General features: G+C 37.8%; 3 protein-coding genes and 2 long non-coding RNA genes across 9 annotated transcripts in view; 3 read left to right on the forward strand and 2 right to left on the reverse strand.

The window, feature by feature from the left end:
• Window positions 1–10,770: 10,770 nt before the first annotated feature.
• PDGFC (platelet derived growth factor C) lies at window positions 10,771–143,107 on the reverse strand. Its single transcript, XM_068942384.1, has 6 exons — window positions 141,934–143,107; window positions 64,890–65,085; window positions 47,982–48,162; window positions 18,649–18,856; window positions 13,206–13,423; window positions 10,771–12,424 (listed from the first exon to the last, which is right to left on the reverse strand). The coding sequence occupies exons 1-6, from the start codon at window positions 142,049–142,051 to the stop codon at window positions 12,308–12,310; spliced, it is 1,038 nt and encodes a 345-aa protein (XP_068798485.1). The 5' UTR covers window positions 142,052–143,107; the 3' UTR covers window positions 10,771–12,307.
• A 25,200-nt stretch (window positions 143,108–168,307) lies between these two features.
• Window positions 168,308–185,876, reverse strand: LOC138067186 (uncharacterized). Its single transcript, XR_011141003.1, has 3 exons — window positions 185,795–185,876; window positions 184,724–184,825; window positions 168,308–168,863 (listed from the first exon to the last, which is right to left on the reverse strand). It is a non-coding gene; the product is annotated as an uncharacterized lncRNA (long non-coding RNA).
• Window positions 185,146–242,175, forward strand: GLRB (glycine receptor beta). 2 transcript variants are annotated; one of them, XM_068942382.1, is made up of 10 exons: window positions 185,146–185,279; window positions 187,150–187,303; window positions 199,927–200,033; window positions 202,596–202,663; window positions 209,905–210,134; window positions 213,124–213,206; window positions 216,569–216,709; window positions 220,121–220,273; window positions 227,311–227,603; window positions 239,293–242,175. In XM_068942382.1, the coding sequence occupies exons 2-10, from the start codon at window positions 187,173–187,175 to the stop codon at window positions 239,587–239,589; spliced, it is 1,503 nt and encodes a 500-aa protein (XP_068798483.1). In that variant the 5' UTR covers window positions 185,146–185,279; window positions 187,150–187,172; the 3' UTR covers window positions 239,590–242,175. The 2 variants fall into 2 exon arrangements, with proteins under 2 accessions (XP_068798483.1, XP_068798484.1); XM_068942383.1 differs by having other exon boundaries at window positions 185,160–185,440.
• A 2,536-nt stretch (window positions 242,176–244,711) lies between these two features.
• Window positions 244,712–257,205, forward strand: LOC138067187 (uncharacterized). Its single transcript, XR_011141004.1, has 3 exons — window positions 244,712–245,399; window positions 247,242–247,332; window positions 250,697–257,205. It is a non-coding gene; the product is annotated as an uncharacterized lncRNA (long non-coding RNA).
• Window positions 257,206–259,307: 2,102 nt separating this feature from the next.
• The window catches only part of GRIA2 (glutamate ionotropic receptor AMPA type subunit 2), a 91,150-nt gene continuing 62,099 nt past the window's right edge, over window positions 259,308–288,358 (forward strand). For 3 of the 4 annotated variants that reach the window (XR_011141005.1, XM_068942388.1, XM_068942386.1), the window contains exons 1-2: window positions 259,316–259,760; window positions 260,124–260,264. Coding sequence is in view for 3 of the 4 variants with exons in the window: in XM_068942388.1 (XP_068798489.1) it covers window positions 259,673–259,760; window positions 260,124–260,264 (229 nt within the window). In the remaining variant the exon portion in view is untranslated. Of the gene's footprint in view, window positions 259,761–260,123; window positions 260,265–288,358 lie in introns of all 4 variants that reach the window. The other variant, XM_068942387.1, reaches the window with a different exon arrangement.

Raw genomic sequence — 288,358 nt, forward strand, 5'->3', positions numbered from 1 at the left:
ACTGACTGCCACATACTTGGGACTGGCCTAAGTTCTCTTTTAGTTTCTCCGAAGCAGGTGAAGGCATTAGGTAAAAAGATTAATACCAATGTCAAAATGTTTTCCTTCAGGCAAAAAGCTGAATATACCACAATAAATGAATAAATATATTTTTAAACGTGTTACAGAATGAACGAGTCACATCGTTTTCCTACTCTTCCCACATGAAACAGTGTATTTCATCTGTGGGCTTCAGTCAGTGAAAGCTGAGTAAAATGTACTTCACAGTATGTACCTCCGGTAAACAACTTTTCTGGAGCTCTAATACAAAGAAAAAGTTCATAACACTACAAAATTAAATATAATGTCTCCAATTACTGAAAATATTACTCCCACAGTAAAAATGAAATCACTCACAGTACGCAGAGGGAACACCAAGTAACTTAACATGGCAAACAGGAGACTAAACTTTGAAAGTAGAGATATTCTTGATTGCACAGTAGGAGAAGATTGCTATGAAGATTGCTGAATCTCAAATTACTTGTGTCACATGAATCGCAATTGCACCAGCTTAATCCAGCTGCAGAGGTTTAGGATTTGTTGAACTAGACATAAGAGACTGGAGCCAAAGAAGATGTGCTAGAAGAATTAGCAAACAACCAGTGTGTTTAAACTTTTTTTTAAAAAAAGATATAAATATTAATCAATTGCTCAAGTCACTGTAAGTTTATATTACAAGTCTGATGGTAAGTTTTTATGCATATTGTATCTTTTAAGTATACCTTACACGCTCAGTCTCTTCATGGTTTCCTCAGCTATGTACTACTGCAACAAGCTCTTGTCATACATGAATGGCTTTTCAGAAACCAGCAGGCAGCTGGTTTCCAATTCTCTGCTCCACCCTGCAGTAACATTTTCCTCTTTGCTTTGCAGCTAATAGGCAAAGCACAATACGAAACAGGAACAGTAGGAATATTCAGTTCACTGAAATCTAAACACAATGCACATCCCCTTTCAATCTACTAAATGCACATTCCACAGTCAGCTTGAATCTGCTACGATAGCAGTTCATTATTTCCTTGCTGCAGTTCAGGTACCTGGCATACAGCTCCTCCACATTCAAGCTTGCAAGTGCCAACAGCAGCTCATGCTTGCCAGGCACTCTGCATCACCCACTCTTCCTCCTACACTCTCTTTAAACACACGAATATATGTTCAAATGCAATCAGGCTTTGGCAGCCAAACAAGTTACCAGCTGAGTAAGTTACTAGCCATCAACTGAGCTACTCTGACCCTAGGTGAACTTGTAACTAGCACCAATGCAAAATAAAATGTATTAGCTTGGACCACCACTATGGTTGATGCATACCACCAGTTAACTGCAGAGCAGATCACTCATACACTCTTTCTAAGTGTAGGATGGCAAAGATACTAAAATACAGAATGAAAGTAGGAAAAAAATAAGACATTTCTGACAAAACCTTCCATTTCTTTAAGACTTGACAAAACAACAATGAACAGAGGGAATTGATGGAGCTGACTTTTCTTCTATAACCTGAGTTGAAGCCATACCCCACAGCACATCATAGAAACATCACACAAAAGAGCACATTTGGCACCCAGGTAGGAAGGTCACGGTACAGCATATCCTCTGCAAGATCCTTCCTGTCCCTGAGAACCTATTTGCACGGAATCAGTTGGTCACGAGGACTCCTGCCTTGGCGATATGTCAGTGCAAAGACCTATAGGCAGGCACAAGTGACCTCACCCAGCCTGCCAGAGTCAAGGAGCCCATTTCCAGAGAGATCTCTGGCACGCTTGCACTAGCATTTTACACTTCAAGGCAGACTCGGTAAAACTCAACCCGTCTGCCTGCAATTTACAGACATACCCTGGCCCTTAAGAGCTCTTGAAACAATGAACGTCATCAGCTCCCAAACATGGCTATCTTCCTTTGTAAACACAATCCTAAGCCTTGCCTTTAGTTTCTTCAGTCTTCCCACACCCCAGTTCCTTTTCAAAGAAATGTTCCTGCCCTCATTTTCTTTCAGCGTAAATAGGAGATTTTCAAAGACAATAATAAGTCAGCCACTACCTCCCAGTTATTTCCAAGAGGTGTTAGGGGCTTACCTGGTATTTTTGCCTGTGAAAAGTTCTTCTGGTTCCTCTGATTTTTTGTCTTTAGCGATGCTGAGCTTATTTATTTGCACTGACTAACTGCTCTTCTCTGCTTACTAATTCTGTTGCTTGACTGCACTGACACTGATCTAAAACATCCCAAAAGACTGAGTGTTTCTACTTTCTGAGGCACATCAGCATTACTAAGGCAGAGAGAAATGCACAGGCTCAGGCAGTTTGGATTCACTGCTAATATGGCAGAAGGGCATGTAAGAAGAGAACGCATGAAAGTGAACAAAGCTAGATATTAAATTACAGGAGCCTTATTTTAACGTTCTTACATTTTGCTATAATAGGGAAGAAAATTTAAGTTTTAACAGATAAAATAATCCTAGCTGAGGAATTCGACTGTGTTTTCTACCAACTGGGAATGATTTCTCTAGCTTTTTCCCTGAAATTTAAAAATAAATCTGTGCCTGCCTCTTCTCTTGCATTTAAATAAGTGTGTTGTCATGACCTCAGTGCTTAAAACTGTCACATACAGGTCACAGAGAAGTTTCACGCTGCAGCCATCTACTCGGGGTGGCCTCCAAGGAGAATCTGAGGGCAGCCAACGTTCTAAAATCCTTTAAGACTGCTTAAAATAGTCTACCATATTTAAGTTACCATATTTAAGGCAAGGATTTTACCCCACCACACAAAGTGGTTTTACATGATCGAGTGTTGTTAGTATAGCAGTGATATGTTAATACAGGTACTTTATAGAGTAAAATATTTATACAGAGAATCTTGTTCACTGCTTTCACACTGGAAAGAATGTTGCCCTTATTGATTTAAATGCCACCCTGAAGCATGGGTAATGGGAAGTCCAGCACTGCTTAAGTAAATACTCTATTTGTTGTTTCACATTCCCATGGGGCAAAAAGAATTTAAAAGTATCAGGCCATTTTAACTAGCTCTTCATTCTTCTTTCTGGGAAGAGACTAAGGTGATGTCATTTCCCTTTATATATTCTCTCAAATAGACTAATAAGGATAAATCAGTCTTCAAAGAAGTGGATCCTTTCTTGGATCCTGGTTGACCCCCAAGGGGAGCAGCCCAACCTCACGTCTGGCAGGTATTTACATATTGGCCTATCTGTGAACCGGTGGTTATCATCATCCCATGTGGCACCATTCCTGGCATTGCTGTCTCTGGCTAACGTGCTCTCTACAGCCACAAAATTGCTCTTACGTCATTTCCTAAAGGACTAGTAACTCCTTCTCTATATTTGTACTTATGAGGTACCTCTTGTCAGGGCAAAGCACAATTAACAAGCCTGAAAAGAAAATGGCTATGTTCTTACACAGTAAGCAAAGCAAAACTGAAATGCAGAAGGGTAAAGTATTTGGTAACAGCTCAAAGGCTATCACTTATACAAGAGCCTTGATCTTACTTGAAAAATAAAGGTGTGATTTCACACAGGATATTGGTCTAGATACAGGACTTCTCCTATCACATAACGTATGATTATCTCACATCCTTATCTTCAGTTTTTAACTTGAAAGTAATGATTAACAAAGCAGATATGACCCCCTTGGATGCCTATTTCAGAGAAAATGAAGAAAAAGAATTTGTCATCTATCAGACCATAAAGATTACAAGGCAATTTGACACCTAGGTATTTCCTTCTCAGCATAAGGAAATACTTCACTCTGTGCTTATTAATTCATAGTCCAATACTGATCTGAATATTTCACTGTCAGGATGGAGATTTAATGCTGGCGGAAATTATGTTTGCAGCCATCTAGCCATCTACCTTAGTTGCACAAACTGCATGGAATAAATCAACAGGCCATGATATATCCTTACTTTTACACATACAAAAAGAGCTACATTACTTTGGCATTAGCATGCCACATTGCTAAACTACTACAAATGTAAAATTGCCACGGTTTCTAAAAGGAATTCTTCACAGCCACAGCTTGATTTCCATTGTAGTTTAGGCCATCATTTTGCCTCCTTTCTCTCCCCTCCCGCCCACCCCTGCAAGGTGTTAACCCCCACCACGTGTTAACAGCTCATCTCTGTTTAGAAATGGTGGGCACTTTAAAGTTTCCCTTTAATATTTCTGGTTAAATTAGGGTTATCTCTGATAAAAACAGAATCATCTTTAAAAAATTGCTAAACTTTAATTTATCCAATGTATAGGGATAATGAGACTTAAGGAAGGAAAGTATAAATGGTATATTAACAAAATCTTCTAAAAGAATGATTAGTATCATTTTGATACCTCCAGTAACTTCCAGACACTACTGCTTTTATCGAACACTTCACAGTGCAGATAAGTGTTTTGTTTTTATTGAACAGAAGAAATCATCTGCTCTTCATTATCCTCCTGTCCTTTTGATAGTGAAATAGTTAATCTGCTCCTTTTTAAGATACTAAGCTCAAGTGTGGCAAAGGAAATCAAGCTTATGAAACTTATGCTAACCATCTTTCTCTCTCAGACACGGCCAGTGCTGAATTCCTGCTCTTAGTGTATAGCAGATGTTGCATTTATTTAAATGCGCTGTGTTTAACAGCCACTGATGAGAATGTCAAAGGCTCTAATACAACCTAAAAGGCTAAAGGAGTCTCAAACTGCTGATTTCTGGAATATGGAAAGTGCACTGTAGCCACACTATTCCATAAGCCTCAACCACCACCATGAATAGAGACAAGAATGTTGGGACAGACAAAATATCTGGTCTAAAAATACACTTGTTTTGGTCTTCCTTCTCTCATTATTTGGGAAGAGACCCCTGCTTCTCCATAAGCCATAACCAGTTTTCTACTTAGAAGTCAGCCTCCTCCCCTCTTCTCAACAACACCTACAAATTGCTCTCCAAAGAGTCAGATGCCACAAAAGAGTCAAGAAAAGATGTCCTCTCATGCTCACTCCCCCAACCAACAGGTGAATTTGTTTGTTCAGTTAAGAGAACCTGCAGGTTTACTTTGCCTCTTATGCTTGTTGTTCCTGCCCATGTCAGAAGTTGTGCTTTAGCTCTCAGAGATTTAACCAAATAGCATAACATGGAAAGAGACTGTTGTCATTGTTTACTGAATGAATCACAGCTCTAGTTGCTTAAGCTTTTGGATGAAAAAGCTTTCTTACAGCTCAGATACACATCATCTTTTAATACTTATCTTCAACATGGGACATGAGAGATCACCAAGTCACAGGTACGCAGATTTATTTTCCATGCTTTGCATGGGGGGTATGTCCTTTCTGGAGAACGCTGGTGGAATTTTGTACTTTTGAATTCCACATGCCCTTCAGTAATATAAAGACCCCTATGATTTCACAATTATGTAAGCCCCAAAAAAGTCAATTTCTGTCTGAATTTCTGTCTCCTCACTGTAGTAATATCAAAGGTCTGCTCAGCATCTTTGTGGAGCCACACAAACATGAACACGCTATAATGTAGGTAGGTCATCTACTGAGATGTCACCCTGAAGAATGAATGAATTTGGGAGATTCAAACTTTTAACATTCAGGAACACAGAGTCATGTGTTTGTTTTACTGAGTGAAGTCATTCAACTTGTAACAAAAGGATACACAACAAAAAATAATTAGCGTGGGGTAAAAGTCACTCCTATTCTGAAATTGTGAAAAATTTAGAAAAGAATGAAGTCAAAACTTAAACATTATTTTCTTCTGGTCAATCTCTCAATAAAACTGTTGAAACAAACTGTGCAGCTAATTTTGGTATATTTGATTGACAGTTCACTAAAATGTTAATTGTACTGATCACTGGCTGATCCCCTTCCTCAAAAATATTTCTCTGAAGATCATGGCCTTCAATGCCTTCACTGCCCTTCTCTCTAAAATGAGTTTCATATTGGTGGTGCCTGAGGTCCCAGAACATACTTCATGGATAGGTCTAAAGCAGGGCAAAGTGAAACAGATAAACAACATTTTTTGCTAACCTTGTTTTCTTGATGGGGTTCTGCACAGAGAAGGAAATGCAGAATTTACTAAGAGATGAGGTTTGTGAGACTCCAGTCTGAAGAAGAGAGGTAGCAGAACCAGTCTGGGATGAACTGCTGTCTTCAGAGCTGCAGAATCTGAGGAAGGGAGCATGGGCTTGTTTAACTGAACCCACACTATTGTCTTCGCTTCACTATGCAAAACAACAGGCTGCCAAAATCAGCTATAGGGAAAATCATTCCAGGCTGCACGACTTCTTGACGTTCTTCTTTGAGAAAGAAAAAAAGTTTTGCTCAGAAAACAGGCTTGTAAATGGGCTATTCGCATTGATTAATTTTAAGCATCTAGCAGAGCTGCCTAAGTGGGAGGGCTAGACTGTGACTCTATACTCAGTGAAGAAAGACAGGTTCAATGAAGAGTGACACAGAGCATGATTCAGAGCAGGAATCCAGCTTATGTGCTCTGAATCACGCTTTGAAGAAGGCGGTCATCCTTCTCCCATCATGTAGCTGAAAATTTATTTTTCTTTTAATAGTCTAGGAGAGTTACAAGAGAAGCAATGGGCAAATTATCTGATTCTTCTCTGAACAATTTTGTATAATTTAGGCTGAAAAGGGAGCCATATTTTTCCTCTGTGATTTTGACAGACAAACAACAACAAAACACTGTCCCTGAGTTTGAAAGGTGCGTGAAAGGAGTTCGAAAGATAAGTTGTTTGATGAAGCATCCCATGGAAAAAACTGTCATGAAAAACAGGCTTATTCAAACTAATTTAAATAGCAAATTGTCACAAGTAACATCAGAAAAGTGTTAGTCTGCTTAGCTTCTGAGGTCAGCCTGAATGAAAATCTATCAATCCTTATTCTTTTAGCATCTCTGCCTGAAGTTTTAACAGCAGCAGAAATACTGTATCTGTAGAAGTCCAAGAGAAAATAGATGTTTCCAGTTGTTTTCCAGACTTTGGCACAATCAAAATGAGAAACAATAAACAGCTTGTTAGCTGAACTGTAAATTTATAACAGTTTTAACACAGTCCTCTATTAGAAAGGCAATCAGGTAACAGCTTTAGTTAGTTGATGCACTAACCACTAAAGGAGGTAACTTTGTGCTTCAGTATTTCTTGCGCCTCCATGCACTCCATTGTATGATCCACAAATCTTTTTTTTTCTCTTTGCTGCAAAGTTGTGTCTGCCCTGCAGCCAGGCAGACAAGCAGTAAAGAAACTTAAGAGCTTAAGAACCAACAGATCTGCAGTCAACGCCCTTGGTGACTAAAGTTTTGGTGCTGCTCCACATCACTCCCATGCAGACAATGGCTGACACAAGGGTTTCAGGAATGTAAATATCTACAGAATCCATAAAAACAACGCTCACCATCGGTTGGCAACTCCCCACCTATTCCTCTGGGTGATTAATTACTTTTAGTCTAAGCCATCTATCAGAAAATTGATACAACCTATAAAATGCAGCCTATGCTATCTGGATCTTGTTTAATTTAGAGAAGCTACTTTATTCCACCCAGCTATTTCCACTGCTTGTGACTATTAAAAATAGTCATTTTCCTCTCTATTCCCTAACATGGATGCTTATATTAACACAGTTCAGCAACTCACTGCTTAAAATAGATAGCAATCATTTGAAAAATCCCCACAAAAATTAGAGATCAAAGCCCACAACTTTTGTTCTACATTGAAAATCACGGGCTTTTTATCCACTTTTATCAATCTTTTTCTACAATTCAGCATCCTTTGCACTCAGCACTGATGACCTGTAAATGTGGAAGAAAAGGCACTGTTGACTGCTTGTTAGTAATTCATGATTAATATTTTGGGTTAGTTTTTGCCATGCTGTTGTCTCTTTACTCAGAAACAACAGAACACTAATAATGATCAGACAAAACCCTCAGAGGAACATTTCCTGAAAGCTATATGTAGTTCTGGATATAAAATACTTGGCCCACCTTGAGGGTGCAAGAAGTTATAATCCTCAAAAACAACTGACAGAGAAATTTCATCTTCTGGTGACAAAATCTTCAGAGGCAGAAAAGGCGTTAAGGACTTAAAGTCTTACAATTGGGAATTTTAAGCAAATTCAGACAAGTAGGGTTGGACAATCCTTTCTGCAAGTAAAGTGGGAAAGTACACTGTGAATTTTAAGCAAAAGTTCTGTCTACCATTAGTACATTTATTAAGTGACATTTTAAAGTTTTATTTCAAATACATTTTTCAAAGTTGAAGACTAAATAGTGGTGTGATGGCCAGTGTATCCCAATTAAAAGCAGAGCAGTACATGTCATTATTTTATCCCTTCCACAGGCTTGCACTGTTCCTGAGTTCACCCCTGCCTACACCGTTTGCTAAGGAAGCTCTGAGGCCTCGTAAGAGACAGTGGGATGGCAGCAGGTGGAGCAAATTACCGCCCTCCCCAGCCGCTTCCCCAAGATGCCCCTTTGCAAGAAGCACCTGCTCACCTTACAGCTACGATATATACATATACATATATATGTATATATAAATGCTTGGCCCACCTTAAGGCTGCGAGAAGTTTCACTCCTCAGAATCACCTGACTAAAAAGTTTCATCTTCAGGTGACAAAATCTTCAGAGGGAGAAAGGGGTTAAGGGATTAAAGCCTTTCAGAGAGAGAGTTGTAAGCAAATTAGGACTGCTGTCACCAGCATCGTTTCTCTCTCGCCCTTTTCTGCTGTATTTCCCTCCACTGACCACAACTGCCCATACCCACTTCACCCACAGCACCCCACTAACCTCACTGCACCCACCTCACCTCACCTGACCAAGGCACCCACTACACCTCACCCACCTCCCGCCTCCTCCGGCCCACCTGCTGCCGACCTGCCTGCCCTGTGCAGGTCTTCTCTTCCGTACCCCGCACTGTGCTCAGGTCTGCTCCAGCTTTCTGCTTCCTTACCTTAAACTCACATCCATCACCAGTAAGTGTTTCTCTTATGCTGTGCCATGTTTTGCCCACTCCTAAGTGAAGACTTAAAATTACTAATTCAATTTATTTTTATGATACCAGCTCCCCCATGCCGTCAGAAACTTAAACAAGGCAGCTTCAAAATGCCTCAAGAATCGTCTGAATGCAAAACTACGGCAAATTCAGCAGAATCTAGGAAATAAAATCTAGTGAACTTAAGCATTATGTAATAAGGGTACAACCCATCAGAACACCAGCATAAATTATTAGAGCAGGGAGTACCTGCTCTATCAAATAGTATGGAGGATATGACACAAAGCAGGAAAACTTCATCCTTCATCCCACAGCGTGGTATCTTTTCCAAATTTTGTCCCTTAAAAATAATCAGTCTGCCTACGCTGTCTAAGCTACAGAAGATCTGGAGTGCTAAATTCACAGAATATCTGACCATATATTCCAGCTGCCCAGCTGCTCTGGAAAATAAGAGAGGCCCTGCACATGGCAGACACGTGCCACTGAGCCCACGCCGACAGATTCAGACTCACAGGCCCTTTTATCCTTTGCTTCCATGGCAGCAGGTCCCAAAACTGAGGGCTGAGATACTTCTCTCTTTTCCTATTTGCAATATTCCTTTTGGCATAAGGTAGTAAGGAGAAAACAGAAAAACAAATTCAGGTTAAATGAAGTACAAGGAGATAGCTTCCACATGCTGCTGAGGGGGAGGAAAGAGCTTAACCGTGCCAGGCAAGAAAATGGGATATAGTGGGGAGGGACAATTTTCAATCAGATGAGAGACACGGCACCGGGAACTGGGATGAAAAGAAGAAAGGGATAATGAGTTTGGATGCTGACTGCTGGGCCTATACCAAGGGACTGGGAAGGAAACTGGCCTAAGAACATTGGCAAGGAAGAAAGAGAGCCAAAAACAGAGGAGGCAATAGAAGAAATACTTGTGATTTTTGGAAAAGCATTAACCTTCAGATCTACTGCCACCAAACAGGTATCCGAAAGTGTATGTCACATCTTCTTCCACTAGCAAGTTGACAGCGAGGATAAGATCTCATATATTTCCCACAAGACTAATGTATGTAATGGAATTATATTTTTCAATTCCTCTGATAAATTATGGTGCCAGAGGCTGTTTTTCTCCTTTTCATCCAAATTACTTCTTAAAAGCTCTTGATCTCACAAAGAAAGCATAATATTAATTCAAAAATAATATTATTGAGAAACACCCTTTACTCTGGTCAAGGACTCAAAATTCAAGGAAATCAGGTTTCCTGTGTGACCATAATTCTGCATTCTGGTGCATGTTTTAATGTTCAGACTGGATAACTATATGCTGCATTTCCAGCAGATAGTTGTCTTATTCAGTAAAACATTGAGGGTTGGGCAAAATATTTCAGCTAAGATGGAAACAGATTTCACCTGAGAATTTTTCAAAATTGATGCCACAAAGTCATACCAACATGCAGAAACATCCATATCAGAACGGAAACAGTAACAGAAGACGTTATTACAACTTGACAGCTTCACATCCACACTATTTTGAGTATTTTGAATGTTTGTATGAATATCACATTCCTTTTCTCTCCTTTTTTCTTCTCTTGGATTTACAGCTAAATAGAAAGAATTCAGCAAATGGAAGCACAAGAAAATGGATCTGTCTTTGTAACAGGAGACTTTCATTTTCATAGCTGAATTTCGGAATGTTAAGTAGTGAATCACTCTACTTTTTTGTTATTGTATATTTATCACATGTAAATATGCAATCACACTGAAACATTTCTTCTCCCAAAATTAGCATTATTACTTTATTTGGTGATTTATTACAATCTGCAAATCCAATAGTCAAAAAATAAACTAGACATAATGTTAAAGCATTTTACAAGCAAAATACTTTACTGTTTTCTTTTCAATTTGCATAGGGTGGGGATAAGTGTATTGGTTAAAGGATATAATGTACAGAAGAAATAAAAACTTAGTTCATAAAACTGTACTGATGAGTGTTACAATCCTGTGAGTCAACAGAATTTAAACAGATTTAACAATCAATGGAAAACCATACACTTCAACATTAACAAGGCTACCTTTCCATGATCACGATGCATCATGAAGGCAGCAAGCCACTGAGCTTCTTTTCTTATGTTGTAGATCATCCTACATCAAAGAAATTAAAGAATTAAAAAAGCCAGAATGCATCTATCTATGGTCATTTTCTTCTACCGGAAAAATGCCAGAATGGAGAGAGGAATTTTTTAATATCTACTTCGGAAACCATTTATAGTAATCTCTGTCTCTTACATTTTCAGTATCATGGAGCTAGCAAGGTTAGACCTTCATCCACACATCTCTGTTTATTATTACTGTGTTTCCAGGTAAAAAACCCATATTTTTTCACCGTCTAGCAACAAACTATCAAGCAATAACACTCCTTTCCCATAGTAACCATATCTATATTCCTCCAACTGTATAAATCTGGCTTTAAAGTCTCACAAAACTAAAAAATATTTGATCTAGGTTGTAATAAAAAAGAATATTAAATACCTTTGGTAAAAATAGATATATTTAACAAGTTTAGAAAAGCAAATAGTTATATTGTCAAAAGGAGAGTATAAAAATGTACACGATATAAAATAACAAACAAACAAAAAATCATCAGCCATAGTAGTAAGAATAAAGGCGCTGTTCTTTTCAATGTTTGCTTCCTTAGCTCATTCCATAGCTATTGTCCAGTCTTCCTTCTAAAAGGCAGGAGCTTTACTAGAACATATGGAAAAATCCAGTCTTTCCTACCGGTTATTAGGCAAATTATGTTTAATTTGGAGCAAAACAGTCTGTTTTAAACTAAGTTTATAAAACAGAGAACACTTCAATTTAGAGTACACAGGAGCAGCTGAACACAGAAAGACAGATTTCAGATGTTTTTAACCAGAGGCAAGGTGTACTGGAGCTGTAGAAACGTGACAGCCAGCAGGATCAAGTCTCCATGGTGTGAGCCTTCCAACTTTAGTTTTACTCCTAAATTATAAATCCATGTATTGTCAAGAAAACTGTGGAGGACAAAAACAACACATACATTTTAAATCCCTCATTGATGCCTTTCTCCCATCCTTTTACTGGGCCTCCAAACAGAGCTGTTACACAACATATAATCCCAGTTTGGCTTCTCCTCTTTTTAGAGCTCACTGTAAATCCCGAAGATGGAAGATCCTCAAAGCAAACAACTGAGATTATAGAAGGAGATAATGCACAAGCCCCATAACAGAATCAGCCATTGATTGAATGTGCTTTGCAAGAAAACAGCACACTTAAACCATGTTTATCCTTCAGTATTCCCTTTGCACACACAGTCGCACTCCTCATGGTGTTCCAAGGGTACATCTGTCAATGATTTATGCAGTCCCCGTACACCAATCCTTGGCTTCAGTTGGAGAACCTGAAGGAGAACAAGCCAAGCATCAAGAGAACAGCAAGTGCATCGTTACACATCTAGACTATGACCTAGACTTCTCTGGAAACAAGTTGGACGACAGAAAGCTTATTAAAAGACACAAAACCTTTCCTAAGCTGAATTTCTTCATTTATTCCACCCAATCATTATTACTTTTTATTTCACCTCAAGGCTTCTCCAAATGTGATTACAGCATGCTTAATAGGTATTTGTTTTTAATCAGAGAGTCTTGCAGTTTCATCTTTTTATTTTGTTTTTTATTTTTTAAGGACTAATGATATAGTTAACCCCACGGAATTATGAGACAGCTCTTTAATAAATACTTTTAACTACAGATTTATAATAATGGAAATGGATATATCTCTTCCTTTATAAAGTTCATACCTGCCACTAGAGAAAGGTTAACGAGGAGGTGTGGTTGTGATATGTCCAAACTCAACTAGTAAACATATATCTCAGGAACGACTTAACAGTTCCACAGAAAAGCCCACTCTCCGCAACCAGAGACCACAGAAATAAATTAGTAGCTACAGGGACACTATGAAACTTACATATAAAATACCAGCTCCCCTTCCACTACTGTACAGTATTTTAAACAGGAAGATACTAAAATGTTAAGTAACACCTCATTAAAGCGGTAAAAAAAACCTGCTACAAGTCCAATATGTACAATTTTAAAATATACTTAGGTACACTCAAAGTAAAAACAAATTTTTGAATGTCTTTCAGTACTTGCAAACATGCAAATGTACTAGGAAGTGCATACCTCGTGGTATTTTTTGGTGACTTTTGTTGGTACGCATTGGCACTCATTGCAACTCTGATGACAACAGGCGCAGTTTCCACCACAACGTTTAACGAGAAGACACAGTGGCCAGAAGATGGTGTCAGTTCGCTTCAGCTCCTCCCTCAGGGACACTGAGAAGTTGCGAGGAGTACAGCTATACAGCCGCACCTCCTCCTTTAGAAGGTTCAGATCAACCACTGCAAAAAGACAAGCAAACGTGCTCTTCCGATTCATAATCAAACTGCATTGGTAGTGAATCAACGGTGTGGAACCTGTTAGAAAAACTCATTTTTGTGCAAGTGGCACAGGTTCAGCCCAGAAGCAGAATACTGCCATTATAAAAATATTGTGGAACCTAAATCAAAAGATCCTTGTTGAAGAGTACTCGCTATTTATTTTGTAACTCTGGAAGGGTTGGTTCAAATTAAGCAAAGCAAGCTTTAGCTGATATATTCTAGCAAATGTTTTACCTTATCAACCCTAATGGAGTTCCTTTTGGGTCACACTCATAAATATGTGCATCTACAAAAGTCTTAGCATACTCCATTTTTCATTGGTCCTTTCTTCCTTCATAGCATATACAAGTTTCTGTGGTTTTTCTTGGCTTCAGTTTCACTTGATGCCTCCTAAATTCAGCTTCTTTTTGAGCATCTAACTCAAAGTGCAGTGTTAAAGATACTCATATTTAGCACCAATTTCCCTATAAAATGGATCAGCTAATGAACACTAGACTTTGACTGTGTCAAGAGTTGAAAAGATCAGAAATATGGGAAATTACTTCAGGCTCCCCTTAATTGCATAGCCAAGAAGTAAGAGGCCTTGAAATAGGAAAATGAGAATATTGGGAAAACTAGGATTGGTTTCGTGACAAACAGTGTAATCGCATTTATTTCAGAGAAGCCACGCTACAGTGCTCATGATCTGGAATGCTTTGTCTTAACCTTTTCTCTCCCCTTCCACCACCAGTAAGGAACAGAACTAATGTTTAATTCATAGGGGTATTCCTTCCCACTGGTTCATAGTACTTTATATTCCTGAACAAAAAGAAAAGAAGAAAAATTAATGTAATATGGCCTGAATGTAATAATGCAATAAGTCCTGAACAAAGCAGCCCTGAGCTTTAAACCAACTGTTTTTGAGCTGACTCAAGAAGAAACTGGGAAGAAAAATATCTCAATGCAGTTTAAAAATCGTATTAACCACTGAAATTATTTCACAAACCCTTGCTATTAACTAATACTATTAGTTCATCAATAAAAAAGCTACAAAATTTGTTAAAATATGTTCCTGTTTTGAATCATCCTCTAGAAAGATACCTCTTTTCTCTCTTTACTATGTAAAGAGCCTCCAAAGGTGACTAAGGAGAACTTTAGCCCATTAAGACCAGCTGTCCCCTCTCACTTCTATTTAAACATGTAAGAAATAAAGAGAATTTAGAAGCTGCACTTCTCCAAAGAAATGCTCACTAGTACTGTCCCAGGAGCAAATCTTTGGGCAACAATTTCATTCCACAGTTCTTCAAACATTTCTTTTGCAAACCTTATCCGTATACTGGCATCCAAAAGTAAGGGTATATTGTTGTGAAAGGTCAGTTAAACACACTGAAGCCTTTTCTCTGCTTACATTTACGGTGAATGCCAAGCTGGGGCACTTCATTCCATTACTATCAGGTTAACACAGACTCCTAAATAAACAAGCTGATTTTTCAGAAGTGAGTGTAATAACTCCAATGAAGTTACTGATAGGACGTCAGCCTGCCTCCCACACTGAAAGAGCATTCCCTGGAGAAAGCTGAGAAGGGAGCAGAAGAAAAGAGATACAAAACGTTTTAGGGAGAGATTCACAGCGAGAAGTTAGAAATGATTTAAGCTCCTCTGGTCAGCTCATAGCTCCAGGCTGAGTCATTTAGAGGGTGGACATATCTACCTCCATTTATCAAGGACTGTAGACAGAAACTGAGTATACTTCTTTCTCCCATTACCTTTTGGGATATGGAATCAGTGAGGAGTTTGAATGAGAATATAACACCTAAAACACAGTAAGACAAATGATAGTTCTGCTGATACTTTCTGCTGGTAGATTTCTACAGAGACTGAGGGTGCTTGGTACAGTGAATTTCAGCAAGCTAAGCTTAACGTGTCCTAATATGATTTCTACTTGTTCCTTCACCATGAAAAATTGAAAATAGTTGGGCACTGAGGCCAAAGATACCACCTGCATCTTCTAGCAAGCCCAGTGACCAGTGGAAGAGAGCTGCCTACCTGGCATCCTGTTACTCTGTTAATATCTTCTGCCTACAGCTAACAGTAGAGGAATGCATCCATTTTTCTACACTAGTTGTAGTTACGTCACAGAGAAAAGGACAGTGTACTTAAATGAGCTGTAAATATATCATATAATTTTGTAACAAAATTGAAATGAATTTGAACTGAACTCCTCAGAACCCACGCCTCCAGACCCAAACTTTAAAACATTTGTATATCAGAACACACATCCAGCTCTTGGCAGTTATATTTAAGTGTGTTTTACTGTAACAACAGGTTTCAGGAGAGCTGAAAAACTGCATGTTTGATTTGTGTGCTTTGCGATGTAGTAAGGTATATTGCTATCACACCTGAGCATGAACCCTTATCCTACCTTATGTAATTCAATTTCATTAAAAGGTCTGTGGCAAATTTATCCAGTGCTTATATAATCACTTCTTTGAAGTGTGTGAATGAAGCTGTTATTTTTTCAGAGAGTATCTGTCTGTCCAAAATTTATTTTAACATACTGTGGGCATGAAGCTGGATGAGAGAATGTATATATTCCCTTAAAAGTGTTTACTTAACCACAATAAAAGGTTATGTGGATTTCCCAAGTGCACTGAGTTACAGTACCTGTTATAATGTGAACATTTAAACACTCTTTCAACTTGGCTTCCACTCATGTATCATGTTTGACATAACAGTCAAAAGTTCTTTTGTTTAGCACTAGCTCAGGAAGAATGGAAGGTTCTGCAGTAGCATAGGAATGAGAAACACTAAAATGAAGGAGGAGGAAAAAAGGGGGAATAAATGTAGAGGCAGGTAAGTCTAAAGTCTATTTCAAAAGTGTGTCTTCACTAGCACATACAACTTAAATATTTCATGTTCACATCAGCCTGAAAGTAACTGCTTTCTCTAATTGGCATTGCAACTGTTTAGCGTCTGCTGGAACTTGTATTCAGTACCACAGGGACCTCTCTTTCCCAAAAAATTTTTCCAGCTGGATCCTTCTCTCAAAGACAGTTAAACAAATTATACCCTGGTTGCAACATCAGTGTGTGAGTACAGACAGCAGAGCGGTTTTGGTTCCTAAGCACCTTGGAGGTGTTCCTAGGAGTGTAAGTTTCCTACTGTCTCTATCAACGGGAAAGAGATGTTACAAAACTGGTTTCCATGCAATTTTTGAACTCCAAACAAGGAGTACAAAAGACAAAGTCATTCATCTTTTTAAAACAGAAAAGAATCTACTAAGTACCAGAGTCACATATCTCTCTATACCAGAAAAGTATCTACTAAGTACTATAGTTGGATTATGACTCTTTTATTCTTCTTAAGCAGACTTCAGAATATGGCCTACTGATAGCTCGTAGATTTCTGTGAGGAGGGACAGGATCAATTTTTTGCACTGCAATATGTATTTTACTTTGAAGTATGCTTAATATTATAAAAGAATTTAGGACTATATTTAGACATCAAAGCTTCTGAACTTGCTGTTTCTTCTTTCCTGCCTAGAAGTTTTTGGAAGCATTTTATCCAGAGAAAACATCAGACACAGAAGTTCTGTGGAATTTAGGTTGTCTAAATATAGTCTTTTTCATATGAATTATTAGTAGAGGACAATATTCTTCCATTTTCTACATAAAGTAATATATACTTTTAATTAGCATTTCTTTTAATTTAGATACAAACTTATGCTTTTTCCTCAAAGTAGGGACACTAATTTAGCTTTTGCAGTGAAATATTGCAAAAACAAAACTGATCTAATAATAGAATCAAAGAGTTTGTAAAACAAACAAACAAACAACGTTTTAGGGCATGAACTTCTCCAAAGCAGTTCTTAAATAGTTTTTCTAATACAGTAAACATTCTACTCAAAGCAACAGCATAAAAAAGTTTGCTTTCCCTAACTATTTAATAGATCTAACAGTTCATACTATGTCATCTCAACTGGACATATTTTCTGCCCCAGGCTATTACATTACACACTCAGTAATGCAGTCTGAGGGTGGTCTCTTTAAGATGAATGTGGCAATACTGTGATATGTTTATTCAGTGGAAAAATCTATTTCAGCATCTAATTAGAAGTCTTTAAAAGATTTACTCTGATAGTTTCTTTGGAAGATCTGTCTTGCAGGGAGTTGCTTTTGCCTATATAGATGTTATCCAACACCTGCATTTTAGTTTATGTAAAGTACCACATATTACATTTTTTTTTCTCTCCACTTACTGTATGCTTATGCCATACATTTGGCAAATACTGAAACTTTTGAATTAGAAAAGTGTTAAATGACTATCTGAAATACATGGTCCATTGCTGAAACCTTTTAAAGAAACTTCCTCCTCTTTGACTCTTGATTTAGTTGATGAGGATATTGCTGTAGCAACAAAGGTAGGTTAAAAGGGTTGATTTTTAGGCTCTGATCCGAGGATCAGCTGTCAAAAACTTAAATTTGAGTTATGAAAGTTTTCCTCTTTTTCCTTTCCTTGATGGTCGGATGATAATCACTTCACATTTGCCAGCTGAGGACTCTATTCACAAGTTACACGAGTATATCTTCATTTTCATGCTATGTGTTCGGAAAGGAAGGAGGTATTGTCCACATGCTATCCCTCCACACGGAATCCATAAACATGAAATAGTGGGCAACATCTGTTCACAAGACAAGTTGACAACTGCATGATGAAATACCAGATATGGACACAAGGATTTCATGAGGTAGAATGGAAGAGAAACATTTAGCTAACTGCTCCCAAGTCACATGGTGCAGACTGCAAATAAGGAAATAAAACTAATTGTTCACTTGATAACAGTAGGGGTAAGAAATGACCTATGCTAATCAAAAAATAAAGTTGTTGCCCTCCATACAAAAGAAATCCACAGAGTTAGACTATGTCACTCAGTCAGGATGCCCTTCCACTCTGAAAATAAAGATGTCCCAAGCTTCTTGTCTGCTTTTTTTTTTTTTTGTTACTTTACCCTGCTAAATTCCTTTAAGTTTTGAGTTTAATTATTGTCCTGTTCCAGAAAATATTACTGAGAACATCTAACAATAATGATCTCTAACATATTCCATCCTGGGAACCAAAATTCAAGGTGAAGAAGGCTCATAATTACTGTTTCTTTGCCATGAAAACACCTGTAGAGAGCGGCAAGGCCAAACAGAAGAGCAATTTACCTCTTGATTTTCTCCCATGAATATATGCCTTTCCAAGAAGTTGCCATGTTGGCCTGTACAGATCTTCCAAATCCAGCTGCCACCGATCTGGTTCAAGGTATCGGATAAGTTCTTCCACTGTACTAAATCCAGCAACGGCATTGTTTAATACATCTAATGGTAAAGCTGATGGGGGTAGCAATGACGGGCTAGGTGCTTCTGTGTGGTGCTGCAATCAAAGCCAAGAGAAGAGTACCAGTCAGAGTTTTAATGGATCTGCTTTGATGAAGTGTTGTACTTTATGAAGTTATATATAGCTGGGAAAGTTTATAAGTGGCTAGTTTGTTTCCAGTGTGCAGTTTACCTAATAAGACAAATGACAAGATCCAAAAAGTACCTAATTATTCTTCAGCGATAAAAGTAAACAAACTTCCATGAGACAATCTTCCCACTTCTTACATTCCCAGTCTTAAAGATAGCATGCTACTATACCTGTTCTTTGAGAAAGTTCACTAAGTGACAGATGAGATTGTAGAAACAGAACAAAAAGCGGTGTGAAAATATGGGCCCATGACAAGCAATTACTCCCTCCAGAAACCTGAAGAAAGACACATTTCACCTGCTGCCTTTCCTATGAGGATCTGCCACAACCTTTTTGTTCTTATCTTTCAACGTAAAATACAAACATGCCCTCGCATAGATAGCAAACATAAATTTCTGTTCCCACCTATAGATGAAAAAAAAAACACTAGCTAAGAATTATGTTTCCAGTTAAACAACAATTAACAGAGTAATAACATCTGGCATTACTATAATTATTTCTCCCTTAAAAAACAATTATTCCCAAAGATATCAAAGCACTTTGAAGCTCAAATTGAGTACTGAAAAAGTCTATGTACTCTCCCACAACGCAAATATCACCAAGAAATTCTCACACATACAGGATCAGTGATACTCAGCTACATGCAACTGTAGGAAGTGGGGCTGCTGTTTTTGCTCTCTCCCTACAATCTCTTTAAAATATATACTGTGATTTATATTTTCACAGGATTAAAAAAGGCAGGAAGGGAAACCTTCCAACCTTAAGCAGGAAGTGCTGCTTTACCATCCTAAGTTTCTTTAGATATGTAATAGGGTTACATCACTACAGCCTTTATGTCCATACTATTACACCACAACAATTTGCCTGGGTCAGGTAAAAAGATAAAAGAAAGATTTGACCTACTGCTGATTTAGGAGACAGAAAGGACAAAAATTCATGAACTTAAATACATAATGTCATATGCGTTACTTCTTTCAAATGTGGTTCACATGAGATTTAAGGGAGAATTTATTCAACATGAGCATGGTCAAGCCTTGCAACAGGGAGCTCAGCAAGCTTGCGCAGTCTCCATGCTTGGATAAAGCCCTGAGCAGCGTGGGCTGACCTCAGAGCTAACCCTGCCTTGAGAATGAATTTGAAACAGGCACCTCCTGAGGTCCCTTCCTGAATTTTCCTATGATCCTACAACATTATTGAGAGTGAAGGACTGGCTACTACTCCAATAAGTGAACTAACATGCTGTTTGACCTTAGCTCTGTCACTTCTCTGTGCAGTGCCTGCCAGTACTGCACAACAGGGGAACTGGGGAAATAAAATCTCTCCTGCCTTTCTGTAGGTGGCTAGTTTTATATCAGCGCTATATTGTCCTGGGTGTACTGACGTATATACGTACACATGTGTGTTTGTGTGTGCGTGTACACATACACACATACATATATACATACACATATAGGTATATAATTCCTCATTAGACTTACTCAGGGTCAAAATGGCACTCTCTGTAATCTAAAGTGAAGTGTAAACATACTTTCATTTTTTCCATCCATAATGTCAGATCAGTTGTATTTATCTACCTTCACAAAATGATCAGAAAAACAGATTAGTGAAAAATACAACAGTTATGTAGGAACAATTATTTAATAAAAGATTTCTTGCAACACTGCACACTAAAAAGCAGTTTCAGAAAATATGCCTGCCATAGCAATATTTCATAACAATAATTATATTTTCCTTTTTGTGCTCTCAATTCTATTAAGTATGTATTTTTGGTTTCAGCTGAGTTTGTGGCTGAAAGGGCAGCAAACGGAAGTAACGAGCACGCCCTTCCTATTATTTGCTTCAAGCATTTTCCTCTGTCTTCAAGAAATACAGTCACTAGAATGATCCATGGTGCTTTTTAACTGGGAGTCTTGCAAGGATAAAATAAAACATAGGTTTAATCTGCTGGTACCATTAATTTCTACACTATTTTCATCTTGCTACTCTAGCATCATTTCCAACAGCGAGTGAAGCAGTTGTTCCCCATTCTTGATAAATGTGGATTTCAGAAACTTTACGTATTTCTTTCACTTTTCTCTCCAATGCCCACAGTAAAAAAATAACATGCTGATCCATCTATTAGGTTATGATAATAAAACAACATATTCTGGTCTATAATTTAAATATTTGCTCTTAGCAAAACATACTACTCAGCAAGTTTCAAAATAGTGCTGTGACACTATAATTCAGATGCCTATAAATAAATAAATAAATATTATGAAATTTTTCTTCCTGTTTTTCTCCAAGATAACATATTTGTTAATAGTCACATTTCCTGGTTTGAAGGTGTAGGGTTTTGCTAAGGTGAAGAAATGAAATAAGGATCACATGGTAGAACTGGTATATGAAGAAAACTTTCTTCTATTTCATTTCCAGTAGAATATACTTCAATGTCTCACTGCTATTAGAATTCTCCGCTGCCAATGAAATAGATTGATTCCAGATGAAAATCCTTTGGTTTAAAATCTATTTCTACATTTCACAGTTTAGAACATGCATACTTAGCAATACATATATATGAACTAATCCACCAGTTTATGTTATTTTGGATCCAGTAGGTATTTGCTGTAATGTTTAAAAATTATTTGAAGTAATGAGGAAATGGTGAATCATTGTGTTTAATGGCACCAAAAAGCAAATAAAAATTGTCATCACTTTCTAATTATTCTCACAGCACAACAAAACATTTAAAAAATCTATTTAAAAGAGAAGAATTGCACAACATTGAGGATGAACATTTCAGAATACAGTACTTAAGATTTTAAGATTAGGAATGTATTTCCCAATAATCTCTTAATTCAGTCAATTTAAATCACAGTGAGAATGTACTGAATATTAAAGATAATCCACACAGTTAAGCTACGAATGCTGTAATTTACATTTATTACATAATCACTCAAAGTCACTCAAAGCTTTTTGTATCTAGAAACGATGTTGGCACCTTCGTAAAGTTTTACTCTTGGAAAGGATAACAAGAGAAATGACTTACTACAAGAAATTGTAACAATTTTATCAAAGGAGCATATCTTTCAGAACAAACCAATACAAAATTTCAGCATAACTGAAATGTAGCACTGCAGTTGCAACTTCAAACAGCTACAACACTCTACTTCTCAAATCAATCCCTCTTTTTGTAGTACATCACTTCTGTTATAATTCCTTCAAAAAATAAATCCCAGATAAAAACCCACCTGCTTATAATTTCATCTGGACCTATTTTAAAACTCCTACACTGACCCCTGCCTCCCCTGTATGCCTGACAAAATGAAACTGCTGTCAAGGCACTCTGCAGAGCGTTACCAAGGTAAGGACGCAGAAGGTCTCAGAACTGCAATTTCAGTGCAGAATGCTGGTGTGAAGGCTTTACAGTAGGATCTCTGATAAGCTTTAACTGTTTTGCTACAAAAATGCTGACGGAGACATTATAGAGGATCTTGCAATGAAGTAGCTAGCTGTCAACTGTATATCTACCCTATAGCTGCCATCACCTACTTACTCCACAGAAGAATTAAATCATGTCTCCCCTAACAGGTCAGCTAGCACATAATCAACCTTAGATATAATAAGACATATCTTGATACAACCTAGGAGAGCAGACAGCTAAAGCAGACAGCTTTAGGGAGCAGCCATCCAAGACAGCTTTCTTTATGCAGACCAGCTACTGGGAAGTGACACTCTCCAAGCTTCTCTACAACAAGGGCATATGCACTTAGAGTTCGATTACAGGCAAGGTGCTGGCACAACCTGTGCATCTGGCTCACTGACTTCACTGGGCTGATATAATCAGGAATGAATGTGGTCTCCCACTGCTGCCAGTGAACTGGAGATACCCAATAATATGATGTAGATGCTTTTCTTTAGAGAAGTACATCCTTGTTTAATACAGTGTTTTAGGCTTGAGACCACCATTTTTCTTTTTCTTCTTCTTCTTTTTCTTTTGCCTAAGGAAGAATATTTTCCATCAAAATAGCAAGTTCTATATAACAATATGTTCCCTCTAGTAAACAAGACATTCTATGGTTTTTGGTTTTGTGCCCAGGAAACAAATTTCAATTTATTTTAATATGAATAAACATATTTAAAAACAAGATAGAGTCAAATAATTGTATCTTTATTGCTACTAAAAACCAATTCAGGATGAAAACCGAAAACTAGAGTAGAAAATGTAGGACCTCAGCCGCCCTGTAGAACGGCCGAGAATGACAATTAGTGAGTGTCGGATCAAACATAATTCTCCGTAGATCTGTTAATATTGTATTTCCTGTGTGTACCTGATCCTATCAACAAGAATGCCTTATAGAAATTCCCTAAGGCATTTATAAACGTAAGTTAGGCAACAGGTCAAGATACTGGCTTACAAGGAAGGAAGGAAATAAGGTTAAGACTAGCTTTACAAAATTACCCAGACCTGAAAGTTATACATAACAACAGTACCCCAGAAGAAAAATGCATTTGAGGGTGTTCACAAGGTTAGTTGTGCCCTGACTAATCAAAGTTATTCCATCTAGCCTTTCTCCCTGAGGGGAAAGGGTATGATACTGTTGTACCTGGAAAAAGAAGACAGCCATTAGTAAAGTGTAAGTCTGAGTAAAAACTGTAACAACTGAATTTGAAATTACCTAGTAGAAGATGAGACCTAAAGGATGATTTAGCACATAGCCTAACTTTGAAGACTTGTGATTAATTTCTTGTTTTGCCACATACTTCCTGCAGTACCCTGAGTACGTTATTTAGGCCACGGCTTCATAGTATAAACCGTCCGGCGGCAGTATCCCCTTGTTGTGCCAACATGACTGTGTGTGTGGCTGTATCATAAACAAGAACTAATCTGGCTAAAAAAGAACACTTCTCATCTCCGTTTTTCTTTAACCACAAGCTTATCCACAGCACAGACCTCCAACAGCTAAGTCATCACAACCAAAAGCATAGTGGCCAACAGCACAAACATTTTTAGACTCACTCCGGCATCAGGAGTTTCATATCATGGAAGTTTGTACTGCAGCCTTATCGCATTTGTAAAATGAAGATAATGGCACTTCCTTAATCTCATGATCTCCTTGAGAGAATGAACGCAATTTATATTTCTAATGTACTTTTTTTTTTTTTTTGAAGAATCCAGAAGGTTTTTTAGATAGATGAAGGGTAAACTTTGGATATGAGACTGTATGTTATAAACTTACCCCTTCTACCAATATCAATCAGTTCTTCCCTTATACAGGGACCTTACACCTGTGTACCTGCTCTACAGATGAACAATTCAAAATAAAACAGCATTCACCTTGAATCTACACAAGTTTAAGCACCATTATGTAATTATTATAAGCATTAAGTAAAGCCCTCCTTTTGCTTCTATTCATAGGATAGGTTTGTTAGGGTATTGAGACTAGCCTCTTCTGGTTAAAGGAGAGGAAAGATGTAATTTTGTTAGTTTGCTGCAGCCAGGAGTGAGGAATCTCATGTTTAATAATGCAATAACAGAATTAAGCTTGGAACAACAAAAACAAGTGAGTCAGATACTTGGCATGATATGACATGACATTTACAAGTAGGGAATAATGTGTTTAAAAAAAAAATCCCTCTCCCCAGAAGAAAGTCCAATTTTTTTCACTCCTCATCTTGCAGAAAACATTGTCAAAAGTTTCTGAGTGAAATCTCATTCATCAGTAGGCATAGTTTGTAGAACACATTAAACATCAATATAGTTTAATCAGACTAGAAGGGACTCTACAAAAAAGAAAATTTGGAGACATCTCCCTCTTGAAAAGACATCTAAGACCAGTATTTTGAAATAAATAACATATTTCTTCCAATGGAATATCCTTACAAGGTATTATTATTATTGTTATTATACGAGAACATTCTGACCCCTACTTAGAGAGCTGTTGAAACTAAAAGCACATGCGCGTTCTTGTAACACTCACAACACAGAAAGCTTGTTTGCTTCCTTTATATTCACAGGTAACACTCCTATTAGCACCATTAGAAGCTACACAAGAGAAAAAATATCCAGCTTAGAAAGAACTTTCCCTGAGGACACAGAAGTTTTTTGGCATAACAACAGTTCTTCTCTCCCATAGATACATGCAGCAAGGATTCTGAAAAGCATCTAGAAATCCATACGTACTTGAAATGGACAATATTTTTGAACTTCTACTTGCTTACATGCACGGAGTACAGAAAAGCTAACTTATTTGTGAAAGTGTCTCACCTGTAAAGATTCATCCTGTCCGTGCTACATGTAAGAATAAACCTGAGTCAGCACTATGCAAAACGTTAGTCCTTTCAAGTAGCAACCTAGAAAGAAGCAAAAGAGATCTGCAGTAGGGCCTGCGGGCAGTCACCTAAGGAGGGAAGCCAAGCTCCAGGATTGACTTGTTTTACCTCCAGCAAAGGAATGAAGAAATGGAGAAAGGGTAGATAATCAATTTAGACTGCCAAAGCCATGGAATAACGAAAGTATGTTTACTCATGTGTGACAGGGACGTAAGCCAGGAAGGCTGATGCAGGTCCCATCCATTGCATTACTTCTTACCACTTTTGCTGAAGTTACTACCACAACAGCAAGGATGGCTGAATAAGACATACAGCAACTCCAGGACTACTAAGTATATAGTCTGATAAACTAAACTCCAGTCACATTAAAGCAAACAGATATCCATTTCAGCTATCCACACTTCAGGGATGTAACTTTTGGCAGATAAATTACAGACAAGTAGGGGTAGCAAGCCTCTTCAATTTAGTCAGCCACTACATAACAAGACCCTGCAAGCAGGATGAGAGCCCCCCTCTTTCCTTACTGTGCCTCCAGCTCTCTGCCTTTATTAAGCTCCTCAATTTGTCTTTTCTTACAGTGTGCTACCAACACTTATCAAAGCTTATCCTGCTTCTCTTTGTATGTATGCAGGGCTTTCCTTTTATCTCACTTTAAAGACCAGGGTCTGAGATAGCTTTCCAAACTCTCTATGAGTGGCTTCTTAACGCACTGACACAGAGCCTCACTTCCCATATTGTGCATCATTTCTACTCTCCTGTCCTTAACCCCAAAGAGGAGAAAGGTCACACAAGAAAGCGTATGCATTACTTCCTTTCTATCTTTGCTTGAACCAGTGTGAATTTTTACCAATGAAGTTACATGTTACCTGGGAAGAACAGTAGGGAAAGAGGGGCTGGGGGAGGACCACAGGGATAGAGAGACCTAGCCTAACCTAGGAGAAGACTTTGCCTTTCCCATGACCTACCACCAGACAACTAGCCAGAAGCCTTAGGAAGGAATAAAGTAGTAAAAACAACGCTGGGAGAAGCCTAACATGACCTCAGGTTCTCCTAAAGTTTTGAGATAAAATATATTTGAACAAGTGCTAAATATTGCCCTAGATAGAGGTTTTGTGCAGTTCACAGGAAGGGTCCAGGACTCTAATTCTGCTGGAAACAGCTGGGAGATGCTCTCAGGGAAATTAGTAGTAGGAAAAAAGCACAGGATGTCAGTGACTATCAACTTTCCCCCTGCCAAACACAGCTTTTGCCTGAAGTCTGTGCACCCTGCATCCCCTGAAATATGCAGCATAGGATGTGAGAATCATTCATGCCCAGCCAAAGATGACAGCTATCTAGAACAAGTTCATAAGCTCTTAGAGTACATCATTGATAGCAATGAATTCTGGAAGCAAATTTTTAAATACCTTAGTAATAAGGATAATTCTTTTCATAAATTAGTGATCTATCATTCTTGCTTTAAATATATGTGCTTTTTCCTGCGAGCATACATATCAACAATAAGCCCCAGTAATTTATTCTAAAGGCAAAAAAAAAAGAAAATTAATGTTCACAATACTTTATTCTTATATGAAGACTTTATTAATACACTTCATTGTAGTACCTGCAGTGTTTTCTATTCTCTAGGAAAGATAGATACATTTAGAAGTATCTTTCTTGGATGTAGTTGCATGGAATCACTAAATTTTTCAGAGTACCTAGGAAGTCTCACCAAAGTACCATGCAGTAGTTCATTGAGAATTCATAAGCATTAAAAAATCACCAGATTTCTCTCTCCCATCCTCTAGTGAAAGTATTCTTTATTCTATGAAATGATACAGTCATTCTTATATTCTTTTAGGCATGAACTTTCATTCACTGATTTATTCTTTCTTCTAACTAAGGAGAGGAGGTGTAAAAAATTCTGCTCAAGAGCTGTGTTGCCAGCATTGCAAGGAACTGCAGAGGTCTCAAATCACGACACGTACAACCCCTGCAACCCCTGGAATCCATAAAGCTTGCAGATTCAGGCTGCTAGCTACAAGTGGAGTCAAGTTTTGATGCCTATCTTTTCCATGGGTTTTTACTATATTTGCTTACATTAGGAGTTTGTGGCTATAGTACTGAATGATAAAAGATTCTAGATAGAAGACTCAAAGAAGTTCATGACTGCTAATGACTCAGACACATGTTGACTCAGTGGCCAAACACTCAGCCATATGCTGAAAGTATTTCCTGAAGTACTTAGCTGAAAAGGGAGCAAACACTTAGTGCTGTACTGAATCAGGCCTAGAAGTACAGAACGAATTATGTCATAACATTATCTCCATGATATTAAAATAGTTTCAAAGTAGTTAAATAAATATGTCACTTTTTATCTGGAGTCCTTTCCTCAAATAATTTGTCATTTTTGTTGTTTTCAGATTACCGTGGATATACAAACTAATTTTTGGTACATAATCCTTGGTTTTTGGTTCCTTTAACAATATGTCTGTGTAATATCTAAACTAAAACTTCTTTCAAAACCTTATTTTTTAGTAAGCATTATCTGCTTGTTTACAAGTCTTTCTATTTTAAATGACACTTCAAATGAACTTTATGGTGAACTCTCCCCATTCCATATACATGTAGAAAGCCAGAAGAAAAAGTAAACCCACCTTTTGTAGCACAGTAACAACTGCAAAACATTTTGGTTTCTGAACTTCAGGAAGACTTGCATTTTAGCACTCTTAAACTAAACATACAATGCATTTAAAACTAACTAGATTGTGACAAAAAAAAATATCAACTCTATGTCTGAAAGCATTTTCTTTACATTCACAGATTTTTTTAAAATTAACTAACAGCTGCAATGAATCATTGCAATGTAGAGAAGGTGTGAGGGACTGCTTGCCCTTTGTAAGTCTAAAAAGTTTGGTTGAATCACTTGTAGCAGAACTTCTTAGCAGTCTTCTGCCTTGAGGAACCTCTGTTCATGACATTGGGTTAATTATAACACATGGTGCTGTTCGCAACTCCTGGATGCTAAATGAACACTAATTTTTTAAAACATAAAGTATTTTCCTCAATACTAACTGTCATCCCCAGCTTTGCACCTTCCTATTAACTCTTCCTTACCACAGAAACTACTTCTCTTAGTTTTTAAGGACCCATACACTTTATCTTGTGCCTCTCTATCATCTCCCATCATTACAAAGGCCATCTCCGTCTCATACCTGCCTCCAGTGTAGAAGTCAATTGATTACTTGTTAAATTTTCCAACAAATATTGTGTTTTCCGCTCAAACTGCTCTCACTGTTGGAGTTAAAGTATAACTCCTCAGAGACCTTTCCAAAACTACTTCATGGCTTTCTGTATCTATCCGCTATCACATTTTTTTTTTTTTTTTTAAATATCTCAACTGTAAGCTCTTTAGGTAGCTACTCACCTTTTTGTTTTGTGCTTGAATGGTGATTAAGACAGTAGGGTACCTCTTACTGTTGTAACTGTTTACAGTAAGTAATAACACTTTGCAGTAATATATTCTTTCATGGACATATACATTCTTGTATGCACATAAGAGTAGATATCTTACAGAGAAGTGTTTTTCAAACACTGGAATAAAGAAACCTTTTATCTTCATCCTGTGAATGTAAATATAATTGCAAACTTCTGTATGGTCAATAAAGGAAATGAGAAAGTATCATTATATACCCTACCTCGATGAATCAATTTATTTCTTAGTTATACAAAGTATTAGTGTACTAGTGTGCATTGCTTTTTTTTTTTTAATGCATTAAAAGAAATTTTCTGGAATGTTCTATTTTGATGACTGTCACATGTCATACTTTTTATTCCTTTCTAGAATGGAAATCTTATAAGGAATTATATATCAAATACTTTGTTGCTTTAGCAGAGAGAGCATACGCCTGAGAGAGTGAGACACAGCAAGAAAGAGATAGAATCGCTCTTCTCACAGTACTTATAATGAGATCCTATTAAATTCTTTTTACAGTCCAGATCAAAAGTCAAATTTAGTGCAGAAAGACATCTAGCTTAAAAATTCAACTGAACTTGAGCTGAAAGGCAGAACCAAATGAATCCCAACACAGATCAACTTCTTCTATGGATACTTTGATACAACATAAAGCCCTGCATATGTAGCTATTCTACGTTAAAATGTGGATTAGCTTTTACTCTAGTTAAGAGAAGGATTTGCAACAGCACAGTTTAAATTATGTTTAAAATGGGAAATTCTCATCTAAGAGGAGAAAAGCACCAGCCTATCATTGGGAAGGAGGAATGTGAGAGCTTAGGTGCACCAATGAGTCAATGCAAAAAACATCCCTGCAACCACAAGACTTCAGTGAGCATGTACACATGGGACCAGGAATGTTTGCTCAAACCTTATTGCAAAGTAAGTATCATGATTATTAATCACCTCATTTATATACACATCTAAAATTCATACAAAAACACACTCGTATTGGTTACATTTATGATTTACAAAAGGAAATTTTTTTTTCTGTTCTGTATACAAAGCTCTAGTTCTTACTTGACAAACAGTATTTTATAAGGAATAAACAGCCAAGATAATTGCAGCTGTTCTGAATAAAAAAGCTTTTTGTACATTCTTCTATGACAGGGGATATGGTCAGCCATAATTAAAGGACATAATGTTTGCAGATTTTTTCAAAAAATTACTCATTTAAGTCAAAATATGTGAATTCTTATAAAAAGCTAAACTGAATGGACCAGCAAGTGTCTGGAGTCAGGGAATAAACTGCTCTTTAAGTTTCCTCTGGGTATTAGAAACGGGTAGCTGCTGTTAACAAATTGTTTACTTATCCCAGTAGGTTCACAGGAGGTTCATCATTAAACACTAGGAATGACTATTTGTTACTACTGGGAAGTGTATTTGGCAAGGATGATGAAAATGACTTCTACAGTATATGCACTTTTAATTCGCTATTTCAATATATGTGCTAAATTGCACTTCATTATAGGTTTCTGTGCATTTCATATCACAAGAAAAGGGACACACCCAACATTCCTGCACAGCAGATATTGCAAATCAGAGCTTGCCTTGCCTTGAAGGTAGAAAGTCCTTGAACAAAACATTACTTTGTAAGAAAAGAGCCTCAGCTCTGTAGTGATGTATTATTTCATAGTGTCATCAAATATGTTCGAGATTTACTGTATTTTAAGATTCATGAAGAAAAACAATCTACATTTTGTCACATTTAAATTTACTTTATATGTAACATACACATCATAGGCCAAAAAGCATGCTACAACTACAAAGTATGACTATGACTACATTGCCCACGTAAAGATTCTCAAACTGAACAAGCCAGACATCTAATCTGTGAGCTAGCTTTGAGACCCCTATACTACTACCCATAATGCTGTTTTGATATATCCTTTAAGCTGTATCACTTTTACCTACATAATTTCCACTATCCATACTCTTAATTACCATCTCATGCTACCTCACTGTGCATATTATATGTGATTACACAATAACTAAAAGGCAAGATGAATTGGAAAAGTATAATTAGTAAGAGAAATTTAAGAAAAACATATTCCAAAGACACTTGCATTTAGAAAAAAAAATTAAAAGCCTAAATACAAAATAAGTAGATAAGCAGAAGTCTTGAAGCAGAAGAAACAGGGTTATAGTGAATAGGAGACAACACAGTCCTGTTGTGAAAAAGGTAAATCTCATTCAGAGATATATTCAGAACAGCACCATAATGTGATACTACTGAGCTGCCAAAAAGGTCTCAGCTGAAATACAGTGTTTGGTTTCATCTCCAGCACTTGTAAGAAACAGGCAGACAGAGAGAGAATATTCAGAGGAAAAAATAAGAAGAAAAATAAATCATGAACTATGATAAAAAATAGAGTGATACAAGTTTCTTTAATCTAGAAGAGACTAGACTGACAGGAGATGTGATAACAAATGTGTAATAGAGCATTAGATTATCAGCTGTTCCCTAAGTCCATCAATGACAGGACGAAAAATGTTACGCTCCATTTATTGCCAGGAAGATTTATGTTACACATTAGAAAAAAGTTTCAAACTGTGTAAAGCCGTGCAACCGATCATCTAAGAAATCTTTGACTTAAGGAACAGTTACGAATATTGAGCAAGGATGGAAAATTATGAATTCTAGAAATAAATTAATGCAAAAATTTGTCCCATTGACTAGCTATTGCCCAAACTCTTCTGTATGCATAATCTAGCTCTAACACACTTTTTTCCTCAGATTTTACTTCATTTGTACATTTTAATCCTTCAGATTTATTACATTGATACTGTAATAAAAAGTAATGACTGCACGCCTGTCTATTTAAATGTAGAACATGCGATAGATTTTTTGTTCCTAATTGCATGGCAACCCACAATCCCTTACTCACATGAGAATATGAGAAATTAATGAGACTACTTCTTATTCTGGACTCAATTTCGTTATTTCCTCTTGAAGAAAACTAGAGTCACACCTTTTCCCTGAGACTTTAGAGGAACATATTTTTAATAAAAGTTGGGTTTGGATACTAGAAGAAGTTCCTTTGCCAGTATCATTTACAATTTCTTTGATGCCTCAAAATACTATGTAATCTGACTCATTTTAGGAATGGTTTTAGCATCAGCTATAACATAAAAGTGAAGCATTTCTGCCCTTCTCTACTTTTTCAGTCAGTATGGATGCTATTAAAAAGGATAATTCAAAGTTACCTTGAAAGCAGACAACATCATTCTATTTTGAATAGTTCCCATGGGATTTTGAATCATTTGTGCTGGCTATGGCATGAGCAAATGCATTAAATTAGAATATGTTAAATTTGAAGGCACCATTACAAGTAACAGTCTCAGCATGACCTTTGCTGTTATTAAAAAAATCATTAAAATAGTCTAATTATTTTTTTTGTAATGCATAAGTATGTTCCCCTTTGTACATGCAATTCCTTTTCAGCCCTCTCCTTGACACATGTAATAAAAAAATAAAAAAAGGAAAGATGACATCTTACACATAATAAACCCGCAGCATTAGCAAATCCATTATGTTGTACAGCAAAATCACATTTTCCTGAGGACTGCCAGCAAATCAATCAATTTCCCAAGCCTGAGAAAGATCTGGTTAGAACATTGTTACTGTCCACAATGTGGCCAAATTATCTCTAACTGATCTGGTCACCTAGATCTCAAGTCTTTCAATTCTTTAAAAAATTAAGTTAATTAGAGCACATTAGCATAGTATGAGTTAGGGTTGCACACTCTCTGTAAATAGGAATGACGGAAATTATCATGCTAACTATGTTCTCAGTCACACAGTTTATTTTCCTTATAATGTTTTAGAAGAATGTATTTAGTTATTGATTATGGTCTCAAACCTGCAACCAGAACTGCTGGCACCATCACACTGACTTGAAGGGATTTCAATCTGGATGCATATATTGCATCTCCTTACAAGTTATTCCTCTGCTCTTACACATTCACCATGCTTTAAAACTGCAAACTCAAACAAAGCTATCTGAAAAAGAAAGTAAGTGCCACACACTAAAGGAGCACTAATCTTAACCCTTTTAAAGAGCAATGTTGTACCTTATTATCATTTAAGCAAGGGAAGTTGTTTATTTTGAAGGCATAGTTTTAAGAAGAGTTGTAAAGCCTTCTGCAGAGGCACTGTGCATTCAATTTCACACTTGTACTCTTCTTCTAAAATGGTTATTAAAGTCCATTTGAAAATGAAACACACTTTTCTGCTTTTATTTTTGCTGGAGCTTATTTATACTTAAAAATATTTTCTCACTCAGCTTCTTTTCTGTTCACTGCCATATACAATAGGAATTCTGTTGTTTCTGAAGATTTCTTGTAGAATATATGGAACTAATTACAGAACACAGACATCAAAAACAGTGGTTTTCTAAGCTTTGATTAATTGTGGTTTCATGGGCTGCTGTTCATCACAATCTAGGAAGTGGTTAGATGTGTGTTTTTTTTTCCTTTTTTTATCAGTTTAAATAATGAGTCAAAGTGAGATATTGGTTCCACCGGAGTTTTCCAGCACTGTAAAAAATCTGATTCTCTGTAAACTGCAGGCATTGTTTTCATTCTGCTGAATCCAACATTACACAAATGTAGTCTACCAGACTGAAAGATGTTAGCTAACCACAAGTTCATCCTTCGAACATGACAGCAAGCGTACTTCAAAACCATATATGATCATAAAGAAGAACAAACCCTATTCTTTATGAATGTCATTCGAATGCTTGACAAAACAATTTCAGAAATAAGCCAAATAATGCCTTTTTAATATCAGTTCAATTTACCTTCTTATTTACAAGCACACTGAGTATATACCTTAGTATATACCACTTTTATGCTGAGCATTAGTGACAGACCTTATAATGTGAAAACTAATGAGAAACTAATTGCAGAAATTCTTAATACCAAAAATGAAACACAACTGAGATGTACTGCATAAATCAAACTTAGGAAGCAATGGCAAACAAGTCAGATAAATTGACTACAATGACCGTCACATTTTGCTGAAGAGAGTCAATCTCTCACTTGGAGAAAACTTTTTTTGTTTTTGTAAACGATTATACATGTAACATACCTAATTGCTAAGAAGATATTATGGTTATGTTGTTAGCCTTCTCCCATTGTTTAACTGGAAGTTATTTTGCACCTTTCAGATTATCTGTGCGGTCCTACTGAACAAACACGAGTATTTGAAGGAACAGATTAGTAACAGTATGCGTGAGTATAAACTACTTTGGAAAGGGGAGCAGAGGAGAATTTTCATTTCAATTATATCACCATAAACTTAGACTGAATTAACATGAATATATTTGACATCAAAATTTTCTATTGGAATTTATACTTGAGTTAAAAATTCGGAGGACGTTTTGTGATTTAACAATTGAAAGTGGTAATTCTCTGCTCAAAAAATATGATGGTATTTGATGTGGATCACCTTAGGAAACCATTATATATTGTGAAGGAAAATTATGAGGAAAATTATGAGAAACAAGGATGTTGTGCTAAGTAACTAGATATACACCTACACTTCTTTTTTTTTTAAAACTATCCTAGCATTCCCAAAGACAATTAAGCCAATGTGAAATTTTTGAGATAAAGATTGATTGTCATCTCTATATAACAACAGCAAAGCTATTTTTAACCAGCTACTATCAAATTCTTCCAGGCAATCTTTACTTCACTGCTGAAAGTGGCCCATGGTATATAATTCACTCAATTGGGAAATTAGAGGAATGGCTAGTGACCGCAAAATCAGACCTTCGTTAGCAGAATATTACTCTCAGTGTACCAAATGCATTTATAGACAATTATTTGTCAATTAACTCATCAATGTATTTTTAAAAATTGCTCATCTACTTAAGCACATGGATGATATGGTCATATTTTTCAGAGTCCAATACCAAAAATTTCCTGTTGAGAGCAATGGGAACTGCTTGCTCAAAAATCTGTCTGTCTGGAGTCACATCATCTGTATCCTGAGGCTAACAGAAAAGAAATAAAATCAAAACATTTGAGGATTTCAAGAAGTCTATAAATTGGAAAGTATAACATTATCTGTCATTGAAATTCCTATAACGTGCTTATCATTTATCTCTGTGAACAAACATTAACGTTACATACAATAATAAATCCAAGTTGACATATTGTTAACAATAAACTCAAAATTATTCTCCCCTACAAAAAATACAGGAATATAATTTGTAAACAGAATGATCCAGCAATGACATTTTGGTCCTACAATTATTGCCAGTTATTCCTCCTTAGGTAACTTGACTATTATTTTTTACTTCTCCTCTAAACCTCAATAGATGGTTGTACTAACAGAAAAGAGCTACCATCCTTTTTATGCAGTAGAAAACACGTTTCAGTGCAAGGTAGAAATGCCTTATTGCATGGAACCAATGGCCAATATATCACATCCAATGTTCTATCTCCACTAACAGCCTGTAAGAGAGTCAAAGTAGGTTATAAAATATCCACAATGAACAAATACACATGCTGTGACTACACAAGATGTATTTCTTCCTGTTTCTCTTTGAGAACTAGATTGGTAGATTACAAGAAAGTGTTGGGATTTTTTTGTTTTTTGGGGTTTTTTTAAGTCCTCAGTTAAAGAGAGCACAGTATGGAATCTTTCATAAGGAAATATACTTTCATACTTTCATTTGGAAATTGGATTTAAAGTAAAATTAAGAATAGAAAATTATAGCTTTTTTTCTTAAAACTGTACTGCTGAAATGATTCCCCTCTGTTTTCAGATTTTTATGGGGCCATCACCTTACTATTTTGCCACTCTTCCAAGTATTAACCATGAAGCTTAGGCCAGTCCCTGTCTATAAGTTGGTATCTACCAGCATTTTTGTACATCACTAGCTTTGTACAGTAGTACACCTTTGTATGGCTTAATTAATAATGCTCCTCAGATTAGCACAATTGTTTTAAAAAGTTGTTTTTTAAATAAAAAAATAGCTTGCAGAGCAAAGGTGTTGTTTCTGTTCACATTTGGGCAGCCTTCAGTTTATTAATTTTCCTATTTTTCCTATAATCTGTAAGCACTTTCAGGTAATGAAATATCAAACCCTGTTATGGAAATTTTATTTTAATTTTTTTTCCTTAACAGCACAGCAATTCTCTTTTCCAACTTAAAGAAGCCCCTTCCCAATGCAGTTTTTAGAAATACTAGGTGCACCAATAAGAGATACACAGTTCATATAAAAGCAGAAAATAAACGACAAAAAATAAGAAGTACCTTAGCAAAACTATGGGCAATCACCATCTCACAAAATAATCACAGAAGATGATGAAACTGCACCTATTACATAAATTAAGCAGGAAGGTATTGCTGCTCTGCAGTACATAACCACAAGAGTTTCGTTTACTACCAGACAACAGAAAGTTGCTGAGGGGCTAACAACTGTCCAAAAGGCTGCATCGGGGCTCTCGGCCCCTGTACAGTGGGCTTTGCACAACGTTCTCGTTCACGCCTAACATTTCCGAAGTGTCGGGCATTCAATCTGATCACCTCTGCCACATCATCGATCTGCAGGTTTGCTCCTTAAGTTCTAATATTTTTAGATATGTTTTGTTAGCAAAGTCATTACTTTCAAATTTTATCTAGTCTTTAATCCATGTAAAAATTTATCTCTAAAAGTAATTTCTCAACTTTCATCCTTAACATTTGGGAATGCAATTGAAAAACTCTGCCAATTTTTACTTTGTCTTTTTTACTCATGATTTATTTATCTTTGTAGTTTGGCAAAACCTGAGTTGTACTCTCAAGTGTTTTATACCAGCAAGTGGTTTCAAAAGGCTCTTTTGAACCTTAATTCTACACTTACGTTGCATCAGAAGATGCACTGCTGTTTTAGGCGCCTGACTGCTAGCTTCTCCCACATGAAAGGTACCTATGACTTCCAAAAGCAGAAAAGTAATTTAAAAATGTATATACAATATTTACAGTTACATTTATTGACAGAGTGCAAACAAGAGGAGATAAATGACAGAACTTCCCTTGACCAAAAGATGCGAATTCCATGCCAAAAGGGCATTACACAGATGATTCAAGAACTGTAAGTATTTTATTATTAACTTTTGATTACTCAGAACACCTCACATTGAAATGCCTGAAGACAAATATACACACACAAGTCAAAAGAGTTCATAAGATCAGAGCGATTTTTGAAAGATAAGCAAGGGCAACCCTATTAAAAGCTTACATATTAAAAGCTCACCTATATATGGCTAGCTGTCCTGCCAGTTAGTAAGTTAAAAACACCCAGTTTTGGCATTTGGCTGTTTCCTCAAAAACAATAAAGGTGATCTCTGAGTAATCTTTCTAACTTAGGTCAACTCAGTCATCTTAATCTCCTGGGCTACCTACTCATTTCAGTCATCTCAGTCAGCAGGAAAGTTCAGGGTCAGTTCAGCTCAGGGTCAGAATTAGCAAAATCTGTGTACAAAAAATTTTTAGATTTCAGATGTTTTAAAGTTTTAACAATAATGGCATTTTTACATCCACATAGCTGTACAATCAGTAAATGATCTTTTCAGTAAAAATCCAAACTGAAATGCATTGGAAAGGTTCCATGGGTAAATACATTACATTTGACACAATCAGTCAAAAGAAACATACTGAAAACAAAACTTCTGAGTATCCATTTTAAATAAATTGTATTTACTAAGATAACTATTCACAGGACCATAAAGGTATTGATTTCTAACACAACTTCCTTAGCATAGCAGCTCACTTGTTAAAGAAAGTCACATTGTTGAAAGGGTACTTGTCACTCTGCTAGAAGAATATGTAGAAAAAAGATCTCCATCGAGAAACTCTTACATTAACTCTTATGTTAACAGAGCTACATACCTCAAAATAAAGCATCATATTGATTTAAATATCTACACTCCTACACTGAAATTTCCCATATTACCTAACAGACATACTAAGAGGAGATCTGAGAAGCGTTGTACAACACGGCAGGGCAGCGGCATCGTGGAATTCCCCAAGGAATCCTTTTGCAGCTGAAAGGGCCATTAGGAACTACTGACTTCACAATGTCTGTGGTGTTACAAGTAAAATTTCTTCCACAGGCTGTTCCACCTGCTTTCACAACTCCACTTTTCAAGTGCCTGTAAACCAAGTCTTTCATGCACTAAATTGCTCCCTTCAATTTGAAGCCCAGTAGTTTAGTGTTTCTCATAAATGTTGCTTAATATTTTTTTCTTCCTATGATTTATTGCTTAGCTCAAAAACGGAGTGAAATGAATACTCAAGTAGCATGAACGTTCTGCCTCTGGAAATGTCTTTTGCCAAAAGACTTTAGCTCTGTGCTCACATGCAAGGTTTTTTTCGTTTGTGTTTTTGTTTGTTTGTTTGTTTTTTTTAAACAATTACAGTTCTTCAGTGTGTATCAGCTACCAGCAGTTACCACAAAAGCAACTCCCCAGAATTCCTTCTCCACCACTCTACTCAGAGATAACAAAAAGAAGAGATGCAATAGCTTTAGTGATTAACTAGACTTTCCCACCAAAAAAAAGCAAAAACCTGTCAACAAAAAACGCGGTTTCTTCAACCAAACCTTTCATCATCATCATTTAAAAAGTTTTGAGTACTTATGAGACGCTAACAAATGACAGCTCATAATCCCCATCTGAAACACCAGAGGCCCGGTACTGCAAGGAGAAGACAGGTGCAAATTTCGGTATTTCCACAGTGCTTATTGCCTCTCCCTTTTTAGAAACAAAAGGATTTCTCTTAACACCACTACCAATACCGCATATTAATCTTTCCACGAGCAAACTCTCACCCTGAAGCCACTATACAGTGTTATTACTCTGCCAGGAATTTTCCTCCTGAATTTTAGGAGATGCTTTCAACAGTCTGTGGTGCTAGACTATGCAGACAGTCATCTACAGAAGCTGCTCCACTGCTGATTTGATCTCACACGCTTAGAGCTGTGCTCATCGTCCCATTTCTCCCTCACAACTCTGCTTCTGCTAAAATCCCTTTCACATCTGGACCATACGTAACAAGATAGATAAGCTACGCTAAGTAACTCTTTTGTTTGTTTTGTCCCAAATACTTTCTTTCTGCTCCTGGTTTAATCTCTTCTTACTTGCATTAAGGTAAGAAAAATTATCAGAGGGCACACCACTCTAATTAGTCACAGCACTCCTGTTTTGCTGGGATGAGGCAATGGATAGAATTGTGGCATGGCTAAACTTTTAATAATGGACAGGAACATGACACAAATGCAGCTAAAATAGCATAACTGAAAACTATGCTGCTGCCTGAAATCTAATATCAAATATGCATTTACCTAACATTTTTCCACTAGCAAGCATTTCAGAAATACATCATCTCAGTTTTTGAAAGCACACAAAATCTAGGACTGTGCCAGTTAGTCAGGGAATTACTTTGAGAATGGGTAGAGAAGCCACCAGTGTGCTTTCTCAAAAAGCTATGTATAACATCTTGATTCCGGAAACTAGAAAAGGGATAGTTAACTAGACAAATACATTTTATAATACTTAAAACATGAAAAATAAAGATAAATGCAGCCACTCCAAAAGTAAACTGAGGTAGAGAGAACCAGGAGAACAGAAGGTGGATTTTTTTGGTTTGTTTTTACATAAAGTAAGGGGAAGAAGTAGCTTATTTAATATTTGGTAAAGAATTAAATAAAAAATCACATAAAATAACTGAGAGATTGCACTCTTTAAAATAGATATGAGCAATATAAATAAATTTGAACCATGACTATGGAATAATTTTAAAAGACTAAGGGAGCATTTGAACATTACTGTGGAACATTTATGTTGAGGTTGCATCCACAGCTCCAATTACAGGAGACAGAAAGACTGATGTTCTACAAAATCCGGGCCAAGATGTGGGTTCCGTCTCAGTGAGTTTACAATGTAAAAGCAACACGTTTTGCATACAAACACGTCCCTTTCAATCAAAAAGAGTGGTTTGGAGTCTCTATCATTTTATTGCAAAACAACGGGGTTAAAAGGAAGGAGGTGCCAGACCTGAGGTTCCTATACAACATAGACTTTGACCTACTTCTCAATACATTTTATCGATGTTCCACAGGGATTCTGTAGGAAAAAAGTTCAAGCTGTTGATCATCTATTTAAATACTATATCTTAATGCTTACAAATTGGAAGAGAGAGCTCTACCTCTGAACACAGTGCCATGGGTTCTTCTAATTAAAAACAAAGCAACCTCTCCCCCCTCACCCCCAAATGGAGGAAACAAAAACATGACACCTCCTACTACACCTCCTCTCCTTCCTAAAAATCTAAGCTAAATGATTAACTGGCAGCAGTAAGAGCTTGCCATTTTCTCTGAGGGCCATGATTAGATGCTGTTGGAACATACATTTTGCCAGCTGATGTCAAAAACAATAGCCAGTTTGAGCTAGTTTTCATCAGACTAAAGTACATCAAATACTGTATTACTTCCATGCAAACTATTGATACAAAAGCATGGTTACTCAGCACTTCTACATACAATCTAGGCACAGCTCTATTTGGCCAAGATCATTTCCATGAGGTACAAGGCTCTCTGCTACTTCATTTAATCTTGATTTTTTGTTCCAGCTGTTTTTTTTTCCCTCCTAGTCAGTCCTAACCACAACTTGTCTTTTTGTTCTCAATCCAGTCTTCTCATTTACTAAATCCTAATACTCCATTTCCAGACCTACTCTCCCATCCCAGCAATCCCTACTTGCATCTCCCTGTATTTTTTAATGTCCCTCCCCCTCTCTTCCCCATACTCCGCTGGCTAACAGCTTCAGTCTTTTGAAACACAACCACTGTCACTGTTTTTTCCTTACAATCTACTTCTTCCCTGTCTTTTTCAGCTTGTCAATCTTTTCGCTCTTTCATAACCCACTGTTTCCTCATGTAAGCCTATGCCAGACCATGACTGAGCTTCTAGCCCTGCAACTAGTAATCTGACAGCAATCAATCTCCTTGGGAGACTAAGGACGTAATAGGTTTGTATAAATTTGTGAGAAGCTAAGAGTTAAGCAGTGAGCAGAACATCAATGTGATTATCAAATTATCCTGGCAACCACTCCATTTGCCACTTCCAGAAGTGCTCCACATCTTGCTCCCATTTTGTTAACATCTCCTCATCTTTTATCCTGGTTGCTGCTCCTGACAGCTTGCCTCCCCTCGCAGCAATTCCATCTGCTTACTCCTGGCCACAGAGAAGTCTCATTCTGTGATTTTTACTACAGAACAAATACTAGTTTGCTTGACAATCAGTTTAACATGTGACTAATTCTGGCATACATCTCTTGCTGGTATTTTTATAGAATTATCTATCTCCAAAGCCTTGCAACTGCAACAGAGTCCAACCAGAAAGGGCCCAGGGAAAGACAAAAAGAACGACCAAAGCTTTGGAAAGGCTTGCTTATAAAGAGCGATGGAGCTGTCTAGGACTATTCAGCCTGGAAAAGAGCTAACTTGGTATGAGACAGGTCTACCCAAAAAAAAAAAAAAAAAAAAAACACACAAGAATACCATTAAAAAGGTGGGTAGAAATGACTATTCTCTGCTGCTTCCACTGCAAGAACTAGAAGCCATGAAATGAAGCCACTAGTAGCCTGGCTCAACAAGCCGAAAGAGGTGATTCTTCATGCGAATACCTAACAGACCTGTGAGACTTTTTGCCAGTTGATGTTGTGAGTGCATGAAGTTTACCTGGGTTCAAGGGGAATCTGGACAAGTATTTGCAAGAAAGGTCCATTACGGATTTATAGATTAATAAATAGACAAGCCACACAGGCTCAGGGAATCCCCCCTTGTGCAGAAAATGGCTGGCAAGTCAGGGAGCAGAGGACAGGTAAAGAATTGCATATGCATGCCCTTTTCCTACTGTTCTCTAGTCATCCAGTGGTTACATACCCCTGGGCTAGAAAGACCCTTGGTTTGATTCAGGATACCCTGACATTCGGAAAATTAGGAATGCAACTCGAAACGTGCAGAAACCTGACAGTACTACTAACTCCACTTGAGTAATACATTTTCAAACTCACATGCATAACATTAAATGCTTTACTGTATTGGTCCTAACTGACAAAAGACTAACCAGCTTCATCTGATCCTCATCCAGTCATCGGAAAAGAGGTATTTCAGAAGTGAGATTTTACAAGACTTTGACAAGGAAGACAAAATCCCTTTGAAGATCTGTTAAAGAAAAGTTGGTACGACTGCAGAATAACGTATTTTAGGCCAATATTTGTAGCTGCTACAGGGAGTGGCCATATCCTTTTGCTAATTTCTACTGTGCAATTGTCCTGATTAGACCTAACTCAGTCCTTAAGTGAACTTAATGAAGAAAAAACCCACTCCATTACTATTTAATAAAAAATTTTCATCCCTTAGAATTACGGCAGCCCTTTCCCTCATTAAGTAAAGAGCGCTCAGTCTGAAACTGCCTTCAGACTGTGATGGCAAAATGCACTTAAAGAAAATCATTTATTTATTTTAAAATCTTGACTTTCAGTATCTAATTGTGCTTTACTAAAAGAGTACAATCTCATAACTAAAATAGTAATTTTTTTCAAAATAACAACTTCTCATAATATTATGATCTTTATTTACAAATCATCCTTTGATTTTGAATGTGGATTCCCACAACATTCTACATTAAAATTTAATAAGTGGCAATTATTTTCATTATTGATGTGCTCCCTGCTTGTTCACAGGTGTAAAATTCTATGTCTACTAAGTCAACGTGAACGATTACAGCAATATCAAGGATAACTGCTGGGCTAATTTACAGGGCTGGTAATTCCCCAGTCCATTTTCCCTACAAACAGGTATGGTCCTCCTTCCATCATTAACATCAAAACGATTTTTAAGAACTGAATGGCAAAAAATTTGATTCTAAATGTCTCTCTCCCATTTAGAGTCTCAGAAGATCCACACTGACATCTTAGGTTATGCAGGTCAAGGACAAAACTTCCACTGACTTTGGTGCAGGTCCACGGATTTGCTAGGAAATCGAAACTCATTTCTAACCCTGTCTCTCTGTGAATCTGCTTCACATATATGTATTTTTAAATTTTGTATGATGTCCACATGACAGAAAGAGATATGGTCACAGGAAAACACGGTATTATTATTTCATTAGGAAGGATCTTCCAAAGGTTCTTTCTGCCTCAAAGTTTTATTTTTCTTTCATTCTCTTTCTTTCTTAATATTTCATGTCCTGAACCTGAGGCACATCACTATCTGTGAGTAACCTTTAATGTCTGACTTAAGAAATTTAAAGGAAATTTTTCTTTAGTCCTCAGCCGAAATCTAATACAAAATTAAATCTCCATGGAAAGAATTAATCCAGAGACCTTTCCCATTTATAATAAATCATTCTTTGTCACACAGAAAATTTGTATAGTTAAAGTTATATGTCAGAGCATCTTGAAAAGTCTGTTGATGCATCTGAGCTTAGATATCATTGGTACATAATCACTGGAAACTCTGAAGACAGAGATTTTGTTTGAGAGTTCTTCTCGACATATGAAGAATTTTCAAAGTTTTCTTCCATTTCCTAAAGCATTTCAAGGTGCAAAATAACACGTACACTCTGCTGCTGCATATAACTTTGGCTGAAACATCTCTGAAACCATGTTCTTTCTTTTCCCAAATACTTTTGATTATGTCTTAAGAGTGCAGATGAAGCCCTTTCTTCACCCTTTTTAGATCAACAGTGTCCTCTGTGATGTTTCTGGTGGGATTTTCAGTTATTGTAGCCAAAGTTAGGCCTCTATAGGGCTTTTGTCCTGAGATGCGAGATACACATATGATATCTCTGAAATCTGTAGACTTTTGAAAGGAAGGGAATGCTAGGTAGCAGTGTAACCTATTTTATTAGTACTCACTTTTTCCTATTATTTAATTTCTTTGCCTTTTTCCTTAAACAAGCTCAGTTTTAAAGATCCCACAAACAAAATGAACGTGCTCAAAACTAAAACAACAAAGCTGGGCCAATTCGGATGAAATAAAGTAACAGTTATTAGATGATCCTAAACAGATGATTTGCATAACATTAATCACCTTTCATTAAGTATTACTGTTAATAACTAGAGTGCTAACACCGTCTCTCCACCAAAAGAAAAAAATTACTCTGGATTAATTCCAGGTAGCCAAACAGACACTGCACCAAAGTCACAAAACACCTGCCAAATCACAGGTCAGTCTTTTAAAAGCTTATTGGATTTGCCTCTTCATTTTCAGTTGCATACAAGAGGGTTAAGTCTGTTCTTTGCAAAGATCTTTGGCATGATCTTCAATGACAAATGACATGCTACCATATGCCAAAAAAGAAGGAGAATATACTCACCCCCAGCCTCAACTTTAACTGGAGCTGCTTTGTTCTGAATGCCCTGAATAATTAATAACTACTTTGGCAATCAGTCATGCATTCCTTAATGGCACCTCAGGCATCAAGTATCCCATTCACCCGCTCCCCTAAGTAACAATGGACTTTATTACCTCAAGTTTCTATGCCAAACTTGTAACTGACATATTTTAAACTAAGCAAATCACTAGGAAGACTGAAGCCCAAACATATTATAATAATTTATAAGGTTCTTTTCAATTGCATGTGACTACTATAGGGATTAGAGCTGCAACTGGGGGCAAGTGAGAAGGTGGGGGAAAGAAATGGAATATACATAGTATTTGCAATAAAATTCTAAGAGTTTGATATGATGCTGCCAAATACATGATTTTTGATAAAAACAAAGCTGAATAGTTGACAGTGGCACAGCCACCACTAAGTAGCCCTCAGTGAATAATGCCGTTCCCCAGTAATCACAGTCTAAGTGATATGGCATAGCATGAAAAGGAGGACTAAGAATAACAGTTGTGTTGAAAGTAGCACAAGAATTTCAAAATAACACGAACTAGATTTCCTTAGTAAGAATAAACTTTTTCATTGCTTCCATTTCATGGCATTCCAGACAAAACTAACTTAAATCTATAGAACAGAGGAAAGAAAAGCAGAGTTGAACCAAAATTATGGAAAGTTCTTCTTGAGATAGCTGAGGTACACAATTTAAAGTGAAGAAATTCAAGTAGTTAAACTCTGTAATTACCCAGAACCTGAAGAAAAGCTTCATGATCTGCTCAGGGAACATTCTGCTTTTATACAATGCGTTACAATCCTGTGATAAAGCTTTCCATAAACTGATGTTGAATCTAGTGACATCGGAACTGCTGGGAGTCCTTTTGACTGACTAAATCTTAAAAGTAAAGCAATCAGATCGATAGCCATTCTCCTGCTACTTATTCACCGTGTGAAAAGTTGCTTTGAAATATAATATACAAACTAAAAATACATATATACGATAAATTACAGCAGATTTAAACAAAGCCATTTCTCTTTCTCTTTAAAAGACCTGAAATGTGTCCAGTGCCCCTCTCTGTGTGTGGCCTCCAAATACAGAAACAAGCTTGCACTGTTTTATTTCAGTTTTGCTTCATTTCTCCCCAAACAATCTCTCATTGCTAGTCTACCAGGACTCTCACTCTCCACTTTTCTCAAAGAAAGAAAGAAAGAAAGAAAGAAAGAAAGAAAGAAAAGAACGAAAAAGATTTTTAACTGTTTAGGACCAATTCATTGAAGTGAATCACTACGTGAGTCAGCTATATTTTAGCAGGAATTCTTTATACTTCAGAATTCTTCCTACAGTTGACATCTTTTATTTTTGGGAGTTGTAAATTTTTATTTCTCTTTTAATGTAAGATGATACAGCATTACAGTTTTAAAGACAAATATAGCTTCTTGACATCAGTTTTCTATATATTTAGGTACAATGAAGCAGGTCTAATCTGGAAACTCTCCAGTTGGACTTACAACCTACATTGTTAATTATGCAGTTTGAAATGTGAAAATGTATTCCGCATTGCTTATTAAGATAGAACTTTTGATGAAAAAGATCATATCCTTTTTAACTACAGATTTGGGAACTAATTCTCACAAAGTGAAAAAGACGTTGTTATACTATGCATTTTGGACCTAGTTCTGAATTCCTGTGACATGAAGGGGACCATTCTTCATTGTTACGTATGTGAGAGATAACATAGCTTGGTTTCTAATATAGTACACTTATTTCTTAGGCATATAAACTGCGCTAATGGAGGAAACTGGGGATTAAAAAAAAGTATCCTATAGCTTCTGCTCTGTTTTTGTGTATTGAATAAATGTAATGTAAGGGTTAATGACTAAGTATTCTGATGATTAAAAGATTTTTTTTGGCAAATGTTGATAAATTAAGTATTATAACCAGTTTTTCCAATCAAATGTAGAAGAATAAACTGAGACAGTCCATTTGTACGGCATGGCATAAAGGTAGTTGTTATACATATATTCTGGAATTTTTAGGTGCATTTGTTTAATCCATTCCACAAAAATTGGATCATACATAAATCAGACAGATATGTAGCAGGTGGGATGTAGTATTAGAGAGGCAACAATAAAATCTGACATCAGTCCACACCAAACATCTATTTAGGGATTTTCTTTAACTGTTTTCTGAAGTAAACGTACTTACTACATTCTGCCCTCAGGTGTACAAAACTTTGAAGTCGGCTATATTCCAAGTTGGTTTGGTGATTGATTAAAATCACAGAATCATAGAATGGTTGAGGTTGGAAGGGACTTCTGGAGATCATCTAGTCCAATCTCCCTGCTCATGCAGGGTCACCTAGAGCACGTTGCCCAGGATCATGTCCAGATGGCTTTGGAATATCTCCAGGGAAGGAGACTCCACAGCCTCTCTGGGTAACCTGTTCCAGTGCTCAGTCACCTTCACAGGAAAGAAGTTTTTCCTCATGTCCAGACAGAACTTCCTCTGTTTCAGTTTGTGCCCGTTGCCGCTCGTCCTATCTTATTTGATTCCAAAATTTATCATTATCAGGTCATACATTCTACTAATAAAAGCGTCTAATGCAAACGGAGTCAAATATGCAGATCAAGAGTCTTATTCATTTTAGGAAAGTTTTTAGTTAGTTAGGCTCAAACTTTATAAATACTTAAAGGAAAACAATAGGAAATAATGTGAATATATAGTGCTGCACTTCACAGACTTAATTATCAGTATGCTATATATCATGTAGAAGATTATGTATTATAGAAAAGATGCACACAATTGTTGTTCTCAGTAACTGGGATTTTGCAAATGGGGAAAAGACAAAAATGGCAAAAGAAGCAAGTGAGCCAAATATGTTTTGAGTGAAGCACATGTCAGTGCAGTTACAACATGGATTCTTTTGATCAGCTTTTTTATTGAGCTTGCAAATATTTTCCAACAGCCAAATACCACAGACCACAAGACGACTTAGGAGATACAAAGTGAATTATGAGGAACTTAAAAAATATTCCTTACTCTCTTTAAATACAGAATATCTATTCTAAAAAAAGTCAATTCCTGTTCAATTTCACTCTGATGTTTCAGAACATTATCTAATCCTTGAAAAATCTATAAACATTGTTTTTGCTATCATAGAGTTTCCATTTGGTGAAAAAAGGTAACAGAAATCTACTGACAATGAATACGTACATTTTAGACAGAGACAAGTGTTTATTACCTGGGAGTTACAAGCATTAAGCAACACTCAACAAGTCCAAAGTGCATTTTCCAGGAAAAAATGCAGTGGAAATTGAGTATTATGCATTGCCTATTTTGTCACTATGATAAAAACTATTTAGAAGAATACCAACTCTTCTGTATTTTAACTAGGTATAATCATTTATAGCTTACAGGAGATGGCTGTGTACTTCTAATGGCAAGTGATTAACATCAATCACTTCAATTTCTCTTCTTCTCTACTTCCTAATACTCTTCAAATGTCATGCAGCTGATTCTTATGCTGCTTTTTTTTCCTTCCCAAAGCTAGAAGAAATGTCTTTTCCACAGTACTGTATTAGGAATGCAAACATTTTATTGAAGTTTCCAGACAAACAACGGAGCCCACAACTTCCCAAACCAAAGGCATCCAAGACGAACCGCAAGAACACTCAGTTAGTTATAAAGCAGAAACAAAATGTACAGCTCTGGAAGACAGATTGTTCATTATTATCATTAATAAATAGCAGCTAGTTCTAAACCATTCAAAGATTCTCTTGAGCTATCACTCCAAATATTTTGTTTTCCTGAAAAATTCCAATCCTGAAATATGTTACTTACTGGTACAAGAAGCGTATAATGGATGCAGAATCCAGGTTCAGAAGGAAAATATTCATCAGACACAAATCTTATTCTGATTTGGTTTCCTTTGGAGATTTGTCTGCTTGGCACACTACTGGAACCACACCAGCGTCCTAAAACAGTGCCATCACTTGGCTCTTCAACTTCTACAAAGTCATACCTGAACAGAAAAGAAAATTAAGTGTTGTTTATTGGTAAAATTCTTATAGAAACTTCTTGTTTTAATCAATACACTGATACCACATTTCGCAAGTTTTTTTCTTTAATGCTAAAAGTATGCTACCAAAGCCAGCTATTTTAAACCTAGGTTCCAAGTTGCTACTGGCTTAAATACATAATAAAATCATGCAGTGAGGTTGAAAAAAATAAAAGCAGAGTTAGCATTTTGAACCAACCATGAGTATGTTTTGTTTGTTCCTTTTATGGAAAGCAAGTACAACATGTGGGATAGGACAGAATAAAGTCAGAGAAAAAAAATCTGGAATTGCCTAAGTGTGACACAGTAACTGGTATTGCAATATCACTAGAAATAACACTACATGACACCAGTGAAAATTCAATGCCTTTTTGCTACTAAAAATTTGCCCTGTTATAATACCACTGGCAAGTAAAGTCAAGAAGGGAAAGGTGGTTTAGGTTCCTACAAGGCTTTTCCTATCAGATACAGTACATTTTAAGGTTATGCATATCCCAAAGGGACATTCGTTGAGCGCAGGTCTAAAGGTACTGTGTATCAGAAAGAGTCTGACATTGTGGTAATGCTGACAAGAGATATATAGGTTGGGAGCTCTAAAAAAGGAGAAACACATAAAGTTTGATTTAGTTTAATTGGTTTTTAATGTGTGGTCTGGGTGTCTCCGGGGATCTGTGAACAACTTCAAATAGGTCCATGAAAGGTAACTAAGAAAAGCCAGTCAATTGTCATCAATAAGCTTAAATATGCCATACACAGGTCCTCACTTCCACTGCAAAATGACTAGGGGTTCTCAAGTCATAAAAACATTGAAAACCACTGCTCTAGAAGGTACGTCTGGTTTCAATACTTCAACCTGTTTCATGTCAGTCCCCCAGCAGCCCACTGACAGAATAAACAGTAAGGATTTCAGTCAGTTTTCTCCCACTGTAGTCTGAAACACTCTAAGCAACAGCAGCAGCGTTATTTGCTTCAGGAAGGCAACACTGCATCAGTTAAAGCATGGCATGCATTTGGGAGTTTAGAGCTGCAGCTTTCTGAGTCATCATTTTATTTTTATATTATAACTCATATTCTAAAGACAATGATGACCCATGCCCAGGAAAGTTTCAAGCTTTCTATATTTTTATGCTCTTTTACATATATAGTCATGCACTAAATATATTTCTCAAAACAATCCAAATTGGTAAATACTACCGAATGGCTTTCAAGGGTGAAAACAGTCCTACCTTTCATGATAGCAAATCCTCAAATTTTAAAAGACAACACACACACACCCCCACACACACCCCCACACACATTGCCAAACATGCCAACCAATATTTAATGTGAAAATTATTACCTCATAAACATTTTCTACTGAAGCTTTTTCTGGATTTTTTTTTTTTCAGTAAAGCTAATCTTTATAATGATTCCCAGTTCCCTGGTTAGACAGCAGGTAATAAATTCTTGTGTTGCATGTTTGTGCAAGTCAGACTTGTACATTTATTATCTCCATTTAAAGGACCACTATTTTTTTTCCACTTAATTAAAAATGAATGCAATGAATATGCTCATTAACTGTGTTCAAAATCCATTACTGCCATGTACCGGAGCTTTAAATCTTGTTGAATTTACAATAATAATTACTTCATCATCATTTTGTTTCCATACACTAACATAACTTCTTTAACTGATCCACCAGTGTTTTTACTTTATGATAAGGTATACAACTTATTACGAAGACAATGTTTACGTTAATTGTACTATGGCTTCAGGGCTGGCTGAACATATTTTCATCCAATTGGTTTTGGGCTTTTTTTTTTTTTTTAATTAAGCTACGAAGTTTTTAAAAACTCCATTTTTAAATTTTTTAGCTATGAAAGAATACTTCTCTACCTCAACTTCTGTTTTGCAACGAGTGAACAAGTTAAGCATTGCATTTATGATTTAAATTTAAATTTAGGATTTTTGGGAGTCAGTCATAGCACAGGTATTCAGTGTTTCTACATAACTCATTCAGTACTTTCCCATTGCAGCCTTTGGTCCTCTGGTACTGCTGGAGGTAAAGTGCAACTCAAATTCCATACATTTTAAATCCTAGACCCTTAAAATAAATGCTAATTATTCCATTTGTTGAAAAGTAACAAAGAAAAGAGAAAATAAACGTTTTCCGTAAAACTCAAACAGAATTCAACTTTCTGATATACCAGACAGCCTCAGCAAATTTGTCTGTGCTTTTCTTTTATATTCAGCTCTTTTCTCCTTGATCTTTGTATGTAGTATTCGCAAGCAAGGTGTCCTTTGTAATCAAAATGCTTTTTGATTTTGTTTATGTGTTACCAGTGAAACCTTGATTGAGAGGTATCTCAAGTGACTCTTCCCCTACCCTATTACCATTCTCACTACCAATGACTCTTCCCCTACCCTATTACCTGTTCCCAAGTGATCAATGCGGGGGCACTCTAGACATTATAAAGTACTCACTAGTACTGCACTGAAGTGTGCAAAATTGCCAGAATCACTATTGAGGGGATTTACTAAGCCTACTTTATGAGCCAATCAAATCCAACTTTCTCATGGCAACATGATACAATACATAGAGCTCTAAGTGGTTTATAATGATTACTCCCTTTCTCTAATATCTCCCTCCGGACCTATAGAGGACTTATGTTCTTTTATGTTCAACAAACAAGTCCGGTGTTGTAGTCAAAACTTCTGTTCTCAAAAGCAAATATGTGGGATGCAAATATTGGTTTCTTACTGTTGAACGGACATCGGTGGAGCTTCCTGCACAATACAGTAATTACATAATCAAAAAACACCATCTTTTTACACCATGTTTAGAAATTCCATCTACACCAACAGGAAAACAAAACAAAAACAAAACAAAACCCACCCCTCACATGTTTCCTGGAAATAATCAAACTTCTATCCAATAACTTTACTCCTGTCTGTTATCTAGGCTTACTGGGCTGCAGAAGCTGGCCAGGAAAATCTTCTGAGCAACGAAAAATTCCTACCGTTGCACATGTTAACTGAAGTCTAAACTTGCCATGAAACAAAACAATGGATAAGATACCTCAAGATTTACAAGATTATGCTGCACAGTTCTGAGGCTTCATATGACAGGGCTAAAGAGCAGAAGGGACAAAAATCAGAACCATTCAAAATTATTTCCCCACCAAGCAAAGCTTGTAGTTGAAAACCTAGAAAACAAGGATAACCAAGAACTGAGAACTATTTTCCGTCTGCAATGGATTTAGAAAGGTTTAAAATGCATTAAATAGCTATTTGAATTAACCAAAAAAAATTCTTCTTTTTGTGCAAAGTAAAAAATAGAAAACACAACCCTCTAACAAAATGAATAGAGAAACGTACTCATGCCCTTATGCTGTACCTATTTTCAAGAAATTATTCAAATACTACTAAGTAAAATGCAGGACTAAGAGGTGGCCTTATCACCTTTACTTGTATGAAAGATACCTTTGCCTTTAGTCATGCATGATCAGCCCATAATACTTTCCCTTGTATCTGTTGCACAATACATACTCTTCTTCCCTACTGTCTAGGTGTCTGACTGTGGATAGAATTAACAACCTGTGCAAAGAATTTCTTTGAAAAGGGGAAAAGAAGCAATGTAAATGACTCTAAACTTCAAGGGCCTTCCAGCCAGGAAATGTATTTTCCAAGGGAATTTTTCTTCCTCTCCTTTCTGCATTTTTCTGTGGTTTACATTGCCATTTGCTAAACATATTCTGACAGACTGTTTACCTTGGCTTACAATTTTGTGACCTTTGCGTGGCTTCCCTCTGCCTTTAGAATGCCACAAATATATATCAATGAATGTAAGAAGCACAAACCCACATGGTAAAATAGGCTGTCATATCAGTGATGCTGGATCTTTCCATTTCCATACAGAGCCTTGCTAGACAAAATCTAGCATATCCATAAAAATAGCTTGGGAATGGTGAAGTGTATTTTTCTCCCCCCTTTGGTGAGCATTGACTTTTTTTTCTTTTTTAAATGAAAAAATAGGAAGCTGATAACAACTCTTGTAATTTCTTTTATTTCATGCCTTCTGCCATGGGACACTACAGTATTTATTTTCCACCTCGTTTGAAAGCATGTGAAGCTCCAAGATTTTCCCAGTGACAGCAGAGCACACTGAACTAGCTGCCTCAAACTCAGACCAAAAGCATCCAAGGTCTCCTGGGAGCTCACCAAGCAAACTGCTCTTGAGTAGAACACAGAGGCTTTATATTTGTAGGGTAGCTTCAGTTTTGGAAACTTTGGAAATTACTAGAAACAGTCATCTAGAAATCATCATTTTGATATTTCTCTAAATAAAATTTTTAACACTGTCATTCTAAAGGAAAATTTCCTCTCCCCATTCCATCTTCATTTCAGAGCATTTTCATTTCTGCTACTGACATGTTTCAATTGTCTATAGAACAAAAACTGTAGTTTCTAGCATTTGATTTCAGCTTTATATTTGCATAAACCAAAATGTGTCAGAGAACCGGCAATATATTACGTGGTCTTCACCTCTTAGATTACTCTCAAGTCACAGCTGTAAGTCATTATGTTAGTCTTTGTGAAATAAAGATATTATTTACATAGAAAAGAAATTAGGCCCTAAAATTTAGCCTGAAGATATTTTTTCAAAGCTTGTCTGTCTCATTTGTAATAAATTCTGAAAGCCTTTTCCAATCGACTCCCAGTGCTCCAGTAACACAATAGGCAGATCCCAATTTATCTGGGTGAAAAGTGGAACACTGGAAGAATGAGAGAGATGCTCAAATTCCACAGTATCTGAGGGCAGACCTCATCCGTTCAGCCAGCTTTGTTACTGCCTACAGCTCAAGGCAGCCTGTGCAGTCTCCAGCAAAAATGTGTGAGGGGACAAGGGGAATGCAAAGCTATGTCAACAGGCAGAGGGAAAGAGGGAGGACACTCAGAAGGAACAAAGTGTTAAGAGGAGAGAGTGCATTTCAGGCAGACCACAAGCATAGCCTACACTAGCATGTTACACTGGCAGTCCTGCAACAATGCAGTCCTAAAAAGAACAGTGTACTGCTCCATTCACTCAACAGGTGGAGAACTTTCTTCTTTTCCATTACAAATACCTCCCCTTTCACTGAGACTCAAGACACAAAAGTCAAGATAATAATAATAAAAAAATACAATTGGCAATACTGAAGCCATGTATTTGTGCACTATTTTTCCAATTTGTGTACCAGGAAATCTTACTGTGGTATTTTTTTTTATTTTTATTTTTATTTTTTTTAAACTCTAACATGGCCAAATCATGTCAGGTAACAAAACCACCCACCACACAAGTCTACATGCTATTTAATTCCTTTGCCTTTCAAATGTATTACTTCATATTATATTGCTATCTGGCAATAAATAGAAAACAATATTCACAGGAGGCTCAGACCGGAAAAGATGAGTCCATTCAGTCCAGCCCTAAATCAATAAGTAGATAATCAAGTCCCTGAAATCCACAGAACACTGGCCATGCACATCTGCAAGAGTTAGCCGTTAATAACCCAACTTACGCTGCAGAAGAAACAATTCTAACGGCACCGAAAGGCAACTGCCTAGAGGAAAGCAAGGGAGAGAAAACCTCGGCTAGAATCTTGACCTTGTAGCAGAACCAGCAAGAACTCTACTGAATGTAGAGTTAAACTTCCATACAAAATTTTTCCACTCGTCATTAACAGAAACATTTTACTGGGGCTACCCAGACGTGATCCGAATAAATCATTGATGAGATCAGTTTTTTATACTCAAAAACAATGGTTAATTATACACAAAGATCACTTCTAGCAATAAATTTCCTTTCCAGTCAATATAGCAAATGAATACATTAGGTAAAATAAAAAGTTATCTTACTGTGTCTACGTTTTCCATGAAATGAAGATATTCAAGGTATAAACAGAGACCATTTCTAACTACCATTCACCAAATATGGACCGTAGTTTCTGTGCCAACCTGCTTTGAATACACCTATTTTAGAATATGCAGTACTGTACATTAGAAACTGCCACATGGAAACACAGATTCATTCACAAATGTTATATGGTTGCCATGGTTCTCTCTACTTAACCTTCCCCATACTGATTTGTAACGGCCTGAGGCTTCTAACTCAACCACACAACTCTTTCAGTACTCTGACCTTGTTATTTAGCACACATTAAAAAAAAAAAAAAACCCTTAATTTCAATTTTTTTCCCCTCTCATTCACTGCAAGCCACTTTGATCATGAATTTACATTTACAACATGGCAAACGAGAGGAAAACCAAGCCATCAGAGCTTAAAACCAAGCCTTCAAACAGTTGAACAGTTTTTATGAAAAAGAAATAGGCACTCTGTTTTACTTGATTTTGAGAAATTACATGCTGCATAACCCGTCTCCAGTCTACTAGAAAACATGTTTTCATTTTCTGTGACTCTGTAGAAAACTTCAGGCATCATGTGAAGTTGAGACATGTACATTTTGTGTAGTAGCTTTTGTTACTTGGTGAACTACGGTTAAAGCACTATCCTCAAAAAATCCCAAACAAATGCATCTTTTTCCCTTCCTCCTCAAAAACCCTCTCTGTATCAACAGGTCATTTCAGTGCCAAACGATAAACTGAGCATTGCTGAAAACATGTCCTTTCCCTGATGAGACTGGCACAAAAAGAGCTTTGGGAAATAAATCACCATGACTGGTTATCTAGGCACACACTAGTAAATCCTTAAGCACCTGCTTCATGTTAAGCACGCGAGTACCAGGTATTCTCTACAGGTACCTTTGGCCTTACAGGGAGGAAAGGGTACTACGTTTTCACAAGAATGAGAAATTCTAAACTAGAGGTACTGGTAAGCCTACTGCAGGCTCTGAAACAAAACAATTCCATATTTTGACAGCAACCTCATAATTTTTTAAGCATATGTTAAACTACTCATATGGATAAAGAATGTAAATAAGTACATTCAGGAATACAGAGATCACAGGATTCAGTCCTAGATGGCCTATGTTATAAATTTCTACTGGTATGACTTTTCTAGTTATTGATACATTATTCCAATCCATGTGAATAGGTATTTTAGGATACAGATAGAGACAGCACAATTGTGCAGATTAAAAGTAGAGGAACAAAGATAACTTCCCAACTTCTCTTAAAAGTTTGATTATTAGCTTTCTTGGAAGCTACCTATATTTATTTTCCTTGTATCAGAGAATGCTAATCATTTCCAAAGCCGATTAGGAGAATAAATGTGTTTAGTATTCTTTAAATAAGGATTGTGTTTGGTCTAAAATGTCACATTGTAAACTGAATAGAGTTCACTAGCACAATTATATACGATCTCTTGTCTACTACGACTAGCACTCATATGGTTTACCAATCCAGGACAGACCATTTGTCGTGAAGTCCAATATCCTGCTCCAGGCCAGGCTAATAACTGCTACTAAACAGAAAGTGAAAAATCACTATGATGTAGGCGAGCAGCAGCATAACAACACATGAGGCATAAGAAACGTGTTCCGAACCCTAGCAGGAGATCAGTTTACAGCTAAGCATAAAGTACTTTGCCAAAAGTAAAGAGTTGCCTCTCATTTCGGTTTAGCTAGCTGTAAGTTAATGGGGATAAAATTATTCAGACCTATTTTTAATTCGGTCATAGCATATGAATCAGAGTGGTATGAAATAGTACCTCCTCATCGTTGTTGCTAATAGTCTGGTCTCCTTGTTCTCATGTTATCATCAGAAAAGAGCCACTCATTTTACATTACAAAATCTCTCAAGACATGCACATGTGACCAGCTTTACTTTCCAGGATAAATAATCCCACTTTTTGCAATTTCTCATTCACACTTCTCTGATCTGATGATCAGATGACAATAGATTACTGTCAACTGCATCGAATTTCACTACTACTTTGTACTTACTAGCGCAGCAGCATAAAGTGCAAGACAGAATTGTTCCTGATTTAATTTGTCCAACTCTGGCAATATTTGCTGGTAACGCTATCTAACTACAGCTTCATTCAAGCAACTTACTTTGTTAATACATTGACAATACACAAAAAAGTGACCACAGAGCACAGTGAGAGGGAGTGGGGGAATGGAGAGGAAGAAGAGAGGAGGAAAGAAAAAAGAAAAGATGAAGAAATGGGTGAGGAAACACAACTGTGTCTAGGAACAGGAGAACTGGTATCTGCTATTCCTGCTGATGAAACAGGAGAAAGCTGCTTATAAACCTGACAGGGGGCCTACTCGCTTAACTGTACTCAGATTTCTAGTAGCCAGAAAATATGAGGGAGGGAGCGCATATTATGTATAATCTAGACTATTTAGAGTAAGTTTAGGTTACGCTGTTGGGCTTGCCTTTATAATTTGCATTTAACTCTTGACATCTGGATTTAAGAAACCATGCAAGAAACTGTAAGTGGCTAAATAGTCTACATCATTGGACACAGGCCATGACTCACTGTGTTTTTGTGCCCCTTTGTAGTACACATTTAGTTCTATCTTGTAATAAAGTACTGAGGGGTGGGAGGGAAACTCCATCAATAATGACTGTTCCCAGAGTACCCTAGACAGAAAAAGACCCAGAAGCGCCACACTCGCTTTCAAAGAAAATAACTTCAGTCTACACCATTACAAACAGAGCCAGCTACAGTAATGTGAAACAATTTTAGAAGCAATAAATGAGGATTAGGATCGTTTACCAAAACATTTTGATACTGTGGACACAGTTTACTTTATCCAAACAGCTTGCTTGAGATTGAGAGGACCAGGAAAGAGTTTTAAGGAGCCTGAAATGTTTTCTAAGTTAATGAACATAGTTTCTGCAGTGAAAAAGGAGTACGGGATTATGTCAACTGCACGCTTTTCACTGGCTGCTCTCCTGACACTCATCTTGGCTTTGAAAATAGATTTTAAATAACTTGCTAAGTAATATCCATTATAGTGTCCTCTAGCAAAAATAAATGATGTCACAATTTTTTTGCCATTTATTACTTCTGATGTGAGAAAATAGCATTTTTTTTCCACAAAATTAGAAAACAGAATGCATGAATCTATTGAATCTCCTCTATGTTCATTAAATTCAAATAATATTGTTACAAGTGAACTCATATGAAGGCAATAACCTTTGTATTAATGATCTTTTCTGTAAAATAACTATTCTTAGATAACCAAAGGACTCTGGTGATCTAAGTTCTTAAAAATATTGATTTCCATCCCCACCCTATCTTTAAATCCACTCAACATTTAAACCTCTCTTGAACTGGTGCCACTATTCAATTATCTTATATCAAATGCATTGAACAATTAAAAAAGAATACCACAGATATCAGAAAATTATTCAACCCGGTGCCTTATCCCAGGTTCTGTGGAGTTTTCTACACGCTGCTCCTAAAATGCCACCTTCCAGGTAGCAGTAAAACATCAGTGTTGCTACCAAGGATTTTTATTTAAGTTAGCTATTTGATAATAATTCTTTCCTAGCAGCATTTCAACTAATCTAAAGCACCAGAAAGCTAAAATTCATCCTAGCCATTTAAATCGCAAGACTCCCTTTCCATTTTTGAATAAAATGGTTAAAAAGCAACTTTGCACTATATCTATAATATACGTATGTACGTATATGTATATATTTGTGTGTGTCTTTACATGCACACACTTACATATAAGTAAAAAAAGACTGTATTGTGTATTGAGGAATGACTACTGAGTTCTGAGAAAGAGAACAGTTTTGTTTTGTTTTGTTTTTAATAATTCTAGCTATTAATGGAACTCATGCTGTCCAAATGGATCTGACTCTTAGAACAGAGGTACAATAAATTCTAGCTTTGATAAACTAGTACTGGTACTTTATTAATATGATTTTACTTTTGCTGACATTATAGCCAGTGATATGAGAGAGAGAAATATCATAGAAAAGTAGAAAGTCATCTACACAGAACCCAACCCATCTACACGTGTAGCATCTCAAAGAAGGGGTGGCTAAAACTGAACGTGTTTGAGTTCCAAGACAACAGATGTAATAAATGAGCTTTAAAGACTGGTCTTTGCTGTAACATTCATCTCTGTTTTGAGAGTCTGGTCAATTTGAGTTTTTGGAGGGGAGAGGAGAGAGGGACCCCTCATTGTTTTCTGAATTTTTAAATAGAGATGACAGCAGCATCCCCCTCCCGCAATGAAAAACAAACAAACAAAAGTATAAAAAACAGCAGCCCAGCTACATGAGTAGACATGATCATTCTCTACAGAAGTTTCTCTTTAAATACAGGGTTCATTTAAAGGTCTTTGTCCAGTTACTCAAAGCCAGCTTGAACCTTGTACTTACTTGCCCAAGAGAGAACTTCACCCTCTGTAATCACAGTCTCTTGCAACAAAAAAGTTCTACCAGATGCATTTAAATTGTCAGACAGTAAGAACAGCCTGTCAAGTATCCAGAAAATAGTTTTCATGGGACTCAGACCTTGAATATGGAACTCACTGGCATTAAAAGCTAAGGAACTAACTCTTACTTTGTATGAAGATTTATATTTTTTTCTGAATCAATGCTTGATATCAGTATTTTCTGAGAGTATACATTAATATTGCCTCTACCGTACGCTCCAAGTAGAACAAAGCAAAACAAACAACACTATTTTTTTTCCCGGTAGGTTCTGAAAGAAAAAGATGCCATAATTTTTTTTTCATGTGTGTGTATGGCGTCGATGTGGTTAGGTGCTTCCATGACAAGGGGCTGAGTAGAACTGAAATACCCATTACCATTTCTACTGTAGCAGGTAGGAGCTACAGCTATATATCCATGTTTTACTCCACATGTTAGACACAGATTTGATTTAATTGCAAGAAAGGAAGTTTCACATGCCTTAAGTTATTCATCATGATTTATATTACAGGGAAAGCTCTCTTTAGAAAACTACATAAAAATGTTTCATCTTTTTATTGTGTTTACCATAACTCACCACCGCATAGTATGCATTTGACATAATTTATGTCAAAAAAGACAGCTAAGCAAATATTTCCCTTTTTCATAGCTACTGACTACAAAGACAGTGTTTGTAAGTTTCTTTTTAATTCACTTGTGTCAGTCTTGTCAGACTGCGCCAAATCTTGGAATTTTTTAACCCTCATCAACAATTTCCTAACCACATATTCATTAGGAACACATATGACTGTTCAAGTCATTCGGATTATGGTTTTTGTTTTTAACAAAGAATTTGGATATTTTACTAATCCTAAAGAGTCTATATCCATACTTTTATCTTCATTATATTTAGTCCACATATTTTCCAGGACACACATAAACCTGTAGTTAACATACATATGTATGTATAAAAATATAAATAAATACATAAATAAACATGAACTACAGATGTTGCAGTTATTACATATACATAAATAGCTATTATTACTTTTGTAGTTACTACATATACATGCATATATAAACACATTTATATGTGTATAAACATACACACATGTATCTATATACACCCAGAGTTACATTGTAGTTATATATTTTAAACAGACTGGCAATAATTCAGAAACTTGACTGTCTCACAACTGAACTCAAATTCAAGTGAAGTTACAGTTTGCTACACTGGGTTAAAAAGTGAATATCAACAAACACAATGTGCTGCCAACTTCACTTTACTGCACTTATTACAATTACGCTTAAGAACGCACATGGACTTTACTTCTGCCAGGTCCTGCACTAACATAAAATAAAAAGAGAGCTTATCCTACGAACAGTTTACTAACATAGTGTCAGGGCAACAGTACAACAAACGGATGCAAACAGATGGCAAAATACAAGAAAACACTGGAACTATTCAGGTCAACATTCACAGATAATCTTTGATCACCTGTTAGTCATCATCAAGGCTGCTAAATGGGAAAGGAGATTTTAAACAGCAATTGAAAGAATGACGATAGATCTGTAGCTGTTAACAGGGAGTTCCTCTAATGTTTGTGGGCCAGTGGTGGTGGTGGTGGGGACACTGAGGTGCATATTTGAAAATTCAACAAGTTAGTAGTGGTGGCTTGCTCTTCAGAGCAGCAGATCAGCCCTGAACGGAAAGGAAGTGCTTGGGCTGGGGTAGGAAACGAAGGAAAGTAGCTTACAAAAGCATTAGGGAAAAGGGAGATAGCGAGTTTAGAGCATTATTTTAAGTATCCTCCGAGGAGGTATACTCCTGGAATTAAGAGTTAAGTATATAATTTGACATGAAGGGAAAAAAAGTCAGAGTACTACTCACATAGGTTTTATCCAATGTTAGCACTGACAGCTGCCTTCAGATTAACTGATTTTCTTTGGGTAAAAGCTCTATATATTGCACATATGAGCTAGACAAGCCTTGGGAATTCTTTCAAAGCGCTATATCTAAATGCTTCATTTATATATTTACTACATCAAGAGATTCACATATGCTGCTGCTAAAAACCCCAAATCAAACAGACTACAGTCCATACTTCAAATTATTAGAGGATTGAAGAGAGTTGGAAATGAGTATAGCTATTCTAAAATCAAGATGATGTTCAAATGACATCTATTATTTGATAACCAGTTGGTTCCACCTTCTTTTACTTGTGTGTTATCCTCATAATCTTATCCAAAGTAATTGCACTTTGGATATGTGGCACATTTCTGCGTTTTATTATATACAATAAAAGTCATACAGACCATAATCATCTGATAATTAGAAAGAACAGCTGCCACCATCACTAAGATGAACAATTGTAGGCAGTACGTGCACAAGGAGACAGCGAGTTTGGCATACATTACTAATATAAGACTCTTTCTTCTTCTTCTTCTTCTTCTTCTATTTCAGCTCTGCGATATAACGTTCCAATAAACAAGCGAATCACAACAGCAAAGCCCCGATTAAAGACAACTGTTTCTTCACAGAATAAAGTTAAATCTGTGTTTTCCTAACACAGAGGGGCTAACCAAAACTTTCATCACTGTATATGCGCAGAGACAGAAAGCAACAACATTGGAAATACATTCAGTAATAACCCCTCCTGGTGAAGGAGGCATCTCCCTGATGAAAGCAGCTATCAAACAGAGAAGTCTAATGGCCTAGTCATTAAAAGAGCACAGAAAGGCTAGCATCATAAAAATAATAACCTGTCATATCCAGTGTCTATCCTAGCTGCTGCTTTTCTCCGTCAGAAAGGGTGGACATACAGAATGTAAATCTAGCACCCCTCTGTTAGCTTATGTAAGGAAAAATTTACTGCCAGATCCATCATCTGAACAATACTGTACAAAATAGGCAGAAGACTGCACCCTTTCCCTTTTCTGTTTGTTTGTTTGGTGGACAGTTTTTTCTTTGGAACCTTTTTTCTTTCCCAAGCCACAACTGAAATCAAAGTGCGCAAGTCTGAAATTACTGCAATCTTGTAGAGATTTATGTATCATATCACCAACCAAATGACCTTTATCTCTTCTGAAATGCATACATGGATACAGCTTCCACACAAATTAGAGTTTGTACTCACTTTTGAAAGGACACAGTGGAATTCTTACAACTTTACCTATAGAAAGGATCCCGTGGAGATTAAGTAGAGCTATTCTTAAGGCAGTCAATAGCTACGTGCAAAGCAACGTTGAGATGAACTGCAGAAATTTCAAGCGCATTGCAACTGTAAAACCAGGACAAAAGTCACTTGGAGAAATACAGGCAAGAAGTCAGAGGGTTGTTCCAAAACCCCACAATTTAAACTTTGTTTTCAAAACAGAGTGTACAGCAATTGCATGCGACACTGATGAGAATTAGCATGGCAGCCTCAGTAAGACCCTGCATGCTAACACCTGCTCAGAGTAAGGCTGACTCAAGATGGTCAGCCATAAACATTGACTCTGCAGTAAGAAAAATGTCTTTAGAAATATTGCAAGTTGAATTACAAGTAAAAATGGAGTGGCCAAAAAGCCACGCAGGATAAATCTGATTCAGATTCAGGGAAGTGTTTAAAGCAGCGACGGGATTGGTACCTTCAAGACATCTGCAAAATTTAGTGCCTGTTTTAGAATAAAAGACTTCACAGAATAACTGAAATGTCAAAATTTAAGTTGGAGAAACTCACATGTGTAGGTAAAACTAGTCAGTCAGATGCTGGCTTCTATCCACAGACAGAGACAAAAACGTGCCAAAGCATTCAGTGGGCATCTAAGACATTTCCTATTCACTGCCATCACTTTTTTCCTGTTACAGAATGACATTAAGCAAAAAGTCTCTTATATAGCTGACTGCATTTTTCCCCATGTGCAAGCAATACTTGATAACTGAAATGTAAAAATTGTTATTACCTTAAACAAATATACTCCAGTGTATTCTACTATCAGTCGAATGAACCGACACTACAGGGTGTTACAGCCTACGGGGACTAGAGAGAAGGCTCTTGCAATGCACAAAACATGTAGTTTAAGAGGGAGGTGGAGAAACTGAAAAAATGTGACAATGATCACTGCAGGTAACTCATCAGGTCCTGTTATATACTTTAGATGTGAGAGGAAGATATCCTCACAGAAATTGCACACTGTTGCTAAGAATGTGTATTGTGACCAGGCTGAAGTTTTCACCTAGTTTGAGCCATAGATTAGAAGTAAAGTGTCAGGTCACCATTAGCTGTGCTTATCCTACGGTTAAGCTAGCAACACTACATTTAATTTCATGTCATATCTCATTCTGTCCTCTGTCATATAAATTTGACTACGGAGAAACTGCCATGCACTCTGTGGCAACAATACTGACTTGTGCACTTTGAGATGGCAGAAATAGAGCAAAGTGATAAATAGTATGGGATCCAGTCAATAAAAACCCTTAGATTTTCTACAGAGGGTACCGGAAAGAAGATGGAATAATTTTCTTAAGAACTAGAAGATCTAAGAAATACTAAACCTTAGTGTTATAAAAAGATATTATTCTGATAACTCAGTAAATTACTTGGCCTCTGTAGAATGGTTTTACACAATTAAAACTCTCTGCACTTCTAGAAACAGCTAGCAACAACTACATCCCTCACTTTCTCAGAGGGTCATATCCTCCAAGCCAAAAAACCCAAAGTGTGTCCTCAAAAGTACACAAAACATATCAAGAATTGCCTGCATACAACTTCCTGGCTTCCATGTACAAATATAAGCACGAAAAGATTGTGAGTGAGTGAAGTAAATGGACTTTTTTTTTCTTTTAAATTTGATTAGGATTTTTGTATTCAGCACCTTGTTTACTTAAAATAAATGTACTCCCATTAAAATACTATTCAAGTTATACAATTAGAAATATTTTAACTTATCTTACTTTTTCTTTGCAAGTGGATGAATGAGGCACCCTACCTGGATTTTCTTTCACTTGCCACTTCAGTCTGCCATATGCAAAGAAAAGAAAAAGTAAGCTAGGTTTTCTTTCCAAGAAAAGATTTGTTGTGCAAAGGGAGTGCACCCATTTGAGCAAACATAAGCTGTATAGTACTTCGTATTTTATTATGTTTGACAGGGCCTTGACAATTACTCCCTTCGGAAGTATGATATAAAGATACTTGCGTATCTATTATGAACCTCAGCCCTCAGGGTAAGTGCAAAAGTAACCTCTAAGAAATTCCAATTTCTAACTGAAAAATGTTACAAGGAGACATAAAAACAACCAAAGATCAATAAATCAGAGTAACTGAAAGCAAGCATCAAATCAAATGAGTACACAAAGTAAAACAAAACCAAACCAAAACAAAAAGTCTTGCGTGAAATACCTGTCCAGCCACACATCAAGGCAGGATGTGCTACTCAAATAACATATTTTATTTGTTACTTAACTTACTGAAAAGAGCCCAGAAAACGTACCAGTATTCACACATAGGGTTTTTTAGGACATGTTGCTATGATGGTAGAGATATAGGACATGAATTCAGCATCACTCCCCTTTCACAGGAAGGGTAAACAATGTCAGCCCCTATTGTCACACAATACCCACAAGAAGATGACTCAGTTTGCTTAGTTCAGAACTACATCCATCCTGATGCCTATTATGTCACAGTCTTGTTTCTCTCCCGAGCAGCATTCAGATGCTAATCACAGGAAGGAAGTATGGATTCTATAGAAAACTGGGCCGGTGATTTAACAGACAGAATACTTATTGAAGCCTCATGAAAAAAACAACAATGCCACTGAAGAATGTAAAGTTAAGCTCTACTGCAAGAGCTGTTTTTCACAGAAAGTTGAAAACTTGGTCATTACAGGTCATTGAAAGATTGTACCATAGTTTGGTTTGAACAGGGATGTTGTACTCTGTGTCTTGACCTGAATTCCAGTTCAGGTAACACGCTTACCCAAATTTTCTCTGTAGCATCAAACATTCATTCCTCTAACACTCTGGCAAGGTCATTAAAGATGTTTTCCCATATGTCAAAACTATTGGGGGGGAGGGCAGAGGAAGATTAAACATTTTTACATTTTTGTATCATCCTGTACCTACGGCCACGTCCTGAATGCAGCAGGAAAACGGAGGGACTCCCAAGGTTTCAACTATGAAATTATTTTCTAGCACTAGAAAAGAAAATTGGAAACTAACAGTTTAAAAGACGTATCGTATGAATATGTTGACACACAGGTGCCACATTTTTGCAAAACCTGAGCAATGTTATTTTTCCACCATCTGCATCTCCCTTTCAGAAGTTTCACAAGTTAAAGGAAAAGTAACTTACTTGCAAATGTCATCTTCTGGGTCCTCAAGCCCAAATCTCTCATCAAAAGTAAGCTGTATCCATACATTTTCATCTACCGCTACTAATCTCCACACTAGCACGGTATTGCGTGGGTATGTGTGTGGGAACTTGGGGCTGTGAATACTTCCATTAGTAGTCACCGTAATTATCTTTTCATGTTGAGGATCTTGCACTCCTATAGGAAAGAGAAAAAACAGATGCATCAATTTCTTTTATTTTTCCTGGAAGTGGTTGTATAGTATGCACACATAAAGACATTTTTGTTTTGTTCCTCTTTCTTCCTCCTGCAAGGCATTTCTGCCTTGAAAATATTTATAACAACAACAGACCAGAAAGTGATAAATATTATTTTGCTGGCAAAAAAATTATTCAGACCTAAGCCTCAACTGCTGTTCAAGAAGTAGAGCACAAGTTCAAGTGGAGATTAGAGAGATGAGACTGTGTAGTCCCTTAGACTCAAACACTGAAATGTAAGACTGGTCTCCTCAGAGAAGTCCAGGAGCCCAAGGGACTATATTATGCAGGCTGCCAATTGTTTCAGTTCTTTACTAGTGGAAAGTGCACAGAGATCACCAAGGTACAGAGAGAGGTCTGATCACACCTAATACAGGGGAGATGAACTTAAATTAGTCTCTCCTTCATGGAGATTCTCCTGCACTGGGTCCCGTGATGAGGATTTTCATGACTGCGTCCTCCCTAACAGCTGCATCAGAACAAAATTGTCTTGATACAGGAAAGAATCTGGGACATTCTATTAGAAAGTCACTAAGTGCATGAAATTAGGTATTTACTGATTAGTCCCAATAGTAGGGATTCCTCAAACTTCCTCAGCACTGTTAGACTATCAAATAAATGTAAAAATCAAATGAATGTCTTAGCACGCGACAGCAAATAAAGTCAAAAGAAATAAACCAACTATCTTTGATCTAGATACGTTTTAACATTGTGGCATACAATAGCAAGATCTGTAGTCTACAAAACTTAAGTCCCTAAGCACATCAAATGAAAAAAACTCCTCATGCTACAGCACAAGACTTCTATTGTCTTTTATTTTTTTCTGAGACCCTGTACACAATCAGGTCTGACATTTCAGTCAGCAAATAATAAGAGTCCTCAGAGTTACCTCTTCATAATTTTAGTAACTAAATAAGCTTGTAGTTTTGTACTGCAGAGTTATTCATTATTTTGTTTTCAGCTATTCACTTTCTTTTGCAATTAGTTTTTTTTATCTTTTTTTCCTGTTTGCTTTAAAAACAGCATTATGATGGAACACACATTTGAAGCTATGTAAGATGCCTATTCTTTGGTTTACAATGAAAATACACAATTGTAACCTTATTTTAGCCACATATAAAGGCTGACAGCTAAATGCATGTAACACAAGAGAAGGCCATAGACACAGGATTGCAAATTTAAAAGAATTAATCCGTTCTTGAATGTAATTCAAAGTCTGACAGACTCTTGCCTTCAATTTGTGGTATGAAAGTGGTACATCTTAAGTGGAATTTCTGCTTACATAAAACTTATGAAGTGTGGTTTTGCCAGCATCCACACACAGCTGCAGAGGACTGACAGTCTTGTGTAGAAATAAGAGAGGACAGCATGCAGTAATAAGAGAAAGCACAAAAAAAGGCTGCAAAAGGAGGAGATTCTTAATTTAGACATTTCATGGGGTTTTTGTCAGCTGAGTCATAAGCATTCTTCTGTAATGCATAGTACGTCAGCTGAGCGCTCCACACTAACACAAGAGCCAACAATAATAAAAACGACATTCCCAGAGATTACTACACCAGAGCATTACTTCCAAAGTATGTAAAGGAGCACTGTTTCAGACAAACATGTCAGAGTGTAGTGTCTGACATGACGACACTATATTTAGTGGTTCTTTTTGCCTTTAAAGTACACACAAGATTAGAAATCGTGTTACAAGATATCATGCAAAATATCTTGGTCTTCTTTGGTGTCATCAGGACAGCGATAACAGCACATCAAGTGGGGACTGTAAAAAGTCCAGGCATATCAAATGAGAAGTCACTAAAAAGGGACAAATGAAAGAAGAGGCTTAGGGCAATTTAGTGAACAGAACTTTCAGCATCTCCAGTATCTCCATCTCTTCCCTTTGTAAAGAAAAAAATACCCATTTACTTTAGCATACAACATTGCTCCATGAACATATCAAATTCTCACACACATTACTTGCTCCATTTCAAATATTTGCTTTTTGCACAGTGGAATTTCTTCTCTTTCAAAAGCATTATTTTGTATGACTACAAAAGCAAGTAATTGCTGTCACTAGAGAATGAAGCTTGTTATTTGTCTTCAGATAAGCAGCAATATTCCTTTTCATCCAGTATACATAAACAAATTGTACAATCATACCACGAAAAAAATAGCCTTTTCCTAGCGACATGAAGTGGCCGTTCATGCACGTTCCAAGAGTTTCTTTTGACCAAACTGTGTGCCAGGAGCACAAATAGTCTCTCTTCTTTATGAAACGAGTTTACAATTTCTGCCTTTATTTTAGGAACTTGTTACTCCCTTTTAAATCTAACTGAGATCAATTAAGTTCAGTCAGGTTTACAGTGGTCAGCTGTAACTCCAAAGCTATATACATCAATTCTTGCTGCCATGCTCCATCAAGCATCCATGTTCTATTTTGTATCCAAGCAAAACAGATTATGATCCTATGGACAGCACTGAACAACTCTGGAGAATCAACTTAGGCAAGGATTGAGGCAGGCCAGGCACCATCTCAGCCGGGTGCATTAGCGGACAAGGTAAACGGGGACAGACAAGAACCAGAACAACGCATTTGTGGCTTTAGGAAGGAGCTTCAGCAAAAACAGGCAAGAGGAATCACCTCGGCAGAAAGTTCTAGAAACTGAGAACACTAGACGGGAAAGATCCCTAAGACAACCTCGGGAGACAATATGGCAATGCTCATTAGGAAAGGACAGCACAAACTTACACAGTCTGAAGTTGAAGAATGAGTTGCGGCAGTTTTCTTTGATGTGGTACAAGATACTATCACCAGATTTATATATCTATCAATGTAGAAAGTCTGCCCCTGAAAATTACAAGATTCCAAGCATTCTGACAGCCCTACCATACCCTAACTCTCTCATGGAAATCCTAACACAGACGAAAAACCACAGTATCACAACCCAGATCAGCAGATGCCACTGTAAACTGAAATTCAACCCACTAACGAGACAAGCTCATTCCTGTCTACTTCAAAGTAGGTCTCTTCCCCCATGGGCACAATACATTTCACAAAGATCAGTGCTGACACTTTTTGAAGATAGCAAATACCTCTTCTTAGTACATTATAATCATTACATTTCAGTGAGGGTCACAAGTAAAAATAAGATGCATCAAGTATCAGTCTGGAGACAGGAGAAGAGCTGGAGAAGAGAAGAGAGCATCAAGGAGCAGAAGAATGGCCTGGGTAACCGGCTGCCACCATGAGGGCAGATTCATTCACTTGAGATGCGCCCAGTACCAGTAAAAACCATTTTTAAAAACTTCTTACTGAACCTTTCACATCATAACTTGTTGTATATAAAACATGATGAGAATACTGCTACTCATGCATGATTAGCAGTATTTCATTCAATAGCCCTTAATTGTGAAAATCATGACATTTTAGGCTTTCAGAAATGGCAGTATAAGGCTACCACTGCTTAAAAAAGAAAGTCATGTTTAAACACCGAGAAAGTTTTCAAACTTTAAATGTTTATGGATTAATAATAGAGCTTTTTCTGATAGACAGTAATGTTGTAGTATGTGCAAGGCCTCTGCCTTAAAACAAAAGGTGACGATAACTATTTGTTCACAATTATAAAACTTTGGAGGGTTGCAGGTTTGTTTTATAAGTAAACATCAAAGGATTTCCCAACAACATTCCCATATAGTTTTTACAACACTCCAAATACATTCAGAAACTGAGACTTTGTAGAAGAAAATTCTACTTGAGATGTAACATGCTATTTCTTCCTTTTTTTTACCAGACTTTCAAAAAGCAGCAAGTTTATTTTCACAAATAATAGCTAAAGGAATACAAGGATACCTTTTCCTGACCTTTAGCTTTGGTTCAGTCCTAGGCACTTCATAATCTCCAGGCACTTCATAATCATTATCTGAATGTATCATTTCAAATGATATTCAAGTCTTCCGCCAGGCACAAAGGAAAAAGTGGAAAATGATCTGCTACTGCCAACAGCTCAGTTCACATGAGGAACAGGTATCATGGCAAGAACACTTGATATCATACACATGCTGCTTAGAAGGGACTTCTGGAGATCTTCAGTCCAACCTCCTGCTTGGATTAGAATTACTGCCAACACTACATGAGGTCAGTAATGGCATTTTCTAGTCAAGTCTTGAAAAACAAGGATAGAAATTCCACAGCGTCTTTGGATAGCCTGCTCCACTGCTGCACTATAATCCCAGTGAAGAAATATTCTCCAATGTCCAACCTGAATCTTCCAAGCTGCAATTTCTGGCCACGGGCTTTTTTTTTTTTTTTTTTTTTTTTAATATACATACACACACACACAAAATATACTGCTTGCTACCATCAAGAGGAGTTCAACTTTGTCACATTTGTAACTACTCTTCAAGCATTTGTGGGCATGTTGTTAGACTGCCTCTTTGCTCCCTCTACAGCAGACACTAGACAAGCTCAGCTTCTTCAACCTCTGCTCATTACCTGCCACCAACAAGATACTGAGCTTTCAGCCTGGCAGTTTTTAATTTTCAAGCTACCTAACAGTCTGTTCTTCCAAACCATAACTCCTCAAGTATGAAAAGAGATGCCTTTGAAGCACATTGGGTTTGTTTTCATCATCACCTTTTCAAGTACTGAGCAAATGAAAATTCATAAAGACTTGCTCTATCTCCTGAGATAGCTTTCATAAATAACACGGTTTGTGGCTTTTCTGGGTTAAATCTCTGAGACAAATGTACCCTTCTGTGGTTTTTCCATTTTGAGTCACCTCTGTGCTTTGACATAGCTATCTATTTGAAATCTTGATGTGATTCTCCAAGTATTACTAGTAAATGTATAAAGTGAGATGTGCGCATAACATATCATACACATACATGCGTACACACACACAAATATATGATCTGACAACTATAACAATATGGTAAACTCACATTCTGTCTAGAAATCTGCTAATTTATACAGGTATTTGTTACCTACATTAGCAAATATAACAAGTAAACTCTAAAAGGTAGATATTAAATAACAAATAAGACATACACAGGAGAAATACTACATCTTTTTTTAGAGTACTGCTCCCTCTGATACATAAGTACCTAACACACTTGAAACGGCATGCAAAAAAATTCCCGGTCACAAAACTTCCAATGAATCTGTAGAGGATTTTTTTTTGTTTAAAGTCTACAACTTATTGTATTTCTTTTTGTTCTTCAGTTACCATTTTAGGTTCAAACTTCTGCTGCTGCCTCAAGCAGACCAGCGAATACCATACATTAGCCGCTAGCTAAAGGTCTTTCTCCTTAAGCTTCCCATTATGTAAAGGACTGAGCACAGACGAAGTGAGCAAACAAGCACAAGCTTTCTAACTGATCTTCAGGAACCATGAGTTCTGGCAGTTGACCCAGCTGGAATGGGAAAAAAAAAAAAAGGAAGAATAAGGAAGGGGGGGAAAAGTCAAAAAGAAAAAAAAGCCTTCAGAGAATAGAGCATGAAACTGTAGTAACAGATTTAATAAAGTTTCTAAACAGCTGCATGACTTAATATCTTGTAGAAGATAATTATGACTCATCATACCAGCAAACTTTTTTTGACTCCAAATTGCATCAAGAAATAAAAATGAGTTTATACGTTATAACCTTCCAAGTATTCTGCCAGCCCTTTGCCTAGTACTCTGGCTTCTGCTCAGAGAAGAGGATGGCAATTAAGCAGGGTTTTTTCATGCATAGTAAATCTTTCTGCAGTAAAAGTAAACTCTATTAAGATCTGATTTCAGACCAAATTATTTTGAAAGTCATCTTGGTCCTGAACTTCTCAGCATTTTTTAAAATTAGATAAACACTGTATTTTAGCCAAGTTAAAGAATTTCTTTTGTTAAATGTTAGATGAGGTAACTTTCTACTGTTAACGCATATTCTAAGATCCAATTATTCTAGAGTGTTTCAAAAACATTTAAGTCAAATGTCCACAGGTAAAGTCTTAGCTGCCCTGGCATCAATATTAAAGCTCCCACTGACTTGAATACAAAAGGAATTTCACTTGTATTAAATACTTAATACATCTGGAATAATTATTTCATAATGGACTGATAATAACATCATTTGTTTTTTTCAGCCGTGAGCCAATAACTGTCCTGAAATAAATAGGATTGTCAATATGTTATATATTCGTGTAGTAAATACACATTCCAGTTATTGAAAAATTAACAAAGAGCTCTACAACGCAACAATTAGAAGTGAAACCTATTTTAGTGATCTCTTTTCCCCCTTAAGAATAAAAACAAATATCAAAGTACCAGCTTGACAATATTTATTCCACATTTATTCTTCCCTCATTTTTTTCCTAATAATAATATTACAGGGTCAGCAAACACCACAGAACATGCATCTTCTAGTCAATGACTGTTCCCTAGCTCCACCCTCTTCCATTAAACTAGAAAACTGCTTGCTTGAGTGACCTGAATCATCTCAGCCAGATAAGGCATCAGTTAAGAAAATTCTGCCCCCTTTTCCCCACCCAAAACTATTTAGATATTTAGTGAATTAAACCAGAATTGTGAGTTGTGCTGGAGGTGCAAATCGGGAGGCAAAGATGCAATACTTCCAGCAGGAAGTGCCCCGGGAGTCTTAGTGCCCTGGGGCAACTATATTACAGTTAATTCCAGCAAGAATAGATTTATCTGTAAGTGCACTACTATACAGAAATGCACGTTACAACTGTCTGCTCTAGGGTGATAAAAGGTATCGATAATTGTAAAACGTACATATTTAAACAAAAATACCTACTGGATATAAAAGAGATTCCTTTCCAACTATACAGGGAAAAAATTACTGAGAAGCTACTGTATTTCAGGTTTGTGCTATGAGAACCAAGCACATCAGGCTATTGTGGAAGCAGAAACTAACCTTCAGCAAATTTTTATTGTTTCTTCTTCCGAAAAAATATTCTTCTTCTCAAGAATATTTCATTGTTCTTATATGGTATGGATAATAGCTAGATATATAACTCTGACCTACATTCAACTACCACATAAAACACTGGAAGAATCATCCAAACTGCACCAGCTGGGGGTGACTGAGAGAAATAAAGATATTTTTCCTATGCACAGCAAAAGAACAGCTGTTTATACCTCTCTCTCAGGGGAGGGTGGGGGGAAGAGAGCAAGGGGAGGGGGGGAAGATCCCCACCAACCTGACTGAGCCCTTCCCTCTCCACTTTCAAGGATCAGCAGATATAAACAGCTCCTTGATCAACAGTGTCAAAGGCGGATGTCAGATATGAGCAGCCTAAATACCTGACCTTCATCCATCAGCAGCATGAGGGCATCACCACATCCTCATTTTCCTACAACAAAACCTCTTTTAATATTTTTCTTTTCTTCTAGATGCCACGGAATTAACGTACTACAAAATTTTGTGGATGTGTTCTGTATCTTATTTTCTCTTCCCTTGAGAAAGGGGACTCAGTGTTTTACATATTGGGCGCTCACAATTCCCTTTATTCAAAATAATTTGAATAAATATGCTAATATTTGCACTGAAAACTAGCAGATGGAGTATAAACAAAAACTAACAGTACACAGTAATGGATCCATTTTCCAGATGTATCTTGCAGGAGACCAGAGATCAGCAACAGGTTCAATCTTACATCATAACAAACAGGCAAAAAGAGTAGTCATCAATGACAATGAAACCCAAAGGGACAGACCTGTGAAAGCTACTCACCCAGGTACTAACAAATATAAGACTAAAATAATCTGGGAGAGGAGGAGTTGCAAGTCTCCTTGGAAAAGTACAGATAAATATACATAAAACATGCTGTCACTAGAAAAGAAATGCAGTAAGAGTTAATGCTGAAAGAGACCAGCAAATAGGAAGAGAGAGTAAAACAGAAAAGAGCTGTCCAACTTGATATATTTATACTTAATAAGAGATAACAAAGTTATTTATTAAATAATTTACTTCAGAAAGACAATTTTTTTAAAAAAATCTTATGTATTTTGAAGGTTTGGATGGAAAAAAGTTGGTGAATATTTTCACATATGTATCCCTCCCGTTTCTTCCACTCAAAACAGGATTCTTTTTCCTATAGGAAACTGATTCAGCAAAGCTTTAAAAAAATGTTCTTAATTAGAGGTAAACAAACATTAACCAAAAAATATTCATCAAAAACAGTATCTATGACAACAATGGATACAAGTGAAAAACATCTCATACACACCCACGCACTGGAACCCCATACTTTCAATTTGTTCCCAATTTTGTTAAGATAGCACTTAAAAACTATATCCAAGATTGTTTTTGTCAGTACTAGAGACCACATAAATACCCACACAGTATCAGCCTGTCTTCAAAAAACATATCTTCTGAGCGACGTGGGAAGGCACAGGGGAATCAAGCAGTATTATTGCCATTTTCCAGATAGTGCATGTCACAGAATGGTTACAAGTCCAGGAAGATAACTTCAACAAAACCATGTAACAAATCAAAACGTCTTTTCATCTTGGTTAAGAGCTTTAGTCTCAATGATATATCTTAAAATTTCCTTGTATCTTGTTTTCCAAATCTAGGTATTATTCCTCCTACCCTTATAAATGCATGCAAATTATGTCCTTTACAAAAAATTCCTTAAAATCTGACCCATATGAAAATTTCACTTTTGATCTTAAGTTTGACTTTGTTGAAAATCAATGCATGATTTTATTACACCTCTTTTTTTGTGGTTCCTTCAATTTGTATTGTGCAGCACTTGTTAAGAACAGATGCTATCAAACATTTGGGAAAAGATTATCCATGGTCCATGTGGAATTCCGCCTGAATAAATACATTCTACATATGTGATATGTCTTATCTAGCTACACATCATTTTAGATATTATTCAGAACAAAAAAATGCAATCCTGATCACATTTCAAGAGGAAAAATAAAAGATACTATTCTAATCTTTAGAAATGCCAGTCTTGAAAACTGTTTTGCCTTGCTCTTTCTATTTGTTTTGTTTTTATGTGGATTTTTTTAAATCTTTCCACAGTGAAGCACTATAATGATAGTAAGTCAACTATAACTCTTCAAGATGGTTAACATTTTCACTCAGAAAATTACTGTGAACAAATAAAGTAAGAGGAGACACTAAAGAAAAACAGAAGATGTAAGAGTTTTGTGCACTACAATTGAAGGTGTGACTACAGCACAAGTAAATAACCAAGTTTTAACTATAGAGCAAGAGCAACTATAAAAACAAAGTCAATGTGGCATTCTGTTCATTTGCAAAGTGGAGACGGTCCAAAGCAAACATGTAAAGCTTGTGCCAAACTCTTGGTACAGAAATATCATTGCTACGTGAAACTCCTCAAGCCAGAATAAAGCTGGCTTGGAATTGCACTACATATACAGAAACTGTACCTCTGTCATATCCTCATGTCAGAAAGGCAAGAGAAACAAAGTACTATAAAGAAATTTTTAGGGAGCTATTTATATATTTTCAGAATTAGACTACACTATACTCCCAAATTCAGAGGAAAAAAATATATCTTTATTAACCACTATAGAAAAAAATTTTAGCTGGCATTACTCTATTTATTTAAAATGGAATTTTTGCGAATTCACCTCATAAAAATTTGATTCCCAGAAGATGATCTGGCAGAAAGTGCTCATGCAATAGCAATATTGCTCTATAAAGATGTATACACAACTGTTACCGAACTAGAGGTGTCTTAAATTGACACCAAATTCGGCAAACTTGGACCACCCTTATTTCTAGTATCTTTGCATGCCAGTTTGAACCATGCAACCAGGCACTCTTCCAGGAGAGGACTTATATCTCTAGAATCAATTCGGATAGAAAATATAAGCACAGATACAAAAAATAGTCTTTCTTTCTGCAAGGAGAAAAAGGAAAAGGTTTTATATATTTAAAACAGCCATAGGGAGAAATAATACTTTTCACGCTCCTCCCGTTAACATGGATCGCTAATTCTGCTTGTTATTGAGCTTATATGTATACATGAATGTCAAGGACTTTCTGATAGACCATAATGACAATATTTAGAATAAAAGATGAGAATTTTTGTAGAATTGGATAAAATTTCTAGCTTCAGTAAGAGTGCTAACTCTTTTTCCATTCTCTCTCACTTTAGATAGTTCAGATATATACCATTTTTGAGTTAATTGTAAATGCTGTGAGACTACCTGATCATAGGTGACTTTATTCACATCAGTGACTTCCTGGAAGGTGGGTGAACAATTTTCTCACATTAGTAGAAAATTCATCAGCTCCTCATTTTGCTCTGGCTTTTCTATTTTTCCACTGTAAGATCATAAAGGCATATTAGAGTGGCCGTAGAAGACCTATGGCCCATGGCATAGGCAGTAGTCTATTTTAAGTAAGACCTCTTTCAGAAGACCCTTTTGCTAATCTACTTTGAAAGGGGTTCTTGAAGAGGAGGAACAGCAGAGTGCTGAGGAGCATCACAGTCACAGCTTATTCCACTAAAATGATTTCATGCGGTGTTGTAGTCTTCAGAAACCTATGTGCATACTGATTTAGACTTTATTTGTCAGTGCTGCATAGGGTCACCTTATTTCACATGTTGAGTTATTTATTCACATATAATTTATTATGTCTTGGTTTACACACGAAGCTCAAGCTTTTAGCACTGGGTCTCCTGACATTTTTTCTGCCTATCTTTAACATCAGAAATCTTCTGATCAAGCTCAAGAAGGCTTACATTAGATGATCTGAATAAACTTCAGAGTTACAAAATGAAAAATGAGATTTGTCACACTCAAATCATTCCCTAGTTTCAGATATGCTTCCCACGATCAACAATTTAAAACTACACAACAGAACTATCTATGGTATTAAAATAAGGATCTTGGCTATGCTGCACAGAGATGTACTCCTTTAACATTATTTGATATTCCACTACTTACATATGCAAAAGTTATATATGTTTTCTCAATCACAGCATCACATCAAAAGCTAGTTCAGTTTGAAATCCAGTACAAATCCTAGGGATACTGCTTTTTACAATAGTCTTATCTTTAGTGTTGCTTAGAATCACATCAGAGTAACAGATTGGTATTTAGTCAGATTTGTCAATTTATTTTTTTTTAATTTTAACTCTCCCCAAACCATCTAGAATATTCTTTAGTGTACTACAACTACTTCGGAAAACACAAATTTGGGGTGGAATGATTACTTAAAACACTTTTTGCATAACTCCCCTACGATTTTGGGCTGCATGCAAACCATATAATATGAAGTCAGACTCTTAGTCTGAATACACAGTTTCACGTGCTTGAGGGGATCCAAGAGAATACGTACTGTTCCAGAAATGGACATCTCACTTCCCTACATGGACACCACTCCTGGCCATCCATTCCCATGGCCTTGCTGTGTGGCCATGCAGTCAAGGAACTGATCCAAATGAAAACTAAGTAACTTCAGTTAGGAAACATTTCCTTGATCTGTTCAAGTGCTAGTGCACTTACCAGGGAGGCAGCAGTAATACATCACCAGGGGAACAAGGAAGGACAGCACTGCTCCTTCTAGCAGAAGCAAATTTTGACATCCTTAAGCTGAAAGCCAAATTTGTACGTACTACCATCTGTCAGTCTATTGAAATGAAAACTCAGATTCACTTTTTTGTTAGTCCAATGTTTTAAAACAATGTCAGAGTAGCTAATATGACTTCAGTTTAAGATTCAGTGACAAGAGAAAAACATATCTTTTAATGATTTCTTGTCTAATATGGGTATTGGAAACCTACCACCCATCAGAAAATAAGAGCTGTTTCACTGGTGGCTTATCCCAGGTCAGCTATAATACTCCTTTAATAGGTACCACAATAACTAGGATATTTGAAGACTACTACTTCCCAGCCTATTCATGCACTTTTTAGAAAGTGTTATGGATGTCTATTTTGGTTGATTCTACAACCGCACTTGAGCTTCTTGAGGCGCAACGTGAAATTACTAATTTCACAAGCACAGAACTGCATTTGATAACTGTAGTTTGAACAAGCTGAATTCAAAGTTCACTTGCACATGTCTCCAGGTAAGGAAGAAATTAAGTTCTAGGACTCTATTTGCTAAAGCAAGTAAAACAGAAAGGATTTTGCCCCAGCTACACTTGGAATCAGTATAGTTGGAATGACTTGAGTGTCAATCCTCAAGTTGTAATTATATATGAGAATTGTAAGTTTTAGAACAGAAGACAACTATAACGATTTTAATGAAGTGAAATCGTGCCTTATATTAAGGAACTGTAATCTTCCAGGGCATAGCAGCAGGTTAATATACAGAAGAAAACAGCTTTTATAAACAACAACATCTTGATGCACATTTCATTTAAAATCTTATCCTTAAGAACTCCAATGTGTTCCCAAAGTGTTTATCAATGTTTTAAACTCTAGTAAGTCAAGGAACTGCTAGTTCAATTGCAAAACAAGATAGGAACATCAAGCCCTCAAGCTTATGCTTGCATGTAAATCAGAATGAACAAAACAATTAATATATTCATAAAACAATTAATATATTCATAATCTAATCCAGCACCACAATTAACAGGGAGTATCAATCACTTTGTGACAAACCGTCTACAAGAGCTAAATGTGCACATCCCAAGCATGTGACAACTGTAGAAGAAAGTAAATATTTTTCTTATCTAATCAGTTCATCTCTGCACAATTTCATAAATTATATCAGTCTACTGAACTTCCATGGTCTGTGATTTTGTTTACCTAGTTTGCTATAGCATTGCCTGAAGAATTCTATACACATCAAAAAGTTCGAGATGGATCTGAAATTTGTTAACTCAGTGTTTAGTCAAATTTCCAGCCAGGTTAATCTTTCTTCCTTATTCCTATACACCTTAGTTGAAGTCTGTTTTATGAAAAGCTTGCACAATGGAAAAAAAAAAATAAAGGTCTAAAGTGCTATAGCAGCTGTTTGAAATTGAAGGTTTGAAGTTAAAATTTTAATATGCCAGATTAAAGTAAGGTATTATCTGCACATCAAAGTCTGGCTACTATAAAGTAACATGAAGTGCTGGATGTCAAATGTTAACTGTCACCAGTCAGAAGCTGAATACGACAGCAAAGATTTCTGAATGAAAATAATGAATGGCTTTTTTCTTTTTAAGAGAGTATAACACTTAAAATATTTTAAGAACTAAGTACAATGACGAGTCTTGGTCTTCTGTGAAATCAGATAAGTTAAATAATGCTCCTGGTAAATCTGTCCTCATGACTAGAGATCTTACTACATGAAAACTTCCTTCTCACTGACCTGGTTTCAGGATAGTAAACTGACTTCCCTCTTGCCTGATCCATTTTATATTAGCACGATTTGTTTTTATAATGACAGAATGAAGTTCTCTTCTGATGCCATTCTGTGGGGAGATTATTTTAAAAGATGGGCACTACATAGAATTTTCATGAGGATGCTCATAAAAACCAAGCAAGATTTAGAGTCACTCCTCAAATCTAGACCATCTTAAGTCCATCTTACTTAGCTGTAGGTCTGTAGCAAGCCTTATGGCATGAGAGGGCGAAGAGCAGAAGAGGAGGGTTGGTATTGGGACCATATTGTCTATTTGCATAGGTCTAAATGCACCTATGCACTTAACACACTGTTTCTGGCCTACGTGGTAGTAATTATCTTGTCCCTGTAGTACTGTCTGTGGCCAAGGTTGGACAGACAATATATTGAGGAATCTTTCTTAACAGTGTAACAGCAATAGGTGTTGTAAAACTGCATGGGATAGGTAGCTTGAGCTTGGCTCTTAACAAAAAGAGGCTACAGCTGTTTATACAGTTTATTCAGACACTGGTTTCACTCCCATTTCCACCAAAACATTATTTTAGAGAGTCAGACTTATCTATTAAAGATTAACGTTTTATGGACTGTGGCCTGCAATAGGATACACGTACACACACAGAACTGAAATATTTTTATTAGAATCTACTAAGCTTAAGAAAAACCTTACATATAGAACTTTTATATGAGTTGCAATGTCACAAAGATAATTCCTATTTACAAATATATATGCTTTTATGGAAGTATTGATGAAAAATTATTTAGGTTCTTCCACCAATTAATAATATTTGTCATGCCACTGTTCAGCAGAAGTAGCTCTATAGTCTGTAAAATCTTTCCAGATTTCACTCCATGGTAGACCAACAAAAAAAGTTTCTTTGGAAAAGGATCTCACCCTAATCATTCGGATTTTTATGGCATGTCTAATTACCATTAAGTGTGCTTCTGGAAGCAAGAGTCAATCTATTTATAAACTCCAATGAATTCACAGCACAAGTGAAAGGGAGAAAATAATTAAAAAGAGTAACCATAAAAATAAGTTATTGTCTCATTTTGAAAATTAGGCAATATGTTGGCCAAATCTGGCTGAAGTGATCACATTCTCAGCTCATATGAATGCAGAGTTGCCTCTGGAAGTTTCTTGTTCTCTCAGACTGGAGGAGGAGAGCAAAAACTGTATCTAATATCTTTGAAGATCAGCTGCAGATCTAAACCTAGTAAAGACAAAAGAGTCTTTGTGGCGATGTTTAGAAGGGATGGATGGATTTATCAAATATAAAGAGGCATACATGAAACCAATAGTGGTACCAGCCATGTTAAAATGAGTCCATAACACTAGAATGGTTACCAGTAGAAAAGCAATTAAGTGTTAAAACATGGCTAAACTCAGACTTGCACTTTTCCCAGGAATTTTCAGGTAACAATATATGGATATCCTCAGATCAGCATTAACCAGTCAAGTCATTCCATAGTCTTGTTGTGGAAACAAAAACCACGTTTCAATTAAGCAAGGACTTATAGACTTTAAGAGACTTTAAATAGACTTAAGAGTGGCAGAAAGAATGGCTGAAGTTCTCACTACCAAGAGCCCAAGCTATTCTATTAATCAGGAATATAGAAAACATCTTCCTCACCTCCCCTAAGTTTACTTTCCCACTTCTTCCATAGTTAGTCCAGGGTTTACTTGGCCTTGACCCCTGGGCAGCAGGGCCATTCCTGGGCAGGAGGGAAGTGCAGCTGCCTGGGAAGGTACTACTGATCCTGCGCTCTAGTTTCTTCTTCGCTAGGCTCTACACCCATTTAGGCCAGCACCAGCTGTACTAGGGCACTTCTGGCTTGAAAGTATTTCCCATCTCTTTGTACTATCATATGTGCCCACTATCAGAAAAGTGCTCATCTTCTGGTCAGCATGTTCTTTTTCATATAGGGGCAGAACGTAACACCTCTAAGTTTGCTGGTCTAAATGGAGTAAATAGAATGTCCTGTCTATGTAAGTATTCCTCCGCTGAGGTACAGAGTGGATCTGTTATTCTTCACGTGTGCCGTTTTCATCAGCCACATCATAACTATCTGATACATTAAAAGAATGGTACTTCACTGTGCGATAACAGACTAATGAACATATATTAGGACATTTCAGACATTTGCTGCATTAATAGGATTTCCTTTGGGACACTTTCCACAAGGACTGGAAGTTTCCACAAGGGTCTGCGATTGCACTTTGTCCAGTGTTGCTTATTATCCTTACTACTTTTAGAGGCTAATCAAGGAAAACTTTAGGCAAAAGCCCAATGGAAACAAAGTAACCTTTGTAAAGTAAAAATGGTATAGATTAATAAAGGGACTGGAAGCACAGTTTCTCTCTTTATTTTGGCAATTTTTCACATAAAATTCCTTCCAGCCCCCAACTGTTGGAAAATTGGTTTTCATTCCATTTTCTAGTATATCCTGCAGACTATGGTAAACCTGCTTTATTCATTTACAAGATCACTTGCTTTCCTTGCAAATGCTGTTAAAATTCAAACTGATAACAAAAACATTCCCTTACTCACAGACACATGCACCATTCCCTCAGCACATACCCCTCACACTAACATTTGGCGCAGGATCAGATCGCGAGGGATAAGAAGTCAGTAAATACCTGACATCTGCTTACACAGCTCAGCCCACAGTCCTTCATTAAGACAATATTCTCGCACTCAAAGGCATTTAGTTCTAGCCATTCAGATTTCCTGCTCCGACAATTCTCTTTATAGAAAAATGTTTTTTCAGGTATTTCCATCAGAAAAATAAAGTCACAGAAATATTAAGCTATATCAATATGTATCAATAATTCCCAGTTAAATAGGTCAGGAACTAGTCTGAATTCATCTTTTACAGCTATAACATATACAGTTACTCTAAGAAGAGAGGAGGAAAAAGTCAATTCCTTATTTCAGATACAGATTATATTTTAATAATATTTATTCAAATTCCATTCTCTAGCATAATGAGTTGCCTCTCTTGATTGAAAAGGCAGGAATTAAAAGTTTACAGACATTACATGTAAATGGAAAAAGCAGCCGATGGTAAATACTTGCTGTGTCTATCCACTCACAGAGCAAAACCCTGAAAGATGATGAGAACTGTTCCCTTTTTCAACACAGCATGTAATTATCTTTTCACCAGGCTCATATTACCAACTAGTCCAGGCTAGAAGACAATCTTAGAGCAGACTGTTAATGTGGAATACCTTACATTTTTAATGTAACTGGATTTATCTTCAATATGTCAAAGTAAAAAAATAAATCTAATATTTACTAGCCTCCAAAGCTAAAGAAAGCCCACTGAGCAGCTCTATTAAGAAGTGCACTACACAGTTCACCATTAAAGTCTAGATTTTACTATTACCTTATCATTAGACTACCAGAAATTCATTAGCTCTTACCTGTCCCTAGGAATAAGTTATATTTAAGATTTTTGGTGTTTGGGGGGTGGTGGTGGGGACTGCTTGTTTTTGGAATTTTGTTGTTCTTAATTCAGAGACCTGTTTCACTATTAATACCTGAATGTTTAAACTAGCTACAGTCATTTAATGACACAATCTACTGCAATCTTTCTCATCTGCTCTTGCCCTCTTTTATTCCCTTTACATTACAGCTGGTAATGTGTATGCAACCCAGATGTCATGTAAAATAGCTGCAAATATGTACCTCACCTCAGGTGCTTTTACTCACACAGAAAATGCTTATACTGTCAATGTCCATGAGGTCAAAAAAAAAAAAAAAAAAAAAAAAAAAAGGTCAAAGAAACTCCAGACAAACCCATTTCAAATCTAAAATTTGCATATCACTTTCTTAGCAAGTTATTGATTTAATGATAAAATGTACTATTTTGTGTATCAGTTTTGGGGGCTCTTCCCCTCCCCCATAAATGGGCTTTCATATTTCAATGCATTTTACTTTTCCATTTTTTTCCATATATAATAGTACTACCTAAAAATTGATTATTTGTTCTCCAAGGCTCTTCAAAGTCTTATCCTAAATCCAAAGGTCTAATTCAGTAATTAAAATAAATTTATTTTACTCCCATCCCATAACCTCAACACAGAATCATATCCTTTCAAGTCATAATACACTTTTCAGGCAAGCTAAGCAGAACTACTGATTCACTGCAGTATTAAAAAAAGAAAAACACAACAAACAAGAATCCAGGCACTAATATGTGTACAAAACACCATCATATTAAAAAACGTTTTATAGAAAAACTAATTTAAGTATTATGCTAATAGCAAATTTGTAGCATACAAAGTGTCACATAGTATTTACACACATATTAAAAAACAATAAAGGTATTTGTTCCACACTGAATTAGAAAGTGACTTGCTGATAAATTAAGAAATAACTTATTCTCACACAAAAAGGTAAGTGATATTTATATTCTGTCCTATTCCCATTGCTGTTAATGATTGTGAAAGAAAGAAACAATATCCACTTTTGATTAAGCAGTGGATTTCATCTTGAAAGGCACTATGGAGTCTTCTTTTCAGCTGTCTACAAGGTTGCCAAATTTTTTATCATTAATCATCACACAAGTTTTGTTCCTGAGACTGGTGTCTTTGCAGAGAACCAAAGGGGAACAATCAGTAAACGTGCTTCTGCCATTCTGCCACAATGCAGAACCCAGCAAATGGCTTTGGTCAAAACAGGATATAATCTTTTATGTATACAAATATAAATATATGTATTGCATATATAAAAATATATTTCATATAAAAAGATGTATTTTACATATATAAATGTATTTTTTATAACGCTATATATAGTGCTAAATAATCATATTTCTGAGGACCTCTGCTCTTTCTAAATTCCGAATCTTAGAAATGATCACCTGCCTCCTGCACATGAGAGGAAATCTGAGTGGGACATTAGTGTGCAGACTCTCCATAACATTGTGATAGCTAGCTGCCCGACTGTTTCTTCATTTTCTACTTTTTTTTTCTTTAAACCAAGGAGGGGATTTGTAGAAGGTTAGAATAAACAAGCAGCTAAGTGCAATCTGACATAGCTAAATAATAGAGGTGTAAAGCATGAATGCAAAGACCAGTCAGTCAGTTGCTCAGTATGAGGCAGCAGAGAAGTTTCAAATATTCAGAATTGGTCTAAAGTTACAGAAATATTGTTAGCATTTCCTTCTTGCTCATGGAATACCACAGTACCTTACCAATGTAAGTGCTAATAAGAGTGGATATATCTCTCTCAAACTTCTTTTTAAGATTCTATTTCTTGATCAAGCAAGAGGCAAGCAAACGGGAACACCATTCCAAACATCAAAGCCACCTCTTATAGCTTCTCATCTCCTTGGGCCTTTCTGCACTAGGATGCAATTTGCTTTAAATTACTATTTCTTCCCCCTTGGTCAGACCATAATTTTACTGTATTTGCCTGGGTTTGCAACAACAGCTCATTGCAAAGATTTGCTACTGGGAAAATTATCCGTGCATACTAAGGGTTTTCAATTTTTCTACAGTAGCAGTAAACTTAGGCAGTACCCTTCCAGAACATTGCTTAATAGATGCTACATGATCACTTAGCATAATCAGTTACACACTGGACTGTACTTTACAAGTTCTGCTAAAATATAAATGAAGGTATCAAAATGTGCACCCGTTTAGCTTGAAACAGTAACATTTCAAGCAAACAGAAGTGTGAAACACCTGGTCAATGAACAACGTTCATAAAATTCCTCCTTTATGATTATTGACAGTTTTTAAATTGGTGAAAATAATTTCCCACATTCATTCCATACTATTCTGAGTTTTTGGATTCTTCATCTCTGACAATATTTAATATTAAATACAATCAAGGGGCATTTTTTGTAGCATAGCAGTTCAGTTTCGAAAAGATTTTATGCAATCATTTTTCTTCCCTCCTCCAGTGAATTAATAAAAGAATAAATACAAATATTTAATAATGTAATTAATCATATTTACAAATTGAGCAATTTCTAATTTGAAAGAAGACTGCTTTAAAATGTAGGTTAAAAGTCTCATTATATTAGTTGTTTTCACTGATGTTGAGAAATAAGAAGTTTCCAGTAGAAAGTTTGGAAAAATTACAGATCTCCTGAAAAGTAGTTAAATGCCTTTTTTCTTTTTAATTTAACCAATTTATGCAAACAAAAGGAGAGGCTACTGTACCTTCTGCAAACTGTTCCTACTTTCAAAAAAACCCCTAAGATATGCATTCCATTATTTTAGCAGATACTAATAATCAGACTGTGTTGATGTCTAATACCATTCATTTAAGCTACTTTCATCCTCCAGAAATAGATAAAAATCTAGTCAACAGAAGAATATAGATCAAAAAGCCCTTGTCTGTCATAAACAACTTCAAAAATTATTGCTCATCAAACGATAACATTCCAAAGGTTACTCACTGTGTGTTCCACAAGAGGTTTAAGTCATTTTTCCAACAAGTAAACCTTCTTTCCTCTTTGCATGTAATTACTGTTATTACCGATGGTAATTTTTATCAATTCTAAAAATAGAGAAACAAAACTGTTTCCAAGAATTGCAGATATTAGTATGGTTCTTTTACAGTATCAGAAAGGATGATTATTACACATATGCATGTGTACATGTGCTTACTGAGGTTGTTTATGGCATTTCTTTATTCATTTAATTCTATGTAGGTACTTCCGCAGCAAATGAGAAGGTGCTGTAAGTGTTCTTCTGTAGAGACATGATGATGAAACATTTTGATACCAGGTGTCTCTCTCTAGGACAGGCTACCATGTGTATGTAGTTAGGGAAGAAACAAGCAAAACAATTAATTTTTACAGCTTACACGTGCAGCTGTCTTCATTCTCTCACTACAGCTGCATAAGCTATGAAATGCCTGTGTCATAATTAACTGTTTTGTTTTGACTTTTCTTCCCCTCTACAAAAGACATATAATCAGTCTTTTTTGTGCTGAAGCTTACTTTACTTCTATGAGATAAAATATTACTGTTGTAATTAAACAAAACTTAACAAATGATATTTAGCTCAAATCACAGTGGCACTTAAAGTGTTAACTAGTATATGTTCATAGTGACCAAACTACTCCAAGTAGATACTCCATACATAAAATGTCATCTCTCTCCTGGCTGCACAGTGCATGAGATCATTTGCTTTCTTTCAAGAAACAGGAAAACAAACTGAAAACCCACAGTCCTTAGTAAACAAATAAACAAAAACCCCAATCCCCTAAACTCAAATTTACGAGATTAATTATTAGATACTTACGTATGGTATTGTTCCTATGCCCTAGCAGGGGTAACCTAGTAGGAGTCTTAACATCATGCCTGTCCCTCTTTTTTCCTGTCAGGCTATATGTACACATTCATAATTGTTTGATAGCTCTATTACGTAAATACACTTTTAAAAAAGCTGTATAAAATATCTGAGAGCCTTTCCAGTCTAAATACTATCCCAGTATTTATTCTCACTACTATTTGTGAGGTCTTTGATTTCCGTAATCACTCTTGCAACTTAGAACCTCACCAAAATCTAACTGATGCACAAAGAGACAGCTTCTGCCATCTCCCTGGGGACTACTCTCAGAATAACCCATTATTCATCACGAGCGGGATGTGCTCATCAGGAATAACAGGGAAGCTGAATTAGCAAGAAAAAGAAAAAGTCTTCAGCATAAAATTATTTTTTCAGACTATATTTGCACTAATCGCAGCATAAGTCTACCAACAACAAAAAAAATCCGTACGTGGTTCACAAACAGTAAGAGTCTCAACTCCTGTCTCACAGAATCCAAATTACAGTCAGCAAAGTTATTATGAGCACACTTGCCATCTGTACTCAAGGTCTAATGGCGCAACTGGATTGACTGTATATGGACAGAAATGGTCTCAGAAAGCTTTGGATTACAAAACAGATCAAATGTAACAGATGTGCCCATCAGCAGGCAGACTGGCATTCACTCCATGGCAGCTGACGCTTCCAGGAATAAGCATACTAGAGTAATCATCTCTTAAGCTTTCAAGTCAAAAAAAAAAAAAAAAAAAAAAAAAAAGCACAAGTTCAAAAGTACCCTACATTTGAGGGAGGGGGGCAAGGAAGAAAGATTACTTTCTTGTATAATTGAAGATTAGGAAGCTCTAACACTACACCACCTACTATTGTTCTACTCTGGATCTAGTCTTGGCCAGCTCACTCTTTAATCCCTGCCTTGCCCAGCCTCTGAAGGGAACTGGGCAGATAGGCTTCTCGCTGAGCAGAGCCGAGCCTGTAAGGGGACCAGACACGTCAGAAGCTGGCCAAGAGGAAACGGAACACAGTGATGCAAACCTGAATATAAAAATCTTACATTACCTACTTTATTCACATAGTTTAACTATTACAATGCCATATAATAGGCACCTAGTGCTAGCAGACTGCTCAAGCTAAACCTAAGTCAATGAAGAAAATTAGGATGCTTTGAGGAGCGGCCCTGCCCCAAGCAGAGCCAACTGCCTAGAGTTAGTTAAGAGGAGAGCCACTAAGCTGAACTCATGCTCCCTCTCAGGGGGGTAAGTGCTTGAACTAGAGCTACATTATTAGGCACTTTTGTCAGCATGAGATTCAAAGCACTACCTTCCTCCCAGAAAAACGTAGATTATGGGAAAATCCTGGGAAAATCTCCTCAGGCTGGGAATCAACTAATGTTTCCTAAATCCCATGTGAATCTGTTAGGCAAAAGAAAGGGAAATACCATCATTTCTTGTGATCATGTTTCTGAGTGAAAATGACCATAGCTAATAACAGATTTATACCTTTATTTATTTATTTTAAACACAGTATTTTCAGATTGTGTTCAACTTAAAGATCAAAATTTATTGTGTATGTCACCAAGGTCAAGGGTGGGGTGGGGGAACTCACCTCTGAATATTTGCCCAAGTTTTTATTAGAGTGGTAGGCACATCTGAAGACTAATAATTTTTATCCAGTTTTACTAGTTCTGGACAACATGCAACAGTTAGAAATACTGTTTCCAAACTGAAAGACAGAATTTTGGAGGAAGGCCAGTTTTCTTCTACTGCACTGATCTGAGCATGACATAATGACCTGATGAAGTCAACTGCCAACTATTTCTTAAATAGACTTCAGGAACACCAGATGGTATTATTCAGAAGTTCTCATACTCCTGGTCCTACCAGTTTGCTCAATGGCATTATAAAATTGTTATTTTCCATTTGAAATCCTGCTTCTGACCAAAATATTTCCAGTACAAACAGGTTATGTGCTCAGATGTGACAAACGATTGTTTTTCTCTAAGGCTCTAATTTTCAAATCAAACTAATATGCAGTTAGGTGGAAAACAGCTTGAAATCTATTTTGTATCTATATTAAAACTAGGCAAAAAACATAATTCAAAATTAGATCTTGCCGATTTTATGCATCCCAACCTAGCCTTGCCAACTCCAACTCTGAAAAATTCAAGTTCTCCAAGCGTCCAGGTTCACACCAACTGAATCTCTAGTTTTGTACAAAAACACCTTGATCTACCTGTTCTCTTGTTTTCTCCTAAAATTATGCTTACAAGTGATATCAAACTCCTTAAAAAAGGTTCTCCAAAGGCTACAGAAATACTGTCTAGAGAGGACCCAAATGTCAAACACAGTTTAATTCTGGCATTTAAGCAAAGCAGGAATTTGTATCAGAAGCAGCACAGACCCCAGGCTTTCACACATCAGAACGTAACTGAAAGGAAGTTAACACCCTATGTAAAGGAGACGCTTACATTGTTCTTCTCTCTTCTCAGCATAAGAGGGAATAATAGTATAATCCACTTTGATGCAACCGGAACTGGGCTGGCAGAATGAATGCCAGGTGTGAAACCTGCAGTGCTTGGTTTCAAGTTGTTTTCTTGGGTGGTCAATTGTTTCAGAAAAACCTTAGAACTATCCTCAGCTATCAATGGGGCTGGCTACTACTGCTCCATACTAAGGACTGATACCATGTTGGACGTTATCTTTGAGAATCATTACATAATCATTACAGAAAAAGAATTCAAATGCACCTGGTTTACAAAAGCCATTAATTAGTAATTGAGCCTGTTGCACAAATAGGAGAACTGAAAGAAAGGCTAATGACAACATTCTAGTTGCGAAAGAGTTCTCCTCCTCCTCCACCTCCCCCTTCAACTTCAACTTGACTTAAAAGTGTAGTTCGTCCTTCAAGCTATTATCCTCTCATTGCTACAGAGTCTCATGATCTTATTTACACATTCCTAATTCTACTTTGCTCAGATGTCTTGTCGGCATTTTTAAGATAGACTGTTAATAACAGACTGTGACAACAGTCAAGATCAGAATTATTAACCTAGCTGGACAACATGAAAATATCTACCATATGGTTTCCAGGAGAATATGAGCAGAACTGCCATTTCCAAAAAGATCAGTTGTACATGAGGCAGATTTCTTCCAACAGCAGTCAAATATCAGACCCCTTAAGAGTGAATCAGTAATATCATGTCTGCAGTATGAGATAATTACAATTAAGAGGAGACCAAAACACAGATAAAGAACAGTTAAGCCAAAAATATTGAACACTGCTGGAAATGTTTCTCATTTTTATAAAACATCCATCAAGGTGTTTGAAGTACCTTTGAAAAGTACTGGAGGAAATTAATAGCAAGGTACACAACAGTTGGGGGGAAGTATGATATTTAGTAGGGGATCCTCATTTCCAGGTCTTTTATTTCTCAAAAGTCAGCATGAGGCAAAGGCAGTGCAGGTTTTTGTTCTTTGAAGATCATTCTGCGTTCTCAATTTTGATCATTCTGAAATAAGAAAACTATGTTGCAACACCCTGGTATGTTATGGGAGGCATTAATAGTTATTTATGTGAAGTGTAAATTTACAAAAATCCCTCAAAACAAACAAACAAAACCACCACATCAATAAGACACATTTCTGTTTACAAAACAACTTATTCGAAAACACTTATTCCTGTGCTTAATGTTTAAGACTGCACTTAGCACCGCAAAGATCAATGAAATTACACAAAGGTAAATTTGCGTCTACACAGAGCACATGCACATAAATGAGTAAACAGTTCTTAATACAAATTCTAGTTTTATTAGAATCTATGTAGAGACTTTAGTTTTTGAGTATTTTTTAAGATGTTGTTTATATACGTGCCCTAGGACAGAAGTGGTTCCCTTAAAGATTAATAACCGGTTAAAATATAGAAAATGAAGGACAGCAATACAGTGTTTTCTGTTTTATAAATCAAGAGACAATTACACAGTCCCTCAAGAAACAGGGCTGGGAGCCAGCGTATTAGCGCCAGTGTATGCCAGTGAATTAGTGATCTTAGAAAACAGGAGGAAAATGAAACAAAAAAAATTGATCAAGATGGTCAAATCTAAACCTGACCACCAGAAGCTGAGAAAAGAGTTCACAACATCAAACGATAAAACTACAACTGTAATAAGCACCAAAGCATACTCAGGAATGAAGAGCTGGTATCGCTATGGAGGCTCCAAAAATACCAGGTCAAGCCTCATGTGTGATAAAAAACAAAAAAAATAAAACAACACAAAAGCAAATACAACAAAAAAAACAAGGCAAAGAGGAGGATCCAGGGAGCTACAATCATTTTCAGTTCAATCCCTGGGAAACGAATGGAGCAAGTCCTAACAGAAGCTACTTCCAAAAACAGAAAGAACAAGGGGATCTCAATGAGCAAACACATACTAAGGCCAAACAGTTTTTGATCAACCCGTCTCCCTACGGTAAAGTGACTGGCTCCTGTGGATAAGGAGAGCGCAGTACGCTTCATTTATGTCAACTTTAGTAGGGCTTTCAATGGCCTCCAATAGTAGCCTATAATATCACAGTACCTCTCCTAGTAGTCAAGCTGAGGAGATATGGATTGGATGTGTGGACTACAAGGTGGGTGGAAAAACTGGCTGGACCATGAGGCTCAAAAGGTAATGGTCAATGGTTTGAAGGGGTTCATACTAGGGCTAAAGCTTTTTAATATTTTCATCAGTACTCTAGGCAAAGGAAAGAATGCATCCTCAACAAGTCTGAAGACAACACCAAAACAGGGAGAACAGCTGACATGTTGGAGCACAGGACTGCCATATAGAGGGATCTCAGCAAGCCAGAGGAATGGTCCATCAGGAGTCTCATGGACTTCACAAGAAAACGCAACGGCCTGCAAGAAGCAGTACAGGCTGGTGCTGCCACCGACTAGGTCGCAGCTCTGCAGAAAAGGACCTGGGGGTCCCAGCGGGGAGTAAATTGAATGAGTCAGCAGTGCACCCTTGCGGCAACGAGAGCTAAACACACGTTGGGCTGCATAAGCCACCAGGTTGACATAAGTGGTAACTCCTCTCTACTCAGTGCTCATGAGGCTGCATTTAGAGTACTGTGCCAGGTATGAGAGATGTTAACAAACTGGACACTTCAGTGGAGGGCCAATAAAATTATTTTTGGAGCATATGATGGAAGAGGAAAGACTGAAGGAGCTGGGCTGGTTTAGCCTGGAAGACTATGGCAGCATCTAATTGCTGTGTTCCTTCACCTAAAGGTGGGGGCTATAGAGAAGAGAGTCAGACTCAGCGGTGCAAATAAAAGGATAAAAGCAAACAGTCGCAAGCTGCAGCAAGAGAAATTCTGACTGATCTCTGATAGAAGAGATGTCTTCACAAAGAGTGGCAGAGCACTGGGATAGGTTGCCCATAGAGACTGAAGAACTTCCATCCTTCAAAATTTTCAAAATTCAACTGGACAAGACCCTCAGAAACCAATTTAGCCTCGCTTTGAGCTGGAGGTTGGAACAGACCGCCAGAGTTCCCTTCCAACCTGAATTATTATCGCATTATCCTATATCTATATGCTGTTTTATGACAAAAACAGATAACATAGTAGTGTGGAACATGGCAGTAACATCAAAAAAATTAAGATAACAATACAATGGCAATATGAAATTATAATTACTTGAGAGAGAGAGAGAGAGAGCGCGCGAGCGAGCGAGCACGTATGCCTATGTATTAACAATAGGCACTAGCAACAGTCAAATGTAGGTGTGTCCCCCCCCCCGCCCCAAGAAACATGTGATGTAGCATTCAATTTTCTCACTTCGCTTGAAGACCGAACAGAATAGGAAGCAGAGCATTTTCCGATGCACAGAACAGCGCTACCTACATAGTAAAATCCTCACAACTTTTGTTCTTACTAAGATAGGCTGCTGGAACCATTATACATTAATAAGAGAACTCTAAAGCCATAACAGAACTATTCTTCTTATCAAAAAAAAAACCTTAAGTCCAGCTCTCCTAAAAGAAAGCATTTCTTTCAAAAGTAATTAAAAAAAAAGCAAAAATTTTAAGTCCATCTTCTTCTGAAAGTTGGAACCACACTCTCTCTCCCCCTCTATTGTATAACTGTACACAGCAACAGATTTGATACAGTGTTTGGAAATAGCTTTAATGTCCTTTGTTAAGTATTTTTAGTGAAGCACGTACACATGTACCACACACAAAATGTTAACATAAATGTTATCACCCTCTAGTTTACTTCTAGTGAGAAGATTAAGTATTTACATTTTTAAAAAGTATAACTTCCTCTTAAAGTCTGAAGATTCCTTGAAAATATATATTTTTTTTAATTTATACATATATATATATATACACACACACACACTTGCTCACATCTCAGTAATTATGACATTGAATCAGCAGGTTGAACTAACACCCATAACTATGAGGCTGTAGATTATCCTATAGCCATTTTGACAGCTTAAAACTTGGTACAACTTTTTTCCATCCAGTTCACAGTAAACTCAAAGTAACGAAAGAATAGTTGACAATATAGTAAGTGTTTGCCCCACTGCAAAGAATTTGAATTTACATTTCCAGAAAAGTAGATGCAAAATTTCAGTTCTCCTGTCTATCCTGTAAAACTGGACTACCCTATAAATCCCTTATATTACTATAAGGGATAGACAAGTCTTGGACAAAATCATAGCTGATCCAAATCCTGGTCTGTTCTTTCAGGAACTGAAAGTGTTTCCTAATTTAGCTTTTTTTTTTTTGGCACACAAAATAGTAAAAAATACATATATATATATAGATATATACACACACACACTCTCTCTCAAAGTGAGAACTAATAGAAATAAATTCCTGCTTTCAAAGTCCCCTGCTTTCTTTCACAAACTCTAGACGAAGCTGTGTGCTTTTAATATTCATTTATTATTTACTCTCAATGTTATCTGCTAGGCTGAACTGTATGTGTCATATGGTCCATGGCTTTACATCCGCGTGTTAATTCATATATATACTGTCACATATACGTTGTTATTTGATTTCTTAAAAGAGAATGTGAAGGATGCACAGAATTGCCCTGACAATATTTGAATTGTTGAATGGTTCAGCACTTAATCAGTTGGCTCTCTTAGCATCCACACAGGCTGAGAGATTATGTTCCCCAACTTCTAAGGGATAAAATTTTAATCTTCAGTTACCCTTAAATTTAAAGCATTTTTCTTTTAATATTATGTTGGAGAAAACCACCAACAAAACAAATACCATTATTAGAGTCACAAAAAAGACATGTTACAAAAAAGGACAGGGGTTCTAGGAGCTTTTGCAAGCACATAAAACACCAAGATGTTCAAAGGATGTCCTCCAAGTTCTGCCTAGGTCAGCATTCCCTCCTCCTTTAACAAGAGGGAGGAGCTAATGGCTAAACCCTAATGTAAGGATTCAGAGGATGTTCACTCTGAATTGATGTCTTCCTCATTCCTGGTCAAGATTCAGGCTGAATTTTTTCCTCAGCTCCCTCCCCTGCCCTCAAACCTTGTGAAAGGCTTGACACCCATAAGGGGGAATCATATAATCCTGTATGAAGGAATGTGTATGAAGGAATTAGTATACCCGTCCCTCTGATAAGAAAAGCTGGTGTTGCTTATAATTGTGAATGAAAATGGAACACTATTTCCTATATTAACTTTCCTGTATTTAACATTCTGCTAAACTGTGGGAGTCCATAATTTGGAATAAATAGAATTTACAATAGGATCAAATATTGAGAAAGTTAGGAGAGGATTTGTCATAGGAAGACGACTTTGAAAACTGCAAGTACAAGAGAGTCATTCCCATTTAATGTTATCTCATGCAGCAACATGTGTGGAAGTCATGCATACTATTCTGCAAAGCTCTGCTAAGCAGTAAAGAAATTGCTAAAAAGTTGCTAATGAAATGCAACAGCTTTGAAATGAGCAAATCTGCTTAAGAAACTGGAACTATATAGAAGAGAGTTTATATACAGTGAGGGAAGAGAGAATAACAAAAAATACACCTAAGAAGTTCCTCCTTTATAAACTTATGAATACATTACTGGAATTTGAAACACATTTTTTGCTACATGTGTTCAGTGTAAAAATAAACAGAAGACCCATGATTATACTTCACAAAATTTTTAATAAATGCATGCTTTGATTCAGAATTGTGACCTTTTCTGCCAACTGACACTAATTGGGTTTATAAAGTTATTCTGAAAATGTGCCAAGAAGAATACAACAACTCCTGTAAGAATAGAACTCTATCTGAAAACAATAGACTTACTGCAAGTTACAAGTAAAGAAACAGTCTTTGCACTGGCAATGCCCCAGAGCATGCAGCTTCAAACGGATGGAGACACATTCATCAACCGTTTGCAGCTGGGACAAAAGAGGACCCGCTCCACCTTCTACCAAATTCACAAATGGCCGGGCCATAGAAATCACCTACTGAAACAACAGCATGTGTCACCTCCACAGGCCAAAAGACTCCAAGTTACACAGCAACACCAAAATGCTCCCCCAGCTGGTTGTATACAGGGGTACCCAGTAAGGCAGTACAAGAAGCTGACAAGTACACAACTTATACTCCAAACTCCTCCCAAAACAACAGATGCATTACACTGACTTTTTTCAGTTCAACAATGTGATCTGTTTACACTTTTTAAGTTACACGTTTTTCAACTCATTCTTCACACGACTTTTGTATTTAATTGGGCCCAGGTAGAAAAAGGGACCAGTTGGTTCCATCTGGAAGCATATGAAAGGAGATAAAAATAATGAGATATCAGAGAGAAATATGGTTAAGTGCACAACTGCTCAAACTCAAATTGAAAAAACAAAAACAAAAAACCCACTTAAGTTTGTGAAAGCTGTCCTCCTTTCAATGGTCAAATTTTGATTGAGCAAGTGGAGGTACTATTAGAGGCATATACTAACTTCTTATTTTTACATAGTCTCTAGCAGCGACCAAAGTGTCTGGGCAAACCCAGTAGATTGTAAGTGAAACATCCATGAAACTTAGTGACTCAAATAGTTTATTGATCTTTCACCGTCTCATTCCATTTATCTTATTTCCTCTAATCATTTATGTCAGATCTAATTTAATGCCTAACACCACAAATGTTTACTGTTAGCAATCTTTACAGCACTATTATCACAGGTTAGTTTCTACAAGAACAGATCTTTAGATTAGAAAGATACATTGTAAATTATTTGTATTGTGCTACAAACTATGGTTCTCTAGATGTTGTCAGGAATAACTGGTAAGACAGTAATAAAGTGACATATGAAAGAATATAAAACAGGGCTGAAGAAAAACACAAACAGCAACAAAACCCCTAAAGTAACAAAAAGTCTCTCTGCTAATTCAGAGGACTTGGCAGAGGTGGTGGTTAGGGAAGTCCTCTGGACTGATTATACTAAATTAACTCCTGTGCACTGGCAACCAGAAATAGTATCGCTCTTTATAATCCTCTCTTTCTACACGGTGCCCAGCTAGCTGGTAATAAAGCAGATTTATAGAATAAAAACAAATCAGTATTATTTCTTCCCGTCTCTTGTTTTCTTCTGATTATCTTCTGAAAGCTTTGTAATTGAGCCAAAAGTAATTTATAGCTGAAGTTAAACAAAATGAATAACAGGAAACAGCAAAGCGTTAGATTTCTTTACGGGGTAGTACTCCAAAAGGTAGACAAAACAAACTGGCTTAGGGAGGCAGCTATAGTAAACTACGCTTCATTAAACGCATAAAGAGTATAATTCTGTTCAATAAGCTTTTGTTATTTCTGCTTCCTTGATTTCAAGTTGGTCATAAAAAATAAGAAAAAGAAAAAGTGAGTAAACTCTAAAGGCTTATAGCAGGCCAGCATCTGCAGTACCACGGACATTCAATACATTCATACTATATTAGTGAAAAAGCTGAGAAAAGTGACTGAAAACCCCAGTTCACCAGCACTACAAAATATAGCGCTAGTCAAGCTGTCCTTCAGTAGAATGGCCAAATGATGTTAATGATTATAATTTTGAACATGTTCCCCCCAAAACTGTGCTGTGATCATCTTCTCTGGGACCAGCATTGAAATGAAAAATGTTTCCATCAATTTTCTTCTATGAATGAGTCAAGAAACAGAGCAGCCAAGACATCCACAAAATGGTTCTGATACAAACAGGTCATAAAGCTCATATTTTAGTACATATGTATTTCAAACACAAGAATTTCATTCTGCAAAATTACTACTACTGTACTTCAGCAGTAATCTTGCCAATCAAAGCAGGAAGGTTTCAAGAACCTTTACTCCTACATTCACTCTTCACAGCAATCCCATTTGCTATTTCCCAAACGAAATCTTTTAAATTAACGTGTACTTTCACTAACGTCACATTCTTTCCCAACAAGCCACTTACAAGGTATAGTTATATCTGTATGTCAAACCAGATTAACACGCACATCTGCGGAAAAAAATGGTTGGAATGATTTCCCCGCCCCCCCTTTCTAAAGGCTGGCCGTACCTTCGTCATTTCTAAGGTTAGCTGGAAACGGAAGCGATCGAAATTCTGCAGACCAAGGTTGACTACACAGGAATAACACAGGCAGCCAAGAGGATGGATAGGAATGTTTCTCCTTTAAGTACTCCCATTTCTACTGCCTCAGTCCTTGACAGCACAAGGGGCTGCATTCAGGCTGCAGGAAGAACACACATCCTGACTTGTCCTGAGGCTCCTGGCCCCCACTGGGAACCAGAGCACACCACAACTCCCATCTGGCTAGTGTGCTTCAATACCAGGAAAAAAAAAATAAAAGAAAAGAAAGAAAAAAAAGTAACAAGGATGACAAAGCCATACAATAGCTTCTCTTCAGGAACAACAAAGTAATCTATGGCTCCTCAGCCTGGAAAAGGCATGACAGAGGGGGCCTTTCCTAGGCAGGGCTCACAGAGAAAGGCAGGTGGGGAGTCAAACACCTGAGGAACTTTAAATGAAACTAGCAGGTAGCAGGTTCAAAACGAACAGAAGAGGGTAGCTCTTTACAAAAATACGTAGCTAATCTTTACATGTTTTGCAACAGAGTAAGTTTCCGTAAATACTGAAAGTTACAGGGAGCAAAGGGGAAATTGGACTCTTCAACAGAATAGAAATCCACTATGCACAGAAACTACCTCCGAGTTCCACATGACTAGAGCCTGGAAGAAAATACATAGATAGCATCATCTGCTTCTTTTCTTACATATTTCCCCAAGATGTTCACCTTTGAACACTGGCCAGAGGGGGACACTGGCCCAGACAGACCTCTGAACAAACATATAATCATGCTTTACAGAAAATGAAATTATGTGTATATTTGCAGGGTTCTTTCCGTCTGCTCCAAGATTCCACCCTTACATCATCAAAAACTGAAGTGCTAGTCTCGCTTTTTCTAAATGACAGATTAGTGTAATTCATACTAATGTAAAAATATCATTCATAACTGCTTCTGATCAAATCACAATTAAAGAGTACCAAACTATATTGAATAAGGACAAGGTAAAACCACGTTGCAAAATGCAGAAAAAAAGGATGAACATCAGATAGGTAAATAACTTCTTCAAAACTGTATCAAAGATAAAGACATAGCTACCTAGTCGAGTTGCAGTTCTTCCAAGGCAAATAAGTTACTCCAGTCTTGAATTATCCTAAGTCTCTGATTTGCCCATTCTGCATGTTCTGAATTTTTTCTAATAATAAATGCAGCAAAGTAATTTGAGTGTTTAAAAATATGACAAAACATTATGTCTCCAGCAGTAACAAATTGAGAATTTGCCCTTTGATATTCTGATGCAGGCTACAGCTTAGTCTGCCTGACCTGCATGATCAGACACCCTCCAAGAGTCACTCTGTAAGTAGTATCCTGCAGTCTAAACTCTCTAGCACAGAACACAAATTTTAAACACAAAAAGTAGAAGCCTAATCAGCCTTTAACACAAGTTACCCACACACTCCCTCAAAGGGTGTTTTCTTCACCCTGCCTCTGGACCACCTCTCTATTTGCCCACAGTAGAGCTCCTTCTTCTCTACGATCTCCCCCCCAGATGCCTTCACGTTGCATTCTTTGTCTGTATCATGTTCTCAACAAGAAGGATGGGAAGAACTACTGCCATTTGTGTATAGTCTAGTATCTTCTGGGATGCAAAAGCAGCTTAAGAGGGCCCAGAACCACCTCCCTTTATTCTTACATGAATACTCTGTAGAGTAGGCTACCACACCAAAAACAAGAGGCAGGGCCACCACTTCCTCTAGCCTTCTCCCTCATAGGAATGAAAGAAGGTAACCTGCATCTAAATATAACTCACATGCCAAGGCAGACACCCGACCATTGCCAAGTTTTATATGGGATATCATTCACGGAAGGTCAAGGCACTTCCCTCCCCTGTTGTAAAGGGAGATCAGCAACAGCAGAAAAATAATTGATTGGTGCTATTTTTAGCCAGGCTGGGTGGACACAGTGCCTGTTCTTTTCCAGCTTAATGCAGACAACTAACTACATATTTCCTGCTGCCTATGATGAAAAATACATGAGCTGCTACAAGAAATAGTATGAAAATGTTGACAAGAAATTGCAATACAATTTACAAACAAAGTGTGATCCACGTGACTTTTGTTTTCCTTTACTGACATTTAGTTGCCAACACATGAAAAGGTCCTAAAAAGCACTAGCTACAGAGACTGCAGGCTAAAATAAAATCTGTTTAAAAAGAAAGAAGAAACAAAAAATAGTCTATTTGTAGCCTACTAATTTCAGATAGACTGTCTTGGATCAATATTTACAGTATTTTTAATCAACGGTTGTTTAAAATAAATTCTTATATTCAAAACCTATTGCAAATGAATTGCACAGGCTTGTAAACTCTGCAGTTTTCAACTGTTCCAAGTGACTGGTAGCAACGTGAGGAATGCAGGTGTTGAAGAAGAATATAGATGGAAATGCAGCCCTTCAGAGAGTTTGCCTCAAATCTGTTCCAAGCTTTGAAGATAAGGATATTTCAGACCTCCTCAGAATGAGGGAAGGAAGATAACAAACAATCTTAACTCTTCTCTTTCAAGAGGTGTTTGACTAATAAGGGTGGTCTCCTGTGCAAACTCAATTTTTGAGCCTGGGTTCAAAGTATTCTTAGGAAATACATGAGCTCCTTATATACAGAATAGGTCTGTTCCTGTAGTTCAGCATACAGGATTCTGAATTAGCCTCTCAGAAGGGCAAACTAGCCCAGGTAGAAAATCGCGCTCCTGAGACTCCAAGATAACACTGTACAGGGTGGAAATACAGCTCTTGTAACCCTATTGTAGGGCTCCTCAGATTCACATTCCCTTAGAAAAGGCTATGCAGACTAGGATTCTTCTCCCCAATAAGGGAGAGAGAAGAAAAAAAACAAAACAAAAAACCAAAAACCAAACCTATACCCAACCTTACGCCATCCAGCTATACTGAAGAGTCCTACTTTGCCAACACATATGGGAAATAGTGCTTTCTCTTTTCTCGTTCCTCCTTAAATGGAGATTTTCCACTTAAAGGATAGTATCTAAATCTCTCTGAGAAGTCAGTGAAACTGGCGTCTGAAGAGAGCAAAGTGTTATTCTTGATGTTAATACATTATTTTACTTTCTAATTCAAACAGTTACAAGAAATACCAAGTTCATATCTGGTATAAACAGATCCAATGCCATTAAACATAAACATCTTTCTTACAACCAGTAAGAATCAGCATGCTGTTTTCAAATGCATCAAGTGTGTGCCCCTTAACAACAAACATCCATTCTTAGCCTAAATGACTGAAGTCCTTCTCTTCACCATAAGCAATGGCTGTGCAATACCACACACTCTTTAAGCAATAAACTTGCCCATCTCAGATACTTCTAATTAGAGGACAAAACTAAACTGCTGTCTAAATTTAACAGGGGAGGCCAGAGTTGGGAATCATAATTCTGGCCTCAAGGGCATTCTGAGCACGTCTACCTCCTCTAGCCAGAGCCCACAACCGTCAGATCTTTCCGCAAGGCGAGTAATAGAATTTCAGAAATTTCTACTTTCTCCTTCTGCAAGGAGCTACTCTACAGAACAATTGCTCTTTGAAAGATGAGGAATAGAAAGCCAAATCCCTAGACCAAATATGTATAATTTTCCTCATTATCAAATATTTTTAAATGCATAAAAAGAATACTTTTAGAAAGAAGTCTCAAGAAGTATACATTGTTCTAGCCATCATATACTATAGCATACGTAAATCAGAAAGTGTTAAGGGATATGGAAATTAAAAGGTAGCGGCAAGTATTGTGTTTTCCCTCTCTCTCTTTACTCTCTACTATAATTAAGAGTTGGTGGAACTTGAGGAAAAAGAAACAAGTTCTGCCACTAAAAAAAAAAAAAGTGGAGTTTACTCCACCTTATTTTATGCTGTTTGTAATCCATCTTGAAAGCAGCTTTCACATTTCGAAGGAAAAATGGTCTGTGGGTGCATGTTAAAACATGTTCTTATTCCTTAGTATACCTGACCAGCGTGATTTGCGATATGCCACTTGTACATTGAAAGCAGGAGCCTCTCTGTCACTGTATCATTCACCGTGTATTAGGCAAGGAAAGCATGATTTCAAAGACTGAATTTACATAGCAGAACTTTGCAAAACAAGAAATAAGGAAGATACCTGCAAAACAATTAAATCTGCAAGGAAAGCAATTACACTGGAAAAAGTTTCGGACTTTAAAACGATTGCTTGGGTCAAATATAGTCGTTAAAACCTAACCGTGTCACAGACAAATCAAAGTACTACAGTAGTGTTAGCAGGCTTCGAGTTGGATTATTAATCCTCAACTATATACCATTACATAAGGGCCTTAATAGAATGCCTTTCAAACTGCTGGTTTTGCTTTCCACAATGAGTCCTTGACTGATCTGCTTATAGCCCATTTTCATTTTGTTATCAGTGACCCTGTTTACTTAATTTCATCTACGTTGCATTCTCTAAGGAAGAGTGTTTCTTCAATTTCTCCAGTTACACATTTATTCCACTACCTTTCAGTCATGTGTCACCTTTCAGTGTGGAAAATGTGCCTTTTAAGTTTCCCAGTGCGACCTTCTGGCGTTACCTACAATGCAGTATCTTAAATTAACTAGTCATTTACCTTGTAAGCATTGCTTAGCATCTATAGTTTACTACATAACTATTATATACAGGAATTATTTGTAAAACTTACATTAAAATTCTGAAGTGCAAAAATTTACAGGAAATATCTGATGTAATCAACTAATCTTTCAGGAAGCTGAAAACACTTTTTCCCCAACAGCTTGACAGCTACCTTAAAAAGGACTGCCTGTCTCAAACACAGCAAAAAAGATACAGTTGTTCTGCAGACATACCAAAAAGAAATGATTACAGCATTGCCAGGAGACTTACACATCAAGAAATACAAGCATTTCTGCTTCCACAGAAAACAAATCAGCTTGTCCCTCTAACACATCTGTATAAAAATAAATCCACAAGATGACAAACATTTTCCTCAGAATCACATAGGTACATTTTTAGAATGAGAGAGACTAACAAGTTTTGTATTTTTAAAGCATACCATTTATATTTCAAAATGTTTTCCCAAATACTATATATTCTAAAAAGGAAACAGCTGTTCACAGCAACCTAGGTTTTACCCAGACTACACACAACCATTGCATACTTCTAAATGGAAACGGTAAGAAGCAAGGTAGATTCTTAAACTCTACTGCATTAGAATTAAGCATGGTTAGGAGCTGAGAGGAAAATATAGGACAGGTTGACTTACAGTAGGCAAACCCTGAGAGAGGACAAAGGCTTTTCTTTGAAGCTTGTGGCACAGACACCACTGAAATTTTGACTTCTGTAACTCCTGCTTTGCTGTAAGAAGTCATATTTGTCTTACAAGCCAATCCTAGCATATCTAAGCTTTTTACTGATAAAAGGTAGGTAAGATGAAATTGTTCAAATTAAATTTGAATGGCTCACTGAACCCTTAATGATGTCTAATCCATTCATTTTGAGATGTTTGATGTATTTTCTAAAAGGCTGTTAAAAGGACTATCTTCAAATAAGCATAAACAGCTCCTTAAATCTCATAAAGGAATTCAGAACAAGAGAGTAACCAGATCCAACTTACCAAGAGGAAAGAACTTAGTGAATTATTCTTAGTTAGTACAAAAAAAAAAAAAATCACAAAAACTTGAGTCTTAAAAACAAAACCAAATATGGTTTTTATAGACATAGGAAGTTTGTGTTACAATATCAATAGCTATTTCACAAAGCATTCCCTTGTGACCAGATTATCTTTGCAATTACTAACTAGCATTATCGGAATCTGAACACCTTTAAAAATATAAGTATTAATATAGCTTTCAAATAGCAAAACGATTCAAAATTTTTCAAATTGCAGTGTCAAAACACAGTTGCCAAGCCTCCCTAGTTCGGGTTAAACACTGCTTCAGTATTTATTTAGTACTGGGAATCTCTTTAAGAAACTTCATATCTCAAGAGTAGAGAACTATTAATTTCTACATGATCTGAGTCCACTTTTGCCCTTTCACAAGTAGCATGGGCAACAATCTAAGCCATTAGTGGGACCAATATAAACATAGCTTTAAAGGCAAAATTAAATCTGGATCTATGAACTGTCCTTTCTCTAACAGTTAATACCTTGCAAGACTGAACTACCCAACTAAATAAATCCAATACGTGCATTTTACTACTTATCTACAAATATTACTTGATAACATCAAAGAAAGTGTTGTTTAGAATATTCTTGGAGATGCAATTAAGAGCAATATCACTCCAAAGAGGAGAACATACATATCACCTATATATATATCTGAGTGCTAAAATAAAACAGTCACACTAGAATTTATTCCAAAAGACCATGACTACAACTGAACTGAACTACTATCTATTATTGATATTTAGAGTTTTTTGTTGTCCCTTTTCAACAACGGATATTATAGATATAGGTTTTTGTAATGAATTCTCCCACACAGGGAATTTTCACTAGGACACTAGGATACTGACAAATTTCTTCGTAGAAAGCTTCTGCTCATTTTGCAGAAAGTTAGCGGGTTACATCATACTACGGATAATAAAAGTTCTAATGCACACACCTACTTAGCTTTTTATGTTGTACTACTTCACCTTTTTTTTTTTTTTTGAAAGATTCTATTCATATTTAGATATATACATGCATTAAAATAATTGCATATAAGTATATATATAATGTGTGTGAGTGTATATACACACACAGATTTTAAAAATATTTTTCCATTAGGGAAAAGGGGTAAACATTGCTTAGAGAAAACAAGATTTTAACGTAGAGCTATTTCTTCGCTCACTTTTGAATATATTTGTACAGATTGCTAAAACCATGTTAGCTACTGCTGAGCTATCTCAAGGTAAGGATATGAACTAATATTTCAAACATTTCTAAAATGATCTTATCAGGTTAGAAAATCTGTTTGCCAGTAACCAGTTCCTCCAAAAGATGACTCCTTATGACGAGAATTTTAAAATAACTACATGGAACTACAGCGGTTCAGAGGTACCTCACACGTGGCTCACTTCTGATGGAGAGAGTCAGAACATCATCAAGTACTCTCTGCTGTTGTGTTCCTGCGAAGGAGACAACGTCCTGCTTGCCTAAAGCATGAGAAGTTCCAGGGATATCAACTGACGACCACTCCTGCAATTGTGGTGACCACTGTTTTGGCTCATTCCTAGTCATTACAATGTTATTTTTATGAAAACTTGATATATTTTATCACAGAATCACAGAATCACAGAATCGTTTAGGTTGGAAGGGACCTCTGGAGATCATCTAGTCCAACCTCCCTGCTCAAGCAGGGTCACCTAGAGCATATTGCCCAGGATCACATCCAGACGGGTTTTGAATATCTCCAGCGAAGGAGACTCCACCACCTCTCTGGGCAACCTGTTCCAGTGCTCTGTCACCCTCACAGTGAAGAAGTTTTTTCTCAGGTTCAGATGGAACTTCCTGTGGTTCAGTTTCTGCCCATTGCCTCTTGTCCTGTTGCTGGGCACCACGGAGAAGAGGCTGGCCTCATCCTCTTGACACTCCCCCTTCAGATACTTGTACACGTTGATGAGATCCCCTCTCAATCTTCTCTTCTCCAGGCTGAACAGGCCCAGCTCTTGCAGTCTTTCTTCATAGGAGAGATGCTCCAGCCCTCTAATCATCTTGGTAGCCCTCCGCTGGACTCTCTCCAGGAGTGCCATGTCTCTCTTGTACTGGGGAGCCCAGAACTGGACACAGTACTCCAGGTGAGGCCTCACCAGGGCTGAATAGAGGGGCAGGATCACCTCCCTCGACCTGCTGGCAACACTCTGCCTAATGCACCCTAGGATCCCATTGGCCTTCTTGGCCACAAGGGCACACTGCTGGCTCATGTTTAACTTGTTGTCCACCAGCACTCCCAGGTCCTTCTCGGCAGAGCTACTTTCCAACAGGTCAGTCCCCAGCCTGTACTGGTGCATGGGATTATTCCTGCCTAGGTGCAGGACCTTGCACTTGCCTTTGTTGAACTTCATGAGGTTCCTCTCCGCCCACCTCTCCAGCCTGTCCAGGTCCCTCTGAATGGCAGCACAGTCTTCTGGTGTGTCAGCCACTCCCCCCAGTTTAGTATCATCAGCAAACTTGCTGAGGGTGCACTCTGTCCCTTCCTCCAGGTCATTGATGAATATATTGAACAAGACTGGGCCCAGGACTGACCCCTGGGGGACACCACTAGCCACAGGCCTCCAACTTGACTCTGCGCCATTCACCACAACCCTCTGAGCTCGGCCATCCAGCCAGTTCTCAAGCCACCTCACCACCCACTCATCTAGCCCACACTTCCTGAGCTTACCTAGGAGGATGTGATGGGAGACAGTGTCAAAAGCCTTGCTGAAGTCCAGAAAGACAACATCCACTGCTCTGCCCTCATCTACCCAGCCAGTCATTCTGTCATAGAAGGCTATCAGATTGGTCAAGCATGATTTCCCTTTGGTGAATCCATGCTGACTACTCCTGATCACCTTCTTGTCCTCCAGATGCTTAGTGATGACCTCCAGGATGAGCTGTTCCATCACCTTTCCCGGGATGGAGGTGAGGCTGACAGGCCTATAGTTTCCTGGCTCCTCCTTCTTGCCCTTTTTGAAGACTGGCGTGACATTGGCTTTCTTCCAGTCCTCAGGCACCTCTCCTGATCTCCAGGACCTTTCAAAGATGATGGAGAGAGGCCTAGCGATAACATCCGCCAGCTCCCTCAGCACTCGTGGGTGCATCCCATCGGGGCCCATGGATTTGTGGATGTCAAGTTTGGACAAAAGATCTCTAACCCGATCCTCCTCAACCAAGGGAGAGTCTTCCTTTCTCCAGACTTCCTCTCTTGTCTCCAAGGTCTGGAATTCCTCAGGACTGGCCTTAGCAGTGAAGACAGAAGCAAAGAAGGCATTCAATAACTCTGCCTTCTCTGTATCCTTTGTCACCAGGGCACCCGCCCCATTCAGCAGCGGGCCCACGTTTTCCCTAGTCTTCCTTTTGCTATTGATGTATTTGAAGAAGGCCTTCTTGTTGTCCTTGACATCCCTTGCCAGATTTAATTCCAACTGGGCCTTAGCCTTCCTTGTCGCATCCCTGCACACTCTGACAACGTCCCTGTATTCCTCCCAAGTGGCCTGTCCCCTTTTCCACATTCTGTACACTTCCTTCTTCTGCTGGAGTTTGGCCAGGAGTTCCTTGCTCATCCATGCAGGTCTCCTGCCCGCTTTGCTGAACTTCTTCCTCAGAGGGATGCACTGATCCTGAGCCTGGAGGAAGTGACGCTTGAATATTAACCAGCTCTCTTGGACCCCTCTTCCTTCTAGGGCCCTACCCCAGGAGATTCCCCTAAGTAGGTCCCCGAAGAGGCCAAAGTCAGCTCTCCTGAAGTCCAGCGTTGCAATCCTACTCATTGCCCTGCTCCCTCCTCGCAGGATCCTGAACTCCACCATCTCATGGTCACTGCAGCCAAGGCTGCCCCCAACCTTCACATCTCCAACTAGACCTTCTTTGTTCGTTAGTACAAGGTCTAGCATTGCACCTCTCCTCGTTGGCGTCTCCACCACCTGGGTCAAGAAATTATCATCAATGCTCTGCAGGAACCTCTTTGACTGTTTGTGCCTAGCTGTGCTGTCTTCCCAACAGATGTCAGGGTGGTTGAAGTCTCCCATGAGAACCAGGGCCTGTGATCGTGAGGCTTCTTCCAGCTGTCTGTAGAAGGCCTCATCGACGACTTCCTCCTGATCAGGTGGCCTGTAGTAAACCCCCACAACAGTGTCACCCATGTTACCTTGCCCTTTAATCCTTACCCATAGGCTCTCAACTTGCTCTTCATCCACCCCGAGGCAGAGCTCCATACATTCTAGTTGCTCCCTCACATAAAGAGCAACTCCACCCCCTCGCCTTCCTGGCCTGTCTTTCCTAAAAAGCACATAGCCATCCATGACAGCATTCCAGTCATGTGAACTATCCCACCATGTCTCTGTCACTGCAATGAGATCATGGCCCTGCGACCGCACACAGATCTCTAACTCTTCCTGTTTATTCCCCATGCTGCGCGCATTGGTATACAGGCATTTGAGAGAGCCAGTCAAGCACACAGGCTTCCCAGAAGAGGTGCAAGAGGAGTAAACAAGGTAAACAAGGATAAGTACCAACAGCAGCGTTCTGCATTTTCTAATTAACGGTATGATGGTGAAGCAAAGTAAATACAGAGCTGTAATTTGTTTATAGTGCTTTAGGGACTAAGGCCTAAGGGATGGGTTAGCACAAACTCAACTACTTGCACTGCCTACAGTGTAACAAGGTTCTTAATTGTGCATAAATACCATTCTGACCTGTATTTAATATACATGGTACGCTTTACATTTTCCACACAGTTTCCTTTAGGAAGACAGATGTTAAAACACTTGTCTTGCAACAGATGGAGTAATATGGCATTTGTAGGGCTCAACATAACTGTGTATAGGTCTGCTCTTAAGAGGACTTATCTCACATTCTGCACTTCCAGCTTTCTAAATCTGTATAAATTTAGAAATTGTGACTATTACCAAGATTCTCAAGGGAAGCCCATAAACCAGTAATCTTTCAGATTACATATCCCTGTCCTACTGAGGAGTCTTTAAATGATGATCAGAAGCTTCGCTGAAAGGAAGACTTGACAGAAAGAGAAAGCCTGTGTATATTCCAGTATTTTATGATGGGAATAAGTTCTCTGTGAGGTAACGTGATTTAAAAGTCTTTCCAATCTTTCCCCATATCCGTTCAGCTCTAGCTAGATGCACAGTTTCTAACGAGCAGTTAGAAACTAGGATCTAGGAAGGGGCAAATATCCAAAGGCTACACATAATCTGATGTTGTACATACCTACTCCGTCTCCCCTTTTCCTGCTGGATGTATACGCATTTACAAACACACATACACACACTTCCATTCAAGCCTCCAAGCTCCAAGTTTGCTTTTGCTATCTTCAGCAAAAAGAGGGAAAACTATCACTTTATAATGGAAAGTTACACTAGTTGCTACAAAGTGGTACAGATTTTTATTTCACGGCCACCATTACTACATGACAGTGCAAAGCATACCTCCCTCCTATTTAGATCAGGGCTGGGTATGAACAACTCAAATAGGAGGTTACACCAGTAATTATTAAATACTGGAGGTCATAGGTATGAGTCACACCAGAGTAAAATCATGAAATATTTTAAATATATATACTCCCATTTAAAAGTACAGATTATCTACTAAATCAACCAAAAGTATGATTGTTCAGTAATGAAGTGCTACATTTCAGTTAAAAAATAGCATTATGCACAAATGCATAATCTATCAGTATTTTGCCCAAGGAAAAAACTAATCCACGAAAATTTCTGACTAAGAAACCTTATCAGTGTCACTTCTAACATGTGCCTAGTGGGACAAAGGTAGGTCTTTTATATGAACCTTTGTTTCCACCATCTCAAGATCCAGTCCTGCAGTGAGTAAATTCAATCACTGTTTTGAACTTGCTTTTAAAGCAACTGACTTGCTTTTTCAAACTTTAGTTAAAAAAAACCCTACATACATGCATTTTTTCTTAACTATAAAATTGGTTAAAAAGAAAAAGCATCATAAAGCATCTTTATTTCAATCTAACACTGCAGTCAATAATTATGTAAATGTAAGTCAGTTGCCTTCACATGGGACTATATGGCATTCAAACAGTCCATACTAGGACTGAGCAATACTTGACTGCTCACAGTTTTTCCCCGACATATGTAAAGTTCTGTTGTCACCGAGAACATTCCACCAGGAAAGCTGGCAGTGGGCACCGTATTTGCCAGTTATCAAATCTCATCTCATACAAACTGTGGCCTCCATAGGGGAGGGAAAGAAAAAAAAAAAAACAAAACCAAAACCACCCCAGCAACTGAAATAAGTAGCAACAACATGCCTTCATCAATAGCAATTAGAATTTTGAAATAAAAATCATTCTAGGTGAAAATATTTTAAGTGCCATGCAGTATTTTGTGCAAAGATATATATTAATATTCACATATAAAATTTCCCTTTAAAAAGGATTTTTCTGCTTGAGCACTGGATATCTTCCAAATTCGTCTCTTAAACACAGAAATGTTTCAATTAAAAGTTCCGCCTCAGGGCAGACAAATGGTTTATGCTAGCTGGGCTTTGGAACCTTTCAAGACTACAAACATGTGCTAAATTCACTTTGAGGAAATACTTCGCCAGAATCCAAGATGTGGACTTGTAACGTGAACATCCTGAATACCCCAGAAATTTGCTCAAGCCTCCATATTGTTACTTTATGATGATGTTCCTTATCCTTATACTAGTTGCTTTTGTGATCTCTGGACTGCACATCTAACCCACACAAAGAAAGAAGAATCTTCAATATGGTAGAGAAATAAAATGATTTGCACATTTTTCCCCTGCAGTGTAGCCTTATTTATAGGATTTCCAAAAGAAAAAAAGAAATCTTTTTTAAAAATAATATAAGTACTGGACAACTGCAGTTAGTCTCACAAACAGTACCAGAGCTAGCTACTTCAGGTGTGTTTTCTAGGCACAAGGAATGTCAAAAAACAAAACAAACAAAAATCCAACACAGATTCTTTCCAATATTGCCAGAAAATAACTGCATTTCAAAACAGCAGCTTTGAAGGAAAATAAGTTTTGTCTAAGGCAGACCACTTGCTATTTCAATGTATCTGTATTTTTGCTGCATACACCTGGTACGTGCCAGAAATGTGCTTGTGTAGCTTTGCATGACATGGTAAACTTGAGTTTAACAAACTTGTTCCAGTGCCACAAAATGATTTCTTGCTGCTAAGAACAACTGGTCTATATTTGACATTTTGAGAAAATTATAAACTATATTGGATTTTTTAAAAACTGCATTATACATAAAATTACTATACATGCATGACAATAGAGGAAAAATAGTTATTGATTAAAAAAATATTGCATAATATAGTCATAATATTAATTCAAGGACATTTCAAACAATAGTCATAGTTCCCAGCTGGTCTTTTGTTTCTGGAAAAGGTGTAAACAAAATGGAAACAAGCAGGCTTAATAATATTTGTAATAGGAAGACAGGGAAATAACAACGCATAAAATGCCTCTTTAGCAAAACAGTCTAAGGATGAGTGAGACTACAGTGTTATTAAGTAACAAGTTAAATTATCCAGCTTAACTTTGGACATAGGACCCCGCTAACAAGCACCACTACAAACAAACACCTCATGAGGTATAGAATCCTCTCTTTGCATGAGAGGAGAACACAGCTGGAGTTTAACATGCTTTTTAGCTCAAATGTTTGTCTACAGAACTTCAAATTTATGCAGAGATTAAAATCAATCTCTTAAGACTACTCAATCACTGCTTCTTCAAGAGAGGCCTGTTAGTAAGATGTATGCGGTGGGTCTATGCTGTGGAAATAGCTGATTACAATAGCCAGGTCAAAAAAGTCAACACTGATACCCTAGCAAGAGCAGTTGAGCACTACTGTCTATCTAGGGCTAGCAAACACATGTGGTGATTAAATATCAACTTCTGTCCTTTCAGCTTTGTTCAGTAAAGAGGAGCCTTGGGGAAAGGGGAAAACGTTTAAGAAACGTTTTTTGTGTCTCTGTTGCCCGAGGAAAACATAAGTAGGAACTCTTTGCCAGAGCTATGCTCTAAAAAAAAAAAAAAAAAAAAAAAAAAAAAAAAAAAAAAGGTCCAAAGTGGTACAAGTGCATTCACTTACTCACTGAGGTCCCGGAAAAGGCTCCCAATGATTTTAGGGGACACTAAGAAAGGTTCTGTGTGGCCACAACTGTTTTACCTAGCTGATGGTTTGATCATAGTTTCTTGCCTCCTGGGCTTTTTGTTGTTTTTTTAAACCTAGTTGCCTGAGATTATTTATAGCATTACAAAGTGTGGTCTCCCAGATGTATAGCTATAGAGTAAGCCCAATAAAGGGAAATATATTTTTCTAGGCCAACTAAGAACAGAATCTTGCCTTATTGCATCTTCCAAAGACATATTTAACTCCAGTTTCACATGTCATAACAAATTGATGAAATCTAGCATAAAAATCAAAAGAGATATAAAATGTGCTTCAATAATCAGAAGTTTGTCTGCCATTAATATCACAGGCAAATACACACATAATTTGGAGCATTTTAGCATTAATGGGAGATACATGATAAAACATTGTTACAGCTGGTGACACTGCAACTGTGATGTCCTTTGCTCTTCAGAAGAGAGTCAAATTATTAAACTAAAAAAAAAGCAACTTTGGACATTCAACAACCCTGAAGTTGTGTTGAAACACCAAATTTAACTCTAAAATGACAAAAAAAACAAAGCATCCACTCAAAGCACACACTCCACATTTTCATTCTGCAAAGGTGAAAAGAATGCTATTTCTTCACCATGAATTGCTGAGACAGTATATTTAAGCCAGGTGTCTTTGACACTACTTCTAGCCTTTGTCATTTAAACCCTTCAAGGAATGGCTGCTTACTTGGTATGGCAGGGAACAATTGCACAGGTTCAAAAAAGATAAATACCCATTATTGTGTCTGTTGAGGTTTACAAAATTGTTCATTATTTGATGTCACAGACATTGTGAAATCTATAATTTTCAGGGTGCCTAATTAAGACTGAAACTTAACACAGTCCATGGTGATCATTATCTGCTGATGGAGCAGGTGTTCTGAAGTGATTGGGATGATTTTGATGCTATAAAACAGATTCCCACACAGAACTCGCTCAGAATGTGATTGCAGTCATTAAATAGAATAAAAGAACTACTGATCTTTGCAGAAATCAGCAAAAGAGGTTTTTTGCTGTATGAACACCTGGCATGGACCTGCATGTCTTTCTTGCATTGGCTCAGGAGACTATTTGTGTCAGGCCAAATGTAGTAACGGAGTGAAAAGATTTGGCTAGATAAACAATGTAACTGCTACTTTGTGGCCAGAGCAATCTTGTACAAGCAAAACAGTAGACAAGAACAGGCTATTTTATTTCTTAGGAGTTATCTCTGTTTTCCACATCAAACCAGTATCAGATCTAAATTCCAAGTGATGGAGTACATGAAGTGACAACAGTTATTTACTGAAAGCTGAGATTAATATGGACATACAAAAATTTAAAAGCAGTTCAAAGTATTCTTAATGTAATGTTTCACTATTTTGCCCAAGGGGGTGAGGGTGTCAAAGAAGTAAGGCTTCCCGTATTAGCTTTGGGAAAAGTGTGTATGGGATTCGGTGTTTGCAGTCTTGTGTGAAGTTTTGAACAGAGTAACTCTAAGCTGATAAATGCGTGACTAATTCACGGATTATTTAAATAGCATGCACAATATTGTAGGGATGCTACTCAGATTTCTAGAGCTAAGGATTTGTCCATGTTCTTTCAGTAAATTCCTGCTTTTACAAGGACAAGATTAACATTTTGTAACTAATCTGCAATGGAATGGCTTACAAAGTTTAATTTCAAAAATATCACAGATTTTGTGTGCATTTACATATTTATGGGAATAAAAATTTAACCACATGCCCTAGTTTCATTTTTGGGTCATGTACTACACATCACATGCCAATTCACTACACTTGTTATTTTTAAAATCTTTGCTTGGTTCTGGGGATGGTCAAAGTCTTCAAAACGGTCAGCCAAAAACTAAGTTTTGCTTTTACAGTATTTTTAACAGAAAAAAAGAGGGAAAATATATATACACACACACACATATATGTACACATATGTACATTTTTAAGATCTTGTTTTGTCATGTTCTTGGCCAAAAATAAAATATTGCTCCTAAAAACTAAAACTGCATTTCTATTTTCTCAGGGTAGTTGTGCTTCAGAGTGTCTCTTGCTTCTATTTTCTTTTGTGTGTGAGCTTCAAAACTAGTCTACATCTCTCAAGCCCCATCACAGTCATGCAACCGCAATAGGGCATCTTGTCCTGATCCTACAACCAAGGCAGGGCACTCCACATAAGAGGCAAAGTAGTCGGGTCTCCAAACGACCTGCTTCACTTGCTCTCTATATGTGCACCCTAATGCTCTAGGATTTTTGGTTGTACCAGCTATCCTACATTGTAAGGCCCTTCCATCAGCACGATTTCTTAATTTCCTGTCATTTTTGGCATTTAGGCAGAACAGTTTTCAGAACTTCTATCCAACTGCTTATTTGACAAGGCATCTTTTTTTTAAAGTATTAACTTTACTGACAATAAAAAAAAAATACAGGAACATAAAGCAGATTTTTAACACAAGCTCATAGGCCACAGAATATAAACATTATAAGTTAAGCATGTTATAAGTTAAAGTAACAGTTTAAAGTGAACGTGTGGGACAGAAATTTACATCTCAGCAACTTTCTAATTTATTTTTAAGCCAGAAAAGCTGTTGCTGCTGGAAACGGAACTCTATCAACCACTGGTTACATGATCCTGGGGACCGTTCAACAAGCTTTACGTAAAGAAGTAATAAGTAAAGAACATTATCATTATTGAAGGATAAACAGCAGAGACTGATGAAGCAATTGGCCAGACACCTTAGAAACATAGTCCTCATGGGAAAAATTGTGCTGCTGACTGATCTTAAAACTCTCTGCATATCCCAGAATGTTTTACAAGTTACATATATTTTATTGCTGTCTTGCATATGTCCTATCTGAGGGTTTCTATGCAAGATCAGCCCTAAATGTAAAAACCAGCATTATTCAGCCAGTCTCCTCATATTGCTCAAGCAACCACTTTTACAGCCTCTCATAGGACCACCTGTGTGAGCTTAACTTTTAGTAATAAAACTAGCATTAAAAAAAATACAAGGCGGGGTGGGGGGGAACGCTGGGAAGCGGGGAGCGAGGGTCAGAGAGGAGGATGAGAGAGTTCTGCATTTTATTTTTTTGGTTGTGAAAACATTGGTTCATTTGCAACCAGCTCTAGCTATTCAGTGCTTTTTCACCAGCAGAGGATAGTGTTTCAGGACTCTGACATATTATAATTCCGGCTGAGGTACAAAAGGTAGTAATAATGTCAACAATAAGCACTAAACGTAACAGTTCATTGTACTCACCTTCCTGTATATGAACAAAAAGTCATCTCACGTAGCATCAGTTTGTAAGACCTGCAGACCTTCTGAACTGTTTTTCCCTTCATCTGAACTTCTAGCATAGACATCATCTTACAGAGCACAGCACACATAAGAGATCTTTTAGATACACAGAGAATATAACCACAGTTTACCAGTTACATTTTAAGACTCTGATCTTATAAGCTGTTAGCTAGACATTTCACTGGGATTGACTCTGCTGCCTGCAAAAGATCCCACTACTTGTGGGAAGTTGAGCGTGCATGCAAAAGATTAGAGGCTAATCTTGCCAAAATATGCATGCCCAACAGGGTCTCATTCCCGTTTTATTATAGAGGAGAAAAAAAGCTGAAGGGAATAGCACTTCACATTCAGAGGACATCATTCACCCTTCACTCATACCAATGCAATATTTCAGCACTGACAGCAAGTTTTTGATGCTTAACTAAAAGGCTTTTCAATTTTACATCTTTATTTCTCTGGTTTCACATCTCCTCAATTTAAAGTAAGAAAACTCTCTTTTTATGGTATGATACAATGGGTTTATGAGATAGATGGCTTCCAAGAGAACTTGGCTATAAAGACCTTCAACTAGTTGCTTATATGAAAATCCAATTTTTCATATACTTGTCATGCAATTGGAGTTTTGTGATCACTGAAGATCTACATGTTTATCCATGCAACAGTTCTTAACACACTAACAGTACACTTTTCCACTGACAAAACAGCCCAAACAAGACAACAGTGATAGCACAGACTGTGTAGGAAAACGAGGAGAAAAATAACAAAAAAACCACAAACAAAACACGCGGAAGTAGCTTAGAAATCAATGGTATTTATAACAATGCAAACTGAATGATTTACTAGCATCAACTCAAAACTGGAATTACACATTACCTTTACTAGAAGTTGCAAGTCATACACAAACAGCTTTTAAGATTTCTGACAACTAATTTCAGCTTTAAATTGGGACAACACTATGACAGTGAACCCCAACCCTGACTACCACTGTACTGGGTATGTTTCTAAATTCACACGGATCACAAAACCAAAATCTTGACAGTATCAAAGAGTCTCAGCTTACTTTTTTCTATTCAGGTAAGGGCAAAATGGCTTTCCTACAGAACGAAAATAGATCACCAGATAACTCATCCACTTACAGCTTCCGGAACATCTCTTATAGGTCTGCTCTCCAGCTGGTATACACAGTAAAGTTGTGAACTCACAAATGTAGATAAACTGTAATGCAGTTTAACAAGACTTACACATTACATTACAGCACATTCAAACAACAGAAAAAACACGTAACTATATTTGTTATTTTATCTCCACTGATATGATAGATGTCTAAACAAGAGCGGGATTTTATTATTTTACATTCAAATTCATAATAGCTCTAAAAAGGTCTTGTATGCATCCTAAGCACTGAATATTTATTTTGTACTCTCATATTAGCACTCAAACAGTTATAAAATGCATTCACTGCACTTCATAGGTTTATTTCAGGTTTCTAGAAACCAAAGTTATGTTAATACGTTCTTTTTCAAATTTAATGAAGCCTTGAGACAAAGACTGAGACATTCCTATTTACACAGTCTTTGAATGTGTATAGCAAAAAAGTTTAAGTGTTCAGTAGTATTCACATTTATTAGAAAACTTTACCTGTGTAAGAAATAAGTTTAGTTTTTGTTCTTAATAAGCTATAAAATGGACTTCTTCAGGAGATCTCCCAGTCTGTTAAAAACAGAAGAGCCGACCTGCCTACCTAATTCTGACTAGCGTACAGCTATTGTATTAAGGCTGTATTTATTAGGTGGATTAATGATCAAAAATGCAGGCCATCAGCAGCAGTACTTATTATCTATCTATCGATGCTGAAATGTGGATTATAAGAGTCTAGAAATTTACATACAATAAAACATTACTATATAAATATATTTTCACAAGCTCCTGGATAACAAAGTTCTATAAACTAAACTCTTGAAGTTACGCCCCACAGTTCTGTGCTGCTTTTTTTCCCCCAATATGGACTGTTCTTTCAACAGATATGTAAGCATTTGCTTACATATTACATCACAATATAAATGAAATGTATGGATTCTCATTTTGCCAAAAATAACAATAGAAAAGGAAGAAATATTGACTAATTTTTTTAAAAAGAACCACCATATGAAATCAGGATTTCCCAGGTAAAAATATAATTAGAGGAAGGTAAAACAAAAACAACATACAATTGGGTGCTACCATATCTAAATATTGGGTTCACGGTTTGCAAGGGAATCCAGAAACCTGTCTTAGGCTCGTGAAAAGAAAAATGGGATTTAAACAAAATACACCATCAGTTTAAGTCAGTTTGCTTACCAAGGAAACAGCAAACTCAAAAAAACAAAACACTCAAAAAGATGAAAATGCTTGAAATCCTTCTTCTTTCAAAGGCCTCAGTGCCCTGCTCAAAGCTGATCCACTCAGATGCTATCGGTCAGAATCTACTTCTGAAGGTCTCAAGGCACTCGCTTCTTTTCAAAACAAATGAGGAAGGGAAAGGAACAGGCAATTCTGCCACTCCACTTCTTAAGCACGAGCCTCGCAATTAACAAGCACCTGGACTATTTAAGCCTTGGTTTAATTCCATTCTCTGTCACATAAGGCGGGGGGGTTCAAACTCATCAGATGACATTTTCCTGGAGAGATTCTTAAACATCATACCACAGCTTTTCTCCAGGAACGTTAAACATGAGGATTTACATCCCTCAGAAAGAGGGGAGAACTTGTGCCTCTCCTATCATGAGCTAAGCTTGAGACACAAGAGGCAGAATGCTTTGCTGGAAGGAAGATGAACTGTCACCATGTTTTGTGGAGAACATCCTTATGTAAATGTGCATAAAGTACAGCCTAATTACCAATTAAAGCCTGCTGGGAAGTTAGGCAAACACACACCTCTATTTGGAGAAGGCTCATGTGAGAACAAAGCATCAACTCAGCTTGTCGGAAGAGAAGAGTATTTCTAGGCACACACAAGAGCACACCTTTAGGTAGACAGCAAGTATTAATAATGACAGCCTATTACCTCCCCTCTGTACCCCCCCCCCCCCAAAAGCCCAGTCACTGCCTGCTGGGATTGGAAGAGAGGCCGACTCCGAACAGCCAAAGCTGCACAGAGCCGTGCAGGTAACGGATGCAGCAGCTTCCTAGCTCTGTCCTGCAGAAGGACCTAGTTCTTCAGCAAACATGGATTCCTTTGCGTTGTGGGTAAAATGGCAAATATTTCCTGTTATTAAGAAAGGTGTTTGGATTACCTTCTCCTGACTTAAATGCAAGTTCTGATAACTACCCACAATGATAATAAAAAGACTTAAGAATATGCCAAAGCTATAATACAAAGCAGATCATACTGCTATTGAAGAAAAGAAGAGAATTGCATAAATGGTCAACAAAATATTATTAAATTTTTCGGGTGATGCAATTTCAGGGCTCTGGCAGCTAAGAATTATTCATCTCCTAATTTCAGGTTAAAAAAGCAACAACAACAACACTATAAAAACTAATGACCTAATGCTCTAAAGGGGAGGGGACCCGGGGGGGGGGGGAATCAAGACAGATCTTTAACTCCTTGGTGTCACGACAGTCAGGACTCTCAGCTACAAACATTGCCCATTAGATTACATTGGAAACAGCCACGGGAATTTGTAATGAGGCTTTGAATTACAGAAGAGTTTTTCTTTGGAGCTTTTCATTGATAAATCTACAACTGCAGAGTTTTGTTCCTTTATTTTCTATAAACCATTTTTTTCAAGCTTGAGTGGTAATAAGGAAAGCCATCTGCTTCAATACCATTCAACACAACAGATGGTCTTTAAGTAACCAAATCCACTTGTGCATGGTTCTGAGCAACTACCGATGTTACAGGCAGACAGATCACAAACTAGCACAGGTAAGATGCAAGGATAACAGGGCTCCTCAGCTTAATAAGCAAACTGATATTTTGCACGGGCAGTCAGGTACAAATTGCTAGTTTGTGGCCTCAATTTCTGATATATTTGACTTTGCTAGATGCTCCCTGCTCAATGGTAAAATGCAGGTATCTCCGTTTTGAAAGGTCCTGACGTGATACACACCTTAACATTTTAGACATCACTGCTCACTAAAACAGAAGAAATAAGACCCTGATCTAGAAAAGCACCTAAGCAGCGGCTTAACTTTGAACACAGGGTCTCTCTGAAGAGCTTCCTGGTCAGGAACAAACTGCTCCTTATGGCTATCGCAACAAAATCACCTCCTAAGTCATGGAGGCGAGTCTTATCTAAAACTACCATTAATTAGCTTCACGATACTGTGTATGGTTAACTGGGGAGCGAGTTTAATGGAAAGCAGAGATCAGTAACTTTGGTAAGTCGCCTTGTCCATTCTCCTGCCCTAAGTGATGACATTATTTACCCACCTCTACTACAAAATCATGTAGAAAATAATAACTCATGAAATGAGCTACCAATCATAACAGGTTAAGGAATGAAAAAGCAATTCAAAAAGGAATTAATTTGGGAGGGGGAAGGGGAAGAGAAAAGAAAATAGGAAAATGTTGTCCTTGCTTGTAGAGTGAGACTTCACAGAAAATACGTTTTATTCTAACACCAATAAAAAGACGTCTCTAATTCAAAAGTTTACAAAACGGTTATTTTTAAGTTCAGATAATTTCACATCGCATACTTTATAAATAAAGGAATAACTGAACACACTAAGTGACAACAATAATTGAGCTCTAGGAATACACTAAATCCCCTTGAGGCCTGATTTTCTGTATTTTAAATCTGCCCACTTATTTCCACTTAAGTAATAGCTTTGACTCTTCCCTCTGGCTGAAAAACGTTCAAGATTACGTCAGTAATTAACTAGTGCCACTGGGATTTCCAGGCCTACACAAAGTAATGAAGAACTAAATTGACTTAAGTGCCCTAGAAAATCTACTATGTCAGTAATTCTCACTTCTTGGCAAAAAGAAATACTTTTTTGGCTCATCTTAAGGCAAGAGATCATCACATAACTGTTTTCCCACAAATAAAACGTCCCCAATTTTCTCAAGTAAATCAGGCAAGCAAGCAAGTTACCAGCTCTTTCATAAACAAGACATGGCAAATTACAGGTGAACGTTCCCCTGAAAGGAAAACATCAATAGTAGAGATTCAGGAAATTCTATCTCCTTGGATGTCATATCATTTCTCCCCCATCTCCTTTTTTTTTTTTTTTAAACTAAAACCCCCAGAGAGCTGTAACCCAAAGTCATCCATTTTACAGCCAACGCTTTATTCCTTATTAAGAACAAAGACTGAAGTACCACAAAACTTAGAGTAGAAGGAGCTTTACGCTTGCAAGAAGTAATAAATACAGATACTACTTAACACTTGAGAGGTTTCAGGTGGGTTATTTTGTTTTGTTTGGTTTTTTTACACTACATATGTTCAAAGACTACGTTAGACATTGGTTAATGCAAGAACACTGACTTGGAGAAAAAGCTCACTATATTATTAAAATGTGTACAAAGTAACTTCAGGAATTTAACTCCTGCCTAAGTTCCTGTTCATATTTACTGATGCAGAGAACATGCAATTTTAAGTATAAGTACAAATCCTTTATAGACTTCTCCACTGACTGCAAATCTAGACTTCTGTTATCTAAATTAAAGAATGCACCAAAGCTTTGCAAAAAATCATATGACCAAAGGCAGTCTAAGAAAAATGGAACTAGCTATCAGATGCAGTTAACATTTTTGAATAGAATAAACAAAGCTTCCCAAATACTTTAAGCTCATCTTTAATCACAGGTGTCTAACTGAATATAAGAAGAGTGCACAAAAGCACTATAATTCAAAATACATTCTCGTTACTTACAGTGACACATACAGTGTATTAACATCACAGCAAGCTGAACAGTATATTCTGATCTAATTACAAAGGTTAGAAATTGCAAAAAACACTTCAATGGCAAGTCTTACATATCTTTCAGCAGAAAGCATTATTCAGAAATTAAGTCAAAATTTTGAAGACTATTTCTTTTAGCAATCAGCAAGTGATTATTCTTCTTCCTGTAGGGTTCCTCCCCCCGCAAACTGCTTTTTTTAATGAAGTATTAAATATTTTCTGCTTTCTCTGAAGACTGCAAGCAACCGCTTTCAAGTCAACCTATTTAAAACCTCTTAGTACAACAGCCAGTCAGCCAACAGCCAGAGCACAGCATTGCCTGTAACATGGCATAAGTATTGAAAGCTTTTTTTTTTTTTTTAAATAGTTAACAAAGCTATAGCTCTTATCATATATTTCAACTGCTTCACATGATCCACTCTAGATTAGATCACTAGTGGTCTTCAAAGTACTGATGATCAGAAATAACGGGTGGAGAATGGCACACCACATGGATACGTATTTTGTATTGTACACTACAGCTTCTCTAAGACAATTCACTCTTCATGCATAAGAAAAATAGTAGCTGTATTATGTCCTCTACAATTAAACCACTTCATACATGAGCTATCGTATACGCACCTTCCTGTATTACTCTAGTAGCAGTTTCTATAGCAGTGCCATTTAAGTATTCTGCATCCAACTAAGGGTTTCAAAAGTATCAGTAGAATTAAGTTAGAAATTTCTTTTATAAGTGAAAGAATAGACCTGATAGTAGTTGTTATTCTTTGAAACGTTTTTGTATGTCACCTATATTTTTAAAAAACAAAATCAATTATCCTAAGAATGTTGTTGCTAGTGTGTTGATCCATTATGATTAACTGACACTGAATAGCCAAAAAGAGTTGAATTCCCCAATAAGCAGCTATCATTTGAATTTCTCCTGATAAACAGACATTTTGTAAAGAATAAACAAGGCAATGCAAGCTTGATCTAATTGCTATTTTTAGAAGTAAAGTTGAATGAGGCTATTCAACTTGGCAGAAGGAGAGAGTTAAAAACCTGTTTAATGTATATGTTCACTATAAAAACCTTTTTTGCCTTTAATCCATAGAAGATTTTTATTTAAACTCAATTCACAAAGCATTATCTGTAAGTTTCCAAACTGCACACTTTAGAAAGTGTAGTTCTCTGGTTAGCTCACAGACAGAGGGAAACACCCCTTCCTAACCATAAAAGGTCTGAGAGCATGTTCTCAAGCGGAAAATGTGTGGGATCTTATTTACAAATGTATAAATACATGCCATTCCTTTGCGCTCATAGGCAGAGCTGAACATGAGCCAGAAAAGGAAGTACCAGCAACTTAATCTAAGTAAGATCTGAGATTTCTACTATGTTTCACTTAGCGTGGTATCATTTTGGCCTATGTTCTCATATAAATCCAATTATTTCAGTGAGTAAAGCCAAATAATATTCTCCAAATAAAGAAAAATATAATAATCTTGAAGATTATTTCTAATAAAACCTCTCAAACACAGAAATGCTTATTTCCCAGTGTAAATTTAAAACTGAGCTTTAAACGCTACAACATAATGGTGCCATATCCTTAGCAGTAAGCCAGGAACTGCAGAATTCTGTGGCACTGCAGAATACCACCACGAAGCAAGTAGCTGCTACTACCTAGCACTTAGCTTGTCACATCTACCTGAGGCGGTTAACATCTACTTATTAAATAATCCCTTTTGTTTATTGGGTGTATAATAACCAGAACTTCAAAGCACAGAAGCCAGAGGTGCACAAGTTCTCTCTTTAATAGTTTTCTAAGAACAAATACTTGTATTTTGGTTGCAGTCAAAAAACACACTCCCAAAAGCAGAATGACGTACAAATACTGACGCAGGAGAAACCAGAAAGATATATGCTGGTGAAGTATCTAGTACTCTGAAGGTTCTTTCTGGTTTTCCTCATTTAAAAATAACCAAAAAAAACTAGAATACGTTCTGGTTTAAAAGAAAAAACACAAGGTTGAGAAAACATATGACACTACTGTCAAACTCACTAGTAAATGTTCTTACAGATAAAAATACAGGTATGGGAGGAAAGGGGAGGGAAAAGGGTGGGACAAAAGTTGCTTCGTTGTAAAACGTAAATATTGTTGACTGCATTGAAGAACCCCTACCTACTTCTACTCTGCAGGGTTGAAGTAATCCACAAGGATAATTTATTGCCGTTACAACATTAAGACAAACCTCTCTAGACACCATGGAAAACAAAAGCTCTTATAACTTCATGTACACGTCCTTCGCTCTCATTAGCAGCAAACAAATCGCAACTTCCATGCTGCTTCCAAGCTTCCTTTTGAAAGCTACATTTTGCTGAGGGCAGTACTGAAAAGGGCTGTTGTATAAACAGTAGATAGACCTGTTCCTTTGTGAGCCATAAGGTACAAGATAGTCTCTACTGCTCTTTTCTGCCTATTGGAGGAGTAGATTCTGGTCCTAAAGATTCACAAACCAGAAACAAGTCAAAAGGAAGAAAAAACAAGGCCAAAATAAACAAAACGCTACTTGACACCACAACTTAATGCTCTAGAAAGAGCACTGAAGTTTTATTCTCATTTTTACAGCCACCATCCACATGACAACATCTTTTAACCAGTGTTAACAATGAAATACTCTACATGAAGCATGGAAACAGCTTGCTCCAGTGAAATTTATGGCTTCCTATCACTGCGGTTCCCATCACTCTCAGATCTAAGCACAATGCTCAAAACGGTTTCTCAGCATCTCTCCCACATAAAAAGCTTTGTCTGTCCTACTGTGAACAGGATTATATCGCTAAGAGAAAAAACTACATATAAGAATATGCAGCAAAAGAACAGAGAACCAAAGAGAAAATACTATCACTGCATAAATCCACACATATCTGTATCTTGAATACCGTTGCCAACATTTTTTTTTTGATACTTGGAAAAACAGAAAATACTTGCTCTCTCTCTCTGTTTTGTGGGTGCGCAATAGAACAGTAAGGCAGATCCAAAGCCTAGAGAAGCTTCAAAGTGCGACTCTGCAGAGTAGGACTTTTAAATCTGAATGAAAAGAGAACAATAGCATTCCAAGTCCAAAAACTAAGTGAATAAGCGAAAGAATTTGGTGATATTGAATAAAAGGTGATATTGAATAAAATGATCTAACAGAACATTTAAAACAAATAGAAGGAGGAGTATCTTTATCCGGTATGTAGTTAAACTATAGAATTCCTTACCAAAGGAAAATGCAGATATCAGAAGTTTACAAGGTTCCAAAAGCTATTGGGCTACCAAGCCCCACAATTCAACGATCTCCAAAAGTCCTGACTATTAAGTTGCTAGAAGACAGAAGACTAGCTCAGGCAAGCATCACTGTGTTTCCTCATGGGTACAGCACACTGAGCTACCAGACCTTTCATTTGGCCCGATATGACTTATTACTTTCGAGATATTTCTCTGGGAGTTGCCTTGGCACACAGATTACATTGCTGGTGCTTTCTTTTAATCTACAGTATTGTATATCACAGCATTATACTTAACCTTATCTCTCTCTTTTGGCCTCATTACCATTGATTATATTCAAAATGCACATAGTATTCTATACCTTTAATTATTTTTCTTTGCCTACCTTTAATAAAATTGTTTCATCTCAAATACAAAGCAGTTCGAGTACAATCAAAAATAGTTTTCTTGAATTCTCCTTAGTCTAGTATTTAATGAGCTAATTAACCCTCAATCCCACATCTTAAAAGACTTCCAGTTTTAGAACCCAATTTGGTAATTCTTAACTTTGAAATTTTCCTAGTAAATAGGAGTCCGAGTAAGCTTTTGAACTGCTTTGCTCCTAACAGTCTCGTTTCCCTTGTCCTTCTTAAATATTTTAGCTCTGCTTTCAAATCCCAGTGCCACAACTGTTACAGCCTCCTATTTTATGGTTTCCACAACAGGTCAATAATAAAACCAAATAAAAAGGACACTTAATCACAATTTTCTTTTGACGATCCCAATCCATACTAGAATCTATCCAATGTGATGTAAAGCTGGGCAAGAGAACAGCATTCTTGTATCCATTCTTACAGACTAAGTTGGGGGGGCGGGGGGGGGAGGAGAGGAAAAGCAACTCAAAGCAATTAAATAGAACCTGCTCTCAACTGGTGTCCTGAGAAAGGTATTAGCATACAGCAAGAAAATTAAGTGCTTAAGAATTAATTCATGGGGACCAAGGGCAACTCTCTCATCTGAATTTGGCCAAAGCAGTCTAACAAGCAACTGTTACCTTTGCAGCAAGTGGTAGGTGAACTCAGTCACCATCTAAAGCCTCCAGCCCAAAGGGGAGATGACATAGGAGCACCATCATGTCACATTCAGCACCCATACAGATCGCAGACTACCATACCTTCTCCAAACCCACTGTCTCTAACACTTTGTAGTTCTTTGGAAGACGGCATTCAAGCAGTAGCTAAATTACATTTTGAGTAAGTTACATGAAAGCAACAGGATAAATAGTTAGACCTTGTACTTTCAGTAACTCATGCTTTATATTATTACCTGAATGAGATCATGATATCAAGAAACATAATTAATGCTAGCCTATCAGAGTAACATTTTAACTGAAGTCCCTGGCATTGTTTTTGCATTAAGAAAGTAATAAAAATGTATTCCAACTTGATGATCCCAGAAGATTTTTGCATGGATTTCAGAAAGTTAACACTGTCTAAAGCCTAATGTATAGCAACAGCCTGAAGTGTTATAAACCAGTTGTTGGAGGGGGCATTATCATCATTTGGTAACATTCCGCAGTTACATTAAGATGTTAAAATTTTCAAGAGAGGTCTTTAAGTAATTCATGCATATATGAGAAGGTTACAGAAAGAAAATAGAACTTTACTTAGACAAAAAAAGTAACAACCTAGAAATTTTTTTTCATTACAAGACAGACAGTGAGGTATCTGAAGCTATTAAGACAGCTACTCTTCTAGATAAAATCTCTTTGAACATGATTTTGCTTACTCAAATCTGCATTCGCAAATAGACATTTGAAGGAGTGGGAGAAAATGTACCAGGAAAGATGAACCTTGCATCTCTTTTAGAAAAGATGGAGAAAGTTCAGGAAAGGGAAGAAGGGGAGAAAGCTCAGTGGCATCTAAGTACATTATGCATTTTCAAATGCAAAGGTCCCCATATATTCTCACTTACATTTGTAGCAGAGCAACTTCATCGCATAGCAACCTCGCCATCTGAATATGTTAAAGTTACTTTAACGTTTAAAGCCTTCTCACTGTTGATCACTGGCAACTGCATAAAACCCTTTTCTCCTTCACAAGCCCCTTCATCAGAGCACAGTTTTTAAAATCAGAACATCAAAGCTAATATTATATTTGCTTATGTCTAAAACATGAGCAGTCCCTTCAAGGTAGTCTCACAGAATCCAAGCTTTAAGGTCTTTTATCATATCCTCCAGATAATGATAATATAAGCATGATGATGTCTTTAGAAGATCATTTAAAAAAAAATAGAGCCGAAAGAGAGCTAGAAGATGGACTGCAAGAAAGCTGCCATTTAGCTGTTGCTGAATCATATGCAGGAGACTTCAAGCACAATTCTGGAAGGGAAGGAAATTCCAAAATAGCAAGAATTTTAAGACAAGGGAACCCATCTTAAAAGCAAAACACCAACCTAAATGTCAGAGAATGAAAGCCTACTCCTAAGAGCTACATCTTGTTTGTTTACATATGTTCTTAACTGTTGCATAATATCCCTTCTACTTGGCTTCTGTAATTTCTGTTTTGAGTGTTTACTGGCCTGTGAAAGACAGTAACACAGTGGCACCTCTTTGTGCACTGCAGAGAAAGTATCTAAGTGAAAATCATCTATAATATTTTTCCATGGAAAAGATCTGGAAACAATTTATTTGCTGAACATGACATACATTTGATTTGACATCTCTGCACATCTCACGTACAACATGACTTGGAGGGGGCGGGAAGAGGTTTCAAGACAGCGTTGTAGTTTTCATCTGATTATTGCAATTTTTTTTTAAAAAAAAAATTTCCTAAGGAGCTTCCCTATTGTTTGCTACAAATGACAGCAATAACATAAGAGCTCAGTCCTTTCAGCAGTTGATCATATTACATTTATGATACACTCTTTACAAGCAAATGATCTTGAAGAGAAGGACCATTTTGTTGGTGGTTCAGTTTTCAGGAGCCCAAATGCAGACTACCCCAGCTGCTTGTAAGACTTCTCCCTAGCCCTTAACCGTGACAGACAGCAGATGCTAGCTGAGCAGAGAAAGTCACATATTGACCATTTTGACTTTAGTTCTGCATAAGATGATTTCAGGAGCTCTGAAACTGCCAAGGTCACAGTCACAAAAGTTACCACAGCTCCTCTTCCTCCTTGCTATCCCATCGCAACATGCATACACATCTGACCAAAATCTTTTTTGGCAGGTGTAAGCTGCTGACCTTTCTATTCAAAACAACACTAACCACTGTCTGAATCACACCCTTTTCCCTTAGGGCTCAGTTTATTAAAAAAATAACAACAACAACAGGAAAAAAAAAAAAAACATGTCCACCCACAGAATTCATTATGACCAAAGGCACTGTTTTTCCAAGACCTTAAAACGATTCCCCCTGCATTTCTTCCCCTACTTCACTTTCCTTCTCCCATCACTTTACCACAGGAATGCACTTGTTTTCCACTACTCCCTCTTTGGCCAAACCACCCACTGACTTTTACAGTCACTTAGTTCACTGCAGCTAGGAGACAGCTTTCAATCAGAAATGAAGTCAGGCTCAAAACGGTCCTTCTTTACAGAGATCATAATTAAAAACAAAAAGGAGAACTCTGTTAGATGTTGCTTTCAAAAAAGCAACTGTTAAAATATAATAGAGGGAGCTTAAAAAGTCAACCGGCTGTTTACATATCTAGAAACTCTGATGTACAGTGCCGATCAGGATAGCAATGACACTCGATGCTCACTGACAAAACTACTATTGTTACTTTTTAAGGTACTTAGCTTGGTCTGTCTTCTCATGAGCTTCTTTGTGGTCTTGCAAATTGCAATTATTTATTCTTACAAGGACTGCCTCCCCACAGTTTATAAACATAGGCACTCTCAATTGTAAATACAACTAAAAGAATGGCGTAACAGTATGTTCCTGCTATTTGAGTTTTTTAGGTATACAAAAAAAAATACCTATGTATTGCTTAGTGGTATGATGCACAACGCATACTCTCAGCAGGGCTCCTCATCCCTTAAAAATAATTAAAAGTTAAAAGGAAAGAAGGACAAAGAGGTCTTGATGGTAATTTTGCTTCTCCTCAGAAACATTTCAGGCATTATGAAATCATTCTTTTCCAAAGGCAAACATAACACAAACAAAATATGGTTTCACTGAATGTAATTTAGCGCCAATGTGCCATTGTGCAGCTTGTTACATTTTCACGTCTTCCTTTGCAAGGATCAAGTTCCTAATGGTGACATAAGCAGGTGCCAGAGAAGAAAACATAAAGAGAATTTGCAGAGAAAGACTTAAGATTTTTCCACTGCCATTAAGTTTCACTTTTTAAATACTTCAGTCCTGATTTTAAACTTAGTTTAAATGAGAGCAAATGATAATAAAAAAAATTAACGAAAACTACTGGTACAGAGCTGTCTCTTAAAACCACATTCATTAGCCACATGAAAGACAAGCAATTCAAAGGGCCACTTCTGGTATTTTGATTTTGATTGGGGGCAGGGGAGAAACAGAAAAAGAGTAAAGCGTATACTCATGTTGAAAATCCAGTACTGCTAAAAAGTCCAAGAACTTGCTACTTTTATCTGTACTTCATCAGACATTTAAATACTTTGACGACATTGAAGAATGCTTTAGTATGAACAACAATAACAGCTGCAAGTTTTTATTTCTCTTTTTGCTCCCAGGATATGAGCTCTTTGATTAACATGAAGCGAGAGAGAAAGTGGCACGGTATTCATTTCTTCCTCTGAAAAAGTACAACTCCATTCAAGCTGAATCATTATGGGCTAATAAAGAACATACAAAGCCAATGACTTGCCAATGTTGCTTTGTAACAAACCAGCCTCAGGAAATTATTAACGAAACATTAGAAGCTTGTGTATCAGAATAATCTAGCAGAATGAAGGACAAAAAAAAACAAAACCCACACTACCTCATAGTAGGTAAAAATCATACAGAAATTTTATATTGTGAGGAATAGCACCTCATAAAAGAGCTCTTAGCTATGCACATAGGAGAACAAAACAAGCCAGCATACTGCATGGTATATAACAACTAGATCACAATCTGTGCTGCATATAGCTTCATATCCTGAGAGTTACAGTAAAATTGTCCAAATTCACCTATTTTCATTACTATGACATGTAAAATCAGGTGACATCTCTGTCCTGTAGACTTGGAAAATAAGAGATACTCATGTACAATGCTATGAAAAGTAAAAATACTGCATTTGCCAATCATCACAAAAAAAAGTTAACAAGCTTGAGTCTTTTTCAGCCTTCTTCTAAGAAAAGAAAAAAAAGATACACACACAGTTTCTATGAAGTGTGGTTCACTGCTAACATTGAATCCCCCTCTCTTCCCCCCGCCCCGTAGACGGCTTTCAACACTGATCTCCTTTTCCCATTTTCTGTCTTTTTCGTACACCACTTCTCTATGTTATAATACATCCAGTTTCGTCTAACTGTTTTGCAAACTGTGGAAAAGACTTTTTCCCTTAATGGGAAGGCAGGAGGACTGTTTAAAATTTTAAAGTTCTTATTATTTTCAACTTCTTATCAACAACACAAATTTCCACATCTGTTCATCAATATTTTATTACTTAAATTGTAAGTAATGATGCACAATCAGCTATGACTTTTTGGAACAGATGAGCGTCTTGACTAATACAGGAAGGAAAGCCAACCACGTTGAGGTAGAAGTCCTTTCCTTCTACACTCTACTTTGACTACTTAGCTGTGAAAGACACTAAATAGAAGAGAAGGATGAAAAAGGATAATGCTCAAATTACGGAATTATTATTACCTTTTATTTTTCAAATATTACTTTCCTTAAATAAAAGTTATTACACTTAAACCATTATTAGATTCAGTTTTTTTCAGATAAGAAAGCAATTCATACGCAGGAAGTGACCGTTACAGGTAGGCAGGCACAAGAACCATAGCAAACACGAATACATTTGCTGAACTCATTTAATTCCACGTTTTACGGGCATAATCAGAAGTCTGAAAAAGAAGTCATCTTGCTAGATGTTTATTTTCTCTGAGCCTTGAATTAATGATAAAAATTGGATATTGTAAATGTGCATCAAGTAATTTTTTTCCAAATAATTAGATCCATTCACTTCTTCACTTCACTGGAATTCCTCATACATTGAGAAAACGTTCTGGTGCTTTGGTAAACAACTCCTCAATGTATCTTTGCATCTTTTATACCCACCCAAAGTACTGTTGGTGGGCAAATTTGGGAACTAGAGCTAGACATCTAGCAACACTCTGTAAGGAAGCATTCGTACTTAAGGGAACAGTAAGAACAACAAATTGTTAACATATACACTTATATTCATGATAATAGCAAGTTTGGTATTGCCTCTATATAGACTATTTGATTAAAGCAGGAACAGAAGTAAAATAAATGCAATCTATTACCACAAATATTAAGTATTTTACAAATACTGAGTTTTTGAAGCAACAAATAACCTTAAAATTAATATAACTGAAACAGGCTACCGGTGACTAAAAACTAGAATCAATGTATCGTAGCTGTCCCTGAAATCTCAAGTCAGTCAAGAGAAGGTAGCAGATGTCAAAAAAAGAATGTGATTTATTTATAAATCTATTAATTTTCAAAAATATATTCCATAGTTGTTTTCTAAGATCCTGAAGGGGGGCAGAGGTGACAAGACTCGAAAATCAATAGCTACCCTATTCTGTATTCAGTAGCAACATCTGGGTGCACATGCAAATTCCAAAACCAGATGGAATGAACCAGCTGCAGCCATACAGATGAGACACTATCCCTCCGTGGAGCATATCAGCCACATCCAAACTGCATGCTGGGCTACGACACACATGTTCAACAGTCCTTATTTCCCTAGAATTAAATAAATGTTACAACAGCTGATGTGGGGAGAAACAGGGAAGAATCCTGTCTTCCCAACCCCAGAAAATGAAAGTGAAATGTAAATATTTGTCACATTACCCAATGTTAGTTGATTTTCATTTATACATAGAAGATTACTATTTAATCTGCATTATTATTTCATTTATTGTGTGTTTGGAGATATGTTTAACACAGCACTAAACTCCTTTTAATAAAATCGAAATAGTTCTAGCTCCAATATTAACCACTGCTTGCCTAAGTCAACTCAAAACGAGATTCTCAGTTTTGAAAAACTACGTAGGACATATTTTCATCCAAAATGCAAACAATGAACACTGAGACTAAAATAAGTACTTCCTGAAAGCAAAAAAAAAAAAAAAAAAAAAAAACACACACTGAACAAGTCAGTCTAACCCAAGTTACCTCAATAAACAGAATTGGAACAAACAAACATTAAGCACCCACGTACAAAAAAACAGCAGAATGAACCACATATGAGTGCATATAACTATAAATCTAAGTAATTAAAGACTACGTATTAAGCGACTACTGTTGGAAATAAATGTCGTACTGTTAAAGTTGTCCATAAGAAAACTAAGTCTCCACTCTACTGTGAAGTATTTTTAAAGGTTCAGATGAATCAGAACCATTAACAATATCAGGGTTTTTTTGGTTTTTGGTTTTGTTTGTTTTTAAATAATGAGCATAAGACCTCAGCTTTATGCAAGGGCAACGTTCCAACTCTGAAACAGTGTTCTTAATGAAAGTGTTGTAGATTCTAAAACTTAATCCAAAAGAGAATCTACAGATCCTGTAGAACCAACCGACAGTGTTAGATATAACACCGTCCCATCAACAATTTCTTTCCCTAATGCAAAGAGCTCAGTATCCAAATTTTGGCTACGTAATTATACTAGAAGTAGTAACAATACAAAAACGTGTCTACTGTTTCATTAGGTATTACCATTACACAGCATCTTCAAGTGTATCTTGACTAATGAGACAAATGAGAGTTTTACAAGATTCTGACTGATACAGCAAGCACATACTTTAGAAGTATGTTTGTATTTCTACTTGACAGCTAGACAAAACCATCTTTTCCTCCACAAGCATTAAGATAATTTTGTAAATTAGATATAAATTTAAGACATAGGGCTCTTCACTGCTATACTCAAGAGTACCATGGCGTGTTAGGTAAGATTTAGGATAGTCTTAACGTCCTCCCTTGACCTGAAAGTCAATGAAATTGCTCAAAAACTTTGCTGCCAGTCTTGTTTGGACTCAGGCTAAGCCACCTGCTTTCCTTCCCACTTACCTTCTTCTTGCAGGTACTGAGAATCAGGTATAAAACAAATATCCCCAGTGAGGAAAACATATAAAGATGGTTGTTCCCAACAATTTATGACAGTGGAACCTATACTGCAAAGGGTCTACTATAAATATTAGAAACGGTAAAGAGATTGTACTGATCTCTGAAACGCTCTACTGGCAAAGATCCTCAGCAGTAATGATGCCATTCATCACAGATTCAGTCTCTGCTTCAGAAGTGATAACAATGCTGCACCAACTCTTCAGATAAGTACTTTGTGATTTACTATATCAACATATAACATCAGAAATATAATGAGTGCTTAGCAGAAAGTTTTAGACAATTTAGGGTTTAGAGTATTAGACTCTATAACCTGACTGTCGATCTATAACGTTCACAAAGGTCAGGTATTTTTGAATATACTCATTTTCTGCATAAATTGAATGTGAGAGTGTGTATTAAAACGTACATACAAACACTTTGTCACCAAGGAAGCAAAGGGTGAGAACAACACAGTCCATAAGAGGAGAACTGGAAATCGTTTCACGTTGTAAGAACAAAAGTATGTATTCTTACAAAACAAACCTGCTATGCCCTCCAAAGACAGAGTGGATTATTTTAACTGGTAACAGACATTACTGATTTTCATTAACTATCAAACAGTAGAAACATCTACGGAACACAAGCTTTCTCGTTGTCCGTTTCCTAACTATGTGTTTTTAAACATACGATTGACAATATACTGGATCTGTCACCAGTCCAGAATAAACGTTTTCCTGCAGCATTACAATACATATTGGGGGAAAGACAGCTGACCCTACAGCTGGTAGGGTGAAGGGAACAGAAGGAAACATTTCTTTTACTCGTTGTATTTTAAAATAAGCGTGCAACTCTAGAGAAGTTAGAATGCTTTAAAAGTTCAGCGAAGAGAGATCAGGAAGACAGCCAGTGAGGCAGCCTGTAGATTTTACTATAATTATCAAATGTGGGATGGAAACAAACAGGGTTAGAATGGCAAGGAAGGGCACTAACAAAATACTCTTCTGATTTTACTTCCAGAGGAAGTTCTGAAGGAAAGTGAAAGACGACTTTGTACTATGGAGACTGAAAGGCTATTTTGGTGCTTGAGGTTTATACTAGAAATGAGAGCATAAACATTGTCATAAATTAAGACTAGGTAAGTGCTAATAAAAACAAACATACATGATTTTATGATCACAATCTTGTTGTGAGAAAAGGAAGCAGGCCCAACAAGAATCTTTAGTCATACATGTAAGAGTACTTTTTAAAGTATTTTAAGGTATGTACTTCTTTAGGTAAGGCCAGATAGAACAGTTTCATCTCCCTGTCTAGAAAGCAGGTGTTTTGGAGACAGTGTTTGTCAGCTCTCAATCATGAGGCTTTACTTCACTTTCAAGTCCACTATAGTAAGGCAAACAACAGAAATGTTTCCAGATACCAGTTTGCTTGTATAACATCAGACACACTAAGCGGTAATATGCTAAAGCCTTGAGATATTAAGATACAATGCCTCCCAATGCTGTATTTTTAAAAATATGAAATGTTTGCCAATAATATAAATACAAACCTTTCAAATGTGGCATCATACTGTGCAGATTGTATTGAATCATTTTCTGGAGCTCTTCTTCAAATACTATATAAGGATACATACACATTTCCCATGTAGCCTGAAAACTGTAATTGTTACAATATCGTGCCAAAAAATGGGTCAGTAACCTATTATTTAACACTGTATAAACAAATAGCTAGCCTCAACCATGTACAGTTTATTGTGACTAATGCAAAACTTGCACTGAGTAGCTATTTCATTTTGAAACGGTCTTCAGATTTTGGTGCATGAAGAATTACCAAAGGTGGTTGGAGTTGCATTGTTAACACAAGAGCTGAGCAACCACATCTCATGAAAAAGAAAGCACTCCGTAGTAGCTGACACTAATATCCCATCCCCAAACTTGAGAAAATTGTCCATGCATAAGCTTATACTTACATTGTAGCATATAAATAATCCTACACAATGTATTTTGGTATGCAATAATATTAGTTATCCTCTTTTTCCACTTTACCTTTTCCGTGCTCTCCGAAAAACGATGACATGAGTCACAAGGGTCTTGTCAGTTGATACACCTGAGATAAGATGTTTTGTGCTTAAACTTGGTCCAACATCGGTTTCTGCGACTGGTGCAGCCTAACTTAAATAATAGTTGCTGCTGTTCTGTACAGACATAGTTGTATGAACACAGCAGAAAGCCAAAACAGTTGACTTGTAATTAGTCCAGACATGTCTGAGTCCAGAAGGGAAACTATGTTTTAATTTATTTTCCCCTGGAACACTACAAAGTTCCACGACAGCTTTACAGTGTAACCATGCCTATCAGAAAGAGCCCCCACTCACGTGGAAAAGAATCAAATCATACTAATGAATCGTTCTCCATTTTACTCTGAATGCACTGAAGTGTTTTAAAAAATTGTTTTTGAAAATTTGTCATCCATAACGTAAAAAACATTTTGGCAAAAAGAAAAAGTCTTGTTGAGGGCAAAATTTAGTCAAGATGATTGTAAAACCTAATCCACACCTTTGAATTTGGACCGAATATCCATCACTTAAACATCTTGTAAATGACCCAATTTGTTTACATGGCCCTGTAGCTTTTTATGACTTTTCCATAAAGAAGTTATTACATCCATTCCTTTTATTTTGTTTTAGAGCATTTGAACGAGCCCCAGAACCACAAGCAAGTGAAACAGACTCTCTGCAGATGGAAGTGGCCTCATATAATTCACCACTACCGGTGAAAGAGTCAGAACAACACTTTCAGTTTGGAAATGCCATACCTTCACACACAGCAGAAGAATTTCCTGTGCCATATGTCTTTTAAAATGCTTAACTATTGTATAAAATGAGTGCTGGTTTCCTGTCAATCAGAGGAGGAACATAGTGCCACTAGGACTCCTACTCAGATTGTTTCAAACCAGGGTGGAGGCAGTCAGATGGTTACACAGTGAACTACAGCAGGGAAATCACACATTTCAGCTATTCTATTTGCTACCGTGCAATAGTTCATATAACAAAGCTCCCCAAATAACAGTTTTAAGACTAGGCAACTCAGTCTTCTGGAAAAAGACTAACTAAACAGATAATATTGCTTATCCTAATCTTATTTCATAAATCAGTACTTCTTTCGGCAAACCCATTTTCCCCATTTCCTGTGCTTTTAAACAAATGATACTTAGAAAGTAGCAAAGAGAGATTGACACAGAAGGTATTGTGAGAGCGTCTCCAAGAACATTTTTCCAGTGTAACTTACTCTTCAAATATAACACTCCCTGGTATTTTACACCTGGACTTTTCCTTCACAGAAACTTACAACTTTGCTGATATGTGCCAAACTGAGTAATGGTTTAAAGATGTAGAATACTGAAAACGACAGTAAGAGCACCAATCCTTTACCTTTTATTGCCTGAACCTAGTTTGAATCTGATGTATCAAGTTACAGACCCAATTCACTAATTAAGTACAACATCTAACCCCCCACCTCCCCCAACACCTTTTTATGTAATTTATTACCAATTCATATTATTATAGCAAAAGTAATGCAAAGAGGAAATAAATGTACAGGAAAAACAAGCAACCATTGTTTCCTATTCCCAAGATATTTTTACTTTCTCTGAGACAGTCAGACTTAACTTTTCAAGAAAACCTGAGTAAGGGTGAAAAGGGAGTTTAAATCCAGTGTTTAGAAATTATTCAGCAATGCCAGACAGTTGCTGAAAGTTTGGAAGGCCTCACTCGCTTTCCTTTAGTAGAGTTTTATAGTAGCATCACTGTAGGGAATGTAAAATGATAGCTACACAAGTAGCAATATAGTTCATCTAGAAAATGAAGTACTAAACAAAAAAACAAAACAAAACAAAACAAACCCACCAAAACATAAGGGTTCTACTTCCAATTACAACATCGGCCATGTGCATTACCACAGAAAAGAGTGTGCCTCCCTGTCTTCATCTTGTCCTTTAATCCGACTTTATTTAGAAACAGAGCATATCTTGCACTGTGAAGATATTTGCAGTGGTGTCCCAAGTGAGTTATATCTCGACACTACATTAACACAAATAATAATCAACTTAAACTCAAGGAGCAATTTCAGTGCTTTGGGGCAATAAAGGAAGAGAGGTATTCTACACCCTAGCGGAATCTGCTCAGAACATCTGTGTTTATAATAATATCTTGGATGAATTAACCATGAAGTGCAAGGTTAATGAATAATTTATGAGGATTAATTCACAAAAAGACATGTTGCCACCAAAAACACACAGATAAGGTGTCACTAGTTACTCCCTTGCAACTCTCCCATTTTCACTACTATAAAACAATGTAACTGTACTGTAAATAACCTTTGAACATAGTCTTATTTCATGTGCAAATGCTGTTCTTGCCAGTACCACGTTGCACTCCAGTATACTGGAGGTTAATTCATATTCTCCTTTCTTAGCTCCAACACCCGCACATGAAATGGCAATTAAAAAAAAAAAAAAGACTGAGACCAACTTCTCTAGTCTCAAATTAGCCCAGCTTGAATGAGAACAGTCATCCAGGGAAATAACAATCCAGCTGCTCAAAGAGATTGAATTAAACAGCTGATGAGTTCTTTTAGCTTGAGTTGTATCCAGCTCCCCTTATGGTCTAGTCAGCTAAGGTAAAAAGCACATTCACATAAGCTGAAAGGTTGCTTGCACTCACAAGATTTCAGAGGAATCTGCAGTGAAGATAGTACAAGGAAGCTTTTTGGCCTATCATATCTATACAAGATGAACATAGAAGTCCAAATGATAGCCACGCTAAACAAAAATTTAAGTATTTCGAATAGAATTAATTAGACTTAGAAGAATTAGCCCTTGCTACTGTAATTCTGAAGACTAGGAGGATCCTAGACCAAGGAATTACTTGTGGTCACTCCTTTTGTTGACATTATGTTTTTGGATACTTTTTATACTCTGTGTGTAGAGAGAATTTCTCCTTAAGGGACTGTAGATCTTTCCTGCCTTGTCCCCTTTACCCATCCCACCAGTGTACGTAGAAACTAATCGGGTTATGAAAATACGCAAGGGCGTCATTGTACATGTGCCTTGTAAGAAGACATATCATCACATTAAAAAAAAAGAAGCTTAGCATGCTCTGTAGGATCATGAAATTAAGAGTAAATCAACCTGAGGTAATACTGGCAATCAGGTGATAAAATGTCATGACAAGGATATTTAGAAGACAAGATCGGAAGACAGATGAGCACTAAGGCTATGACTTCCATGGATGAAGGCATGGATAAATTTCCCAGACACTGTCATCTTAAAATAATATCCAACTATCTAATTAAGCCTCTAGAAAATGTGAAATTTATACATTAGTTTTGTAACAGTATATTATGAATTTTTCATTCACCTGCTCAAAAAAAGCACTCAGATTCAAATAGAAGCTGTAGAAATTTTCCCAACGTGGGCTGACAGCACTGAGCAAGTTTTAATGTATAATTAATTTCTCGGGAACTCCAAAACAGCTAAGTACACATACAGATACATAAGTGCTATTAACATAATTGCATTTCTACATGTCGGTTCTATTCATTCTCTACAGCGTAACTTTTTCTAAGCCCTACATATTTCTGTTGAAAAATACTCAGGTATAGGCCACTTCTTAACAAGCTCATACACCATGGAGTATATTTTGCAAGATATATATTTTGTGACTGAAAGGCAAAAACATGGCTGTCTCTATATTAAAGCACAGAGCTATAAAGGAACTGTATATGCTAAGCTCCAGGGAAACTGAGCTTGTACAGTGTGTTCTCCCTGCTAATGAGAAACTGTGAGATAGAGCTTAAAAAAAAAATTCACCCAATAACAAAAAAAATCTAAACCCTACTCTGCTATAATGCAAAACCACGGCTGAAGGAAGCAAAGCTGTACTCTGCTACCTGTTGACTAGGCAATAATTAGATTCAAAAGGTTCGGATTAAGTTTTGCATATATAAAAGAGAGCATGTTTATACGAAGGCAAAGTTCAAAACAACACCTTGGTAGTATAGCTGTCAGTTACTCAAGGTATGCACTGAATTTTCTCTCTGATATAAAATTCTGTATCTGACTGAAAGACAACCCAAAAATCCCAGAACAACAAGACACAAAGCTTTAAACTCTAATCCTCAAACCTAATAAGAAACAGTCACTGCAAAAAATAGATTTTATGTGATTCTCCCTTAAGTTCCATTTAAAATATTTAACAGAGAAAGCAGAAGGCTGGAACACCTAAGTGTTTGGGACAAATGGAAAATGCTCTGTACTTTTAAAAACCTTACCTTTACCTAAGAGAAAACAACGGAGAGAAGTAGCAGGACTAAAATAAAAGTTTCAAGTAGCACTCTGATCACTGGTACGCAGTATGCTGGACTTCAACTACAAAGGTAAGAAACCAGTTTTTAAAAAAACTTTCTTACATTGCAATTTATTGCAGTGCTGAAGAACTTTTCTAATTTGCCATGACTTTTGCTGAAAATCAAGAGAGGATGAGGTGCAATTCTACACTTTCCAGGAAAGGGTTTTTAAATGTTTCAAAACAAGTCCTGGACTAAATAGAAATAATTAAACTTCAGAAGAAATGCATCACTATCAAATTTCTTTTTAGATGACTGGTGTTCATATTTTATACTTCCTTATCCTCTCAAAAGGAAAAAAACCTGCTATCCAGCACTAGACAAACTGTACTGGCATTCAACCACTCAGCTAGAGCCAGTAGAGGTGGCACTGATTCCTATTGCTTTGAAGTATATGGTTTTACTGCAAATAATTTGCCATTAAACTACTGTACCTAAAGCAAGTGAAATGCTGACGTTCCATTCTGAAAGAGTTTGATGTGTTGTATCACTTGGAAATCTACAAGTTCTTTCAGGTGCTGTAAGACTGAGTTAAATGCACTCAACCAAAAAATTTCTGTACTGTGATTTTGTCCCCATTTCTGATAACCTGCAAGCTCTCTTTGAAGATGCACAAACATAGGAGTCCTCTAGGCAGATGTGGGAGAATGTGTGAGGTCAGGCACAAGGGGAGGTGAGGAGAGAAGCCCCTTGGCACTCCAGCTGTTCCTTGAATTCCATCTGCATCCACCAAGTTTTCCCAAGGAGAGCCTGAGATACGCGAGTCTCCAACTCCTGCAGGTCTCAAACTCCAGCTTGATTTTTTTTTTTTTAAAGTGGCATAAATCTTCCCCATTTCAGAAGGTTTAATAAATACATTATGAAGTGATCAATTAGCAAAAGTTTATGACTATTAAGAGCTTCCATTTATGAGCCGGTATGTTACCTGTGCTTTAGAAGTGACAGAAACCAAATAAATGCTTTGATTTCATAAGATTTACTTCAGCAACTCTATTCACTGCTATTCATACTTGAAACTGACTGCAGGAGAATTAATATTCCTAACTAGTTGGTCCACGTGAACTGCTATCTGACCTCAGTGTGATGGCCTTCTAAAGCTGTTCATTACTACACTTCAAATATACGTGCCAGATAAGCTATCAATGTTTATGACAGATAGCTTCAATGTTTATGGCATCCGACAGTAGTTTTTCTATTAATTTATATAAAGACATCCTCTATTTTCTCACAGAAATCATACACCTGATTTCTATAGCTTAGCAGAATTAACTTTGAACATTTATCACATCTTGTCCTATGATAGCTCAGAAAACAGAACTCAGATATTCTAGATTCTCCTACCACCTCATGATATGACCAAACCATAAACAGGTACACTTAGGCCACTAAAGTTAAGTCGCTCATGTTACACAAACCATTAATAGCCCCCTTAGACACCACTGAAACTGCATAAACAGGAGGAAGCAATTACTTAAAAGATAATATTCAAAAGCAGAAGGAAAAGTAGCAAGAACTATAACAGGAAAAAAAAAGCCATCCAAGTAATCAAATTTAATACACAAGAGACTTCAGGACTTTGTCCCTCAAAAAAAAATTGAGGGAACAATTTTTCTTGACCCCTTATTTCAGGGTGGAAAAACCTGTAATATATATATCAGACAGTCATAAGAAAGCTGACAATGCTTGCTAAGTCTGAAAACCCATTCAAGCACAATCTGTTTTTCAATATGACAAAGAACTGTGGAAACAAAATCCATCCAGATAAATGGGAGCCATCACTATGCATACCATTTACTACTACTTCAGTTTCCAAAAAAAAGGTTGCATAAACTTCTTTGATCCTCCAGATGAAAAAATCATATTTGTCTTTACTGTTTATATTTGTAGTTCAACTGAGTAAGTACTCCAGAAAAATGTTTAAAATCCCTTACTGTCAAGCAGAATTTACAAATAAACCTGTTCTTAAAGAAAACCTGACTAGAACAGAGGGCCAACAGAAACAAGGAGGTAGATTTAAGTGGTTTCAAATGAAGCTAAACTGACCCCACAGCAACCATCACATTGAATTCCTAGGAGGTAGCAGCAAAACACTGTGTTCTAAGAACATCTAATTTATGATTACACAGAAATACTTGCATGAGGAAATCACTACCTAAAATGACATCCACTATGCAACAGAAACAAGAGAACTCATGTCTGCCTTTAGTAAATAAAGCAAATTGAGTCAAACTGTAATTCTGAAGTTAATAATCATTTAGCTAATCAATAAAAAAGCTCCAACTATGAAAAAAAAATCCTGAAGCATGCTTTCATCTTTTGTCACACCAGTAGTCCCACTGACTTAATAACTGGTCATAGGCATCTTTAGTATTACCTTGAACCAGTAACTATCGCACCCATGTGTGTGGTTGAATAACACTGTAACCCATTCTACAGCAAAACTTCTTGGCCATTTAGCAGTTTTACAAGTAGAAGACAGAATTTTTATTGTAGACTGCATGAGTGAAAAATCTCCCTCTCTCCTGACCAAAGATTATTTGGCATGCAAACAGCAATATCTCATACTCAAAACTCCAGGGAGTTTTAACCTGCCTCTAGCTAAAAGCTATACAATCTTTAGATTGCAGTAGAGTGTAAAAATCACTCTAATTAAATCAAGTAAGAACTGGTTTGACTAGTATTACTGATCCCCCAAATAATTAAAATCTGTTAAGAAGAGTCGGGGTTGATAATTAGCTGTACCTAAACTTGTATTTATTTTTAGAATAAGTTTAGCAGTTGTACAACTAGAAAGCAAACTTCATGTCAACAACAGTCGAGATCCTTACTGCAGTAAGGTATAAGCCACCACAGAATGCAGTCCAGGACGCTAATTTTCTCCTGGATTTGCACATTATAAGACATAGTGACTGTATCTTACAGCACGCCAAGCTGCACTGAAAACCAGTTGAAGCTTGACCTAGGGCAGCTGCATTTCTGATGTATGTGAACAGAATGGAGCGTACAGTGTCATTTATACTTACACCAATTTACACCAGTTTTACTTCTGTCCTGTATAGCCCACCCTCTACAGTTGATTGTTGTACTCCCATTGTTAGACCTTGGTGCCCTTTTAAGGCCCAGCTACACTATCACACAACAAACCTCCTATGGCAGATTGACAACATACTAGCTTTCTTTCCAAGACTGACAAAATTCAACACCGGTAATTCTGTGTATGTCAGTATGCTTCACATGTACACCATGCTAATTAAACAGCATGAAGCATAACAGTACAAGTTTCTAGTACGTTAGCACCAGGGCTTTTTTGCCACAATCAGGTGCCCCAAAACCTCTAAATGCCAGATAAACCGGGAAGGGGGAGAAAGGGAGTGATTTCTTTTCTCATACAGAGCAGGTAATTTCCTGCACTGTGCACAAAGTCTGATTGGTTTCCTGTCAGAATAGCTGGGTTTCTGATTCTTTTGATCACCCTCCCTGGGCCCTTCACAGTTGCTCTGATTAGAGATTGATCCCTATACCGCTCTTTGATCAGCGGGTATGGCAGTCTGCAGGTGCCATATATCATCACATTAGAAGCCAGAGCAGTAGTAATCTCTCCTGCTAAATTTCATAGCATATTACATATTCTATTAATTCATAATGCTTTGCAAAAGTCTCTGAGCCTTCGCTTTCTATTAAAAGATATGACATAGGATACTTTTATCAAGGGAGCCCTGAGTTCAAAGTTGAAAGAATTGAACTAGCCTTGAATCCGCATTTTTGCTTTGCTTCATGATAGTGCACAGAACTTGGGGAGCTCTCAGTTTGTCCTTCTGCTTTGGTTTGTGCCCAGGGAGAAATCTCATTCTAGCTGACATGCAAACTACTAAAATATTTTTTCCTTACATTAAGCACCATGGTTTCCATGAATGTACACTAACAGCCCTAACTTTAGATATTTTACACTAAGTGTGGTTTCATGTAGTAGTACATAACGTTTCAGTTTGTAAAATATTCTTTAAAATGACTTCATAATAGCAGATCAAGAGGAAAGGCGCTTAAAAATCTGAATAATGTAAATCATATGGAGTTCAGAGGGTAAGCAAATTACACACCCTGAAGCTGCCCTTGCTGTATGAAAGGAGTCTTTCTCCAACTCTATGCAATCCCAGCCCAAGGGAGCTTGCATTTGAGAGTTTTCTAAACATTTCAGGTACACTTTAAAGTTGAAAGTAATTCTCATTTCCTACGCAGGATTAGCTCGTTTCCAGCCCATACAAAATACCACTCATTCACGCTCAGACACAAAAAACCCTCCCCCCGAGAGCCAAACATTTACGGCACAAAGGTATGCGATTTCCAAAAAGATTTTTTGCACCTCCAGCCACGGGAAGGAGAGTCTCCAAACAGGCTCCGGGGCTCTGTGCTCTCCTCCGGCCAGCTAACCGATGCCCTTTTACCTGTAGGGCTGCACTTAACGGGGCTGACAAGTTCCCCGCAGTGACAAGCGCCCAGCGAGACCACAGCTGCCCAGTCTCATTCATTCCGGTCTCGCCCGGGCCACGAAGCGCCCCGCACCCCGCCCCCGGGCCCGGGCCCGGGCCCCCCGCGCACTGCGCGCAGCGGGAAGCCGCGCTGCCCCGGGGGTGCCCGGCAGCCCCGCGGCCGCAAGCCGGGAGAGGAGGGCGCCCGGGTGCGCGGGCGCGGCGCAGGCCGCCTTACCGTTCTGCTCCTTGGCGCCGGCGAAGGGGAACTTGCTGCTGAGGTCGGACTCCGCGGCGGCGCCGGGCCGCCGGCCGGCCAGGGCAGATGTCAGCAGGAGCAGCGCCAGGAGGAGCATTTGGCCGGCGGGGCGAGGGGCTCAGGCGCACCAGGCACTTGCAGAGCGGCACCGAGGCCCGCGCGTCTCTCACCAGCGCCGGGCGCGGGCTGCGCCGCTGGGGAGAAGGCAGCACTGAGCCCGCTCTGGCAGCAGAGAATTGCAGGGTAGTTTCCACATAATCCCATCCAAAACTTTTTCCTAGAGCCTTTTGCTGCGTCTCCAGGTTTTGTTTTCCTTTGGCTTTTTTTCTTCTCTCTCTCAAGGATCAAAGCAAAACCTGGACCCAGACCAGCTTCCCAAGGACTAAACAATCCGGGGTAGCGCCGGGCGGGGGCCGGAGGGGGCCGAGGCTGGCGAAGGCGCACGGCAGGCAGCGGGGCCGGGAGAGGCGGGGGCGAGCGGGCCGCTGCTGCCGCGGAGGAGCGCGCACCTGTCAGCCGGGCAGCAGCGGCGCGGCCGGGCCGGCCGGCAGGGCGGGCGGGCGGCGACGACGGGAGGGAGGGAGGGAGGGAAGGAGGGAGGCCGCACTGCCGGGGAAATACCTTCTTCGCCCTCTAATCAGCAGCCGCGCTGCCAGCTCGGGCAGCGTCTCGTACCTCCCCGGCGGGGCTCCCCTTCGCTCTCGCCTGCTCCTTCCTCGGGCGTTTCTGCCCTGCCCCTCGGGGCCGGAGGGCGGCGCGGGGCTCCAAGCCGGGGCAGGGCGAGGGCGCCGGGGGTGCTCCGCGCCCCCGCGCTGCCCCGCACCTGGTTTGAGCTTCCTAAGTCACAAGAAGTTTTCGCTTGGGAAGAAATTAGTACAAACGGGCTGGGCAGCCCCTGGCGCCGGCGAGTTTCGCCACGCTCCGCTCCCTCCTCAGACGCCGGTCCTGCCTCCGCAGCCTCTTCCTGCAGACCTCTGGCCCCCTCCCAGCTCTCTCCTGGAGCACCTCTCTCCCAAACTCCCTTTCCCAGGAACCCTCGTCTCTCTCCCTAAACTCCTCCCTTCTATCTTCCCCTGCTTTAAAGCCCTCTCGCCGCGCTCTCCCTTCACCTTCCCCCGGCACGGGCTCACGCCAAGCGCCCTGTCCCAACTCCTGCCCCGCTAGCGCGGGCAGCCCGTCCCGGGGCCGGCAGAGGGAGGGCGAGCCGCGGGGCCGGCAGAGGGAGGGCGAGCCGCGGGGCCGGCCCGGCCCGGCCCGGCCCGGTCCTGCCCTGCCCGCGGAGCCGGCGGCGGCCGTTGGGCGGGCGGCGGCGGCCGTTGGGCCGGCCGGCGCGTGGGGGAGGGCGGGAGTGGGCCGGCAGCGCCCGGTCGCCCCCGCCGCCCCCCGCCCGCCTTGACGGCCGGCCGTGGCAGGTGCTGAAGCACCGATACACGGGGAATCTCCTCCCTGCCCCGGGTTGGAAGCAGAAAGAAAACGGAAATTCTCCGGCCAGTGCCCCCTTGGCCGCTGCGCCGTGAGGTGGTGCCGCCGTGGCCCCGCGGCCGTGCCTGAGCCCTGCCGAAAATGCCTCTGTAGCGAGAAGGACCTTTTGACCTTGAGAGCTTATGATACCCTATTTTCAGCTGCCTCAGTAACAGCACACATTAGCCACCCGTACTGACCGCTTCCAAAATTGCGCCGGGGCAAAAACTCGGGAGTTGTGCGCCGCCGGGCTTGCGGCAGGCCTGGACCCCTGGCCTAGCTTGGCAGCTTGCGGCGGGCCTTGGGGCAGCCTGTCAAACGCCAGCAGCAGCGGCCCGCGGGCCTGGCGGCCCTGGCCTTGGCGGCCTTGGCCCCCGGCTCTGGCCCTGGCCCTGCAGGCGGGTGCCCACAAGCCACCCCTGGTTCCTGGCCGGGGCACGAGCGTCTGGGTGAGGGATTGAGGTCACTGCGGTCCAGGCCAATTTCTGGGTTTAGTAATTAGGATGAGTCGTTATGCTGACTTACCGGTATTTGTTTACTGGGCTAATACTATGTTTTTATGGTAGTTGGGTTTGTACTTGAAAATTTAATGCATAGTTAAACATTTCATAGGAAGCATTTCCTTGATGGTTGGAAACGAAATATGAAGAGAACGTTAAAAAGACTCTGGGTACAGATTATTTTTCTTCTGACAGAATTTGCTGTTTCAGCTACCTTGAAATGACACCTTTAAGTATTTACATAAATAGATGGAAATGCTACCTTCTTTTATTCAACTTTTTACAGCTGTCTCTCTTTTTTTGATGAAATGCTGTGTAGCACTCAGTGAAGTGTTATCCATAAAGCAGACACTCTCTAGAATGGCTTTTTTTCCTGTTTCTCCAGCAGCCTGAACGGGAATTATTGAGGAGTATCCTCCCATTAACTTTAGTGAGGCCTAAAAGGACTGATGATATGAGCATCCATTAAGATAAAGTCGTGTTCCAACTTCTTCGTTACAGCTGACAAACTTTCTAACTTGTTTAGAGTAGGGTTCAAACCCATGGCAATGTGACGGGTCTGGGTAACAAGACTGAGTGCTAACTAAATACAGGGAGTGCAAGGGAAGTGACAGGAAGGCTTCAGCCTTTCCTCTCATCTGGGAAATTTTTAAATAGTGACTCCAGCCCCCATAGTTCTGAGGTGGTTTGGGGGACACATGGGAAGATCCATACCACAGAGGTCTCACTCGCCACCTGTGTAAGATATGCAAGAGAAGAACGGAGTCTGCACTACTGGAATTTGTACGTTCTGTACAGATTTCTTATCCCTTGACCCAGCTCTTCATATTATATAACTAAGCTATTTCTTCTCCTCAGCTACAGGGTAACAATGATAACACTGATAAGCATCCCCTCTGTTCTCAATAAGTGACATATTCTAGTTGGAGATGAAAGCTGTCTGTCCAAACTGAACAGTGTTTTGAAAGGTAGAGTTGGAGCATACTGTGAATGGCAACCCTTCCCTTACACAGTCTGAAGAAAGCAAGCTACTGGACTAAGCAGACTATGTATTTATTATTTTTATTATTGTTATTTATTATTTGTTGATTTCATCTTTGTTATTTAAAAATGGTAAGAAAATTAAAATGTACTACTCTCAGATCTTTTACCTTGAGGATTACAAGCTGTGTTTTTTGTAATCAAATAAATGAAATATTGCACTGTATCTTAACTTCCATTGCTTGAGGATTTTTTAGAGGGTTCTTTGTATTTTAGGAAATGGATGACGAGTTTGCTCTGAAAACAGGGACCTTATACGATGTCTCAAACTGTGTACATGAAAGCTAAATCATCCAACATCTTCTATAGCTTTGAAAATCTAGGCTGCATCAGAGTAGTGTTTCCTATGGCATCCCGGCTCTGACATTTCAAAGGAAAATGCAAGAAACCCCATAGTGGATGAATATGGAATAACACTATCTGGAGAGGGAGCTTTTATTCTTAACCTTCAGTAATTAAAGATCAGGGTATATTTTTGATCATAAGACTCTACATCCCTTTCAAAAATGCTTTTGTTGTTAATCCCAAACAAAATATTGTGTGTGTTAATCGCTACCCTTATAAACATCCAATCTTCTCTGAAATTCATGCTGAGCATTTATTACCAGATATCTATGCTTATTTTTGATTTTTGTTTTACTCTCCAGTTTCATCAAGTATATTTATGTGCTTGAATTATGAGAATAGGTAAATATAAACAACTTAACTTCTTCACTCTATTTATTTTCTGTATTATAACCCTATCATATCCTTTCCAAACTATGCATATTTACTATGCTTTTCATCTGAATATCTCTGTACCTCTAAGCATTTCAGAGTCCCCTATATTTCTGCTATACTTTATTTGGGGCAGGACAACCAGAACACAATATTCCAGGTGAAGGCTGGGATTCTTATATATAGTTAAATTATTATATATTCTTTTATATATATATATAGTTATACAAGTTTTTTATATATATAGAATATAGTTATATTCTTAAATATAGTTAAAACAGAATATTTATTTTTCATTGTGTATGACAATTCTTATGCATACTTTTTATCTTTTTATTGCCACTGCTCCTGCAATGATCCACAGTAATACTGACATTTAAAAAATATTCTGAATGGCTAGACAATTATGTCAAAGCAGTGTATGTATAGTCCAGATCATTCTTGCCAGTGCACATTACCCTGCATTGCCAATACTGAATTAACATGGGACCACAATGCCAATGCATGTGAGTTCTAGCAACTCCAGTGTCCAGATTTCTCCAGATTTTTTAAAGCTATCTGGGTCATTCATGTTTTGATAATTCAGTGTTCACTTTCTTTTCTGCATCCATAATAAGTGTTTTAAACTACACATAGCCTTCTATTCCTAACTTCTCTCCATGCTGAGAACTGCACTTAAGTCTTCTTTATCTTTCATCCCCTGGTCAGTTGCCATCACATATCTCTTCCCACAACCACCTAGCTTACATTATGTAGTCTTTCTGATGGTGTATCAGGAACGTTTTTACTTCTTTGAATTTTCAAGGTGTTTTTAATATAGTCTATTCAATTGTGTGTCAAGTATTTTTTTAATTTGAATATTGCAACAGGCATTTCTCCATTAATTGTCATCTTCAAATAGTTCGAGAGACATAATTTGCTCTACAGAGTAGCAACACTGATTTGTCCCTGTCAAATTGTTTTATAATGCTGTTTTTTCATTATCATTTAGAATTCTTCTAAGTGATTTTTGTTTACTAGAATAAAATTCTAATTATCTAGGTTGGATTGCCCCACAGGATTTGTTTTGCTCCAGTTCCAGAAATAATGTTACTGAAACTAAGTGCCCAGAGAAGGCAATGGAAATTTATCCTTTTCGGACTCTAGTGTCTCATTGTGATGGTGTGTAGTCTTTTTATCACAGAACTATAAAAATTATTGAAATAAAAAGGTTTCCTCTCTGATTATTATTAACTTAATGAATTACTGAAGTGAATTGGAGTTGGAGAGATGCATATTCTGTCCTTTACGAGTTGAACTGACACCAAGAGATTCACCTGGCTTCCATGGGTTTTAGATATTCCAAGCAAGTTCTGTAAGGAAGCATGCTATTTTTTACTCTTTATGCTGTGCTCAGAAAGACTCCCCCCACTCCCCCGACCATGAGATAAGCATTTCTCTTCTGGGGAGGAATAGAGGGAAGACTACAATATTGGGGAGGAAAACAGAAAAAGGCTAAGACATAAACCCCTTTTTATGCATGAGATGCAGCCAAAGGGAAGTGCTTCAGGAAATGTGTAACTCCACAAACACAATTAGTTCTATCAAATTCAGGTCTCACAAGAGCTGGAGTTAGGCATTTACATAATTGTTTGCAGGATTAAGACCCAGTGTTAGGAACAGAAGATTGATCCTCTTGTCTCCCCAGTCCTTGTCTCACTTCCTATCACGAATGAAAAAAAATCAATTGATAGATACGCCTGTATATTCTTTGTGAAATCATACCAAAGAAAAACAAGCATTTTGCAAAGTTTAGCGTGTAATTTAAAATTAATAAACATCTGATCATCCAGATGCACAGGCAAATGTCTGCTTTTGTGCTAGGTTCTCTGGATTTCAGTGTAGTTACATATGAACTGACTGCTGGCATAGCAGGGTTGAGGTTTAAATGTTTATGTTCACATTATGGAATTATTTTTAATTGTGCAAAAAAGTCTTAAACTAAGTTATTAAATACTGTTTTTGTACAAAATCTTTTATGGATGTGTGATAAAGTACCCGAACTGAGATTGCAGTAGACACTAATTGTCTTTTACAAGAACAACAAAACAATATTCTGCTCTCATGGATCACCAAGCAATAGAAAATGAGATGCTGGTACAAATAAAAACGATTCATGCAATCGCACTAATGTCAGGTGAAGAGGCTTCATACCGAGTCACATGGAAAATCTGAGCCTTACATTAGAAAGTACTATTGTAAGGGAGATAGTGCTAAACATTTTGCAATGGATTTATATGGCCTGTGTTATTCTTTTAATAAAGAAAGAAAAATATCCGATTTATATCCTGGGAGATACATGAAAGCAGCCAATCTAATCTATCGTTTCTGCCACAAACACAACTAGCTCATTATTTCTGTGTTCTGGAATAGATCATTTACTACATCGTTCACTTAATGCTAGCTGTCCCTTTGGAGTCCCAAAAGGAGAACACTGCTCCTTGAGGAACACGGCAAAACTGCAAGGGAGAATGTCATGTTATTTACCATTAAGCAACTGAAAACTAACAAACTATGTTATGAAACTCTCACCCTCAAGAATTACTTTATCACTGGTAGCTGTTACATGCTCCCTCCTCCCTTTAATTACCTACTTAATTTTAGTATTTCAGCCTTTTTGTTCATTCCTACTGAATCTGTAAACAAGCCGAAGACTTGTCATCCAGTTTCTATGTAGCATTCTAAAATGTAATGAAAAAGAATGAAGTTCAGAGAGGCTCCAATTATGCTGATGCTTATACAGTGTGGGCTGCTCAGACACAACCAAACAAGGAAGAGCTCTGAAGAAAGTTTAGTCACTTGGACCACAAGTTAATAAAGTCACATTTATTTCTATTTAGAAATACTAAAATGAGACTTGGGACTTAGGAATACACCTGAAGATAAATATTTGAACATAGACTTCTAAACATATTGAGGTTGTTCTGCTCAACATTGCACAGCTTAAGCAATCATTTTCCGAAATGACTCAAACATTTGAGAACCAAAGTCCTTATTGTACTTTTGTATGACTCACACTTATTAACATTGAGTTTAGAAAAGTCACATTTAGATTAGAAGCATTTTATTAACTATATGCAAGTAGTCCAAGCTACATACAAGCTCAACTTTGCTTTATGGAGGCTCTGGGAGCTACACAAAGAAACAAGGAGGGAGGCCCACTAGAGGTCTCCCAAACTGTTTAAAAGAATGCTACACACTTTTGGTACCTTCTGGCTCATTTGGGTTTTGATGGGCTTCCAAGGTCAATATGTAAAAAGCGGAATATTGCTAAGTCACTCAGGCCGTGTAACACGTTTGCTGAAAACAGGTGTGGACTGTGCTGAGGCCTGGTAGGGCTCCACTAGCCAGTGTTTTTCCTATGCGTACGTAAGACTATTCGGGGTACGTGGGTACTCTGTCAAAACATCTGTTTTCTTTTCCTTTATGCTTTCAGAATAGAAAGCTGCCAGCGATCCCTAGGACTCAGACTCCAGTTCAAATGTCCCTCTGTATATAAACACCATACGCTCTTAAGAACATACTTAGTAGGTGCATGAAGGACTATGGCAAACACTGATAGACTTATACAGGTACCTATAAATGTCTGCTTATTTACAGCTATGTGTGTGACTTTTCCTGCATGAGAGTTGAGTAAGTTTCTGGCTGCCTTACAATCATGCCAGCAATCATGAGATCAATAACGTCTTAGGGTCTATCAGTGTCCTGTCATGATCACAGCTGAAGATGGCATTAGACAGCTCTACATCAGCTCTAAATTACTAATGAATTCCAAAGATAGCTCTGGTCTTCCTGCACGTCCCCTTTCCACTGAGCACTGCAAGATACAGGTGTGCAATTAGAATACAGATTTTGGGTTGTATTTCCAGGCATTTCTCACTATTGCTATTCCAGAGACCAGTAAGTGTCACTCAGTTGGAGAGCTGTATACAGACTCAGTATGATCATATATTGCATTATTAAAAATACATGTAGGTATACACAGATTATTTAACACACTGAAAAAAGCCACATATTATTTTTAAGGTGTTTTTCATTTTCGTACTGAAATGTTTCTCAGCTGTTTATATATGAACAACCTAGTGGCTTTGAAACTGCTGTTCAGAGAAATGAAGCTGAGCTGAAGGGATTTATGGGACAGTGGCATAATTTTGCTATCAATATGTATAATGTACCTCATAGTTAACAGCTTGAATGCAGACCATCCATCAAATACAGATACTAAGATCAGTCATGTTAGCTATCAAGTGGAGTATTTGCATTTATTGACTTTGGAGCACAAAAATAACATTGCTTGATTTGCTTTGAGGCTATAAGTATTTTTAATTTACTCACAGATTTTACTAATATTAAGAACTCTGATTCGTGAATATTTTTAATTGAACTACAATTTTTATACACCTGTAGCATTTCAGTTTTAATCTTCTGGCACTCTATACTGCACGGAGCAGGAATATTCCTGAGAGAGTTATATAATTATGAGCCTTCCTTTAAGCTGAAAAGCAGCAAAAGAGAACAGAAATCACATTGACAGCACCAGCCTTGAAAGAACATTGTCTTTAGGCCAAACTGAGATTAGAGTTTGCTTGAGAAATAAAATCCATCTAAGAAGATATTGCAAGCAAGTCCATAGGTTAGAGGAATGTTAGAAATCTAAAAGGAGTAGAGGAGAAGTAGGGCACTGTACAGCAAATACAATTGCCCAGGAGTGATAAGACACTGGAATTCAAGGTTTTATACTGGGATCTGGAGAGTATGTGCTTCTAATAAGAATGAACTACCTGTCCTTCCTAACCTCAATTCATCACAATACTTTTCCTTTCATTTTTCCTAGTCCTGTCTCTTCCCTATCACTGAGTCTTCCTCTCTTTCACCTATCTCAATTAATTAGCTACAATTTCTACTCCACTAATTAATTAAAGTTTTTGCTTCCTAGTCTTACATCTCCACACTTGCCTCTAAGTACTAACCCATCCCATTGCCCTCATTATTGGTTCTCCCATACTCCCTAGTACTCAGATTTGTCGCCTCTGTCTTATTTCCAGTCCAGATTTGCTTACCATGGCTAACCTTTTTCTCCATTATCATCTCATGAAACGAGAATTTCCCACAACTTTATTCAGGCTGTTATACCAATGGTAAGTTGGAGACAGGCTAGAGGAATGGATCAGCACAGCGAAACTCTTGGTGCTGCAGACCCAGCATCCACACTATATGCCTTTTAGAGTGTTTTCCTTTGGACAGCTAAAGTCTGGTCTTGGGTCCTGAAGACCTTTTGGATATGATGGAGTAGATCTTTCAGTATAGAGATAGTGAAGAGTAGTTGATTTTTTATTTAGATATTCAGTAGCTACACTGTAGAAGTACCTTGACAATAGCATACTTCAGTATTACTATTTCAAATCATATGTTTGTTTTTATATCTGGAAATGCAGGTAATGCTGCAGGCTAGAAAACTTAAGGGAATCAAGGGCTGCCAGTTGGACAAGCTTATGGGGAATGTACGAGTGATACATTATTCACACCAGTAAATTCTCCTTGTTATTTCTTTCCAGTCCACTGAATGGAAATATACTACAAAGGAAAATAATATTGAAACTTTTTCCAGTAATTCTTCAAAGCTATCCCACTATTAATCACTGGAGTTCACGTCATCCAGGTAAGAATGCACAGTATTCCAAAATATTGCCAACATTTGTCTTTATTGATCGTGTACTGGCATCAAATCACATTATCTTATTCTCAGAACACTGTGAAAAAATAAGAACTTCAGCTTCACTACCATCTGGATCACAGATCATCCCATAAAATGTGTTCAGGTTGACAGTAGGTCTTTGAAGTACTTATTTAGTATTATGTTTCTGATATTGTTACCTGTTGTGCCCTGCCACAATCCATTGTGGAAAAAATACCACCCCACTACAGTCTAAATTTATGAAAATATTATTTTCTCCTTAGAAAATTGTCTATCTGTAGTTAGGTATTTAGAGTGCTTTTGCAGCAGCAATACTGTAATTCCCTAGTGCTTCCTCAGCATGTTAGTTACCCTCAACAGCCTGCAATTCAAGCAGGTGCTGAAGGTGGTGAACTTGTCAGCATCTTTTTGGAGGCACTCAGTACCTTACAGGATTCGGCTTCAGTTCAGCAAGCACTTCAGCAATGCCTAAAAGTAAATTGTGTGTCTAAGTGCTTTACCTAATAGGGGTGGACATGAAGAAGCCCTTAACCAATTCAAAATATGAAAGTTATTAAAAGGAATTATTTCAAAGCTATAAACCAATTTTGAGATAGTTCTTAATCTACACAAAGAGATGTAATCTAAATGGATTTATAGGATTGGATTCCTAATCCTGCCCACCACACTACTGGATGAGAGCCTAAAAACTCTTCTGCACGAGGAGTCCTATCACACATGTAGAATCAGTGAGCCTGTTCTTGCCTAAATAAAGCAAATAAGACTTGATCCTCTATAGCTCAGCCCATTTCTGCTCAATCCTGTGAACCACTGAACTGAGTAATGTTAATTCCATTATATTCATTAAAAAATCAAAAACAAAGCTAAGAAAGAGTGCTCAGTTCTTCATGCAATTGGAAATTAATGAGAACAATCGTTCAATAATGGGTTCTCCGCGTTCTATTCAGCTGTCCTGTTTATAGGGTAATGAATAGATTTTGATCTTTTTGATGAAGGAAATAATGAAGGCTGTTGTTTCAATGCCACACCTGGTCATGACTGAGTAAGTCATCCTAAAGTAGAATGAACATTCTGTGAGCTGAGTAAAGCTATGGAAACTGAGTCCAGTTTAAATCTCCTTCTGTGTTCAGGACTCATGCATTTTCATTCTTTTCTGTCCATCCTCTGCGGACTGCATGCTTGTGTACTTAGTACTACCTACAAAAGTTATTTTGTCTTATGAGCTTATTTGTTATGTTTCATATATTCCAGAAGAAGAGTTCTGCGTGCAGTAAGTTTTAGCATGTAATTATAGTAATAGATTTTTGACTAGTGCCTTAAATCTTACGAAAGCAGTAGGAGTTTTACTTTGGTATAGATGATGGCCAATAGACTATTTACCCATTTTATCCTACTATAAAGGCTGTAATTCTGCACAATTCTGCTGATATAAACGGAAATCAGTGCTGGTTTTGTAGCAGAGACTAATTACTATTTTAAGGTCATTCTCAATCTCTTCTACAAGTTTTATAGGCATGGCCCATATTTATTCTTCCAGTGCTGTTAGACCCTTATATTACAGAAGAGCTGTTTGTGAGGGCAAATTATGATGGCTCTAGTCATTATCTGAAAGCTTATTAAGTTTTTATGCTCTTTCTTCCCACAAACTATGGGGAGTCAAGTATACTTACGCTACAAGCATCCAGTTATTGTAAATGTGCTTTCAACATCTGCAATTTTAGCTAAGACTAAAGAGGTTAATGCTAACCGAATAGATGAGAAAAATGTTACTCACTGCACAGACTAACTTAGAACTGCTAATACAGTTATCAGACTGAAGTCAGAGTTCTTGTATTAGTTAATTCTTATGTGAATTCTATGGTATTAAGAATGTCTGCTTCACATTGAAACAATGGAAAATTTTAAATGCTTTTTGCAAACCTCTTCCATTCCTTTTTCCAAGGTTGTTAGCTTTGATTTATAGTTTTTTATTTAATACTGAGTGATTTTTTTTTGTAGGACAAAGTGCATTAACTGCTTAGGGCAGTCTTACGAGTTATTTTAGGTAAATCTGCTCATAGACTAGTACAGCTGTTAAATAATGTTATTGTGATTTTCAAGGTCATTAAATCAGGTTCTAACTTGTCATGACACCATATAAAGACAATATAAGAAACTATATAATATTTTGGAAATTAATAAGCTTGAGAATCTGTCAAGTAACAGTGTATAAAATAAACATTCACACCTCACTTTGCAGATGTGAACTTGTTCATTATAATGTATAGCAGGCTGCAACACCCACAAGGGATAAAAACCTCCCAGCAACACATTCTCTTTTCTGTAGTCACTCATCACTCATCCCTGGTATATCAGGGACAGAAAGTGAAGTGAGTGAAGTGTAAGAACCACCAACTGACATCTGACATCTATTCACCAAAAACTCCTGAAACAGCTGCAAAACTGAAAGCAGAATGGAAAATTTCACCCCAGAGAAATCACTACCGGGACTAATCAAGGGGCTAAGTAATTTGCATGCAATGATGTTGTGTTAGCATGACTGCACCACTTTTAGGATGTGATCTTATATCTCCTTGTGGTGCTGCACTCTGCATATGGATGTATCAGTCTGCTCAGATAGCTTAACTCTTTTCATCTGATCCGGTTCAGTTAAATCCAGCCTAATCGTGTGCCCCTGCAATGGGCTACTCCTGATCTCCAGTTTGAAGATCACAGTGACAGAGCTACTATGGGGCCACCTGCAGTCCTACATAGTATACTGCAGCACTCTGTGGGAAGGTAACAGCTTATTTGGAGCAAACTTCATCAATATGGGACTGTAAAGCATTATGCTGAGCTAAAATTCTGGGAATAACAGAATTGGGTCAGCTCAGCACTTTGCTTGAGCTAGCAACCAGTCATCTGCTGAAATAGTTCACCAGGGCACAGTGCTGTGCTCGTAGGGTAATCTGGTAATCTGTGTTGCTGACTTGTTTGGATCTAGTTTGGGCTTTCCTACATGGTGCTATGTTAAGCGAATTTTAAAATCACACATTCTGTCAATTCAAATATAAGTTTAGTTTACTGTTGAAGAGCAGACCAACATGCTATCTATATCATGCTGCAAAATGTTTCTGTTGTAGCCTGTTTAATTCTCCTGATGTTCACATCAGCTGAAAAATAAATACTTCTGCAGTTAGGGAAAAATCTGTATCAATACAACATCTCCTATTCTGATGAAATACTTTCTATTCCAAAAGTAACTGAGAAGGCTGGTAAGCAGCAGCTACCAAAAATAACCATGTATGTAAGCAGGTCTCAATGACTTGTACCTAACCTAAGAAACTTGTTTCAAGGGCTTCTGAATATTTATATTTATTTTCAGTAAAACTGACTAATAGAGGAGTTTTGCAAAACTGGGAAAAGCAAATGTTTATAGTTCATCTTAATGAGAATGGGAAATAACATAGCCATGGCCACATCATGTCCTACAGCAAATTAAATTTGAAGTTCTTATCAGTAAATCCCCACTTACTTAAGAGGGTGACTAGAATGATCGAAGTAACTAGAGACCTGTCAGCTTGACTTTGATAAATTGATAGAGAATTAAAGATAATTATATTTCCATCCATTAATCGAAATCATTCAACACTGTTTATGACAGATAAAATTTGACAAGCTAATTGGACATTGTTTTTTTATAAGATTACACAGTCAGTTGCTAAAAGTAACAGTGTCGATGTAAAATGCCTCGCAGAAATCTGAGTGTATGATATGGTACAACATAACATTTTGATTAAAAGACTAGAATGTAAAATCAATGAGGAATGGGAGGTAGAGCTGTTCAGAGCCTTGAGGTTGAAAACAAGAACAATGCCTTAGAATAAGTGCATGGCTATGTGATTCAGCATATTTGTACACACACTAAATGATGCCATTTAAAATCTGACCCATGAAAGAGTAGATGATGAACTTACTTTCACTGACACTACTACAAAGCTGGAATCATTTTATTTACAGCTGTGAAATGAGGACAGGATGTGTTCCAGTGCACAGTTATAAACAGAATATAATATGAACATTCAGTGAGCAGGGCTCAAATCCAACCAGCTGGCAAATTTTAATTAATTGGAATCACATTGGCCCTTCAAATTGGGATAATATTAAAATGCATCGATTCTCTGTAAATCAGGAGAGATGCTTCCTAACAAAGGTCTACTCATCAAAAGAGCACCCAGAGGGACAGCTGCCTCATCAGCACATAGCACATAGGTTTATTATGCTGAACCACCTCTGTATCAGACACACTCACTGACTCCTTCAGACCTGACAGTGGCTGCAGGAAAGAAAGTGGTTGCTGGTTTGGACCCAACAAATGATTGGACACAAGAGAAAAAAAAATAGTGTCCTGGTGCCCCCTTTCTCACAGAAAACTCTTTAGTCCAGGATATAGGTTTGAACCTGCCTCTCAAAAACACCTTCATAAGGAAAGACACCCTTTCCCAAAAAAGGCTTGCTAGTAGTTGAAGTTCTGTAACAGGAGACAGATCGAACTCTTAAGTTTAATAAGGTTGAGAAGCATGGTGAACTTGGATCTGTGTGTGGTGGCACCAATCACTGAATTACTGAGTAGAAAGTGCAGGCAACTGCTCTTCCATCTATCATTTAAATTATGAGTGTTAAACAAAGAGAATTTAGGCCCTAAGAAGGCTTCCTTTTTATGAAAAGACTTTCAGCTGTTAACATGCCTATCTAACGTGCTATACAGGGGCAGAGAGGAAATCATATCTATCTTTGTGGCTTTACCTACTATCTATCTATAGCAGTTTCTCAGAATGGGCACTGTTGTGAATTCAAATTTTAGATAGCAGTTCTCCTTATGCATCATGCAGGGGAGCCTTTGCATTTAACTCATGGCTGCAAAACCACTAGATATGAGAATGTTTAAATAAGGTGCTGTGACACTCAATTCCCCTTATGAATCTTCTCCTGAAAATAATACTTTGTTTGATTAGCTGGTCATTTTAAGTTTCATCACAATGTGAGCGTGAAGATCAGGCATCCTGTACTTATTAAAGCTGACATCCTGAAGGTTTTTCTAAAAATAACCTCCTACTTGGCAGAGAGAATTTCTCAATCACCTTAATCTTTTGTGGTATTTTGGGATAAAAAGACATTCCAACGACTGGAAAATTTCCAAAAGGATGTCTGGAAAATCTGCAAAAAAGTCAGATGATTCATGATTTTTTCATTCATTCAAGACATTATCCTATCATATTTTCTAGCCGAGGGTTTGAAAGGCTAGATTCATCAAGGAGATAGGCACTGAATAACTGCATCATTCAACTTCCAGGCTCTTGATCTCCAGAGAGGACTCCAGAGCCCTATATTAGATCCTCCATGGTACATCAGGAGGTGTCTTGCTGTGGTGTGAATCACCCACAGGACCAGCATAGAGGACGTATCTGAAATCTTGCCTCTCAATGGGACCTGAGTACTTTATCCAGGGTCACCGGTGGATGTTGATCCACTTTGGAATCCTCTCACCAAGATGTGAGAGCACATCTGGGGGCAGCCTTCCCTGTCCCTGTCCACCCCCAAGGCCTTCCCCACCAGGCCCAGGCCCAGGCCCAGGCCCAGGCCCAGGTCCCCAGTTAAACTCAGCCCCAGGCCGTTAGTCCCTGCCCTGTGATGCTGCAGTGATGCCAGCTCCAGCCCCACCACGGCCCTGCCCCTGCTTGGCCATGGGTCCCCTGACTCCCACCCCAGCCCTGACCCACAGGTGTCCAGCCGGCTTGGCCTCGGCCCAGTACTGGCCCCGCGGAGGTGCTGGACGCCCCAGGGCTGGGGTTGCCCTTGCTGCCCCTCGCTGCCCCGGTTGTTGGCTCCTTCAGCCATGGGTACTACTGCTCACTGTGGACTAGGGAGTTCTGAATTAACCCCTGCTTCCAGGGCTGCTTGTGTATTTAGTGGAAATTACGAACATGAGCTAGAATTTCCCAACTCTGTTTTCTTTAGTTCGGTGCCCTAACAAGTGGACAGTGGAATCATTTTCCCTCATTTAATCTTGCACTCTATGCACAGTAGCACATTTTTCAACAGGATGAATGTTTCTTTTCAAAAACCCCAAAGTAACAGATAGCCCAAGAGTCTTTTGTGAAATGTGATTTACAAACCTATGAAGATGTGGAAAGAATTGAATACAGACTCCCATTGACAGTTCTCCTGATTTTCTGACCCCAGATAAGAGGCACTGTTATTTCGTTGAAAAGATAGTTTCTGTAGTGTCATGTTGGAAAGGACTGATATTGTACTTGTAGACTGGGAATTCTCTGAAAGCATCCTCCAGACTGGGCCCCTTCCAAGGATTCTGCTGGGGAAACACTTAGTTTCCTAATTGTTCTCCTGGGAGACCCATAGTCTGCTCAATCCAGAACCATTCAGGGCAGAAGCAGCGCCCGAGGCATCTGAAGTACGTCAAGAACTCATAAAAGGAGACACTAGTAAGTTTAGGTGCTATCAATGCCTAGATTAAAGCAAAATGTTTTTGTTTTCTTTAATTGTTATATCAGATAGAGTCATCTCAACTGTATTTAATTCATCATTTAGACAGGTAAGTGTTTAATTAGCTTAATTATGTTTACAAAACTGGGAAAATAACATTGTTATGTCACAGATGGGAAGAATGATGCATAAGGAAAATAAGGGATTACTGTAATATCAGTATTCCCTATTCCCTGCTATTAGTCAGAAGGCCAAATGCACTTTTCCCTGCTTTGGCAGACAGGCTTTTACTGAAGATTAAATAATGAAAACATACACTGAAGTTTGCCAAGAGGCATAGCAATGCATACCTAGAAGAGACTTCCTGTGTCATCAAGTCACCTCCCTTACCTAAAGGCTATATTTTAGAAATAATTTTCTGCAACATTGTCCACAGTATTGTAGATGAGATTTACACTTCTTTCATGAATATTTCTTCATTACTGCTTGAAATAGCAAATCTAGTCAGAAGCCTTTTAAACTGCTAGTACTCTATGCCACTAATGTATTCAGATGTCTTTTGTGTTGCAAATCCTGATAGGTCTAATCCTAATAGGCTCATAGCAGACATTTGTATTAATATCTTTTTTGCCTAAGTTTAAATTTCATCCTATTTTTCTTTTCACTATTTTTTCAACCCTCGCACATCTCATTCTTCCTGTATAATATAGTGCTCTTTCCTTTCTTTATAATTCCCCCCAACTCTGCCATCAGCAGATTTTGCTAACACATAACCAAAGTCATTGAGGAAATAAAGATCATTTAAGGAAAATATTAATTAAAAACCTAATTGAAGCGGCATTTCCAAAGCTAGTTTAAGACAGTGTAGAATAAATAATTATTTCTTCAACCTCTTACTACTCACCAAATTATGTTCTAGTTATAGGATGGATTTAATAAAGCAAGATTACAACCATATTTTAGAACCTTGACATGAGCTATACATAATTAATATTAAAGGAGTTCCATATTGCTGTTCAGGATATATTTGGGTGCTTTTTGTTTTCAAAAAAAAGGTATATATCAGATTAATAGTGTGTTAAAAATATGTACAACAAAACAAATACAAAAGAAGAGAAAAGTGTTGGTCCTGAAGTAGTTGTAATTTATCAAGAAGCAAAACTGTATTAGATGAAAGTCTGGAAAAGCAGTGTCATAACTACTACATGATACAGTCATTCTTAATAAACCAAGCCAAGAATGAACTCATCTGCCTAAATATCAACTCACTGTTATTAAAAAGGTGTTTTAAGGAGAGCTGAAGGAAGCTAAGGGAATCCTGAGGGACTCAATTTTATTTTATTCAGAATTTGGAAAGAGGCACAAATATGAGTTAGGCACATAACTTTCATTTCAGATGGTTGATATCTCTTCACTGAAACAAAACAATTTTTCTAACTTATTGAGGAAACTACCTCCACTTTATTAAACTTTAATCAAGTAGGGACAGTTAATAGGTTTCCTACAGGGCCTGCCAGGCAGGCAGATTGGCAACAGCAATATCCTTGATGTTTTCCTGTGCTGACGAGGAGTGCAAGTTTCCAGGCCTCAGAAGTCTGAAACAGATTTGCCAGGCTGTGTTTCAAGGTCGGTCTTCGGCTGTAATCCTCAGCGAGGCAGAAGTAACTCTACATAATGTTCAGCCTCTCCTGCTTGCAGTGGAAATGAGGAGTAGGTGGATACATGGGGCAAGAGGTAAATGTTTTGACTATATCTCCTGCATCTGTGAGCAACCTTTCTGAAAGCCCTACCCAAGTGAAGACTCAAAGTTAGGGAATCAAAAATTTATAGAGTCCAGCTGGTTCACCACACTATCAGACTTCTAAAACACCATAAACAGAGTTTCCAATATAGAACTTTCCTGGAATTTCTGGTTGCAGGTCACTGGAATGAAATTAAAGTTACAAAATATTGGAATTTCCCAGTCTTACTCACATTATGAGTCAAAAGAAGTAGGATCCCAAAAGCAATTTGTAGTTAAAAAAGAAATCCCTTCTTCAGTTTTTGTTAGTAAAAGGAGACAATTTTTTTCCAGAATGCAGATAAATAAAAAAACTACACAGAGATCTGGAATTAAAAGACTAATGAGAGTTAAAGCCTCACATTAGCATCCAGGTGATGTCTTTTGACCAGGCTCATCCTGGGAATGGCATTATCTCAAGGCCAGATAGTAGATTACTGGTAGATCACCTACTTCTCAGCAATCCTAGCTCTCTTACCCTTTAGTTTCATAGTCACATAGCATCAGTCTAGCTACTGTTTTCTCACACCTTTGTTCTTTTTTAAGATGCTAGGTTTAGTAACATTAACCTTTGGACTCATTCTTTCTTCGTATACTAACTTCAACTGCCATTCCTTCTCTCCCGGACACCTCTGTCTTGATGTTTTCAATGTTTTTTACTTCTCTAAGCCAGAAGCTTTTTTTTTTCAGTTAGGATAACGTAAAAACCACATCACAACATGACAGAATGTTATCAATACTAATGTTTAGAAATAATATAAAAGTAAAAATAAGGTAGGTTAGGTGAACAGAGAATGGGTTCATTGGCCATATGACAGGATTCAGCACTAAGCCCTTTGGGGCCTTAAAAGTACAGAAGACTTGGATACTTTTATAGAGGATTTTCCTTTTGGTTCATTTCCCTTCCTATGGGCCAAAAGGGTACACAGGATCTCAAGATCAAATACTGTGTAATGTGATTTAAAAATAGATCAGAACAAGTTTTTGATTTTTAAACCTCTCTTTTTGTAAGTTAAGCAAACTTTTTCTAATATTTTTGTTATTTCTTCTGAACTCTTTGATAAGCCTCAAGATTCAGAAATGGGAAATGAACTACGCTGTATAAAATGCAGCCTAGAATGAATCTCTCTAGTGAAGAGGGCTGGCTGTGGGAGCACTGGTGCTAGAGAACACTTTGAAGAGCCTTTTCATGAACTACAGGTGATCAGGAGTTTTCTGGTAGAGTGGCTTTTGTTTAAAAACAGAAACAAAATTTTCTGCAACTGAGCTGTTTTTTGCAAATACTAACAATTATCTGCTTCTGGAAAAGTGCAAGCTGGTCTGCCTGGTTAATTGCCTATGGCTATTACTCAAACTTCTATGTGTAAGTCTAGATATATAAATGAGCAAAAGGTGAGCATACTGGATTTGTCTTTCTTGGTGCGTCTCTTTTTATGTGGCTGGCTCTGAGATCACTGATTTGAGATGAAGATGTGATGACTTCGAGAATTTGGGAGGTGAAGTACTGAGACTGTTCCTTTTTTCCATTTTGGAAAGCCAAGAAGTGACTTCTGACTCCTCTTCCTCCTCCTATCCCATTTTCTTCACCACATTACCACCTGTTTCTCCCCACACACAGATGCCTTCAACAAAGCAATTCCTTCTAGCTTTGTTTCTGTTTTGCTTCTAATTTACTTTAATTACCATTCCAAAAATAATTCCTTTTTTTTTTTTTTTTAATTTTGGCTAACCTCTGTTGTTTGGCATTTAGGAAGGCTATGCAGAATTCTTTGGTTTGAAATTCAGTGCCCCTATGAAGGAAAACTGATGAGAAAATACATGAGTGATCCATCCTTCTAAATTGACAAAGCAAAGATGTTGGCAGCACTGCACAGTGGATCATGTGTGGCTAGCTAGTTACATACACAAGTAAATTGTCTAATCAGAGGAATCACAGTTTTTGGTAGCTTATGTGAACCAATTTATGTACTTGCCTTTAATTCATATTGCATCTCCTCATCACAAAATCTAACTTAAAACTATAGAAGCATTCTAGCTATACCGTACATGATTTTCTCTGGGGTGGAATGTTTTATGCAAGCACCTTCAGTCTTTTTACATATGTTAAGTCAGAAGGGTATCCTTATGCAATGAATTTTGATACATTTGCTCCTCTGTGCAGAGCGTATTTTTTGGAATTTTTTTTGTCTAGTAACCTTTTCTCCAGGTCGTGTATAAAATAGTTACTGCAAGTACTGTCTTAAAAATGTACTTATTTGTTTTGATTGAACAAGGATTTCAAGCTTGATGTTTTTCCTTGCTATGATTTGAAACTGGCCTTCCATATCCATTAAAAAAACCTAGATTTCTACACCTGTTCCTATCACAGACCTTCTCTTTCATTTTAGAAGGAACAAAATCAAAATAGACATATGTATTGCTAAAACTAATTCTGTGAAAGAATATTCATCTCTCTCTGTTCTAAATAGCATTTTTTTTCCCTAGGTAAGCATAGCTATATTTCCATTGCGTTAGGGACTGAGATGCAAGTCAGTGCCAGAGCTGCAAACAGAATGCAGAAAACTTATAAGTTGTTTCTCTGCTGTTCTATCCAGAAAAAAAAAAAAGTAAAAAAAAGTAATTGGCTTAACAGTCCTAAAATATAGTGTATTTATCTTTAAAATCACATCACTTAAAACCTGAACTCTAAACAGTAAGGATACAAACATATACTTTAAAAATAAAATCTCTTAAACATGTTTTCTGGATCTCTCTCTGAAACTTTTTCTAAGGTCTTAAACAAATTTCAGACAAGAGATGGTAATTGGATTTCCAGAACTGTCTTTATTACTTGAGCTAGCAAGAGATGTCCAGAGCGAAATGGTTTAACTTGCCAGGATGGAATCATAATTAATATGAACTGGCCCTGCTTTTCATTGCCTAGGGAGAAGGGCTCTCTTGCATTTGAAAGGAGTCTGATATTCAGTCTTTAGAGATGTGTCAATGAAAGTGCTATAATGAATTGCATCTTAGTCTGCAACAATTATGTACATGCCAATGCAGAATTTAAAAAAAAAAAAGTGAGCCAAAACTTGGGAGTAAAATGAATATTAAGGGCTGAAAAATTGTATAACAGTTTTTTTTGTTTTGCTTTCAACATGACCTCTTTCTAAGCTAGAAATGTCCGTTCCAAAAGCATACTCAGTTTGATGCTCTGGCACTTTATTTTTCAACAAACCTGCTGCTCTCTCAAAGCAGCAGAAATCTATCTCTTTCTTTTTCCATCACAGATTTCCTAAGAACTATGAAATCATTTTGGACAGAAGTACTCTAAAAAGCCACCAGGTCCTTCCAAAAAAAGAAAAAGATCATGTCGTACATGCATCATCCTTTGTCTTCAGGAAATTGGAAACACTTGGGGAATATAAATATTTAGTTCTTTGTACACAAAACAAAACACTTTTTTTTATTTTACTGTGATCTGGGCTGATGTGTATAGGATACCAGTGATTTATCATAATCCACTGGTGAACGTCCATAGGTTCCTTCCTGTACTGAGAACAAAGCATTGTTTTAGACTGAGCTCATAATTCTAGCTCAGGAAGTTTCTTGTATGTCCACAAGAAACATACTGACAGGAACCATCCTCAGTACGAACGGTTCTGGTATTTTGGGGGATTCTGCAAAATGGACACCTGAATGGAATCCAAAATTTGATTCTGAAGTTCTGTGACAGTGACTTAATACTCAGCCTGTTTGCTAATATGGGAATTTCCCCATTCATCCTCTTACCAAATCCTGCAAGGACAGAGGCTGTAGTTCTTTTGGCTCAGACATCATCACTAGAGTATGAAACAGTAACATCTCCAAGTTTCAAGTGTTGGCAAGCGTGATTATACAGTTAAACTTATTCTAGATGAAAATCTAATTCACTTTCTCAGATTAGCCTGCATTGCTAACCAGAATAACATAGAAGCAGAAGAAAAGTAAATGGATTTCTTAATTCTGATTCACATGGGTATACATCTGTATATTAGATGGTACCAATTTTATATGGCCATAAATACTCCTTGAGATTATGGACAGGCATACTGCTTCCAAATCTATATTTTTATCATCTTCTTTGTACTTTGTTTCACTTCTGCCCTTTGATTAGGACTGTAATTGGTTTTGCTGGAAAACCTTAAGAAAGATGAACTATAACTGTGGCAGAGAAATGTGGCATAAATGCTGGAGAGATAATGAAAGCCTGTTCCCACAGGCTTCTGGCTCATATCAATTTTCACAATTTTTGAGTAATTCAGGTAAGCTTCAGATAAGCCCACTTCTTCAAATTAAATGTAAACTTTGGACCTCCTTAGAACTGCCTAAAAAAAAAAAGGGAACTAATACTACATGATCCTCTATTTGAGGGTATTAATTGCACTGACCAGTATCCAGGGAACTTACTGTTAATCCACTCAGCTCCAAATCAAACATGACTGCAATTAGAAGATTGCACTCAACAACTTGAAGTTAGCATGGTATGTTAAAAATATCTTCAGACTTCCTGTCTTCCCACCCACAGCTATGGTTCTAATTACAGCATTCTTAAATCCTGTCTGAATGTGTTTTAATTTCACCAAAAGAAATTATTATGAAGAAGTTTTGAGTCACACTAAAGCAACGGAAGCTGTAAAATATAATTGCAATTATGTGCTGACTACTTGGTTAAAGTATGAGGTCATATATAACATGTTAATGGTATCAAGACTTAAAAACAGAAACAGAGGTGGCAATCGGATTTTTTGTCCTTATTGAATCAGGATGCTCAAATGATTAGAAAATGCATTTGCTTCTGTTGTGCTTGATAGCTGGTTGTGCTGAGAAAGAGGAAATTTTGCTGGGATATGATAATTTTCAGATAATTTAGCCAATTTAAGGGTAAATTTATAAGCAAGTTCCCTGATGCCTTTCATAATGTTTTAATCTAGCTGGATTTGTAATCTCTGTAATTATTATTTTCTAACTTTGCCAGGTGAAGAGTCACCTTGCATTATAGAATGATTTAAGCAATCTATGCAGAATGCTTCTGGAGACGGTTGCAGCCAGATGCCAGGTGCTGCCTGCTGACCTTAAGGGCTGTAGAATCAGCCCTGAGTTTCAGTGCCCTGGTCTGAGTAACCCAAGAGGCGACCCCATTCCAAAAGTTGGGCAAAGACAAAAGGAGAGTGCTTGTGACTCAGCAGAAGATAGGATATGTTGTAGGAATTCCTGTCTGAAGGAACTAAAACATTTTTTTTTCTCCAACGTATTTTTCAGTCTTTGTGATGCCCTTGAACTGGAAGAAAAAGGAGAAGGATGTGTACCAGTATGAAGTCTTCCATTTCTAACACCAGACCTATAAACTGAAATTATCTCAGCTGGAACAGGCTTGTTTTATACAGTGAGAGAAGGATTATAAGTCCTCAGCTTCTATACAGAATTGCTCTTTCATATCTGAAGATATTTTATTCTCATTACAGTCTTTTATTATACTCTGCCAGTGTTTGCAATTCAAATCTCTGAAGACTTTTGGTCTGTAACAGAGAATCATAGGGCTAGTGAAAATGAATTTCCTGGCCACAGACAGTTTGGGAGTATGATTTATCTAGTTATAGAGGTGTTTGTCATTCCATGCATCACCTTTAAATAGAAAGTCCTGGTTCTGCACCTGTCAATAGTTTTCCTTTTTAGCATCAAGTGAACATTTTGTCCTCTTTTGCTTCTTGTGTATTCAGAGATCATCTTTGAACTAATCTCCTTGAGGAAGAGGCCTGCATTATAGCAACCTGAAACTGAACTCTGGTCTGAAATGGCATGTAAATAACATATTTGCTTATAGAAAAGTTGACTGGTTAAATGACTTAGGCCTGCCAAGCTTCCCCTACATTGCTAAAACTATTTTAGAAAAATTGTTTTTTATATAACATCTGTTTTCTCCTACTTGTTCACATTCCGTCTAACCTGCCAGGAGAGCCTTCCCTGACCTCCTGTAGTCTGTGCTGGTCTTCTGATTGTATTTATTTATTTATTTAGCTAGCTAGAAGCCCTGTGCTCCGAATAAAATTGTGAAGTGGTTAACTTACAATAAGAAGGAGTTTGAATGTTTACGATAGAAAAGACACCAGAGGAATCTTTGTTTTTCTTGGCTGCAGACACTTCCAGGCTGAACAATAACTTGTTTTCTTCCTTGATTTCATGACCGTCAGCTTTCAGGGCAGGAATTTCATTCTACTTTAGATGGGTGGAAGAGCTGTAATCAAACGCCTGTAGCAGGTAGACAGGAAGTTTGCAACAGGCTACCAAAGCAGAAGCAGCAAGAAAAGACTTTAAGGTTTAAAGAAAAACACATCTTTTTCAAAGCGCGTTTTAAAAACTAGCATCCATTACAGCTCAATCAGCACTTTATCTATTGATGGCTCTGCATCCATGCCATTGGTAGAGAGAGAATGAAAAGTCAGAAGGAGAGATGAGCCATGTCTCTCATTTGAAAGTGCTTTGTGTTCTCAAACCACAATGTCAAATATTTTTTAAAATGAATATCCCAGAAAAATTGAGTACAGGACTTGATTCTCTTAAGTGATCTACTCTAAAGTCTTATATATAGAGAGCTAACAATTTGTAACTATTAAATCTAGAGTGGGTCAGAATAAGACATGCATTTTTAATGGGAAGGCACAAATAATTTATTTTTTAGTTCCGTTAAAAAGTTCCTGGTAGGTTGTTGCCTTATGTTTATTTTAAGTATTATTTTCTTTCTTTAAGAAAGGCTTTTCTCTGGAGCAAAATAAGAGGTAGTAAAATCCAATACTGAAAATAAAAAAACAGTTGGGAGCATTTGGTTGAAAGTGAGTGTTTCAGCCTGTGCTTAGATCTGAGTTTCAGTATGGAGCCACAGTCTGAAAGCCTCTACTGAAATAAAATAATGATCTGTTAGGCCTTTTTGGTTATAAATATTTCTAACAGGAAACTTTCTGTGATAAACTTTTTTTTAAAGTTAGATTTCAGGCTTTTGTTTTTATAGTTTTGAAACCTGAAAAGAAGAACCTGGGAGCTTTTGAAATGTGAGCTGCCTGTTTTCATTAAGAATGAGAAGACTTCTAAAAATAATCTGAACATTTGAAATGGAAGGTAATTCCTGTGTCTTGTTCCATACAGACCTCTTCAACATATCTCATGAAGCCTATTTTGTAAGAGTTAGGTCTGAAATTATGGTTATTATTTGTATTACAGCCAGCCCAGTTGTCCAAGTTGCTATGCAAACAAAAAGATGACCACATTCTCACTGAAATGGGAGCCAGATTTTGTTATCTAATCCTTAACAATACCCTGGATACTTATTTGTTAAATTCCATCTCTCCTTTAAATATTAATCACTGACTAGAACTAGGAGCGAGATTGGGCCCTATTTGTTACTTGCACATAGTCCAGTAGTGCTAATATTTACATGTGTGTTTGAATTTGTTCATGTAAATAATCCCACCAAGGTCATTACTGAGGAGTATAAAATACTAGCAGCAATAAATGCAGGACCAATTTATTCTCACAGAGTATTTTCCCACTCTTCTGTGTAATTATCTATGTATACTTTTAAAAAATGCATTGTCATATTTATACAGAATGTTTTCTAACACTTTATACTTTTACACTTAGAATCACTTTTGCAACTTTAGATAGTCACAATTGTAAATACAACATTTAATTAGAAAATAAATGATCATGGCCAAACTTTTATGAAGAATTTAAGTGTTTCAGTCTGAAATCCTTCCCTTACTTTATACCAGTGAGGGTCTATGAAAGCTTAAAAAAAAAGTTATGCAACACCATTTCTTTCTATACAAAAATATAGATATGCAGTACATATCTGAATCTTCCTTCAAGCTGATGGACTAATGAGATTGCTTCCAACAAGCTTTCTTATCTGCTTGTTTGCCTTTATTCCTCTGCGGGGATAAACTGGTTTACTTTTAGCAACTTTTACAATTGTTTAGTCTGAATTCTTATGAAATGTTTCAGTCTGAAGGAAACTGACTAAAACCAATGCTTTTTTTTTTTTTTTTGTGAAGCTTCTGAAAAGTCTTGTTGACCAGGAAATTTCTGAAGTGTTGGGTAAGGTTATGAAGTCAATTGCCTAAAGAGGAAACTGCTGCTGGCAGTTCTGGATATATTGAGCAATTGCATTTTCAAGTAATCCCTGCTTATTTTTAGCTTTTCTCGTAACCTTTCATGAGGCTTCCTGTGTCCAGTGTTTCTTGTGCAGGGACAAAACCTGGTTCAGTGATTTTTTTTTTCTTTTTAAAATCCTCTCTTCTTTTATAATCTGAAAGTAAATACTAATTACTTGTATAAGCACAATGATGCAGGAATTCAATACACCTACTAAAAGTAAGGAAGTTCAGAGTATTTGTGTGCATGAATATCAGGAATACATGCACTTTCAGTCAGTAGTGATGGGAATTTGGCATTTTTCAATTTTCTCACATCCTTTTCCTTCCATGATGTTCCTCTGGGACTTGCTCAAAAGGATGCCTGACAACATTTCCCTGAAGTCCCTCAAAACATTTCAGTTCAGATTAAAGATTATGCTTGGCATCAAGTTCAAGGCTAATAGTGAATACTAGGGCAGACTGCTCAGTACACAACACTGTTTATCAAAGTCACAAAGTCAGACTCAAATATAATATAAATCTGAGATTACATATATACTTTTATCCACCAGTTTCAAATACTTCAAGATCTGTGTTGATGAGGACCTCTAAAATGCATGCATGAGAAGACTGAACTTATCTTTTAGTTTAAAAATAGGAACTAATTCCAGTAGATCTCAAGCACTGAATAATTACTTTATTAATTGTGGATGTGATCTTAACTAGAGATAATCAGGAACATACAGCCAAAAAGATATTCCAAATTCCCATTTCACAAGTTGTTCTCCAGAACTTCCAAGCTTTCAAATAAAGAAAATCAAGTCATTTTAAATTAAAAATTAGACTTCATTGGGGAGAGGTCCATCATTGTGATCTTTCAAGAACTCTTCTTTCTTATAAAACATAGAAAATGTGCAGGTAAATTCTCTATGTGGCTTTGAAAATGTTCTGTCTCGTAGCTTAGAAAGGACTGGAATGGATAGAATTTCCATATGGAAAGGTTCTGTCACTGGTGGGGCCTTGTATCACTCATCACATTTTCTTTTCTGTGGAAAACAAAAAGAGGTAAGGGGAGTTGATTTGTTTGAAAAAGAAGCAAAAATAAGTCCTATGCCTCAAATAAGAGGTGGGACATACATATATTAACATATGTAGTGTCAATTACATATGTACAGCCAAACCCACTCCTAGCAGTAAGCAAAATGTCTTTAATTTTAAGCAAATGAAACAGGTTAGAAATCAAGGGGAGACAGTGAATCAAAAAATTGTAACACCATTAGCAAGTGAAGTATCAGTGGAAGAATTAAACTAACTGATGAAACAACTCTCACAAGTGAGAAAATTCATCAGCTGGGATGACAGTCCAAACACTAACCTTTTTGCCTGGGTATGACTTATCTCTAATTGAAAACTAGTTTCTATTGAATTCAATTCAAGACAGTAGTTAAAAGAATTTGGTAACTTCAACTGGTAAACTCTCATTTTGTAGGTCAATGACATATGTTATCACCATCATGACAGCTGCTTGAAAATGTCTGTCTCAGCCTGTAGTCCTGTAGGTATTTTGATAAGTGTTTCTAAACTGTACTTTTGTCAACAATTTCTCTTATTCTCTTACCGAGAAAGTTATGTATTCTTTTTTCCTCAGTGTTTATCTAACTGGCAATTAATACCTACGACAAAAAAAGATGCTGATACTTCACACTGATGTTTCTGTCACTCATTTAATTATTACAATCCTTTGAAACACAACTAGAAAAATTTTCCAGGAGCCTTGTCAAACATTGTTTGACCGCTGTAAGTCACTAGTAAATGTTCCAGGAGAGCAGCTTGTGCAGTCCCATTTTCAAATTACTAAAATGTGGCTATGCTCATCTCTGAAATGCCAAAACTTGATCTGCTGGAGCCTAGAATGTTTGAACGGAACCCTTTCCTTTGCTGATTCAGATGATGGGGGCTGCATCCTGGACATACATCAATGCCAGGAACCGCTGGTGAATTTAACTGAATGGAGTTGTAAGGATGCATGGCTTTGTATCTTTAACAATATGTTCCTATTATCCACACCAAATGACTGTTGCTGTGAAAGTGGCGAAGAAAAGGTCATTTCCTCTGTGTGTACTATTTCTAATTGCTCCACCAATACTTACAACTTCCATGGAAACCAACAGCAGTTGCCTGTTAGCTCAAGAGCCCAGAACAGAGCAGTAAGGGAATAGTTAGGGGGTTATTTTTTTTGATTTTATTTATCCTTGCTTGAAAAAAAGGCCCTTATCTCGTTACATTATGTTTTGGGAACACATTTTAACAGATAACTGCAGAACAATACAGAAGGAATCTCTCAATGGAGATATGTTTTTAAGGATGATAGAAAGTATTTCTTCATGACTCTCCACTGAATGAAAGGATTATGGGATTAATCAGTGGCTGCCAGCCTCAGAGGCCTGTTCTTCTCTATTTGATCATCTCCCATGCCAGTCTCCTTTTTACAGGTGATTTCTGTGACATTCTCTTTCCTGTAAATGGTCATTTCTTTAAACTCCTCATATTATAAACTGCATATTATGCAAGATATGCAAGATGGAGTCAAAACTGATCTCTGTATTTGTATATATTGGAGAGAATTGCTCATATGAAGTAGGTAAATGCTATTATTTTCCTGTGAGACATCAGACTTCGTACGACCATCACCATTTTTCAAACAGGAATGAGTGGAATGAAAGAGAGCGAACAAAACTACTAATGCCTTAATCTCATTGAGTGAAGCTTAGAATGTGAAAAACTTACCAGTTTTTGCTAGACTTGAAAAGTGGGAATCAAACATTTACTAAAAATGAGAGGCAATTTTGGTAGAGAATACAGGAGAAAAAAATTTTACCAGGTTCTAGACTGTCTTTTCACTTTTTCTGAGGTAGCCGGAATGAGCTCATTGGCAATGCTGAATGTGTTCTCAACCACATTTTTTTCTGTCTTTTTTGTGCATAAAGCATTGTGTAGAGAACTACCATCATTTGAAAACTAAACAGATTGTCATTCTTACTTTCAAAACTGTCTGCTGCATAACCCATTGTCATAATCCACCTGTATGTCAAATTCAGGGACTGTGTTATGATGTCTTTAGATACATGGAAATTCCAGAGTCTATGCAAAAATCTCTTTACTTTGCCAAAGCAAATAAATGAAGAGAAATCCCTGAGGGCAAGAGGTGAATAGAACAGATGTGATAGCTTTACTTCACATTCTCTCTGCCTCCTACATAGGTGCTATGTAAGAAGTATAGTTGGAGTGTTGTTATACTTAACCAACAGTCAGTAATAGAAAAGTCTCTTTTAATATGTGGGCAGCTGAATTTAAATCATATCAACCCTAAGGCTGCTGTAAGTTATTCAAGATGCTAAACTCAGGGTAATTTATGAAGCTCCTTTAGAGCTGAGGCATACAGATCAAGTGTAACATCACTTGAAAAGAGAATTGCAGTTTCATCCCTGTAATCTTGCTGTTTTACCCTTTGCACCCTAATAAACTGGGTTTTTTTTCCTCCCACAAAACACGAAAGGGAAGAAAAGAAAGAAGAAGTTGCCAACTGGCTGATTTCCAATTGACATGAGTATAACTGAATGCAGAATCAGCCCGGTATTTGTCTTTATTTAGAAACATAGGCCCCAGTCCAGCTCCCATTAAGACTGATGAAAAATGCACTTCATTGATTGCACTGACAGTGGATTGAGGCCATTAAGAAAACCGAATTTAGCGTCAGGGTAGCAACAGTTTCTGTACAAGCTGGAAAGGATGTAATCATTTGTAGCCCACAAGAACAGTGTCACAACTTTCATATGAGTGCCAAACAAATTCATTGAAAATTAACTCAAAATGAAGCTAGTGCCTGGGCACAGTCATGTTTCTTTTATTGAGCAAGACCACTGTAAGAGCATAATGTGCCTCTTGGTTCTCTAGCAAGATAAAAAGGAAAGCATTCATGAACCCCAGATTATATTCCCAATGTATCAGTTACTGCAGCTGCACGAACTTGAAAGATAAAACCATTAGCTGCTGTTGTGGACTTCTAGTAGATTACTCCTAATTCACAGTCTGGGGAGAAACAGATAAAGAACCGTGATTTTCCTTTACTGACACTAAGTGGCTGATGTAAAGTTAACTCAAAATGACTTTTGCTTTGGGGGAAGAATGGCTGCACATCTGTGATTTAGTGTACTGGAGGGCTTGAATTTGTCTTGCTTGCCTGGTGCATGCCTACAATCAGATACTAGCACAAACTTAATTTCCAGTAAAGATGCCATATGCATATACAGTCCTAGAACCATAATGAATTACAATACATCAAACCTTCCCTTTTTGCTCTGCAGCAATCAGTAATGTAAATGTACCCCTTGTATCCCTTAAAAGAGGACTGGGTCTTCAGTCAGCAGAGAGGAACAACATTGTCTAAAGCATTGTCTCCCATTTGTATCCGCTGAAGAGTGAAACCCTGTAACGGGTGTGCTCATGGACTCAGGCAACAGCCCTCAGTAAGGCTATAAACCATCAACAGCGGTCGTGATGGCTGCATCAGAGTGAAATCTGGCACGGCAGCCAAGGACTAGTTGAACGTGCACCAGCCAAGGTACAGCCGGTGTGCATATATCACTATGAGTCAATCATCTTACCCCCAAAATAATGCTGCAGCCCAGAGCCCATTGAGCTCTCCTGCATGGCAGCGGGCTGCATAGCGCTGAATGTCCCCTTGAGTAGAGGCGCCTCTCCTTGAGGTTGAGAGATTCCTTACCCGCAACAGATCCTCGGTAAGTGACTAATAGCATGCTGAAACTTTGTAAACTTTGCTAAGTTACCTCTTTGATTGATTGTGTGCATAATCCTTAGACATAAACCGTTGACCAATTCTGGGACTAAGATTAGATCCAGCCGCACCTAGACTCCTCTGAGAAGGAGTTTAGAAAGCAAGGGGGTCCATTCCGAACCTTGTGACTCAACGGGAGGATCTCCTTGACACTTTTGTCTGACCCTATCCTCCAAGTAGTAAATAACTGAGTGAACCTTGCCAACGACCCTTGTTAAATCACTGTCTTATTTACCAGTGAACTTTGTTAAATCACTGTCTTATCTCAATAAAACATATCGCTGCTTCTCTCTTATGAGTGAAGTGCATCACTCCCTACTCCTCCATGACAAACCCAAATCTCAGCCTAGTCCATTTAGAACCATGAATGGAGATCTAAGATTTAAGGGAATGCCTCAGTTCCTCACAGAGAGCAACAGTCTATGGGCAACTACTATAGGAAAGGTAAGATATTAACTTTTTTCTCCAGGAGCACAATGTTTTTATGACAAGACGAGTTTAATAGCTTTTGAAGAATTTATGCTCACTGAGGCAGTGAAAGCAAGATGTATCACATGGAAGTGCTGGTCAGATTTAAGCAGATTTTAAGTAGAGACAAGGCTAACAATAACTTCTTTGGTAGCTCATCTCAGAAAAAGAATACAAACAAGATTGGCAAGGACTTGAGTCTGTCTCCCCATTGATGTGGAGAGCCATAGCTGCCAAGTCAAGAGGAAAAAAAGGCAAATATTGCGGTCCATTTACATTCCAGGACCCTTGATTGAGAATATTTTTTTTTCTTTTTCTTTTTTTTCCCCTTCTTTTCTCTGCTTTTATTCCCTTCCCCCCCACCTTCCTGTCTAAATCATATCCCAGTCAGAATTCAAACTCATTCAGGAGATTTCAAAAACTCATCTCACTTCTGAGTTGAATTCACTGCTGGTACATATGAGTGCTGCAACTCTGTCCCAAAGCAAGGTCAAGGTCAAAAAGCCTAGTTCTGTGTAACTTTCCACTGGGACAGAGGAAGGAAGCAGCATTTTCAGAGCCAGGCCTCATCTCTTACTCAGCAGCACCGTCTCCTAGCAGGTCTTGCTGGGAAACTTCTGGATGAAAAGAGCAGGAGCTGCTGTCCTTCCACATGCTTGCAGTGTTGTCAGAGCAGGCCTAAGTGTGGGTCAGGTCTAAGAGCTGTGTCAATCAAAGTGAAATGCAGCTCGTATCTGAACTGACTAATCAGATAGACATCAATGGCTTGCTTTAGGAAAAAAGTACATTTTAAAAATAATTTATCTTTTATGTGGGCTAATTTCTGGTTAATCTAATAAAAGGTTTTGGCTACACTTCTTTACACATATATTTGCATTTCTTTATTTACTACCCTGAATGAGTTTGAAAAACTACTGTTTTGAAAGACAAGAAAAATAATACCCTCCCTTTTAAATAAGCTGCCAATAGTATTCCATAATTAGAGCTCAAAATCCTGGTCCACTTGAACTAAAAAGGAATTTTTTTCATTACCTGTGGCTGAGCAAGGGGTGGCCACGCTTTTAAACTACTCAGCGGGTCTCTTCTTTGTTTGGTTTGTTAGGAAAGTTCACTGAAGCATCTCGAGATAATGGTAACATGTCATATGTGGCAATTTATAGACATCTCAGTTATATAGAGCTTTTTCATTGTTTGTAAATCACAATGAGTTATCTCAAGATTTCTATGTTTTACTTGGATCTATAGCTCCGTAAAACTGCAAGCCATTTTCCTGGTTAAAGGAAAATGTATTAGTTCATTTTTGTCTTTACTAAACTAAGTTAAGCATTGTTACAGTGTCTTAAATCCATTTCATGCAAAAGGCGCTTTTCCCAGTGCATGAAGTATATTTAAGAGGACTTGAAAAAAAGGAAGTATCCCAGGCCTTCCATTTTTGGTGTGACTAATCTAGGTACTGATCTGAAAATTCAGAGAGTCTCCTGATTATTATACTCACGAAAGTTAGCCAAAAATTTTAAGACAAGAAAGGAGAGAACAGGCCTCAAGTATAATGCTAGAACTGTGAACCTGATGCAGATTCCATTTTATTAAACTATTATGAAAAGAGAGGAAAAGAGGAATGTGAAATTCTAGAAAGGTCACTTGAATTTCAGTACCCAGGTAAAGGGCATAACATTTGTTTCATCAGACTGTAGTATACACCTAAAAGATGATTGTATACACCTAGAAGAAGCCTATGATATGGACTTGTTAAAACACACTGAGTCAACTAGATCTCCTTTCTTTCATTGACTGAGCATCTAGCCTATTCTGTAAGTGCATAAAGTAGGTGTGAAATAAATTGGCTTTAGTAAGGCTGTACTTTCTTACCTATCTCAGCATAAGCAAATGAGGAAATGTGGTCCAGTTGGAACCTTATTAGTACTAACTTAACTTCCTTATCATTGGCTCTTAGCTCAACATAATTCTGGAATTTGTTCCCTCTCCCATAGACAGCATTCCAAATGCCCAGTGCGCTTCAAAATCCAATCACCATTCAACTAGGAAGGTCTCCCTTGATTGCTGGTTTAAACATCTAACACATGCGCTGTTAAGTCATTTCCTTTATGCCAGTTGTTTACAATTTTTATTATTTAAAGTTCTTAATTCAAATCAAGCCTTTACTGAGTCCACCCAGGCGGTTTGTAACCTAGTCCCCTAGACCAGCAATGAGTGTAAGAGCCCTCATCTTTGAGGGCTATGTGAGAGTCCGCCATGCTTTGTGTCCTGGCCTTTGTATTAGTGGAGAGAAGGAGAATCAGTGAGGGGAATTAGACTGGGTCATTAAAATTAGATTACTGTGGGTCCTGAGAGACTAGACTGGGACATTCCAGAATAGTTCAGCAGGAATACTAGTGGGAGCATAGTGACTAAAGTAGGGACTATGGCAAAGACAGCTTGGGTAGCAGACCAGATCCAGCTAATCTGGGGGTAGTTTAGGCAGGGCCTAGCTAGGGAGTGGAGAGGAATAACATCTGACTGAGATTTGGAGATGCAGAAATAGCTACAAAGACTGAAAATGGCTCTGGACAGCTGCCATATTTGCCTTACATCTTACTGTGGCATTGCAAAGAAGAACCATAGCGAAATATTCAGGACAAAGTTGAATGGCAGCAAAATGTTGCCGATGATCTGTCTTCCTGTGTCTCATTGGTAATACACAAATTCAAAGGTATAACTGCAGCACTAATACTATGTATTCACTGTGTAATTTTGTTTGAGACCAGTTGTCTTTGATGCATTTTATTTATGTCACTACTTTTCCGACTGGAAACATCACCCTCCCATCTAGGCCACTGAGCAGTCAGTTAATGATGTCAATCATTCAAAGTCTCCAGATTCTGACTGACTCTAAGGAACTAGACCAGATGAGCCAGCAGTAAAGAGGCCTCCCAGGATATCAGGGAATATTGTTGGGACTTATAAACACTATAAAGCCCTTTAGAGATACATTTCTGCCATCACTGCTGCCAGTAGACATACGTAAAGAATATGATGTCTGCCCCTAATGCCAGTTTACAGTTTCTTGACACTGTTACCCAGTTCCTTCTGCTGATATATGATACCATGATTTGGTCACAGTCTGTGGTTCACATGCCAGCCACAAGGAGATTGGCTGGGTCCTTCAGAAGGGTAGTCTCAGCAGTCTCTGTGCTTTCACTGGTCAGCTGCACTTCTAGCAACAAGAGAATCTAATGGGATAGAAAAACATAGCTTGTGGAGGTTGGCCTCTGAGCTGTACTCAAGGCAGCCTGGCAGCCATACTCTACTAGAAGTTGCACTTATAGCCAGGAATAGTCCCTGTGTGGTCTTTCTTCCAATAGACCTTCTTTACTGGAAGCCTACATTGCTGGATCCAGACACAGGCATACTAACCATTCTTCACAGACCATGACTGGGCAGACCAGGGACTAAGTAGGGAAGGATTAGGATGAGAATTGGAAGATTGCTTCTATTTGTGAGCCTGAGTGAGTTTTTATTTTCTGAAATGGGAAAACCAGGACAAACTGTGTTGCTGTGCACACTGGGGAAAATACCTATGTACATATACTGCTAGCCAAAGGAAAACAATTACATAAAGAGCCTGTGGTTTCTGACTCTTAATTTATCCATTTCTGCCCTTCAGCAGCAGGAATTTGGTCCCTGGAGCTGAGCCATCATAGTCGACTTGACAATTGTGACAGCCAGTCTCAGACTATTTCTCTATAGTCTGACAGTTCTATGCGCTCAGGCTGCCCCACATTCTTGTTTTTCTAATCTGGGGGAAGTGAGGGGAATGCACTTGATATGTGCCTTGTTCTAACATACTAAACTATCCTATTTCACAACAGGATTAGGAAATCTCCCAAGCTGAAAATGGTTAGAGTTTGAAAAAGTATTAGGATAAAGCATAATATATGAACTTGTCCCATTCATATTCTTCCTTAGGCCCCTGCTTGTGGTCACTATTGCAGACATAATGCTGCGCTGGTGGGATCTACGGTCTGAAGTAGTATGGCTGCTTTTATGTATTAACCTGACAATCTAAGTCAAATGGTTAATGACAGCAAGGTATTCATATGAACACTATTGCGATTACACAGCATACAGAGTAACAGAAATGTACTTTGACACAGTCTCTATTTGGGTAGGCAGACCCCAGTCCCAGTCCTTTAGATGTTCCAAGTGGAAAGCTTCCACTGAGTTCTTCATTCAAAGGGATTGCAGGAGCTATGTTTCTAACTGTAATGTTCAAGATAAGCAGTAAAATAAAATATAGATCCATAATCTAACAAAACATTTCAAGTCACGCTTAATTTTAATGATACGAATTGTTCTACCACAGTTAATAATTCTGCTGATTGGCCTAAGCTGATATCATGGTTTACCTATGTAAAGGCAGAAATATAAAGATAATCAGATATAACCTGAAGAAGAGAAAGTATGTTTTCAGTAACAATATTGTTCCCAGCAATAAAATTGTTCTCTCTAACAGCACTGATGTCAGATCCGTTAGCATGTCCAAGTCTCTCCTAGTTCAAGGGAGAAACGGAAATGTTTTAGAGGAGGGAAAATTATGCTAAGGATGCAATAAGAGATCAGCACATTCTTTAACACTGAGTGGCCGCAAATGCTAAAACCTCTGGCATCTCTTATTTACAGTTAGACATGAAAAAAGAATTAGCATCTCAAGAACTTTCCCTACAGCTCCTTGAACTTTCAGTGTTAGATTCATTTTTAATGTTTAGGTAAGGTATATCATTTACACTTTAGCTATAATGTACACTTTAGCTATAATGTATAAAATACTTGTTTCCGTAACAAGGTGTCATTGTAGGATGAATGGGATTTCTACACAGATTTCTAGGTAACCTATTTTTAGAAGTTTATATTTTGGAAATTATTAATTGCTATTATACTTTCTGAGAAACCATACAGTGTAATAACTAGGCACCAAGTGTATAATTATGATTACTATGAAGTATACTTTTCAAACTAGGAGGACATGGCCTTTCTTGTGTTCTTGACTGTATTTAAACCTCTCAAAAATATGTTCAGTCAAGAGGGTTCATATAACAGTGGTTGCTTCAACCCCTAATTTTCTCCAACATTCCCTATTGTTGAAAAATTTCTCTTCAAATAGCGTGTGACATATCTGCATTTGTGCTTCAGGCATCCATTCTTGCTGAGTGTATTCATTCTCGAGGATTTCTACTGCTGTACAGATAATAAGTCTTTCTATATTTAAGTCTCCATTTCACTCCTTACTCAAAGAATCAGCAGTTTGACATCACTAGTTCTTTGGATCTTCTGATAGAAAAGTAATAAATCTTGATCTTAAATTTAACGGTGCCTTTCAGGATCTATTAACCCAGATCCTTTAATCTGCATAGATTGTTCACACTGGTGATAGGAAGTATGGAAATAGAGATACTCTTCTAGAAATCAAATTTATTATGAAGGTGTCCTTTTTTTGAATTGCTAGATCTGGATGAGGAAACATGTCCTAAAGTTACGATTTACTATAGCACAGTTGTAGAGAAATATCAGTGTTTTAGGCTAAAAATCAAACTAAGCCCTTATACTGAGATTCTGCTGAAGTAGCTAACTGAAAGAAAAGAAGTGTCTGATTTCTCTAGCTAGCAGATACGTGATGAATTTGGGGGCTCAAGTGCTGTTTGGTGTTGGAGTCTGGGATAGGTACAATTCCTTCTAATACAGTCAGAGCGTGCTGAAAGCGTTCCAAAGACTGCAACTGAGCATCTTCTAGATTGTAAGACGTCTACCCTATGGGCCTTTAGCACCATATGTCTAGCAGGTAGCTGACAGCTGTTCAGACTGAATGCAAATCAAGAAGAATTTGAGTAAAGAGCAGCTGTAGTAAAGAACATCAGCAGTGTAATTTAGGTGGAATGCAAGTGCTATGGTGGGCAAAAAAGAATTTTTTATGTGACATTGCAGGGTCTCAGTTCTGTCCTCAGAAATATCAGTTATCTTCCACCAACATAGCCTGCCAGGACTCTTGAGTCATATTTAAAACTCTCATATTAGCTGGAATTGCCTTGACTTGTGAAACAAGGCATCTGTCTCTGCCTTTCATTTTATTCTGTAAGTAGAGGAAATAAAGACAGATACTTAATCCTGTGTTGCAGTAAATACCTTTGCAAAGTGCTTATGTGGCAGAAAGTATATAACATGTTGTTGAATGACATTTCAATGACAACTGTCTTCCTGTTTAAGATTCTTTCCAATGTATAGCTATATCCTTCCGTTGATATGTATAGCTAAGCTGCAGTACAGTTATTCATGATGCATGCAGTTCATGCCTGTAGCATGTTAATAACAATTATTAATCATGCACTAACTCTTTACAAGCCTTTATAGGTGGATACCCCAAATTTCTTCCACTTATGCATGAACAAACACTGACTCTAAGAATTTTTAAGCTGACAGATTAATCCTTTTCACTGATGGCTTGTATCTCAATACTAAAATGGTAGTATAATCCACAAAAGAAATGAAGCTGGTACTAAATGTGTTCAGCCACTTAATACACAGTTGCACAGTTTTATTGGAACATATGAGTCAAATGTGAGTGTGGACACATATAAACAGGCATTACTTTGATTTTATTTGTTTTTTGCCAAAGATCGGCTAGACAGTCTTTCTAAATTTTCCAGAAGATTATCTTACAGATAGAAAATGAGCCTGAGTAACTTTAAGGAGAGATGCAGCCGGTCTTTTAACACTACTATAGATATATAATTGTGTGTACAAGATCTTTTTTTTTAAGACACTGTGCTGACTGTGGGTCCTATGAGGTACAAAGAGAGTTTAAAATTACTTCGGTAGCACTAGTAAAATATTTCAACACAAGAAGGGGTGTTTCAGATAAGAGAACGTTTTTTGACAGTTAGTATGGTTCTCAGGCTGACTAAGCTATATTTTAGGAATATGCAGAACTTCACTTAATATTCTTAACACTAAGTCCTAGGCTTATTTGTATAACAAAAGAAACAATGAATGTAATCACTCCGGAGTCTGATTTTTAGGTTGAGACCTCTATAAGAGTTCTTTACCCAGTGATATCAGTAATAATTTTATTGGCTTCAGTGACCTAGGATTAAACCTTACATCTCCTTGGTAATGATATTATAGAACAGTAGAATCAACTATTTGTGTATATCTCCCTGTTTGGAAATTCCAAAGGGCATATGAGTATTGGTATTCTAATTCGTATCTGCTTTTCATACTGAACAATCCTTTCAGTAATTACAGAACATGTACTTTCTTTTTTTTTTTTCCCTTCAGCTTCGGGGGTCATTGCTACAGTACATTCATTTTATCAATAAGAGAGTGGGGGAAAAATCTTGAAGTCATACACTCAGCTTGACAGTGCTTTGCATGTGGAGATCTGTCAGCAAAGGCATAGCTACATAGTAAATGTGAGTAATAAAATGCATCAGCCTGGAAGGAACATATGTTTTGGGCATCTTGTATGATCCCAGTTTTCTATATATCCACAATAGCAGTAAGACATATGGCTGCTTCCCATGAAGTACAAACATTATTAATATAATTATATCTATTTAATTGTAATAAATGAGACACTTCAGTGTGCATACTGCTCTCTCAGAAGTCTGCGTTTTAGAGCCCCCGCTAATGCACAATAGTTTGAATTTGCTAGCATTCAGATCAGCCCTGTAAGTATCATCTGTCATATTCAGTATTTGTAACGGAGTGAGATATGAAGGAATTGGAACATTAAGGAGGACAGATCATAATTTTCTTCATCCGCTTGTTCATCTGGTTTGCTATTCTCTTCTGTGTTGTGCTTACTACTTTCTTCTTTATTTCAAAATGGAATTAAAATCACCAATCTCTTTAGAAATAAGGAAATCATGTCCCTTTTAAAATTTTGGTCACTGGTTCCAGAAGAAAGAAACCTTTCATACCAAATTCCCATTTGGTCACTATTTTCTACCTCATACAATGATGTAGCGACACATACCTCTTTATAGCAGTAGAAAAAGAAAGAACAAAGAACTTCCAGTTTACTCTAGAATTCTGTCTCTTTCAGGAGCCCTGTAAAACCTTATACTTTCTGAATGATCACCAAAGTAATCAAGATGTGACAGGTGATTAAAATCGAAAGCATCTGTAATTATGAAGGTTGCATGACAGGAAATCTTCTAAAAGGATATTTTCTAATTGTGTGAATTAAATCAACTTACATTATAAGAAAAACTAGTTCTCTGAGCATTGAAAGTAATGAAGTCTGATATCCAACCAGCGTGGGTCTTGTGGTGGATCAGCTTTTTAACTGAACTCATCTGAAACGTGTAGTACAAGTTCTTCTGTTATTAGCAATCTAAGATACATATTCACTTTACAGAAAAAAAGCTTGGTGAAAGCTTTAAGAAAATATTATCTTTTATTTGACATTAGAAGTTCTGTTTTCCAGTCATAACTTCTCTTCTAGCAAAGTAGATACTTTATGATTAAAATATGTTTGTATGTAAAGGATTTGTAATAGTTTTCTCCCAGGTGCATTTTTTGACGTCTATAATTACTGAGGCCAGTCAGCTTTCTTTCGCACTTTTTTTAAATCTCTTGCAGAGACATTAGCTGAGTGTCTTCTCAGCCAACTATCTTTACCTTTCATGCAGAACTTAATATCTCTGAGCTCTCTGTTTTTTGGTAAAATGTGGTATCAATTGGTTCAAAAAATAAAAAATTTGCAATAAGCAGTTTGAAACATGCACACATACAGAGTGTGATTGCATATAACTCATTCCCTTAGGAAAATAGACTAAAAAGAATAATAAAAACCAAATAAATTATATCTTGTGCAACTATAAAACATTTTCCATGTAACTGAACAACAAAGTTGGACTGCTGTGTTTTCAGATCTCCACATTCTACTACTGCAAACTAAAGAAAGGACTAATGTCCCTGGGCTGCTCATTAGGAAAGGCCTTGTTATGTTTTGTCTATGGTTTACGTAACTATTTTATAGTTGTCAGTAGAATGTCTAAGATCAGGAATCCCTGGGGTTTATTCCTGAATCAGACAAGTGCACATGGTTAAGTATTTCCAACAGTCGACAGAGCAGCAGTTGCAAGCAGAGAAAGGATAGCTAAATCTGCCTGTGCACTATGAGTATATCGTGAATAGAGAGACAGAACCGAGTCTGCCCTTATGTGCTCATTTATTACTAAAATTCTTATTTATTTCATTGGTCTTTAATAGGATCTCTGAAGTACAAAGCAACACCAAAAGCAATCAGCAGAACCTGGACCATTACTCATGATCACCTGGCTTGCAGGTATAAGGCTGTTATAGGAGGCTCTTTCCCCCAGTACTTCATATATGGGCGTGCTAAGCAGGCACTGCAATAGAATGTTTGAATGAACTGCATTGTCCTCCAAAATCCTGCACGCATGAGAGCTCTGGGATCTTCTGGCAAATGCTGAGCAAGGAGGTGTAAGCAGCATGATTTTCCTGTCCAGACCCTGCTGCCTTGCCAAGAAGGTGCTACTAGGTACTAGGTGCTACTGTGACCTTGGCCAGCTTTTACATAGAGGGGGGAAAGGGGAAAAGGTCTTTTTCTACCCACTCATCACTGTCAGCATTTGCCTGAGGGCTTACACGTATTCCATTTATGTATGTTTTAAAAATTCAGGAGTTATTGAAATATTTATTTCTTAAGATATTTGATTTTGCTTGTGAGGTGTAAGAAACCTTATTACACAGATATCTTACCTAAGCAGCTGCTTTACCTTATCTTTGTCACATATATCTCACTTTTATTATCTATAGAAAGATATTAGCCACATGCTCTCATTTCATTTGAACCCAAGGGGTGGATGGCATCTATTTTTATTTTATGCTTTGTCCTGTTGAGTTCCTGCACATATTCATCTATCCTTAGGTGTCTACAGCTATAGCTGCAGTAGGAGGCGTTTGCAAATGCCAGTGGATTTGCAGACAGCCCAAAGGAGGCAATTACGTACCTTGTGTAAAAAGGAGGTAAAAAGCCCCAGGGCTCTGTGGCTGTAGGAAGCGGAATACAGAAAGGTGCAGCCTGTTGTGGCTGCACTAGCTCAGGCTGCTGGTGCTAACAATGATTTATTGCTCTGCTGCTGCTACTATGGCATGTGGTAGAAGCTTCTTCTGCTCATCTGTGTTAATGCTCTCTTAAGACAAACAAGGGCCACATCTGTGCTCGTGTCTTAAGCATATCACTTTCTTATTTTTCATATCCCAATCTCCAGTAACACAACAAACATGAAGAAAAATGGAAATAGCAACCAGCGCGCACCTCATCTCAAATATGTTTATGCCAGTCCTCCTAGAATAACTAGGAGAACATCTCGGTGTCTGCTCCCGACAAATAGTTCAAAAGGGCTTTAGGAAAAGAAGCACACCTTTTTTTTTCTGCATGTAGAGTGTTAAGGGAAAGAAAGTCCTATGGGCTTTGCTTTTTGTTTCAGGAAATAACTTTGCTTTGTTTAATTCTGCAAGTTCCTGTGTTTGAGCTGGCAAACTGTATCTTGAGAGAACTGTGGCCTTAAACTGACCTGACTATGACAATGGATTTTCTCATCCGTATGTAAGTATGTGTATACACACACCCCGCCCCATCTATTTATGTATAGCAGTATATGTATAACATATGGCAGCAAATTCTGAAGTGCGTGGAATTATTTTCAGAGCATTTCTATAATTAAGTTAGGGCAGGAAACATTCTGGAACATTGCTCAGAAAGCGTAGCTGAGGGTATCTGGCTACGTACTTCTTACTGTCTGCCTTGGCTTACTCAGCAGGTCATTTACCCACTTATTTTTCATTTGCCAAAGAGATGACTTTCTCCTTTGTTTTATTTATAATTATGTTGTAGTCCACACTCCCATCATAGAATTATGATGAGGGTCACGGGACACTGCGGAAAATGTCCATTGGTGTGTTACTCCTATCATAGGACCCGTTATAAGAATACAAACTATTCATCAGGACATGCAGCTCTTTCATATACTGCAGACTGGAGCTCTGGCAGTGTATACGAGCAGTGATATGAAGCAAGGCTGGAGGAGGAAAGAAGACTTGAGAACGGTCATACTTTTCAGTGACTTGTTCACCAAAAAGAATGTAATACAAATGGGAAAGGGTGCCTTTGGACTCTAATGGGAGGGTAGGCATTTTCTAACCTAAGACTACTTAGTTTAGTAAAGTAACTTGTATAAGCTTCCAAAATGTGTGCAAGACTGCCATTTATGCCTAAAGTTCAGCAGGTACCTATATTTCTATACAAAAAGGATGTAAGGGCTGTAGAATTTTATGAACAAGATTTCTATTCCGTTAGGACTCTATTTATAATGCAGTTAATGTCTGTAGTAATTGGAAAACTTACATCATTTGTAGCAAGGATATGTGTCTATCCTCAAAACAGACCCCCTTGTTTCTTCATGGGGAAAGTCTACCATTTTAAATTATGTGTTTCATTGCACCTTCTAATGTCCAAGGTCCCCTAGCAAGATTAGTAATTATTGTTATCCACGTTACCTCACTCACAGAGACTCCATCTGGATTACTCGTGCTAGAAGCTGTACAAGGGAAACGTAGCTCACTGAAGTGCTCCCAGTCAGAGAATACAGCAGACAGTGCCTGAAGAGGACGATAACATTCAAGAAAACTGGTGCTGGCAGGTACAAATATCTCCAGACTTTTATTCTCCTTTATACTTATGTCAAATATTGACTAAAAGTATACGCGCCATTCAACCCTGTCTTCCTCCCCCTCTTCTCAGCCTCTCTCCATGAATATTTTGGCGTTCTTGCCAGTTCTGTTTCTTTCCTCTCCCTTCCCGAAAATAAACGCTGTTTCCCCCTCATCCCAGGTGTCCGCGGCTGAGGCGCTGCGCTCTCGCCGACCTCGTGTCGCGCTGCCAGAGCGCTGCCCGCCGGCGGCGGCGCCCCCGCCCGCCCGGCGCTGGGGCCCTGCGCCGCCGCGGGCGAGGCGCCGCTCGCCCAGTGCCCATGTGCGGGCGGCCGCGACATGCTCGCTGGGAGCGCGCCGCGCCGCCGCACATGCTCACTGGCCGCGGAGGGCGCCGTCGGAGGTAGGGCTCGCTCTGCTGCCGCGGCGGCCAGCGCAGGAACCGCTCTTTCCCTCTGCCCATGGCCCGCCGCCGGCTCCCTGGCCACCGCCGGCCCTAGCCGCGGGGCCCCGGCGGCGGCAAACTGCCCACGCCGCCCCGGCGCTGCGCGGGCGCGTCTGGCGGTGAGCGCTGGGCGGCGGCGGAGCGGGCCGTGGCGGGTCTGCGGGGGTGTGTGTGTGTGCGCGGGGCGATTGGGGGGGGGGCTCTGCCCTCCCCGGGGCACGGCGGGGGAGGGGGCAGCGATGGGGAAGTGGCTCCCTCCGCTCCTCCTGGCGCCAGGCCCGTGTCCCCGCGGTGCGCGACGCGGCGACATCCCCAGGCCCCGTCAGCACCTCGGCCAGCGCCGTGCGCCGGGCCCGGCCGCGGCGGGGGGCTCCCGGCGTCCCCTCGGCGGAGGGCGGCGGTGCCGCTCGGGACTGTCTCGCCGCCGAGGGGAGAAGCGGCAGCGCGGGGAGCTTCCCCACCGCCCTCCTTACCTCTGCGCCCTGCGCTTCCCCCGGCGGCGTGGGTGCGCTGCGGGCCGGGCCGCGCCTCGCGGGAGCCGCGGCCTCGGGGCGGGGGGGTGGGAGGGCTCGGAGGGGCCTTTCGCCCCTCACCGGGCTGGCGGCCGGCGCAGGGGGACCTGTTGCCGGGCTCGGAGGTGCCCGGGCCGCGTTGCCCCCGCCCGCGTCCTGGGGCTCTGCCGGGGGGAGGCGAGGGGCGACTGTGAACGGGGAGAGCAGGAGGGGCTGCCCGCGCGCGGCGGCGGCGGCGGCGACCGTTACCCGCTGGTGCGGGGGAGGGGCGCGCGGCGGCGGCGGCGGCGACCGTTACTCGTCGGGGCGGGGGAGGGGCGCGCGGCGGGCTTGGCGGGAAGCCGCGGCGCCGCTCGCTGCGGGCGGCCGGGGCTCTCCGACGGGATATAAACACCCTGGTGCTTCTAGGAGGGTGGGGAGGGGCAGAGATGCTCCTTGATAAAGAAGGAAAGAAAGAAAGAAAGAAAATGCAGCTGGTGCTGAGGTATCTGTGAAGTGTTTCTGCTGGCCTAGGGAGACAGGAGGGGGGAATATGTGTGGAAAGGAAAGCAAATACCTGGAGTGTCACAGAGCCGCCACTGTGAGTATGCAGGGTGATTTCTCAGTTAACACAGGCTTAGCTCTTAGCCTTTGGACTAAGTGCTTTTGCCTGTGAGAAATTAAAATATTAAACTAAATATAATGTAACAAGACATAGTATTCCAGGGTGTGTTTGGTCATCTTCGCAATTCCCTTTTAGTACTGACAGTACTGTCTAGAATACTTGCAAAAGAGTCATTCAAGTTCTAATTGTATACATTAAATTAAATATGCAACCCTTTCTCATAATTAACATTGAAATTACTGATATTACCTGTGTGAGCAGAGGTCACAGAGGGCTTGCACTCAGTTGACAGTAAGATGGCCTTGTTAGGCCTTGTTATATGACTGGCTGGTAACATTTAACAATATTAAATGTGGTGAGATATATGATATTTTAGGTGAGGAATCCTGTTTCCAAGTTTCTGAGGATCTGAGTTAGGTACATAGGTGAAGGACGTCCCATTTAGTTCTTAAACACACTGTGGCAAGCTTGCACATATATCCATTCCTTGGTGTGATTCTCTTAACATTGAGCAGTTACTTAACCCACTGGAAAGTACCTGAATTGGTTCCCTATCAGATTTATGCGCCAAGATAGTCTTTCCCAAGATAATAAAGATATGATTTTTTATGGCCAGCGTACAAAAATAAAGCTTTCACTTACTTTTTGTATGTATGTGTTCCCATTTGCCCTGTTTAGCCCTGCTAACATAAACCTCTTTCTTTTGCCGTAGACTGAAGCTTTCTCTGAAGCTTAATGCTCAAGATGAAGTTCTTACTAGTGGTCTCCTTTTTTGTCTTGTTCTCCTTATGGATTGAAGAAGTCTGTTCCAAAGAGAAATCTTCAAAGAAAGGAAAGGGAAAAAAGAAGCAGTACCTATGCCCGTCGTATGTTCCTTGTTTCTTTTATGTTTTCATATAATGGTGATCTTGACATATTTTAGCGGTGGGAATTACATGACAATTGAAGTGGAATGTGATGCTTTCCACTGAAAGAACAATTTTGGGGGGAGACTGAGAGGAAAAGGGTTTGACCAGGGACATATCTGAAAGTTCTGTCAATGAGCATGTTTGTTCTGCAGCAGGTCCTTTGTTTTAATGAAAAGAAAAATCTAAGCAATAGTAAATAGTTTAAAATGGCCATCAGTGATTCCAACCCAGTATCTCGCTGTTTTTATGGACGTAGTAGAGTGGCCTTATAATAGTGTGTCTAGCATCTTACTACGAGTATACCAATAAAAAGAAAGAAGATCCACAAGTCTGATACTGAAATCCGTTTCTGGTTAGCTTAGTTCTGTAACAGAGAGAACTTGTCCTGCTCCTGTTCTTATTACATGTTGAACTAATGTATTCAGCATCTTCCATTAATAATTTACAGTACTAGAACTTATATAGAGGTGGATTGATGGTTACCATAAAACATTCCCTTATGGAATGTCTCTGTAAAAATACAGAAATTGCAACCTCTGATTGCCCAACTGAATAGAGAACATATTCAGGACACCTGTGATTACTTTACATTAAAAAGACTTCCACTCTCTAATGTCCACCATGTTTTATGTTGTAAACTGTAGGATGATGCACAAGTTTTATTTGTGGGGACTTTTGTTGTCATTTTCATAGCCAGCCTTTGGTCATCTTTTTAGTGTTATGGTGAACCTAAGAAAAAGATTGATGGAATATAATGACATAGAAAAACACTCTGCCTTAAATGATAAAATGGCTTAGACACATTTAAAAGATTTCTTTTTAACCATAAAAGAAAAGACCATTGCCATAAAAGATGAGACCAGCTAGTTAGCCTTAGTAGACTTTTTCCAAAGAGAGGGGGGGAAAAAGGCAGAAAAAAACATATTCAAGCAATGTTTACATGATACTTTTTAAAGTTCCCACTCTTCTTAAATATTGACAGGGATTTATAACCAAAAATTTTTAGAAAATTTTTTACAGGGGGTGGGTGGTTTTGGTCTTTTTTATATCAACCCCTAAGAATGAGATATATCTTTGGATTTGAAAACCTTAGGTTACAAGTCTCAAATATGGTACTAATTCATCTGAAATATCCTATATCCATTCTGTCTCCTTTGAACATGTAAGCTGAGTTATGTGTAGAGCTTTCTTTCTGAGCTATCATAAGGGTTTCTAACAAGGAGAGAAATGTCATTATTTCCAGGACAGACATAGATACTGAGTACTTAGAAAGTGAGTTACCCAAAGTCCTCCAGCTGGGAACAGAATCCAAATTGTCCATGTTCTCATCCAGGCAGTCAGCATTTTCCTTCTCTTCTTGTCTTGACCTTAATCAGAATTCAAAACATTAATGTTGTTCCATCTTGATAAGTTTTTCCCTCCCCTCCCCTTAAGTGCAGTATTTCTTAGTCCTCTGTTCCTGATACCTACCCATATGTACCAGTTAGTTTTAGGACCATTGAATATGATGTCGTTTGTCAGCACTATACTTGAAAAGCATTAAATAAATGCTATAATTTTCTAGGTGATATTTTAAATTGCAGCCAGTTGAAGCTTTCTGTGGAAATATTAGCAGAATCCAGTATTTGTTTGATGTTTGCCGTGTTACCAGTTAGAAATAGTTGCCATAGCCTTACGTCCTATCAGATTTTTTGAACAGTGAACAAATTGTCTGTATCTCACTTGACTGAAGCTCACGGCTTGAGAGACAATCAGTAATAGCGCAGTTGCAGGATAGCTATTTTTGTGGCTGGCATCTAGAAGACTGTAGCGTGAACGAGCAATGAAAGTGAGTTGTATCTTGCACAGAAATTGCCTAATGCTTTCTTTGCTCAGGCTACTGATGGGAAATGCCAGACTTCCAATCATAAGCATAAACCTGGTGCTACCATTTAGCTACAAAATCCTATAAAATGCGTATATTTGTCAAACTAACACACCTGTGAAAATTGAAACTAAATATTGCAAAATACTTGTGCAGTCCTAGAAACAAGAACATACAACCCAACAAAAAAGCTCACAGCATTCCCCTTTGTTTTTATAATCTTTAAGGTGCACTGTAGATTCACACAACTTCTTTAGCTGATCCCAGTGTACATCATAGAAAAGGCTTTCTACTCTTAATATTTTTTTCCTGTGAAAAATGTAAGAAGTCTTTCCTCAGAAACAAGCCAAAAAGCAATTTAGTGGGGAGAGAATTAAATGACAATATAAGGGCTATCCAAAACTGATTTCAAAGGAAGTGACTGAAAGAAAATTGTACTAGTGAAGTGCAAATGAAGTATTTTCAAAGAATACTTTGTTTTTGAAGAAAGTAGGTAGCATTTTGCATCATGTATAAGATTGAATACTACACTTATCTCATGAAATCATATATTTATAAGTTAAAATGTTGATCTACCTTTATTTTACACTAGTTACTAGTGCAATAGCATTCAAAACTTTATTGTAACAAATTACTGCCTTTTGTGCCCTTATAAAATGTGGAACGCTAAAATCTGCCCCTTCAAGAAAAAAAAAAAGGGAATTATACAAGGAACAGATTTCTCTTTACAAACTTTATAATGAAATTCAAATGTACACAGCTCATTTTCCAGGAAAGCCTTGAATCTAATATTACTGTGTGGCTTCCTTGGTTGGAGAAAGTGTATACATGTAGTTTGACATTCTGAATTGGATGGTTATAAGAGTAGTTTGGTTTTTGGACTTGAGCATGGATTTGTTTGTATGAAAACTAAGCATACCTGATTTTTTACTTTTATGCATATCCAGAATACAGAGTTTTAGCCAAAAAATACCCTCTGGCAGGCAATTAGCTACTATTGGAATAAGCTGAAAACAAGCTGAATAGTTTGTTATTGTGTCATAAGCAGATATTTGCTCTCCCACAATTAGGAAAATTCTATCTTGTTTCTTGGAGCAAGAACTCTTAGTTGTGATTATTCATGACCCTGTGCTTCTGTGTGCATTGTGTGATAGTGGCTTGATTGGCAATCCCATTTTCATTTGTTTCTGAAACAGTCTTTTTCCCATTTTTATTAGGAGTATTCATGAAGCTGATGCATAATCAGTTGTTCTTATTCTGGTTTAATAGATAGGTGTAAGATTGCACGTCTTCAATTTAAATCCTCTTCCTTTTTACCCCAGGCTTTCCAAATGATACATAAAATGTTTATACTAGTATCTGATTTTTGAGTGTTCATTGATTAAGAAACAAATTGATATGTTGGACCTAAAAGACCATAATAGGGAGTTCTGCTGCATAAATATGAGAATTGGTTGCCACAGATGCATAGTGTAATAAATTATAAACCTTTACTTCTCCAAAACTATTGCCTTTGTCTCCAAGGAAAGGTAAAAAATAAAAACCAAACAACAAGTCAATCTCCTCCAAAAACCTTTAAGAATTTTATAGGTTACTGTCTTCTTGTTTAAAAATTTATTTTGAAATTTGTTATACTGATTACAGATGGTTTTGACTAAATACAGATTTATTTAGTGGCTTGATCTGATTCTTTATTGTAGACTATCCATAAGCCCTGTTACCTCCCTTTTGTACCAGTTGCAGGTCAATACATGTTGTGGCATTTCTGCTGTAATTTAACAGTCAGGAAGGAATGGAAAATATGAATTGGAAAGTTTGGTAAAGGTCTAAGTTCTGGAAAAGAATATGAAACAAACAGTTATTTGTAAGTATTAGAACTCTTAAAAGGACTGTGTCATGTAGATTAAGCACAAGTGTGACCTATGTGAAAGTTTCAGGCAGCTTTTATCAGACAAAACTAAATATTTAGTTTAAATGATTATCCCAGGCACAGACAGCTTTTAGAATAGGTGTGTATTGCATGCCTTTCAGTACTGGCATTATTTTGCAAAAGTGGCCCAGTGGCACCGAAAGTTCTAAAAACTACCCCATTTTAGTCATGGTGGTAAGTACAGTACGAGTGTTGTTGAGCTGAAGAATATGTAGATTGGCATGTTTGGCATGGAAGATGTAGTCAAAACAAAGTTTGTCTAATGCTACTGTTTCTCCTAGTGTAACTTCTTCATGATTCCCCATGATACCCGCTTCTGGTAAACACATTAGACACTCAGCTATAACTTTTTCTAAGAGTTGAAAAATGCTTTTCCTTATGTTATATCGTAATAAATACTTCCGTTTTTTACGATAGTGCTCCAGCTGCTGCCAAGATCTTTGGTAGCCTATAATGCCTTTCCTCAAAAATATTTGCAAGATCTCTAGACAAATTAGTAGAAAAGGAAGTTTTGTTATGACAGTGTTATGCAAGGCATAGAGATGTGAGAGTGTCAGATGGCAGCTAACAAAATCAGTTGCTACTGTGCTCACAATCACAACTGTTATCCCTGCTAACTATAGTTATAATGACTCAGCTGTTCACTCATACACTGTTAGTTGCTGAAGATCCCACAGAGAGTCTAATGCTAATGCAATGCTAAGAGTATAACCGCAATCACCGAGTCACATTCTAGTGCCTTAATCTTAAGATTCTGCTTTTAAAATAGCATCCCTCCTCACTTTTATGCATTTTTTCACATAAGATGGAGATTTTATCCATGTAGAAGATTAAATAAATACTGCATGATTTTTATAGAGACTTCTTACACAATACCAAAGCAGAAGTACAATTTGTCTTTTGGCTTGTATTCAATAAAGCATATCAGCTGCTTCAGAAACTGTGAAATGGCCCTCTAAGCCCTCCAGAAAATGTGGTTTGTGCCATCTGCCAGGGCAGGAGCTTAGAAAGGTCACAGGTGCCAAGGTTCAACAGAGAACAGTGATTTGGAAAAAAAAACTTTTAGTATGGTTAACATAATACAGTTCTGTGAAAGTCTGTCCTAAAATTTCTCTTGGTTAACTCCTAGCTTCTGACACGCTCTCTCTGTATAGACTAAAGCAGAAGTTCAAAGTGTGTTTTGGATCTAAACACCTTCCTGCGGACAAGGAATTTTTCTTACCAAGCGTTTGGGGATACATGGCATCTCTATCTGTAATATGTGTTCATCTCCAAAATGTAAACGGTTGGGAAGTGGAATCATCCTCATATTCATTGCCATCTGTACAAGACACGGTTGATATTTGTGAACATTTTCATTTGTAGGTATGATGAATGGGTTGATAAGAAGATGGAATGAAGTTGAAACAAAAACCTGAATTTAGTTGTAGAGGCAGTTAAATTTCACAGTTGTTCTGAAGATAAGTAAATTGCAGAGTCCAGGTCTGGTTCCTATAAAAATTCTTTTGCTCCGCAGTAACAGCAATTGGTCAATGGTTTAATTGTTCTATACCATGTAACTCTCATGGAAAGCTATGATCTCAGACAGATAGGAGCACATTCCAGTAGATTTTGGAATTTGTATTCAGAGTGGATAAACACGCTGGGGAGTAAAAAGATAAAGCTGTATAAGCAATACTTAAGTTATCTTGTAAAACAATAATTAAATGTGGTAGTCTGGATCTCTTTCAGTAATTCTCCCTCACAGTGAGCAGTGTTTACTCCATTCTGAACAGTGTAGTGATGAGTCAATATGCCGGGGGGGAAGAGTTACAGACTCTAGCCCTATGTTTCATATACAGCCCCTGGATTGAGCAAAACTTGGATCTACAGGTAAAATTACATCCACTAAACCTAAGTGTAAGGAAAACCATAGGACCAAATTCTGTCCTCACATTCACCAAGAGGATCTCTGAAAGGCAAATTTTATAAAATGTATCCTCACTTGTACTTTGTAACCAAGGTGGTACTCTTACCAAGATCCATATATTATCTGATTACTTACCGTATGGAAGAAAGGTTGTGATGTAAGGACAGCTGTGGGCAAAATTTTAAAAATGTATGTAGCCTGCTTAAACATTAAGGTGCTGATCATGTTTCATGTCTGCATGCGATATCAGAACAACAGAATGCCAGTTTATGCACAAAAGTCACTTGGATGGTCTCTTCAGTTGAATGCAGCGATCCCTAAGCTAATAGCAAACATGCTAGTTTTAGAAATGGAAGCACTGTTAGTTTGCTATAGGCAGGACTAGTCAGGTTGGATGAAGCACCAAGCTAACCTGGTTCTACTGGCTTTGAGACTGTAATCTCTGTGTCGGGTAGATGAATCAGCTTCCTTTTCTCAAGCTTAAGGAACAACAAGGCACTTCTCAATACCATACAGATACTCCTTAGGGTGCCCAGTCCTGCAGATGTTGAACGTGAAACTGAATCTGAGCATAGAAGATTGTGAAATGCAAGATCTGAAGGAGTGACACTAAGTGAGCTATCACACTAACTTCTGGAAGCTTGCTTACTTGCCCACATTAGGAGACTTTTCTTATTCTACAGTAAGAAATGAAAGATGAGGTTCAAACTGCAATTCAGGGTGCCCAAGGTGGGTTTCTGCTTCAAATCGTACCGTGAAGGAACCTTTCTCTTTGTTCACCGCACTGGATTACCTCCAAGTTTAGCTACCGAAGTTATATGACTAATTTTAGGTATTTAGTTGTCAATTGCATTTGGGAGCGCACACAGACATTTATTCAGAGTTCCATGAATTTTAATGTAATTTGAGTGATAGCATTTTGCATTTACTCATCATAATTATTCTCCCTGGTAATAGAGAGGTCACCTTGTACAGTTTGAAATTGTAGATATTAAGCATACTAGTCGTCATAGAGGTCACTCAGAGGAATTGTGTAATTTCTCTTTGATTTGTATTAATCTGGTTTTATGCTTTGAAAAATCAAATGCCTGTAACTCAGAACACTGATAGTTTATATCAGGGAAATAATACTTACAGTATATGGCAAGATGGCAGATACTGTGTTTCCCAACACTTATTTTCATCATTCTCAGATATATACTGCCACATTATATGACTAGAATGTCAGTTTCTATCACACAGATTAGATAAACTGTACTAAAATCTGTTGTTTCAGCCTTATATAAGAAATTTTCTTGGAGATAACTGAACAGTATGAGTTGAAATATATATTTTTATCAGACACTAATCTAGGACTATGCAAAAGCAAAACTTGATGCTTGATCATCCAGGCTATGAGCTCTAAGCTGAAGCTAACAGTAGAATATGTATGCTACATTGCTGTCTGGACCACAGTGTGACATGCCTGCTTCTTTCCTGATAGTCATGCCACAAATGAAAAGTACATGCCTTCTAACAAAGTATGTTGAAAAGTATGTTGCCTTCTAACATGAAGATTCTTCAGTGTAATGGGATCTTGAAAAAGGGGATTAAGGCAATAAGTAATGAATTAAAACAGCAGCAGAGTATTTTACTCCCATATTCCTTTCTCCAGTCATTACCCTTACATAGCGTTGCCTGTGATAAGGACTTCTTGTAATTCAGTGATTTCTAGGACAGGGAATCTAATGATGACGCAAAATAAAAAGATATAATGACTCTGACACGTTTGCTTAACACAAGTGTGAGGAAGCTATATCAATTTCAAACTGAGAGTGATATATGCTTCCTTTAACCTTGTGTATCTGCTGAGCTAAACTTCTAGATTTTGATCAATGAATTATCAAGATAATTCTCCATTGTCATAAATTTAAAATGTTACTCATGCTCTCCAAAGCCAATGGTAGAATGTGTAGCGCTGCAATGGAAGAAAGAGGAGATGAACACGTTACCACATATCCTATGAAATACAGTATTTAACTTCATTCTTCTATTCATCAGTAATACTAAAAGTAACTTCCCAAAGACTAGAGAGAGGCTGATGATATCCCACAGAGACATCATCCTGACAGACTAACTACTCTGTCTTCCTTGTAGCTTCTGTGAACACTGCTTCTTATGTCAGGCTTCATACTTTTGAATGATTTCTGCAGTAACTCTCCCACTTTACACAAGGCTTTGGCCCCCATAATCACAGTGTAGCACTTAAATTGTCCAGCCAAGAACACTTTCCATTTTTATTTTTGGTAGGTTTTCCACTTCTCCTCTGCTGTGACCCAAGGATTTTGATACTGTACTCGAAGATGCTATGAGTTAGGTATAAGAGTACACATATGACGAGCCCAGGTGTACTGCAGAAAGGCAAAAGCAGAAATGATGTTTTTATTCACTCTATCAAAGGCAACAGTTGAAGGAATGCTGCTAGTAGACTGTGAACAGTAGAGGTTAGAACATGGTTTCTTCAAACAAACGGTATGAAAAAATATTTAGGCTTATAATTAGTTCAAATGTCCAGAATAAAACTGGTAGGATTGTTATGACAATTATTGAAGGTATTATAATTATGCCTTCTTATCATGTGCTTTTATGAAGAAAAAGAAAAAATATACTTTGTTTATTCATAATTGTTATTCAGGCAAAATTCTTACTAAGGCAATTTCTAGCTTTAATACTACTTACTTTTACATTCCCTTTAAAAGCAACGGTGAGATTTTTGTCGCATTACCCTTTGTTTGATATTTGCTTTATCTTAATTAGTGCTCATAAATTACCATGAAGAATGTTGCTATATCCATTTCCTAATGCTTTCCAGCAGCTATGCAGACATTCCACACAAGTTGAAATAAACATATTAAAATTGTAACACATGCTGCAGCTGGTGGAAATTTAAGGGGTATCTCAATTTAGTTATCAGCTTTTCACAAGCGTGAAAATTCTAGGTTGGATAGGTAAAGGCAGCAACCATAACTTTCAATTAGTGTGAGTGTTGTTACATGGGAATCAGCCTTTATAAAACAGAAGTACTGCTTCTTTTAGGCAGAAGTAGCTTAATTCAAATTCTTTTTCTCTAATGCAGTCTACACCTATGCCTATGACCGATTCAAAGCTTACCATTCCAAACCGATGATTAAGCAGGGGTAGCTGCCTCAGATAAATACCTCAGTGTTGTCTGAGCCTGGTTTTCTAAATGCCTAATCCATCCTGTTCAGTGTTTAGTTAAGTCACTCTGCTAAACTGTGACTCTGAGAGTGGTATAACTTCTCAGCTTGCCAGCAGCTCCATGTACAATGTATTGACTTACAGATGAAATTTATGCATTTTGATCAGTTAGGTTTTCTGAAGGGGATCCAGACCTTGAGAAGATGTTTAATAGCATGCATCCTATTCAGTGATGGTAGTTCGAAGACAGCATACTGTAAAAGGCTATAGTGAAAGTATAAATGATATTCAGCAGAGCTGTTTTCCAGTAGCTATTCCAACCACTTCATTCAAAGTCACCTTTGCAAGATAGTGCTTACTGACTTGGTGCTTCTACTGCCAATGCGAAGCAGCTGATACTGTTCGGTTTCTCTTGGTTCTTACATGAATGAGGATAAATGCGTGCACATGATGCCTGTATAACTTCAAAACACTAGTCAACAACTTGCTGAAAATGTGATCAGGATGCTCATTACCGGAAAGCAATGCTGCTATCCTTTCTTTATCCCATCAGTCTTCTCAGGGCAGTAATTCTCCTTTGCCTGTTTCTTGGATATGAATAAACAGCCTGAACAGATACTTGTATTAACATGCATCTGTAGTGCAACTCCTATCTTGCAAAACTCTCCCTCTTAACTTACTCCTCTTACTTAAAGAGACAGATAAACCTGTCAGAATTTAAACTGTATTTGGCTTTTATTTGCTGTTTGATGCTCATTCTTGTAATTTCTCAGATTCTCTTTTTCTCTTTTCCTTCTGGCATTTCAAAAGCATCTGTACTTAAATTTATGTATCCATGTTATCTTACATGTTTCAGATTACCATCATCACTATTTAATAAACTTCTTTGTATAATCTGCAACAGAAATTTAAAACATGAGCATTTAGGTGGGTTTGTTGGTTGTTTTTTGGTTTTGTTTTGATGTTTCATTAATACTGGGTGTATATGCTTTAGAAAGAAATCCGATTGCTTGTGTTAAGAAGAGTCTCCTTTTATAAATATTTCAGTAAGCCCCTAAGTTGCACTGAGGTGTTAAGATCTGCGACTTACAAGAAAGGCTTGTACTCAGCAATGCCTTGAAACTTTTGGTATCAGGTATAATTCTGTGGTACAGAGTATATTTTGCTATCTTGTTCTTGCCCCAAAATGGAAAATAGTCTTAGCCTTTAACTTTATATTTTCCTATTGTCCAATTAGTCGTAACTGCAAAAAGAGTGTCCAGAGCTGGTTTCTGATATTTCTATAGCAACCTGTTGCTAGTAATCGTCAGTGCTGAGAACTGAACACGAAATAAATTAGTTCTTTTGCATGCTTAATGATTCAAGTCCAAATCAAAAAGAAACAGCCATAAACACAACCCTGGGAAAATTATTTGAAGGTGAATTTAGCAATTATTATTCAAAAGGCTTAAAACCCTATGACTATTTAATTGCTCTAATGTCAAATTAGGAGGTGCTTATTGTTCATACAATAAAGACATACTAATGGAAGCTAAGATTTGTTACTAAAAATAACAAAATGTTAATTTTATTAGTGGAGCATTTTTACCTTGATAAATACATTTAGTAACATTTTATATTGTGGTAAGTTTTGACAGTGCAAGCAGTTCACCTGTTCAGTTGTTAAATGAGGCAGAGAAGTTTGAGTGCCTTTGCTGATGGACAGGAGGTTATGTACCACAGCCACTTAGTGTTACGCCAGAAATCTGCCTCGTACTGCATGTTATAGTTTAAGTTACACTCATGGATCCACACATTCTAGTATTTACATCTTTGGGTAGCCTTCAGAATTCTTACTAAACTTGCTAATGACTGGTGAATAGTCTGAAATTTCAAGAATTGAATGGCTGTTTACTACCTTAACTAAATTTAGGCAAACATTTCTCCTTCATGTGTAACATCAAACAGATACTAGCAAATAGCTGAACAGATACATAGCTTTAGGTTTCAGAAGTAGCCTGAATACAACAGAGAAAACAGAAATTAATTATTTTAGTTCTAAAAGTTAAAATGCTCAAGAACACTATGAAACAATAAAATGTAATTATGTTATCATTAATGGCTTACATGTTTTTAATAATAGGGAACTGCTTCATAGTTTCATTTTTATTTATAAACATGGTAGCTGTAGCAGATCCAGTCCAATTGTATCACCTGTGTGTTGGATTACATCAGCTGATTTTAAAAGGTGAGGTTATTCATATAAGATCTGCAAGGGCTAGGATCTGGTCATGTGTCCAGTTTTCAATGGAGTAGTGACATCATACAATCATGACAACTATTAATTAATTAATTTTTTAGTAGTCACTAAGGAAGTTGCTGAACAGAAGGTACTAAAATTGGACATCTTAAAATTGGTAAGTCTAATACATTCATCCAGTATTTTTTAAAACTAGCCAAAAGCATTTTGGAGAGTTAATATTATCTTCAGTAAATCTTTGAATTCTGCAGAAGTCCCAGTTCCCAAGAGGACTTGAAGGAAACTGAAGGGTGAGAAGAAAACTAGCAGTGAGCCAAGACTTTAGAAAGACTAAAGTAGAATAACCTGTAAGTTTGTCAAGCTAACCTTGATATGGGAAAGCATAATGAAAAAAAGGATTAAGCAGGGTAATATAGGCCATGCCAACTTATACAGAGCTATGGAAAACATTTAGGAAATTAATTGGATCATTTTTAAAAATGTGTTCATACATTTGGTTGCTAGAGGTAATTGTGTTGATGCAAATGACTTACGTCTCTGTAGAGTGTTTGACTTATTTTTAAATGGCATCTTGATTATTAAATTAGAATGACACAACATCATCAGAGTAGTCATAAATGGATGGAAAGGTGATTATAAGACGGCATTCAAAAGTGGAAATCATCACTGAACAGGCTCTGCAGAAGACATAAATTCATTTACATGCCGTTATCTGCCTGCTAAGTGTGCAGAGTATGTATGGTAGGGAGTCTCGCACCTTTAATCTTGCTTCTTGTTAAACTTAGTTTCATGTTACTCTTGTAGCTACATTTGCCTGTTGCAGGCTGACTTTTTAATTTTAGTGATTGTTTTAATTTAACACCTTAAACAATAACAGCAAAGTAAACAGAAATGTTTGCAATTCCCCTGCAAAAACAGAGGAGTCAGAGGCCTCCTTTTCCATAACAAAGCTTTTATTAGTACATGACAATGAGATTATGCAATGGCTCTAAGTCTCTGTGAAATAGCTGGCATGGGCACATGAAAGCAAGAGACTGCCAAAAGCCTCTGCGTGTTTTGGCACCTAAGAAGTGCTTGTCAGTTTACTTAGGTTCCTAATCTGATGGTCACTAAAAATAGTTTAGGTGGCTGTTTTCTGCTAATGAAGAAGTCGTGTCTTTCTGGATAATTACATTGTGAGGGAAGGGAAAAATCAGCGATTTCAGTTTATTCACTTTCTCCATTTTACAGTTAGTGTATATACGAGAGCATTCACTTTTGCTACAGTTCCTTGAACAATCCTGAAATGTCTCTAGTAAAGGGAGAGTGTACACTGTGGAACTGAACATAGTAAAACTCTTTTGCTTATGAAATGTCATTTGTGGCTTGGCTTTAAAATGGCTTAAGTTTCAGCACACAGTTCTCTCTGTCTTAATAGTAACTAATGGACTTCTTTTTACAGCCAGCAATCAGCTGAAGATCTTGCAAGAGTACCTGTTAATTCTACCAGCAATATCTTGAATAGGCTATTGCTCAGTTATGATCCCAGGATAAGACCAAATTTCAAAGGTTTGTCAGATATTTCAGACTTTTTTTTATCTTTGGAATTTAACTTCTGCTCTTTTCACACATGGAAAATTCATATACAGATAACACTTGCAACAGATTTTTCTAAAAAAATAGCAATTTCCCAACACAGTGTGAAATTGCAGGAGGTATTTACCCTTTTCAGCTGAAATACAATACAATAGGATTTTGTGATCATAATAGTGCCTGATACTTTAAGGTTGTGGTTGTTGTTGTTGTTATTATATTTTATAAAAATATATTTACAAAGTAGAATTAGATTTTATAGAATAAGCTTTAAAAATATCTTATAAACCATACTTCTAAGTTAGGCTTTAGTAGTATCTTTGCTTTATAGTATTTTAAAACACTGAATTTCTCTATAGAGATCCTTTAAGATGACTTTATAAGATTTGGGATCTGCAGTGTCGCTATTTTGAAATCATACAGAAATTAATTACTTTAAAGATGTGTTAATAATGCAGCTGACACACCTTGGGATTTAAAATAGGTTGTGAATTTAAGTACATTCTGTGTTTTTAAAACAAGTGAATCTCACATGGAGGCAAATGTGATTTACTTACATATACAGTAAAGATTGGAATATACATTCGCTGCAGAACCTCTAACAACTCATCAGCTGCAAGTTATGCTTTCCAGGAATTAGATTATTTCCTTGCTGGTGAGAGACAGACAATTTTATTACCTTACAGATACCGCAGTTTATCTAAGTCACTTCTTGTGTTTTAAAAGTTACATTTAATTATATGTATGTTAAGAGATGTATTATTGTAACATGCATATCAGTAGTATAAGCAATTTGGAAACCTATATTCATTACTGTGCTTTTCAAGAGACCATTTTCAGATGCTCTATTTAACTAAGCTTTATAGATGTATTAAAATCAGTTCTCAGCAAGATTCCTACTATTTTCTCAATCTCTGTAGAAGAATATTTGTATGTTCACAGCACCAGGCATTGTCACAAGGGATACATGTCCAACCGCCATTCTACCTGTTCTTCAGCAAAAGATAAGCATGTAATCAGAAAGCATACTGCAGATATTCTTGGACATCCCTGCTGGCAGTCTGGTAAAAATCAAGATGGAAGAAAAAGGGAGGAAGAACGTGTAATCTCAACTCACTGGAAGGTGGAAGGAAAAGAACATTTTTTGACAAGTGATTTGCCCCTGTTAAAACATTCCTCGTGCATGACTGATTTTTTTGGACTGTACTTCTCATTTAAATCTGATAGGGACAGAGCACCCTTCTCTAGTATTGATGTGGAGGGTGCTCTGTCACATGCATCAGGCACTAAACAAAGTATTATGCTTATTGCATAACCAAAAGCCACATTTTTAACTGATCTGATTTAAAAATGCAAATTGATTTAACTGAATAAAGTGAAATTTTATCTTAGTAATTTTTTGGTGACCCAAGAACACTTACCCGAGTTTGTACTTACGCATTAAATGTATACTGAAATGTTGTATGCAGACAAGCAAGCTATTAGATTAGGCATATATCACTTTGTAATGGGTTTGTTTACTGAGTCAGTATGTTCTTGTTACATTTTTATATCTCTTTTGTTACTAAAAATAAGAAGAATTCCACTGAATTAAGTACTTGCAGCAGTGTAAGTGAGATCAGATGCATGCATGTAATATGTACACTGACACTGTCAACATATAGTTGCTAAATAAATTAGTTCTCACAACTGTGAGGCCACTTCCCCCTTCATGGTAACTCTCTGATAACACCAGATTAAATGACTGCTGATCAGTTCCCACAGGGTGACAGAGGGCAGATGTAGCAGCTGTCACACCATCCCTTTTCAACTGCAGGGATCCTGGCTGTGGAAAAGAGGAAAAAATCCAGTCCGTCTTTATAGTTGCTAGCTTCTAGGATTTTTCCTGGCCAATTGGTAATCATTGTAAAAAGGAGCAGCTTTGCAAATCTCTGCCTTGCATCAAAGGCTAGGTAGCTGTGAAAGATACATGAAACAATTTTTGTCTCCTGTATGAATACTTGTACATTTGTGTAACTGATTGGCACGAAGAAGTGTCCTCTTACACTGTAAGTAAATATGTCATCATAACTCATAAATAGATAATTTAAAACGATAGGTCATCATCATGACTTCAACAGTAAAAAGTGTCTGACGCTAAGAAAGAAAATTGCTTCTATGCATTGTACTATATGCAAAACTAATACTAGATTGTGAATCTTGTGATAACAGAAAGTCATGGAATTTGCAAATTTTTCAAATTGATGATCGATGACATGCTTCAACTTAGTGCTCTGGGCTGAGGAATTTTTCTGTTATCACTAGGATGAAGAGTTTTCATAATTTCCATTGACTTTCAGTGAGAACAGTTTAAACCCCACCTTTAAACCCCAGTGTGTCTGTAGTGATGTGAGAAGATAAAGTTGTTTGAGTCTCAGTTACATAAAAAACATTTCACATTATGGTACTAGTATCAAGGAGCCTCCAATGAAGGATAATTTATCTTTATGGAATTGTGCAGTTTACAAAAAAATCTTTTTTTTTTTTTTTTTTGGAAAGGAATTCCTGTTGATGTTGCAGTCAACATCTTCATTAACAGCTTTGGGTCAATTCAAGAGACAACTATGGTAAGACTGAAATTAAATGATTTTAGCACACATGCAGATTTTCCTGTTAAATTAAACTTCAGGCTGAAGATTATGAACTATAAAGTATAAATTTAGATTGTTTTAACTGTACAGACTGAGAATTGAGTTAATGGGCTTACTGATAGACAAACTGTGTTTTCTGCCTTAAACCTGTTAATTTACTTTACTGTCTTTTTGTCCACAGATTGTTATAGCATTTAGAATCTGATGTACATGAAGGGAAATCTGTGGTTTCTAAGCATGAAATATAGTTCTTTGCATAAGATATTTAGTTCAGGGGAAAAACACATTTGGTGGTATGAATTAATTGATCTTCATGAGAGCTAATTTGTTGCTTGGTGTGTTATTAAAGAAAATACTTGGATTTTAGATGAGACAAAAAAGAACAAGCATAAAGAAGGCTGAAGCATAAAAGTCCTCTGTTTTGTACAGATGTGAGCATAGGAGTAGATCGTGGAGGAATAGAAGGAAAAGGAATAAAGGGCTAGGGTATCAGTGCATACTCTTACTCCTGTTTATTTACCAGTGGGAGAGAAGATGAACTGAGGATTAAAGTCTCTAAAAATGTTTTTCCAGCTCAGTCAAAATATTTCAAAATGTTAGTAACACCAAATAATCCTCATTACAATTTTGACTTTTTTGTTTCCATATGAAATAAAATTAATTTCAAAATAAAAAATAATTTCAGCAAAGCTATTTTCAATATTTTGGGATTTAAAGTTTTTTGCAGTATTCTTTCCAATACATATCATCAAAAATGTTGCCAAAAATGATATACAATTGTTGAAGATGTTTTTCTTTCTTTTTTTTTTGTTTTTCTTTCTGGGTTTTTCTTTTGTGTACAAGAGAGGAGAGGGCACCATGTCTTACCAGTATGTGGAAAGCCTACACTTGAACTTGAGAGTTCTGAGAGACTCCCTGATCATACGGTTTAGAAACAGCTTTAGCTATAGCTAAAGCTATAGCAATGGCTATAACAGCTTTTGAGCAGCTTGGCCAGAAACTTCTGTTTGTTTAACTAGGAGTGATAAAGGATTTAGATTTGATTGCAAATGATAACTCAACTAATGGTATTAGAGGGAAGTGACATTAAAACAAAGAACATAAGCATGCTGAAGATATCTCAAGATTTATTTCCTGAAAACAAAAAGGGAACTAAAGTTTAAAACGAGGCAGGGAGGAAGAGCAGGAAAGTAGGAGTGAGATAAGTGTCTAAGATGGCAGGTATATTAGGCCAGATGGCCCTTTCAAGTTTCTGAAATTTATTGCATGCTTTAAAAAGTGACTTTTACAGAGGCTTTTTTACAGTTCACTCAGGTCCAAAAGTAACAAAACATGAATGTAATGGGTGTGCCTCTGAAAAAAAAAAAAGGATGCTTTCTGCAGCAGTGCATGTATGCCTGCCTGCGAATTCCTGATCTAGCCGCTTACAAATTTACTGAGATGTTCTGTAAAATAAGTCATGACATCCTTCATATTTCAAAGCCTTGGGCACCTTCCTCACTTCAATTTATGCTTTTTTTTTTTAGAATTCTGTGTCCAGCCCATCACCATGATATATAAATATATTTATGTGAAGTTGAGATTACTCTTTGTTTCCCTTCAGGTATCACATGAAGCACTGAGAAAAGAATTAGTCACTATCTTGCTTGTATCACTTGGGAAGCCCTTCCTGCTCCAGTGGGCATGGGGTCCCATGGACATACAAGAGTTGCTGCTCTCTAGGGGTAGTCTGATACTTTTCTTGGGTTGATCTAGATAATGCGCTGAACAGTAGCAGTAAGTCTCTTCGTCTGGGAAACACCTTGTTCCTCCAGCATCACAGGAGGATTGTTTGCTGGATCTCTGAGGCACCAGCTCTGGGAGGGAATTTACTACAGGGTTATAGAAGGACTAACGGGATCACATACATAAGATCGAGACAGTTATTTCACCTCCTGGGTTCAGAAAGGAGAGACTTCTACACACAGTAACAAACTTGCTGAAGAAGGTTCCTCAGTGTTGGAGCGTAACTGTCTGTGTCTCTACTGTGTCAGGCGTTGGTTTTGAGTTGTAAGGAGTGTTGATTTCTTGATTGTATCTCTAAAATCTAATCAGAAGCTGCTAAACTGGTTGGAGTGATATGATTAGTGATACCAAAAGGTATGAAATAATACATTTCTAGGTATTCAGTGGATGATACATCCTGGTGATTCTTGGCTCTTTCATAGCCTCAGTAGGCTGTCTGAAATAGCTAAATTTGTAGTTTTTTTGCAAAATCTAGCATTTAGGTAGACATGTAGAGGTAAAACAGCATGTTTGGCCATGCTAAAAACATGCTGTATTCCATTTCAGGATTCTTTTGGGTAGTGGAAGGATGGGGAGAAATAACAGATCCTATATTATTTCTGTGGGTGCCAGGTGATTGAAAGTGAGATGGTTGAAGGCCCAACAAACTAATGGATGGAGTGCCAGTGAGAAAAGGCCACTAGGCATGCCAATCTCCTTTTTTGTTCAGGAGCATATTAATAGAGGTGCAAAAGGAAATATCTTCATCAAGATCTGAGATGTCCAAAATAGCCAACTCTGGGCAGGGGATTGATGTCTGGTATTTCTAACTAGTCAACAGAATCCCACAGTGCACCTGGTTCAGAATCATGGTGGCTACTTCTGATCATTCCTCACATATTTTAGGAATTCCACAAAATTTAGCAGGCAGAGCTAAACTTGCAAAGGAGTTCAACTGTTTATACCATCTTTGCACCAACTTTAGCCAGGCCAAAAATCTCCAAAAACATTCATTCACAGATAGCATATATTAGAAAATCTTAAAAGTATCCTTGATATTACATAATAGTTTGAGATTGCATCTCTTTGACGCTCATAGGAGAAAATCTATTGAAGAACAATTTGATGCAACTGGTGTTTGGCAAAAGCACTGGTGTTTTTTTCTGAATTTTATGTTTCCCTGCTTTATCCCATGTAATAATAATAATGTATCTCCTTCATCTTCTGGGTTTAATGAGTATAGGAATTCTCAGAATGTCCAGAATGGCTCGTACTACTAAAGACTCCATATTTGGACAGGTTGCAGTCTGTTTCGGTTCAAAACAAGATGATCGTGGGATTAAAGCAGGGAGCCAATATGTCAAACCCGGGGTGGAGCAGTAGGCTGAGGTGGGTACTGAGGACGGCACATTACTCATTCAGGGTTAGAATAAAGAAGAAAAGTGTTGCTAGATTGAAAGCAAGGAAGGCAAGCAAATGTTTTGCTGAGATCAGGATTCTGTAAGCCTGTCCCCACTGGAGGTGAGGAGCTGGTGTTTGGTTGCAGATAAAATTGATTTGTCAGTATCAGAGAGGTGCAGAGTCTGACTGTTCAGACAAATATACCCTACTGATGGGGATCTGAATATTGAATGGCATCTCTGCTGCTGCCTCTGCCTGGCCAAGGACAGAGCAAATCCTATTAACGCCCAGTTCCCTTTGCTGCGCCTTCTCCAGTGAGGATCAAATAATTTTTTCCTTGCTGTCCTTCCATTCCCATGAAAGCTGCATTCATAGCTATGCAGTTGGCTCATCATCCACAAAAAAGAGTGGGGATTGCCTCCCACTGAGGGAGAGTCTACTGAGTTGTAAGAGAAAAGGGAATTTCTTTACAGAAAAGTACAGATGGGTTTGAAGGCAAGATTAATGGAGGCATGGCATAGTTCCTGTGCCCGGAAGCCTAGATTGCTTTAATCAAACCCTTCTGAAGAAACTGGAGGGCAAACATGTTTGCTATGTGTATGGAAAATGTGGAGTTCATGGTGTGTTCTTGAGTACTTGGGAGAATTGCCACATTTTCACACATATATTGGACAAATTACCTGGAAAATATAAACAGAAAATTAGTTAACTTCAGAGTGAATGAAAACTTGTACAGACGAAACAGAGAAAAGCTTATACCAAAGGTGCAACCTTCCAGTAAGCTCCCTTTCTCTGAACTCCTATAACTTGTTTCCTTCTAGCTCATTAGTCCACTTGCTTAGGATAATGACCAATGTATTCAGAGGCTGTATTCAAGATCTGTAGTCACAGTGTAATTCTGCTGACTTAAATGGCAAAACACCACTTCCTCATTTTCCTTTGCTTTAAGGCTTTGCACAAAAGGTATTTTTAATACTCGTGTTTAAAAGAAAATTCAGGTTTTTTCTTTTAATCTTAAAAATATCCTTTTCTAATTGATTAAAAGACAGTGGTATTACCTTTCCTTTTTTTGTATCATCATAGTTCGTGTAGAAGCAGCCTTTCATGAATTACAGCGTGTTCCAGTTTACAGGAAGAAAAGTATTAGCCATGCCCTCTTCTGGCCTGAGGAATTTTTCTGGCCAATGCCCACTGTTTAGCAGGTTGCATTTCAAATGTTTCCTAGAATGCCTCTCCTTTCAAATTGCCTGAAAGCCACTTAACCTTCTGTTGGAGTTTCATGGAAAAACAAAGCCCCATGGAATGAATACTTCTGTGATTCTTTTTACCTCCTAGTTCCTCCTAGCTCCAATGCTTATGAACAACACTTTCCCTCCCTAGTTTCAGGCTTTTTAATCATTATTTGAGTTTCTCTTTATTAGAAAATGCTGTTCATTCAAAGACTGTTTATAAAATGTGTAGGAGGAAGACAGTGTGCCTCATGCAGACCACTTCTTCAGGCCACATTGAGCCTAATTGCAGTGCATATACTGAATCTTAAACTTCATTGCCCAAATTTGAGATGACTGGTTGCAAACTTCTCCCAAAATGGATTTATACCAGAAATGCTGGCAGATCATGGCCAAATGCTGCAGTATTTTATACTCTGCTAAAAAGAAGCCCCTCTGTACTTCGTTGTTTAGGCCAGCCAGAGTTTTGTATCATGACATCTCTTTGTTTCCTTTGCCATTTTCTATATTGCCTCAAATGCTGATGGCCTCCTTCTCCACGTCAGTAGTTTGCAGTCATTTAGGTAGGTCTGAACCTACCTGCTTTAAGTTAATGGGATTTTTCTTCCATTAACTTAAATGGGAACTGGATCAAGTTCTTAAAATCTCACTGCATCCCATTGTTTGGTATAGTTCTGCATCCCATTGTTTGGTATAGTTAAGAATTGAGTTTGTAATAAAGCAAGGAAGGAAATAAAATTCTGCCCATCTGATCTTATTTCCAATTCTTATTTTGGCAGCGCATTCTGCTTTTCAATGATTTAAACATCTTCTGAATGGGCAAGCTGAAGGCAAACGTTGCATACTGCTTATCTTTTGCCTGTGGCTTTGAGAGGCATTTTATTTTGTTAAAATTAGGGTAATGCCGTTGTTTATGGGGAAATTAATTTTAGTGTAATGAACGGTGGGATGCTTGTGAGCATGAACAAGAAATAAATACAATGAGTATTTATCTCATATGGTTTAAAATAATCATTTTCCCTGAGATAAGTCCATATGGAATGGGAACTTCAGCGAAACAAAGTAAATATTCAATTATATACGTATAATTGAAAAGATCCATTCTGAGATAATGACCTGAATTCCCTCATATTCTGAAGCTTATTTATAAAAGCCTCCTAGTATGAAGTCACTTTATATTAATTATTATTTTATACTGTTCCTTTACTCTGACAGAATAGTTTAGATCTTCATATAAATAAAAATCAAACTCCGTGTATTTTTTCAAAATCAGTCAAAAAGTCACACTTCCCTCAGAACTATGCATATTAATAAATATTGCTTCAGTTCTTTCTGGTTAATTTTGGTATTTTTTTACAGTGCAGTGGGGCAAATGGCTACATTACATAGTGCAGTGTAGTACAGAAGTACCTGTGCCGATCTGGCTGAATGAGAAAGTGGGTAAATCCATAGGGTAAACAATTAGAAGAGAACTGACAATGTAAGTTCTGTTTTTCAACAGAAAAATGTATGACAAGGTGGCATTAATTTGTGGAGTACACATCCTTTATAAAATTAGATTGCTATATTGAATACATTCACAAATCAAAGATATATAAAGAACCTTCACTCACATATAGTTCATTCCTGGTATTTTGTTGTTATTTCAAAGCACTGACAATTTTTTCACTGCTATAAAAGACATGGCCCATATCCCAGGATGCTTTGTGCCTAAGAAACAATTATTAAAAAAAAAACAACACATACGGTAAAAGACAACTAGGAAGGCCAGAGATAGAAGTTATCTTAAACGCAGAATTTTCTTTTTGAGTTTGTTGCATGTTAACAGTATCTTTATTATTTTTCTGTATATGATCTGCTGAGTTTATATACATAGCAAGAGGCATTGGCTTCAATTGAAATGAAATAAGCAAAAAGAGATAAGGCTGAAAAATCATAACTGACATACTGGGTTAGACATTTCCTTTGGATGCACACAGCTTTCACTAAGGACAGAATACATGTAGGTACTGTTTTGCCCTAGGACGCTTGCTACTCAAAGCAGTTTTCCCAAAGGCAAAATTTGGTTCTCACTAAACATGGTTCTACCACTGTCCATGCTTGAGCAAAACTCTGGCTGAATTCAGAGGAAAGTTTCTTCTGTATAAAGCCCTGATTTTGTCTCTTTGAGGCCTGATTTTGTCTCTTGAGTTCTGCTTTCGTACATGCTACGTCATTACTTATGTTGCAAGCTGTAATCCTGAGTAATCCTCAACTATCAAAATGTCCCCAAATCACTGCTATATGTCCCAAGGTTGTTTTCTGGGTATGTAGTTTAAAATCTGTTACCTGTGTGGGCTGTTTTCTGCTTTTATAGTGTGACATTTTGCTATCAGTGTGCCACTTAACCAACTGGAGAATAAACTGGCATTTACACTTACAGGATGTCCTGATAGAAATGATATGCTGCCTGTTGCCTGTAGTGTATTAGTACTGTTAAGCTATGGCCTCCCTCTACCCTGCTGCGTGCTTTTCTTTATACCTATATAACATGTCTACTATCAGAGAGGATGAAAAAAATGATACTGGGAGTAGAATTTGGTCCTTTTTTTTTTTTTTAATTTGACCATACTCAAACACAAGTGCAACATAATCTACCTACATGTAGTAAATTCTATTAAAATCAACATTTATTAATGTCATTTGAGGAGTTACTGTCTTTGTGATAGAAAAATGAGAGCATAAATTGCTTTTTTCGTTAGATTCTCATAGAATTGTTCTCTTCCTCCATGTGCTTTGGCTAGATTTTCGGCTAGTCTAATACTTATATATTCTTCCCATCAGGATTATAGAGTCAACATCTTTCTAAGACAGAAGTGGAATGACCCCAGACTCAAATTACCCAATGATTGGAGGGGTTCAGATACACTGACAGTGGACCCAACAATGTTCAAGTGTCTCTGGAAACCAGACTTGTTCTTTGCAAATGAAAAAAACGCTAACTTCCATGATGTCACTCAAGAAAATATACTTCTTTTTATATTTCGGGATGGAGATGTCCTAGTCAGCATGAGGTATTTTATTGATATATTTATCCCGTTATTTTATTTTAAAATCAGTAAATGAACTGATAGTGTGTATGTGCTGTATTAGACTTAGTAGCTTAGTAGGGTTTTTAACTAACATTTGTATGACAATTTATAAACAATATCACACTAAATAGTATGCATGTGAATAAATCGGAAGAAAATGTTTAAAAGCATATCAGTTGATATCTCAGCAAGTAGTGGAAGTTTGAAGTGTACGTTCATATGTCATATTAAGATACCACATTAAGTAAACTAGCATTATGCGAAACAGTATTCAAATTCTTTTGACTAATGGCTAGATATCTGGAAGCATAATGCAATGGATAAGATATCTGAAGTAAAAAAGCCTCCAGCAAAGCAATGTAATTTTCACACCACTTGAATTTCTACATAAGTTTAAAAAAAGGATGACTAGTTACTAATGAAACAGTGAAAGGCAGAAATTACAAAAATGATGAATATAATTGTTTTGGAAAAGGAATAGGACATAATCCTGATTACGATCCATGCCTTACTGGATAGAGATTTTTCAGAGGACCCAAAAATGTTATTTAATTTTATTGCAATTAATGCATTCCATTTTGTTGTTTTGCTTGGTTTATCAAAGGTATACAGTATGCCATAAAAGCAGTCATTCACCAAAAGCAGCACACTGATTGAAAAGAATGTCATGATGAATTAAGGATCGGGAGTACTTACAGACACAATGATTTGTAGAGATCGGGTTCATTTTCCTAACAGAGAATTGGATCATAATGCTCTGATATAGGAAAAAAAAGGTACCTAAATATACTGCAACTTTCTTACTATTAAGAGGGAATCACTTCTGAAATTATAGTAATATGAGCTCTTTATTCCTGGAGTAGAAGTAGCTAGAAAAGAGAAAGAAGATGGGAAATTTTTTTTTCACATTCCAAGTCAGGATGACAAATCTCAACCTCAAGACTTTTGCAAACTAGCAATCAGAAAAAAAATGAATTGGGCAATCAAAACATTTCATTTGGCTTACTATGAAGGTCTTAGTTTTGATTTCAGTTGGTTTGGTAGCAGTTTTTGAAGTCTGTAGGAATTAAGATTTCAAAATGGAAAACCACTTTTATCTATAAAAGGAACTTCTCTTTTGAAATATCGAATGTTAAATGAAACGTTGAAACTTTTTTCCAGGTATTTTTCCAGGTTGGACCTATTTATAAATCAGCTTATTTTAGTGAATAGTTTAGGTCAGTGAATAGTGACTAGTCAGTTAATAGAAATTTTTCTGATGGAAAAATATTTTTCTAAAAATTTCCACATAACAAAACCAAACTCGATATAGTCTGAAATTAATGTCTTATATTCTCTGTCTATAAACATTCTGCTAATATTAATAATATAATATATTCATAAGTGATATGTATGAGGTTAAGATTAATTTTTTGAGGTATTGTAGTTTGGAGACATGCTGCTAAGATGTTTATTATTTAAAATGTATATTGCTATGCCTTGTATTTTTAATTTACAATGAAATACTATCACATAAAATAAATTAATCTTCGCTTATCAAAATACATGAATGACAAAACTCATGTGAAAGTAAGTCCCTGCCTGGATAAACAGTTAGTCAAGAAATAGGAAGCTGCAGGTAGGAATAAACAGTCAATGCTCACCTGCAGGGAAGTAAGCAATAAAGTCCCACAGAAATCTGCCCTGTGGCCTATGCTGTTCAGCATGAATCATCTGGAAAAGGGGGAGAGTTGTGATTTGGCAAGGTTTTTTGATGATACCAAGATATTCAAGGTAGTAAAGATGAAGGACAGTGATAATTATAAAATTATAGTGAGAATAAATAGACACAGTGATTTATAGAGATCAGATTGAATTTCCTAACAATGAGTAAATTATTAAAAAGACTAACAACTAGGCCATAAAGTGAGAGATGAAATCCAGTGTAAATAACTGTAAAATGATGTATGTAGGAAAAAATTATTCTAACTTCACATATAAACTAATGAGTTCTGAGGAGATTATTACCACCCATTGCCTTTGGGTAATAGTGGCTGGTTCTCTGAAAATGTCAGTTAACTGCTCAGTAGTGGCTGAGAAAGCGAACTGAATGTTAGGAAGTATTAGGGAATAAAAAAAATGTCAAGCCACGTTATAAATTCATGATATCCTCACATCTTGAATACTAGTGGCAGTTCTGCGGTCTTCCCACTGCAAGAAGGGAGATAAGGATGAAAGGTGTGAAACAGCATCTTTTATAAAAAGCAACTAAGTAAAGTAAGACTTTTCATGCTGGAAAAAACAAGATCTGAGGTGGTGGCATAGAGGTCTCTTAATCATGAATAGCATAGAGAGAATGGATAGACATTGATTATTCACTTTTCCAATATAAAAACTATGGGACAGGGTCAAGACAAATAAGAGGAGACAGTTGGAATGTGTCTAGTTTAACTATGGCTTTTCTTGCTGCAGCATGTTATGTGTGCTAAAAGTTTACATGGATTTCAGAAAGCACATGTATAATTCTTAGAGGCAAAAAGTCTCTTCAGATCTCTTAAATAGTAAAACATTACTTCTGGCTTAAGAAGTCCTTCAGGTTCCGAGGCTGTAGGATATCTGGTGAAATAGCATTTCCTGATTGCTCTAGTCTTATATTCTTCTTCAGAGGTCTGCCATTGGCTCCTGCTGGAGACAGGATTCCTGTTCTGTTATGAGGCTTTGGTTTGATTATTCTTGTGACATAAAGTGCGTTTTGTCATCTGTTAGTAGTTCTCTAACTTACAAAATACTGTATGTTTACAACTATACATGAAATTTTATTATAGATTATTAGATATACCTGAATTTCATATTGCTACTTACTGAATTTTTTGTTATATTTTTCTGCTATTTTAGAAGCTGCAAATCAAATACCTGTGATTTTTCTCCTATTGCACTCCATTACTTACAAGGCAGTTCACATTGCTTCTAAATGCCATTTTTATATTTTCAGATTATCTATTACTCTGTCATGCCCTTTGGACTTGACCTTGTTTCCTATGGATACACAGCGCTGCAAGATGCAACTGGAAAGCTGTATGTAAATCAGTCTGTGCATAAAAACAGTTGCCTTCTAGATGTGCCTGAGAATCAAACCAAAATGATCAATTCTGTATTGTTCGTGTCAACATTTTGTAATGAATCTTGAAATTAACATTTACTGATTCCCACGAATATGCATTTCGCTGTGCAAAATTTTTCTTGCAGTTATGAAACCACGCACACTTTATTTTTAACTTTTGCTGTCAAACACAATGGCAAATGATTAGTATTTATAAAAGCATCTATGAGGAACTTAGTAAAATTAAGACACTTTATAAAAGGAAGATTCTTTTTAGAAAAAAGAACCAACTTTCCTTAGGTAGTTTTAACCTCCATAATCTGTGCTTCTTTGGAACATGATCATTGTCGTCCAATTTATCCCATTGCATTGATGATGGACAGCATTATTTGAATCTCTTGTGCTAGTGTACCAAAGGAAAGGTATCTGATGCCAATATAGAGAGAGCATATACCATGAAACCTCCTGAAAGTGGTTTCAAGAGGTATTGTGGCCATAAGCAGGCATCTCCCCCTACTAATCCTTGATCTCTAAGTGATTTGATCTTATGAAGGGGTGGCCAGGTCTCATTGCTGAAGGACTTCATGTCATGCTGGAGCTTGCAGCTGAAATGTTTCTGAAATCCATCTTCTTTCTCCACTCCAAAGTATGAGAGTCCCTGCTCCAGTATAGCCTTTCCCCAATGCTCAGATCTCGGTTGATCCTACATTGATGACAATTCTATTTCTCTGAGTAAAGCAGAGAGGAGGAAGACAGCTTGCCTCCAACCTCTTCTTGTTACTAATACAAAACCTTTGTTCAGTTGTTACCACACCAGCTCTGGTGAAGAGCATGAAATTGGGGAAGCGAAGACAAAAGCAAAGGAACAACAAGGCTAATCTAAGCTGAGCAGGGCATCACAGCAGGGACAAGAGTAATAATGGTATCAGAGCTTTATGATTTAGTTTTTGATTAGTAGCATTTGCCTTTGGAATTGTGGTATTTCCGTAGTATCAGTGCTTTGCCCATTGCTAATAGGTATATACATTAGCTGAAGTAAACTGTTACGGTAGACGCAAATCAGTCTGTGGTTAAACTGGAATCCGACAGTGATATTAATGGAAGTTTGTTCATGCTTTCTCAGTATGGGTTGCTTTATAAGCATAACGAGGTATATTTTTTCAAGGAAAAACTGTTCCTGAAAAGGTTCTCAGTACTTTATTTAAACAAGCTGATTTTCTTTCTCCATGCTAAGTGTAATATATTCAAATGCATGCATTGCATGCATTAAACTTCCTTGTACCTCTTTATTCACTTATCAAAACAAAAAATTGTACTCATGGCCTCCGTGACTCCAATCTGCCCCTACAGTTTGAGCAGTTGGCTTGCTTTCTCTCTTAGCCATTAGCAGTTTTATTCTGCTGTTTTTTTCCAACATCTTTTTTTTTCTTTCTGGTTATTAAATTCCCAAAACAAAAAGGCCACCAGCTGTACTACAGTTACTGAAGAACTGTATTAATGGATTAAGTTAATGTATTTATTTTCTTTAATTAAGTACTACATATATTCTGTATCTTTTACAGGAAGTTTCTGAGTACATTTTCAAAATTGTGTGTTTACAGTATTTTTTTAATTTATACACTTAAACACGTATCACAAAACTGAAAAGAATTTTGTTGCCGTAATAAATAGTTCTGCTTAGTTATACTGTCATGCTAAGTTATTGTCCTAGCTGGGCTTGAGGACTCGGCAAAATGTGCACAAGAACATATATACATACATACATACATACATACATACATACATACATACATACATGCCTTCCAAAACTGTACTTAAGAGATGCCAATATGATGTAGATAACTAACAGCAGTACATTAAGTCCACGTATGCCATCCATAAAAGCATGAATGTTATTAGAAGACGTTAATGTGGAAACAGGAATCCCCAAAAAACCTTTCTTCAGCAAGCACCTACAATATCTTTGGAGCAAAGGAAGAATTCCCAGTAGATGGAGAAGGATTAGAGTTCTGCTAGATGAGCAGTAATCTTTAGATCCTTGATATCTTCAAAGGCTAAGTGGATGTCATCTTATGTCTATTACATTCCAAACTTGTCGTCAAACCTTTTTGGCTTTACTTTTTGTCATAGAAATCAAGACAGGTAATGTTTTAACCGTAGTGATGACTTAAAGGATTCCAGCATTTCCAACAAAAAGGGAGGAGCTCACATCTGGTATGAAACCAACAGGTAAACCTCTTTTTTACAAATGTAGAGAGGAAAAAGAAGGGCACAACATGGAAGGATAGAGTGAAGCTCCATTGCTCCAGTTCTCTGGAAGAATTTTGCAAGTTCTTTCTCTCATTTCAGAGTCAGATGGTTCCTGTGTAATTTGAGGTATCAGAATTGCCTTAATAACCTGTAATGAATTCAGTGGAAGTTTTGGGCACTCTGGATTTTGCAGGATCAAGATATTTGGTTGTTTCTTTTTTAACAATTGACCTTTGTTAGGACTTTCTTTATGGCTGATATCTGAAGAATCAGACAGAACAATAATGAACAGAGGGCACTTAACTGTATCAATAATAAGCAGTAACATTAAAGAAATAACTGCCCTTTGAAGTCAGAACATACCTCTTTGCCAGTCTATTAATCATGATATGATTTTATCATTTCACAATATTCAAAGGCACTAGAAGCCTTCACTTGCCAAGCTCTTTATTTACTCTTTGCATTACTGGTTGCCAGCTGTTTAAGATGAAAGTTATATCCATTCTGTACATCATTATAGCCACTAACTCCAAAGTTTCTCTTCCTTTTCCACTGGTCTTTCTTCTAGTGTGAAAAAAATCTATATTTCCCAATGTTCCTGTAACATCTAGATACACTGACAATCACTTAGCACAGTAAAATCCTTGTTTTACTTCCCTACAACCCCCAAAGCATTTGTCTTGCCAAAATAACAAAAGAAAGAAAGGAGGTTTACAGTATGATTTGTCCATGAAATAACTTTTATCTAAAGAGAAATTGAAAAGTTACTATGGAGAGGAGATCAAAATAGCACTTCAATAAAATTGAAAATTCAGTAGAGTTTTTACTGTCTTTGTTTTAGCAGTGAGCACTGAAACAAATGCCTCTTCATCAGTGTAATGCTGCTGATAATATAATACTCCACTAAGTCCTAATTTTAGACCTACATAAAAATTAATTTATGAATTACTTTATTTTTGTATTTATTTCTTTGAACAGGAAAGAGTGAAAAAAGTGAAAGGAATTCAGTATATATATGCTAGATTTTCTTATTGAGTTTACTGTTATTAAGATGGTCTTTAAAGATTATTATTACCTTTTCTTGTAGTTGGTTACACAACTGATGACTTACGCTTTATCTGGCAATCTGGAGATCCTGTGCAGTTAGAGAAAATTGCTCTGCCTCAGTTTGACATTAAAAAAGAGGATATTGAATATGGTAACTGTACCAAATATTATAAAGGCACAGGTAGGTAATATAAGCAATGTCTACATTAAAAACTTTAAGCTTGCTTCAATTGCTGTTTATGATTAATGATTAACGCTCCAGTTCATGCCTTACATTTCATGGGAGGAAATAAATTATTTTTAACTAACCAGTAGTTCATACCGTTAGTAGCATAATAACAATCACATCTAGTAACCACAGACTAATTCAAATACAGAAACATCTAGGTTAAAGATTAGAATAAGTGTTTTTCTTAGTTTTTGCTTACATGCCTTCAGATCCTCTGCCATCATTTTGTTCCTGTTGTCGTAATACATTTTTATGCTTGTAAACATCTAGCTTTTCTGATAGGCTATTCGTGTAGAATTACGTCAGTTGTAGCAAAGTAAGATAATTTTGATTTTCTGGTTCAACTCTTCTTCCAGAAGTGGATAATATTGGAGTGTGACTTCAAACGCTTCTTCCTGCAGGCTTTTCCTTTCTCTAAGTGCTCTTGAAAGTATGTCATTATAGAAAGCTGTTTACAATCCTCAGCTCTGTATTTATTCACTCTCATGATTATTTCCTGAGTGTTGGCACTAATTTATACAATGGTTTCTGTACTCTGGCTTCTAATGTTTTATCTTTTTCTACCTTGATTGATTCCTGCCTATACTTAAACTGCTCACATACTGTGGAAACCACAAGCTTTTCCTTAATAACAAAACTTAACAGGGTATATTTTAGTCAGTGCTTTTGCGTAGTATGCATAAATCTCCCATTAAAACTCAGAGGATGGCTGAGGAGCTGAAGCTTCTGAGGATCTTTACAAGTTTCTTACTGACTTTTCAGCTGAAGTCTAGGGTCTGCTACTTGCAGTTATTCTCGAGCTGGATCCCAAGTTTGAAGAGATCTTATGTAACCTTAACAGATCTCGGAGTTAAGAAATTTAACTTGAAAAAGGTAATGGCAAGTGAAATGTCCTTGATTTTCTAACTACAAAAGGCCCGAGTTCTCAGCCTACTACCTAAGTAATTCAGTATCTCAGAGGATTTACCATTTGTAAGTAATATGAAATTACTCCTCCTCAGGAAAATTATACGTTGGTGAAAGCACAACCAGCAATTGGCAGTGATTGCATTCAAATCTTAGTCTGGATAAGATGGAAAATTATTTAGCAGTGGGAATATTATTTTATTCTTAATTAAACAATGAACTTACTGACAAAAAAATAACAATTAGGCTATGAAGAGTGAATAATTAAGTGGATTGAGTGGTCAGTTCTGAAATAAAATTCATACAAAATGGGGAAATTGGAGCTAATGCAGAGACTTACATTTTGTATGAGGGAAAAAGACTGTACTTTTGACAGATTGCTATCTTGTTCTTGTAATTTTGTTGTTAGAATTAGCATGATCATTTTGCATTTTTTCCTAAAGCTGAAGTTAAAAATCTAAAAATCTTAAAGATATTTAAAGTATCTTTAGGACTTCAAAGAAAAATCTAAAAATTCATTGTGTACTTTGCCATTAAACTCAAAAGAAAAAATGGTAGCATTCCATCGAGTTTCACCGCCTTGTGACCACAAATTAAAATTATTTACTGTGCACAAGTGCTCAGCAAAATGGTCACGTTCTTTTTTTGTATGATTTGATCGTTAAAGAAAGAGCCTTAGAGAATCAGTATGTTGAGTGGAATAATGACCTGGAGTTCTTAAAAAGTTTCGTAATTCCTTTTTTGCTAATCCTTTTTGTTTAAAAATGAACATCATCCATGTTAATCTTATAATCAAGATTTGGAATTAATGTGAATGGAATGTTTCAGTATTCTGAAGGATTTTTATAGGCTGTTTTCAGGAATCAGTAGCTATTTGGTTTACATTTAGTTCTTATTTTGAAGGAGTTTCAGGAAACAGATTTTGCACATGTAATTAAAATTAATTCAGTTAAGGATTATGTAGGGTAATCAAGAGGCAGTGTTGCATGTACACACAAGTTTTCAAAAATATGGCTTATGCAGAAAATTCTTGCGAATCGGAAAGGACTGGATCTTTTCCATCCTTTTATGTCAACTAATATTTAAACATACCTATTTAAATTGAAAGAAGGCCAGCAAATTTGAGGTGCCTTTTTTGTGGCAATCAACTGAATGTTTTATATTTACAAATTGCGTACTCTTTGTTTGCCACAATGTATGACAGATCCAAATTAGGTTCTCAGAAGCTGAATGGTGAGGACAACAGATACTATTCTCTGCCTGATAAAAGATAATACAAAGCTATACAGAATATATATCTGTCATAAAGCAAACAAATGGTCCTTTTAAAGGTTATACTTCATATGAAAATAAAGCCTGAAAGTGCCTGAAAACTATTCGCAAATTGTACAGGGGGAATTCCTCAGACAGTTGATCATTGAGGAGGATGGCTTCCAAAGAGCAAGGAAATTTTTCCTTAATGTTTCATTGTTTTGATTATTATATGCTCAAATAACACCTTTAAATTGACTTGTCATTCTAAGACACTTCATGAAATATGATGGAAGATAAATAGATATATTTTTGCCGTATTCTGTATTAGTTTTGCACCAACTTTATTTACAGAGCTTATTTACAGAATTTCAGTATTGTAATATAATTTAGGAATGCCTTGTCCTTGTGAAAGAATAGTTTATGATGTTATTTTTACAGTGCCATTATGTTAATATTTGCATAAAAATGCCAGTACTGCTAAACAAATGAAAATGAGAACAGAATTTATTTTCTGGTTATGAGTTTTCTTGAACCTTTTGTTATGTCCAGCAAAACCTCTAGTATCTGCAGTTTTATTTTGTATTTAACTCATCCTAACAGATAGATTCTGAAATGTCTGTGTGATTTAGGTCCTTACTTTAAAAACTTTGAGCCGATATTCCTTGTTTTCAAAGTTTACAATGTTTGTTACTTTTAAAAAAAGTTTGTACCAATTTTAGAAGTTACCTCTATCAACCTGCAGCACTGGGAGATCTCTGCTTAGAGCAATTCAGATCAATTCTTTCTATTCTAATCTTTCTAACTCACTAATTTTTTTATTATTTTTTTTCCACAAATGAATGCTAAATAGGATTTTCAGATGAGCTTAAGCTAGGGTAATTGCCAGACCCAACTGGCTATATCGGCACTGTATCTTGACGCCAGCATCAAGACCAGTCTCACTTTCTGTATAACTGCCTGTTACTACTACTCCCTTGTGAAAAGCTGGAGGGTGCCTTTTAGAGCACAAAGAGTCCCACGTGCCTGAACACACTTGGAGATTATATAGGTCTGTGTTTTGAGCACTTTCTTCAAATTGAACTTTTTGCCTTTTTAAAGCAAATCAGATCACTGAACCTTTGCTGTTAAGCCCAAGTGGAAACAAGCCTAAAAGATACTAACCTGTAAAGCACATTAAACATTAATATATTTATTTCTTTAAAGGTTATTATACTTGTGTAGAAGTAATCTTCACTTTAAGAAGACAAGTTGGATTTTACATGATGGGTGTTTATGCTCCTACACTGCTTATTGTTGTTCTATCCTGGCTGTCATTTTGGATCAATCCTGATGCAAGTGCTGCAAGAGTCCCACTGGGTAACCTGCATTTACACATACTGTCACAATCCACTTTATGCCGTCAAGCCATTCACAGTTGCTTTGACAACATGACACTAAACACTGAAAGCAACTTCACTTCCATTACCCACTTTTCATTTTCACTGAAGCCTCTTCATTTCTAGTCCTGTAAAATCCACTTCCACATTGAGACTTTGCTTGACATTGGTTCCAATGCTTATGTGATGGGCACACTGTCTCTGCTCTTCTCTGTCTGGACAAATCTGATCTTATCTGTGTACAGCTGATGCACACAGCAATATTGCACTGAGTGCAAAATTGCACTGTGGCAATATGCAGTTTATAGGAGTTTGAACATTTCAGAAAGTAGTAAGAAAGCAGGATGATGATTAAGGCTCTAAATCACTACCTCCTGTGGCAGTTTATCTGAAGATTAATAAAGCAGAGTAACGTTTGGAGGAGAATTAGCATCCTTTTTACCTGATTGGTTTTATTCTCATTAGGGACTAGGCCCATGAGAGTACTTCAGCCTTGTGCTTTCAATGCTACTCAGGAAAACACAGTAGGGAGACCCTTCATTTATTATTAGATAGTGGGACACTGAGTTAATCAAAACAATATTATCTTGACTAGTTGGACTGCAGAAGACACTCCAGCTCAGGGGTGGCTAAACCTGCAGACCCCAAGAGCTCAATCAGATGTGGAGCGGGGCCCTTGCATCCTGAAATCTCTCCTGTTTGGAATCCAGTCCCCATGCGACCATGACCAGTGCTCTCCTTCCCCATGCTCTGACCTCCCCATGCTCTCCTTTTCCCCTGCATTCCCACCTCCACACATTCTTACCTAGTGTTTTCCAAACCTGGCTTTCTCCATGTTCCCGGGAGGTAGACTACACCTATTTTCAAGACCCCAAGGGTGCAGCTGCAGAATCCCTTCAGTCTCCTGCCTTCCTAGGAAATCCCTAACCCAAACTTAAATCTTGGGCAGCCTCATGTGTCTGAACATCTGTTAATATGCACTAGAGACCCTCGGAGTCAGAACCTGCCATATCACCTTACCAGTCTCTGTCTCTGATCAGCAGAGTCTAGTAGTAGTGGGGAGCTGAAATCCTTGTGTTAGAGCAAGCTGGAGTAGGAAGGGTGCTTGCCACCTTATTCCAGATGGAAAGGTGCCCACATACCCCAGGTCTGAGCCCCACTGCTCCCCCCTCAAGTTACCTAGCGTACCTCTTCCTTTTCCAGTGATACAACAGGCAAAATAAACTGAAGAGCAGCACCGCATCTGGAGAACCATGGCTGAAGTGCTGCTTTTGGCTTCTGAGTCACAGCTGACTACCCTGCTCTAATTACATGAAAATAAAACATGATTTCATTATATGTACTATATTAATATTTTTTCCATGAGACTATTTTAGAATACAGATCACTATTATTTTTCTTGGCCCTTTAAAAATAATAGTAATTATTTAGGGAGGAGTAACAATCTTTATTAGTTTGATAGCAAGTAACAAATATAACTTTTTACCTCGGAAAGAAGTAAGGATGCCTTCCATAATATGAAACAGAAGACATTTCAAGAAGGAAATAGTGTGGGGAAAATACACTATGTCTTAAATTAAAAAGACAGAAACAAGAACTAGATATATTTTTCATTTAGTGAGCTCCAATATGATCAAATTCTGAGCTGTATTTCTACTTTTATAGTTCTATAATCCTGCACACCAAATAGGTGACTAGAAAGGTTTGACTAATTACATGTTATGTTTGTAAGAGGCACAGTGCTGATTTATGTAACGTTGGTGTATTTTTACCTATACATACATGCTTATTTTTTTAATTTGTTTTTATTTATTATATGTGTTTATTGTTTTCTCTTATGTATTAGCATTCCTGAATTAATGCATTTTCAAAGATATTAACCATTGGCCTGGTTATGTGACTTTTCCTGAATCCCCAGAGAAGCCACAGACAGTAAATCTGACCATCCTTCAGTCATGAGTCAGCATTTAGTAATGAGAGTTGATAATACTGTCGTGGGGTCAGACTTTCCCTTTCTCCAGTTTGCAAGACAGCAGCAAACTAACTCTTCTAGCTACATCCTTGAAGAAGGTTGACCTTGAAATCTAACAATATTAACATTTCTTTGTCAAGTGAATGAAAGAAAGTGTTACTAATGGCCATTACACTTTTAACAGCTAGATACAGATCTCATCAGAGGAGAAACTTCTGATTTACTTCTGAGTATCTTAATACAGTTGTCCCTGGAATTAAGCATAGTGGACTACTGATCACCATGGATAGGAATCTCAGAAGTTTCCATGTGATTTAGGAATGCAAGATACTTTGCAAACCAATAAGCGGAATATGTTTTTGTATATTGATTAATGTTCTGAAAAAGGGGCATATGATTGTTTGAAGAAAAAAATAAAAAAACTATGCCCATGTAGGAGCTAAATTAATTGTGGGCCCTGTTTATGCCTATAACATTTCATCCAATTAGAAAAAATCTACAAAGGAGTTTTATCTTGACAGTTGTGGCTAAGCATTATAAAGGCTAATATCATTGAATGGTTCTTTGCAATTAAATGCTGGTATTGCAGCTTTTAGTGAGTCCTACAGAGGACTTTCCAATTCTTTACAAGTGGAAAGTGTGTCTGTTAAAAAAATTCCTTTCTTTCCTTCACTGCTTATGATTCCCCAAGAGGAATAAGACCTTCCCTCATGCTGTAGGAATCTGGGGGACTTATTTCCATCCACCCACAGTTGCCTAAAAGAATGGAGCGTTATTCCAGAGTGTAAGCAGCCACACACCATGCACTACCTCCTGTAAAAGGACGCTTGAGTTTCAGTCGAGCAACTGAAAGCTTGTAGTGGTATAACAGCATCCAGGGTTTCAGAAGCATGCCAGGTTCTTTGCTGGATCTCAGTACAACTGAATATTTGCAGATTGCCCAGGTTTATTTAAGACAGTCTAAAAAAGATAAGACTGAAGAGTGGCAGAGGCACATAAATAGGAAAGTGATGAGGGATTATTTTCTTTTTTATGTGAGAAATCTTAAAAATATGTCCTGGAAAAAGAATCCTATATTCTAAATGAATGCTAACAACTCAGAGGAAGGGATGAGAAGTTGTTACTTTTGCTGACATTTCAAAGCAGCCACTCAAAGTGAAGAAGGTACATGGTAGTAGATAGAAGCTAATGATGAAATTATTTTAATGTCCTTGTGTTTGTTTCATACAAGTACTGGCGTAGTGAGGGGGTGAAGGGAAAAAGCCCCTCCCATTTTAAGACCTTCCAGTTGTGTCTATGTATACCTCACGTTCAAAGGACTACTAGATTTGAGGCCTGTTATGCCCTCCATCACTCCTGCCCACCACTCTGTCTTAATTCTGATCATTTCATTTTACAAAATTGTAAAAAAAAAATAGGTCTCAAAGGAAAGCCATAAAGATGGTTATGAAAGCTGTGGTATGAAGAAGAATTGGTAAGATTATGTCTTTTAGGTTACAAAGTTTAATGAGAGAAGAGAATGTGTTAGAGAGACCAGTTTATAAGGAAGGCAAGACAGAGTACTGCCTTTTTCAATAACATTAGTGAGATGAAGACACACATTTATAAACCAGTAATATAAAACAGGAAATACTATTTTATATGGCATATGATTAACCTGTGGAATTCATTGCCAGGAGATAGTGCTGCAGCCAGTAAGTTTGATGAATTTGAAAAAGGGTGATTTATTTATTTGGCTGCATGTGCTGAAGTGCTTTGCTGGATCAGCTCTTCATGATATTATCCACACATAATGTTAGACGATATTTTAAAAATAATAGCTCTGCAACATCACTTTCTAGGCTGTGAACTAAACTTACTGGTAGAGATTGAGAAGAAAATTCTGTGAGCTGGTAATTTTGTTATTAGGATATTAATGGAGTCTTTCACATGTCACTGAAACAGGAATTGGATGTTGGCAGTAGGTCTCATCCAGTATTGCAGACCCTGTGAACTTAAAGTGTTTCTCTGGATAATGCTCTGAGTTCATGCTTATAAAACTTTTATGCAGCCAGATTCATCGGAAGACTCTTCAGCATTGAGAGGGCAAAACTGGAATAAGGAATGGCTGTGAGGAACAGAAATTAGAAAGGGAATATCAGCTTCCGGGGAAGTATAGAAGGATGTTTCTAAATGTTTCAGGTGGAAAAAGATTCTATGTTGATGAAGTAGCTATGAAAAAAGTTTGTCAAAAAAATTCTATGCATGCCAAGGAGAATTAGTCTGGTAGTAGTGTGTAGGTCTCTGTGTGTATGAGAGAGAGAGAGGATGGTTATACTTGAGGAGGTCACTGAAGGGAGATGCTGGATGTAGGTACTGTGAATAGAAGTATAACATTAAACCTGTTAAACAAAAGGAGGAGGTTGTACAGCTTTTGCCTTTGAGCAATTCTTTCAAATGGCTAAACTCTGCTGCTGAGAGGGACCCCACTGCAAGGGGGGAAAAAAACAGACATTTCCTAGGAAGGCCAACTTTTCTTTAACTTTGCAAGTCTGGAGGAAGGAGCTCATGTCCCTTCCCTGTAGTGTCCCCTGAAAAGAAAAGGGGGATTTAAAACAATTTTTTTAGTAAGTAATCTTGGACTTTATTCATTCTCCTCACTCATATTTGAGCGCTTTGCTTTGGGCTGGGCTAGATAGGCACCTAAAACAACAGCAAATTTACAACTCTGGTGCTAGGGTCTCTGAGGCTGTGCCAATTCTGATTTGGCAGCAAATGGTTGCTTAATGGAATATTTCTTTCTATCTCACTTTATTGTTTCCTTGAAAACCTAGTTTTTCTTTAGTTTCTCTGACTCTGAGACTGAACTTTTCACCCTAGAAATCCAGACAAATGGAAACTAGCAGTAGGTCACCATGACCTTAGCTGCCGCACTGGACAAATTGGTGAAAGCTCCACTGTAATCCTTTCAGCCAGCAGAATTTGTAAGTTAGTTTTCCAGAATTAAATCCAGGATTGTAAGCTCGAGTATTTTAAGCTTTACATAGTGGTTATACAAATGTTTTCAGCACCAGGCAAAGTAGTGATACAAGTGTTAAGACAATAAACACTTCTAAAATTAGTAGAAAAAAATATTACAATATCCAAGATGTTCAGCCTGTCCATATTATTGGCTAATTTGGTTATTTAAGGTTAGGACAGAGGTTGCCTTTCAGAAGTCTACAGTAGAGATGCATGGTACATGCTACAGTGCATTTTTATAGAATGAACAGAAAGCTGGACAAAGAGATGTTCTTTGGATGCTAAAAAGTAGTACAGACTTATTTGTACTTGTTACTACATTTCATAATGATCCATAGTCAGTGTTCAGCCCAAGGAGGCTGATGTTGGTTAGTGAAAATAAAGATAAAAGGGGACTGTTTTATGCTCACTTTCTATTCTTATGTGCATGTTTATGCCTGAATGCTTCAGAGAGATATAACAGATATAAAATAAGGCAGAGCAGACACTGAGGTTTGTTTGTTCAGTATTTGCCAGGTGATTCTGGTCACAACTCGCCATACTCTTTACTATCTTAATGGAAAACAAAATCTGGCTTTGTAATGGTGTATTAGTATTACACATTTCTAGATAAAGCACTGTAAGATTTTGTATTTTAAAACTATGTGATGATAATCATTTTATTATACCTCCTCTTTAGTGTTTTAGCAGCTAGTAAGGGGCCCATTTTAGATTAATACCAAGTAAAAGATTAATACCAAGTAAAGTATTGTGTCAATCCTCTTAAAATCCAAACAGGGAGAGTAGCAAAAGAATGCTGTGATGTTTGTGATCAGCTAGAATTTAGTATTTTCATGGGCCAAAACAGATACTTTCAGTTTTATTAACATTTTCATAGATCTGAAGAGAATTGCCTTTCTATGAGTTACAATTTTTTTCATGCTTTAGGTGACACATTTGACCAATAGAAGAAGCATAGTTAAGCCTAGCTGAATATCTGGTTTTTGGCCAGCATTTTCTATAGAGATCAATTACATTTCATCAGGCTGTCCACATATAACTAACGGACATTTTTATCGTTATTATTCATAAAATCAAAACTGGAAATTCTTAACTAGGAGGTTTAAATAAGTTTCCCCCATGTGACAACCCTTTCTAAAGTTAGCTTTTGCCAAATGTAGCTGTTCATGCTACTGTTCCCCTTTCATATGTACCTGAGAGAAAACTTTATTTGAGATGATACTTCCATTTTGTCTCTTGTGCTGTAAACCCTGTGTTAAAGTTAATGTTTGGGAGCTTTATAAGGAGCAGTGCCTGTTGAAACCTAATTTGATGATGAGTGTGACCTTTCAGCAGCTTTTACAGATGTATTTTTTTTCATGATAAGGGTTTCCTCAAAAGCTCTTTATCTAGAAAACTTCCTCTAGATATTGGAAGCTCAAATAGTGAATGATCAAAGACCCTCAGTCACTTCAGTGTTTTCCTTTTCACAGTGAACTGTGAATGCAAACTTTAATGCACCACTTCTCTTTCACCTAAAGTTTGCGTATGTTGATAGACTGGTCTTTTAAAGAATTGTTCCTGCTGTAGCACAGTTCATATTTCTGGGACTTTCGTAGCTCCTCAGGTCTAATTTAAGGGACTTGGAGTCTTTTGATTTAAATATCATGTGTTTCTCTTCCACCTTCCCAGAATTAGATGAATATTTTAAGTCAAGTCTCTGGAAAGTCTATTTCCCAGTTGTATAATGTGTGATGGGGCAGGAAAATCACAGCAGCCAGTTTAGCTTCTCTTGTCTGTTTCTCCATTTATAATATAAAGGTACTCATTATTAATAAATCATCATTAACTGTAATATCCTACGTAAGTGTTCAGTTTAACTCGTTCATTAACAGATGGCATGTGCACTTTGTATACCTGTTGCAAAATATACCTACTACATTGTGAAGTCCCGTTCACTGTTGCAAAATGTCATCATTCAGTATTGTCTGTTCCAGAGGAAGAGCGCAGAAAGTGCCAATGAGGGTAGGTTTTCTTTAACTAAAATGTTATTTTTCTGTTTGTAGGTATTTTCTCAGTGCTCAGCTTGGCATCTGAATGTACTACTCTTGCTGCTGAACTTCCCAAAGTGTCTTACGTGAAGGCTTTAGATGTCTGGCTGATTGTTTGCCTTCTCTTTGGGTTTGCATCGCTGGTGGAATACGCAGTGGTTCAGGTAATGCTAAACAATCCAAAGAGAGTTGAAGCTGAAAAAGCAAAGATTGCCAAGGCAGAACAAGCAGAAGGGAAAGGTGGAAATGCTGCCAAAAAGAACACTGTGAATGGTACAGGGACTCCTGTCCACATCAGCACTTTACAGGTAAGAACTGTGAAGTTATGTTAGCAAAATCAGCGTTATCCTCTATTAACCTCATTCCAGAAATACACTGTTGTTTGGATAGTGTTTAATCTTAGAAGTGGCTAAGACACTAAGAACACATTGGTAATTAATGGCTAGCGGTCTGAGCGATTGGTCCCTAGTGATTTGGGGTCAGATGTTTCTAAATGAAAAATTGGTCTTTTAATATCCTAGTATCGTGGTTGTTGCTGAGCTTCAGGTAAATTAAGCAGCAAGTAGCTTTACACTCTCTAATTTTTTACATCTAATAAATAACAGCTGTCAAAGCGCAAGTACTCAAAGGAAAGGACTTCCAGTCGTTATTTGTTGAGACCCTACTCAAATAACACTCGTCTCATTGCTTTCCTTGGAATGGCCACAGCTGCACTGCATTACATATAAAGAATTTCTAAACCCAGGGATCCAGAAATCTTGGCGTTTGCAAGTATAAGACAAATCTGTTTGCCTGTCAAACACTTCCTACATTTCTTGTGTTGCCAGATAGAGCGTATGGGTAAATCAGTCAGATCTCATGGCGAGAGATCAGGCCAAAGTTTTCCATAATGCTAGCCTCCTAGTGTGGTAAAACTGCCCGTTTGTGTTCTGAGAAGTATCAGACATCCCAAGCCAGCATCCACCAGTCCTGAGTGATACTTAATTGACATTTATTCTGCAGCAGAAAATATATTATGCTGCAATGTGTGGAATATGAATTTGGCATATAGTTCTCAATGAATTAAATATATAAAATAAAGCTATTAGGCTGGATCCAAGTGATAACATCTATGGAGTGCAATGTGACTTTAAAGCTTCTTTAGGGAGGGAATAGAAGTTTATCCCAGAATGGTGGAAACCCTGCCGTGATATAAATTTGGTGTTATCCAGAGGACTTATTGATATCACAAAGCAGTGCACTTGACTACCATAATTCTCAGCTGATAGGAGAGTCTCCTGAGAACTGTTTTGGCAGGGAGTCAGGCTCAGCTCGGAATAACCCTACACATGCTTTGACTTGTGTCACAAGCAATTCCTTAACCCCAGGCAACATGGGAACTGAGAGTAGAAAGAAAGATGGCACAGTTACAGATTGGCTTTCACTGAACTGAGCATGATAATTTTACTCCTGTTTAACAATATGAGGGGTCCTAACACCAGCTGTTTCTTGTGACAAAATAGTTTAATTGCAACAGTCCAACAGAGCAGCATAAAATCCATTTATTCCTTTTTCAAGTACTTAAAAGGTTTAAAGATACAGCTTGATCAGTGAAAAGACTGACAAAGAGCTGCAGGTTTTCTGTATGATGAACAAAAACAAGTTGCTAAATTACTGACTGTCCTGAGTGTGTATGCCTTAGAAGGTGTACAGGGTGCTTGCTAGTGTCATAGCCATACGAATTAAAAAAAAAAAAAAAGGATAATGTCTGTCATCTGTACTATTCTGTCATTTTTAATAGATTTTTCCTAAAAGGTGAGTTTTAGTATGTGTGTTTGAAGGCGCAGAGGAAGAGGAGTCATTGTCCACAGAAATTATGCAGCATTTCCCATGAGTGGTGTCTTCAGCCAAAGGTTTTTGGGATTCAGTCCTCAATCTCCCCTCCAAGATATTGCAGTGTCAGCTCCAGTGTCTCATGTTTGACCTGCATGTTTCAGCGTGTTCCCTGTTTTCTGTCAGAGACCTTTAACATTCAAATGTCTAGATAATCTCTGCAACCATAATCTGTGCTGGATGTATATAGACTCTTGGGCATTTGTAGCTTCTAATGATGATTATGCAGATAATTATAAAACATTTATTTGCTGAGACATGTTGGAAAGATGTATTCATTGCCCTCAAGCTGGCCATGTGGTTGAGAGGTCTGCCCCCTTTATGGCTGATGATTGCTTGTGTGCAGTCACCTGTTCTGAAATACAGTCTACTTGAGAGTAGGTGTTCTGGCCTGATAATTCCTGGGAAGATGACTGGGTTGAGGTGGAAAGAGGGCCCAGACTGCTGAATCATATGGCAGTCAGGATGCAATATGACCGTGTTATTAGCATGCTCTGGGGAGGTGGTGCATTCAGGTCAAGGGTAACGCTAGTGATAATTTAGCTGAGCTCAGAGTTTATGGGAACTCAGACAGCAGGACAGTAATTGGCTTCTCAGGTCACTTGGGAGTGAAGTGGAGGCCTAAAAGAAGGGTGTTTGATTTCCATAACTAAATGAAGAAGGATTGCTTTGCGTTAAAGAAAATTTCTGAGGAACTTTCTATTCATCGAGTGATAACTTAATAAATCAGAGTTCAGTTCCAAAGAAAGGCGATGGTTTTAAAAGCTTGAGAAGTAATTGACAGTCTGAGGACTAGTGGAGCAGAGCGAGTGAGAGGCAGAGCAGCTGCAGTATATTGTTCTTGAAGTGCTCCCTTTTGGTTAGAAGAGCAAAATTTGGCTGAAGAAGATAAGATATGAGTTCAGATTAGCAGCTAGGAAAGATCAACAGATTACCTATTTTTCAGTATATCACAGCAACATGAAAAACAGCATGAATCAAGAGCAGTTATAGATGATGTGGGAATAATTCAGGTAAAAATTATTCTCAGGTTTATACACTAATATCGTTCTTTTGACTGTCATGGAATTACTCACATACTTGTAATTTGGTGTACACCTAAGCAGGCTAAATAGCTCATAAGCATGTATTGGACATTTATCCTAGAACTGAGGCACTCCAGCTGAAAGGAGTTCATTTTGTTTTAGTAGGCCAATGCTATAGCAAACTTTTCAAAGTGGTATACTTGGAAAATTGAATCTAATCCTGGGTATTTCAAATAAGCAGTATGATTTTCAGAGGATCTACAGCATCTACAGGAACAGGTGCTTAGCAACTTTCAGAAGAATGACACTTTTTTAAAAAGCTAAACTTGACTTTAGGCCTTTATATGCATCTACAGGTGGAATATTTTCTATATATTTGAACACTATAAATACGCATAGATGGAACCTCCCTATCTGAACTGGCTACCACTTTGGAGTGCTTTCAAAGCTCTTAATCCTAAGAAGGCTATACCAGACTCCTCAGTCAGAATATGTCTGAATCATTCAGTAGATCTAACTCCTCATCCAGAAGGAGGCCCACAGTACAAAATTTGGATCACGATCATACAGACCTAGTAATGGTGAAGTAAAGAACACATCTGCCACATGGCAAGAATGTAAGGGGAGGAAACATCAAAGAAACAGGTAATGGAAAAAAACTGTATATTGGAAGGCATGAAGAATATGAAACAAAAAGAAGCCAGAGTGTCATCCCAGAATTTCAGGCAGTGTCATTCATCGGGGTTGCATAGGATTGTGTGTGAGGAGAGAGCAAATATTGTACTAAATGTCAGACCTGAGACAGTGGACTTAGGTAAACCTATATATAGCTTTAGGAGAAAAGGAGGACAATTTGGAACTGCATCCCTGAAGTGAGTGTGCGTCCCGTAGAGATGTTTGAGGGCTATTATGATACTATCCTTATTCTTTCATCTCAATACACTAAGTCCTGAAATACAGGAGTTGATACTAAGGCAAAAGCGATGGAGGGCATAGCTGGAAATTTCACCATGGCTGGACTTGAAACAATGGGTAGACCAGATAGGGCTCAAAGATAAAGCCAATAGTGAAGATCCAGAAGCAGAAGACTCCCAAGTGGGGAAAAACTGAGAGCATGTAATTAATTGTGCTTTGAAATGTTTCTCCAGCTTAAATGAAACACTTGTTTCTTTTGAGACATTAACTGAATGATGTTGATACAGATCCATAAGTTATTAGGGGTCAGTCAACTTTAAAAAGAGAAACTGCTTTATTTCACTTAAAAACACCCCCCACCACGATCTCTGCCAAGGCTAGTTTAGTAACTGAGGCCGTGACTCCACGAGCAGCAAGTTATACTCTAGCTCCCTCGGGTGGCCATGCAGCATCCGGTGTTGTCCCTGACAAGGAGCTATTGGGAAGGGGCTGCTAGCAAAGGTATAGTAGGTTGTTGGGCTGGGAAGGTCACAAGCACGGGGACAATTAGAGTCAACTGGAATTACGAAGTGGTTGTTTGTGGGGCACACAAGTGCATAGGAAGTCAAACTTTGGTTCCAGTCCTCATGGAACAACTTGTTTTCATTTGTTCTGACCATTTATGAAAGAGAAGAATGCCATCTGGTCTGGAGACTTGGCATCTTTAATATTATTAAAAAACAATTCCTAATAAAATCATACTTTAAAATACAATCAGCTATTGTCCCTTTTTATCACAAGAAATTGGATGAAGGGATAAACTTTTCAGTAACTTCTAAAAATTAAAAGCTTGATGCCTTTTGTAGTTGCAGATGAGGAGAAGAGTTTCCCTGTAACAGAACCTGTAAGCGTCCAGCTGGAAATTCTCAACTGAAAACACTTTTTGCACAGTGATCATGACTGATAAGTCACCAATAGCGTTAGTAAAGATGGCAAGATACAAGTAATGCTTACAGTTTGAGATTCAGTCAAAGATGGAGAAAGCCTTCTGTGGATGCATGGAATGGGTGCATGGATGCATGGATGCAAATCCTGAGTACTGACTGAAGTCAAAGCTGTGTGTTGCCAGGATATAACAAGCCCTAGAGTCCACGCTTTATGATGACCTCTCCCCCACAAACTTGAGAGGGCAATGCCATTTTAAGCTCACAGGTTCATCAGTATGTCGGTCTCATTAAAGTCAAATAGTATATCTGCCAAAATCATCAGCTGTCTGTTGAAAGGAAATCACCCTGAATCTATAGAAAGAAGAGAAAATTCAAAATAAGCACTTCTGCTGTTTTTGCTAGAAGCTGTAATGACTATGCATTTATAGGCAAGAAGCCATTAGAAAGAACGTTTTGGCTCCTTTTGCTCATAGTGGCTGCAAGTAGCTGCTGTTCTAAGCAGAGAAGAAAATTATTCAACCAGATGGTAACCATTGGCACTATTTTTTTATTGGGAATCCTCAGTAGGAGTTTGAGTGTGTCTCCTAGCAATGTAACATGCAATGAGAAAAAGCAAAAAGGGAAATGTTTTGAAGATGAATCAGTTTCTCTTGACTGACACTGGTGGCAGGATTACAAGGAGAGATTGCGGTCTTAACTATAACAACACCCCTCAATTTGAAAAGTCACATTTTCATCAAGCCCCTTTATAGGAACTGTCCCACACAGATAATGTGCTGATGACTGAAGTGAACATTTACTAAAAGAATGACTCTGGTGAATGATGAATAGTTCTGTACCAGTGATGATAATAACCCTAAACCCAGTTATTTTTAAGGAGAAATTGTGCTTGCCTTATCTTGTTAGAGCTGCATCCAAGCTCTGAAACCTGATATGTGTTATGTTTGTCTCTATTGGTATATAATATAACTGACCACTGCTGGTGAACTGTGGTGACCTAATCTTCCTCTATTGTATTTTCCCCTCAAGTGATGCTCCAGACTTTTATGTAGAAACATCAGAAGTCCAGTTTTCATTTTGTCTTGTACACAAAAACACAGACTACAGTATATTTTAATGGTTGCTAATAGCAGTTCAGGTATAGGGTGAGTACTTTCTGCTCTAGTGACTCATGTATCCATCCTTGGATAACTTCAGGATGTGATTGTAAAAAAGCCCCGAGCAACCTGCTGTAGTTGACCCTGCTTTGAGCAGGGGGCTTGGACTAGATGTTCTCTAGAGGTCCCTTCCAACCTCAGCTATTCTGTAATTCTATGATATTTTTTGTGTAGATATTATTTGTTGTGTACTTTGCAGTTACTGAGATGTTGAGAATTTGCAGAGGATATACTATTTGGAATGTGATACCAAATTCCTGCTGAACTGCACCAGAAAATGTCATCAGTCTGAGTAGTGATTACTGCTAAACAATCATCACTTTGTTGATCAGCCCTAAATCTACCATTATAGTAAGAGCAAAGTTCAGTAAAACAGTATTTCCCCAGGAAAAGTGCAAGAAAAGTTGATAAACAGATTCTGTTAGAACTAATTCTTCATATATGGAAGATTCTTACTGAACTAGGAGAACTGGTGGCAGATATGCACCCCAAAACAGGTAGGGTGCTACAGAAGAGAGAATCTGATGGCAGGGAAGGCTTGCTATGTGGGACAGAGAATGCTGCATTACCGTAAGGAGGGGATTTAGCCTGAGGGACTCAAGCTGAGGTTGAAAGGCTGACAGTGCTATAACACGTTTGAAACTTTGCTAGAAATTATAGACAATACATTCCTGATCTCAAAAAATCCTGCATCCAGAATAATGGAGTTTTATATTACATTTCATTCTGCTAGATAAAGAGGAATTTATCGCAGGATGAACGGTTGAAAGGGATCTTTATTCTAATCTGTGCAAAACAAATGTTGTCAAGTTCCAGTATTATGGTGCTTTGAAAGGACATATTTTGCAAATCTGAAAACCATTTTGACTCATCTGGGAGAAAGAATTTAAACAAAAAATTAGGAGTGATTCTAGTGAGCTGTTTAAGAATGTTCAAAAAAGCTTCAGGCCAGAAGGGAAGCTATACTAATTAAAAAGAAAAAAAAAATTGAAAACCAAGTCGGGTTTGACCATTTACTTTTTCTTTTTACTGGTAAAAGGAGAAGTTGCTAGCAATTAATATAAATTGAAATCTAGAAAATGTAGGAAAAGGTGTAGCGAGCAAAAGGATGGGAAGGAATCTGTGGTTAGCATATATGTGGGCATTAAGGAGTTATTTTGTTTGTATAGCAAGAATACATAACCAATAACAAGGGTATTGGTCCAATACTAGATAGAGATGTTGCAAGTGTCGGGAATTAGCAGTAAAGCAGAAGTATTGGACAAATATTCTGGTCTGTGAGAAAAAGCCAGAGATATTCAGGTCAGATGATGATGAAATAGTTTCCATCAACAATAGCTAATGAGGATGTTAAACAGCAGCTATTAAAGTTAGACGTTTTAAAATCAGAACGTCAATTAAACTTGCGTCTAAGATTTTTTAAAGAGCTGGTCTGTGAATGTTATGGAACATTAGTGTTGATTTTTTAATAAAAGTTTTAAAACTGGGAGAAATCCAAAAGCCTGCAAGGCGCTAACTTTGTGCCAGTACTTTTAAAGGCTAAATGGGATTACGTGAATAATTATAAGCCTTACATCAGTCTGGGGAAGATATTGAATAGGTAACATGGGGCTGAATAATAATTATTATTTGTAATTATTAATTCATACTAATCTTATTCATAGTTCAGCCCATGTTAGCTAATAAATTTAAAGGGGTCAGTGAAATTAAAGCTGATCTGCATGTTTATTAATTTGATCAAACTGAATATAATTTTTAAAAAGATTATCAATCAGGTTGATAATGGCAATGGTGTTGAGGTAAGACGTTCTGAAGAACATTTAACTTGGCTTCATATGCCAGGCTGATTAGGTCATCAGAACTATGCAAAATCAAGGTTAGATTTGTTATGGTCTGTAAGTATCAGCGGCTAATCAAGCTAAGTATAGCCATGAAAGATGAAGCCAAATAAATTCGGGTTAGAAATAAGGTACACATGTTTGTAGGGAACAAGATCATGGGAAAAAATTCTCCGTCTGGATATTTTAAAAGGAAAATCTAGTATTTTGGACAGCAATGATGGCAGTTATGAGGACCACCAAAAGCAGCAGAGGCAGTAATAGGAAGTACCCCCACAGTGTTAGTTCAAGTGCACCTAGAGTTCTTCTGCTTTTTCCACGCTCTCCTAACGCGTTCCCTGACTCTACAGATGAAGACTTTCATGCATGCCCTTCCTCCTCTACCCATGCTCCTTTCTTCCCTGCCATGTACTCCCTGCTTCAGGATTCCAGTTCAGAAACAAAGACAGCCTGGTTTTCTTCATATTTCGGTGAAACACTAAAGCCAGGAGCACCTGCCTGTGTTCCTGTGCTTAGCTGCAAGCTGCCCATTTTGCCTGGGTGTTTGCAGCCCTTAAATGATCTGGGAGCAGTGGCCCATGCTGTCTCTGTAAAGTGATGTGCTAATTACCTCTGCGCAGGCCGTGGCCAGGGTTTGGGAAGCTGGTTCCAGCCTGAGCTGGGTGTGGCCTTGGTGTGGTGCACAGCATGCCTGTGGTACATGCGCCGCAGCTCTGGAGCACGAGGCCCATGGCAAGGACAGGTGCTGAGTTTGGATTGGCAATGAAAATTGGACAGTCTCATTTATGTAAAAGGTGAGAATGGATGATCACAACAGACCTTCTGGCTTCTCTGAGTCATTTTTAGGTATTTTTGATTTATTAATCAAAAAGCAGGTGTCCTATCTGACATATAAAGCCTAGGCAAGGTGGCCCAGTCCCGGAAGAAATTGGAACTAGATCTGTATTTTGGGACAAGCCCCAAGAGCCATATTGCCTTTCTGTGCTCTCCTCAACCTTCCCCATCACCATACTCTGTACTGGTGGGAGCAGGAGCATCTGCCTGGCTCGCTGTGACCGGTAGTATCTAGGACAAGGAGAGGCTGTTCACTATTAGAGAACATTCACTTCCCAAACAGTTGCTCTCCATCCCCTCAAGGGAAAAAGCAATAGATCCGGTGGAAGCATTTGACCCATGGGTCACTGTTGGACAATGCTAAGGCAGGATAAAGCAGATGTTGTGAAATATTTTCCATGGCCAAGTTGTATGTTATGATAAAGTAGAAGTGATATAGGAGGTGTGGAAAGTATTTAAGAATGCTTTACTTTCTTTACAAGTCTTCAGTGTATTGCTCTAAAATCAAGTCCTATGGGATCATTTAATTTTCCACAGAATTGTCCTCGTAGGCTTTGGCAGGTGTCAGGAACATTGTTATATTTCTAGCACAAACCAAACTTACCAGGATTAATAAAAAGCAGATAAACTACATTTCATTTACGTTATTTCACTTTGTTTCTGGAAAGCTGTTGGCAAACTGAAGAGAATTTAGATAAAAACAACATAAATATTTGAGAGTTGAAGAGATGTATTAGATGAAATTAAAAAATATGTCTAGGCAGCAACTGAATATAGAAGACAAACACATTAGATGTGTGAACCCAGGGAAACTAAAGGAATTATTTTTCCAAGGAGCATAATTAAGAGTAGCATACAGTTACGAAAGAAAAATTTGGGCCAAGTTGCTCTTACAAGGAAAATGGTGTCACCCTGGTAAATCAGTACTGCAGCTGATACTAAACTAAGCAAAGCTCTGTGAACATACTGTGAGCAATCCTCTGTTTGTAAGGAGTAGGTGACCTAGAAGCTATTCCCTTAATTCTACTTCCTGGAAGTGAATGAAAACCAATCTGTAAAAGCCTTTACAAGAACACTCTCTAAATACTGGAATTGGAATTGGAATTGGAATTGGAATTGGAATATACTATATTATGTAATGAGAGCACTTGAACTGGAATTAGTATCACTGGGTTTTACAGTGTATCTTTGAGAGTATGAGGAAGGTACTTAAAGGTCTGCAACCCCCAAAGGAGACCTATAATTTCCTAAATATTTCTATTTCTTATAACAGATCTATTAAATCTTACTAGTTTTGAGCATGGGAAAAGTTAGGAATTTGATAAATAAGTAGTGAAGAGTAATATTCTTGTGACTCTTTACTTAACTTGCACCGTAATCCTGCAAGTTACCCTTCCACTACACAAGGGTTTGCTTCGCATCTTAATTATACATATCTAAGATTGGAAGGAACCTCTCAGATCACTAAGTCTAATCCCCAGTAACCACATCACATAGTATCACATAATCATGTTCATAAATGCCTCAAACATCACCTTAATTAGACAGTTTGCCTCTTGACAGTTTGCCTACTCCTATTGAACGCTGTGCCAGGATGTGACTTTTCTAATAACTGGGAAACAACTGCAGAAACTATATATATTGTTTTGCCTTACAGTCATGGAACACCTATCTTGTTTTTCTTTTTTATAACCTATCATCTTGGTTTTGTAATGTATCCTCCACCTCAATTATAGTGTATCAGTTTTGAAATATACTGTTTTCCTGAGAAAATGAAGTCTGACAGACCTGGGGAGGTGTAATCACTCTTGGCTGAGGGAATACAGACATGTTTCTCTTCCACGTTACACCAGAATTATCACTATCAGAAATGGGAGTAAAAGCCCTAGTCATAATTTAGATCTCTACCATATTTCTTTTTGTCCAGGATATCTTGTTAATTGTCATAGTAGAGCTAAAAATATGCTCCAGAATATTTTTAATACATCCAGAAGTCTGGTACTGTATTTCACCATAATTATTTTAATTAGTTACAATATGTGATGAAGCAAATATCCTGAGCCATCAGCCTAAAACTGTAGAGAACCAGAGCTGGAGAGCTGTGGAAGTAAAGTGCCTGAAGGCATTGTGGTTGAGAGATAGGCTATTGGGAACAAGGAATGGGAAGGCTTTTGAAAGAACCAAATTTCAGTGGATCAGTGACTCCAGGAAGCCCTAGGCTAAACTTATCTTAATGGTATTTGTCAGTGTGTATAACCTGATTTGTGAGCCAGCATTTTTTCCAACTAACTCTCAGGTTATATATGTGAACAAATGGCATTGTTAAAAATGCAGCTATGTTTCATAACCAGAATTCTCTTCCTTTTTCTGTTTTCTCTCTCTCTCTTTTTTTTCTTTTGCTGTTCTTCTGTGTAGTCCAAATGAAATGAGACATTGGTAGAGATTTACCAAAGTCAAAAAGCACAGTTATTGTTACTGGTGCCTTGTAAGTAGTCTCCAAATCCCTTCAAGCTCCCTAAACAATGTGGACTCACCCTCTTAGAGATTTGTTGTGCCTGCAATAAAAATTTTCTAAAACCCAAAGAAGGGAATCTAGGAACTTTTTTTTTCAAAACACTTCAGTCTGAAGGACACCAAACATCTTTTTTCTTTTAAGTATTCATTGTGTGTGCCAGAAAGATTGCCCAGTCTTTAGAAGAGAGTGAATCACCTGGTGTTATTCCTTATCTCCAAGAGCACTGGGAAAAGCTTGACTGAGCTGTAAGAAAAACAGATGTTCAGTTGCTTAGTTTATATTTCCCAGTTATATGACTCTCCAGTGAACCAGTGGGAGGCTTTGAGAATGGTGTAACATCTTTGTTAGCTGTCTTTAGAGAGGCATCAAGGACTATAGACACAAAGAAGGTGCCTTCTCACCATGTAAGGAGATTTATGATCTTGAGCTGGCTAATATGTAGAGCTAATATGTAGTTCCAACTTTATTTGTTGGATCAAACACTGAATTTTTAGGTTAATTCTGACTGGACCTTCCAGGCCTCAGAAAAATGTAAGTATTGAATAGTATTGATCTGTCTTGCAGTATTCATCAACACAGAATCTATTTCCAAAATGTTTTCTGCAAAAATATTTTCCCCCTCGTATCGTCTTAAAATGGAGGAGTCGTAACTATCTATAGGAGGTTGCGCAGCATAAGGTACTTTGTGCATGAAAAATGACACAATTATGAATGTTTAGATTAGTTGATATGATTGACTGATCATCCTTAAGTACTTTATAATGTAACCATTCAGGAAATTAAGCTGCGGTAGTGAATCCCTATCAGCAAGTAATTTCCTATATGTTTGTTTGCGGTGTTCTCTAGCAGCTGCATTGAGTTTGTGGATGAAATGTGGTGAGTAGATCATCATTCCCCTCACTCTCTATTTCATAGGTTGGTGAGACGAGATGCAAAAAAGTTTGCACTTCGAAATCTGATCTGAGATCCAATGATTTCAGCATTGTTGGAAGCTTACCAAGAGATTTTGAATTATCAAATTATGACTGTTATGGGAAGCCCATTGAAGTCAACAATGGGCTCGGGAAATCTCAAGCCAAGAACAACAAGAAGCCTCCTCCTCCCAAGCCCGTCATACCATCAGCAGCAAAGCGAATTGATCTTTATGCAAGAGCACTGTTTCCCTTTTGCTTCTTGTTCTTCAACGTCATATACTGGTCCATATATTTATGATAAACCTTTTTTTTTTGGTATGTGTAAAATATATCCCATCTCATTACTCCTTCCCAGTCATGAAGGCCACTGTGTGAAATTATTTGCATTTTCAAAGCAATATGTTGCATTTTGATGCCATGTGATTGTACGGAAAATATGGCATCTGAAATTTGAATGAAAGCATGACACCGCAATGTCTGTGCTCCAACCAACGTTGTGTATAGATGTACAGCATACTTCCTGCTTTAGGAATTCATGAAGGATAATGCATACTACATTATGAAATTGAGTAACTCTCTTCAGTTATTAGTAACTTACAGAGATTTAAAGTGTTTCTGACAATGAAACTGATGTGCACGTTGAGTATTATTAAAATCAGTATTCTAGTATATGTAGTATTTAACAGCTTTTCTGATGACTTTCCAAGAAAAAAACATATTGTTCCTGTATGATTTTAGATGGCGCTGTTGAAGAAAAAACCTAAGTTGTAATTCATATGATTTAGACTTTGTAAGTGAGGACAGTATTGAATAAGCTGATCTTGTCTGTGCAAAAATAAAGATCAGAGAATTGCTAATTTTGTAAAATCAGCTTATTTAGAAATATTCAACTGTATGCATCCAGCAGCACACTTCAGAAGTGTGTGAGAATATGCTGACAATAAAATGTTGGGCCAAATTTTTACTAGCTATTTCCTTAGGCGCAAGCTAGACATACTATGTCAAAAACAGAGAGGCCGCTTTCTAGACTAAAGGTATCAGGAGTTTTGGAGAAACATCACAACGTACAGTTAAGTATCAGGATATATTATATGTTTTTACATGACTCTATCCTCTGGCTTATCTTCTTTAGCGTCTTGCAAGCCTGCAGTATATAAGTCACAATTTATTTCTTGTTGAATTTGGTATGTCTTACTCATTTTATTTTGTTTATCCTCTTGAAGTTTGAAAGCCCTCAGTTTAAAGAAACCAGTCATTCCCAGGTTAAATCGCATTTTTATCACCAGTTATACTTGTTTGCCTAAGTTCACACCACTAATAGAAGGGAAGAAATGTTGAAGGGTCTGAGGGGCTGAGACTCTTAAATATGTAAAGAATCCTTATCTGTATACCAGAGAGGTATTAATAACGTCACCAACTCAATGTATTTAGTTGCTCCTTTTTGGAAGATAAAGTCTGAAACATTAAACAGTTCTGAGAGACTGCTGTCTGTTTTCCAGAGGAAACCACATGACGTTAGGACCATAGAAATTCCCTAGTGTGTGTAGGACAGGAGTCAATACTTGTGGTCTCTAGTGGATGGCAGGATACGCCCCTTTGTAATGCTAAATCATGAGGTGAGACAGTAAAACGAAAGTTTCCTGTAGGTATGGTATCCAAACTGTGTATATTGTCCAGGAACACACAGGTGCTATGCCTCAGCCCTTGTGAGCATACCATAGAGAAACAGTTTTCTGCTTGTAGAATTGGGGCATAACATTTGGTTGAAATATTAAAATAAGACAGCTTTCACTAACTTGGCAATGCGTAGAAGGAAATAGAAATTATTTCCTCCTCATGAGAAAGGAAGGAACTGAATTAAATAACTGAAACAGTCTCTAAGGTTAAAACAGGTAAAATCACTTACGTTGTGCTGCATTTCTAGCTTACACGGGATGTGTAGAGCAAGTTCCCACCCTGCGTGGACTATCGTATCACTTCTGTGTTGCTGTCTGCCATGTGAACACTGGCCATATGCAGTGAGCATGCACAATCAGAAGGTCAAAAATCTGAATAAAAAGAACAAAGCAAGTCACACTGGATTCAATAGACATTTGACAGATCTGCACGCACACAGTTTTTATTAACCACAGCCATTTTAAGATCCACAGCTGAATACTGGTTTTAGATGAAATCTGTGCAAAGTCTGTATTTCAGGTCTACTGCCACTTAAAAACCTAGCTGGCTTTCCATGTTTGAGGTTCGCCATAGTTATTGGCCTGATATTTTTGATAACTCTTATGATGCACATTCCTACAGATGCCTCTCATTCCTGATGATAGAAGAGGCAAGTCATATCAGAATTGAAAAGAGGTATTGTTTAGAATATGGGTAACTCACTCACAGCCTGCTTTCTTGCCATTTGCTCATCGACATTTGAGGGACTACTTCACTAGGCAGTCACAGTTTAGCCTTTGGATTTCTTTCTGATTAGAGGAAATCTCAATTGTTGCTGAATTGTGTTGACCTGAAAAGGTTACTGGGGGCAAAATCTAATACCATTAAGGTCTACTTCAAAGCTTCGATATTTTTTTCTATTAAAAGTATTGGGGGAATTGTTAGAGACTCTTAAGAAGTAATAAGGATAATTCAAAGAGAGGAAGTAAGGGAGGCATAACTTTTTTGCATACAATCAAGAGTGCTATATTTATAGACATTATTTATTCTCATACTTGTATTTTTTCTTATGGTATTAGAGGAAAAGAAAATAATTACCCTGTGTTGGAAATTATTTGACTTTTGGAATATGATTTGGTTGTTAGAACTCTTATAAGATGATTTATCTGTAATTAATGTCCACATTTTATCTGTATAATCTCAATTATAGATTTTATTGTTAAATTAATGTCTGTTCCTTCTTGCTTTCCTGCGCTTACTTGATGGCTTTGTGTTTATCAGAAAACGTTTAATCAATACTACATCATAATTGCTTTCCAACTCACACAAAAGGAAGCAAAAGGAAAGCATACTGTTAAGATAAATGCTTTTCCTTCATTATGGTACAGAACTAAGGACAGAAGCAAAGTTTAACGGCAAATTTGAAACAAATAAAATGTAAAATAAAACATAACATTGACTATAAAGTATTAATAATTTTTTAACTTAGACAAGTAAATATTACAATATTTGTATTCCCTCATAATATATTAACTTGTTCTACTGAGCAGTAGTAATTGATTTATTTTTCTTCTTTCCACTAAAGGTCATTAAGAGTTTTGCATATCATCATATCACATTATGGTCCTTCAGCACCCTCTAGTTGTAAAATCCTGCCTATTGACATTTCTGGAATGAGGAGCAAATGTAAAACTGTATAGGCAGTACAGGGTATTGCTTTGTAGTGATATTGTGAAGCTAAGCAGTATTAATAAGTTCAATGCATAAAAAAATGGGCAGCTCCAGCAACTTGCAGTATGAATTTAGAACTGTTGAAATTAAGCCATTCAAGTAATAGTAAAGATAAGATTTATAAAGAACATATTAGTAATTAGATTAGCTAATCATGATTTCTGCACAGACTTCACGATAGCAGAATCTTTTCCTAAGGGACCATCTGTGTTTCAGCTGACATTTACTTGAAGTTCATCTGTTTAGTGTAAGAGTTAAAATTTCTGTTCTGTCCTTAGTATAGACTTCAGTATCTTGGCTCTTAAGCACTTGCAGTAAGGGTTCTTCTCCCTGTGGTACCTGGCACAACCATCTTTTTGTAGAGCCCATGAAATACATCTCCTTGAGAAAGCGTCTAAATGGTTCATTTTTTCCTTCAAAGTGTTGTGATCTTTTAAGTATTTTTCTATTTCAGGATCCTAGAACACATTCAGACACTTCATGAGGCATGTCCATGGAGGTAAATTAATTCATTGCTTAACTGCATCCGCAAATACAAGTTATACAATAAGTAGAGAAGTGAGTTAGAAGTATTTCAGCTGCTCTGCGTTAATTCCCAGTTTAGATGTGTGAAATGTACAGTATGGGGTATTTTGTTTCATTCTCAGTGTGCAATGTCAATCCACACCTTACTTTCTCATGCTGGTTAGACTCATATTTGATGCCTGGTTTTAAGAGCAGTTCTGTAGTGTTATTTAGCACCTCCTTTTTTTTTTTTTCAGTCTCGTTTAAGGTTGTTAATTCTAGCTGAGATGGTACACATGAGCAGTTTGTCTTCTGAGTGAGGAAGAGAGTTTATTTATTTTTTGCAAATACAACTAAGAAACGATTGACCGCTTAGAAATATGGCCAAACAAGTCTTACTTCTTCAGTGTCTTCAAATTAATTTGGACTTGGTAACATGAGATTATGGGTAAAGAGAGAGCATCTTCCGTGGCCTGCTCTCCGTTAAAGAGAAGGTACTAACACCACCTTTTGGGGTAGTTTCAGTGAGATGACCCACAAAAATTGATCTATCTGTATATACTCATTTTGAAGGAAATCCACCTAACCAGTTAGTTTACTTGCTTTGAAAATATTTCAGCCTGAAGAGAGACAATAACATACTTCAGCAATCTGTCATAGCTATCTAGGTAATTATTAAGAGACATTATAATATGGTTGAGGCCATTGGTTTTTTCTGCAGTTCAAACAATTTACCATTATAGTTAGCAGACAGCTTAGGTTGAGGGTATTTGTAGAATAGATAGCAGTAAATTATTTATTTCTAAGGGAGTGAAATCTGAATAAGTGCTATGTGAAGTGATTTTTCAGACCACAGAAACAACTTATGCTGAAATGAATACAGACATGGTGTGTAAGAGAAAAAGGAATAATATGCTTTGGTATACTAATTCTGGGATTACAGAAGAGAATGTTGAAAAAAAAGAAATTTGGGTACAGAGAGATTGGTAATGGTTTTGTGTGTGTCTACAATTTAATTCTCTAACTATGCAAATAAAATGCTATAGTGGTTACCTTCTTTTTATATAAATATAAACAATTCCCCCAAAAGAATTTTTTCTGGTACTTGTATAGTGCCAAAAAGATACAGAAGCTAATTCTTTTTGTAGAAAACTTTACACTTCAATTAAAGAGAAGCAGTGAAATTTACAGGAAACAAAATTCAGTTTTAAACACATAAAATTCCCATCGTTACAGTTTTGTCTTTACCACTGTATCAAATATAACAAAAACTATCTGGGCTGCTTGCATTTGGACTTAATTCAGAAACTTACCTTCTTGCCCACCTACCAGAACCTGTCCTCATGGCATCAGTGGTAATAGTGTCAGTAGACATTAAAAAAAAGTAACATGGCTGTTTTGAAATCTTTTTGAAAATTCTTCATTACTATGAATATGTCCGCACTACAGTCACTAAAATGCCTGCAGCTAAGGCAGGCTTACCCAAATTAGCTGACTTGGGGACTGCTAGTGGTGTAGCCATGGTAACAGTGAGCTCCGGCTGGGAAGCCTACCTGCCTGCGTAGGAAATTAACAAAAAATACTCGGGCGTTAAGCCCCACAAAGCTTTATGCTGCCATGGCTATTCTGCTCGAACAGGCGGTTTAAAGCTAGCTCATGTGGGTGTTTATCAGCTCGTGTCTCTGAAAGGCAGATGTACTCTCTATGACGTATTGTATGCTAGAATTGAACTATTTTTTCCCACGGATGATGCGAAAGATGCCACTGTGAAACATTCTCTCTCTCTGTCTTGATGTCATACAGCGTTTCTGCTGCGTATTTTGTTTTGTACTAACAAAAATGTGTACCTGCAGTTCCAAAAATGAAATTCGTTATCTGAACCAGTACAAGTGTAAAAGAATGAGCTAGATTTACCCATCTGAGTATGCTCCAGGTTGCCAGCTGAGCCTAGGTCACAAAGACCATCGCTTTTACACATTGAAAGAGCCGTTCTATTTAAAGTCCCTAACTGTACTAGTGAATACTGGATCATAACCCTTTAAATGACTAATGAGACTTAGACTGTAAGTCTTTTTTGGCTTCTAGGTTGTCCATGGAGGTCAACCATGGTTTCTGGGGACACCCTGATTGTTTTTCAGAATGGCGTTTCTAAAACCTAATTAGAATTATGGAAAACGAGAGTGACCGACTCCCTCGAAACAAGGAAGATATCTGAAGGTACTTCAAGCTAATTAGTGAAATCATCTTTGGATTATTGAGACAGATCTATAGTTTGCTTTGCACTATTAACTATCACACAGAAACAGCGGGTATATAAAATGCAGATCTTTTGATACTATAATGTTAATAACCCCTTTCTCTCCCTGTCTGAAAGTGTGGGTTGCAGTGACAGAAAACAGCTAATAAGACAGCGTGGTTCACTAAGAATTTCTATCCCCCTGGGCAATTGCCTAAACCACATAACATGCTTTGGAAAGAATAAATATAAAGATTGTGAAGCAGAGACAGTAAGGTTTTGCCACCTGATCCATTCTTCGGGCTATGGCATTAGATAACATTTGTTTGTATGTATCTGTATATGCCTGTCTCTCTCTACAAACGTCCACAGAGCGACTCATTTTTCACTTGTTTTTTGCACCCAAGAAACCCTCCTTAGTATAGCAGGTCAAGTTGTTGTACCACTGCACCCAGCAAAAACCTTTCAGCTTGGAGGCATCCTTCTCTAATGCCAGAATTTGGAAGAAAAATCCCCGCTGAAACTTCTCCTGCTGCTCAGAAGAAAAGCTGTGTGTAGGCAGCCCCTGTGTTTCCACCTTCCTTCTCTGTAGCGCGCATCATGATAATCAATGGCACTGTTTAGCTTTTCTGTTCTACAAAGCACTCCTTTTATCAAGACTGAGTTATTTCTTCAACAATACACTTCAGCTGTCCTCCCTTTCATCTTATATAGTCAGAGGAAATTTTGTATGTGTGATCTGATAGAGTTCATGAACACAAGGTCAGTTCTGATGCTCAAGTATGGATGAACAGTTGGAACTCACTGGGTTTCTCAAATTTTACTGGCAGCTACATTATCCCATTGTTAATAATGTCCCTACAACTCCAAATTGTGTGTTATTTGGATAAAAACCTACTATATTTTCAAGCTAAATGTATTGAGCAATGATTTTTTGTGTTGAAAGCAGAGTATGAAGAAACAAGTAGTTCACATGACGTTTCATAAAATGTTGATTTTCTCTATTAACCTCTAAGCTTACTTTTGACCCAGAGGCTGGAGAAATATATTTCTCAGTGTTTAATAAGCCTTACCTTGTCGTAACAGATTTATCAGTGTCCCAGGCAGGCTCGTTCTTGTAGATTAATTTGTTTGTTTCTTTGACTCCCAAAGGCCAGCTCATTGGAAAATATTAATTTGAAGACTGGCTATTTCAAAGGCATAACACTAACAGGAACTGACTGTAAAGACTAATGTTTTTGACCAATACCACAGTGACATCTGTGATTTTGCTTTTGACAAAGCCTGTCTTGCTACCTGCTCCTGCTTCTGACACATCCTCTTTCGCCTCGGCCTGTGCTGGAGGGTGAAAAATGCTAGAAGGCTTTCAAAAATATCTGCCTGATTGTGCCAGTTTCTGAACTAACACTGCTTCTGTTCCCCTCCTGGATCTGCTTAGGATCAAGCTAGTACAGAAACAATCTTACGCGTTCGAGCTAATACAAATAATAGATGTTATCCATTGCAAGCTATAATCTACTTCATGGAATTAAATGCTAGTTTATTTATTAAGTCATTGTTTTATTAATTTATTACTAATTCATTAATTATTTATTTATAAATGTGTTTACCAATTAACATATATGCATTTATTATTTATTTCTCTATTTTTATTTAATTAGTTCTTCATGTTTTCTAGTTTTCTGTTTCACTGAGATGAACATGCATTAAATCAATACATCACTTGAATGAAAAAACAAACATATATAACAGCTGTCAGAAACAGCAGGAGAGGATTCCGTTGGCTCACCGTGGCTGAAACTATTCCTGCTTTTTTTCTCTAGACTTAAAGCTCTTCCCTTCTTGGGGTCTTACAAGCCAGGAAAGCTTTGGAGGATGTACTGCTGCCTAAATCATTATGGCTGCCATACAGAAGTATGTACAAATTCTCGTTATCTACTTGCCCTATATGGTTGCATTCAATACAAACGAAAACACGGCTACAAAGGAAATACAAAAAAATACAAGGGAAAATACAGCTAGATTGCCCAGACCTTGTGTCTTAGCAATAACATGTTTATCACACTTGACACTTCTTTGCAACACAGAGGCACTTTATTTAGAAAAATAACAACAATACCATAGTAATATTCCCAGACACTGCAGTTTCATGGGAGTATTTTATACCACCACTGTAGAATACCAAATGCTATGAATTTCACCCTGGGATGTTTTAAACAGAAAATGCATATGCAAGTTGGCAGCGCTTTATTATCTCATCTGTTACCCATAACCATGTTTATTACTTTACCGTGCGCTCCCATATTGTTCCCATTTCAAGAACAGCATTTTAAATTGGGAATTTTTCTAAGTATATGAGTTATTAAAGCATGTTATGATTTACCTTATTTTTTCCACAGGAATATCAGGAAGAGATGGTGTCTTTTACTTTACAGTGTTCTTGCAGCAAGTTTACTAGTCTTCATGAAGAAAGTCTTGATGAAATTAAATAGGTGGAAAAAATTTCACGGAGTGTGCGAATGAAACAGTCAGGAAGAAATCCATTTATACAAGGCTCACACAAGGCTCACACTGAGAGTCTGATGAGCATTGACAATTGGAATAAATTATTTTGGCAGAAAGGAACTTCCATCCTTAAAACACGGGACAACATTGAATCTTGTAATAGTTTTCATTTCTCAGCTGAAAAAAAAAATGCAGCTTTTTAGAAAAGAACAGGTAGTCTAGCCCATACTGGCCTCATGTCTTTGCCTTACTAGCACGATTTCCTGCAATATATTTTGTCCACCAGTTCATGCTGTAAGAATTCAATGGATGAAACAATTTCTTCTTCTCTGCTCAAGTATTGACATGATGGCTGTTAGCTGCCTGATGCATGGTGCGTGATTGAAGGCACAGGCTCCACACACAGCACAAATATCATAAGGAAGAAGTGAGGGTCAGTATCTGGTAATTAGATACCCAGGCATCTCTTCCTCAGAGTTTTTGTGCAAGTTTGGCAAGGTATTTCCTGTATTTTCTTCTGCTCTTCTATGTCAGAGGAGGACGAGAACAATGCTGCATTCCTTTGAGCCGGGCCTCTTTTCTTTAGAATGGACCTGGCTGGGATGAATATAATTTGTTGCTGGGTATTGTACGCTGCCTTAAGGGACTATGTGCCTGTAAGGCACATAATCAGAATTATTTCACTCATTAGCAATAACAGCTTCAGGGATATACAGAAGTGATACCCATATTTGTCTTCCGCCAATCTTAACATTTCTAGAGGTAGTCTGGCTCTGATTTCAAATACTTGACATTCCCCCTCCTTTACACCGATTTTGTAGTACAGTTGTTTCTCATTCACTTTCAGAGGACAATTGAACCAAATATGTTTATACCTTTTTTCCTTTGATAGTACTCCTTTGTGCTCTCTAAGTAGAATTTTTAAAATAACTAAGCAGTTCCTTCCTCTGATCCAAGTTCTGCAAAAGAATCTGCAAAATAACTAAGGAAACTGTTGTATCTTTTACAATGATATATTTATTTATAATTTAATGTGCATAAGTATAAATATTCATGTTGAATAAAATGGCATGCTTAGGACTAAGTCTTCATGAAAACATAGGTTGTCAGAATTTACTAACTTACCAGTATTTTCACCTTTTTTCTTTCTTATTATTTTGTTTGGCATATATTTTCAGCATACATGAATATCATGCAGTGCATGCATTTTTCCAGTTCCCTGTAATATAAATCTTACCCTGCCATGAAATGTAGAGTCTATGGCATAGAGTTAGTTCTGCATGCCATTGGATATTAAATCACGTGCTGGAGTAAATCCTTCAATTGCAAGTTCAAAACAGGTGTTGTCACATAGAATGAAATCAATAAGCACTCATTTTTAAAGGAAAATAGTAATAGGTTGTTATCTAATATTTTTATAGAATGCTAATATTAGCAATGCTGTATCATAATTAATCAGTATATTACTGAGTTCATTATTAGTAAATGAATTACTCTAATAAAAGTGATACTGAAAAAGTACAGATATGTTTCCTGAGGTATTTTAGCTAAATCCTTGAGGTAGGAAGCTCGCATTAGGTGGTAGAATCTTATTTTTAGGACAATAATCCAATTCTGATGTAGATATAGTAATCTATTTTCCAAACAGCCTATTGATAGTTTGGGGACTGGTTTCTATATAGGAAATTAAAAGTAAAAATTTCACACCTTTGTCCTAATCATAGAGAGCTTACTACCTTCTCCAGGATAAGCGAAAGTTGAGCACTGTTCTTGTCAGAATGCAGAATTTACTTTCATCATTGACATTCAAAGGCAAAAGATTCCAGGTGCCCATGAAGGGCGATATTTTCAATCCACTTAACTTCACCGTTGTTCAAGGGGTATTACTGTAATTATTTTATCCATAGGTGTCAGACAACCGTTTCTCGATAACACCAAATCTTCTATCCTAATGAGACACTGCATTGAGAAGAGTTGTAATTAATAAAACAATACATTAATCAGACAATGAATGGAACAAATTCCACTCCAAAGTTTAACATTTATACTACAGACAATGTTGAAGTTCAGTACTGAGATAGCTGTGAAGAAGTAATATTCCATTCTGCTATCTTGTTCTGCAGTAGGGGTCAGAGTGCTTGGGAGATTTGTGGTTTTCCTCAACTACCTCAAATAACTGAACTCTTTGCACTGTAGAGAAAGGTTAAACTACTACTGCTATTCTGGAAAGAAAGAGTCAGGACCAGATGAATTTAAATACACGTTTGAGGCTAGAAGTTTCTTGTCTCTTTACATTTCCCTTGATTTTTCTAAAAGAGATCTTGTGTGTTTTGAGCAAACTCATTTCATTGCCTTTGACATTTATTCATTATGGCTGACCAACCTCTAAAATCAGGGTCCTCTTTTACTAGTACTACAAAACCACAAGTTGCTCAGCAGAATTCAGGCAATTGCGGTGAGAGTTCTGCTTCAGAAAATGTCTTTCAACAGTAATATTTTCTTCAGATACCATCAACCACTTTCTATAGTTTTAGTTACAGAAACGGAGACAATTAGATCAGATTAGCAGACCTGACTGGTTTAACTGAAAGGCATAATGTATTACAGTGAAAGCAAGTGCAGAGTAGCTACAACTGGCACTGATAGGCAGGGGACGACTAGAGCTGGAAACAACTCACTGATCCCTATAGAAGTGAGTACTTGAAGCTGGTCTACGCACTCATAGTTGTGGCAGCATACGGTCCATGCTCATAAATCCTTTTTCCTTCTGTAGGTGGTTTGTAGCTGGTTTAGACTTGTGACAGTGATCTTCCTAATTTCAAGGCTGGGTTTTGGTGGTACACTCTAAATAAAACTAGTGCCGAGAAAACAAGGACAGCAATGAGCACGTGTTGTTCAGGTAAGACTGCTATCCAGACGGTCTCAGTTGACTGTTTCTCTTCAATTGATGTTGTAGTGTGTTGCTCCAAGTCTTCATATTGTCAATAACTGCTGAAATGCTTCAGCTAATCTTTGTCACTTAATTTCATAATATTTTGGTTTTGAAATTAGTAACTGCTGTCTTTGAACTGCCCTTGAAACTTCTGCTAATTTATGTTCCAACAGCTTGTCTCTTAAATCCGTTCTTTCTAAGCCTTTAGTGCATCTGCCCTATGTATATTGACTTCTAATGAAAGGAAACTGTAAATTTAAAATTGTTCAGAACCAACTATCTCTGCACATCATTTCTGTGCATACGTCTCATTAGGAAAATGCAATTATCAAGTAATAATGTTAGTGTTAGGTTAAATGACAACTACACAGACACTAAAAATTGGCTAGCAGTTAGTTACTCATTTTCCTTTGTAACAAGAATGAAGTTTCAGTAAAGAAAAACAAAATCATTCATGTTGTCTTTAATGCCACAAATATGATAAGCAGAACATTCTGTACTGTATGCTCTGCTATTAAATCCTATAGTTAAAGCAATTATGCAAGTAGAAGAATGCAATTTTCTGTGAATTTACTGTGATATAGATGTATCTCAAGTAGTAAGTATGTAATTCATAAGAATTGTCTTTTTTATACATCTATTTTTTCCTCTCTTTATCTGTTTTGTGTCATTAACGCTACATTGCATCATAATTAATCTCTAGAAAGATATGTCTGTGCTGAGAGGAAAATAAAAATATCTCTTATCTATACTGGGAACTAGTTCTGGGACTGAATCACTGAAGTGTTTTTTCAGAACTAAAAATAAATTTCTATTGAGCACAATTCTATGCATTTCAGTGATAACTCAAACGAGCTGCTTCTTGGCAAGATGTTTTCTCAGAATAAAAATCATTGGTACCAAACAAGTAAACAGTGAACCTAAAAGATGTTTCTGTTGCTTCAAGATCATAATGATAAGAACAAGAGAGCTGATGTTTCAAATCAAAACAGTCCTTTTAATCTCATATCTTGTTTTTGATGGTATTTTTCAAGAACAGTGTAAAATGCCAGTAGCAGGTAATTAACCAAAACCATCTTTCTATCTGTTGGCTATTTCATGAAGAAAAGAATTATTATCTTGTCTAATACAATTCTATCTATTCCTTTGGTTTAATTTGTTTTTAATATTGCTAAGTACTTGACCTCCATTGCATAATTTCTGCAACAGTACACTCTATCTTTTAGTTATATGCTTTATAAAATACATTATTTTAACATTTACTCAAACGTTTTTGGATGTTTGCTATCCATTTTCTATGATTTTTATGAAAAACAACAGGGCGTGTTTGTTTGAGCTGTGTTTAACCTCTTTGTTACTGTATCTTTAATTTCTCCTCATTTTCCACATGACATAGCCATGACAACACTTTCGAACTACAATATAATGTCAATTAAACACACTGTAATAACACAACCGATGGTTGAGCTAAATCCATGCTATGAACATCACTGTTTTTGACAGCAGGGAGCTTTTTATTGGTTAAAATTCACAACAAAAAATACCCTGCTTTACAGAAATTGTTCCTAAATGAATCTATGACCTAACTCTCAGGTACCTAAGGACACATAAAACTGTATTACATTGCCAGTTCAACATAAAGAGGATATGCCTGTGACTAGTGGTCTCAGAACAGTTAGAAACTGAAGCCTCTATGTCTTTTGATACTTCTGTAATATTCAAAAATGAAAGTCCCTTACAGAAGATGGAAAATGGAGGTTTCATTTACTCTGCTAGGGACCACACTGAATTTTTTTCTACTTGTACCGTGAAGGGAGCAGAAAAGCTCTCTGTTACCGTAATGCGTCAAGTTACACTGAGAGCGAGCGCTGGTGAGCGGCTGGGCATCCCGACCCGGCGCACTGGGGTGGCCAGTGTTGTCACTGCAGCCTTCCCTGTGATTCAGAAGAGCTCTTGGCCTTGAAATATTACTTCAAAGGATGTGAACAAGATTGCACACGTTACTTCAGACAAGAGGCACAGGAGGAGATATCTACTGTGGAATATCATGAAAACAGCTATCTTACTTGGATTAAGGAATTTAACATAAGACTTAGGAATTCATTAGTCTTACTGTTGTTTAAAGCATCTTTGAAAAGCTTATTCGAATGCTATCTTGAATCTTTTGTGAGGTCATATAACAAATGACATCGTATTGACTAATAGTATAATACCACTGTTAGAGCTTTCATTTGTTGTAATGGTTCAGTATTCGTGAAGCAATTTTACCTTGTCCATATATAAAAAGAAGTCAGGCCACTGATATTCTTTGACCTTGTCAAGATATCAGGTTGCTAACAGGTTCAAATTCTGAAAAGATCAGCTGATTTTTTCATGTTTCTAAAGTAGGCAGAGTAGGCATATATTTTATGGATTGTTTTTATGATTGAAACATTAAACCAAGAACGTGCCTTTTCCATGTTAAAAATGATCATTACACGGTCCATTTCCCATGGACCAGTATTTGTCCAGCACCCTTGCTCAAAGTATTACCTCAGCACTCTCTCTCACTGTAGTGACACAAACAGCTTCCTACTATTCGTGCTGTTAAGTGCAGTTATAAAGGAGAGATGTTATTACCAATGGCATATATTAGCCTTGTTTCCTAATCTCCCTGTAATTTATGGGTCTGGATCTGCTCCTCGCTAGCATTGTTCAGGATTTTGAAGGGTCTGTGATCTATGTGTGATACTGTGATTACTGGGGAAAAAGCATCTACTTTTTGGGAAATTACTTCTGGTATACAGCGAAAGGACCCAAGTGACAGGTGAGTGGAAATTGGAGAATGACTAATGACAAACACACACCCCAGATGTCAACAGAGTGGACTGTAACATTCTTGTCAGCGTGTCGTTCCTGGCAGCCTTTTAACCTTTTAACGTGCTGTTTGTAAATGAAGACAACTGAAACTGATAGAAGGTTATTTGACAATTACCGTATCTCGGTAGCATATATTCCACCAGTATATGAAATCCGATGTCTTCATCAATTCCAAAGGGCTTTTCTTTACAAATAACAAGTAATACATTTCTCACAGGTGACAGAATAGATGCAAAGCTTAAAGTAGAATTTCAGTGATTAAGAACTGACCTGAAGAAAGCGTATAGGGTTCGTGTTTCAAACAGAGATGCCAGCACAGAAAAAGGCATAAGAACACGAAGAGAGTAAAAAACATCACTAGAGTCAAGGCTGGCATTGCTAGCGGAACAGATGGGAAAGGTGGCAGATTAGAAGAGAGAGGATAAAGGCTGAGCGTTACAGTCTAAAGCAAAAAAACAGCACATTTGAATTAGCTGTGCTCCACAGGGGGAACATGGATGGTGAAACCAAAATAAGAGCAGAGAAAAAGATGTTTTGATGGCCATGCTTTGAAAAAAACAGATTGGTAAAGCAGGTGAGGAAGAAGGGAGGAAGGAAGAAGGGAGGTACCAGGTAGGAAGGGAATAATTAGGATTGGACAAAGCAATCCTATTAGAAAAAATGGGAAGATCGTGACCCTTCTAAAGGAAAGATCTTGCCAGACAAGAATTATGGATTTAGGATGCATAATCCAAACCGAAAGAGTGCCTATTATCTTTTTCCAGAGCCTTAATTATACAATTTGCTATAACCTCATTAAAAAAGTTTGAAGTAATCCGTGGCAAACTTGGTTTTCCACACACACACATATAGCTCAGCAAATACCTGACTGATTTTATCTGCAAAATAAATATAACATTTCTTGCAAATAACAGGAATGCAAGTAGCTCGGATAAATGTATTAAATTCCACTTCACTATAAATTGCTCACAGTCATTTACCTAAATTAGTAACAAACTATACTGTCACAGCCATACAGCAAAAGAAGCTTAAAATAGTGTGATTGCCACATTACTTTTTTACCTTATTTATAACAGTAGGTAATGGTGTAGCTTTTTTCACAGTCAGTATCATATACAAAAGTTAGCATAAGCTATTTCCTATCATGTATCATCTCTGGGTATATGTACTATTTATGGGGACTGTACATGTTTGTTAATCAGAAGAGGAAGCAGAATGTGCATGGGAGATCAGGATGTACTTTTCATTTTTAAAAGACTCAAGATCCAGAATGCACATATGGGACTAAACAATTTAAGAAAGATTTGGAACTCGAAACTTTAATTTGTACTTCCTCTTTATTTACATTTACTCTTTATTTACATTTACTGATATTTGCAAAGCTTCTTCAGATTTCAGAAGTCCAAAGACAACAAATTCTTTTGTAAAGGGAAGAGTTTCTTGACCAGCCATAAAATTAAAGGATTCATATATTGGATGCAGCATTTTTTGCATCTTACAAAAATGGCATACTTTAAGATTTCTTCTAATAAATATTTTTCATATGAAAATAATTTGGTTTATAAATAACAAATATTGGTAGTATATAGAGCCAGAAGGGACCACTATAACCACTTTGTCTGAGCTCTCGCTAGGGTTCTCAGAATTTAACTTTTTCAACAGGGATTTTTAGAAAAGAATCTAGTCTTCATCGAACGTTTTCCAGCATTACAACCCTCAGCATGTGATTGCAATGGTTAATCCCAGTCACAGCTAAAACAGCATATACAATTACAAACTGTATTTCTAATCTGAATATGATTAATATCACCACTCAATAACTGGATTTTTTACAACATTTACCTCCTTAGTTGAAATTCTTTATGTTATCCAAGTGATTTTCCTGAAGTGTGTACTCCAAGTCATCAAGTCATTCCTGAACCATCTTTTTCAAAAGTACATGGCGTGACCTCTAAATGTTTCCAGCTGCACAGCAAAAATTCCTATTCTTTAGTCATTTCTATGTCTTTCCATGTCTCCTCTGCACCCACTGAATATATCCATGTTCAGCTGAATTGCAGGCACTCTCTCAGCCAGGTTGTGCCAGGATGAAACAGGGAGGAAACGTGTTTCCTGATAAACTCTTATTTATGTCTGAATAATACATACATTAGCTCTTTTGGCTTCCTCACGAACTACTACCTCATATTCAGGATACCATCTGTTATGATCTATTAAATCAAATACGTCCATGGTTGAATCTTGCATTTTTTGCAATAAGTAGCAACTCTGTCCTGGACTTTTATGGAATCAGGATTAGGCATTCAGGCTTTTTAAGGGTTTGACATCTTATTATTTCATATCTGACCCTCTGTCATCTGTCTTTGTTTTCATTATTATTGCATTGCTATATTCCTTTCAACAAGTGATTGATGCTTATTATTAGCAGTCCCCCCACTGCTGCTTTATTCAGATTCTGAATTAATGCATTCTTATATGAGCTTCTATAGTGGATTTAAAAGAATGCACATGAGAATATAATTTTCTGGTTAGGATTACAATCCTTCCTTACTTACCTCTTTCTAGAGCCTTTCCCTTTCTTGTGCAAAAAGTATTGAATGTGATTCCCAGTAATTTGATTTTTTTATATACAGTGTTAATGAATATGTCTATTCTTAGTATGTGGTCATAAATTACTAATACCTATAAATTTCTTTTTTCTCCTTTGCCTCCTTGCATCTTTTCGATTAATATAGGACTGTTATAAAAAATGGAGAGTTAAAGAAGGCTTTATGTTATTATCAGTATTTTTTCCTGTTATTAAATTCTGATTAAACTGTTTTCATTCTCATTCCCTAGCCCGTGCTGTCCTTCTGTACTTATTCATCCCCGTTGAAATCTCCATTTTTCTCTGGCACACCAGCAGCAGAATATGGGCATGTCACTTCTAATTTTACATATTTTTCTGTATATTCTGACATAATGATACAAGTTAGAAACATTACATGCATACACACACACACACACACATATGATCTATGCATAAATGTATACACAATTCTTTTGTGGAAACATAGGCATTAGAAAATCAACAACTGGGGTGGTATCAGTTTTGATTGCTAGGACAGTTGCTATTAACTTACCACAAAACTTAGAAATTGTGCACAAAGATAGTCTATGCTAAAAACCCAATTGTGGAAGGTAATTAATTTTTTACTCCGGTCACTCTTTTATTTTACTTATCTGCTATGCTATATCTTGTAGGTCCTTAACTTGGAAGGTATAACAAGAACACTGTCACAACAGAAAGTGAGTTCAAGACCTTCATCTGTAAACTGTTTGATTCAGGTGAGGTTGCTTGGTGCATAGTGCCTACTACAGCGGGAGCTGAGCTTAGTTTAGCATTTATACATGACAGCAGCATAAATAATAAAATAACATTTTACTCTCTGAGCAGATGAAGCATGCGTCACCATCAATTATTATGTTCTAGTAAAGGTCTTGATGTGCACATGGAGCAGTAATGTTCTCTAAGAGAAAAAAACAGCTGAGAGATGTGAATCCTTTCCAAAATTGTAAAGACAATTGGTTTGATGAATGGGATTCTTCTAGATTTCGTCTTCATACTGGCATACTTTTTAAGTATATATTTTACTTTATTGTGCAGCTGTAATGTATATTGGCAAACAGGATTTTTGTTTTCTTTTAAAGTATTAAAATCCTCTAAAAAGTATTATAATTAATCCTCTAATGAAAGTATTAATCCTCTACCTGAGATCTTTTTGCTGCATTTTAACCTCATTCAACATGCATAAGGAACTTACTTGTTCAGACTTGGGTGAAAAAAGGTGCCTAGGACAGATTTATCTACGCAAAGGTTAAAGGGAGATTGGCAATATTGCGCTAAAGTAGTTATTTGAAGTAAATGCCTGTACATCTCATTGTCCAATGCACACGGAGGATTGCCTAAATGCAAGCTTTCCTCAGATATCTTAATCCATCCGTCATTACAGTGATGCTGTTTGCTCCTTTTGCAGAATTCAGTGGTCAGTGTTGTCATGAAGCACAAAATTAAGACTACTAGGAGGGACCAGGACACATAAAGAAAGGGGAGAGAGCAGGGTAGGACTGTAGCGACTCTGCCATTCCATCCAAATAAGGCAATGGGGTCTATAAATTCATGATGTTAAAGTGCTCGCTCGCTCGCTCGCTCTCCCTCTCCCCCCCCCCTTTTTTTTTAGGCTCATCTCATTCTCTGGTTTTCAGCAATGACACAAACACAGGCAGAAACTAGTGCAGAATTTTCTGGTGGAATGACTCCAGTGAAACTGTACTTGTCATGAAATAGTGATGGGTAAATGGCCTTAAACTGTCTACTTTCTATGTGTTCAGGATACGTACTTATATTGACATCTGAATAGCTGAAGCTTTGAGACCTTTCTTTGTCTCAAAGGAGAGAGGAGAATCATGTAATTTAATAATGAAAAGGGGAATGCAATGTGAGATCAGTATTCTTGCCAATATGGATATTCCTCCTCTTTATTGCCAGAGATAAAGAAATCTTTTGAAAAATATAACAACAAATAATCATTTATAATAGCAAATTTACTGTCACAGTCTGGGTTACAATGTTTGTTCTTCTACAAGACATTTGTGTGCATGTGGGGTGGGCTAGCAACAGATTTTACGGCAAACTGGAAAATGTTAAATTTAACTTGCAATATCTAAGAGGTCTAGCTAATATGGCTGCAATCCATTTTGAAAAATAAATCCCCACTAGACGTGAGAATGATATATCTGGATAGGATTAAACCTTCCTGCCTATTAACCTCTCTATTTTGGGCAAAGCAGTTTAAAATATGCTTTCAGATATATCTGGAAGGTGGATACATCCAAAATTCGTTCAGGTAAAGCCCGGATTAAGGAAAAAATAGTGAAATCGAGAAGAAAAGAGACTCTTAAAAAACAGAGCTCTTTTTTCTTTTTTTGCATTTCTGCTGCCCAGCTAAGGCAATGCCTCCCGTTGTCACCGAGAGAAATCGGCGTGTGACGGATTCGTGTCACTGGTTTTTGTTCCCTTGAGTAGTCCAAGTGCGGTGGGCTCCTACGTGCTGAGAGAGGGGTTTGAAAACACACCTGCGGGCAGGCGTTTGGGCTCACGTACCCAACTCGAGCTTCCTCCGGGGGAAAAATAATAATAATAATAACGCCCTGCCTCCCTCCCCCCCGCCCCGGGGCGCGAGAGCCGCGGCCGCGCAGCACGACGCGGCCCCGCGCCGCCGTTGGCCGGCCTCCCCCCGCGGCCGCCGCGGCCCCGGGTGCTGCCCCGCAGGCCCCCCCCTTCCCTCCTCCCTCCCCCTCCACGGGCGATTTTGTTTCTCCTCGCCGCCGCGGCCCGAGGGCGGGGGGGAGGCTCGGCCCGACCGGAGCGGGCCCGGGGCGCCGCCGGGCACCGCCCGGAGCCGGCTGGGTCCCGCGGCCGCCGCGCCCGCCTCTGTCCGCGGTGCTGAAGGCGGCGGCGGCGGCGGCCCGCGCAACGGCCGCGCGCGGAGGGGAGGGGAGGGGCGTTGCGGGGCGGGGCGGGGCGCAGCGCGCGGTCCCGCGGGCCGCGCAGGCGCGGCGCCCGCCCGTGTGAGTGCGAGCGGGCGGGCGGCCGCGTGTGAGGGCAGGGCCGGCGGCGGGAGCGCAGCGGCGGCGCCGCCAGCGGCACGCGGCCATCCCCGTTATTTCCGGAGCCGGGACGAGGGCGAGAGCGGCGGCAGCTCGCCGCGGCAGCGTGGGCAAAGGCTTCTCCGGCTCCTGCCGCTCGCCGAGGGTTATTTTCGTTCCTTTCCTCCCGTGGTTGGCTCCCTCCCTCCGGCTGCTCGCCCGACGCGCAGAGGATCTAATTCGCAGACGAGCGCGCTCCGCGGGGAAGGGGGCAGAGAAGGAAGAGAGGGATATTTCCGTGGCTTTGTGGATGCTCTACTTTTCCTGGAAATGCAAAAGATTATGCATATTTCTGTCTTCCTGGCGCCTGTGTTTTGGGGACTGCTCTGGGGGGTCAGTTCTAACAGCATACAAATCGGTAGGTGCCCGCGTGCCGGGGGACCTCGCTCAGCCCCTCGCCGCTCTCCCGTCCCTCACCCCCGGCGCTGTCCCTCGGGCGTTCATGTCATGCCGCGGCGTGCCCAGCCCCGCTGCCGCGCCGTGTGTGCCAGCGCTCCCTCCCGAAAGCCGTGGCCGGTGCCTGCCCCATCCCCACGCCTTCCCCCCGGCCCTGCCCGCCCGTCCCGCCGAGCCCCCCGGGCTCCGCCGCGGCAGCCGGCCGCCGGACGGACCCGCAGCCGCGGCCGAGCCTCAGGGCCCCCCGCCCAGCGCAGCCCCGGCGGCGGGAGGGACGCGGTGCCGGCGCCCCTGCCCGGTCTGATGCGTGTGTGTTTCCCTGCAGGGGGGCTGTTTCCGAGGGGCGCCGATCAGGAATACAGTGCGTTTCGGGTAGGGATGGTTCAGTTCTCCACTTCGGAGTTCAGGCTGACTCCCCACATCGACAACCTGGAGGTGGCCAACAGCTTCGCCGTCACCAACGCCTGTGAGTAACGGCCGCCGCGCGCGGCGGCGGCGCGGGACCGGCCGGGACCCCGCGGCGGTGGGAGCCGGGCGCCTGCGCGCGGTGCGGCGGGGTGGGCTGGGGTGGGCGCTGCGCCGCCGCCGCCGCCGCCGAGCAGGTGCGGGAGCCGGTGTCCGGCCCGCGGGGGCGCACGGCTCCGGCCCCCTGCGCCCCCCGCCCCAGCTCCTCCGTGGCGCTCGCCGAGATGGCACAGGTCTAAAATGGTTCCCGCCGCCCCCCCGCCGGCGGCTCGCCCCTCGCGTTACGTAAGGCTGCCCGGCCGGGCGGCTCTCCCCGCCGCCCCGGGGCTGGCCGCGGGGCTCCCCCGTTCATCCGCTAAGCGGCAAGGTGTGTAGCCCGGGCGGGGCGGGGGTCCCGCCCCACAGCGGCCCCGAGCCGCCCGCCGAACGACGCGTAGATCAGCCATTTTACCCCGCGCCGTTCTCCATGTTGCGGCACGTCGCCCCGGAGCTCCGCCAGGAGCCCCCTGTTTGGCCGGCACCGGGGTCAGCCGCGGGGCCGTGCGGGGGCGGCGGGGCAGGAGCCCGCCCGCCGCCCTCCCACGGCCCGCACAGCCCCGCGGCTCCCGCCGTGCGGGGGGCGCAGCCCGCCGGGCCGGGGCCGAGCGGCGCGGCGCTGACGGCGAGGCGCGTCCCGCGGGGCCGCGCACTGGCCCTGCCTGTGGCGGGGCAGGGGCAGGGCCCGGCCCCGCGCGGGGCGCGGAGCACGGCGGAGCTCGGGGAGGGGAAGGCGGGCGCAGCGTGCGTGCCCTGGCTCAAAGAGCAGAGCTATTCTGGTGGTGGCGGCGGCGTTACGTGTGCGCGCCGCGACTCCCGCGCCAGGCCGCCTTTCCGCGCCTGCCCGGCGAGGCGGAGGCGCCGTTTGGCCCGCGGGAGCCGGGCGGCGGCGGGCGGGGTGTCAAGCTAGTCCCAAGCGAGCGAGGCGGGCGGTGAAGGGCAGCGGCAGCGCTGGCTGCGGGCGGTGCCTGGCCGGGTCAGGCCCCGAGGGTGGCGAGGCGAGGCGGTGCCGCTTCCCCGCGCGCCGCCTCGCAGCAGGGGCGCGGCCGGCGAGCACAAAGGTGCCGCGGGGGCTCCGCGCTGGCCGCTTCCCGAGCCGCGCTTCCTTGCCCTCCAGCGGAGGAAATGCCTCAGGGACGGTGAATCTGGAGGGTGGCAATCAGCGAGAGCAGTTGCCCTCCCCTGGCGACCCTTTTTTGTTCCCCCCCCCGCCCCCCTTCTAACTTAGGTACGTTCTGGCAGGTGAGGTGATGCCGAAGAGATGCCTTGGCACACCTGCTGGGGTAGGTGGTGCAGAGTTCAACCCGACGAGCTTTCAGTGGCATGTGTAAGGATAGGAGATGGGGTTCACACACAGCTGAAGGAAGAAAAAGGTTAGAGCATGCAACCAGACAGAGTAAGGCTACTTTCCTGATCTTTGAGAACTGTGTGGGGAGTTCTTGCTTCCTGAGGTCACGAGGGTTTCCAGCACCCATAATTGCATATGGTTAGCATTTGCAGGGCATGCGGACAGTGAAGTAAGGTGTTGCTTAGTGGTCTAGATGATCTACAAAATGTGAGACAGGTCCTTCTGTGCTTCTCTTTTCTGTGAAGTCGGTGAAATCCTGGAAATAATTTCTGTAAAACATCAGAAGAGTTTCCTACTAGTACTAGAGACGGAGAGCCACCTGATCTTTGAGAAAGTAAAGGAATCATGTTTTTCTCCAACCCTGTCAAGTTTTGTGTGTGTGTATGCATGCACCAGTGCATTCTTGAGCTTAGCTATCTTCCTTGGAGAAGTCTTACAATATTTAGATGACGCATGTAGACTGCAGTGATGGGCTTTGACACTTCCAGCATAAGGGAGTTACGGACCATGTTTTGGGTTTCCCTTTGTCTGAACCCTGTCCAAGGCTTCCATTTTCAAGCAGTTTGAAAAGCACCAAATTAAGACATGAACAAGTACTTGTTTTAAGACACCTCAGTTACCACTTATGGGTCACTGAGGTTATTCTGTCATTTGGTTTTGATTGACTAGTGAAGCACATGCCAAAAATAGTTGTAGTATTTCCTTGATGACCTTGCAAGAAAGGTTTGACTCAAGGACAAGGAATTCTGAAGACAAATATTTACCATAACAGGCAAAATTTAGCAGGTGTTTTCAGAGAACTGCATGCACAAACAGATGAGGATGATCCATCTCTCTTCATCTCCTCTATCTTCTTTTGGATTCGTTCTTATTTGAAAAACTAAAATTCTGCAAGTTATTATTTCAGAATAGTGTATGAAGAACCTATGTCCAAAACAACCAGCACTATCAACGGTTAAACAATGCAAGTATAATAAAAGGCTACAGCAATGTAGCATAATACAAAATTGAAATTGAAAATGCTTCAATGTTTCTCCAGGTATTTCATTCCTTCAAGGTGATCTTCCTTAACAGAAGTAGAGACAGTCCCCTTAACAGAAAGAAGCAGTGGCCTTTTTCTGCTTAGGCCAGTGTCCTAAGCAAAACGAAAATTTTTATAAAATCTACAATTAAAATGTTGCTGCTTTTGATTAAAAACAAACAAACAAGCCGGCATGCTCTGTGGCTGCTAGAAACTCCGCAGAATGCTTTCCAAAACGCAGGGTGAGCCCCGGCGGAGGGCGGCAGCCCGGCGGCCAGCAGATGGCAGCCCGCTGCCGCCGCCGCCGCCGCCCGGGGCGCTCTCCGGCCACCGCGCCGGCCTTCAGCAGCAGCAGCAAAACGGGGGCGTGCAACTCTAGCTGCTTTTAAAAAGAGTCCTTCTTCCCCAACCCTTCCCTCCCCCCCCCAAAAAAAAATATTTGAAGGAAAGTTGAAACCTACTATCTGTACTTGCTCTGAGCTCATTTACAGTGCAGTTTTGAGATAAACAAGTTGTATTGCCGGTGTTACCTTTAAAGTAGATTTCAGAACTTCCACGAAAGAGAAAGCGACAATGGTCATGTACTACTGAGGGATATCCGGCACATTGTAAGATAACTCAGTAAGTCATTTGAAGGTGACCAGAAGATGTGTATGGCGGAGGCTCTGTTTCAAAGTGCTATTGTGGGTAGGTTGCACTAATTCATGTAATGTATCCAGTGACAAATAGTCATTTTAAATTGTGAATGTAAGTCTTGGTCAAAGCTGTGTTGACAGGTCATCAGGACTGAGTGTTGGTTTGTAATTGTAGTTTGATACCTCCTGAGGTGGTATCATTAGGAGGCTTCATGGTTTTGACTGGTGGTGCAGTCTTTTTGCAGACTGATGAACAATTAAGCGAGATGTTTACTACCGTGACTGTAATTACATCCTTCAAGAGAAATGGGCTAGACTCATCGCTCTTTGGCAGTTCTTGGTGATTCAGAGGGTTACAGTCTAGGTAGTAAAGGCAAATGTTAACACAGCAGTTCATTCTAAAACAACCTTTTTGGCTTTTAACAGCTGGGGCAAAGGTACAACAGCACTGCAAGTAATTCATGGGATGGAATGGAAATTATCCAAAAAACTGGATTGTACCGTCCTTCTGCAAAATGTAATTGAGTCTAGTCTAATCGGAGAAGTGCTGACCATCAGCAACATCAAATTTTAAAAAATTGTTAATTTAATCAAAACAATAAAAGAGGAAACTATTGAAGATAAAATCCTTTCCTCTTAAATCCACCATCCCAAACAGGCATAGTTGTGTTAAATATATGCACGTACCCTTTCAGTGCAAAAATAAGTATTGGAGTCACCAAAAGAGAGTTTTCTTATGGAGTACTATAAAACCTCAGTAACTGCAACAAGTTTTTCTTACAGTAGTTCCAGCACAGAGGTAATATATGCATGATCTTGGAAGTTTAATCCTGCTGGCTCAAGAGGGCGTTGAGCATTTCCATTTTAAATTAAGTCTTACAGCTCTGCAGGGATCACTGCACCATGACATTATGACAAGGGGATGCTGATTCATGCATAAACCTTAGATCCTTTCATTATATCTTCAACCACCAGCTTTGAAAGCTTGTGAATATCTAGCGTGTTGCAACTTCTGAATCATGGCAAAGGTTTTCCTAGCCATTTTGGAATATAATGCTATAGATTGCTTTCTTAAAGGAACAGCATGCAGTGTATTACTAGAATAATAATTAAATAGTAACTCAAGAAAATGTATCCTATAATGGTAGTTAAAGGAGAGACTGATATGCGTTCATTTGGGTTAAAGTTACTGTGGACCAAGCCCAAATATATTTCACAATAGATGATTAGAACCAGTTTTGGAGGAAAGGAGGAATTTATTAAATGCTTGTGTTTAGGTTCATTCATATTCCTGGTCCTTCTCATTTCCTTTCTGCTATAAAGCATTGCTCAGGCTCAGTGAGCAGATATGAAATAGGTTAGGTACCCTATTGTAATTAAAATGGACAAGATCAAATGGGTTTCTATAACAGAAATGATGCGTTAAGACCACAGTATAGCCTAAATCAGGAACTTGTGTGCTTTTCCTGCTCTCAAAGCATTTCTCCCTTCAAAATCAAGCTCTGTAGCAAACTTTAAACTTTCTTCTACTCCTGAGAGCTATACATAAAGAAACCTGGAGCATTTGTTGTGTGACAGCACTGTCACTACTGTACCTCTTTACTCCTGGCTTGCAGAGAATTTTCATACAGCCGTGCTCCAGAATGTGGGCAGATATAAATTTGACAGTTTTGGCTTGGCTGCTTGACTTTCCAGATTTTTACTACGATTATTGTATTAATGTTGTCCATATATCTGGAATAAATATCTGCCGTACTATTTGTAATGTATTTTGAAAATATATTTTATATTTATAAAATTTCAAGTGATTTACATTTAACAGCAGTTTGTGAGGAACATATCCATCAAGCCTTGTACATACCAATCAAGCTCATAAGTCAATCAAATATCATCAGCCAAGCTCCTTAATATATTTATACATACTTACATTTAATACATAAAATGTAACATTTTTGCAGTATACGCTAGTAAAAGCTTAAATTTACATAACTTTGTTAGGACTATTGACTGTGCATGTAGCTAGGGATGTACTTAAGTCCTTGCATGCATAAGACTTAATGTACTAAGCAGGGCTGAAAACAAAGGCCATTGCATTAAGTAATGCTGTTACTGTTTATTTTCTATCAAGCCTCTCATTATTAAAATATTTTTGAGAACTGAGACATTTTTATCAGCTGTAATTCTTCCTGAACAATTGGTAATTACTGGGGAAAGAGGATGTTACTATTTTAAAAATGTTCTGTTACCATTATGTAAAAAGTTAAGATAATCAGTATCATTTTGCATTTATTAGGCACCTTCTGCTAAAACATGCTTAAATTGTCAAAAAAATTAGCTCAAGGAAAATACTAAAAATTAATAATTTACTAATGTCTGCCAGTAGGACTAATTTTTAGGAAACAGAAATGAAGGTATAACCTGTAGTGTGTATATATATGGGTAGTGAACAATAGTTCATTTTGGATGCCACATGAAGGAAAAAGCAGGACACTGATTAAACCCTACAATCCGTTTTCAGAAGAGGATTATCTCAGAGCTCTTACTAGTAAGATAATTTATCATTCTAAGTCAGTGTTCTCATCTCTTTGAATGAGTTGAGTGCATGAATTACTAATTTTTATATTAATGGTTCGTGCCCATGTTCTGGAATCAATGTCTCTGCACCTGAAGCCAAGAAGTGCCAGGTCAGACTGAAAATAATACTGAGAAGATATCTGAATAGCTAAAAAAATTTTATTTGCATAGATCAGATTATATATGCATATATTTATTAGTGAATGGGCTTCTCATACAACAGTTAACTTATTCAATTCAGAAATGAAAGGTCCAGGTTTTTCCATTATTTGGTAGCTGATCATTGACTTTAGCAGAACGTGAATACAGTGGCATCTGCTTTTAGAAGGCTACAGATGAGGGATTAACTCTTTGACTCCTTTATGTCATACAGATTTCTGAAATGTTATAGGACAAAAGTCTGAATGTTTTTATAGGAAAGAAGTAGCTTTGCATAGTATCATTATTATTTGTCTTAAAATCTTGATGTTTTCCTATAGTGAATTCATTAAAAAGTCTGCATTGGCTACAACTACATATTAGGTATAAGCTTGTTAAAAACTGAAAAAAGAGCTTTGAGTTAAATAAGTAAGTAATTCCAATAACTAATTCTTCATGGTATAAATAACAGTAAGGAGTAAGTAAAAGCATCGGACAAACATAGTGAATGCATATTTTTAAAACGGATAAACAATAAGGAGTAAAAGAATATTTTAAACCATCACATGTTGAACAAATTCATATTGGACCTTGTAAAATCAATAACTGTATTTAAAACACTATCGCTTATAATATGTAGTTACAGAATAGTATAGATTTTTTTTTTTGAAATACTATTTACTTTCCTTTATCTTTCTGTATCTAAGCCCAGAATAGAACATTTTTGGTGTTCTAATGCAATGCTTCTGAGCCCCCTTCTTTAAAAAAAAAATCCATAACACACATTTGATTTTTTTTTTGCATTGTTTTAAGAAATATTCTTAAATTGATCAGTTTATGAAGAAGTTACCTTTTCTCTCCTAAAGTTTCGATTTGGAAAATGCATAGAGAGTTAATGTAACTGTCCTGATTTTGATCTCGTATACAGTTATTTAACACACGTATCTGTTGGGTATTCGTTTCATGAGAGTATAAAAAATTTAGCAATAAAAAGGCGTTCACTTTCATTCTGCAGCAAAGTAGGGTTCAGCTTCAGTTACTATTGTCCCCCTCTCCCCAAATTCTCCCAAAGCTGGCTAAGAGGAATTAATAGGATTTTTTGAATATAGAAATGTTATATGCCATTCAACTAAAGGTGATAGAATCAGCAACAAGAAATGTGTTATTTCAACAGTAAGCTATTATTTTATTCTATATCAGAGAAGGATATTGAAGTCTGTATTCATTAACTTAAATCAGTGTGTGATTGCTTTGTATGCTTAGGGTTCTGTGTCTGTAACTGAATTACCAACCACTTGAGCTAATCTATGAGTGACTTACTGCACTTTATTTCACATCAAAATAGTATCTTTATTAGTTAACTGCAGAAGGTAAATGTGCTTGCACTTTCTGTGCTGAGAAGAAAGAGAAAAGCACACTTTCCCGTTTGTGATTTTTAAATGGACATCTTTTTGCTAAATAATTCTCCAAGGAAACAGGAGGAGGACAGAATTGCAGTAAAATGTTCATAATGGCCCTGACTCATAAATGCATACCCACATGACTGGTAACAAAGTTTCAGGCCTCAATGAGGGACAGTGGCTATTTACATGAGGTGTTAAACAGACATGTGAACACATGCCTTCTATGCTATCCAACGTTTTCAGTTTAATCTCAGCTTCACTTATGTAATACTGTGTTTGATTTAAGAGGATGGTGCATTTTCTCAAATTGCTGTGGTTAAGGTGCTCATACCAGTGTGATTTATTCTCAGCAGAAATGTGTAAATGTGAGTAAGTTCAAAAATACCACTTAGGGTGGGAAAGATACCTCTGCTTATTGCAAATGGTGTGAACTGATTTTCTTTTACACAATTTGAAAACTGCAAGTAGCTGAATCTTTCTAAGCAATCTTAAATTATCTATGACAAATAATTTAAACAGTGATCTGATAGGTAATGTGGAGATTTTCTCATCATCCATGCTGTGAGAAGACTCCTTTCAGAGATCATTGCAGCAACGGTACTAGAGAGCTCATAGAGTGGTTTTGCAACTGCTCTGCAGCCTGTAGAAAGGATTCATATTTCTTCTTCAGTTTTCTGCCTTTTATGAAATATATATGATTATTATAGGATGCTGGTCTGTATCCATAAAATGAAAGGCTGATGTGGTCTTACCATCCCATGTAGTATCGATCTAAAGTATTGAACATGTTGCATTCCCTTGGATGTGTAAACCATCTCAGAAAGTCTACAAATATATGCTAATGAAATAGTCTGTACAGTTCTGAACAAATCAGAGTAGTTTCTTCAGTAATCTCATAAATCTCTGAAACTGAGGATACTAAGAGTCTGCTTACTGAGGATGTTCCTCACTGGTGCTAGTTGTGAGTGTTTTGACAAAATGTATTCCAAGCCAAATAATTGTTGGGGTTTTTTTTGTTAATTTGTTTTGTTTTTTCTTCATGTGAATGTAGCAAGTACCATAACGCTTTAATAGCATTGTCTCAGAGGGAATTCTTGGTGCAAGTGTGGGAAACCGCAAGCAGCAAATGTTTCCTGCAGTTAAGGACTAACTGTGCCTTGTGCAGAAGTACTGGTACTGGAGTTTATTCTAGCTGTAACATTTGAACTGCCAGGTAAATAATTTGCATGGCAAGTACATACTAAGCTGATACTTACATAAGGTTTACAGCAATGTTCCTTCTAGCAGGAGCAGAATTAATGCACACCAGAATTACAGTGAGTGGTTAGGAAGTCGTTCAGGATGTAACCTAGATATTTCATATCTTGTCCTTGTCAGGCAGCGGACCTGAATTTAACCCTTTGTCTTTCACTTCCCAGCTGAATGCCCTGAGTTCTATGCCTTTTTATTTTGAGGTCTGTCTACCTCTCTTTCTTTCTGTCACTCTTCTTCCTGCTTCTATTCATTTTTTGGTGAAAAATCTCAGTAATATAACTTTTGTCCTCATGCAGGAAGCGGCAAAAGTAACTTTTAGGTATTTTAGGGAAGACAAGTTCCTGCCCATCATTACTTATTATGATTAAGCATAGCAGAAAATAAAACAAAAGGGTTAGGAAAAGTCTAACATATTAATTGAATTAATTGTTCAATATCAACTATTTATTTACCAGATTTATGCACAGCATAACATTTCAGAAACCATTTTAAATGAGCATCTGGAAACACAGTCAGTTAATTTTGTTCTATTAAAAGACAGTTATAGATATGAGGGATGAGGAAATAATTTAGAGTGACTCGGCTCTCATCTACAAATTACAGTAAAAGTGTATTTTTAATTTCAGTCATATTCTTACAACTGCCACATTTTAAGGTGCTCTCATTTGGTGAGAGGAGATCGTGCTGAAGTCCTGAAAATGCATGAACATGCAATAGTCTAAAGTAATTAAATTGTAATATGGGTACTTTTAATGAATAATCAGATTAGTTCATCCGTGCAGCAAAACTGATCCCATATTTTGGGAAAACAGAATAATAAAGCTAGACTATTTTTGCTCAGTGAAATGGCCAAGCTCCCACTGATTCTACTGGGAGCAAAATCAGATCCTAAATTCATGCTATTGCTTCTTCTATATAAATGTGGAAGAATGGTTTAGTTTTCTTATCTATGGAAAGAGGGGGATTAAACATTTCTGGAAATGTGTTAAAATACAAGAGCATATATGTGACCCAGATTTTGAATTAGTCCATTGCATTTCTGAAGTGCTTTGTCAACATTCAGTATGGAAACTGTAAATGTTTTCATTTCATATACATATGAACTGTTAGCTTAGATTTAAAGAAAAAAAAAAAAGGAAGGTTTGATCTCTGCTTGTGTAGGTGAAGAAGAAAAACATTTAATGTTTGCATCCTTTCTTTGTTGATGGATGTTATTTGTTGGTAACATCTTTGCATAAGTTCAAAATGTTATTTTTTTCTTAACTCCTTTTTTTACTTCTAGGAAAATGAGTTTGTCTTGACTTTCTAGAACTTAGCGATCTTCCATTGTAGAAGTGAAGTAAGCAAGCGTATATGAGCGCAGAAACTGAATCTCTAGCAAGTGGAACACTGAATGTGTTTCTTTGAACTTACCTCCTTACATCTATTTCTGTATAATACAAATGGAATAATTTGTGTTCTTCAGTGTCTCCGTTTCTGAAGGCACTTTAAATTTACTTAGAAGTAATACACTTTCAGACCCAGTTTGTGGTGCTCAGGCCATCCTGGGTGACTTCCAGGTGCTGTTCCAGAAAGCTGTGAGTTTTCTCTAAGTCATGTATCACATCTGATTTGGCAGGTTATTATGTGGATGCGTGAGATACTCTAGAATGTCCAGGATGGTGCTCAGTACATAGACTTAGTAACCTGAATCGTTCCCTCAGTCTCGTGAGAAAACGGTTTGTCTGTAAACACCCAAAAGCTTTTAGAACACCCAGCAGCTTTCTGACTTCCTTATGGATCCATCAATATAATGGTTCAGTCAATGCTGTTGACTAACTACTAACGTTAGTTTCTGGTTTCTGCTCTGTGGAATCTCACTTTTCTGTGCCTGTGTGTCTGGCTTCCTCTTGAACTCTGGGAAGTTGCATTGGTTAGTTTGCAGTATTTCATTCTTATATGATGTCTTGAGATGTAAAGGTTGCAGCATGTAGAAGCCATTTTCCAAACTGTATCTCAGCTTCCTTAAAAAACAGATGTATTAGGAAAAACATTTTCTTGGGGGTTTCTCTTCATTTCAGTAACTATTTTAGTAACATAGCTCTAATTCTGAAGTTTCAATGTTTGCTTTAAACAGGTCTCAGAAAGAAGCGTTGCTACTTCTGGCTTATTAAAAAGACTGAAAGTAATTGTGCTAATTGATTTTTGTCACACTGGTGGTTCTGTTGGAAGAAATTCATACTTTTAAAATGATCTTTATTTACTAAAAACAAAAATGATTTTCAACCTCATTGCAAGCCTGTCATCTTTAACTTCCTAGAGAGAGCTAGCAGTGCGTGCAGGAACCAGGTTAGTCTAGTTGTATCATTACAGGTCATTTACCAATGTGTTTATTTTTGGGTACTGCAGTTTAAATATCTTTTGGTGCTTTGATCTGATTTTTTTTTTTCCTTTTCCTCTCAGAAAAATTCTACATTTTGTTCCCTAGGCCTCCTTTTCTTCCCTTCGTTCATACCAACCAACCAAGTATACTAAAATTATCTGCTCAGGAACCCTAGCCCATCTTTTGTTGGAACTATATTCTACTTCTTCAGGTACAACCTTGTTAAGAACTATTTGCTCAGGGGCTGCTTTTGTTTAGGGTATAGGTCAGTTGGGTGATAGAGGTGATGGTGTTTGATGTAAGGTGAATATGTTGTGTATCGGAGCTCAGGAGATCTCATCACCTCCCAAAGCAGCTCCCTAAATGTTTTTAGCAGACCAGTGGAGAGACAATGTCATTTGACAAGCGAGAGAGAGGTGTGCTCCACTGTTACTAGCCTGTGGGAGAATGCTGAGAAAAGGATTCTCATTCCGTTCAAATATGTCCTAAGCATCCTTCCACATTCTTAAGCTAGAGGTAGGATGTGCTGCAAGTAGCAGTTGAGATTGCTTCTGATGTTTCTGGGAACTTTGTTCTGTAACTCTTTCTGGCACTGCATACTTGCTGTGGTGAAAAGAGGTAATCAGTTGTGGAATCAGGTTTCCCTTTTTGATGGATGTGCTAACCTCCAGTTTTCTCATTAGAGTGAAATTCTTTGTTCTAGATTGAGGGTAGAGAGTTTGATCTGTGTAGTCCTGTGTAAGTTCAGCTTTTGCTATGTGGATAAAGAGTTCTCCTTGTTTAGCTGTCACAGCAGCTACGTTCATGGACATTTAAGCTAATGGGCATTAAACTTAAAAAGATCAGGATGCTACTGACAGGTTATTTTTCAGTGAAGGTTCCTCAATTCTCTGTGTGTTTTTTCTCACTCGTATGACAGAACCCAGTGATCCATCAGCAAAATCTGTTTTATCCAGAGTCACTCCTTGGTGAAGGAGTTTGTTGAAAAAGGAGAAGAGGAATTGTTTTTAGGAGTTTTTAGGAACTGTTTATTTTGATATAATCTTAATGTAGAGAATAATTGCTTCATTCCCTGCTCCATTTAGAAAAAAGGGAAAGTAGGCAATAGCAAAATAAAGCACTCAGGTTATTTCTCTTTGTTTTTTTTTGGGGGGGGGGGGGGGGGCTGGGCCTGGATGACAGAGCACAAAGAATGGAAGTTCCCTTTAAGGGTAAAATGCATCAGGATAATACTTTGTGTTCCTACCACCATTTAGAGGCATGTTGTATGTGCTATAGAGTATGCTCTCTTTTTCACTAATTGTGTAGAAGCAGTAAGCAAAATTTTCCAGGAAAAACAAGGTTACAGACAAGTAAAACAGCCTTGTCGAGAACCAGATTCCCTATACCTAGCATGAAAAGTGAGCAATTTAAACCTGGAAGTCAGAAAATTGGTGTGAATAACTGTAGTGATATGCTATTGAATAACAAACAAGCACATCAAAACAAAAATAAATAGAAGAGCCTTTTTCTGGTGTGTCTGTACTTCTTTACAGGCCATGAAATAACAGTGATTGCAAAATCTTATGCAGCCCTCGGGAATAGGTTTGCTAGGTTTTCCTTCAAAGTCTCTGTTCTGTTGAGCTCACTCACTCTGACAGCTACCATAGGGCTGAATCCTGAAAAGCCTAGAGTACCTAGCATGCCAAAAACAGTTACCTGGAACTGTAAAAGGTCAGCAGGGTTGTGATCCACAGGATTTGGCCCAGCATTCCCCATGCATTTGAAAACACTTCATCCCATTTTAGCCCACCCCTGTAATTATGAAAACCAGAACATATAGAAAACATTTGTGGTTTTAAATTAAGAAGATGGTTTCAAATAGGCATTACAGAGAATTCACACATGGCTGAATGAAATGATCAGCATTATATTACTAAAACACTGATGCTGTAATCCTAATCGTGTGATGATCCGGATCAGGTGCCAGAGTGCACCACCTTTCCCTCTGGGTCAAGTGTCCAGGTTTTCTTCCTGTGCAGAAGGCTGCGTTTGAGGGGACAGGCAGGATCTCTCACCAAGACCGAGGCTCCTCCAGAGGGCTCCTGCGTCTGCTGTTTAGACATCGCCACTATTCAGCAGAACACATAGTCCTTGTCAAAATCTTGAAGTTTATTTAGGTATTGTGCTTAGCTAGCAATACTACCGGTTCGTAATAATTAATTTGGAATATGCCAACTGGTTGGCTTAAGTAAGCTATAATTTATAAAAATTTTAGGAATTCTGGGAATTTACAAAATAGAAATTGCTTTAAATCATTGATTTTTTTTTTTCAATACTTCTGAAGATTTAGTTGAAAACGTGGTTTGATCAAGAGAAATATTTTTGAAAGGACTAGATTAGGGAGAATGCCTACATTACTAAATTTCTGCAAACTATTCCTACTCAGATTCATTATCTTTGAATCTTTAACCATACATCTGTGTATGTCTCCAGCATGTTTTCTCTCTCCTCAGAGATATTCTTTAGGTTTCTCTCATGTGAAAATATCCATGTACCTGTCTACTTTTCTTGCTGTAGTGTTTTTTTCTCTTTCTCAATATATTCTATTTCCAAGTTTTGCTTCCTTCCGCATTTCCTTTTTCTTGATGTCTCCCTGACCTTTTTCTTCAGTATACGAATTACCTCGAGTCCAGACTGATTTACTCTTGTAGATAGCTGCAGCTATGATGGAGGCATGCCAGACTGTCAGGACTTCCCAGATACTCTGGGAGGATTTAAGGTCAGATGATTTAAGGATTGTTATTTTCTTCCCACTACTCTCCCCTCATAGTGAATTTTGTGGAAGTTTCATTTTTGAGAGATGGTTAATTTGTGTCACATCTAGTTATAATTCATTATAAGCTGTAGTTCCATTTTTTTAAAGAATAATTTCAATTAAGTCATCAGCAATGTGACTGAGTTTTCCACTCCTGGACCAGGTAGCAGTTTTTGATTCCCATAAAAATACAACACCTTCATGGTATTTCTAACAAAATTTTGCAATTCTTTTTGCGAACTCTTTAACAAAAAAGCAAAACCAAACAAGATCTCTCTCTTCAGAGCATATTCAGCTGTATCATTTTGCAGTGATGGTAGTCTACCTTATTTTTAAGATTAAAGCAGTATCTAGAGCACAGAATAGTTCTTTATTCACCTTTTGTGGATAGTATAGAAAAATGTGTGCAAGAAGGAATTTTTATTATAGCAATATAATAGGTTATAATATATGTGTTTGTTTTTTCTTCCTAATTACATACTCTGCAACTCTAGAGTTTATGCTCATTTAGTAGCATAACCTACTGTCTGTTCTTTTGTAGCTGTAGGACTGAAAAACAGACTGTAATGTTGGAAAAGAGAGTTTATCCCATCCTAGTGTGAGCTTAGACTTGTTCCTAACTGTGAAAGGTTGCAAGTGGTCGGATCTTAAAGTAGGGACAAATGGCAGTTAAAAATTGAGATATGTGTATATATATATTTTATATATATATTTTTTATATATATATAGTATGAAGGGATTGAGGAGATTTGTAATGGTTCTCTCTGAACTGTGTATGTTTGAAGTCATGTAAGTTTAAAGTTATTTTTAAAAGTGCAAGAATAAAAAGAAGTCTAAAATACTCATGTAGTCACTTTTCCATAGCATATAAAAATGTATGTTATGAAAAGATATGCGATGATGATTAAACAATTCATAGTGAGTGGATGTGGTTAAAATTTGTATGAGTATCCGTTTAGGATTATCTGTCTGACTAGCATGAGTAATTTCACCTTTAAGATCAACTTTTCTGTTATTTATTTTGCAACTTGCAAGTAGTGTTCTCTGACTACTGGTAATGCCTTATGAGAGGCTATGGTTCAGGGGGCTAAATCCTTAAGTTACTCTAGCTGTCTCAGCACTACAGGTTTTGATCTGTGCTAGTTAGCACTCCCCGAACCAATGTGCAGGCATGGTTTAGGAAAAGCATAGGCCAGGAACTGTTTGCAGTAGGCCGTCTGGAGGAGGCCCCCTTGTTTTGAAGGGAAGAGTGGTTGGCTGTTTGGATGCGAGTTATCCAGCCAGTTGTCAGTGGGGCTGGAGAATGTGTAATGGCCCATCTCATTTGCTAGTATAGATACCGCTGTTGTACTCACTCTTTCAGAATATTGGGGATTCCCCTGGCATATCGCAGATGACTTCAAGTACTCTTTCTTGGTGTATCGCCTGCTCCTATCATTTTCATATCCCTCTTCTAGAACAGATGATGTGTCAGAAGTACATTGTAGACATGAGTGGATAGGGACGTGTCAGGAATGCGTCACTTTGGAATTTGTTGCATAGCAGCCCCAAGGTGGCAAGTGCAATCAACCCTGGCATGCCAGATAGATTGACTGCCATCCACTTCAGGAATTGTGAGTACAGAGAGGTGGCAGAAGTATCTCTCCTGCCATTCTCCATGTGTGACTTGACCGTTTCTCTGGAATATTTGGAAATAGGAATCAATATGCACGTGCCTGTGTGTTTTCAGGAGTGTGCAAAAGAAGATACTTACAAAATGCAATGTACATTTATTAATTTGTCATTGCATTTGATTTATAGAAAGAAATCTGCAGAGGAAGGCATAACATTGCTTTCCTAATAGCATACTAGAATCCTTTTTCTGGTTGCGGTGTTCTGTGGTTTCTTGTTGCATTAATTTTCAGTTTTGCTAATTTCTAAGGAAAGTTGGCTAAAATGAAAAAAGAAGTTGCCATGGTATCAAGAAACTGTCGTACACTTTTTGACAAAACGTTCTAAATGTACTGTGAGGGATCCTTCAGGGAAACTGAACGCAGTTTCTTCCTGTGCTTTTCTGGAATCCTTATTAGCATTACCTTCTAGCAATGCATTAAGGTGGCATTGCAAACCCTTGAGCCTGTTTCAGATGCTCATGCTGCCAAGTTCAATCCATGTATAAGTTATAGACATGATGCTTCTTCTAGGAGAAAAAAATGCATTGCTATTTTAAGAACACTCTATTGTTGTTTACTTTGCTGTGTTCCACCTTGAGTAGCATTAACAGATGTGAAATGTTTGATACAAGAAATTGATTGTTTTACCAAGTCTAATTTAGTCCTAAATGGGAACAGCAGTGTTTGCATTTTTCTGGGTGTTCTGTGTTAGTTGTCACAGTGGTGCATAATTCCAGTCTGGGATTTGATATTTCTCCTCAAGAAAAGCAGAAATTGGACTGGAGAGAGGCTTTTTGCTCCCAAGCTGCCATTAGTGGGTTTTTTAGTATCAGTCAGTCCCTTACTTGCAATACTATTTGGTAGATTTCAAGGCCTTATACTTCTCTAAAGACAACTCTTTTTCACACTAGGCTTTAAAGTGAACTGATTTTTAAAGTGGACTTTGTCTTGAAACTTCAGTGATTCTGTGTTTTGAGGATGGGTTTTTTTTTTTTCTTTTTTCAATTACCATTATTTTCTGAAAGACTTATTTCACTTTTTGTGCCATCTTAACAATGTGTATTTGCTCTGGGCTAAAATGTAATGTCTAATCCTTAGGGAAGAACAGTGGAAAAGGAAAAGCTTCTGCCAGTCAACTTGCAGCATAGCATGAAACAGTCAGCTGTGAAGCTGAGGGTCCTTATTTTGAGTTCACGCCATTATCAATGAGATATAAATCCTGTGCCTAATCACCTCATATAAATTGCACCATTTCTAATCACACCATTATAAGTCACTGTACATAAGAGACTCACAATCTGATTGTGTATCAGTGCTTTTTCTGAAGTCCTGGTATTGATTCCAAATTATTTCCATTTCCTGAAGTGTATCAAACACTAGTGACAATGGGGGTGTTGAAGATGATGAGAGGCCATTTAGAGCACTTGGGATATTAAATTTAGACTGGTCTGCATCTGTGAATAATTTTGAGGGATTTGAACTACAGAGCCTTTTTTATCAATTACTTTTTGCATCGGATTGCTGTAACATGAAGGATTGCTAATTTGAGACTACTTTGCCTTGTGTTCCAAAAGCCTGTAAATACTTCTCTATTTGTAAGCAGATATTAACCGTGATTGCTGTACTTTTAGTAGTTATGCAAACAATTTCATGCTAGAACTCTTCAGCAAGTGTAAATAAGAACTAGTTTGTACTGCGGAGCATCATCTGCATTTATTTGCTTTACATTCGTGTTTGAATGTCCCAGGAGGAATTGCAGGTTTATTATGTTAGGCGTTGCACAGCTGTATTGTAAGTACCGGTTCTTGGCTCAAAAAGTTCACAACTGAGATATACAGTGGAGACAGATGAAGATTTATTTTTTTTCCTGTTTTCCAAATGCAGTGAAAGGGGGGTAGAGGGAGATTAAATTTTTTTCACTCAAGGTCATAATGAATGTCTACGGCAGAGCTGAAAATGAGTCTACACTTCCTGAAGGCTAGTGAGAAAACAAGAATTGGGTTTGGCAGAAAATTTCACTGTTTTGAGTCTGGTTTCCTTTGTAATAAGTGAGGGAAAACAACCCTTCAGAAATTTCTTATGCATAAGAAAAGGTGCATGGGAGGGCCATTTCTGGTGGCTGTTAAGGATTCATCCTTAATACAGAATAACAGATTAACTCTTACAAATGCTCTCCTTTGGGAAAGAACACACTAGAACACACAAAAAATTGAGCATTCCTTTTGTCTGATATGTATGTTTAAGAGCTGGTATGAACTTCAGTTTGTTTAAAGAATATTTGTAACTTCCATTTAAAACTAAGTTTCCCAGTGGTGATGTAAAAAGGGATTTGAACTGACTACAGGCAGCCACCATCAAACTTCAAATAATAATTAAGCAAAAATTAAAATAAAGAATATTACAGAAATAGATCTTGATTGTGAGACCTTTCCTGTCCATGGAATACGTGTCTTGGAAAATGTGAGTTATAGCGTGAGTTCCATGATGCATAATCTGTGTAATGATTAACCGTTTACTTCTTGAGCTAAAATATAGGACTTGTTATTTTCTAGTGGTAAAATTTGAGAAGGAATTTACCATTTTTATTCCATTATTGGCAGCAGATGTCTCTAGCAGCGAAGAACAAGGGAATTGAATGTATCGTAAAAAACGTGTTGTTCATAGGGGTTTGTGCAGAATCTTGTTGTACCAGCAGAGCACCTTCTCTTTCACAGATGGTCCCCTTGTGGTACCTTTGTGCATAATGAGTGGAGTTTTCACTCAAGGCTTCCTGCTGGATTTTGCATCATCTTAGATATCCTGAGCCCCAATGACTGCTCGTTATTCTGTCTGAAGATACAGGGACTGAGCCCTTTGGTTTTGTGCAATTCTTTAAGGAAAGCAGCACTGAATAAGAAAGGTGTAAAATCCTGCTAACCTCTGGGCTGGAGATACTGTTTCTCTGTGTCTTTTACTAGCTGTAAATATAAGATAGTTTGTACAGAGATGGCAGATGATCCCTACCAGGGTGGAAAAATATCTCCTAACAAACCATAAATGGCTGAATGTGAAGATACTACCAGGAAAAAAAAAATCATAACTAAGTAATCTAACACCCCGCTAGACTTCAGATTGATAAGACCTGTAGATTTGCACACAAATGAATGATGACCTTTTACTTTAAGGTATTCAAACTGTTTTCCTCCATTAACCAGTATCACTTTTGCTTTGAATGATTTCAGTTTTAATCACATGTTGTTCATCTGTAACTATACTGTGAGTCATTTTAATGATACAGTTACTGCCTGAATTGGGAGTAGTACTTTATCATCTTACTGTTTTTGACATTAATAACTTTCGTATTTTCCTGGTTGCGCTACTGTCTGTACATCAATTATGAATAGGCTTATGGAGAAAACAGTCTTGGTGGTGATGTTGCAAGTAAACTGATTGGTAGTTCTGGTTCCATTTCTCATTGTCTAGGAAGAATTCAAATTATTTTTTGGTATTCTCATTGGCTTCTTGCATCAACCTCTGATCTGTTTAGCAGTATCCTTTGACAAACCTGGTGTAGAAAGCCTGACTCTGGGACTTGTAGGCCGTTCACAGAACCTGGTCACCTGCTGAGGTGAGGCTGCTGCAGCTCCATCACCTGCAGTCCAATCACTAACAAGGCTGAGAATTTATTCCCAGTATGCACCCATACAAACACACATCTAAAACATGTGCATGCACGCGCACACGCGTGCACGCACACACACGTGTATACACAGCTGGCCGCACAGATCAACACAGAGACACTCAGCGCTCATACCAACAGCACCAATGGCGTCAACCTCTTCCTGTTTCTGGCTGATCAGGAGGAGGGTCCTTTAGTGGGACATACATGTACAATGTGGATCACTCCAGCAGCTGGACTTAGACACTCGGTACACCCAGTAGCGGGTCACCAGGTCCCCGCTCTCCCCAGTTGCTCACTTCCTGGACATACAAGTCTCTGAGGCCCTCAGCCCCACTGCAGTTGCTAACACGTATGCACACACATGCACACATGCGCACACACGCACGGACACTGTGTCTTAAATATCCACTTCCGGTATGCCCTGGCATGCCTGTAGTTAATGATATAGCATACCTGTTGTTAAAAACGAAGTTTTGCATCCTCTGCATATTTATATCAACTTAAAAACTGATGTGCCAGTGTAACGATCATGAGACACTTATTATACAAAAATGGACCTTATTTGCTTAGCATTTCTTCAAGAAGAATGAAGCGAAGAACCATGATGAGTCAGGGTTTGTATGAGACTCAGGGTAGCAAGATGTTCCTGGTATAATATAGTATCTGACATTTATACTGAAATGAAATTATATTTATTTGGATATGATGGTGATGCACAGGATAGCTATGATTCCTGTATGTACAGAGACAAAGGAAAAGAAATACCTAGCAATCTAGAAAAGATTACTGGAGTAAGATGGAGTATACAACAAATTCAGGCTGTATTTTCTGCTAATTCAGGTTCCATTTTTATACACTACAAACACAATGTGGAACCTTGACCAATAATAATTCTGTCCTAGGAGAAATTAATTTTACTTCCTGCTTTCTAAAAAGAAGCTAATTAAAAGGTTTCACAAAGATAACTAGATAGAAGAAGAGCAGGCGGTAGAACAGAAAAGAGATATGAAATAGCCCAATTCCATCTTCTTAGTATTACTACTTGTAATTGGGATTGAATTAAATTTGTCAAATCTGTGTTCCTGGCCATCACATCAGTAATGGATGCTTTAATTGCTATACTTCTCGCCTAAAGCTAGGACATATTTCAAAATGTTGTTGACCTGATGGTCAGAATACACTCTGTTGGTGACCTGTGAAAGAGGAGCAGAAGGTGCACCTGTTAAATTACTTTAATCAGCTAAGTGAAAGTCATTGATTTCTTCCAGGTTCAAACAGATTAGTTGCTGAGGTCTTCTGGAATGTTTGGGCACATTTTCCTCAAGATTCTCATCATCTTTTCTCCATTAGTCCATTCTCTACTCTCAATTCTTTTTTATTTTTGAAGTATCTGGTTATCTTGGAAATGCATTGTTTTTTTGTAATCACTTCATTATTCTCTTCAAAAAGGTGGTATGCCTCAAGTCTCGTTTATTTTTTTCTGCTAGCTTATTTTCAGATGGCAGCAGGTATTTTGTAATGTCAAGTACTTTCTTCTCCATAGCTTTCTTCTCTTTTGCATTTTATCTTTCCAGAAGATTGAGTGACTGAAGATCTCTGACGGGAATTTCTCTCCAGAATGTATTTCATTTCCAAGTCATACATTTGTATCTCTAAGATCACGTACTAAAGTTTTGGCTCTGAAGGAGCTGGTGGTTTGCCAAGAATATGATCTGTGGAACTGTTGCAATGATGGCGTGTGCATAGTAATGAAATTTCTGACGTAGAAAACAATCGCTATTTCTATTTTTTTTATCTGAGCATAATATTGCTGTATTGGTGTTAGCTTTCTCAGGCTGTATACCACTGGAGTTTCTGTCTGTAAGCGTGGTCTCTGAAGTCCTGCTTGTGAGGTACCGTTTGATACAATTTCCTTATTGTCATTGTAATCTTTGAGGGTGATACAGATTTCTTTTTTTGCAATACCTTGTTGGGAACCCTGTTGAAGACCATTCATCACTTTCCCTTTCCTTAGTTCCTAGTTTTCATAAACTCATTGTGAATTTCTGCTAATTTAGATGACATTCTTGATAGGGAGTTTAGCATGCCTATGCTGTTCAAGAGGTTGATGATCTTACCAGCTTTGTCTCTTTCACGCTATTTGAATTTGACCTAATGTACCCTTTCTGTAATTAACTTGTTCCAAAGTTATCTACATAATGCTGTGATTTGGTAAAGGCATACTCTACGTCCCTTAAGTTGGTGTTTAAAGAGTTTTGATGGGTTCCTTTATGAGACTGTCATGCGCTAGATTGTTGTTCACAACTTCGTCCTTTGTCAATCCTTTACTATTTCATACTCCTTTTTTCTGGAATGTAGGCAATATACCAAGAAGCATCAAATTCACTGCAAGCTCTGTCTTCCCAAAGGACCATTTAAAAAGATTGCTTTTTTTTCTCTGACTAACCTGACTGACCCGCTGGTAGCTGAATTGAGCCTTAATACCATATGTGCACATGTTGCAGCGATTTGTAGGTGATATGATCACTGATAGATAGGCTGCAGTGTTCCTGAAATGATTATGTCTGAGTTCTACTCACATTACAATTGTGATTTTTTTTTTTTTTCCCCTCTTTACGGAAACTACTCAGCTAAACCACTCAGTAATGCCTCCATCTTTTTGTTAAAATGATACTGAAATGTGCCCTATGTGGGAAATGGTTCTCCATTACAGATTGCATGGTTAGTGATAGTAATGGTGGTTCACTGCTCTCTCTGCATATGTAGAGTTGATTTTCCATTGGTAGGTAGATATACCTTTGAACACAAACAGAAGTCTTAATTTTCTCTGTTGTAAGAGTCACTCATTGAAGGACTTCTATTAATTCTAATGAATTATAAGGTTTTAGTCCCATTATTGGTTTTATTGCTGTGTGCATTAATTACTTAGACATCTAGAAAAACCTTTTGCTGTTGTTGTGTTCGTGTTGATCCATTCTGTGATGTGGGTGCCCTCCTTAATCTGCTAGTGTGACTCATCTAGATGATGCTGGTGTCATGACGCAGACTAGTCTTTTCTTGTATTGTGAAGCAAAGACACTGCTTCCTTGTGTGTCGTTATCAAATAGAAGGGGTGCTGCTTCTGCACAATTTAGGATAGTAAGTCCCTTATAGCTGTCCTTATCCTCATTTGGTAATACAGCTGGAAAGAATTCTGAGAATGCTGAGAAGCTGCTGTTCTCAGGGGTGTTCTTCGACTGGAAGCACTACACTGTTTTTCTGTCCTTTAACATGGCATGAACTCAACCACTTCCAGTTTCAGGACCAAAGGTTGCCTAGCTGTACATTACAGTTCTTTGCTCCTCCAACGATTAAGTTCTCCAGCATGAGAAAAGAACAAAGAATGTGCAATGAAGTCCTTTAACTGGATAAATTACATTATTCTAGTGATGATTATGTCATTGTTCTTTTTTGGCTTTGCCTTTAGCTTTCATAGGAATTCTCTCACTTTTTTCTGTTTCATGTGCCTCCATCTTCCATTTGCAATTAACAGTTTTGCCTTTCTTTTGTGCATTCTCTTTCTTTACTTACAGAAAGTTATCGTAGCTCAGTCATTCTTGTCATAAACATCTTCACACTGTGGAATGAAATAAGTATAAGATACATCTAAGGGCATGGAAAAATGTCTATAAACTGTACAGTCTGGCATGAGAACGTTAGGGCATGGGCCCTCTTTGATCTAGGCTATAGTGTATTGATTTAACTTTTAGACCACTAATTAACATTGTGACTATGTGGCCTTTATTGCAGCTTTTGAAAGCAAGTCTAATATTTCAGCTAAACTTTTTTTTACTTATAACAAAGGCTTGATTTGTTAAGGAGAATTCCAGAATAAGAGTATCTACAGGAGAGTTATACTGTCATAACTGAAAGTGTTATTAATTCTGGTATAGTATATGCTGGTAATAGCTCTGTAAATACAAACCCTTAGATAAAAGATTATGTTATTATTATAAGATATTGGGAAAGAGATTTTTTAAAATATCAAATATTGCTCTGTGATATAATACTGAGGGGGCTGGTTAAACATAAGGAAAAAAAACCTCCTCGTAAAGAGTGTGGCAGATGCCATGCAGTAACTGCAACTTAACAGCCTTTAATGATTGTGGATATGTTAAAAGTCTTTTCTTTTCCAGTGACTGAAACTCTGAGATGTTCTGTGAAGAGAAAATTAAGATGGCTTAGCTAAAGGCATAAGGTTAATGTGCATTTCAAAAATCTCGAAACAGGCATGCTCTAGCAAGCTAAACACCCTTCACTTTTGTATGTTAGTGCCTAAAGAGAGTTTTCATGGGTTTTATTCTTTTAATGGTACAGCTTTCACTGTTTGGGCTCAGCTCCTTTCATGGACATAAGACTCCTTCAAGATTGGTGTAAATGTCTAGTAGAAGATACCAGTGGGTCAAAGACATGGTCCTGCTCTGAAAGGACTTCTTATATAAGAAGATCTTGCAGTCTCATTCGTCTCTACTGCCCTGATTTTGTTCAAAACTGGTAGGCAGCTCCAGTCGAAAAGTTGGACAGCTTAGTCAGAACTCGACACTTAGTGCAGTGCTACCATGGTAATAATAGGAAGGATTCAAAGATTAAAGAAAGCAATTGAACCCATCGAAGAGATTGAAAGTAAAAGAAAACAAACCATTAAACCATTCTTTAAATAAATCATTCTTTAACTCGCCACCCTAATGCATTCTCTCAGCCTAAGTTAGTATCCCTAAAAACCTGAAAGAGAGTAAGGTTTTTAATGGAGTCTGTGTGATGAACACTGTTCAAGCCACATTTTCACATAAAGCATGAATAACGTTTGAGATATACTTTGCCTAAGGTAGGTAGAACATGCTTGCTCAAAATTTGACTTTCATGGTTGTCGTTTGAATTTGTCAAGGCTGTGCATAGTTACATTTACATAAACAAGGTCATTTATCTTCCATGTTTGCCTCTTTGGAGTGACAAAAACTGAAGATGAACCAGGTTAAACCTTTCACCATCAGAAGTGCTGCTTAACCTTTTCTGTTGTACCCTGCTCCATACTGCTCTGAACGTATTTTACATTTTTTTATGATTATTCACCTAATTCAGCATTGTTATATGTGGAATGTAATACTATATTTCTCTAAAAGATCAAGTAATTGGGACTATTTATGGCAAATAATTCGTTAATCTTAGAATAGTGTGTTTTGACAGGTCATTTCCTCAACTAGGATATTTTACAGCCTATTCTGCCTTTTAAAACTTGGAGAAAAACCAAAATAACATATTTCATGTTTTAAGCAAAAGAAAAATCCTATCTCCTTTTGATTTTTAGCAACTATATAATGAAGCGTATATATGCAATATTTTAATGTACAACCTAAATCAATGACGTAAATCATTCATAACCAATAAAAAAGAAATACAGTTCTTTTAATTTGAAAATATTTTTAAATTGTCTTTCAAATACACAAAGCGTGCATATTTTTATGCTTTACATACAAATTTCATAGTCATTTTTATATTACAAGGAATAATGTTGTCCATAACTGTTTTTGGCACAGTTTCCTACTTACACAACTTTTAAGATACCATATCTACATGATATGTGCAGTAGCTTTGAGCCTCAGCATGATGAGTTAAACAGAAAAGGAGGAGAGGATGTGCCATATTTCTGACTTCCTGTAGTCTTTGTTTTTTTTTTCCTTGTCCTTTTTTTTCATGTCAACTTTCAAGATATCCTATGATTTAAGGTCATACTTATAGTCAGTTTAATTTAGTTAGCTATATTTTGTTTTAAAAAATTGGTAAGAATTACAAACTTTTTTGTAAATATACATCTCTTTATGACTTGCTAGCTACCTATAAAACCTGCAGGCTGCTCTAAAAAATAATACTTTGATTTGATTTGCATTTTTATTGCTAATCGAATGAAAAAGGAACAATTTTTATAGTCACTTCTGTTTTACTGGATTCAGTTCAACAATATGGGCTAACAGTTGGTTCAAAGAAGTTCTGCTGAGGGAAGGGATCTGCATACAAATTGATCAAGACATATGGTTAAAATGTCTTTAAAAGGTTCATAATTGCTGTACCGTTCTGGCGTCATGTCTACATAGTGTTGATGAGGTATTTGACTAGCATTTGTTTGACAGAAGTTAGCAGCAAAATATACATTATCTCCTCTGTTATTTATCATTGTCTAAAAACAAATTTATTTGCAAAAATATCCTGATAAAGCTAAAGACTGTGAAGATGCTACTTTATTCTGGATTCATTGAAACAGAGTTTGTATAAGCACAGAATCGTTCTGCCTGATACTCTAAACTCGTAGCTGCATAGACTCACTGATTTTAGTGAGCTGACCGAAGAACCTGATTTTCAGCAGGTGTGTGTGAGGTGGCCAGTTATACAAGGACTCGAAGACTGTCCCATAGCTGTGCTTATCAATTGCTATATTTAGACCTCATTTCATTCATGCGACGTCCACAGGAGAGCTCTGGGAAGAGCTAAGAGAGACCTGGTGGGAGGCACCCAAGCCCTGAAGGCTGAGGGTGTGAGGAGGGTAGAGATCTCCTGCCCAGGCTACTCCTGCAGCATGATGGGTTGCTCCTGGAGTTTCTGTGGTAGGAGAGATGTTCGTCCTGTGAAGAGTGAGACTTCACTTTTTTCTGAACAGAACTATTCTGTATGTTACAATGGTACCTCAGATTAATCAACTGCTATTTGCACAATGGTGAGTGATCTAGGATTATTAAGCTTCTAGTGTTTGATCTGTTTCCTATTTAAGTAAATGGCAAAACTTCCAATGACTCCAATGAGAATAAGATTAAGCTGTTACTGTATTTCATATGTTTGCCTAATAAAATTGTTTGTGGTTCTAGCAAATATTTCCAGTGCTTATTTCAAATACTGAAATGCCAGCTCTGTTCACGACAACTCTAAAGTTGGGTTTTATCTATTTTGTGTATTTATATTTTGTGTATAGTGGATGAACTGAGACATTTCCAGTTTTCAGGGCAAAGCATTTCAGAGCATCCTGCAAAAAAGGGATGTTTGATGAAAAGGTGAAAGAGCTGGAAAAAGTAACCCCAATATTAGCTTATATAACTCATTAGAGTGACAAGTCTACAACTTTTTTTTAGTATCTTAATATAGAGAGCAGTAAAAAAATCTTTTATGCATTTGGGCCTCTTCTGATTTATGAGGAGTTAGAGGGTATTTGTGATACTGTAACAAACTGGCAATTTTTGTCTGAAAAACAGAAGCCTTTCTGTAGATTTCTGGTCCTTTAGGACGCTAGTAAGCCCTGAGGACTTTTTGAAACAGATAGCTTATTACACTAGCCAGGTAGAAAGCAAGTGAGAGAGACTGTGTTAATGGAGAGGATCTAGTTCACAGGCAAAACAGTTCTGAAATAGGAACCTTGGAGAGCCTAGTCTAGGGAAAACATGGAGAGTTTACTTCATTAAGAAAAAAGCCAGAATGAGTGAGATTTTCATTCCATACCTATGAGTTTGTTTTGGAGGAAGTTGGGAAATACACTTTCTGTTGATCAGACACTGAAAGTTTGGACTTTTAAAATGAATCATCCTTGTTCCATGCTTTATGCCACTATCAGGGGACTATAGATCAGGCCCTGTTCTCCAAAGGGAAATGTGTTTAAGCAGTTCTTACTGTGATGAAACGTTTTGTCACGCACAGGTATGATGCAGAATTTCTGCTTGTTTCTTGTAGTAAACTCCAAGTAAATTTATACAGCAGAATTGATATTGAATATGGAACTAGAAGAGATGATTGCAGCTTTCTGTTGCATGGGTCATAAATTTAGGTGAAATAATACACACCTGTGTTTTGGTGGTGGCTTGCCACCTAGGATGAGCCATATGGTTAGATAAGTGTTATGGAACAAACTAGGTGGCATGCTACAGCTGAGATCTAAGCAGGCCCTTCACTTCACAGCTTTGTATGCCATATGCTACAAAATGCTGCATTTTGTTGCATTACATCCTGATCAGATGTATTTATAGAAGCAATTTTAAAAGCCTGATGCTGTACACATTAGAATGCTGTATGTGCAAAATCTTGTAAGGCTAGGTTAAACAGTGTGAGATACTAGATTCCACTGAACAAAATTATCATACTGTAGGTCGCATTTGCATTAAATATGGTAGGTTTAGCTTATATAATTAAATAATATTTTTAATAAGCTTTGTTTAGAATAATCTAAATGTCGTTTCCTGATCTAAGTATGAAAAAAACAAAACAAGTAAACACAAAAAAACCCCATCCAGATAATCCAGCATTTGAAATAGCTACTGAATTTATTTCAAGTATAGGAAATACTCGTAAGCATATTATTTCCTTCGATATTAGTTAGAGGCAACAAAAAATTTAGCTGTTTAGCTTCAGCAGCTGGTCAAGTTATTGTTCCCTGGCTATGTAATTTATGTGGTCTTCATCAATGGAACAATAATGCCTGTGTGTGTTGTTCAAGAATTTATCATTTTGGTATTTCTATGAGGAAGGGAAGATATATTTCCTGTTTACAAATAAAAACAGTTTGAGACACAGAAAACGTACATGATTTGCCAAAAGTAGCACAGGGTGTTGGTACAGCTGATTCACAGTAATTTTTTGAATTGTTGTAGCTGAGTCCTGTTTTGTAGCTCTGAATTCTAATTATTCAACACTGGGCCACTGTCTGCACCCACAGCAACCACTCCAGCTGGCTTGTGCTAGAAATTATAAATGGCCTCTCTTGTAAGTATAACAAAATTAGTCTGCAAGATCTACAACATGATTGACTGACTGCGTTTTGCCAGTGCCTGGTATTCCAGTTCATTAAGCAGGCTCCTAAATCATGACACTTTAAAAATAACAACAGGGAAGGGAGGTAGTTGTTTCTTTGGGGAGTGAAACATTTAGGATTATTTCACTCAGTTAGGACTTAGCACAAAACACAAAATATTGTAGCATTAAGGGAGGGACTGCGAAAGATATCAGCATGGCTAAACAGAGTGTCTTTTTCTGTGGGCACTCATGTAACCCGTTCAGTGTGAAAAATCAAATCCCTGTTAAGAATGGGGAGTTAAAGAAGATTTGAAGCTTAATATTTTTATTTGTGGAATGAATTCTGTTTTAGAGTGTTATCAGTGAAAGACCTGAAATGCTAAATCACCATTAAACTAACGCAGTCCAACAT

Source organism: Struthio camelus, chromosome 4 (assembly GCF_040807025.1).
Source record: "Struthio camelus isolate bStrCam1 chromosome 4, bStrCam1.hap1, whole genome shotgun sequence".
NCBI lineage: Eukaryota > Metazoa > Chordata > Aves > Struthioniformes > Struthionidae > Struthio > Struthio camelus.

Bases quoted from the DNA above. Each gene is read 5' to 3' on its own strand.
- GLRB (XM_068942382.1), top strand. From the start codon at position 187,173: ATGCTCAAGATGAAGTTCTTACTAGTGGTCTCCTTTTTTGTCTTGTTC. The intron at 200,034-202,595 runs GTTTGTCAGATA...TTTTTTGGAAAG, and splicing joins GATAAGACCAAATTTCAAAG to GAATTCCTGTTGATGTTGCA. The intron at 216,710-220,120 runs GTAGGTAATATA...ATTTCTTTAAAG, and splicing joins CAAATATTATAAAGGCACAG to GTTATTATACTTGTGTAGAA.
- PDGFC (XM_068942384.1), bottom strand. From the start codon at position 142,051: ATGCTCCTCCTGGCGCTGCTCCTGCTGACATCTGCCCTGGCCGGCCGG. The intron at 65,086-141,933 runs GTAAGGCGGCCT...TCTTTCCTATAG, and splicing joins CGGCGCCAAGGAGCAGAACG to GAGTGCAAGATCCTCAACAT. The intron at 48,163-64,889 runs GTAAGTTACTTT...TTTTCTGTTCAG, and splicing joins CCAGAAGATGACATTTGCAA to GTATGACTTTGTAGAAGTTG.